Raw genomic sequence first — 281,793 nt, forward strand, 5'->3', positions numbered from 1 at the left:
GTGTCTCTTCACAGCAACAAAGACACCAGGTTTATATACAATTTTTTAAAAATGCATTCTGTGGGTTCGAGAGATGGCTTCAAAATTAAGAACACGGAAAGTTCTTGCAAGGACCTTTGTCTGGTCCCCGGCACGCCTCATGGATGATTCACAACTGCAACTCGAGCCCCAGGGGGAGAGGGTGCCTTTGACCTCCACGAACACCTTCACTTCTGTGCACAGACCCACCCATACACACAGCTAAAAAGAATAAAAATAATTCTTAAAAATATTTTCTGGAGGGGATGGAGAGACGGCTCAGTGGTCAAGAGCACTGGTTGTTCTTCCAGAGGAACTGAGTTCAATTCCCAGCAACCACATGGTTCACAACCATCTGTAATGAGATCCGATGCCCTCTTCTGGTGTGTCTGAGGACAGCTACAGTATACTCACATAAAAAATAAATTAAAAAGAAATAAAAAATAAATTAAAAAGAAAACTTAAAACAGTATTTTCTAGATGTAACTGCCTTGATACTTTGGTTTGAAAGCATTTTTCCAAGTGTATATCTTGTTATTTTGGGAGGTTTTGGTTGTGGCTATTTTTTTTTTTATTACAGATTTCTTGGGGCTGGAGAGATGGCTCAGAGGTTGAGTACTGACTGCTCTTCCAGAGGATCCAGGTTCAAATCCCAAAGCCCGAAGTCCCAAATCCCAAAGTTCAATTCTCAGCATCCCCCTGGCAGCTCACAACCACTCCTAGGGGACCTGATGCCCTCTTCTGGTCTCTTTGGGCACTGCATACACATGGTGCAGACAAACATGCAAGCAAACGGTCTGTAACACTAAGATCTGACAACCTCACACATACATACATGAAGGCAAAACACCGATGCCATACAATAAAAAATACGTTAATCAAAAAAGGTTATTTATCGTTATCGTGTGTGTGTATGTGTGTGTGTGGTTGTGTGTGTGTGTGGTTGTGTGTGTGTGTGGTTGTGTGTGTGTGGTTGTGTGTGTGTGGTTGTGTGTGTGTATGTGTGTGTGTGGTTGTGTGTGTGTGTGTCTGTGTATGTGTGTGTGTGTGGTTGTGTGTGTGGTTGTGTGTGTGTGTGTGTGTGTGGTGTTAGAGGCAGCTGTGGGATCTGGGAGTAGAACCCAGGTCTTCTGCAATAGTGGCGACTGCTCTGTAACTTCTGAGTCATCTCTTCAGCACTGTTTGTTTTTAAGACAAGTTCTCACTATGTAGCTCGGGTTGGATTCAAACTCGCCTTAGCCTATTTGAATGCTGTGATTATAGGCGTGTACCACCATGCCCAGTTCTGTTTCAAATTAACTCTTAATTATTTATTTAATCTTATTTTGGCTGACCTTAAACTCAATATGTAGCCTCAGTTGGCTTCAAAATCATGATTATACTACTCACAACTTTTATTTTTAGAACCAGCTTTCCTCCTCTCTCTCTCTCTCTCTCTCTCTCTGTAGTCCTGGGGATTGGACCTGGTGAATTGTCCTTACCAGGCAACCAATCTGTAGCTAAGCAACATAGATTTTCACTGACTTGTAACATAATATTTCTGTGGGCATGGAACATTCTACATCTTGTTTTCTTTCTTTCTTTCTTTCTTTCTTTCTTTTTTTTAGATTTTATATATACATATATATGTATATATATACACACATATATATGTATGTATATATGTGTGTATATGTATGTGTATATATATATACACACTGTCACTGTCCTCAGACACACCAGAAGAGGGCATCAGATCTCATTAAAGATGGCTGTGAGCCACCATGTGGTTGCTGGGATTTGAACTCAGTTCCTCTGGAAGAGCAGTCAGTGCTCTTAACCACTGAGCCATCTCTCTAGCTCCCTATGTCTTGTTTTCATCCTTTTAAGGTTATTGAGACACATTTTATCTTGGGCATGTATTTTTCTTATGGGACAACCCCCGATATATTTGACAATGACAAACAGTCCAGAGTTGCTAGGTGATGATACATTCTCGTCGGTTAGGTCAAAATGGTTGAACAGCTGAAGTGAGGATGCATCATGGCTGGTAGAGAGCTTTTGACTAGACTGCACAAAGCCTCAGGTTCAATTCCCAGCACTACAAAATCTAGGTGTGGTGGCTCAGGCCTGTTACCACAGTATCAGGGGGTGGAGGCAGTAGGATCAGAACCTCAAGGCTGTCCTTGACTACACAGCGAGTTTGAGGCTATCTTGGGCTGTGTGACCAATATGCATCTGGACCATAAAAAGGCATTTGAGAGGTATCCAAATAGCAATTGTAATTGTTGAACTGAATGGTTTCTAGGCACACTCACAACTTTATTTTTCTCTATTTGATTTGGGGGCTTTTTATGGGTGCGTTAAAATGTATTTGTTTATCTTCCTGATTTTGTCCTCAAGGGATATTTGAGAAAGCTGGTGACATTTTTGGTTGTGGCAGCAGTCACAGTAAACCATTAAGGAATATTATACCCCATGACGCAACGTCTTGCTCCTGTGTGTACACGAAAATTATGAACTGACAACGTGGCAATGTTAGATTTACTTCCAAAATCGACTTTTCTTTATCTCACATAAGCAGACAGAATTTTTAGCAATAATTATAAGCCCTGTGCTTAAACCACATGCCGTACTCCATAAAGTGTAGCTCTCTGTCTTTCATATGTGAGGATGTTAATAAAGCTGTTCACAGCCGTTGCAAGCCAAGCAAACAGGCAAACAAGCAATTGAACGGACAAAAAGGAATCTCCTATTTTAAGCTAATTGCCGTGTACACACCACTAACTCCAGCACTCCCTGGCAGAAGCGGGGCTGTCAGGCATAGGCTACTTCCAGGGCTACATATATAGTGTCTATGAGACCCATAGCGAGACCCTATTTCGAAAAGTACATCAGAACAAAAGTTCTCTTTAAAAAGATCAATATCTACTTTATCTTCGTTTATGGGTATGCAGGTACTTGCCCGAGCAGGTACATGGGGGCAAGAAGAGGCTCTCTGATATCATAGGGCTGGGGTAAGTGGTTAGGAGCGGCCATGCGGTTGCTAGAAACGATTGCAGGTCCTGCACGAGCTGAGCCATCTTTCCAGCCTGTTTATTTGTTTCTAGATCTTTTTAAAAAATAGAAAAGAATCTTTATTTATCACATAGCAACTATACCCAGTATGTTTTGTCCAGACATTGAATTTTTTTTTTTAAGATTTATTATGTACAGTGTTCTGCCTGCATATATGCCTGCACGCCAGAAGAGGGTGTCAGACCTTACAGATGGTTGCGAGCCACCATGTCATTGCTGGGAATTGAACTCAAGACTTCTGGAAGAGCAGTCAGTGCTCTCGACCTTTGAGCTATCTCTCTAGCTCCCAGAATATTCTCTCTCTCTCTCTCTCTCTCTCTCTCTCTCTCTCTCTCTCTCTCTGTTTCTTTCTTTTTAAGGAAGGAAAAGTTTATTTTGGTTCACAGTTTGAGGGCACAGTTAGTTATGGCAGGCAGTTGTGGTGAGTGGGGCTGGTCCACACAGGAGTGTGAAGCAGCTGCTCACATTGTGTCCTTGGGAAGCAGGGACTGAAGGGTTTACTGAAATTGCTGTGTTTTTTATGTGTGAGTGCATGTGAATGTCTGCGTGTGGTGTGTGTATGTTTGAATGTGTGTGTCTGTGTATGTGAGTGCCTGTGTGTGTGGTGTGTGTATGAAATTGCTGTGTTTTTTATGTGTGAGTGCATGTGAATGTGTGTGGTGTGTGTTTGTTTGAATGCCTGTGTGTGTAGTATATGGGAGTGTGTGTGAATGTCTGTGTTTGAGTGTGGGAATGTCTGCGTTTGTGTGGTGTGTGGTGTGGTGTGTGTGTGGTGCATATGTGTGTGAGTTTATGAGTGTGTATGTGTGTTGTGTGTGTGCATGTGTGGTGTGTGTGTGCATGGTGTGGGTGTAGTGTATATGTGTGAATGTATGAGTGTGTATGTGTGTGTGCATGCTGTGTGTGTGGTATATATGTGTGTGAGTGTATGAGTGTGTATGTGTGTAAGGTGTGGGTGTGGTGCATATGTGTGTGAGTGTGTATGTGTGTGGTGTGTGTATGGTATGAGTATAATGTATATGAGTGTTTATGTGCGTGGTGTGTGTGGCATATATGTGTGTGAGTGTATGAGTGTGTATGTGTGTGTGTATGGTGTGGGTGTGGTGCATATGTGTGTGAATGTGTGAGTGTGTCGCTGGGGGTGGAACCCAGGCCTTGCTCACGTCAGGCACTGGTCTTCCATGGAACCTCACGCCCAGTGCTGCAGAATGTCTCTAGTGCTTTAGCCAAGTCTGCCATCACCGACTCCTCTTAGAGTCTTGTCTCTCAGCTTCCCTCCTTAGATGACGTCGCTGGGAGTGGGAGTCTGGGGCGGTGGGCAGATTCGCTTCCTTCTACAACTTTCAAGACATCACTCCATTGTTTTAATGGATTTTTCAGCTCCCTGAGTCCCTCGTGGCAAGTTGTCAGATGTCCCCCAAAGTCAATCGAGGAACACACCTGCTGTTTCCTAGTAACAAATTCCGAAACTACTGTTGGAATTAAAAGCATCTGTAGCTGAGTGGTGCAGGCCTTTAATTCCAGCACTCAGGAGGCAGAGGCAGGCAGATCTCCGTGAGTTCAAGTCCAGCTTGGTCTAGAGAGTGAGTTCCAGGACAGCCAGGGCTATACAGAGAAGCCCTGTTTTGAAAACAAACAAACAGAACCCCAAACAAATAAAAACAAGAAAAGCACATATAGTGTTTTTCTATAATTTTTTTTAATGGAGTTGCGCTCTGGCCAATCACCTTCTTTGATATAATCATTTTATATCACTTAATATATAATCCCATAATATCACTTTATGTCTGAGGTGTTGGTTATTGTTTTACATTTAGTGTGTAGGTGTGGGTGTGGGTGTTCGTTCATGGCCAGAGGATACTCTGAGAAGTTGGTCCTAGAAGTCAAACTCTGACACTTGGGTTTGGTGGCAAGTGCCCTTCCTAAGTGATCTAGCTGGCCCAGGTTCTTATTTTTGAGGCAACATATCAGAAGCACAGTCTACTGGGATCCATATGTAGCCGAGGCTGGCTTTGACCTTCTAGTCCTTCCGCCTTCCCTTCCCAAGTGTTGCCGTTTCAAGTGTGCACCACCAGACCAGATACCCTACTATTACTGCTTTCTGATTCTGGATTTCTCTCCACGCTTCAATAGAACTCAACCCAAGAGCCAGTTGGAGAGCCAGTTTTCTCTGGTTTCTTTCCTATGGCTCTTTTAGTATCAAGAGAACTTGACATTGGTTCAGGGGAAAAATAGGCTGGAGCCCCAGCTTCCCACGTCAGCAGCTGCGAGCTGTGAGCAAATTACTTTATCCTGAAGCCATCTGTAGGGCTGGAGAGATTGCTCAGTGGTTAGAGCACTGTCTGTTCTTCCAGAGGTCCTGAGTTCAATTCCCAGCAACTGCATGGTGGCTCACAACCATCTGTAATGAGATCTAGTGCCCCCTTCTGGCTGCAGGCGTACATGCAATATTTATACATTAAGAGAATCTTGAATAATAAAAAGAGGCCATCTATAAAATTTGATTAATATCTCTCAGAGTAGTTGGGCGAATTAAGTTAGATAGTTATAAAAAGGTTTTCTTTTCTTTTTCTTTCTTTTCTTTTCTTTTTTTTTTTTGAGAAGGGTTTCTCTGTAGTCCTGGACATCCTAGAATTCACTTTGTAGACCAGTTGGCCTCAAACTATATGAAAAGCTTTTAGTGTTGTATTTGGTCTATGATATCAAACACTGATATCATATACTATGTGTATGGTGTGATATACAGATAAATCTCTTAGCTTAGAGATGAGGAATTTGAAGCCTGGTACCTTATTCAACCTATTCACATTACATAACTGGAAATAGCAGAGCACTAAGGTTAAATCCAGCTTGGGTCCAGGGTCCATGTACTTGACTCCCACGCCCCCACCTCCCTCTCTAGTGAATGCTCACTCTTGGCATTTCTGATTCTTTTTGGATTAGATGGAACGAGATTTGGACTCTGGAAAATAAATGCCGTTGATCAGCCTGACTCTTAGGGGCAATGAGACAGTTAAAAGTGGAGCAGTGAAGGACTTTTCTTTCTTTCTTTATTTTTTTCTTTTCTTTTTTTAGGAGCTGGGGACCGAAGCCAGGGCCTTGGCGCTTGCTAGGCAAGCGCTCTACTACTGAGCTAAATCCCCAACCCCCTCTTTTTCCTTTTTTTTTTTAAAAAGATTTATTTATTTATTTTGTGCATATGAGTATATTGTAGCCATCTTCAGACACACCAGAAGAGGGCATCAGATCTCATTACAGATGGCTGTGGGTCACCATGTGGTTGCTGGGATTTGAACTCAGGTCCTCTGGAAGAGCAGTCAGTGCTCTTAACTGCTGAGCCATCTCTCCAAGCCCAGGACTTTTCAAATAGAAGAATATGCAAGTATAGGAGAGGGTAAGATTGCCATGTAGGCTTGAGCCCCCGTATGATATGATACTTTGAATGCTGAGTTAACAAATTGGGTCTGTGTCAACATAGGTAAAGTGACAGGCCACCAGGCAAATGGCATGGTCAGAATGACTCTTTTGGAATGCTTCAGTCATTTGAAGGGATGACTTAACTGAGAAGCAACTAGAACAAAAAGATAAAATGAAGTGTTCTAGTGTGAGCCCAGGGATGGCCCGATGAGCTAAGACAATGAGACCGCTAGACAAAAGCGCGAGTCCCAGATACAGTTGTTGGCAGGATGCAGTGGCCTACTAGAGAAAGGAGAAGTCACAAATGACTTCTCATGCTTGGTGATAGGGAGGGTAATGGATGGCGCTGTCGAGGAGGAATTTTGGCAAGGAGTTATGGTGAGGGTAAATGTAAGGATTCTGGTTTATATGGGCAACTGAGCGGTTTTGGGAGGAGTGAGCTGGGCCACCCGAGGGAGAGTCTGTGAGTTAGTCTCTGGGGAAGAAAGAGTGGAAGGGCTGAAAGAAGGAAGGGTAGAATTCTTAAACCAGAGCTGGAGTTATTTCTTTCTTTCTTTTTAAAAAGATTTACTTATTATCTATAACTACACTGTAGCTGTCTTCAGACACACCAGAAGAGGGCGTCAGATCCCATTACAGATGGTTGTGAGCCACCATGTGGTTGCTGGGATTTGAACTCAGGACCTCTGGAAGAGCAGTCAGTGCTCTTAACCACTGAGCCATCTCTCCAACCCTGGAGTTATCTCTTGAGCTACAAATGGTGTGAGGGATTGAGAAGGACCCCTCATAACTCCCCCTTCCCAGTCACTCTGTTCCCCCCCCCCCCATTCTCCACCAGCCTCTCTTATCTATCCTTTTCCTGAGCTTGAAGCTTGACTAGGAAGCAGCTGACCTTTACCAGGGCAAGCCAGGAGCAGATGGACTAGGAGACTAGGGGGGAGTCTGTCTGGACTGCCTATGGCTCTAGGAATTGGAGGGGCTCAATGATAGTTCACATAGAATCTGACGCTTGCTGGGAGAGGGACTTAGAGCAGGCTAGATTTAGTTAAGAAAATGAACATGACGTTTCTCACCCAGACAACCCATGTTTAGTTTCAAAGGTTGATTTATCGTCTGGACACAGTGGCACATGTCTTTAGGAGGAACACTTGGAGGCAGAGGCAGTTGGACCTCTGTGAGTACAAGGCCAGCTTGGTCTATGTAGGGAGCCCTTTAAAAACAAAGGTTGATTATGCATCTACTCCCCACTAGATCATACATTCCAAAACAAACAACAAACAAAGAACTCCACCATCTTAGTTACCAAGGCGAGCCCAAGGCCTAGCACTGGGCTTGGCTGACTCCCACTGCTGCGTTCCCTTTCTGTCGTTTTTGAGTCCGGGGACAGGTTCCATACGCTGTGTATTCATTTCCTCAACAAATATTTCCTGAGCACTTACCGTGTGTGAGGAACATGCTTATAAGTGCGAGGAACAGATCTGAGCAAGGTTTCCACTCTCATGGAGCTTATATCATAAGTGGTAGAGGTTAAAAAAAAAAAATTAGCAAGAGCATTCAGGCAGCTGGGCCTGCCGTGGGAGTGGTAGGACAAAACCACTCGGTAAGGAAACGCTTGCAGGGCTGGAGAGATGGCTCAGTGGTTAAGAGCACTGACTGGGGGTTGGGGATTTAGCTCAGTGGTAGAGCGCTTGCCTAGCAAGCGCAAGGCCCTGGGTTCAGTCCCCAGCTCCGAAAAAAAGAAAAAAAAAAAAAAAAAAAAAAAAGAGCACTGACTGTTCTCCCAGAGGTCCTGAGTTCAAATCCCAGCTACCACATGGTGGCTCACAACCATCTGTAATGGGATCTGATGCCCTCTTCAGGTGTGTCTGAAGACAGCTACCGTGTATTCACATACTGATTTATAGATAATAAATAAGTAAATAAATAAAAGGAAACACTTGCAGCATGACGTTGGGCTCTATAGCCGGGTAAGGCCATTAGAGATGAACAGGAGAGGTGGAAGGCTGAGAAGATGAAATGACAGTGGTCAAGCAAGCGTTTTACCACTGAGCTAAATCCCCAACCCCCAAATTTATTTTAAGTACAAGTGGGGAGCTATCTCTGGCGGGCATGTGGGAGATGTATTTTCTCTCTGAACAGCTCCTTTAGCTGTTATGGAAAAATGCAGTAGAGAGGGGACTGGAGAAATGGCCCAGTGGTTAAGAGAACTGACTGCTCTTCCAGAGGTCCTGAGTTCAACTCTCGGCAACCACATGGTGGCTCACAGCCATCTGTAATGAGATCTGATGCCCTCTTCTGGTGTCTGAAGACAGCTACAGTGTACTCACATACTGATTTAAAAAAAAAAACAAAACAAAACAGTGGGGGCCAGAAGAAGAGATAATTGGGATAGTATAGGTGGGAATTGGGAATTGGTGGATAGTATAGGTCTGGAATACTTGCCTAGCTTAGAACCCCAGCACCACAGTACATCCCAGAACTCAGGAGCTAGAGACAGGAGGATCAGAAGTTCAAGATTGGGTTTAGAAGGTGGCTTAGCAAGTAAAGGCATTTGTTGTCAAGTCTGACACCCTGAATTTGATCCCTAGGACCCACAAGGTAGAAGGGGAGAGTTGACCCCCATAGGGCATCCTTTGACGTCCAAGTGTGCTGCACACCCGATAAATAGTAAAAAAAAAAAAAAAAAAAAAAAAAAGTCCAAAGTCATCTTTAGTGAAAAAAGGAATTTCCACAGCAACCTAAGGCTACAAATGCTTCCTGAAACAAAACCAACCAAGCAGAAAAGAATCCAGAATCCTGTGGAGGAAGGAGAACCAACCATCCTCAGGAGATAGCACAGATTTTCAAAGCTAAACCCTGCACTATGCAAAGCAAACTGGTTTGGGAGCACAGCAATGGGGAGAGCCTTACATAGACATAGGGAGTAACAGATTTGGAGATGAAAATTTTGGCCACATAAAGTTTGAGATGCGGGGTTGGGGATTTAGCTCAGTGGTAGAGCGCTTGCCTAGCAAGCGCAAGGCCCTGGGTTCGGTCCCCAGCTCCGGAAAAAAGAAAAAGAAAAAGAAAAAAAAAAGTTGGAGATGCTCTCAAGTATCCCATGGACTTGAACTGTTGTTGTGCAAAGTCCAAGGGAGAGATTGGATTCAGATAGAAACGTAGAAGCCGGACGTGTATGGTATTCATGACAATGCCCAGGAAGACCATGTTAGCTGAGTAGAGAGAAGGGACCAAGATGGATACCCCAACCTTAGGATGTTAAGTAGAATTAGCTGCCCGAAGGATTAAAAAGGAATAGTTGGGCTGGACATGGCAGCTCATGCCTGAAATCCCAGGGCTTTAGAGGTTGGGGCAGGAGGATCCTGAGTTTGAGACCAGTTTGGGGTTCAGTATAGTGAGGAGACAGGCGCTGGTGAAGGCTGTAACAATGGCAAACAGGAAGATGGCAGGCAAGCAGAACGGAGAGGATGCCTCCTGGGTTACGTTTGGAAGGAGAACGAGCGATGGGAGATAAATGGGGTAGCTCTCCAGGCTTTGGAAGCCACTACACACAGGAAATCAAGGAACAGCAAGCATCAGGATGGCTGGGGCAGGTGTGTGTGTGTGTGTGTGTGTGTGTGTGTGTGTGTGTGTGTGTGACGGGACGTGGAGACATGGAGGGCAGAGCTAATCACCTGTGTCAGAGATGTTCCTCAGATGAGAACAGAAAAGCAACATGGAGTAACCCAGACTACCTGTAAGTGGGGACAAAGATAAGGCACCTCAAGTGTCCACAACTCCTGGGAGACCACGGAAGTGAGAACTCAGAGGCTGCTGTGGCAGCTGGGGGGTGGGGTGGGCTTGGGTTCTGCTACATATATTTTTTTTAATGGCAGAGATCTTGATTTTGCCTATAGGCTTGAGGGAAAGCGATAGTAAAAGGAGGTAGGGATGGGAACGTAGAGGAGAGGCGATTAATTAGTGATGGAGTAGGGTTTCCTTCTGAGGAGCTGGCCCGAGAATGACTCTTGTCAGATGGAAACACATACAACACTTAGCTGTGATTGGGAGGACGGAGACAGGTGGGCAGAGATAGGTAAGACTGACTGTGGGGTGGGGGTGGGGCTAGGCAGAGCTGGCTAGATGGCTCCTTCACCACTGTCTTCATTTTCTCAGGGTTGGGGGTGGTGGGAGAGGAATTCAGTCAGCTGCCGAGAGTGACTGGAGACGCAGTCGGAAGCATGTGGAAGACTCCAGAGTGCAAATTCAGATGAGCATCAATTTGTCCAATTCCCCCAGTGGCTTGGCTTGTTAGTTTTCTGGGCACAGGAGCAGAGAAGTAGGTAGATCAATCCAGAGTAGAAGTCAAGTGTGGATACGGCCTAGGACATGGGTATGGGCCCTTGAAGGGATGCAGTGACCAGCTAGCTGGCCATGGTTGCTGAAAGAGGCAGTGCATGGAACAGGCTTAGGAGCAAATTCAGGAGTCTCAGGCTCCACAGAGAGACAAGAGGCAAGGAGTATGGGTGTTAGAGGAGCCCCATTGGGATCGGAAAGAGGATCCAGTTCAGTTTCCCTGTCAGACTGGTGCCCGGGGCTAAGAAGTACTAGGTCTTAGGTCCTAGGTACTAAGCCTTAGGTGCAGGTAGTTGGAGCAGAGATGTGTTTCAAAGAGCGGAGATCAGTCGAGTGGTGGATAATTTTTTTTTCAGATCAGTTCTGAAATCACTGACAGAGGAGACAGGAGAAGAGGAAAAAGTCGAGAAGAGATCCAAGGCCTGGCTGAATTCAGTGGAGTGACTAAGGGCTGGTGGGGACAGAGAGAGGAGGGGAAGAAGATGGCTGGATAAAAAGGACTTTTTTTTTTCTTTTCTTTTTTAAAAACATAGCCAGGTGCCCTCTGAACCAATTGAATTGAACTAAGCTGAACCTAAGTGTTTGTGTTTGCTCCAGGAAAGGCCATGATCAACACCAGCTACTATTGTCTAGAAGAAGAGGAGGGTGAAGAGGAGGAAGATGGGGAACAGGAGGAAGAGGAGAGGTAGGGGAAGAGGAAGAAGAGGAGGAGGAGGGAGAGGAGGAGGAGGGACAGGAAGAGGAGGGGGAGGAGGAGGAAGAAGAGGAGGAGGAGTCCAAAAAATCCAGGCCAGCGGGACAGACATTGAAGTGGGCTGGGAAGGAGAGACCCAGAGGGCCAGCCGGGTGACGTTGGGCCCTGTGAGTTCCACTCAGCTTTCCTCCCCTGCCTCCACCGTGCCTCAGTCCTCCTCTTCCCTTCTGGGGCCACCAGTGACAGCTTTCTGCTCCAGGACAATGTTCTGACAGGAAAAAAAATCAGCCATGTCTCTTGGGCTGGCAGCATTCCCAGAGGAGCCAGTGCTGGGGCTTTGAGAAGGGAGCTGAAGGCAGCAGATTCTGGGCGCGCTCCTCTCCGGTGAGCAAGGGCTCATTAGCCAAAGCCATCATCTTCCCAGGTTCATTCTCAGACTCACTTAACAATAACCCAAACTGCCTCTCCACCCTCACGGCAGCGCAGGAGTGCAGGTTGCTTCCTGCCCAGGCAGAGCCCACCCTAACCTCAGTCTTTCTAGAATATAGGTGCCATGCACACAAGTCTTTTTCTTTTTCCTTTTTCCTTTCTGGCTTAAAAAAAAAAGATCCACCCCCTATTTATTTATTTACCTATTTATTGTGTGTGTGTGCGAATGTGTGTTTACTTGCTTGCTACAAGGCAGGCAGAGATCAGAGGGCAACTGGTAGAATTCAGTTCTCTCCTTCCTCTTTGTGGAGCCCCTGTGTGAGCCTCAGGGATCAGACTCAGGTCGTCATGGCCTGTGGAGCCATCTCATCTGCCCCCAAAACCTGCCCCACCCCTCGCCCATTTTTTTTTTTCTTTTTGTGATATGTAGTCCTGGAACTTGCTATATGGACTAGGCTAGCTTCAAACTCAGAGAGCTTCCTGCCTCTCTGCCTCTGAGTACTTGGATCTTGGATTAAAGGCATATGCCACCATACTGTCTTTTTTCTTTTTCTTTTGAGATGGAGTCTCCTTATGCACACCGGGGTAGCCTTGAACTCTCAGTAATCCTCCTGTCTCAGCCTCCCCAGTGCCAGAATTACAGACACCCACCATACCCAGATTTACACACTGATGCTTTTCTCTGTCTCTCTGCCCATGTCTGCCAGGCTAGTCCTGATGTAAATATTCAGGAGGCACCACCGTGCGCCACTTTCCTGTCCTCCTCCTTCTCTATGTGGTACTCAGTCTCCCTTACAGGTTCCCTCTCATTAACCTCATTTCTAAATGTTGAAAAGCCTGGATCGGCCCCTGCTCTCTACTTTCTCTGTATCCCTGGTCATCCCTTTTGTGGTTGGTCACAGACAGCCTTGTGGTTGTCAGACCTTCCAACCATGGCAAGTTCAGTCGCTGTGTCTCTCCGTTCCCAAGGGGCTCCAGTCTCCCACGTCCACTGCCTCTCTATCTGGATACCCCGAAGGCTCACTCCGCATGCTTAGCACTGAGGCGCTCTTCTGCCTCTCCCAGACCTGCTGTCCTCACAGCCCACCTCCGCCTCCATCAGTGGTAACTCCTCCTAGTGACTCAGGCCAAGAACCTTGAAGCTACCCCGACTCTTCTGCTCACAGCCCCTAATTATAGCCCATCAGTCAATCCTGTCATGTCTACATTCAAAAGATATCCGGGATCTGATCATTTCTTACTGCCTCCACCCCTAACACCTGAATCAAGCCATTCTTATATCATGTGCATTCTTTCTTTCTTTTTTTAAAAAATATTTTTAAATATTTTTAAAAATATTTTAAATATATTTATTTATTAGATATGAATACATTGTAGCTGTCTTTAGACATACTGAAAGAGGGCATCAGATCTCATTACAGATGGTTGTGAGCCACCAAGTGGTTGCTGGGATTTGAACTCAGGACCTCTGGAAGAGCAGTCAGTGCTCTTAACCATTGAGCCATCTCCCCAGCCCGCATTACTTCAATAGCCAATTCCAAACAGCAGCTAGAGTGAGTCCCCAAGAACAGCCAGGCCTAGACAGTGCATGCCTTTCCCCAGCACTCGGAAGCAGAGGCAGGTAGAGCTACACAGTGAGTTCTAGGACAGCCAGGGCTACACAGGAAATCCCTGTCTCAATAAACAAACAAACAAACAAACAAACAACAAAAACCCGTCATCGTGACTCAAGACTCTGATACCATTCCCACACTCCTTCCTTCCATTCTGTATAGAATCGAAGTGCAAAGTCACGGCCTCGTATGAGCAGGCCTTCCGGTGCCCCGCTATCCTCTCCCACCCTTCCCCTTGTTTACCTTCTGCCAGCCACACTGGCCTCTTCACTGTTCATCAAACATGGCTGGGATGCCCTCTACGCTTGCTGTTTCCTCTGCCTAGAGCCCGATTCCCCAGGGCTTTCTCACCTTCCTTTCTTAGTATGTCCTTTCTCGAGAACCCTGAATAAAACACAGACAGCAGACACAGCAGCAGCGGCTGCTCTCCTGCCATCTTTGTCCATAGGCCTATCGTCCTCTGAGACTACGTATTCACTGCATGTGAAGGTTTGAGAGCAGGAACATTTTGTTTTATTCCTAAGTCTCCTGATAGATAACAGTACCTGATCTGCAGAAGGACTTCCCTGAAATAAACCAGGTTGCAGGGAAACCTCAGAATCTATATCTTCTGGATGTGATACCAGAACAATACCAGAACATGTATATGTGTGCGCGCGCATGCACACACACACACACACACACACACACACACACACTTTTTTTTTTTTTTTTTGGTTCTTTTTTTCGGAGCTGGGGACCGAACCCAGGGCCTTGCGCTTCCTAGGTAAGCGCTCTACCACTGAGCTAAATCCCCAGCCCTCACACACATACACTTTTAAAAATACAAAAAGCTTTTTTCAAAAATAGATCACTATTTGTGTGCACAGACGTTCTTACATGAGTCCTGGGATTTGAACTTACATCCTCGTGATTGAGCAGCAAGCACTCTTAGGCCCTCAAGGAGGCACACTTTTATTTAAGCAGCTGGTCTGCCTAGGTCTCTGCGTATTTATGAAACTGCATCTCCGAGGCTGGCAGAAGTTTCCTTCCTCTCCCTGACTCTCCACTTCCTGTAAGACGGATCAGGCTACCTTGCGTGAGGGTAGTGTGACTGTTATAAACATTAACACAGCACTCGGTGAAAGCCTCTGAGGTGGCTGTTCTTTGTAGAGCTGGGTAATGCCATACGATCTTTCTGTGAGTGGGTGAGTCTGGTCATGTGTTTAGATGGTAGAGGTGCCAACTCTCACGGAACTGTCACAGCTCCAGGGTGCTTCCTCTGAGTTCTTCAGGGCCTTCCACAGGAACAACACAGGCCTTAGATGAGTTGATCACTCAGCCTCTTGAACAAAGTTTGTAGCTTTCTTGAAAGAGGACCATCCACAAGCCATGGGAAACATGTGCTTTCTCAGCACCTGTAAGAAATGGGTCATTTCATTCTTTGAACTTTGTATTGTCTGTGACCTTTTCAGTTGTTAGGGACAAAAGCTCAACTTGAACTGGCTGAAACCAGTAAGCATGGGGAATGAATGACAGCCATCTGGAGATTCCAGGGGTAGCGCCGTCTTCTGGTCAGCTGTGATCTGGGCAAGTGGGGGCCATGAAGACTAGGCTTTCTCCATCCCCAGCTCCACGTCTCTGGTGTTGGTTTACTTTCTAGCTGACTGCCCCTGATTGTCTCAGAAGCACCAATATGGCCTCTGCCTACTTCTTTATGAGGACTGTGGTATCCTTACATATAGAGTCTCGTTGCTGTGGCTGATTCAGAAATTCTTTTTTGACCTAGTATTTATGATGGAGAAAGGGAAGCAGATTGGCCTGGTCCCTGCACAACCCTTTCCTTCTGCAAGGAGCTGAGGTAGGTGGACAGACTGACCAGCACACAGGAATAAGCCTGACAGAAGGACAGGGGTCTAAAGGAGACTCACAGAGTTCTTAAGTGTGTGTGTGCCTGTGTGCACGTGTGCCTGCGTGTGCTTGTGTGTGCTCGAGTCTATGTGTGTGTGTTTGTGGTTGTATCAATGTGTGTCTATCACAGTCCCATGTGAAGGTCAGAGGACAACTTGTGGGAACTGGTCTTCTCCTTCTACCATGTCTTGGAGAATGAACTCAGGCCACCATGCTTAATGCAAGCGCCTTAACTGCTGAGCCTTGTTTTGTTTTGAGGCAAAGTCTCACTATGTTCCCCTGCCTGGCCTGAAACTTGCTATACTGATAGACCAGACTAGCCTCAAACTCAGAGATCAGTCAGTCTCTGCTTCTTTAATGCCATGCTTAAAGGCATGGACCACTGCTCCAAGCCAATTAATCATCATATCACCATCACCATCATCACCATCACCATCATCATCATCACCATCATCATCCCCCGCACCCCCTGACAGTTTCTCTGTTTAACAGTTGTTGATGTTCTGGAACTCATTCTGCAGACCAGACTGCCCTCAAACTCAGAGATCTGCCCGACTCTGCCTCTCAAGTGCTGGGACTAAAGGCCCTGTGCCACCACTGCCTAGCGTACTTTATACCTCTTATTTATTTTTATTTATTTATTTTATTTATATGAGTACACTGTCTCTGTCTTCATGCACACCAGAAGAGGGCATCAGATCCTATTACAGATGGTTGTGAGCCACCATGTGGTGGCTGGGAATTGAACTCAGGACCTCTGGAAGAGCAGTCAGTGCTCTTAACCACTCTCTAGCCCCCTTTATTACCTTTTAAAGAGATAAAATGTGCTGGGGAAACATACAGTTAAATTCCTGACTCCTTTGACAAAGCACATAAGGTTTTCTTCTTAACATATCAACCTTCCCTCCCTCTTCCCGGTAATTGTTGAACCAAGAGATGTTTTGGTTCCTCATATTTCAATATTTACCATAATTGATAAATAACTAGAAAGCAGGCTGGGGATGTGTCTCAGAGGTAGAACACTTACAGAATCACAATAGGACCTGGGTTCCATTCTGCCGCACTGCAAAAATAAATATTACTGACAACACACTACAGTTAGAAAAAGACTTTCAGATCAGAGTTTTCATTTCAGACAATTAAAAAAAAAAAAGAAAAAAAAATCAAAATATCAACCATTAGCTTTTTCTTATCTGACTTAGACTAACTTATCTAACCAAGCAAGACTCTATCTGGGAATGGGGAAATGGCTCAGCCGGTAAACACATTCCCTATGCAGTGCAAGGACCCGAGTCCAAATTCCTAGCACCCAAGTGTGTAGCCTGGTTCGGCTGGTGTACACCTGCCCTGCAGTGCTGGGATGGGAGGAGGTGGCTTTACTGGGGCTTTCTGGCCATCAGCCCAGCCCCCAGGTTTGATGAGAGAACCTGATCGGTGAAAGATCCTGTCCCAAGGGAGTAAGGCAGAAGTGATGACAGGGCAGGACACCTAAGTCCCAGTTCCCTTTGCCTCTGCACAGGATCACTGTGCTCTCTCTCTCTCTCTCTCTCTCTCTCTCTCTCTCTCTCTCTCTCACACACACACACACACACACACACACACACACACACACACACACACACACACCACACACCCTGAAGTGGAAGGGGCAACAGTCCTCTGAGGAGGCCAGCCCGAGACCGCTCTCCTCAGAGAAGACGCTGGAACTCTCCACGTGTTCCAAGTAGGTCTCATTTTGTCCCCATTTCCCTTTCCTCCCACCCGCAGCCCAGGCAGCCGCCCTTACTGGTTGCTCAGGTTGGACAGGGAGTGTGCTGGTTGCTGGTATTTTCCCTTAAAGCATCTTGGCAGCAATCCTGGCCGTTTAGATCTTAGGATATCACAGGCTGGGCAGGTGGCTGCCTTCTATCAACAGGATGAGTCTTACAGGTGTTTCACAAGGCCCCGGAAGAGGTCTGTTGCCAGACCCCCACCTTCCCCAATTCAGGGACTAAGGGACACTTACATTCTCTCTGTTTCTTCGATGTGGCCCAATTTGCCACCAAATATAGCTTTTCCTGCTAGAAATGTGTAGGATCTAAGGAGATAAAAGAGTTGGATATTGCTGGTTTCTGCTTCCTTATTCACCTGGAAAATGGACTCGCCGTAGGCCTGGCAGTTAGAGCCGGCCTGTGAGGTCTGGCAGAGTTCCTTTCCTCTGTTGGAGGCAGATGATGTAATGGAAAGAGCTCACTCAAGTCTGGGACACTAATGGGTGGGCCCTTCTTAGCCACCACCTTGGCAAGGGACCTTGACCAGCCCTTTCCTTCTTTGTGCCTCAGTTTCCTCAATTTAAGACAAGAGGATCGGCCCCAGAGGCATTTTCGAAGCCAGACATCTATCCGGCATTTCTGGGTTAGCGGCTCACCGACCCTAAGGGTCGTTGTCTGTTTTGTTTTCCAAAAAGATCGCCATCAGACGACCCTACTTCTGCGTATTGTTCTGTTTACTGTGGAAATCCCATTCAAAAGTACAGAAAGTACAGGATTATGATTGGAATTAAGACTCGTCCCAGCTAAGTGCTGTGTCTCGGAGTTAAGACCGGATAACCCCGCCCCTTTGAGCTGTCCACAGCCGGGTCAGGGAGACAGATGAGTAACTGGCCATTTCATTGCACCGTGATGAGTACTACTGTAACGTATTTATAAGGCACATGCAGAGGATGGCCGTATAAACCTGGGGTGGAGTCGTCTATGGCTTCTTGGAAGAAGTGTCACTGTAGATCAAGTCTCTCAGACCATGGTGCCGGTTCACCAGACACCTGCTACCTGTCATTCCACGCACCTCATCCCTTAAGTACAGACAATTCTTCCGGTGTCTAACTAGTTATCCCTTGGGTCTGGACGATGATTGGGACAGTGGCCGCTAAATTAGAGACCTTGAAGCAGGTCTTGAGTAGGTCGGAAGGCAGCATGGAATCTGGCTTTTACCCTGGAGGCAGAAGAACTATAGGTTCCCATAGCACTTTATTTTATATTTTCAGTGAGGAATGGTGAAACCTGTATCCAGTTCTCACATGCATACCCCTTTACTCTCGTTTGCTTTTCCTTCCCCCCTTTTTCTTTTTCCTTTCCTTTTTCTTTTCTGGTGCATGTTGGGAAGAATGAGTTGGAAGGCCCTGAAGGCAATTGGAGTCTGAGAAACCTCTGCAGTCCCGGAGGGCTTCTTGGAGAAGGTGCCAGGCAGGAAAAGGTGAGGACTAGCTGAACTAGTTAGATTGGCAACTTGGCTTGAAGGGCCTCCTAGATCCCGGGCTGTACTCGGCCGCGCCACCCTTCCCGCGTTCGACCTTTGTTCCTGCACTAACCTCCCACCAACCGAAGTGGTGTTATCACTTCCCCCTTTCTGCGCCGTGCGTGACTCGAGGCTCGCCCTCGGCGCCTGCTTCCCCGGCGGCGCGCGGCTGCGGGCGCATCCCGGGGCTGGGAAGTGTCCTCCGCGGCGCAGCCAGGCCCCGCCTCCAGGGCCCGCAGTTCAAGAGCAGGCTCGGAGCGACGAGCAGGGGCGCACCTCGGCGCAACCTGCCGGCTCCGGGGGAGCCTCTCCCCGCCGCGCCGGCTGGCGGGAGCGGACGGAGGCCGGCGCTGCCCGTTAGCAGCCGCGGCGGCAGGAGCCTCTTAATTACTCACCACGCTAATTGCCCGGCACTGAACTTCAGGAGCCGGTTCGAAGAGGAGCTCCGGGGCGCAGAGGGGGCGGGAGGTGTCTGGGACCGAACCCCGCCTGGGTTAAGTGCCCGCCCGTTCCCGGCTGGCGGCCAGCTCGCCTTCCGCGGGAGGCCGGAGTCAACGCCGCGGGAACCGGGAGGTGCGCCCGGACCACACCGGACCCCCTCCCCCATCGCCGCCTCTAGGAGGCGCAGAAAGTGGGGGCGCCAGCCTGGCGCGGGGGGCGGGCGCGGAGAGCTAGAGGGGCTGCGGGGACACCGAGATGGCCGATGAGATCGACTGGCTGGACCTGCCAGGCCGATGGACCTACGGAGTGGACCGCGGCGGGAGGATCTTCTTTATCAAGTATGTAGGGCTCTTTCTCGGCCCCCCCACCCACCCTGTTTCCACTTTTTCTTTAAAGTTGTCTGACTTGAAAGGTGACAGGGCTGGGGGTCAGGCTGGGGGTGGTGTTGGAGGGAGGGGGTGGCTGACTAATAAGTTTATCAAGATACCTGTTTGAATGTGACTCCCGCCTTTTCCTCAATGGGGCAAAGTCCAGGAAGGCTCACAGGCTTCCTTCCCTGAGCTGGAGAGGCAGGGCAGGCAAGGTGGCCTTGAGCCTCTTTCCTGACCACCGCACCCTGCAGCAAGGAGTACCTTCCAGCTCTTACATTAAACGAGGCCAGGCGACTTCTTTCCTCCAGACTTGGGCAAACTGACAGCGTATTGGGAGCCCCTGCCTCTCCCACCTGCTTACTGCGGACTCCTGCGGCTCCTCCCCCTGCCTGCTGCTTCCCCGGGTCTGTGGTCAGGAGGCAGAAGAAAGCCCTAGGCTTGAAGAATTCTTTAGGGGGAGGCTTTGCTGCTCTCAGTGATAAATTAGCACCATTCTATTAATTTCATAAACCAAATGGCTGTGGCATAATCTCATTATAGCAAAGTGGCCCTGTTTGGCCCCTCTTTTGGCCGGCTTCTCTGTCATCTTTTGCCAGGAAAGAAATCTCCCAATGATATAGCAAGTGTATATACCACAGCAGTTTGGACAGTTCCCACACTTGACAAGCTTCCTCTTCCTCAAGATAGCCACTCAGAAAACCTTAGAGCTGAAGAGAAGCTACAAGCCAACCCCCATGCTGTTTCCACGCTGGTCAGTCGTGGCTCCGAGTCAGCCTGAGTCTGAGCCCACTTTCTCTGTTGCAGGGGCTTGCCCCATCCATGGTCCTGGTTTGGGGTTTCTGTTCCCACACTTGTGTAGCACTTTCTGGTGTCATTACCACCACCATTTATGATAATTGATGCTGGATTATATTGTCATAGCGGAAACTTCACCAAAGTTCTTGGCCCGGGGTTAGGATCCTGAATACCAGAACTTCTCCATGGTTAAAATCAGAGTCCCTTCCCTCAGTAGCTTGAGCCTTCAAAACCTGTAAGAATCATCAAGGTTAAGTGTGGTTGAGTGCCCTGGGCTCCCAGCTACTTGGGAGGCTGAGGAAGGGGGAATCACTTGATCTGGGAGTCTCCCGAGAGCAAGCTGGATAACGTAGTGAGCCTCTACCTCAAAAATAAATAACAGAACTAAAAATAAGAAAACACTGAGGAGTTTACCTAAAAGACCTTCAATCCCAGCACTCTGGTGGCAGAGCCAGTTGGATCTTTGACTTCCAGGCCAGCCAAGGTTATATAGTGAGACTCTGTCAAAAGCAAAACAAAACAAAAGCAAACAAACAAACAAAAAATACTGGTCCACCACCCCATTCTTATTCTGAGCAGAGACAGCTCAGTGGTCTGAATTCCCAGGAGTTCCTGATGACTTTGACTTTGCTTCCCGATCTCTTCCTGTTCTTTCCTCTCACTCCACAGTCTAGACACACTGAGCACTCGCTCTATCCTGCAGCACAAAAATAAAACCGATAAGGTGGCAGGAGAAGGCACAGACAGCACAGTGTCTCCTGGGAGGCATTTACTTGTGTGATGCTGACTATGGGACCCAAGAGGAAACTTAAGATCTGGAAGGAGACTGGAGAGGCTGTCCAAAGGCCAAGTGCTGGACTGATGCTAAAGGGGAAGGGAAGAATGTAGCAGCCCTGAGCAGCCAGAGGCCTTGTAAGGAAGGCATGGTGGGCTTGAGGCAGAGGTACCTAGAACCCCCTTGGGTCACAGTGGAATGGAGGCTTTGGGGGTTGCAGAGAAAATAAGACAGGAAAGCCGGGCCGAGCAGCGTGAGGAAGGCCTGATGTGTCGTTAGATGAGGGGTGGGGACTCTATCCTACAAGAGACAGAAAGCCTTAGGAGGCTCGTTGTTCTAGGCTCTGCATCCAGGAGGATCCCTCTGGCAGCTGTGAGGGGTGGGCAGGGGTGGGGTGGGGGCTCCAGAAGAGAACACAGTTAGGAAGCTGCTGTGAAACCAAGAAGTCTGATACGACTGTGGTGACACTGGAGAGGAAAGGGTGGGAGAGCAGGGACTATCTCTAGGGAAAGGATTAGGTGTGTGGCCAAATGGAGGGAAGGGAAGAGGCACCTCACAACAGTATCCCGCTTGAGTTTGATGAAGATCAAGACTATTAGCCCGACTTGGGGGTGCAGGTAAGTTCAGAATGCTGAACTTGAGGTCCCCATGTGTCGTCTACAGGGTTGTATAGCTGGCTATACCATCTAGTATTTGAGTCAAGCCTGGGCAGAAGAGGGTCCTCTAGGAGTTGTCTGGCAGAGGTGGGACCTCCAAAAGTGTGAGCGAGAGGTCAGGCAGGTCACCGGGCAGCATCAGTATTTAAGGTGAGAGTAGAGAAAGACAGGCCAGGTTGGGAATGAGACCAAGGTGGTCAGAGGTGAGCAGCACCAGGACTGCAGAGGAAAGGAGACAGAGGAGCTTGAGAAGGAATTAGGAAGGGGTGGTCGGCAGTGGTCAGTACAGCAGAAGAGCCAAAGGTTAGGAAATGTCCTTAGTGTGTCCTTAGTGGAAAGTGGCTTCAGGAGGCTGGGAACAGAAAGCAGAATAATGGGGGATTGGTGAGCAGGAGACCAGGACACAGGGAAAGCAGGAGATTCAGGAAGGGGTGCTGGGTTGAGAAGGAGAGAGCGGATCGGAAGTTGGAGGTAGGTAGGTGGCCCTGAGAGGAAGACAGGGAATTGTACCCATAGGAGACCCAGACAGGAGTGCAGGGGAGGGGTCTGCATGCCACAGGGAGATGCTGGTCACGATTCAAGCGGGGGACCTCAGTAGAATGAGGGTCTATAAAAGACGGGAGACAGATGCGTAGACAGATACCCAAGCAGAGTGTTCACGTCAGAGGAGAGATGGCTGCCCCCTGTCCAATATAGTGACAAGGATGAAAGAACAGGCAAGGAGCTGAGGACGCTTGCCCACCCGAGGGTAGGGCAGATACGCAGGAAATCTGATGGTTTTGACTTCTTCGATGAAGGGCTCAAGAGAGTGCAGTGGAATGGGCAGGTAGGAGAGGCAGTCTGGGACTCAAGGCTGGTGGGAAGGTACTGGAACTATGGTCACCCACAGATAACCCTGACGAAGGAAATAGTTTTCCATGGAGACTGGACCTGAGTGACACCTGCTCTCCCAGGGCTAGCTTCTCCATGAGTGCTAAGGCCAGGCAACCCCCAGCCAGCTGCCTTGTTCTGGGCCTGGCTGACAAGGAGAGGTTGGTAAGGGGTAAGGAGAGGGGGTTGAAGCCTATGGTGGAAAGTCATCTTGTAATGGGGCTAAAAACACAGCATCCCGGTGAGGTGGAGATGAGAGGAACTGGGGGAGAGGAGGGAGGGTCAGGGTAGCACAGGAGGCTAAGGGACTGGCTGCCTCAAGCCTTTTGCTTTCCTAGTCTTCCATTCTGGCTTCTAGCCAGTAGCAAACAGGGACCCAAAGGCCCACTCTTAGAGCTCCCGGTGGCTCCAGGGTGCAGAGGTCATGGGAACTGTGGCTTTGTTTCTTCTCTGCTCGACAGAAGGGTGGGTCAGCTAGAAAGTCACTGTGTGTAGCAGGTGTCCAGCCTCAGGAAAATTAATAAAGTCCAAAGAAAAAGCAAAAGGACACATGCCCCCTCACTGCCCACAGAAGTACACAGCAGTTCTGTTTGTACTGGCCCACGCTGAGAACGACCTGTATGTCCATCCCATGGGCACACTGGCGAATCCTTCAGGTTGCCATTCGGGAAGGGCTATTCAGAAGTTACTAATACTGCAGAGTGGAAGAAGGAATAGAAGGGGGAAGGAAGTTAAGACAGAGGAGCCCAGCTTGTATGATTCCTTCTGTGTAAATGAGAAACTCGATAAGGCATGTGCAAAGCAGATGGGTGTGGCTGGGAAGGGGCAAGATAGGAAGAGCTAGGGGGGTAAACAGGGCTGGGAGGGTGGGAGACAGGAAGTACAAAGGGACACAATAAGCCAGGGGGGTTCAGCATCCTGATCTGGTGGCAGATTTCAAGGTGTTCTGCACGTATATCAGAGCATCGGGTAATACACATATGCGATTTCTTGTAAGTCTTGCTACAGTTAAAACCGAGCAGATTCTGTGGATCTTACACATGTCGCTTATTCCAGAGACAGAGTGGAGTCTCGTCTTGAGCCCCACCCTAGAGCTTGGGCCATCTGGAAGTGCCAGCTCCTAGCCCTGTCCATCCTGAAATGGCCAAGACTGGCAGGCAGCAGCTTCTTGTTGGGACACATCTGGAGGCGTTAGTGGGCCATGTGCATGCATATAGCATCTGTACGATAGATCTATCTGCAATCCTCCTCCTCCTCCTCTTCCTCTCCTCTCTCTCTCTCTCTCTCTCTCTCTCTCTCTCTCTCTCTCTCACACACACACACTCTCTCTCTGAGGTAGCATTTTAAAATGCTATGTAGCCCTGGCTGACCTGGAACTTAATATGTAGATCATGCTGGCCTCCAACTCACAGAGGCTGTCTGCCTCTGCCTCCCAAGTGCTGGGGTTAAAGGTGTGCACCCCCACCCCAGCTTTCTGTCAGATTCTTACACACAGGAATGTTGTGAATGAAAATGTATAGCACTGCAACCATGCAGCAATCACCTCTCAGGCACCTGGGGCCCTGCCCCTTCTTCCTGCCCCACAGTGGGCCAGGGCATTCCGTCCTCTGTGGTGGTTCTACATCAGCAGCCTAGGTTCTGTATTTCTGCTGCATCACAGCACACTCTCCGTGTGTGTCTGCTCTCCTGCCAGGCTAGTGTGTTCTTCGAGGCCAGGGATTAGATGGTGCTTACCTCTGACGCTTCAGAGTTGGCTTTGCACACAGGGCACAGCAAGGCGAGATGGGTGTGGCCATCTCAAGAGCTGAGGGCTCAGCTCCAGGAAGCTCTTTGGGAACCTGACCCATCTCAATTGGTTCTTCCACAGTGATGAGGAGAAGTCAACCAGCTGGCTGCACCCTGGTACAGGCTCACCCATCCAGAGTGGACACTCGGCTGGCCCAGGTAAGGAGTCACCTGCCCCTACCTTTGCAGTTGATGAGGAGCTCGAGGTGGTCATGGAAACCCTTGGCCCCAGACCTACTTTGACTTTCTTGCTACTAGTAGACTCAGTATCCTAGCCTCTGTACGGTTCCTGGGGGAATAGTGCAGAACACCTCTTAGAGATACACCTCTACCATCAGTATCAGGACCAGTCTGAGAGGGCAGATCAACCTGAAGATTGCCGCTACCCAGACGCCATTGGACTGGGCAGAACCCAACCCCTGTGCTGCATGCAAGGCTGGACCATTTCCCACCTGCGACGCTTAATACGGCTGCCCTAAGCCACGTGGGCTAGTGAGCAAGGGGAATGTGGCTAGTCCACGGTGGACTGGAAGTAATTTTAATCGATTTAGGCACAAACAGTCCTTGGTGGCTGGTGCAACTCCTTCAGCAGCAGAGGAAGAGGCCAAGGCTAACACTGGTTTCCTTCTTGCCCTCTTGGACCTCCCAGGCTAGTGGGGAAGGTGGGGTGTGTACAGGCCAACGGCATACAAGAAGCAGGCAGAGGAAGACGTGTTGGGTTTACAGGGGTAAAGAACCCTGGGAATCAGAAGGCCTGGAGTGCTGTATGGATAGAAGGCCTTCTTCTAGGACGGGAGGCCAGGAGGGAGAGGTTTGTGAGCAGCATTGAGGGATAGTCTCTGGCCCTTTGCAGCCTGTACGAGGCCAGACACCAGCCTTTGTCACTCACAGGACACAGCTAGCTCTGCCGGACTCTCTGGGTTAAGGGTTTCACTTGTCCAGCGTCTGCTTCCTTTAGATCTGGATAGGAATCATGGTGCAGAGCTGAAAAAGACTTCAGGGACCATGGACTTCAACTCTTGCATTTTAGAGGAGGAAAATGAAGCGCAGAGAGGAAAGTACTTGGCTCAAGGCCACCTGGCTAATAAGTAAAGCGGGGTCATGGCGAAACGCGCATTCAGAGGTGCAGAGACCTAGTTCCAACGGTGGCTTTCCTTGCCACCAGTGCAGTCTTGGGCAGGGGCTTGCTTCTTTTGGAACTTGGTTTCTGCATCTCTGTCCGTGGGAGAGGATTATGAACCTTACGAGGTGGTAGCAACCTCTGTACAATAAAGCTGGCACCACGAGAAGGATTGGTAGCTGCTATTGTCACACCTCCAACTCAAGTGAAATGAGACCCCAGCTGCCATGTTGCCATGTTTCCTCTGTTGGCCGATGTCCTGGTGCAGAGGCCTCAGCTGCTCCTGTCGAGAGCAGCATTGCCCTAGGTAGGATTTGGAAGGTTCTAAAGAGCCTGGGGAGGCAATTCTTTCCAGTTTTGGTTGCTGCTGACTGGTTGTCCAAGGCCGGGAAGGAGTTAAGATGCCCCCAAAGCTTGCTGGGAGGGCAGCTGCCTGAGTGGGCACTCCGCCTGGACAGGAACATAAGCGCTCTTGGTGTTGCCCAGGCAGAGAGGTCAGTGCAGAGGGAAGTTGCTAGAAAAGGCAGAGGACAGAAACCACACTGGCCTCTTTCCCAGCGCATCACAGTGGCAGGATTATTTATGATTCTGACCCAATGGGGATCCCTCTACTCGGGGAGGCTGCCAACCCACACCCTTCTGAATGGGAGCGCCCTCGTACAGGGACAGAGGGGAACAAGAAGCATTTATGGAGCCACACAGAGGAAAGAGTGTAGGCTCTGGAGGTGGCAGACCAACACTCACATCTCAGCCCAGACACTTCCTGTGTGACCTCAAGCAAGTTGACTAACCTGTCTGGGCCTCAGTTTCCCTTTCGGTCTGACACCCATTTCATATGGGACCTTAGATGGGACCGATAGAAGTGCCACTCCACTAAGGGACACTCCACCAAGTGGCAGCTGCTGAGATGATATTCCTTAGGTTAGGGTTAGGTTCTTGGGGATTAGGAGCTGATCTTGTTCTACTGAAACAGTGGCAACAATGGAGGAACAGGCTCTTCACAAATACACGCGGATAAAATTTGATGGCCAATAAAACTGGGCCAAACTCAGCCTCTGCTCTCTGCAGTGTGTAACCCAAAGCAGGTGGCAAGGTGACGACACACTCAGACTTACAGGGAGGTCTTGTCACCTCCCACCCAAGGCATGTGTTTTAACTGGCCAAAAGAGAAGCAAGAGAATCACTCCTCATTTTTTCAGCGTGTCAGCCAGGGGGCTTTTGCTGAACGATCACCAGCCCTGGTGGATGTAGGTTTCCCCAAAGTTCTCTCCCGAGGGCTGGGGAAAATCTCTGCTGGGAAAGTGGGACGTGGCTAGCGTGTTCATGGAGTGAGCAGGCACATACGCTGGCTAGTTTTACGTCAGTTTGACACAAGCTAGAGTCATCTGAGAGGAGGAAGCCTCACCTAAGAAAAATGTCTCCAGAAGACTGGGCTGAAGGCAAGCCTGTAGGCCATTTTCTTAATAAGTGATTGATGTCAGAGGGTCAGATGTGGGTGGTGTCATCCCAAGACCCTGTGGTCCAGGATACTATAAGAAAGCAGGCTGAGCAAGCCAGTAAACAGCACCCCTCCGTGGCCTCTGCATCAGCTCCTGCCTGCAGGTTCCCATACCGTTTGAGTTCCTGTCCTGACTTCCTTTGGTGATGAACAGTGGTTTGGAAGTGTAAGTTGAACAAATCCTTTCCTCCTTGAGTTGCTTTGGTCATGGGGCTACAGCGATCGTAACCCCGAGACAGCCGTCAAGTCAGGACTAACCAGGCTCTCTGGAATGGCAGTGCTGTGTCCGTAGTACCTCCAGACCAAGGTCAGTTTCTTCAGTGACTCAACCCTTGTCACGCTGAGATTCTGCCAGTGACCTCTTGGAGCTTCTCTGTGGTTACTTTTTATTCAAAGTTGCTATTGAAATTCGCAAGCCGGTCTCTTGTTTTCTGGGACCTGTTCCCTGGGTCCTCCGTGCTTTGTGGTAAAGCAGTAGTCTGGAGGTCCTAATACCCACCTGGGATTCAGAGACTTGTGTCCCAATTCAATATTGGGTACTAAGGACCTGTAAATCTTGGGTGAATCACTCGCTCTTGGCACCAGCCTTGACCTCTGTGATGAGGGGTTCAGAGGACCCTGAGGACCCATCTAGAATGAGCATCAGGGGTTCCCCGGTGTGTTTGCCTCTGCTGGTTCGGATGCTCAGAAGAGGTTTGTGGGGTAACTGAGGGAGGGCACAAGCAGTGATTCATTTCGTTGCCTTCGTCTCTCTTTATTTGATGAAGACTAGGGTGCTAGAAATAATGGGGGGAAAGGTGGAGTGACTGCTTGGACTGTGGCTTCCCCTGGAGTTCTCCTGCCAGACCCCAGGCTGCTGGGTAGAGGTATGACAAGAAATCTGCTTTCAGGATGCTTCAGCTTGTGATTTTGCTTCCCTGCAGGTTTGCCTAAGGGTTGGGAGATGGATTCTGCCCCGGAAGGAGCCGTATACTTCATCAAGTGAGTAGTTTCTTTTTAACCTCACCTTTGGCCTGGCTTTTGTCCCAGTCGCAGATGTGTCCTAGAGAGGGGAGGTGGTTAAAGGACCTGGCAAAGTGTAGCCACTGGGTCTGTGGATGGCCTAGAGGCACTGAGAAGCACCGGGTAGACAGAAGCATGTGTCTGTTGGCTTCAGGGTCACTAGGATGAGTCACTGAAAGGTGTCTGGGGTAGGGTCCATGGAGCCCTGGGCTGAGCTGAACCGGCAGAACCAACCCGCTCATGCCTGTAGGGGAGACTATCACTGAAGTACCAGGCAAGGGTTGAGAGGAAACAGACGGGTATTGAGATGTGAAGTGGGGTGTGGAATATTGGGGGACGGCTTCTTGGGAGCAAAGAGGTTGGCAGTGGCAAGGCCAGGCCCAGCTGCTCTCGTTCTTCTGGATGGGGGCCTCTGTGGTCCTTGGGATGTGGGGCGCCTTCTTTCTCTGAGTGGTTGGCAAGGTCATGAGCCGTGGTCTTAACTCTGGGGGCTGAGGTTATGCTTTGGGAAGCTTCATGGCTAGAAGCAGGCAGGCAGAAGATGTGACTCTTCCAGCTCTGGGGGCCCACGGCCGCATACTTGGGCTCATTTCCTTCTGCCGGAACTCAACGTCTTCCAGTCTGCCTCTCCGTCTCCCCGAAAGTTCAGCTCTAGCTTCCTGCCAGAAGTGGAACTCTGGGGGCTGGGGATTTAGCTCAGTGGCAGAGCGCTTACCTAGGAAGCGCAAGGCCCTGGGTTCGGTCCCCAGCTCCGAAAAAAAGAACCAAAAAAAAAAAAAAAAAAAAAAAAAAAAAAGAAGTGGAACTCTGTGCCCCAGCCTGTGAACTTCTTGCCCGAACCACCCCTATATTCCGCAGCCTCCAAAGAGTCCTGATGCCCACCACCCTGGTGCTGGGTACTGACTCTGCCAGAGATAGCCGCAGTTTCTAGAGAGGAAGGTGCCAGTCTTGTACTTTTTTGTTTGAAACCCTCATCCCTATCAGGGCCTTGCGGTGCTGGTCTGTAATCCTAGGCACTCTGGAGACAGGAAGCAGGATTCTAAAATAAAGGCCCACCCAGGCTACATAGTAAGTTCTAGGCCAGCCTAGGGAGACCTAAGTGAAAACAGACTGAAGATACAACTCAGTGGTAAGCACTTATTTAGCGTTTGTTTGTGAGGTTCAGTACTATAACAATAACAACGATGATAATACATTATAATAATTAAAAAGTGTCTCTAAGGACAAGTAGGTGTCACCTTTCTTTCTCAATCCTTGCATCAGAACCAGCCAGCTTGGTTATTAACCATAAACATCAGCTTGGTTATTAACCATAAATATATTATATATTATATTTATTTACTTCATGTGTATGGGTGTCTTGCTCGCATATATGTTTATGCAGCACGTATGTGCAGTGTCACCCGAGGCCACATCGTCCCAGGAGAGAATGAATCCCCCAGTCCTGGAGTTACAGGTGGTTGCAAGCCACCATGTGGGTGCTTGGAATCAAACCTGGGACCTGCTCCTAACTGCTAAGCCATCCTTCCTTCCACTCTCCCCACTCCCCTCTTCTTGAGACAGGATCTCATTCTTTAGCCCTGACTGGTCTGAAACTTGCTACTTAGACAAGACTACCTTGACCTCATAGAGTTTCCACCTGCCTCTGCCTTCCAAATACGGGGATTAAAAGCATGCCTGCCCCGCCTTGCCCGGCAGGGTCAGCCATATTTTTAAAGTTTAAAAAAAAAAAAAAAAACCAGGGCTGGGGATTTAGCTCAGTGGTTAGAGCGCTTACCTAGGGAGCGCTTACCTAGGAAGCGCAAGGCCCTGGGTTCGGTCCCCAGCTCCGAAAAAAAGAACCAAAAAAAAAAAAACCTTTTATTTTTGCACATGACCTATTTGGAAACCGCTCTGTTGTCACGTGGTTCCACAGCTGACTCTCTGCGAGGGCACGCCCAGCCCTTGCTTCACATAAACACTTGCCGGATTTCTCAGTCTTCTGAACATCATCTTGTTATTTTCTGGTAAACATTCAGCTGTTGAGTTTGTTTACTGAGCACTTTCTGTGTTGTTTTATCTCACCAGTCCGTTCACATTTACCACCCGGGGGCTGGAGAGGTGGCTTGGCAGTCAAGAGAACCTATGTTGCCTTCCCAGGGACACAACTAATTCCTAGCACCCACTGCAGATGGCTCACAACTGCCTGTAACTCCAGCTCTGCTCCCCCTCCCCCCACCGTGGGCACCTGCACTCACGTGCACACACCCACACACAGACACATAATTCAGAATAACAAAAAAAAAAAACAACCTAAAATCCTTAGATGGGGTGACACGCCCACCTCTGTGACCTTCTCTCCCACGACTGCCCAATGCTGGTGTTCACCTCTCTCTGCCTCTTCACCTCTGCCACCGCAGGGCGATAGCCTGCCCTGTCCCTGTGTCTGGAGAGCCTTCTCTTCCTCCTAGATCCAAGTCTCTGGCTTCTGCTCGTCAGTTGGTTCTTCTGTGGTACTAGGGCTAAGACCCGTCCATGGGGCACAGCACCGCCAAGCCCTGAGCCAGTGGGTTTACTTTTTGATAGTGTTCTATCGCCGGGTCATCTCTGAGAGCAGCTTCTGCTCATTTTGTTTTCCGTTATACTAGAATTGTCCCGATAGGAACCTGGTACTTACTGAAGTGGGTGGGTGGGTGGGGAAAATAGAATATATAAATGGGGACACAATTAATTACTGCTGCGGCTGCCAGTCTGTAACTTTCACCGGAGTCTCTTGATTCAATGTGTGCCTGCGTGGATTGTTTTCTCTGCATCCCTCTTAGGAGCCGAATACCAAAGCAGAGAGCCCCGCCCTCGATCCCTGCCCTCCCTGTGGGTCCTTTACTCCTCCTGTCTCATAGGCTGCCTGGCTCCCAGTATCCCGGGAGCCGCATTGGAGTTCATCCCTACCTAGACCTTTCTGGTGGTCTTCTCGCCCCCGGGTCAGAATGCCGCAAGGGTGGCCCCCTCCCCAGAATATGTCATTCATTGCTAAAACTAAAACCCTCCCACATTTTCATGTTTACAGGGTAAGGCCTGAGTTATTCTCCCCGGCATGTGCAGGTTTCCTGCCCAGACTCGGCTCAGTCTTTATCAGTCCTGCTGAGTCTGCAGTTCCAGTCTGCCCCTCACTCTCCTCCAGCCATACCAAGTCTCCGGGGCTCCCTCCTCATCCACTCCTTTCCACTTGAGGAAGCGCTGTGTGGGCTGCTCGCTCTACCCGTGGGAACCAGTCTTCACATTCCTGTTCAACTTCTCAAGTTGAACAGACTTCCAGCTGATGGGGGTTCGCTCTTCTAGGACCATCTCAGTACCATGGTCAAGGACCCCTCAAGGGGCAGGGGCAACCCAGGGATGTCCATGAAGTCTGGAGAGAGAGAGAGGGGGGGGGGAAGGGGGAGGGAGAGGGAGAATATTGTCTTACTGTGTATAATAATGAAAATACCCCACAGCTTGTGAAAGCAGGAGCCACTCTCAGAGCTCAGGACTTTACTCCATTACCTCATTTATTCATTTATTAATAATTAATATTAATTTATTAGTCCCTTGGTAAGTGAGGCTCCGTCAACTCTGTTTTAGCAAATAACAGGAAATGAGATATCTAGACACATACAGAAACCCAACCTGGGAGGCAGTTACTGTGAGTAACTGTGATTTCACTGCTGTGTTCTCACCAAGATAACTCAGCTGCACTCAGCTTCCTTAGTGTCCGGGGCTTCCTACCCCTCACCCAGTGAGCATGCCAACGAACGAACGAATCCGGAATGCCTTGTTTTCCGTGAGCAGTCCATTCTCACCGAGGCTTCTGACATTTGGTTGGGAGGTAAAGAGACTGTGATGGCCGCACACATGGATCCCATGAAGTGAATTTTTTTTTTTTTTTTAAAAATCAGATGTTCAGATAATTTGGGCTGATGTTTCTTCTAGCATGGGGAGCCACATTTCACATTCACTGGCCTAGGTATTTAACAACTACGATAACTATATCACATTAAGACCAACCCTAAATGGCATTAGAGGGTCAGGTCTCACGGGACCTGCTACTGATGTATTTATTGTTCCAGTGTGCTGAGGTTTTAAAAGTGTCTTTGCCAATTGTGGAGAGGATTAGAGAAGAGAAAAAGCAAATAGGGAGTGGTTGTAGCTCACTGTGGCCTGTGTGCACTTACTGCACTAGTCCATGGGAGGGCAGCAGAGCACACATGGTCTGCAGACCATGCCTTCAAAAGGATTTGGAGTGGTGACCCACTGTATCACTTGCCAGGAACTGGGAGCCATCTTGACCCTCCCTTACTGCAGTTCTGTCACTGTGAGTCTGGAGCCTTTCTGAGACTTATGAGCCAGCTATGTAAAAGCAATTCCTAGCCAATAAGTGATCTGGCCCTAGTCTTTTGCTTCCTGCACAGGCAGTCTGTTGTGGAACTGGTCCCTTCTGTCTTTAAGAGTGCCTCTCCCTGTAGAGTTGTCCAGGCAGGAGACATGGCAGAGAGGTGGACTACAGAGCCACACCCCGATAACACTTGCTGCTGCTCCTCCACCCAGGGACCACACCCAGCGCTGGCACTCCTTCCTGTTCTAGTCTGAACAGTTCCTGCAGGAAGGTGTCAAGTGGGCAGCTGGATACCTACTTGGACCTCTGGTGAATCCAGGAGCTACTCAGGCCATTCCAGGGGTTGCTGGAAGGCAGAGCTACGGAAAGGCAGGGCTCCGCCCACAGATGCTCAAGAGCTGGATGATGAGCCTCTGGTACTTTCCTAGAGGCTGTGTAGGTCACCAAGAGTCCAGACAGACAGACCCTTAACTTGTGGGTCACCTGAGAAGGTCCTCTAGGCCCTAAGGTGGAGCTGCCAAAACTGTTCTGCTGTCCTCTGGACAGGATAGAGGAGAGAAAACCACAGGACAGAAGTTCTGGTATAGGGGTCCTACCAGCTCTGTCTCGTGCAAGGCAAATGTTACTCCTCAGAAGGAAAGGCAAGGGGGATCTGCACTGCAGACAAACCTCGTCTATAGATGAGGAAAACTGAGGCTCAGCGGTCAAGTGCCCAGTTCAGAGGCGCTGTATTAGTCAGGGGTAGAGCTGAGTCTGGAACCCAAGTCTTTTGACAACTTCACTATCAGGCCCCTCCATGATTCCTAGGTAATGTGTTCTGGGTGAAGGAGCAGGGGCAAGGCCTCTAGGGGAAAGGTGGGCCCCAGGGGGCAGCTAATCCACCAGTTTAGTGACCACCAGGGCCAGTGGGGAGTGTAGAGTGGTGACCATCTTTGAAGGTGTGAGTGAGGGGGATGAGGTTGGACCTGGAATGGGAAGACAGGACCACAGAGGCGCTTTCTCTGGGGATCCTTGTTCCTCAGGCCTCCTCCTCAGCCTCTCTCAGAGCAGTTTGCTTCTCGGCTGGGCTAACAGAGGAAAAGATTTAGACTTGGCAGGGAATACTTGCTTTCTCAGCTCTGCCATCTCCATCCTGCCAGCCCCAGAAGCCCTCTTACAGCTCCCATTTTGCTCCCCAGCAGGAAGGCACTGTGCCCAGCCCAATCATCCCTTTGGCTTCTCATACCCCCTGGAGCCCCAGTATCCTCTGGAAGCAGCCACCCTTCTGGCTCAAGCTTCTGGGTGAGCCAGAGTCTTGTCTGGAGCGCTCACTCTCTGTCTGCCAAAGAGGAAACCCGCCCAGCAGGCCTGTCTGTTGGCTGCCCTCTCCACCTGCCTAAGGACTGTGTGGCATTTCAGTTGGGGTCTTCGTCCCCTTCCAGTCCTCTCTTGTATACTGGGATCTCTCTTAACCAACCGCACTTTGCTCCATCAACTTCTCAAGGCCAGAGACCCCCCCCAAGAGTCCCTCATTTCTGGCTGCCTAGATGCTGACTGGGCCCCACCTGTACCAGGCAACCTTGCCAAGTCCTGGAGAGCTGGGTAGGTGAACTGGGCCTGGCACTGGGCCCTTACTCACAACTTCCCTGCCCCTTTAGCTGAGAGGCTTTCCCAGAGAGTCATTGAGGACCAGCCTGGCAGCTCATCTTGCTGAGGGGAAGAGAGGGGAAACCCTCCCAAGGGAGCAGCTAAGCCACAATGTGCTCACCTGCCCTGAGCAGGCATGAGAAGGCTTGTCCCTTAGGTACCTCCTCAGGCTCTTGACTTTACTCTGTCAGGTCTCCCCCATATCTCCCCACTCCTAATCTATCTCTTCCTGGGTGCTGGGGGGTCGGGCGCTGTTCTTTTGTGCCTTCTAAAACAGATTCGTTTTTTAAAGAAAGTGCTCCAGGTGACAAAAAAATGATGCTCACTCAGGGATGCTCACACAGGATGCTCACCCAGGGATGCTCACACACCATGGTGAGACTCAGAGTGGGGACCGGTTGCTTTTCTGCTTTGCTCTTTTTTCTTTTGCCACAAGACCTCATGTAGCTCAAACTGGCCTCGAACTCATTGAGTAGTCATGAATAGCTTTAAACTTCTGATCTTCTTGTCTACACCATATTTTATGGGGTGCTTGTTTGCAAACCCCTAAGGCTTCATTTCCTGTGTCCTGGACAAGCACTCAACTGAGCCAACATCTTCTGCCTAGGATGCTTTTGTTTAAAAAAAAAAATCAAGACAGTTTATTTATAGATAACAATAGAATTATCAAGTGGGTGGGGCCTTGCAGGTATTCATCCATTCCTGCTTTTTGGAATGTTTCTATGTTCAGAAGTGGCCTCAATAGCATGGTCTCCAGCTCTGGGTCCAAGGTGTGGCAGAGACAAAACCCCTGGAAGTTAAAGGCAAATCCTTCCCACTCCTTTCAGATCCTGGCCATAAAACCAAGGTTCCATTCATCCACTGTCACCTAGTTTCCCAGAGAGATGTGAAAAGAAAGAAACTGAGGCACAGTGGAGGAGAGAGATGGGGAAAGCCCCTGACAATATTTGCAGCAGAAACAGGGCTATAACCTTATTGTTTAAAGTTCCCTGCTCCTGCCCATCAGTACTGAAGAGCACAGGTTCCGGGCTTGGCTAACACCCTCAGACTGGTCACTGGAGACCAGTCTGGGTTGAAGACTATGAGATCCTGTTTTGTTTTGTTTCTTGTTTGTTTGTTTTTGTTTTTGTTTTAAATGGATCCCAGATCTCCCAACGTTTTCCTTTAAATTCATTGTGTTGAGAGATATGGAAGTATTAGGATTCCAGCAAAGCCCTCCTGATACCCAGAAATGGTCTCTCTGTTTGGGGATAGTCACAGAGCTGAAAAGCCACCACTAGGCAGACTGGGTGTATGAGGTCCCACCATCCTGCCAAGCCCAGGGGCAAAAGCGTTCTGCAGTCTCCTGTGGTAAGCCTCTGGAAACGCGGCTAATCCATATGTAGGCCCAGATGCCCTCTGGGGGGCAGCCTTGTCCTGTCTGTGGGGCGGCTGGGGAGGCTGTGCCCACCAACCCCTTCTCTTCGGGGAGGGTTGCAAGGGTGGTTAGCAGCTTGTCACTGGTGTGGATGGAGTTAAACCTTTCAGGGGACTATTTACTCCTGATCCTAAGTGACAGCTTGGGGAGGGAGAGTCACGTGGTCTGAAATCCCCACGGGAGCCGATGGAGCATGCCCAGCTGCTTCTGCCTGGGAAAGGTGCTGGATCCTGCAGTAACCACAACAGCATCCTCTCCCCGGAGCCAGGGATCTGCCAGCGAGAAGATGACTGATTAGATCAGATTAGATCCAGAGCCGCGCTCTTCCGAAGGGGTCCCCAGGGGTGGGGGAGGAGGACCCCAGCTGGTGCGAGCTGGGGGAAGGGTGCCTCCGAAATCGCGCTTAGCGCTCTCAGCGCGGGATCACACCTCCAAGGCCCAGCCGGTGAGTCCGTTTAGGTGCACCAGACCTAAGAGGTGGGAGAAAGAAGGCTGGGCTGGGGCAGAGCTGGCAGCCGGTGTTGGCCGCAAAGGCCAGGGTTGTGTGCACTGCAGTGAACTGCCTTCTTCATCCTCAGCCTTGGCAGCCTTACTTAGGGATCATGGATGCTGAGAATGCTAATTATAGCCTTTCTGTGACCTCACCCCTCCAGAATCCCTAAGGAAGGGCCGGCACCACATGAATTGATTAGATTTGAATTGCGTCCCCGGGTGAAGGCAGCTTTGGGACTGCCAACCTCCAAGGTGCAGCCCCACCCTATCTTAATTTTGTAGGAAAGAGAGATGGAAGGGTTCAGGGGTCAGGTTCAGGTCGCTGGAGGCTCTCCTTCCTCAGTGGAAGGGATCAGAGGCTCTTGGTTTCTTAGGGGGTGTCTGCGGCTCAGTGGGTAGCTGCTAAAGGGCATGTGGACAGGGGCGGTGATGGAACATGCCGTGTTGGTGATGAAAAAGCAAATTGCTGCTGTTTAAAGCCCTAGGACTGGGCTATTGTGTGAGGAGTCTAGGGTTGAAGTGGCCAGAGAGATACGCAAGGGGGGAGGGCGGAGGAAGGTGAGGAAGGAGGGGGGGGGAGGGAAAGGCTGTTACTGGGAGATGCCCTTTTGGGACTGCAAACCAGTCTGGCTAGAGAGTAAGAGATGGGAGACCCTGAATGCAGAGAGAGGCGGGTTAGAGCGTGGTGGGAGGAGGGGAAGGGGCGGGAGAGAAAGAAGGACACGTCCCTAGTAAGTGTCCCAAGAGGTGTAGCCTTTAGGACTGGGCAGCTCATCTCAAGTCCCTCAAGACCTCTCGCTCTCCATCTGGCATCTCCAGTGGCGCACTCAGCCGCCAGGTCTCCAGCATGCGTGGGCGGAGCCCTAGCTGGCACGCCTCTGCCAGAGCCCCTGTCCAGATGGCTGCGGGGCACTGCAGGTGCTGGCCCGGTCCTCCCATCCCGAGCCTCTGAATCATGTGGAAGTGGGGAGGATTCTACGGGTGCAACTCTCCAGCGGCAGCACCCACCTCTGGGCAGCTGCGGTTTAGCCTGGGCAAAAGTCGAGCCCATTCTGCTTGAGGGATGCGCCCGTGTCACAGTGCCTTGGTCGGCGGCCTGGGGTGGGGGTGGGGGTGGGGGTGGAGCAGCAGTGCTTCCAGAACGGTGGCAAGAGCAGCTTGGGCACCTGCACAGTTGCCTGGCTTTCCTTGCAGAAAAGAGCGGGGTCTGTGTCTCCGCACAACCACTCGACGAGTGCTGGGCTGCAGATAATGAATTATTAAAAGCCTTTGGTTTCCCCATTGGTGGCGAGGTGATAAACGTGTTAGCGCTGTATGTAATTAATCCTGGTGGCGTGCTGCGCGGGCTAGAGACAAAGGGGCCGCCCTCCCCTCAGTTCGGCTGCTTTTTCTTTTTCACAGGGAGGCTATGGTGCAGGACACATTACATAGATAATTACATTTAGTGTGTCTGCCCGGATGATTGAGTTGGATTCTTCCTGCTCGGTACAAATGAAGTAATTACTGAGGAAATCTAGGAGCCAGGCGCCTGCCCTAGCTGAGCTGCCGTCGTAACCCCCTTAATCTAGGCCCAGTGGCGCGCAGGGATGGGCTCAGCTGAGGTGCTCTCAGTTCCTAGGACTGACCTGGACTGCACCCCAGACATGAGTGAGGTGTCACTGGGCAGGCTGTGGCTGACGCTCCTGTTTCCTCACTGCCTGCACAGCAGCCCATTTGATGGTCGCTGGACATTTACTTGGCCCCAGGGGCAGGGCAAGGCAGGAGGAAGGTGGCTGGACTAGAGAGAGTTTGGCTTGCTGGATGAGGCCCAAGCAGGAGGTTGACATAGCTGGCTGAGCCAGCATGAGCTTTTCTCATGAAATGCTCTCAGACCCAGACTTCCTTTGGGAGTAAGTGGGGAGTAGGGAACTTGTGCATATGCCCACCAGGATCTACCATGTCAGGTAGACTCTTGCAGTGTGCGAGCCCTGATGTGCTTCCTAAAGTCTTTCAGAACCTGTCTCTACCTGACTCTTTCTAGTCCCTCTGAGGCCTAGGACTGCCTTCCTCAGGGAAATCCTGCAGACCCAGACTCCTTACCTCATAACAGCTTCCTGCATGGCGGGAACATTCTCCTGTCTGATTCAGACCCTCGATTCCACCCTTTGGTTCTGGTGCTTTGAAGCGTCACAAAACGTGCTGGCTTCTCTTTTCACACGGGGATTAAAAAAAAAAAAAAAGAGTGTTGCCTTTGAAAATGCTGTTTATAGTCTGCATGTGGGTGCCCGGCATTTTACATAGCGGCTTTTGAACATTTTAGGCTGTCAGCTTTATTTTCCTTTTACATATAAACACACATGTGCGTTTTTGTTTATAGGGTCCTTCGCTGCTCCCCTGGCATTTAAGATGATTTTTTTCCCTCCTTAGGATAAACCTTAAGACACAGAATTTATACGATTGATGGCCTATACTTTAAAAGTTCTATTATGTATTAAAAGTTATTAAACATAGAAATATGAAGAGAGATTTAGTATCTTAATTCAAACATTTTGGCTGATGCATCTCTTTAGAATCCATTCCCAACATGTGAGTAGATTTGTTGTGCCAACGCACATACATACTGTAAATTTTTTTGTTTGTTTTTTTTGTTTTGAGACAGGGTCTCACCGTGTGGGTCTGGCTGGCCGGGAACTTGCTATATAGATCAGGCTGGCCTCAGACTCACAGAGACCCCTGCCTCCTAAGAAGGGATTCAGAGTATGTTCTAATATGCTTAAACCATTAATTTTTTTGAGCCAGTTGTATATTATTGTCATACAAGCATTTCTCATGTTCTTATTTTTATAATAGTTAAGTAGTTTCTTAATATTTTATTCCATGTTTGTTCTAATTTCTTACCTTTATGTTGAATGTCACTATTTCATTCTTTCTTTACCTTTTATTTAAAATAAGATACAACAAATATAAACTTAATCTAATCACTGCCCTTGTCAATGATGTTTTCCCCCATGGGTTACATTTCTAAAAGTAAATGCATATTTTAAAATATTTGGATAAAGTTTGCCAGAATCTACATTCAAAAGCGCTTATTTACATTCCTAGCAGTCTTGTGTAAGGATGCATTTTGTAGGGCTGAAGGGATGGCTCACTGGTTAAGAGCTTGCACTCTTCTTTCAGAGGACTGGAGTTTAGTTTCCAGCCCTGACTTCAGGTGTTCAAAGTCATCTGTGACTCCAGCTCCAGGAGGATCTGACATCTGTGGCCTCCAAATGCACCTGCTCTCTCACGTGCACATGCTCAGGACACCCCCCCCCATCCCCTGCACTCGCGCATGCACGCATGCACACAAGTTTATAAATTAATGAAAATAAATCTTTCTTAGAAAGAACACACTTGCAGGACAATGGGGATGGCTCACTTAGGAAAGTGTTTACTGTGTGGAGCAGGAGGACTCATCAGTGTGTCTGTAATCAGCACTGGAGAGACAAGAGGGTCCTTAGGGCTTGCTAGTCAGCAAGTCTAACCAAATCCTTGAGCTCCAGATGCAGTGAGAGACCCTGTCTCAAAAAATAAGGTGGAGAGCAATAGGGAAAGCCATCCAGCATTGACCTTTGACCTCCACACTCACGCATACACAAACATGAACGTACACACTCATAGGCGCACGCACACACCTATGCACACAATTTTACGGCATGACCACCTTTGAATAAATTATAACTTTTTTTGTAGCATTAATTTGTTTTTTTCCTTGTTTCAAGTCCTTTAAGAAGTAGCAAGAACTAATGTCTTGTTTGTGTTTCTTGTGCAACCGCTCAGAAGCCAGACAGGTGGGCTGTTGGGAATGCAGTTGGGAAAAGTTGGTTCTGAGGTGACCTGCTTATCTCTGTGGACCTGTGGCCATTGGACCTAATTTCATGGACTCAGGTGGTATGGAGACACCTATGTTGGTAGGATACAGGGTCATCATCCCAAGCTTTAGGGCTTTTCATTTGTGCATGAAAACTCTGCTCTTCAGGGAGCTGACGGAGAGTGCATGGTGAAGGTGAGGCCTCTTGTTACTGCTGAAGTCACTGTCTACCGAGCTTGACCACCATTACCTGAGAGGATCATGCACCTCTAAGTGCGAACCCCAACTTGCTTCTAATTAGTCAAATGCTAGCAATTACCTGGCTAAGTTCGACCCAGCTCTGGTATTGCAGTCATTTTCTTGATTTTGCCTGGGTCCTCATGAACATCAGGGGCTGTCTGGAGACTGCGGCCAGGCTGTCTGCCTCACCCAAACCTGCTGCCATTTTACGTCACTGCAGATATGAAAGGACAGTAGTGGGGACAAGACAGCTGTTTTGGTGGGTGATGGCTGCAGTGCTCAGAGACCTGCAAGGGAGTCAGAGAATCCAGATTCTTCTTCCAATCCCTCTGACAGTCTTCATCTCTGAGACTCTAGATTAGAGGGCCCTACGTTGCAAAAGTGTTTCTTTTTTCCTTCCCCAGGACAAGGTACCACAATATTAAAAAAAAAAAGAATTTCAAAGTCTTACAAGGGAGCAGGAGATGGGCAAACAACTGTTCTGGCTGAAACATATATCCTAGAGCAGCGGTTCTCAGCCTTCCTAATGCTGCGATCCTTTAATACAGTTTCTCATGTTGGGGTGACCCTTAACCATAAAATTATTTTTGTTGCTACCTCATAACTGTAATTTTGCCACTGTTACAAATCATAATATAAATATCTGTTTTCTAGTAGCCTTAAGCAACCCCTGAAAGGTTTATTTGACCCCAAAGGCATCACAACCCACACTTTGAGAACCGCTGTTCTAAAGCCCGGCCCAGAAAGAGACTCTCCTGTTAGGCGGTCCTCACAGGAAAAGATTTTTCCAAGTAGTTTGGGTCTCATTATTTTGGGAGGTTTCTTTAATTCTCTGGGTTTTAGAGTCTGGTGTGATGGTGCACACCTCTAATCCCAGCACTCAGGAGTTGAGGGAGGAGGATTTCAAGTTCTAGGTCAGCCCAAACTACATACCAAAACGCTATCTCCGAGAAACACAGAACAGGAAACACCTCTGGTTCTCTATGCTACCTCGAAAGAACACGAAAGACTTCATAGCTGTGAAGATGAAGCGCAGTATGAACGACTTATCTACCTCCGCATAGTCATTTAATGTTTAAAATGTCTTCTTATAGCCAAGCCAGGTACGGCAGGATGGGAGGGGGCGGAGTAAACCATCCAAGGGATTTCAGGATGCCAGTCCATACCTTAGCTTTGTGACCTTGAACAGCCCCTCGATTTCTCCAAGTTTTGCTGGCTCTACCTGCAAAGCGAGATGACGAACTCGCAGGCCTCTGTCTAGAAACTTTACCCAAGGCACCCAGAGCGTGACCATCATGGCAAGAACTAGAGAGTACATGTGGAGACACATACATTGCAAATAAACCGGCTTCTGCATTTGCTTGGAAGAGGGGACAGCCTGGGGGATCCTGAGTTAGGCTGAATGGCAGCCAGTGACTACTCAGTCTGAGAAACTTTCTCATGAGAGGTGACAATGGACGCTGAGAAAGGCCGTGGGTGGCTCGGCAAGGGAAGGGGTTTGCTCCTAAGCTTAAGAATCTCAGTTCCATACCTGAGAGTCACATGGTGGGAGAAAGAAAACTGACTCCTGCCTTCTAAGTTATACATGCACACTGTGACATGTGCACACTCCCCTACACACATGCATACACCACACACACACACACACACACACACACACACACACACACACACACACACACGAATACATGCACTCTCACAAATGTAACTTAAAAGGTTGGCTGGCATAGTGAGTGCCAGGCCAACCAGGACTAGAGATGAGATGACCCCCCCCAACCCCACCTTCACCCCCCAAATAAAAGTTTGGCTTGGCAGAATCAGGCTTGGTGACAGAACCAGGGAGGTTAGCATGTAGTTCATGCTCCTTACTGGAGGAGGCTGGTTCATGGGAAACAGAGGTCCCAGACAGCAGGAACTTAATTCCCTCAAGCATGTAGGCCTCTCAGCCTGGGCCAGTCCTGTTAGCAACATCCCAGCTGCTTGGTAGCCCGGTTGGTCCCCTGACCTTCCAATGCAAGGCAGCCTGGTGGCCATGCTGGGTTGCCATGGTAACTGGCAGCCTCCCAACTGAGTTGCCTGGGTAACCAGTTTGCTGGTATTTGGGGGAGGGGGTACTGAGTTAGGGGGAAAAAATCAACCTCAAAAGAGATGGAGAGGGATATAGGGTGGGACAAAGAGCAAGATGTGTGTGCCCCCAGCCCAGCCTTCTTTTTCCTTCAGGGGATTGGAAAATCCTGAGAGACGTTGTTTCTGCCCACATGTACGTTCCCACAATGTATGAATTTCCTGGCACAGACCATACAAAAGCAGGTCTCAGTCCTAGCTCTTCTCTCCCTTCATCTGCAAAACAGAGGGGCTGATGGGAGTCCCCATCATCCATCCATGGTGGGTCCCCTTTTCTTCAACCTTAATATTTTCTTCCTAGGCTGTCACCTGCTTTCCGGGTCTGAGCCTAGTTTGGTGGCAGGGCCTGGGATGGGGCTGGCACTTGGAGATGTGGCTTTTAACTCCTAAGGAGCTTAGCATCCCAATCTGCTGAGGGCAGAGAGCAAGTTTCACAGGTGAGAAGCCCTGCAAGGAAGTCTGAAAGGTGTCCCCTAACGGGGATGTTTCTGAGAAGCAGATATGATATTTATCCTGCTCCAGTAACAAGTACGCTACCTTCACTTACCACAGCTTCCTGCTCTATTCCAGGAAGGCTCCCCCCACCATTTTCTAAATATAGCCTTGACCCCTCGCTCGATTTCACACCCACTGATGAGTCACCACATGGAGTTTGAGAAACACTAAGAGACTGCAAGGAACCCCAGGCTTTCTCTTATGTTCTGTGCTGAATATTGCGGCTCTCATCTGTGAGGTTTGCCGAGGGCCAGCGGTCATTCTATCTGCCAGGGTCACAGAGGTGTGTCCCAGAGTCGGGACCTCAACAGGTGTATTGTTCAGGTACAGCCTGTTCTCTGTCTACTGTCTTTGCTAGGGTTTCATTGCTGTGAAGAAACACCATGATCACAACTCTCATAAAGGAAAACATTTCACTGGGGCTGGCTTACAGTCCAGAGGTTTAGTGCATTATCATCATGGCAGGAAGCATGGTGGCACGCAGGCAGACCTGGTGCTGAAGAAGGAACTGAGAGTTCTACATATGGATGGATCAGCAGGCAACAGGAAGAAAAAGTGACACTGGGCTTGGCTTGAACATTTGAAACCTCAAAGCGTACTCCCAGCGACACACTTCCGCCAACAAGGCCACACCTCCTAACAGTGCCACTCCCTATGAGCCTGCGGAGGCCATTTTCATTCAAACTACCACATGAACTGACTCTGTTGTCCTGGGCTAGTCTCTCTCTCTCTCTCTCTCTCTCTCTCTCTCTCTCTCTCTCTCTCTCTCTCTCTCTCTCCTTCTTTCTTTTTTCCTTTCTTTACCCCCCTCCCCTTCTTTTGAAATGGGATCTCACAGAGCAGCCCAGGCTGGCCTTGAACTCACAGATTGATTTGGTCTCTGCCTCTCAGGTGCTGGGTTTAAAGCCGTAAATCACCACACTCAGTGGTAGATGCAGAGAGAGGACCTGGAGCGTATGTACCCAGAACTGGGGTCCTTTTTGTCTGTTGTCTTGGGGTATGAAGGGGTGAGTTTAGGAGTGATGCAGAAAGAGGAAGCTAAAAAAAAGGGGGGCGGAGAGATGGCTCAGCAGTTAAGCACTGACTGCCCTTCCAGAGGTCCTGAGTTCAAATCCCAGCATCCACATGGTGGCTTACAAACATCTGTAATGGGATCTGATGCCCTCTTCTGGTGTGTCTGAAGGTAGCAGCAGTGAATTCACATGAAATAAATAAACCTTTAGAAAAAAAAAAAGGAAAAGAAAGAGGAAGCTGATCTGAAGGAATCTGGGTCTTGTGTGAGGGGAGTTAGTTGGGGAAGGTGAGTAGGAGGTCTAACCTTGTGCAGCGAAAACTGATTCAAACTCTTGCCTCACACAACCTCATCCAGGATGCCTTCTGCTTGCTAAGTTCACTTGAATGTAACAGAGGGCGGGCTCTCTGTTGAGTTTTTGAAGCCATGCCCATGGGTGTCCAGCTTTTGGGAGATGTTTCTGACCGGAAAGGCTTACACCAGTCCTCAGAGAAAACATCCTGTCACTTTCTATCTCTCTTGTACAGTGCCATGGTGGTGCTGACCAGCAAGAGCCTGAGGTATGTGGGATCCGCCACAGGCCAGCTTCTAGGGGAGATCTCAGAACCTGAAGGCTGAAGTTAGCAGGGGCTGGAGGAATGGGGCTCTGGAATACATAGGCAGAATGCTGGCCATGCTCACCTGGAGGATTTAGAAGCACATGGAGAAACACATACTGCTGGCCTGGCTTCCACTTGGAACTGTGAGCTTTGTGAACTCAGCCTGTTTCTCGGTCTCTATGACCAGCTTGTCCCCTAGGTGGGGGGTAGCACTCAATGAATGGGTGGAGCTATCCCTCCCTTTCCACAGGGACTTTGCCCTTTGTAAACAGAGAGGGCCAGGTGTTGGCAGCCCAGACATCTCCTTACTGTTTGTGTGTGTTCCCTTTATGGCTCTAACTGCTTGCCTAGTGGCCCGGATGAGGTTGGGTGGGGCAAGGGTATGGGTCAATGTAGGCTTCCTGTGAATGTGGTCAGTGTCCACAGATGACAGATTTGAACGGTGTGCTAGACTTTGTGTCACGAGGGTAGAATACTTGATGCACTTCAGGCAGGACTGGTAACAGGTGAGCCACCATGACAGGTCCCTTTTTTTCTACTCTTCTTTCCTACTCTTAATTCCATCCAGTCTGTGAGACGGGACCCCTTGCTTTCATATAGTTCTTTCCCTGTTCACTAATCCTTCCTTCCTTCTTGTCTGCCTCCCTTAAGAAAACAACAAGAGCAACAAAACAAACAAATGACTGGGCCTCACTATCCCCAACTGACCTAGAACCTCATACGTAGCTGAGAGTTGTCCTTGGATTTTTGTGACTCCTTCCTGGACTTCCGGAGTTTTGGAATTACTGATTTGCACCACCACACCTGATTTATGGTGCTGGGAACCGAACCCAGGGCTCTGTATATGTTAAGAGCTCTTTCTCTCTGCCAACTGAGTTACATCTCCAGCACCCTTGGTAAATCCTTTCTAGACACACCGTCACGGATATACCCAGAGGCGTGTTAATCTCATGGCTATTTCTCAAGCCAATCAAGCTAACAATCGAGATTAATTACCACAATGGCCGTCCTTCCAACTGTAAAAACCAGAACATCAGGGATGTCAAGATGAGCTTTCTGCCTCTCGATCCCCTTGCGACCCATCAGGTCTGTTACCTGGTGGGTGAGTGAGGCTGGACCACCGGATGGGATGGGTTTCCAGTAACAAGGCCTGGTAGTTACAGGACTGTGGCAGAGTGAGGAGAACTTGGCTCTTCACTACTTACTCACGTTCTGAAGCGGGCAAGCATCTTTCACATAGGCGTCCCTATATCTGCATCCCCACACTCTGCCACGTACTCAGCCAGTATACTGTGTTCTTAGCTTGCCCAGAGGAACTTTTCCTAAAACGATAGGCCACTCTACCAAGATCATATTGGGAGGTTCAAATTAGAATTTATGGATACTTTCAAGATTTCATTTTGGGTCTCCTTATTGCTCCTCTCTTAACCCAAGCTATAAGTTAGTGTGAGATACTGGTACCCCGACCAGTCATGGCTCAGCTGACCACCTCTTCCCTGTGCTCGGGCTGCATGCTGGAGGAGGCAGGTGGCAAATGCTCTATGTGAAGTTCGCATGTTCAATTCTCGTGGGCTGGCGGGTTCTCTCAACATAGTCTAGAGGACCTCAGATTGCACATGAAGGATGTTCTGAGGATGCTGGGGCAGGCTCTACAAGCAACACTGGGGCAGTGAGGGAATCAGATCCTAATACTATTCTTCTTCTTGGCTCCTTCCTGCTCATCTGTCCTCAGGGGAGCGGTGGCGAGGAATGGCAGATCCTTTAGTAGCTGTGATTTCTCTTTTCAGTAAGTCCTTAGAATCTTCACTGATACCCAGCCTAGTCAGTGGAGCAGTTAGCATGGCGAGCTTAACTCATTACTCATGTCCTGTTCCTTCCTGCGCTCCGTAGTTAGCCTGCAGGCCTGGTGAGATGAGTCAGTAACTGCCATCCCAGTCAGTAGCCTGCAATCGCTGCCATTCTCCCTGGGTACGTTTAGATAGAAGTGTGCATAGCACGTAGGAATGACCAATGCCTCTGGTCAACACTGACCCTTCAGAAAAAGGAGGGTTTCTTTGTAGTGGCTTCTACGGGCTGGAGACCAGCCCCCGGGAAGGGCAGGAGAGTGTTCAGTGGGAGGAGAGAGGGCAGGAGGAGTCATAGCTGCTCTGTTCTAGGTGCTGAGAGAGTCACTTCTCTATCGGCTCTCTGGAACCTGTGCTTGGGAGGATGAACTCAAGGCACTGTGTGCACGGATTCTGAGGGAACCAGGCAGGAGCCTTCAAGACCTGGCTGTTTTTTGAAGAAAGCAGCATAAAGAGAGAGAGACACTAAGACAGAAAACACGAGTGTCTCTAGGTAAGGTAGCTGTGAGGGGTTTTATCATTCCAACAAGAACCTCCTGAGATAGTGGTTAGGAGAATAAGTCACTTTCAAGAGCAGTCTTCCTTCAGGCTCAATTTACAGCATCCTGGGCAAATTATGTCTGGCCACTGGTGTCTCTTTCTTGCCATGGTACAGCTAACCAGCATCAACGGGCAAGTCTCCACTTGATACAGTTCGCTATAAGCCCTGCGCTTCAAGACTCGGGGTCTGTTTCTCCGGTCAGAAAGGTCAAAAGCAGAGTGGGATTTAATCTCAGCCCTGGATGTTGTCAGCCAACCTCTACTCGAGTCTCCCCTCAGGGCTCTGAGGAGCCGTTATGCCATGTTGGAGAGCTTCTGCTTGAGTCCTTCCAGGATGATGAATTTGACTTTTCTTTTGTTGAATTTCACACTTTGGTTCTGGTCCAGTATCCTAACTCCCCTGGGCTTCCTGTCTGTCATCGTTACAAGAGGCAGAAACAGTGTCCACAGAACTCAGGACGCAGTGGAAAAACTAATCTCTGGCATCCGCCTGCTTGGGCCTGCACCTGGCTCTGTATTTTCTAGCAGTGCTGGGTAGTTTTATGGCGGCGTAAGACAAACTAAGGTCATTTGGGAAGAAGGAACCTCAGTTGAGAAATGTTCCCACAATATTGGCTGTGGCTAAGCCTATAGTGAGTTTTTATAATTAGGGATTGATGGGGGAGGGCCCAGATCACCGTGGTTGGTGTCGTCCTTGGGCTGGTGGTCCTGGCTGCTATAAGAAAGCAGGCTGAGTGAGCCATGAGGAACAAGTCAGTAAGCAGCACCCCTCCACAGATGACGGACGGATCAATTTGTGCTTCCAGGCTCCTGCCTTGAGTTGCTGTCCTGACTTCCCTTTGATGCTAGACTGTGATGTGGAGGTGTGGAAAGCCTATTCACCCCAAATTTGCTTCTGGTTATAGTATTTATAATAATAGCAACCCTCACTAAGACACTAGCTGTGATCTTCCAATTCTCAACCTCTTTGCGCCTCAATTTACCCATCTGTAAAATGGTGATGGTAGAACCTACCTCTTTTGTTAAGTTAAATTCACTAATACCCATTAAAAAAGTTAGAACAGTACTTGGAAAATACGGGCAACTTAGCACATGGTATCTTTTAATCCTCCCTTGAAGTAAGCATTTGCAGCATTGAATACAGTGTTTCAAATATGCTCTGTCTCATGAGGCTCTGATATCCTCCAGCTTAACACTATATTTCTGCCACACCAGACTAGGTTTTCAGATCCCTAGTGTTGAAATTGAACTTGCATAACCCAGGTTATTTTTCCATGGAGAGCTGTTAGGCTTATGTCTCCCTTATCCTGCATAACAAATGTTCTGAATTAGAGGAAAGTTCGGTGTCAAGGAGAGCTCAAAGCACCCCTTTGTTTTGGTTCCGAATGCAGAAGAGTCCTCATTTGTACGGAGCCATCCTGATCTCTGCCATTTTGTTGGGGAAATCTGCTCCTTCCAGCTGTTCCCTCCTTTAGAGGGTTTCTTTCAACTCTGCTTTGCTCAGTGTATCTGCTTCTCCCCTGAGTGAAGCGTGTGCTGTTGGGACCTTCTTTACCTTTTGTTCACCCTTTTCAACTTTGAGGTTTCCAGGCTCCAGGGAAAAGGGGCGCAGGTGTTGCAAATATCTCCACTGTGCTCCCCACCTCAGACCTCTGTAGATCAGCAGCATCTAAATCGCCCTGGAGCTTGTCTGGAATGCAGGATCGCAGGCCTCACCTCAGCAAGACCCGAAGATGGTTCCTAAGATGTCCATCAAAATCTGAGAGGCATTGCGTTAGCCCACTAATTGTGTTAATTAGTCAACTTGTCATAGGAATCAGGGGGATGGGGTGGGAGGTGGGATGTGGTGGTAGGGTTATCCTAGCTTCTAAAGTCATTCTCTCTGTGTGTGTCTTTCTCTGTATCTCTGTCTTCTCTCTGGGTGGTGGGGACCGGGTATGGAGCCTAGGGGCAGGCAAATGCTCTTCTGCCTAGCGACATCCCGGATCCCTGCCCATCATCAGAGTTCTGCTGATCAGGTTCCTGAAGACAGACATCAAACTGTTCTCAAAAATATCTGGTCACAGATTCCCTATGTAGTTCTTGGCTATGAACACCTATAACCCTAGCGCTTGGGGGAATGGCAGGAGGATTGTGACAGTGAGCGCTATGCATAGGCAGAGTCTCGAGGAAGATGCTGGGTGTCTTGCTCCAATGCACGCTACCTCCTCCCTGTAGTTGTAGCTTCTCACTGATGGTGGCAGCTTCACGCCCACCCCACCCCACCCCATTCACCCCACCCCACTCCCAGCCTGCAGATGACTTTTTTTTTTCTTGGTTGCTGGAGATTTGAACGTAGGTCCTCAGGCTCATGTAGCGAGGACTTTTACCCACAAAACCATCTTCCCAGCCCCAAAGTGCGGTCAAGGGAGTCGTTCCCTTTCTTCTTGGAAGTACTGGGATTGGATCTAGGGGCTCACGCCTGCTGAGCAAGAACGTTTACTACTGCTCTGCAGTCCCGGCCAGAGCCTGTGAGCCGTTGCTGGCTCATCCTCCCCTGGACAAAACAATCGGCTTTGACTTCTCTGTCATGAATGTCTTCTCTGTGTTTCTGAGCTTGCCGCTTAAGAGAAACTAGTCACCATACAGTATAAGTTCTGCTGGTGGCCTTAAGCTGGCTCCCTTCCCTGCCCTTTGTCTCTCTTCAGAGGTGTTAGGTGGCTTCTCTGAGGCCTTCTCCTGCCTTGCTTCCCCTCCACAGCCTCCTATGGGTCAGGGGTTCTTCTCAGGACCCAGATATATGGAGTCACGGAGAACTGGGCTTTTTCTGGCTTGGAGTAGCTCATTTGAATCACCTTGTGCATCCTTTTAGATAGTACCCAAGATGCATCTTACCTTCTCCCATATCCACTTCCTCCTGCACTTGCTGCCGGGTCCCCAAGTGTCTCTGCAGTGGGCTTGTTAATTGGCGCTTCAGCTGCCTGATTGACTGTAATGGGGGTGAACATTTATTTACCCCAGCAGCCGCCTCTCAGACAGCTGTTAATTGCAGGCATGAGAGAGACAATAATTACAGGATAATGTGTGGCTTTTGTGTGAGTCCTTCTCCTTGCACGTGTCAGCAAACACTGGTGGGTTTGTTTTCTAACATTCGACACCCCTGCTGAGGAGATGCTGCAGCCCCTCCCCCACTGGCAGCCCTGTCATCCGGCAGCCCCTTCTTGCTTGCTCCCATCCTTTCCCTTCCCCCTGCCTCCTGCCTGGAACTCAATCAGTTCCTGGGTTAGAAAGTGTTCTCACCATGCACCTTTAATCCCAGCAATCGGGAGGCAGAGGCAGGTGGATCGCTGAGTTCAAGGCCAACAGCCAGGGTTACTCAAGGAAACCCTGCTTAAAAAAAAAAAAACAAAAAACAAAACAAAACAAACAAAAACAAACAGGGCTGGAGAGATGGCTCAGCAGTTAAGAGCACTGACTGCTCTTCCAGAGGACCTGAGTTCAAATCCCAGCAACCACATGGTGGCTCACAGCCATCTGTAATGGGATCTGATGCCCTCTTCTGGTGTGTCTAAAGACAACTACGGTGTACTTATATAAAATAAATAAATCTTAAAAAAAGAAAAAAAACCCCAACCAAACAATAAAAATCCAAAACGAAAGTGGGGGTGAGGGAGGGTTTTCAAATCTCCAGTAACTTTGTTTCTGCTGATTCCTATAATACAGGTATGAACCCATTTTTAGTGTTTGTATTGACTGATTCATTGATTTGACTGATCCATTGATTGAAGCGGAATGCCACTTGTGGCCAGCTGAACTCCTGGGCTCAAGACATCTTTCTGCGTCAGCCTCCTTCTTGGGTGCTGGTACTGAGGATGGTTCATGCTGGGCAAAGACTCTGTCACCAAGATACATCCTCTAAATTGGTACTTTTAAAAAAGTGGCAGTTAAACCGGGCATGATAGGATACGCCTTTAGTCCCAGCACTCTGGAGGCAGAGGCAGGTGGATCTCTGGGAGTTTGAGGCCAGCCTGGTCTACATAACTAGTTCCAGGACAGCCAGAGGGACCCTGTCTTAAAAATCTTATAAAACCAAAAGGGGGTGCGGTGGTCCTTATCAGCTTTGTCTGAAAGCACGGACATTGTCCCATGTTTCCTTCTGGCTCTCATTATTCTTTCTTCCCACACTTGTAGCTGCGATGAAGCTGTTGTTCTCAGGGGTCTCTTTTGTTTGATGGTTATTTTTATAAAAACACTCCCAGGCGTGACAGTAGTTTATTAGTTCGCCATCTCGAACACCCTTAAATAATTCTGCCTCATTATTGCTCAACCTTCACTTGCAACAAAGAATTTGGGTTGGGGTTGGCAGGATGGCTTATTGAGCACATGGAGAGACATGTTATTAGCAGGCACCGGGGAGGATAGGGCCCAGGCAGGGTTCTGGGTCATGTTTAATCTATGGCTGTAACGGTGCCTGCGGCAAAGCCTGACACACGAGTTTGATTCCTGGGACCTACATGGTGGAAGGAGAGAACCAGCTCCCACAGGTTGCCCTCTGACCTACACACACACACACACACACACACACACACACACACACACACACACACACTTAATGTTTTAAAAAACTGTTTTTCTTTGGGACAGGGTCTCACTGTGAAACCCTGGCTATCCTGGAACTCACTATGTAGACCAGGCTGACCTCGAACTCACAGAGATCCACCTGCCTCTGCCCCCCAAGTTCTTCATCCCCAGCTCAATGTTTTTACAAAGAAAAAAAAAAAAGAAGAAGAAGAACTTGGGTTCTTTCCAGTTTGTTTCTGTTATAAATAACTCTGTCCTAAGCAACGTTATACATACCAACTTTTAGCATTATCTCCCTGGGGGAAATTGTGTGGTAAGTCATATTGATCTGACAGCACAGCTGGAAGTGCTGAGGGGACTGTGGAGCTTGAGCTAGAGTCTCCTCCTCCTCCTCCTCCTCCTCCTCCTCCTCTTCCTCCTCTTCTTCTTCCTCCTCTTCCTCCTCCTTCTCCTCTTCCTCTTCCTCCTTCTCCTCCTCTTCTTCCTCCTCCTCTTCTTCTTCCTCCTCTTCCTCCTCCTTCTCCTCTTCCTCTTCCTCCTTCTCCTCCTCTTCTTCCTCCTCCTCTTCTTCCTCCTTCTCCTTCTCCTCCTCCTCTTCCTCCTTCTCCTCTTCCTCTTCCTCCTTCTCCTCTTCCTCTTCCTCCTCCTTCTTCTCTTCCTCCTCCTCCTCCTCTTCCTCTTCCTCCTCCTCCTCTTCTTCCTCTTTCTCCTCCTCCTCTTCCTCCTCCTCTTCCTCCTCCTCCTCTTCTTCCTCCTCCTCTTTCTCCTCCTCCTCTTCCTTCTCCTCTTTCTCCTCCTCCTCTTCCTTCTCCTCTTCCTCCTTCCTCCTCACTACAGAGTTTTTAAGGCCCTTCTCCCTGCTCCTAGCACACAGGAGCTTTTCCCTGTGGGACCCACCCATTTGCAGTAAGGACTTCGTTTCGATTAACTATTGCTACAAAGCAGATAACCCAAAATATGGTGGCTCACAACAATGACGCATTACTGCCTTTAGGTCAATGGGCCAGGTCTGTGGCTCTTGCTTGAGATTCCAAATGTCCTTGTTATCATCTGAAGATCCCTCTGGATACACAGACAGAGTGTCTTCCCATGCAACTAGCAGGGGATGCTAGCTGTCATCTAGGATCTGGGCCTGTCATCCTGGCTCCTTGAGAAAGAAGGCTAAGTCACATGATTCCGAGAGGCAGTATCTCATGGGAGCATTCTGGGCGGTAGTGCAGCTCAGTGGTAGAGCACTTGCCCAGCATATGAGGCCCTGGGTCCATCCCCAGCACTGTAAAATGTAAAATACACACGAACACACACACACACACACACACACACACACACACACACACACACACACACACACACCCTACACCACACCACCTCCCAAGACACCCAAGAGGAAACATCAAGGCCTGCTATGCCATTTTATCTCAGCCACACTGCATCCTGTCTCTTATATTCTCTCATACTGAACACCCGGATGCAGAAAACGAGACATGGACCCCACCTTGCAATGTGAGGAGCTCCAAAGGATTGCAGCCATCTTTGACTTGCAGACTGAGCCATGGCTGACTAGTAGCTTCTGAATTCTTCCTGAATCCACCTATGAGAGGCTCTACCCCTTCACTTCCTGTCTGCTTCTCTCACCCTGTCCTGCTGCAGGACAAGTCTTGCACAGAAGTCCTGAGAGTCACTTGGGCTCTCTGGACCCTTCCCTGGCTGCCACAGGAGCCAGGCTCTGTGCTGTGCCCCTCCTCACCATTTATGCTTTCTAGGTTCCAGGGCTGTGTCTCTGTTCACCTTGTCTCCCATAGCTCTTGCCACATGCTACCAGCATTCAGTTATTTCTGGGCTGGGCCTGCTAAGTTGTAAACTCCTAAAGTCAAGGACTCTGCTGTGTTCCTGTTCATCTTTATAACCCACCCTAAAGTCTGGTAAAGTGCCCTGTATATACACAAGGACTTCCATAAATTCCTTTTCCTTGCCCCCTTTGCAAATATTCGTCGTTCCACTGTGTGTTGAAAGAAGGAGCAGATTACCTTGGTGAGGAGCTGGGGTAGGAAGACAACAGACAAAGTGAACGCTTGCTATGCGCACTTACTAGTACTCGATGGGATCTTTATGGTATCATCCCACAATTTGGGACGTAAGCAGCGGGTAGTATCCATGTTATACAGGAGACGACACTGAGATGAGAGGAGTTGCCTCACCTGTGCAGGGGGCGTGGCGAGAAAGACATGAATTCAAAGCTAGGTGTCTGGGACCGTAGAGCACGCACTCTCTCCTGCACACACAGCCTTGTGGAACCTCGGGCTCCCCATCTGTAGATCACATGTTCCCTGTATGATAGGGTGGTTTAGCTGTGCATCTAGTCGGTGCTTCCTGCTTGCTGCCTACTCGCCATGACACCTTGCTCTTAAGCATCTGATGGCCTTCTGCACATCTGGCAGTCTCCATAACTGGTGACAAGGTTGGGGGACTTGTTCTCAGCATCCTTGGTATGAGTGTAGTTTATCAACCCATGATATGACTCCCATGGAGCCCAGGGGTGGGGCAGAGGGATCTGGTTCCTTGGGATTCCCCCAAAGACACCCGTGTCCCCTGTAACCACAGAACAGACAGACAACTCTCTGGTCCCCCAGCAGGGTCCCCTGGAGCAGCTGAGCTGGAGAATTCTACCGTCTCCCATTAACTGCTTGTGTTTATTCTTTTAAAATTAATTCCAGCAAGAGCTCATTAGTTCTCTTCCCTCTGCCTCATCTTTATGCATACCCACCCTGCCTCTCAGTTCTATTCCTGTCTTTCTGTCTCTTTCTGTGTGCTAAAGCACCAGGGACCCCATTCCAAGCCTTTGGGCCCTGTGAGGCCTCACTGGCTGAACCAGGATGCAGGCCCTCAAGGTGACAGCAGCTGCTGGAAGGTGTTTCCTTCATGAGGCCCGTGAGACATAAAATTTCTGTGTTTTGTTTCCTGGTGTCCTTCTGTCTTATTCCCTTGGCTCTGGCAAGACTATTCTCAAACAGGAGACACTGACCGGCTCAGGTGGCCAATGGTCTAGTCTGGGATTCCATTCCTTCCCAAGCTCAGTTCATTTCCGACTGTCCAGCCTAGCCATTGCTACATGGCAGTGCAAAGCCAGACGACCTTCAGACATTCCTCCTTTACAATGTGCATCCTCAGACCCAGCTCTCAATCACAAACACCCTGCTCTGCCCAGCAGGAGACTTGTCTCATGCAGTCACTTGCTTTTGTGATTCTGTTCTGAGTGTCTGGAGTTAGAAAATTCTTGTGTAAAAAGCATTTCTACACCCATGAGGATTGGCTTCCAAGCCCTCAGAGGCTGAGGTAGGTGGCCGAGGCAGCCCAGTGCAGTGTACTTGCAGAGCATCAGGTACCTGCAGGGGCTGTGACACCGGGGAGGGCGGGGCCTACGCAGGTGCTGGTCTTTTAAAGCCTTGATGTGGATAGGGGAATTCTGTCATGACAACACCCCATGAGCTGTTTCAAACACTCAGTAGGTGGGTCTGGCAATCCAAGGTTTAGAGTAGAGTGAGATAGTCTCTGAAGACAAGAGGATAAAACGGCATAAGATATTAGATGGGACATTGGGAATAGGGTCCCTTGGAAGGACTCTCTTGACAATGGAGAAGATCACAATGTGGAAGCTTTTCCAGTGGAGCGTCTGAGAGATGACTCCTGAAGGTGACCCAGCAGAACTGATACTGGCCAGGCCGAGCAGCGTCTGAAAAGAAGGCCCTGCCCCACCTACTATGCTCTCCTACCCTCAGTGCCTGGCTCCGCTCAGCTAGCTCTTTGGTCCCAGGCAGCTCAGACAGGAAAAGCAGAGGGATGGGTATTGTGTGCATGTTGTGTATGTGTGTGTGCCACAGGACATGTATGGAGGTCAGAGGACAACTTTTGGCAGTCTCTCCTTCCAATATGTGGTCTAGGGATTGCACTCTGACCATCCGGTTTGAGTAATAACACCCTTACCCGCTGACCTATCTCTTCAGCTCCTCTCTGTCTTTTTGTCCTGAAGCCATTTTATCTCTGCTGATCAAAACGTGTGCATCTGCCCAACTCTGCCAACCTTGGAGCCGAGGGCTTTGTGATGTTTTCCAGAATGTTCTTTTGCCTTTACCTAGCTGCTAAGGCAAAGAGCAGAGTAGGGTGAAATGCCCACCGTTCCTTAACAGTACTCTGAGAGATGGGATTCCCTGAGGACTCTACTGCTAAAAACAGCCACCTCCCATCATTCCTTCCAGAGGGGCTTCACATTAGCCTATGCCTGCTAAGGAAGGAGGGGGTGGCTTGACCAGAGCCCAGCTTGGGCCCTGTTCCTGCCTGCAGTGCTGGAGTGAGGTCAAGCTAACTCCTCCCATCCCCCTCCCCTAGCCCAGTGTCCACCCATCCTGCTTTCCTCCCTGGCTTCATCCCACAGACAGGAACAACTGAGTGGAAAAGTGCCTCTGAGCATTTCCTGTATTGCTGACCTACCAAGCCTATGGGAGGTGTGGCTGGAGAAAGCGGGGATATCCACCTGTCTCAGCTACTCACTGGAGGTGGTTCTGGTGATCTTGCTTGCTTAAAGTGGTTACTGTAACAATGTACTACGTCTGGCGCAGTTGCTGGAGGAGTGGAGTCAACTATTTTCATAACAAAGAAATAAGAGAACGAGGCGATGTAGGTGCTAATTAGCCTATTCCAAAATATCCCATTGTTCTCCAAAAGCATATCCAATTAGTATTTGTCAATTAAGAAAAAATAAAGACAGGTAAGATGGCTTAGTGGGTGAAGGCGCTCGCTGCTAAGCCCAGTGATGTGAGTTTGATCCCCAGGACCCATATGAGGGCGTTCTTTGATCTCTATATGTAAAATACTCTACAACCCAAAAATAAATCCAGAATAGCATGCCCAGAACCAGCCTCTGTGGTAATTTAGGAAGCACTGTTGGGTTTCACAGACTATTTGAAGAGTGTCTTGGAGAACCAGAGACCACCATTCATAGTATCAAGGTTTAATAATTTTTACTATTTTTGACCATGTTAGGGTTATGTGCGTGTGAGTACTGCTTCCCATGCAGTTCAGAAGAGGGGTCAGATCCCCTGGAGCTGGAGTTACCTGTGGTTGTGAGCTGCCTGGAATGAGTGTTGAGAACCAAGCTCTGGTCCTGTGGACGAGCAGGGAGCATTGTTAACCCCTGAGTCGTCTCTCTTGCCCAGACGCACAGTCAACTCAGGAAAACTTTTCTAGGCACCTGTCTGAAGTGTGAGTAGTCCATACTGCATGTCCTGCCCAGATACCGGCCATCTGTATCACAGACAGGTTCTAGAAGATTCTATTCCTTGCTACCATCAAACTTAAAAAAATTTCTCGTGGTCAAGACAAGGGCACAGCTGCCTTTCTGTAGAATTAACAACTTCAGAGGGACCTTACATTTTGTTGTTTCTTTTGAAACCTCGTCTTCTTATGAAGTACCCAAGGCTGGCCTGAAACTCAGACTATCTTGCTGGGATTACAGGTGTGCACCATCACTGGAGTAACCAGTGACCAGGAGCAAAATGGTGGGACAGTTGTTTATAAGGCAGTGTATTGCCAGTGAAACCCTGGTGGAGGCCCTTAAAGGTACTTAGTGTGGAAGTGGGTCATTACTTCTCTAGGCCTCAGAGGGAGCAATGGGAGGCAGGCCCAGGCTTCAGGATATGCCACAGCCATCCCTTCCAGGCTGAACCCTGGCTTCTGACTGGAACAGGAGAGATTTGACCGTCACCTGGCTTTGGCTCCCCCTTCAGGATGCATAACCAGATAATTCCCCATCTCTTTTGGATCCTACCCGTGTTTATATCAGCTGAGAAAAAAAGAAGATTCCAGAGCATCCCCCTTACACGAAGCTACAACGGAAAACAGTCAATGTGTCTAAAAAAGCTATGCAAATGTCCGGAGAATATTGTTGCTGTTGTTCTTTGAGCTTTGTATCCCAGGATGGTCTTGACATGTTGAGGAGGTGAGGGTGGCCTTGAATGACCTTCTGATCCTCTGCCTCCCAGGAGCTGAGACGAGGCATGAACTACATGCAGAGCTGAGGACTGAACCCAGGGTGTCAGGAATGCTAGGTCAGAGCTTGACCAACTGACCTACATCCCCAGAGATTATTCTTGATATGGCTGTCGTTCTACAGAAAGAAGCACCACAGAACCTGACTTAGAGCTCTAGTTCCATGGAGACAAAGAAGGGCTGTTGGAGTTTGGGCTGCCTGCTTCTCCGTGTTGCCTGGATGGGCAGATGAACGTTCTGTCAACTCTGAAACACAAATCCTAGGTCCAGGCTGTAAAAGTACAGAGATTTTCTACACCCTCCCTTGTACCAAAGAATGACACAGAGACCTATTATATTTATTAATAAGCTTCTAGCACTATAGCTAGGCACATGCTCATCTATTCTAACTATACTGCCTACTCTCCAGCCATGTACCCCGTTATCTGCTGTCTTAGAGTTTTACTGCTGTGAACAGAACCATGACCAAGGCAACTCTTATTAGGGCAACATTTAATTGGGGCTGGCTTACAGGTTCAGAGGTTCAGTCCATCATCATCAAGGCAGGAGCATGGCAGTGTCCAGGCAGGCATGGTGTGGGCAGGGTTGAGAGATCTACATCTTCATCTGAAGGCTGCTAGCGGAAGACTGACTTCCAGGCAGCTAGGCTGAGGATCTTAAAGCCCACACCCACAGTGACAAACCTACTCCAACAAGGCCACACCTCCAAATAGTGCCACTCCCTGGGCCAAGCATGTACAAATAGACATACCTGCCACCTTGGGCTCACCCTGGCTGCCCCTGCTCTATTTGTGTCCTCAGGGTGACTCTCTCATGCTGATCCTTTCTTCTCTCTGCTTTCCACCTGGGACCCCACCCTCATCGCTGGGATCGCTTTAACTCTCCTGCCCTGCAATAGGCTGATCAGCTCTTCATTAACCAATCAGGGGTGATGGAGAGCAATTTTTGCACAACACTGAGACAGGAGATGCTTCAATAACAACAACAACAACAACAACAACAACAACAACAACAACAACAACAACGACGCCAGTGTCCGACTGCAACCAGAACTCTGGGCACAGTAATCAGCATCTGAATACACAGCGCACAAAAACCATTCCCCAACACCAGTCCATCTCTCCCTATTCACCCCCGCCCCTCCACTGTTCAGATCCTTCCCCGTAGAGCTGGGGAATCTCTGGGCAGGGTCTTAGAGTGAGCTTAGAGCCTGGGTGCCCTCTGGCTTGGTCTGCACTTGTCTAATCCTTATTCAGTGGGGCACTGCCAAGCCTGACAGAAACCTGTGCCCTCCTCGCTGTGGGTCAGGGCCTCCCGTTTATGATAACGATACCCTGTGTTTATAGAGCGTCTTTGTTGTTGAGAAACACGGCAGTCTCTCCCTCTGCATGTTCCCATCCTTCTGAGGATGCAGACAAAAGGAAAGGGTCACAGTGACCTTGGGTTACTTTGAAGCATTCAGTGATTTCTCAGAGTTCGTACAGCCACAAAGTGACAGAGCCAGGATTTTCATTTCAGCATCCGGAGGGAAGCTGGAGTGAGTCGCAAGATCCCTTGGCTTGCTGGCACTTCCTCAGTGCCTAAGAGTTAGCTCTGCACCGGCTTGCCCTTGGCTTGGAGGGAGGTTGATTCACCGGGGACCTTGGCCCCGTGGTCCCTGAAGATCAGTGAGAGCGGGAGGTGGATGGAACCCAGAGGCAGTTCTGTGGTGGGGTCATCTCGTGACTGCCCAGCGTGGGCATGAATATGGAACAAGCCCCGTGGTTTGAATACTGTGGCCATGCGTCCCAAGAGGGCGGGCTCTGGGCCAGCTTCTTTGATTGGCTGTTGGGGGTCTGGGGTGGAGCATCTCCTGGCATTTTGCACCTTAGGAGCAGGTGGAGGAGGGCACTTGTGGCTCTCACAAGAGTGGCTTGCTCCGTGTGTGGGAAGCGGACTATTGGCAGCACGAGGTGGTTCTCACACACACTTCCTGGCTGGTAAGGGCTGGGAATACAGGTCTGGGGCTGTTGGGGACCAGGCAGGAGGCTGGCTGACCTGGCTAATGCCTGGGTTTACCTATTCCGGTGAATCCTCACTTAACCACCTCTCTTCCTACTGCTGACCCCCTCTTCCTTCCTCTCTCTCTGTTTTAGTCAATTATTTGCTTAACAAATTTGAACTCCAAAATGTGCCAAACAAGGCACACTTTCTCCTGATCCCTTCCTTCTGAGGACCCGGCTACCTCATGCTCTGCATGTGTTCCGATTTGTGACCCCTTCTCCCTGAGGCTCTAAGCTTCAGAACGCTCTCCCCTCCCTCCCTTCCCGATCCGTAGCTCCAGGAAGTGCTGGACAGGGAGCAGCCTTCAGCATGGAGGGGTGTTTGTTCAAGGTGGGGTTGGCCGTCTTGGCAGGGCAGGGATGGAATACAGGCTTGAGTTCTTGGTTCTTGTGTGGCCTTGTCTTTCCCAAACCTACCCTTCCTCCTGCACCCATGTCCCATCGCTGTCTCCTGAAGGGGCAGAGAGGCAGCGAGGTCTACCCAGCTGTTACAGTTGCTGCTCTGCTGAGAGCGCTCGCCTCAGTACCCAGGAGCAGAGAGAACTCCACCTGGGGCTGGTGATGCCCTCAGAGATGGCTGCTCCAGGGAAGGAAGGGCGGGACCTGCCTTCTGAAGATGATATGCCCAGGGGCTGCCACTTTCTCTTAGGCAGTGCTGGCAGGACCACTGTTGAAGGAGCAGTGGAGCTGTAGAGAATGAGGGTACAAGCTGTGGCACATGCCTTTTAATCCCAGCACTTGGGAGGCAGCAGCAGGCTGATCTCTGAGTTCGAGGTCAGCCGGGTCTACAAAGCAAATCCAGGACAGCCAGAGCTACACAGAGAGACTGCTGAGAGAGAGGGGTGGGGTGGGGGTGGGGGTGGCTGTGGGATATGGTGGCAGTAGTTTTGCCAGGAAGGGAATAGCATCCTGGTTTCTTGCCTCGTGTTTCTAGGAGTTAATTGCATCACGGCCACAAGCTCACAGTGATCTGATTTGTCCTTTATTTTACCTATTTGGCTTCCGAGATGTGTTCTCCAGTGGCCTAGGCTGGCCTGCAACTCTACGTAGCAAAGGATGATCTTGAACTCGTGATTTCTCCAACCTTTCCTTCTTACATGTTGGTATCACAGGCATGTACCACTGTGTCTCACCAGAAAGTCTCACTAAGGTGTCCAGACTGGTCTTGAAGTCACATTTTAAACAGAAAAGAAAAATGGCACTGCATTTTATTTATTCTTTGTGCGTGTGCTCCCGAGTGCACACAGGGCACACATGGATCAGGGGACAGTTGGTGGGAGTCAGCTCTCGCCTTCCACAGAGTGGATTGTGGATTCAGGGGTTACTGTAGATGCTGCTTTCACCGACTGAGTCATCTTGCCTCCCAACCCTTGGACTCTTTAGCCAGGAAGGCCATGGGTTTATTACCCTCCTGTCTCAGTCTCCTTTGTAACTGGGATTACAGGGGTCTGCCATTGGGTCTTGCATCTGATTTATATATTTAAATTAATTTATGTATTTAAATATTTAAAAATATTTTCCTTTTGATTTGACACCAAATAAGAGCCTGGTACTCATCAGTTTGGCTTGGCTGGACAGCCAATGAGTTTGAGGGATCTGCCTGTCTCTGACCCCACCCCTGACACCTGCCAGTGGCAGCCGGGACTCAAACTCAGGTCCTCAGGCTTGTCTGACAGGCCACTATTGACTGAGCCACCCACCTGCTGATTTATATTACATTTTTTTAATTAAAACTTTTAAGCACGTGTAAGAGCAGAGTGAACAATGCCATAACCCTCTTATGCCCAAGCATTTGAAGTAGCTAGCTCATGGTCGGTCTTGCTTTTACTATATTTCCAGTCTTTTCTATCCACTGATTATCTTGAAAAACCTAGACAACTGATTATTTCATCTCTAAAGAAAAGCATCAAAACACCATCACGCCTAAACAGAGCTAACTCTTACCAGTATTCGCCTTTCTCTGTCCGTCATATTTAAAATCATTTTCTTTTTGATTTGACTCCAAGTAAGGTCTGAGCATCACGATGGCTGTCACGGCTCTCGGGTGACTCCTATCTGTCCTGTCTTTTCTTTCTCTCTGTGATGTGTTGCTGAAATAACTAAGTTACCTTTGGCACAGTACTTTCCCTATCCTGGGTTTGGGGACCTAGTCCTCAGCTGTCTCTGTATTACCTGCAAAGGCAGCTTGATCAAGACCAAAGAGTCTTTTGGTCGCTTTACTTGGGTGGGGGGGAGGGGCAGGGCAAGACTCGGTCTTGTGTCCATGCCATCAGGACTCGCTGTGTCTGCTTGTCTGCTTGTCTGCTTGTTTCGGTGGGGTGTCAGAAACCTTGATGATCACTGCCTACACCCATTAATTCATTACAGACTAATTGCCCATTAATTATTCCCTTTAATTAGATGTTGCTTCTTTGATTTCACAGTAAGTGATCACTTGCTTTGGAAAGAGGCCTCTTCCTCCGGGAGATGTTGTAGAAGCTGAGACCAGAGGCTCATTCCCACCCATTCTGGCCTCTGTAGGTTGGGAAGATTGGAGGAAGGGGGACACAAGTGTTAGGTCTGAAGTCTAGACCCGGTCCTCTGCGTTGCTCTTCAGACAAATGTCAAGTTGTAGTACTGGTGGAGGAAGTCAAAGCCCAAGACATTCTAAACAACATTTCTAGTTAGTTCTGAAATACAATTCAGCTACATTTAATTAAATTAATGATTAGACACGAAGTTCCCCTTACTGTCCATATCCTGTCCCTAGAGATTTCTGCTACCTGTGACCTAATCTACAGTTAATAAAGGATGTGTGCATGCATGTGCACTCTCTCTCTCTCTCTCTCTCTTTCTCTCTCTCTCTCTCTCTCTCTCTCTCACACACACACACAGAGGGGGTGGGAGGGGGCTTACTTGGGTGTGGCATACTGTTTTACGACTTTCTAATTTTCTAATTACTTGGTCTTGGGGCCAAAAAAAAAAAAAAAGCTAAATTCTGCCTGCCTTAGTTATTATAATAATGTTATTATAAATATTTGAGATGAGGTCGCACTATGTACCCTGGCTGGCCTGACCCTCTCTATGTAGGAGAAGCTGGCCTTGAACTCACAGAGATCCACTTGTCTCTGCCTCCTGAGTACTGGAATTAAAGGTGCCCACCACCACACACTGTTATTTTATGACCACTAAATAAAGAACTCAGCAGGTGCAAGGGACGCCATAGTGCACCTATTTGTTCCTCATTGTTATGTAAATCTTCTCTTGGCAATTGGCACCTGAGAGGTTGACAGACAGCAGTTGGTTGTACGCTATGGAGACTAGAGTCTACCTTCTTTACTTTCTGTCCCTCACCAAGGAGGTCCATGCAGAACTCAGGAGCAATTTGTATTCTTTTCCTCCTGGCCATCGGAAAGTTAACGCCAATTTTTAGGACAATGGCATTGTGTCTAAAGAAGACAGGGTTCTTACTCTCTGTGTTATAGTGAGTGAAGGCTATGACTGTCCTGGGTCAGGATCTGGCTGCCCCGCAGCTGCCGTGTCCTTTTCTGAGGAATGGGATCAAACAGGGAAGGAGTGAGGAGGACCAGTGTTTAGCTTAGACCTGCTCCTGGTACATTTCCATCTTGGAGGCCTGGGCTGTCTCTTACCCTCGAGGAAGTCCCCTGAGGTTTGGGCTTGGAGAATGGGGTGGATGAGGCTCCTCCCCAGGAGAAATTGAGGTCCCCGAGGCCTGGCTCAGCTGTTCACCCATCTGCCTTTGCAGATCGAAGATGGAAATCTGTGGTAAGAAAATGAAACAACAAACTGCTGGGCAGAAAAGGAAGTCAATCAAGCAGAGGCTGTCAGTACCTCCTGGAGTTAAATGGGCCAAATGCTCCAGCCAGGAAAAGTATCAGAGCTCAAGGACTCTTATAACCAACCAGCAGCTCCTTCTCATTGGCTAACCCTGCGCCTTCTCACATGCTGGCCGCTGGAGGTACAAGGTGGGCCTCAGGAGGGAGACAGAGAAGCAGGGAGAAGGACAACACCAGGAGGGAAAGAGAGAACCCGGGCGGAAAAGAAGCCTAGATAATGAGGGAGCCCTGACGCTACTGTCTCTAGCAATCCGGGAGGGAGAGTATGTATTGTGAGCAAGTGCAACATTGTATTTCTCTCTCCCTGGGCTCCTGCCCAGAGCATCCTAGAGCTGCTTCTTCAGGGAGCCAGCCATGTGACTCACATATGTGAACAGAGAGCCCCGAACTTTCTATCCCAGGCCAGGGAGAAGCAACAAAGGAGCTGTTTTACCTCATCCTCCTGCTGCAGGCTGCTGTGCAGAGCTGGCTATCACCTGGAGGGTTCTCTGCCTGAGCACAGAGCTTCAGGGTGTGAGCCATGGGCAGGTCTTGACTCATCTGTACCCATAAGGGAAGAAGGGAGCTAAATGGCAGTAATGGGGGTAAGGAGGCTCAGTGAGGTCAGGCTGGACTTGTGCTCAGGTGCCAGTACCTAGCTCAGTCCAGGGAAAGCTCTCAAGGACTGTTAGGGAAGGCGTGAATGGACAGATGAAGAAGCTGGAAGGGGGGCCGGTCCTTAGGTATCTGGCAGCCAAGGCAGTTGGTTAGTAATGTGCTCTAAGCGTAAACTGAGGTTGACGCAGCGCAGCATGCTCTGTTGGGGCATTGCTGTTGCTTTTGGCTGTCCCTGTCGTCACGTCGTTCGGGTGTCCACTGGGTGATGTGGGAGGGATAGTGATGTGCAGAGGCAAAGGGGAGCTTTATTCTTTCAGACTTTTTAAGGCCACGTTCCTCCTGTCTGGCCCAAGAACAGGGTAAACCTGCTCTAGGGACAGGGGATCTGGGTGTCCACGAATGCCCTTTGGTTTTCACAGGCTCAAGGACACAGTTGGAGCTCAGTTCCTTTTCAGCTGGCAGGAGGAGGCATGGAACTGGAGCTGCAGAGAAAGTTGGCCACCGAGGGGCTGGACACAAGTGCTCAGCCTGCCTCAACAGCAATGCAGAGGAAAGTTAAGTGGACCCAAGCTGGGGGCAGCTCGGCTGCTTGTGCTGGACTCTGAGGGGCTGGACATGGTGAGGAGCTGTGCTTACTGTAGACAGAGGGTCTACATGCTCACAGTAGCCTGCATTTGACTTTGATAGCTTGGCGTGGCTGTTGCTACTTCTTCTTGTGGTTTTCTTCCAGTATTTGTTCTCTAAGATCCTTGAGGGACCACGTGGACATGTGGATGCCCAGTGGCCACCCAACACCCAGCTCAAACGCTATTGTAGCGTTTGCACAAACCACTCTAACAGTCGCCAAAAAGATCTTTCTAGAGCAGTGGTTCTCAACCTCCCTAAAGCTGCCACTCTCTAATACCTCATGTTGTGGTGACCCCCCGGCCTTAAAATTATTTTCATCGCTTCTTCATAACTGTAATTTTGTTATTGTAATATCATAATGTAAATATCTGATATGCAAGATACCTGATATGCCTCCTCCGTGAAATGGTCATTTGACCCCCCAAGTAGTCAACTATCTCGTCAGGTGGGGTTGTATGTGCCCTAGGACTCTCAGGACAGGCATTTGGACGCAAGGCCTCCCAACTCTGGGGACAGAGTTCTAGATTCGTCTGAGCAAGAAGAGCCCATGTGGTTTCCACTAGTTCTTTATCAAACAACCCAGAGACATTATCAAGTATGAGTCATTTAATGGGATAACCAAGTCATCCTGGTTTGTTCAGGACTTTCCTGATCAAAGTCCTGTGTGTCAGGAACTCCCCTTAATCCCAGGAAAATGGAGACAGTTAGTCACTGTCTAGAAATTGTCCTTCAGATAGCCCCTAGCCCAGTTTCCATTTCTGTTTTGCTCACTGAAGGAAAAAAATGTCTTTTTACCACGTATTTTCTGTCTCCCGTGAGCTGACCTCAGAGATCTGGACTCACCGATGGACAGGGATGTTACCTACCCATGATGCTCCACACAGGCCTTTCCTGTCTTCCAGGAGCTCTGTGACATCCACACAGCTGCATTCGACAGCATTCGGGTTAGCTGAGGCCTAGTGTGGAGCAGGCTCCTGCCTCTCTGTGGTGGAGCATGCCAGTCAAATCTATATCCGAGTTTCTTCTCTCCGCAATGATGCCAAGTGTCTTCTACTCATCTGATTTCCAGTCTCTTTTTCCCAACATGCTCCTAACTGTTGTCCAGGGGTCACTTTAAATCACCAGGCCCAGACTCCACTTCCCAGTTCAGCACCTTAGACATAAAGCCCTTGGCTTGGAGCTTTCTTTTTCTCCAGAGCGTTTTTTTTCCCCTTCATTCTTAGCTCTCTCAGAGATTCTTTTGTTGCTGTTGTTTTTATCAAGGGGATGGAACCTGGGGCCTTTTCCACTGAGCCATGATCCAGCCTATTTGGCTCTTTTTTCTGTCTGAGCAATGACTCAATTTTCTTGTCTTGGTGTCTGTTCCTTAGTACACTTGTGATTGGGGCCCAAGAGTGGCCAGAGCTCCAGTGTCCTGTTCTTTGGCCCTGCCCTTCCTCTCTTGTCCCATAAAGGGGTTATTCACGACGTAGCCTCCTTGACTTACCCTATTTATAAGTCTCCGTAGCGTGTCTTTGTCCCTAGCGACAAACACTAACCGGCCCTCCTTAATCCCATCTGCTGCTTCAACATGTGCAATCCTGAAAATAAAAAATACCCTTCCATCGATGCCCTCAGGTCCACAACCCTGAGTCTCTTAGGGCTGCTTGCCCATCACGAGAGTGAGAACTGGCCCACGAGGAACTGACCCTCAGGAAGCTCCGGCTTCTAGTGGTTGGCCTTGAAGGAGGCTCACAGTGTCTGAGGAAGTACGGCTGGGTTACACTGCAATATTAAGGTTAGGGTGGAGGATGAGGGCTCCCACAGAGCCTCGGGCTCAGGCCTCCTTTAGTTTTCAGTTACTACACTCGTGATCGGAACCCACGCATGTCTGGCCTGGCATTTCCTCACACTTGGCTGCTGGAGCCACAGCCCAGCTCCGAAGCCTCTCAGCCCGATCGCTGCCCACACCCTGCTCTGCCTGGAAGAAGGGCTTTAGCTTCGTTTCGTCTGTTTCCTCCCTCTACACAGAAGGCAGGTGGCCGCGTGGCGATCTTACTAGGCCACTGAGACAGAACTCGTTGCTTTTAGGATGACACCCCACACAAGCACGTATTCTGTTGCAGTTAGATAGCGTCTGTCTACCGTCTGCCGTTTGTCTGTCCACAAGTTCTCTCCATGTGTGACAAGCACACACCGCGCCTTTGTTCTGGGAATTCGGGGATGATTGTGGCAAAGGCTTTAGGCTCTTAACAATACCTGCTTTACCTTGACTTTCTCTCTGCCTCTGTTGATATCACAGAGGCAGTGGGGGAGAAGTGGGCCTCACTTGGTCCCATCCATCTCTCCAAAGCTCTCAGCTTCATGGTCTGGGCCACAGGAGATTGGCTGTGGACGTCATGTGGCCTGAGTTCTCTGTATGCCCAAACTGGCAAGCAGAAGGCACTTGGGCAGAGTCCTTCATCTTTCTGGGCCTTGGTGTTCCTGTCTTTCCAGTCCCCTAACATCTTCTGCCTGTCCTGTGTTGTAGGAGTGACTGCACCGTCAAAACGAGATGGGGATGCCAGTGTGCAAAAGCAGAAGTCTTTTGTAAATCGGGTGCTTGATGGAATAGAGAGGAGACAGTCCTTGGGAGAGTGCAGTCCAGGCACAGAGCTGAGCTTCTCCCTGGAAATGGTCTGAAGATCACTGCTTTGAGCGCAGGTCTCCCAAGGGACCAGTGTCTGGTGCCCAGCATTTGCACAGTAGACGGCTGGTACATGGCGTAGGCCTCTAGTTAATGTTTGTCAAATGGATGCATCACATGACAGCTCCAGACACGGTAAAGGCAGGAGGAGATTAAGTTCTGTGGAGACACAGACGGCAAGGTCAGGCTCGGACACAGACAATGAGGGAGGGCTTCCTGGAAGAGGTGGCTTAGATTTAGGGTGGGAAGAATAATGTATCCTTCAGGAGACACTACAGGATGGATGGGCACAGGCAAAATCCCAAGAATGGAGGATCTCTTCTGTGCACTGGGGCAGGAGCGGCCAAACGAAAGGGACGAAGGCATACGGATGAGATTTACATGGGCAGCAGCCACTTAGGTTCTGAGGGAGGAAAATACAGAAGAGCAGAGCAGCGGCCGCTACAGTGTGAGGAGTGTAGCTATGGCTGGTGGGGGGGTGATTTGGGGGAGCCCCTAAGGCACCATGGTATGCTTCTCCCACACTGATGGTTCTTAGCAGTGACCTTGGGGAAACCACCTGCCGAGTCCCCAGCCTGTGCCTCACACCAGTGGCACTGACCAATGGCACTGTGACCCTATGAAGGCTGGGGCAGCGGTCTGATGTGGAGTCCAGTGGCCTTTTTAGACAGGGTGGGAGCCTGGCCATGAGCAGGAAGCGGGAGAGAATTCCCAGAAGGTCACAAGGTCCTAGAGCCAGAGGTGAATAGATCCTCATTTTAAGCAGGAAGACTGGGTGCACGCAGGCAGTTGCAATTGAGGTATGCATCAGGAGGTTAACCAGATTAGGAACGGGTAACCAGACAGACCTGGGGTCCTATGTAAGCTCTGTTGTCTGCTGTGTGATTTCGAGCAACTTCCCTACCTTCTCTGATATCACTTTTTTTTAATCTATAAAGTCAAAGTAATAAGATTTTGCCAAAAATCTAACTAAAGCAATGAGGACGGTGCCCCTGTACACGTGGTAAGGAGCTGGGGTGGCTGGTGTTTTCAGCCTAGTCTCAATCTTTAGCTTTCTGCTAAAGTGGAGGGGCCTGGAGGCTCTGCAGGACAACTCCAGCTTCCCGAGTGACAGGTAGGGTTGCTCCGTCCACACTGTCCTCAGCACAAGGGGCACAGGCTCCAAACCTCCCTTATCCTCATGGTAAGGCACAAAACAGGAGCCTTTCAGATTTGAGAAATGGAAGATGTAGCTGGGGTTTTCTGATGTTTCCAGCCTAGCAGGGGAGATGGGCTCATAAACAAAAGATTAGGAAACCAGGAGACAAGGAGCCTTCTGCAGGAGACTCTGTGGCTGGGATGCGTGTGGAAGTGTGGGGAGGGTTCAGGCTGAAGGAAGTGGAATTCTGAGAGCTTTGACTGCCCCCACACCCACCCCTGTTCCACCCTCTACCCCAGAGGACAGGATTTCACCCTTTAAAGACTGTTAAGTAGGCCTAAGGCACAATCAGCTTGCTCCCTCTCTTCCGACTCCATTCTGTGGTGGCCAAGTGCAGTCAGTTGACGATCAGAGAGGCTGTGTAACCTGCCTGAGCACACAGAGGGTATTTGCTGTGGGGTCAGAGTGAGCGCCCTGATCGGATCTGTGGTGGCTGCTTTGTGGTGCTTCTCAGTCCCAAGCAGTCTGGTCTGCATCACTTACTCTCTGCTGTCCTTGTGGGACAGCCGTGACCTCTGGCTAGCCCCAGCCTGCCCTCTGGCCATCAAGGGCAGCTTTGTTCATTGAAAGAGTCAGTAGTGATGGAGTCTGGCTGTCCTCCCCCAGCTCTTTGGAACACAGAAGGAGTCACAAGATCCCTTGGAATAGGTTCCATCTCCTTCCCCAGGTGCTCGGTGCCTGGCACATGCCTGGCGTGGCTGAGGATTTGTTTTTCAAAAGACCAGGTAAGATGCAGAGGGCAGAGGCAGCGCTCTGAAGCTTTGGAAGATGCAGATAGGCCCCCTGCTCCTTCTCCATCCGTCCACACTGCCCATCCCAGGCCGCCCCTCGTGCCTTACAACAGTGGGCCTCGATGGTGTGTGTGGAGCAGGGAATCAGTTTGTACAGAGGGTCTGTGGGTGGGGGGGGGAGTGGGATTTCAGAAGGGGGTGGTGCAGAGGCTCACAGGGGTTTGGTGTCACGGCTGTCAGGAAGTCTTCCTGTCTCTTCACCGAAGAGGGAAGCCAGGCTACTAAGTAAGGATTTCTAGTTGCTTCTTGTAAAGGAGAGAGCAGCCTGAGTCTGCCAGGGTCTTTTCTACAGGATCCTCCTCTGGCCTGGGACCCCTCCACAGCCCAGCCAGTGCTTCCGATGGGTCGTGTGGTGGAGCAAGGCTCCTCACATGAGAAGCACCTCTAAAGTTCACCCTCACCTTGGGGGATAGGGGAGACTCTTGGGCCGCTCTTTGCCTGAATCATCCCATCACGAAAGCCCAGAGCAGCTGTTTCTGTGAGTTTGTTAGAGCAGCAGAGATCACATGCCACCCTCGTTACACCATCCGACCCACAGACACAGGCTGGGCCTGAGAAGCATAACCCCCGTGTGAGAGGCCCCAGTGGACTCTGCAGTCACATGCCAGACACCAGGACGGGGGAAACTGGGACGAGGGAAACTCAGCCAGCTGGAGGTACTTGGCAGGTTTGATAGAAGTGACATACAGACAGTTGCCATACGGGAGGACGAGAGCCACTCAGATTTCCTGAGCAAGAGTGACGGAAAAGTCAGAAGAGAAAGGAACCATCCTTTCATTCTCTGGTGTGAGGGGTAGGAAATTTGTAAGAGAACAGAACAGGGTCCCCCAGCCCCCACCACACACACACACACACACACACACACACACACACACACACACACACACACACTTATATCTCGCATTTGGTGACAATGAGAAACTCCCTTTGCTTGACTTCAGTTTCTCTATTTGTTAAGGAAAAAAGCATTTGAGGCCAGTCACTGAATAAGATGCAAACGATGGCCAGGCTTGCCCACAGAGCAGATGTTGGCCGCTGTCCTTTGGGAGGAGATGAACGAACGGTCCATAAAGTGAACAAGATGAGATGCCTGTTTCTCCTCCTGTTCCCAGCACTGCCCTCTGGTCCAGAGATGACCACCGCTGCTTCAGCTGTCTCTCTCCTCCTTCCACATCCCACCTAATACGCTGTTTGGTGTCCCCTGGGGCTGAACCTAGAGCATCGTGCTGGGCGGGACTTGGCATAGGTGGGGAGAATGTGAGGGGTGGGCTGAGAGAGCTGGGAGGTGGCTCAGGTGACCATTTACCAGGAGCCTCTCTTTGAGTGATGTTCACTCTGAGTAGCCCTGCAAGTCCTGGGCCTCATGGGCTGGCTGAGGGAGAAGTTGGCTGCCCCGATGTGTCTGGACTGGGGAGCAGATGAGCAGGAGCACAAGGACCCTGCCTCTTTAGTACTTACCCCTGACTGCGCTCGCTCCACTGCATTAACAGAGCCCTCTGTGGCCACGGCTGGGAACGGTGCACTATCTGTAGTGGTGGTGGAACCTTCTAGACACCCGAATCCCAGCAATTAGAACATCATATTGCTTGGTTTTAAGGTGAGACCACGCCTCTCACGGACAAAGGCAACCTCATCTTAGGTCCCGTTTTCTTTCTTCCCCAAGAGCAATTGGTAGCAAAGTAAAACAGGTGCAGCCCAGTGGTTGAAACCACATCCGAGAGGCTGAGTTCAAATCCTGGCCCTGCTGAGCAGTGACTTAACCTCTCTGTGCTTCGGTGTCATCACTTGTAAAACCAGGATAGGAGCTGTCTGTCGAGTGGATTAGATGAGTGGATTTGGAAAGCACTTAGCACTGTCCTCAGCCCTCTGTACATACTGCTTATCAGTCACCCCCGTCACTTGCTCTAAAGCCAGTGGGCAAGTCCCTGTGACAGCCTGAGGCTTGGAGATCTGACTCTCTATGTGGCATTAGTCTCTCACACGGTGGCTTTTTATTCTCTGTCCCCTTCATGAAGCAACACATTCCTGGTAAGCAGGGATGTGCAGGAATAACTGTGTCCTGAGCGGGGAAGTGTCAAAAGCCCCACACAGAGCTTGGTCAAGCCCGTTGCTCAAACACTCCATGGCTTATGTCATTAACCCCATGTGTGCTTAAGAAGTCACAGGTAGCACACCCTCTTAACTAAGCACAGGGCACACTCAGATTTTCTACCATTTCTTTCAATAAACTGAAAAAATAAGGGTCTGGAGAGACGACCCATCAGTTAAGAGCTCTGGCTGTTCTTCCAGAGGATCCATGTTTGAGTCCTAGCACTCATGAAGCATCTGTGACAAACATACGTGCAGGCAAAACACGCATACATACAAAATTAAAAAATGGCCAGGTATGGTGATGTATGCCTTTAATTCTGCACTTAGGAGGCAGAGGCAGAGGCAGAGAGAGAGGCGGAGAGAGGCAGAGGCAGAGGCAGAGGGAGGCAGAGAGAGGCAGAGGCAGAGAGAGAGGCGGAGAGAGGCAGAGGCAGAGAGAGGCAGAGGCAGAGGCAGAGGCAGAGGCAGAGGCAGAGGCAGAGGCAGAGAGGCAGAGGATGAATTTCTGTGAGTTAGAGGCCAGCCTGATCTACATAACAAACTCTAGGCCAGCCAGGGCTACTGGAGAAACCCTGTCTCAAAAACAAAACAGGAAACATGTGCCGATTGTTTATTTAGTGTCCTTTAGAAAAGCACGCTCTAAAGAGTTCTACGGGATGTTGTACAGGAGAGGGGGGTTAGGGAACCCCAAGGGCAGTGGCTTTAATGGACATCTAGCAGTGTTGGGCTGGACAGCTGCAGAGGTGCTCGGTGACCGTCAGATGGGAGGTGTCTGAAGAGCCCAGGCTCAGTTGGCAGGGGAGGTCCAGGTGTGTCAGCTGGGCCGGGCTTTCACTCCCAGATGGGCAATGTGTGCGTTCTCATAGGAGAGGCCTGGCTGTTGCTGGGTTCTGCCTTACTCTGTGCCCTGATGATAGCAGGTCACTGCTGGGAAGCTTCTAGAGCTACTCTGTGAACCCAGTGGTGTCTCCTGCTTGGCACCTCAGGGTCTGTGTTTAGATCATATTCTTGTTTTGAAACTAAAGAGAGCATTTAGGGAGAGAGGTGTAGAGATGTTTGTGGCTTCGGACAAGGCTGGAAAGAACCTTCCAGTCGGGTCTGTGGTTTGTGCTTTGGCCCTGTCAGCAGCCGGTCTAGCAGCCGGTCTCCATTCGTGATGGATGGGAGTGTTTAAGAGAGAGACGGGGTCACGGGGTCATGCTCTTCCTCTCTTGGGTCACCATTTGGCACCTCCGTTCTTTAGCCCCAGATCAATAGAGCAATTCCCACTCTGGGAGACAGCATGTGTGGCCTTCCCTCTGTCTCTCTGCTTTGTAGCGACAGTTCAGCCACGCTGACTTTTCCGGGGAGGAGTGTGTGTCTGTCTATTGTCTGGTGATGAAGGTTGAACCTAGTAACATGTTTGTATCGGGCAAGCATACTACCACTGAGCTGTGGCCCCAGACCTTGGTTTTCTGATACAAGGTCTTACTGTATAGCGCAGGCTAGCCTAGAACTCTCCGTCCTCCCACATCAGCCTCCACGTGCTGGGATCACAGGTGGGTTCCATCACACTTAGACGGGGAATGAGTTATGTTAGCAAGGTTGAGGTCTGTCTTAACTTCCCCAGGGTTCTGCGAATGGGTTTAAATCTTAGCCATCTACAAAAAGGGCAAAGCCGTGATTGGCAGGGTAGAGAAGATGGACAACCAAGGAGACAGTAGCTTTCCGGAAGATTCTTCCATTTTCCTGGAATGCATTCACTAAGTTGTCATCCCTGGAGTAGGGAGAGGGGCTCCGCCAGCTCTGGGTTTTGTAGAGATGTCCTGTGCTGACACTGGGGACTTGGTGAGCATCTCCTGTGTCCTTGTTTTAAGTGTCCCACAGCTCTCTCCCTAGTCCAGAGTGGTTTTCTTGTGGATTCAGGAATGCCCTGATATTCCCTTTTCACTCCGTGTCATGAAAGCCAGGGTCACCCAACCTGGGCCTCTTCCCATCATTCTCCTCTGTCCATGAGTTTAGAAGTTAGAAAAATATCTCAGAGTTCTAGCTGCCCCTGAAGGAGCAGATTCTTCCTGTGGGGAGGGAGGCAGCATAGGTCCATGGAAGCATGAGGCACTACCGCCGAGCAGAAGCCATTTTGTGTGCATTGCATACAGTGTGAGACACACAGAGGCTGCCCAGTTGCCCTCCCAGCACTCCTGTGTGCAGATAGAAGGTGGTTCTCACTGTAGAGATTTCCAGCAGAGGGCACAATGCTCGTGCCTGTCACCTCTGTCACCCTCTGTCACCTTCTACCCTGCAATGTTCTCCTGCCCCTTCACTGTCCCCACGATGTGCACCCAAGCACCTCGTGGCTCCACCCAGATTCTAGCTGTCACTACTGCCCCTGATAAAAGGATGCTTCCTTCATTTATTTTGTTTGTGTCCATGTCGCTGAGACTGCTTAGGACGCACCCATGGAATAAATGGCTGTGGTGTGGCCATTTCAGCGTGGTAGGGACTTCTGGGGTCTGAACAGCTGGAGAGAATCCCTGGAGGAAATAGCATTTGAGCTCAGCCAGAACCATTGTCCACTGACTTTTCCTAGGAGATTTCAAGCCCACTTATGTCTTGGATGGGGTCAGGGACTATTTTCTGGAGAAGTTTTTCTGGTTACCAGATAATCGATGTGGCTGGAATCTGCCACTTTAAAAGACGGCTTTCTCTAATGGCTGAGGGATGGGCCACCCAGTGGAAAAGGGATGGGAATCTTTGCAGGTGGTGGGATAGAAATACCAAGGCCCCCTGAGGAAACATGAAGATGCTGAGTTCCATTCAGCTGCTTAAAACATTCACACAGAGCATTTGGGAGAGGAGGGGAGAGCCGGGCGCGGTGACGCACACCCATTATCCATGCATCAGGTGGCAGACGGGAAAATATGGGTGGTGTACGCTTGGTATCCCAGCACCAGACGGATCAGGCTGGAGGATCGCTAACCCAAGACTGGCCTCACTGCCAGAGTGACACTGGTGGTGGCACATGTCTTTCACTGGAGAGGCAGAGGCAAGTGGATCTCTGTGAGTTTGAGGCCACCCTGGTCTACATAGTGAGTTCCAGGACATCCATGGATATATAGTGAGATCCTGTCTCAAAAAGCAAAGAAATAAAAATAAAAACTAAGCAGTCAAGCAAATAAGCAAATGGTAAATGGGGACCAAGGTGGCCTGAGACTTCAAACGGAGTTTTGTGTTGGCCTGGCAGGCAAGGAGAAAGGGGAAATGTTTGAGATTTTCCGAACCAGACAGTAACATGTGAAAATAGGTGTTAACTCTTACCCTCCTTCTTGGAGGAAGTTTCTTTACTTGTAAATCTTAATGGCAGGGTAATAAACTCTCTCCTAGGATCCATTTCAAACCCTTCGTGGTATCAGCCCATGGCCGGTTAAATCCAGCTTCTGCAGTTGGATGTGGCTGGACAGGGCCCAGTGATCAGAAACAGAAGTTGCCCTCTCCTTTCTTCAGGAAAGGCAGAGTGTGTGTCAGAGTTCTGAGGTGAGCTGGCAAGGCTTGAGAGTGCACGAGGGCACTGAGGGTGTGGGCTGGGGTGGCTGGAGCCCCGAAGACTTAGATTTGTCCCTGAAGCAAGGCTTGTCCCTTGTTCCCAGTTGTGGCCTAGGTATTGTCCCTTTGGGACCCCCACCCCAACCCTAGGTATCAATTCAGGCTTCACTGTAAGACAGGGCACAGGTGGGTAAAAGCCTCTGCACGAGGAGATAAGGCACAAGGAAGAAGATGGATGTGCCCCAGGAACAGCACAGGACATGAGGCTAAGGGTTTGGAGAAGTCTCGCTCTGTGCTTGGGATGTGTGTTGCTACAGGACAGTGGCAGGTGTCTGTTCCTCACAGTTGACTGGCTTAGGCTGGGGGAGTGGTGACTTGGTAAAGCCAGTCTAGTCTTTCTGATGTGCCCCTGGGTTTTGCTCACAGACTATTTCCTTCCCTTCCCTTCCCTTCCCTTCCCTTCCCTTCCCTTCCCTTCCCTTCCCTTCCCTTCCCTTCCCTTCCTCTTTCTTTCTTTCTTTCTTTCTTTCTTTCTTTCTTTCTTTCTTCCTTCCTTCCTTCCTTCCTTCCTTCCTTCCTTCCTTTCTTTCTTCCTTTCTTTCTATTTTATTTTATGAGTATACCGAGGCTCTCCTCAGACACACCAGAAGAGTGCATCCGATCTCATTACAGATGGTTGTGAGCCACTATGTAGATGCTGGGATTTGAACTCAGGACCTCTGGCAGAGCAGTCAGTGCTCTTAACCCCTGAGCCATCTCTCCAATCCTCCCTTCCTTATTTCATGGACAAGTGTTGGATAGGATTTGGGAGAACTCAGACTAAAAGAAGAAAACTTCTCCTCACAGGACCCTTCCCTTCCTCCCAGGCTCCCAGAGCAAATGGGACGTTCCATTTAAAAGGTGAAATAGGACAAGCTGAGCCAGGTGCTCTCCCAAGACGGGTTGGTAAGAAGGGCCATTTCATCCTGGTCTTGAGCACACCCACGCATCCTCACCTTAACTGCCAGAGTGGCCAGACAGGGCTCTGGGGGCAGGTAGAGAGGTCAGGCAAGGAAGCAGCCTTTCAGAAGGCTATTCCTCTAGACCCCTTCACTTGTCCACCCAGTAGGGTTGCCAGACCCACATTTCTAGGAGCCTGATTAATACTGTGAGCTGCAGAAATTGCACCCTGTGGGAGTGTGAAGTCTGTAGGAGGGCAGCTCAGGACACTTCTCTGCAGTCAGGCAAACAACAGGGACCTTTCCAGGAAGCTAGGGGAGAGAGAGCTGTCTGTGAGAGGCTCCTGGGTGGCTGTTGGCAGGCAGCTTGAACCGGTTTTGCATTTGCTGTTGATTGCTTAATTAGACACCCATGCGGCTCTCCCTGCTAATGACCACAGCTCCCAGAAACTATCCACAGACAAAGTGTGCGTAGTACATGGTGTTCTCTAGGGCAGCCACCCGAGAGCGAGTGTCGCACAGGCAGAGCACTGGTAATTCCTCTGGTCCTCTTGTTAATGAAGGATAAGAGGAAGAAGCAGGAGGCTTAGGACTTTCTCTGTCTCCGGTAGTCTTCTGTGTGTGCACACCAAACCCCAGGCTAAGATCTCCCCTCCTGGGAAACCAGCAGGGCATCCCAGTGTCCACAAAGTCCCTGAGCCAAGTGCTGGAAAGTGCTGGGTCTGACAAACAGTGGTGCACCATGGTGGGTGCAGCCAATGTCTCCCCGCACTGGTGAGACAGCATGGAGAGAGAGCTCGTGGGAACTCTAGCCACACCCCATCTCTGGGGACTTAGAGCACCAGTTGCCTAGACAGTCAGGAGCACCCAGGAGTTGAAGCTGGATTTGGAAGTGAATTAAGGGTTCTGCTTGTAAATGTTTCTGAGCTTCCAAGAGGGCACACACGCTACAGGACACACGATGGTGATTTGCTGGTTTGGGGCCGCCTGCACTTCAGTTTGCCTTTCTTCTGTGTCTATTCTAAGAGCTCTTCAGTGCATTTGCCTAGGAATAGGACCGCTGGGACTCTGGACAGAAGACCCCCCAACCCTGCTCCCTGTCCTCCCGGCTGAGCCGGCCAAATGTTTGTTCAAGAGCTAGACTGTGCAGAGAACTTGGCAGACCCCAGGGAAATGTTGCATTTGTGTTGCTCAGGCAGTGGGCAGCCTCAGTGCTGCAGCCTGCTGTGAGCCCTGCGTACAGGCTCCTACACAGGCTGAGGGCAGGCGACAGGCCACGCTCTTCCTCCTCCTCTGGTGGCTGAGAGGCGAGCCTTTTGGGTCTGGATGGTTTTTGGCCTGTTTTTCCCCAAGCCAGGAAAAAATGGATACCTCCAGAGGGTAGAACCTGCCAAGGCCTGCGTGCTGTTCCTCTCTTCCCTGCTCGTGAGCTCTGTCTTGGGCTTGGGAGGAGGCTTGCTGAAAGGGAGTGGAGGGAGGGAGACAGAGGAAACAAGTAATTCCGCTAACAGTAGTCTGACTGCTTTCATGTTGGGGAGCAGGAAAAGGACTAATAGTCAGTTTTATTCAATTAAATGTGTGTGTGTGTGTGTGTGTGTGTGTGTGTGTGTGTGTGTGTGTGTTGAGTGCATTTGTGCAGGTGTGTATGCAGGTGTGCTCACTTGTGTGAGTGCATGGAGGGTAGAGGTCATCGTCGTGTGTATTCTTATCTTTATTATTATTATTATTATTATTATTATTATTATTATTATTAATTGAGACAGTTTTTTTTAATGAACTTGGGACTTGCCATCTGGGCTACGCTGACTGACCAGCAAATCCCTGGAAGCTACCAGTTCCTACCATGCCAGCACTGGGGTTACAGTTTCCTGCACCAGTGCCCAGTTTTTTATGTGGGTGTCGAGGATCTGAACTCAGATCCCTTTGCTTGTGTAGCAAGCCCTTGGCCTGAGCTATTTCCCCAACCCCTTGACAAACATTTAAACATTTTTTTTGTATTTTTTTTTTTGGTTCTTTTTTTTCGGAACTTGGGACCGAACCCAGGGCCTTGCGCTTCCTAGGCAAGCGCTCTACCACTGAGCTAAATCCCCAACCCATTTATTTGTATTTTTTTAAATGTAGTGTGTGTGCATGTGCGTGTGCGTGTGCGTGTGCACATGCCCACCCGTGTGTTTTTGTGTGTACACATGCCACCTAACATATGTAGAGAATAACTTCGAGGAGCCAGTTCTTTCCTGCCGCCATGGGATCCGGGGATAGACCTCAGCTCACCGGGCTTGGCTGCAAAGGCCTATCTTTATCAAGCCACCTCCATGGTCTTCAATAAACACTTTTGTGCAAAGGTGTTTCCAGTTCCCAAGACCCAGTGATTCTGTCTTTAAAAATCCTTTGAACATTTTAGAAAGAATACTTGAAAACTCATTAAATTTGGCAATTTTCGTTAAGCCCTCGGTTCCATATTCAAGAAACCTTACTGTTTAGGTCCAGAACTAGAAGTGATGTGTAGAAGCAGAAAAAGCTTTGTGGCCGCACTCTGTAGTAACGGGCTGTGCTGTATCCTGAAGCTGTGAGCCTGGGGCAGGTGGAACTGTCTTCCCTCTGCTTTTCCTGCCTTGTGATTCTGGGGTCACTCAAATTCCCCCACGTCCAGAGAGTGGGGGTTCTCACTTGTACAGCACCAGAGAATGGAATTCCAGGAGGAGGTTTCCCCTGGCTTCCTTGTCTAGAGCACAGCCTTGTGTTTGTTGGTCCAGTTTCCACTCTGACACCCCTTTTCTCAACTTTGACTTCTTTCTTCCCAATTAATTGATTTTATTTTATTTTTTTGTGAGGAACTTTCCCAAGGCGTTGACTTTTGTGTGGTCCTGTCTGGCCATGTATCTTAGAACCACTTTTTCTCCTACGTGGATATTTTTATATTTTCATTATTTGTTTAGTGTGTGTGTGTGTGTGTGTGTGTGTGTGTGTGTGTGTGTTTGTGTGTGTGTGTGTGTGTGTGCGCGTGTGCGCGTGCGCCTGCACATGCCTTGTGGTGCACATGTGGGAGTCAGGGGATAACTTTCTCCAGCCATTTCAGGATTCCAGCTTATACAGAAGACCAGTTGAAACACCTAGCCTCATGGGACTGAGCAAATACTAGGTTCTTGGACTTCACAGCTGACCATTGTTGGGTTAGTTGGACTGTAGACTAAGTCATCCAGTAATTTCCCTTGATACACGGAGACATTCCACAAGCTCTGTGACTCTAGAGAACCCTGACTAATACAGGCTCCCTATCTGACCAGGCAGTCCACCTTAACAGGTGAGTCCAGGCCAATGAGAAACCCTGACTCAAAAGAATAAAATCCTACCCAGGCTGTATGGGGGTGACGGGATGACTGGGATGACTGCTGGGCTGAGGTGTAAGTGGCGCTGAGAGTGCAGGCCCAGTGGGTCTTGCACTTGACTACCATAGGGGTGAGAGGCTAGGCTGAGCTTCAGCTGTGAGTCCATCTGACTACAAGACAATGGTATGGAAGGAAGGGAGAAAACAGGGATCCCACTAACGATTGCTTCTAACGTGTTGGCTCTAGTGCTCAGGTGGCTCAGGGAAGTATTTCATGGTGCACGCTCTTAATCCTAGCCCTTGGGAGGCAGAGGTAGGTAGATCTTCGCATTCCTACGGTGCAAATGTAGGATCCCAGAGGGAGACCAGCTTGGTCTACATATCAAGTTCTATATAGACTTTGTACACACACACGCACACACACGCGTGCACACACACACACACACACACACACACACACACCCACACACAGGAGAGAGGGGGGAGGGAGGGAGGGAGAGAGAGATTATTCCATAAAAGTCTCCCTCCTGCTTACCTCAGATCTACCCCAGTCCCCCTCTTAGGAGCGGTCTCCACTACCTGTGTATACTGTGCTCTTCCTAAGATACCTAAGCTACACTAAGCTGAGGGATAGGTCTGCTAAGTGTGATTCTGAGCCAAACGCAGCCTACTATCTAATTTCGTGTGCTCTGCAAGGTAACAATGGTATTTATATTTTAAATACCTGGAAAAACACCAAAGTCAGAATATCATTTTTGTCAGCAGCTCTCTGGGTGCTGGGTACTGAACTCTGGTCCTCTACAAGAGCAGCCAGTGCTCTTAACCACTGAGCCATGCTCATCTCCAGCCCTTGAACACGATTTTGTACATATAAGAACTATATGAAATTCAAATCTTAGTGAGCACAAGGAGAGTTTTGTGGACACGCCCATGCCGGCCCACTTCTGTCCATCTGAGTGCTCTCCTACCCTGGGAGAGCTGATTTGGTGCAATGGAGACTCTGTGTCCTGGAGCTATACATCCACACCTTAACCTAACGTTTGGTGACTTCAGGCAACTTCAGGTTCTAGGCAAGTACAACCACATTGGTACTCACAATCCATTTGTAACCCAATAATGGGGATGAAGCTCAGTGGTAGGGCATTTGTTTAGAATGGAGAAGTTCCTGGAATCTCCAGTCACTCCCCACACTGTTTCAATTCAAATAGTAGAATACTAAATTGATTTCGCCTTCCGCTCACCATCTCTTGGAGATCATGCCACATCAACCTGATGATATCGTCAGAGGTGGGGCGAAGCTTCATTTGACTTTTAGAAGTGCTGAGTTTAAGGTGAAGCCTGGTTACCCTCCTGGGAATGCTCAATAGGAAGTTGGACTCCTGGAGACTCCCTCAAGCTTGGAGCCTGAAGATGGAGATATGAGAGACAGCTGCAGGGAGACCGGCAACCCGAGTCTGTCACCTTGGCCTGCAGATCAAAGATTTCCCCCAGCAGAAGGGAAGCATTGCATTGTGCCGACTGTGCCAGGGACACCCCAGAGGTCACCAGGCCGGCTGTCAGAAAGTAGACAGAGAAACACGAAACCAACCCCCGAGGGAGCAGCAAATAGTAAGGCACTTGACCATCTCTCCTGAGTCAGAAGAAAACCAATAAAGCCGTGTGTGGCGTTGTGATGGGGAGGGACAGTGGGTATCTGCGGAGTGTCTGATGTACTCTTTGTGCCTGGAACACCTCCTCTCATGGAACTGGTACCCTGAGGTAGTATCATTAACGTCGTTTTATAGATGGACATTCAGATTCAGAGGTGAAAAGATCATCCCCCAAAGTCGGGGAGTAAAGCATCAGGATTTAAAGCTCCCTCTTTGCATTCTGCCAGCCAAGGATGCCAAGTCAGGCTGGCAGGCCCTCTTGGCTTTGCCAGGCCATCTCATTTCCGGCTTCTACATTTGTCACCACGACTGCTACAGCTTTTTGCCGTTCTCACATGCTCTGTGCAAACGTAAGGGAAGGGGGTGGCCCTGTGATGGTGCAGTGCAGAACCATGGGAAAGGAGAGGACCAAAAGGTGCATTTAAAAAACTCCTGTCTGTGGGGTTGGGGATTTAGCTCAGTGGTAGGGCGCTTGCCTAGCAAGCGCAAGGCCCTGGGTTCGGTCCCCAGCTCCGAAAAAAAGAAAAGAAAAGAAAAAACAAACAAACAAAAAAAACCTCCTGTCTGTCAGACCCACATCTATAACCAGAACGATAAAAGAACATTCTTTCTTGATCCAAAAAAACAAAAAACAAAAAACAAAAAACAAAAAACAACAACAACAACAAAAAAAAAAACCCCAAAACCCTGAAAATCTTTGCTCCTAAGCTGGGAGCTCGGCCAGCACTGTTTTGGCTGTAACCACTTTGGTACCTGGAGCTGCTGGGGGGACTGGGGTTGAAAGAGTGGTAGACAGCTCCTGGCAGGACTCTCTGTGTACTTGCTCAGTTCAGGAGCGACTGCAGCTAGGGGGCTGTCTGCTACCAGGGAGCAAGCCAGAGGCACCGGAAGGCAAGGCGGGCGGGCGGGCGGGCGGCAGGCTGCAGGCTGAGGAGCGGGGCTGTGCTTGGTTATGTAGGGACCCGGCCAACCCGAGGCTTCATCTTCCATCACTTTCTCAGAGCCCTTCGCCTGGGTTTTCAGCCAGTGTCTCTTCGGTTAGCACCGGAGCAAAGGGAGAGAGAGAGAGAGGGCGCGAGTCTCACGTGAAGACCGGGGAGAGTCTTCAACCCCGGCCTCCTTCTCTTTCTCATGGGAGCTGGAGCGGAGGCAGCTGTCACAGCTGCCACCACGGGCACCTTTCTCCCACCACGGGCACCTTTCTCGGAACAGGATTATTGCTTCTCTCCTTCCCAGTCAGCGAGTGTTCTGCGTCTCTGGGCACGAAAGGTAAAATTAGGGATCGTGGAGGTCTCTTAGCTAGGAAGGACGGGGGCTACTCAGACCTTTCAGGGAACACCAGAGAGGACTGTGTCACAGTAAAGGGGTACCCCTTCATAGCAAGGGTGCAAGTCTCCTTAACCCCCTCTCCCTGCTTCTCTCCTAACAAATATGACCCTAGATCCCTCATCCTTGGGGCCTCCCATGGAGATCTCTCATGTCTGGAATGAAATATGAATATCTATGTAACTTGGAGTAAGGGATCCCAGAGGGGCCTTACAGAGTGGGCCTGTACTGGGGTGTCCAGCGAACTCATGTCTCTGGGAGAGCTTTGGTGTGGCAGGCACTTGGCTCTCCCCTGCCCCTGCCCCCCAGTCTGGTGTAGCTAACTAGCCAGTGGCTTCTGGCTCGATCTCCCTGTACAGTTACTTTGAACCAGCAGGAAGAGTCAGAGCTGTGAGAGACAAATGCCAGGAGCACTTTCTTCCCAATGCAGGGCAGGAGGGAGGCCAATGCCTTAGGTGGGTGGGGCTGGCACTATGCCTGGATACAGATATTTGGACGGGAAAGTGATTAGTGGCCGAGGGCGAGGCTGGCTGAATGCTGTTCTGGGTTTGCGTGTTATCTAGCTGCAAGAGGCAGAACTCAACAAACTACCTAATAGAGGCTGATGGGCAGGCGGCTTTGATTTGCTGCCAGGGCCCATTTGAACAGCAACTGGCCTTGTGGGCAGCGCATGCTGTGAGGCAGGATTTAGCAGGGATCTGGCTGGGAGGGTGGGTGGGCCAGGATGAATGGGGTTCAGCAGGAACGTGGAAGTGGGTTTTGAAAAGTAGATTTGGGGGGTGCTGAGATATGTATTAGAAGAACTAGAGACAGCCGTGGAATGGTTGGAAATGGATAGCAGAGGGTGCTGGGGAACCCCAAACTCTGATGATCTAAAGTCGCAACCACCCAGGAGTTCTCTGCTCCCTGTGGAGATGTAATCTGGAGTGGAAAACCAGGGTTGCCGGCTGCCTTTGAGGAAATCGGTGTGACAGGGAGTGTGAATCTGGCAAAAACATTTTGGACACAGGAACCCAGTGCCATTAAACCGGGGTCGGGATAGCATGGGCAGACAAACTGCTCCTCACTACAGTGTAATTAGCACTTTGTATGGTGTGGCTATTTTTCAAATTATGGGACTTTAAAGAAAATACTTCTCACTTATGTCATCAGCTTCTTCTAAATAGAATTTCCAGTGTGGACTGCTTGGTAGAAGCCTCTGCGTAGGGTTCCAGCCCACAGGCAGCAGTGACAATCATTGGTTGTACCAGTAATCCAGCTCAGACCCACAGCAACATGTGTGCACTCTGCTGTCCTAGCCAGTGTGGACATCAGCAACATGTGTGCACCCTGCTGTCCTAGCCAGTGTGGACATCAGCAACATGTGTGCAGCCTGCTGTCCTAGCCAGTGTAGACATCAGCAACATGTGTGCACTCGCTGCTGTCCTAGCCAGTGTGGGACATGCATTCTCAGTCCTCCCTCTTTTGGCACTGCATCAGGTACAGGATGGGGTAAAGGAAGAAGGGAGCCACCTCTGGCCCTGGATAGGACTCCCTGTAATAAGGCAGTGCAGTGCAGATGAGGAAGAAGCTAAAAGACGCTGCTCTCTGTAAGTCGGTGGGAAGAAGCAATAAACTCACGATCCAGTTTCTAATCGTTATGCTGGTCCTGGTGCATGTCCCTCTGGTCACTCAGCCCTCGGCTCCATTCTGTATGTGCCCCCCTCTGCTTGTTCACTCCAACCCCACCCCTCAGCCAAGTGGAGAAGCCCTATTCTGTGTCCTCCACCTGTGTCTTGCTGATGGGATGCTCACTGCCACACCCACAGCCTACTGTATATCTCAGGTATTATTTATCACTTCGGCCACATTGTCTTTCTGTCTTCAACTTGTACAGTAAAGAGGTCAATAAAATGAGGGTCTCATAGAAGCGTGGAGATCCAGGGTGGAGAAGGAGTCTCGGTGAACATTAATTCATAAAATAACCAAACTGTTTCTGGTACTCTGTAGTTGGCATGGTATCTTCCCAGAGTCCAAGCTAGCATGCTTGTGGTTTCCACCCCCACCCATTGCCAGCACCAAGGGAGGTCAAAATTTCTAAAATTTGGGATCTTTTCCTTAACTTTCAGACTCAAGCTAGAAACAGACATAGAGAGGTCGGCTGTTCTTTGAGCCCCAAGTTTTCAAGTTTTGATCTGTGACAGATAAAATGAATTGAGAAAAATAAAGAGAATGTATTTCTCTTCTTCTTCTTCTTCTTCTTCTTCTTCTTCTTCTTCTTCTTCTTCTTCTTCTTCTTCTTCTTCTTCCTCCTCCCCCTCCTCCTCCTCCTCCTCTTCCTCCTCCTCCCCCTCCTCCTCCTCCCCCTCCTCCTCCCCCTCCTCCTCCTCCTCCTCCTCTTCAAGTCAATGTGTATGAAGGACTTCTCTTGCAATACAAGACATGTTAAAACATTCTGAGGTTACAGCTTTCTGTCTTTTCATGGGTGGATGGTGAGAAGAGACAGTAGTTGGGCTTTACGATTTCCTTATTTGGCAAAAAACAAAAAGTTGGCAACCTTACATTGGTTCCTCAGATTTCAATATTTGAAGTTTTACTGGCCCATGAAATCCAAAGATTTTGCCTCCAGGATTTTCTCTAAGCAGTCCCTCTGCTGAGGCCTCCTCTGTCAGGCAGGCTCAGATTCTGACCCCATTCCAGTCCCCTTTCCCGATGAGCTCAAACTGAGTTGTGGCTTCCTTGTTCCCAAGATGAAGGAGGTTTCCTCTCCAAAATAAGGCCACTAGCCAGGGGTCAGCAATTACTTCCTCTTCCATGTCCTGAATGACACCAATGGAGGCTTTTCTTTCCAAGCTGCTGGCTGGGGCTTGCAGTTCCTATCCACAGTCATCTTTTAGAAGTGATGACATCATCTGTCCTTGGAAACCACAGAGGGGATTTGTGGATTATATTTTGAGAGCAGTACAAGGTCTGTTTTGCACTTGGGGGTCTTGGTACCTAGTGTCAGTCATTCAGAAACATCTCTTTATGTGGTCAGAGAGAGGACATTTACAATGCTGGGAGGCTCAGCTTTTCTAGAGCTCCCAACTATAGGCCGTAACTCTTCCAAATTGGAGGCTCCCAGAGGCATTAGAACATCAGAATCATTCCCCTTCTGAGGACTTAGACCTGAGATTCCGACAGATGTGTCAGATTCCCCATGCAGATCCACAGTTAGCAGAACCTCAGGCTTGTGGTTTCTCTGAACATGTGTGTGGACTTGTAGGTGCAGAAGCGTTGGGGAGAGATTAAGTTGGAACCACCCTGGAAATTGAGCCGGGTTCTCTTTTTTTGAGGTGCATTCTTTGGCCCTTTTTTAGAAGCACAAGATCAGGCTCTTCTAGTTCAAGAAAATTCTAAATTAGGAAAGTTGTTACGTTGAGGGAATACGTGGTGGATTGTAAGCTCTCCTTGGGCATGGAGAAGTGTGGTGAGCTTGTCTGAGGTTGCAAAGGGCTCTGGTCCCGGAGGCCAAGCCCGGGTGCCAGGTCCATGCTCTGCAAGGTTTCTGGAATGGTAAAGGCTGAACCTGGAGCTTCTGACAGATCCTGTGGGCTGTTTGGACTCGCTGGAGTCAGGGGAAGCACAGAAAATGAAAAGCAATCCAGGAACTGAACATCAAAGATCTCAGCCATTTGAGAGTACAAAGTAGAATGGACCCGTCTCATGGTTCACTGGAGTTTGGGGAAGGCCAGTGACAGGCGACAGATACTTTTCTTAAGTCATCTCTGGTCACTTCTACTGGCGGCTTTCCTCAAAAAGTCTCTGATACGAGCTGGGTGTGGTGGTACCCGCCTTTCATCGCAGCACTTGGAAGATGGGGAGGTGGGGCTCTGTGAGTTGGACACCATCCTGTTCCACACAGTGAGTTTCAACCCAGTCGGAGATAGTGAGACCCTGACTCCAAACAGGAAACTAAATGAAACAACACAAAACAGAAATCCCCTATTGCTAAGGGTTCCCAGCTCCTCGCTGGAGTTGAGCCCGGGGCCTTGCTCCTGCACCACCATGGCGATCCACTCCAAGATCTTTAAAAAAGAAGTTTGTGTGTGTGTGTGTGTGTGTGTGTGTGTGTGTGAGAGAGAGAGAGAGAGAGAGAGAGAGAGAGAGAGAGAGAGAGTGCTTCTACATATGGGTGTGTGTACAGGAGTCCTAGTGCATCCAGGGTCCTGAGGGCATTACAGGTAGTTATGAGCTATATGACGTGGGTGCTGAGAGCTCATTTCTGGTTTCTAACAAGAGCAGTACGTGCTCTTAACCATCGAGCCACCTCTCCAGCACCCCCCCCGCAAGATCTGTTTTTATTTTGAGATAGGGTTTTACGATGCTACTCAGACAGACCTTGAACTCGATATGTTCAAGAGAGGCCTTGAACTTGTGATCCTCTTGCCTTCCTTCCATAATGGCTAGGGTTATGGGCATTCAGCACCAAGCTTGGCTGATAAAATTTCCTCCTGGCTTTGACTAGGTCTAGAATACAGAGTCAGAGAGTCCAGCCAAATTCTTGGAGATAAGAATTTCCTGAAAGATATTGGAGCCGGGAGGGCAGATATGTGAGCCGTGCAGTGTGGCATGCCTTCTTTGGGATGCAAAGGTCAAGAAGGGCCTGCCTTCACTTTTCAAGCTTTGCCATGGGACCTAAGGCCCCAGCCTCTAACCATGCATGACAGCATGGCTTAGCCACAATACGGTGCACTGTTAACCACACACAGTAGTTCTTCATGTGTAGACAGTGGATCCTACCCAGGAACTTCAGGGAGACCTCACTGTTCTGCCAGACGGAGCTTATGCTACCAGAGTTAGAAATCCGGCCAACGGTTGATGGCTATTGGGAGGGTGACTTGAGGTAGCAGGTGGCTTGAGGTAACAGCATGGAGCTATGTGTTGGGCAGATCCAGGAAGCCCATTGGGATGACCAGGTCTCTAAGAAAGTTGATCATAGACTTCTCATCAGCAAGTCCCTAAAATGAGTGATTAGAGCCAAGGGACTTGAAGAGAGGAATTGCTCAACATGACTTGCTTGTTGACTAGAGCTGGCTTCCCATATTAAAATCTCCTGGGGCCATGAGATGGCATCAGGAGAAACGTGCCAAACCTGTTCCACTGGATGGTGGTGTGTTTGCTCCCCCTATCCCCCGCCCCCCTTCACCTTCGGAACACCCCATCTTCAGCACCTCCTAATGCTCAGAATCCTTTCCTCCCATTGGTCCAAGTTCCCACAAGCTCAGATCCCCCTTCTTTCAGTGTTTGCCGTATTTGGGCCATTCATTCCCCCCGGGGATGTCCATAGGGCACAAATGGTGCAGATAACGCCTCGAGAAGGTGGAGAAAGCGCTGGATACCCATGAGGTGGGGAGCTGGGAGGCATGTTTGGAATCTTCAGGCATGTCTATACCTGAGGCTCAACCAAATAACAGCACCGCATCACCTCTGCCAGATCCACTCAGGGTAGGCAAGCAGCAGGCTTTCGGAAAGGGCTGGGCTTCGCCTTTTCCCCCCAACCTCATGCCAACTTGAATTCCAGAGAGGCAGCTGCAGATCCCAGGAACGCGGAGCCCCTCTCAGGTTGGTGACAAGGTAGATGGCTGTCAGCATCTTTAGCTTAAATAACTCTGACGATTGCCCTGAAACCTCTGTCCTGGCAGAGAGGACTAGAGAAGGGGTTTATATAAATAGCTTCCCACTCCTTTGCCAGGGAGGCCCTAAGGATTTTAGGGTGATAGGCACAGTGCATACACTATACTACGTACAAACCCAGCAGAGTCTGGAGTAGTTTCTCAGCCATTTTGTTTGTTTGTTGCTTGTTTGAGCCCTGGCTGTCCCGTAACTCACTCCGTAGACCAGGTTAGCCTTGAACTCAGAGATCTGCCCCCTTTTTCTTCCCTAGTGCTGTGATTAAGGCATGTGACAATGCCTGTTTTCCACAGTCATTTTAATGTGTCTGTGGCGAGAATGATTCTAAGAGTCGCAGAAGTGGAATAGAGGCTGTAAGGGGACTCAGGCAAGGTCAAGTCATGTTTTGTTACCAGATAGGTTCTAGTCTGGTTGTTGGTTACTGCCCAGATCAGGGGAAAGCCTGGTCTGGGGTGTTCTCGGATTTTGGAATGCTTTGAAGTCACTGTGACCGGGTAGTGTCTTATGTAATCTTCTAGGTCAGAACTAATCTTCCCATTTCACAGACAAGGAAGCTAGGGCTCAGAAGGACTTAGGACTCGGCATAGGTTTGTTGGTAAGCACCTGAGCTGTGATTCCAGTCCAGGTCCATTTGTCATGGAGCCGGGATTTTTCCACTGCGGCCTGAGTCTTACCTCTCTGCGTATGAGTGAGGGAGAGATGGGAGCATCCTTGGCTTGGAATTTCTCCCCACTGGGAAGGTGCTTTCTGATACGCATCACTTGTCAGCTTGTATATTGACTTCTGCGATCCCAGTAGGCGAAAAGCTCAGCCGTGAAGCTAAAGTTGAGCTCAGTTTGTGGCTCATGAGGAGAATCCAGCTGGCTTTGTGGGGGCCGTGAGAGCCAGGAACAAGTGCGATCATGTGTAGTGAGAGAAGAGCCATCCGCAGTAGAAATGGTTCTGCGCAGAACTACTAGGATAGTAGACTACTGGAGGAGTCTTGCATGGTGTTGGGCCATCCGTAGAGGAGTTTGCGAGCATTGCTACTCCCAGATAAACACAAGAAGGGATGTGCAGCTCGAAGCAGGGGAAATTCAATTAGAGGGTCTCACTGGTCTTCATTAGCAATGTGAAAAAAAAAAGGAGCCAAAGGAAGTGCTAATTCAATCTGGTGATGACACAGCCTGCTTTTAACTCTTCATTGGAAAGATGGACATTGCTCTGTTGTTTGGACGATGGTGTGGGGGCATGGGAGATGCCATGGGCTCACCTACCTTCTCAGTGCTTTCGGATGGCCACTCCTATCTCGAGATGGCAAGAATTGAACTCTGAATATCCAGGTCCCTCTGCTCATGGTATTTCTCTGTGCAAAAGAGCCTGCTGTCAGTGAACTTTAAGCAGTATAAGGCCCAGACGATCTGGAGAAGGTATGGCCTGAGCTGTCTGTGTTCCTCACTGGGAAGCTATTCAGTGAGAATGGTGGTTAGTTGGTTGCTCCAGGAATAAGAAATAACTGCTCCAGCCAATTGCAGAATGGAAAGTGGGGGTAAGGATCTTCATAGAGGGACTGTTGGATCATGGAGCTGGTAGCAGAAAGGTAGACATTCTTAAAGACTAGATGGGCAGATAGGACCCTGTGGTCTGGAAGAATCATGAGACTCTAAGACAGCAGAGGACCCAGGGTGCTAGGCTTGTCCTCTCTTCAATGATGCTGTCCTCCGGCTCTGTATCTCAAAGTTTGTCCTCTTACTGTCAATCGGTTAAGAGTCCTTTCAGTATCAGCACCTGTCACTTTGCTTAGGACTTCAGTCCACCGTCAGGGCCATATCCATTTATCCTTTTGCTGGCTCTCTCTTGAGCATCTCGATGCTTTTCCGTGCTTTAGAGTCAGCCTCCCTGTTTTCTGTGCCCACTACCATCTTTGCTCTCCCCTCTTCCTTCTCAGCTAGTTCTACTCTGCCCTCGGGTCAGCCTTGTATGCAGAGTCTAGGGGAGGTGCTGGATACTTCCCACTCTGTACCCCTGTGCTAGCCTTGACTTCCGGACCCAAGTTAGTGAAGCTACTCAAACAGCTTAGGTCTTGAAGGTTTAATTGTAGAGGCTTAGAGTGTTTCTCAGATCTCTCTGTCAGAGAACTGATTGGACCCTAGGAACAAACTAGAAACAAGAGGCCAACTGCCTTGGAGCTAGCTGTCGCTGCTCACTCCTGTCCCTCAGTGGGGGAAGTAAGAACGTTAGTTAGCCTTGTGGGCAGCCCACAGTGGAAGAAAGTGGGCGAGTGTTCCTCTTGTAGACGTGCTATCTGCTCAATCACTTGGAAGTGGAGTGGTGTCATTCTTCTCTCAACTGTAGTCTTCACTCCCAGGAAGGAACTTGGGCCAGGTGAGATCAAGGGCCTACCCTGTGTCCCCAGCATGGTGGTGCCAGGTTTCAGGAGCATGCCTATTACCGTGGCAACTGTGGATGCTGTGATGGTCAATTTCTTCAAGGTGACTTGGGCTCTACTCCAACAGGGATTTGGCTTGGAGAGCTTTCGTGTTCCTAAGCAATCTTGCACGAGTATTCAAGTTTACATACCTGTACATGATGCATTCAAATCATACTGCCTTTGTCCCTTCTCTTTTCCCTTTCTCAGTCTTGATTATCTCCTTTCTCTTCACTACTAGCCCCCTTCTACGTTTGTGTGTGTGAGAGTAGGTACTTTACCACTGGCCAGATACTGAAGAAAATGTTCTCCCTCTGCCATCAATATTAACTATATGTAAATTCCACAACAGGGTGTTGACAGTCTTATGCAGGTAACGGCAACTGCTGGTCAAGAGTGTATTAGGCACTGTCCTGCTCAGAAGTCAGGATTTCCCACGGCTCCCCACCCCCACCCCTTCCTCCAGCTCTCACACACTTTCTGCCCTTTCTTCTGTGATAGCCTGTGATAGTTGTAACATGTCTCGTTACAGCTGGGCATTCAGTAGCCATTATTCTCAGTCCTTTGACTGAGTCTCTGCAAAAAGAAGTTTCTCTGATCCAAGATGGCAGTTTGTTTTGCCGCTCCTCCTGCCTGACCACAAGGCCCAGTAGGCTGGGGACTGAAGCCTGGCAGTGTGACTGAAGGAGGCCAAGTGTGGCTGTGCCCTGTGCCTGGAAAGGACCCAGAACCAGGCTTTGAAGGCTGTTCTCTTCCTCTGCCCATTGGTAAAACTGTATCCTTTGAGTGTAGGCCAGATCGAGGTGCTCTATCATACACCAGGGGATGAGCATCTCAAAGCCTCGTAGTTGGGAAGCTCAACACTTGCTAACTTCCATCTTTTGCAGTATAACAGAATCCTCCCACGGTGCCTCTCTCCTCGAAGCCTGAGGAGGACAGAGTCATCCTGTTTGGCTTAAGTTAGAATCCATCTAGGCAGTGACTATGGAATTATTTCTTTATGTGACCATGAGGATTTAGGCCTGGGAATTCACAACCACGTCTGACTGCCTGTAGCCCTCCATCTGAAGACACAGCAGAGAAGACAAGGGACCTTTATTTGACTGCACCAGGAGCGGCAGAGAACACGGGGCTAGGTCCCTCTTTCCCTGCTACAGATGTCATAAAACCACAGCCAACTGTGGACCATAACGGTGTAGAGGTTCAGGCAAGTCAAGAGAGGACTATGAAGTGGAGGAGGCCATCAGAAGGTCCCAAGCCAAGACACTACCTTTTCTCTCTTCACTGTACTCATAGGCCTTGGGACGCTGATGGGCCAAACCTGCAAAGAATCACACAGAGACACTTTGATCTCCGACAATACTCAAATCGCAGTGAGCCACGGAGAGATGCTGAATCTTTGTTTCTTTGTTTCGGGTGGGCCTAGACCTTGGGAACCTAAGAATGGTAGTGATCATCTTCAGCATGACTGGGGTTGTTGAAAGCATGGGTGAACCCTATTACCTTGATTACCTTTATACTGTAGGAAAAAATGGAGGCAGGAGAGGGATAAACTTGTTCTTAGCTCCACCACTGGGCATCTGGTTCCCAACATCCCTCTTGCTCACACTGACGAGGGGGGAGAGTTTTTCCTCTCTCAGCTGGTGGAGGGAAAAGCTCTGCTCTAGTGAGCCCTCCCCAGTCAGATCTCTGAGCTTAGCCAGAACGGGAGTTTGTGGTGGAAAGAAGGAAACCGAAGGGGATTGGTCTTTGTTCTGAGAGTTTTGGGTGTGTTGGGGCAGGGTGGGCGGACACACAGCATACAATTTATATTTAGACAAGCCACGCTTTTCCAGAGGGATGTGATTGCTTACGCGTCACATGGTGCATCCCAGACAAGTGTGATAACTGCAGGAGATTTAGGGGACAGCCTATTCAACGAGGTCTGTGGTGAACAGTCTTCATCTCTACCCTGTCTCTGAATTCTTTTACTTTCTCTTTTGGCTGGGAGGGAGGAATCTAAAGGTTTCTCTGTGGGTGGCAATAGCCTTGTGCTTAGCCACCCCACTGTCCTGGGGTAACACTGGAGAAGCTTCCAGGGTCAGGGTACAGAGCTTCCTTTGCCCATTGCTCCTCTTCCAGGTCCTGAGCCCCTCTCCTCGGTTCATTGGTTCACTGTGTGTGTAGACTGAGCAGGCAGGAGGAGGCAGGCCCGCTAGGATCTGTGTCGTAAGAGCTGTTGTAGGAGGATGCTGCAGTGAGATACTCTTCACTCTCATCTTGCCTGACTTTTCTGGAACCAGTAAGTGTGTATGTGAGTGAGCATGCCGGTGTGCGTGCAGACCAGGGGACGGTCTGGAGGGGCCCGAGAGCTGCGCTGTTCAAAACGGAACATATCTGCAGCCAGCCAGAGAGGAGGTCAAACTCTGGGCGCAGGGCTGGAATGTAAGGGGCCAGGCAGTGGGTGGGCTGAGGTTTCACCCTTCCTGGAAGCTTAGAAGGCTGTGCGGTGCCCTTTGGGGAAGGTGGGGCTGCTCAAAGCGAGTGTGCAAATTGCTGATGGATGCCCAGCAGATGGACCATGGAGAAAGGAACCTGCAAAACCCAAACTCTGGGCTGAGAAACACACGCACGTGAGTGTACGTCAGTGGTCAGACAACACCAGGAGACTGGCTAGAGCGTAGCATGGAGCCCTCAGCCCCAAAGCCTCATCTGATGTATCAGTCTGTATTTGTAGTCTCCCAGATCCTTTGAGCTTTGGGTCGCATGAAACCCGATCTGCTCCTGCAGCCAACGTGTCTGGAAACACACAACACACGTGTCCGTCCCCTTCCCTCCTTGCCCTCCCACACGCCTCGGCTCACCCAGGAGCAGCTGGAGCTCATCAGCATCTTCACATGTGCATTCGTGTGGTTTGGGGCTTCTTGAGTGGCTGTTTATGGCTACAGAATTGCCTGTTCCGGCTCTGTCACAGAAGGACCATCTGGCCTAAATCGACTGCTTCCTGACCTTTATCCACCCTGCCCTTGGTCTGCCCTTTTTCCACCCTGAAGATGCTCTCTGGCTCTCCATGTATTATTTCCTTTCCTCCTCTTTCTGTGCGTTCTCCCCAACTGCACCTGCATCTCTAAGATGGGGAGGGGGAAAAAGATGGGGAGGGGGCTCCAGATGAGAAGTTAGCTTTCATAGATGATTGCCAGAAGCACTTAACAGTGGTCTCCTCTGTCCTCTCATTCACTCTAAGGGTGATGGCATTCCTTTTCTCATGCCCACCCTACTGTTGCATCAGAAGCACTGGATTGTGGAACTTTGTAGTCAACTCTCTCTGCCCAGGGATTCTGTTGCTAGGGTTGACCTGCTTTTCAAATCCCAAGTAAGCTAGGACACACAGGAAGTGCCCACCTCCAAGTACACAGGCTGCTAGGGACAGGCATCTCACCCGAGACATTCTGACAGGGTTTACCCTGGCTGCTAGGACAAGAAGACCTGGCTTTGGTGATTCTTTGGTCTGAAGTGGGGGGTCTCTGGGTACTCTTCCTCCCTTCTTCTTCCCTCCCTTTCTTTCTTGAGACAGGGTCTTACCAGTTGGTCGGGAACTTTCCATGTAGTCCAGGTAGGCCTTGAAGACATGGCAATCTTCCTACTGAATGGTAGGATTGCAGTCATGTATCCTCTCTGTGTGTTGTTCTCTTGATGGATGGATGGATGGATGGATGGATGGATGATGGATGGATGGATGGATGGATGGATGGCTTCTTTTGAACAAATCTCCCCCGCCCTCTCTGTTTGTGTGTGTGTGTGTCTCTGTGTGTGAGTGTGTATGTGTCTATGTGTGTGTCTGTGTGTGTGTGTCTGTGTGTGTGTCTGTGTGTGTGTGTCTGTGTGTGTGTGTCTGTGTGTGTGTGTCTGTGTGTGTGTGTCTGTGTGTGTGTGTCTGTGTGTGTGAGTGTGTATGTGTCTGTGTGTGTGAGTGTGTGTGTGTCTGTGTGTGTGAGTGTGTGTGTCTGTGTGTGTGAGTGTGTGTGTCTGTGTGTGTGAGTGTGTGTGTGTCTGTGTGTGTGTGTGTGTGTGTGTGTGTGTGTGTGTGTGTGTTTGTTTGGTTTTTTGGAGATATGATCTCACTAGGTCGTCTTGGTTAGGTTGGCCTAGGACTCAAAGAGAGCAACCTATCTGTGTGTCCCTCCGTGCTGATATTAAAGACATGGGCCACCATGCCCGCCTTTGGACCCATTCTTAAGTGTCCATCTTTCTGTGACAAAGTGCTGAACCAAGAGCTTTTGTAGTGAGACCTGGCCTTCATCTCTGAGGGATGAACAGTGAAGGAGTCAAGGTAGAGGCAGGCAGACGCTAACAGTCATTGGCAGCCACCGACTGCTGCCGTTTATTAAGTGCTGGCCATCGTCTTCCCTACTTCATTGGCATCATCTCATCTAATCCTGTAGCAAACCCACGAGTAAAATCCTGGCGTTATTTCCTTTGTACAGCCGAGGGAAAGAAGACGGAGAGAGGTACGGTCACTCACCCAAAATTCTGTAGGCAGTAACTGGAGGAGCTAGGGTCAGGAGTGGGGCCTGATCCAGGGCCCTCAACCTCAAGACTAATGCAAATTCAACGCAGGGCAAACAAACGGAAGAGTTAGCTTGTAGATGGGGCGTACAGAGGGAATTTCATGCTGCATAACTGACACCATCCTGGGCCTGCTCCAGCTCTCTCGCTTCCTGAGCAGAGCAGAGGCAGATCTCCTGACCTTGCTCCTGGGTGGGGAGCAGCCCAGAGGTGCCTTGATTTCCTTTTCTTCTGTGCTAACTGTCAGGGTTTCCTGGGGGAAAGGAGAAAGGCTCGGGGGTTCCGGGTTAATTCTTCTTGCTGGAAGCAAATGTCCACACAATTCTTTGTCCTGTTACTCTTTCTTCCTGTTGCCTCTACAGTGTGGGCTGGAGAGGGAGGAGGGTTTGGCTAATACAGTTGTCAGACAGCTGTGACTCCCTTAAAAAAAAAAAAACTTTAAAAAACAAGGATGTTTTCTTGCATAACCACAGACCAATTAGCAAACACTGGAAACGCGACATTGCTACAATTCTATTATCTGATATACAGTCCAAATTTCACTTTACACTTAACCTAAGAACATCATTCAAAGCTATTCCAGGATCACCACCCCCACTCTTATCTGGCTTGAGCCTTTCTCGGTTGCTCATACCCTGTCTTTGCTGAGTCTTTCTGGTCTTTTCCAGTCGCCACCTCCTGCTCTTCCACCTCAGCCCTGGCCGGGTTGCCAAGGATAGGCATCTTGAAGCCTCTTTCTCAGGCATAAAATTTAAATGTGGGTGGGGTTGAGGCGCACCAAGAAATTCACCAAACAGGATGAATAATTTTTTTTTAGCTTGAAAAGATTTATTTACTTATGCATGTGAATGTCTTGCTAGCATACAGGTCTATGCACCACGCACGAGCCAGGTGCCCATGAAAGTCAGAAGAGGGTGGCAGATCTCCTGGAACTGGAGTTTCCAATGTGAGCCATCCACTGTGTGAGCCCTAGAAATTGAACCCATGTCCTCTGTAGTATCAACAAGTGCTCTAAGCCACTGAGCCATCTCTCTGGTCCCAAAATGGGTGTTTTAGTACAACGTTGAAAAAAAAAATCGTGAAAAACCTTTGCCATTTTAAATCAGAGCAGTACCTCTCCAGGCCACACTGGAGCCCAAGGCCGAGGGAAAATGCCCTAAACACATAACTGCCTCGCCATGACACATAGGCGTTCCTGTGCCTTTTTAATTATATTGCCACGGTAGTGATGGTGGGGTCCACTTGCTTGCCTCCCAAGGACCTGGGATCTGTCAGCCATGAGGCAAAACAACCTCTCTAGATTTGTCCCAGGGTGGTATAAATCTTGGTTGAGATTAGGGTACCCCTTAAACTTTGTACCCCTGTGCTCTGCAGGAGCGGTTTCTCCCCCTCCCAGGCATCCCATCCTCAGAACAAGGGAGAGAAAGGTAGGGCTCCTAGCCAGAGGCCCTGGCCAGAACAGAGGGAGGGTGTGGATGGAGAGCGGGGAGAGGAAGGGTACAGAGGCCTTTGGCTGGGAGCCTCTGGTCTAACAGCTTCCAGACTCACGAACAGCTTCCACACCCACTAGACTTCCGGCTAGGGAGTGGTGTTTGGTTGGCCTTTCCCCCTCTTCACATCAAGTGTGTGATCTAATTAGATCCCTGGCTCCCTGAGCCCTCCCCATCCTGATATCACGGCTCCCTTTAGTTGATTCTGCTCCCACCCTGCTAGGCCCTTTGCTCTTCGTAGCCAGCCACTTTTAGAGCTCATGGGGGGTGTTGTCCACACCGGGGACTGAGTGAGCACAAGATGTGGGTCTGCATCCCCCAGGTCTCTGAGAGCCAAGCCAGGTTAGAGGGACACAGCCTTGCTGAACTAGGAGGAAGACTGCAGTTGAAAAGACCCCAAGGTAGGTTGACTCATCCAAGACCTTGTCAGAGCTGTGTAGTCACGTGTGCTCCTTTGTTTATTATGGTTGTGCGTACGTAGGATGTGGAGTGCAGATGCCTGTGTGCTGTAGGTGGTGTGTGGAGGCCAGAGGACAGCTTTATGGAGTCGGTGCCCACTTCTACCTGTCCCTGGGTCCCAGAGATTGAACTAAGGTTGTCAAGCTTGCCCAGCAAGTGCCTTTACCCACGGAGCCATCGCACTGGCCCCTTGCTTCTGTGCTTCCTTGAGTTGGAAATCCCTTCCTGCCAGCCTCATGGGCCATAAAAGAATCAAATGAAGTAGTAGTGGGTGTTTGCTGAATCGTAAGGTTGTGTTTGACATAATACAACCTTCTGTCATAAACAAGTGATCCTTTGTTTGTGTACACACATTTGGGCCTGCCTGAATTACTTACTGCAGAGCCATGAGGAAAACACTGGCTGGTCAGGACCCCTGGCCATCCCTGCTGCTCTGTGTTGCTTCCATTGGAGGGAAGAGGACTCTAGGAGAGAAAGGCTGGCTTCTGCCCAGTCTCATTCCGTCTCTGAGCTCCATCCACACCTAAAACATAAGGCGTGCGTGCATCAGGAGGAAGAAAGTTTGCCTAAAGCCTTTTCAAGTGAAGGCTTTTCTTTTTTATACTTTTACTCAACTATAGTGGACATAAAAAAATGGCACATAGGTTTAGAGGCTAACGCAATATCTGCTGTGAGACATTCTGCCTTTTTAAATTTTGGGGATAAGATTTTACTATGTAGCCCAGGCTGGCTCCAAATCTGTAGTCTTCTTACCATAATTAAGATAATGAAGAACAGGGTAAGATACCTCAGTGCAAGGTCTTAGGCTCAGTCTCTAGTTCAGCCAGAGAGAGAGAGAGAGAAAAAGAGTGAGAGAGAGAGAGAGAGAGAGAGAGAGAGAGAGAGAGAGAGAGAGAGAGAGGTTTCCATCACTCCCCCCAAAATGCTTCCTGTCTCTTTTTTAATCCCTGTTCCACCCTGTCCTCAGGCTACTCTGGTCTACTTTCTGCCACTGTAGATTAGCTTGCAATTTTTAAAGCATTTTATAATAGAGCCTTACAGTGTGTACTCTCTTTTGGAAAGGTCTGGGCTCTTTCACTCAGCGTAATTGTTTTGAGACCCATCTATTTCCTTTCGTTGCCTACATTAGTAATTTATTCTCTTGCCGAGTGCCACCCTGTCCTGTGGCTTCGTGCTGTGTTCACAGGTTTGTGATAGTTGTTTTCAGCTTGGAGCTATCGGGTAAAGGTTCTGTGAGCATTGCTGTATATGTCTTTATGTAGACACAGGCTAATTCCTCTTCATAAATATGTAGGAGTGGGATGGATGGGCTCTAGGGCGACTGCATCTAATTTCTCAGGAAACAGCCTGCTGCCCCCTCCCTGAGAGATGCACCATTCCTCTCTGTTCCAGAGCCTCTACCTGCTGGACCACTGGCCATTGGTCAGTCTTTCAGTTTTAGTTGTTCTAAAACTACCGGCACTCCCACACATTGGATGTACACACGGCGTCTCATGATCGATACGATGTGCACTTCCCGTGTCTCCCTTGGTGGTGCTTACTGTCTCCATATAAGTTGTGTGCCCTTTATGTGTTCTTGTGGAAGTCTCATGTCAGTTCTATAGGTGGGATTCTCTTTAATGGCATTTCATTTCTGGAACAATGTCTTTTTAAGAACGACATCTTTTATTTGGTATTTATTTTATTGAGTTCTTCGACAACCCCAAAGTCTCTGAGATTTTTCTCTCATTTTTTTCTCTAGAAATGTACTTTTAGCTCTTGTTCTTGGGACTATGATCTATTTAATTGGTTGAGTTTATGGTAGTAGGACTTGTTTTTTCGTAAGATTTATTTTGTGTGTGTGTGTATGTGTGTGCATACGTGCACATGCATGCACACATGTACATGCATGCATGTGTGTTCCTAATACTCTTGGAGGTCAGAAGAGGGCATCGGATCCCAGGGAACTAGAGTTACAGATAGTTGGGAGTAACCATATGGATGCTGGGAATCGAACCCTGGTCCTCTGCAAGAGCAGCCAGTGTCCTTAACATCTGAGGCATCTTTCCAGTTTCCTGAGTGTTTTTCCCCTCTCTCTGGTTGGTTGGTTGGTTGGCATGTGGATCTACTATTGGTCCAGTGCCATGTATTGAAATCATCTTTATGTCTTGCTCAAAACAAATTTATCATAAATGGATTTATTTATTTATAGGGATAAGGACAGGAGTTTGAGGAAAGAGAGGAAGAATCTGCCTATCTGGTGGCAGCTCCCCTCCCCTCCAGGTCCTCCTTTCCCTTTGGACCAAGCCCTACAGAAGGCTCCTTCCTTTCTCTTTCCCCATCAACAATGGCTGGAAGCTGGCTAGCCCCAGCAAGAAAGAGGACCAGTCAGTCTCTGTCTCTAAGTGACTCCACCCTTTCTTGATCCATCTTGCAGCTCCCATCTTCCCTCCCCCCTTTTCTTCTGTGGTAGGACTTGAACTCAGGCCCTCTCTCACGCTAGGCTGGTGCTCTACCATGGAGATATATTCTCAGCCCCACCACTTCCTTCTCCATCTGCTTTCACCCTTCCTTAGACCTGCTATGTAGCCAAAGATGATTCTGAACTTCACTCTTCCTGAGCTTCTGCTCTTCCCGCCTCTCCTTCCCTCACCCGGGATAGACTTTCACCACTTAGTACTGGGGACCAAACCCAGAGCCGGTGTAGGAGGAGCTGCCAACCGAGGTGCACGTGGAGCCTCAGGTTTTGTTTTTATGATACATAGTTTCATTTGGCTCAGGCAGCCCCAAACCCATGATCTCTCCACCTTTGTCTCCTGAGTGCTAGGAGCCATTCTTCTTAAGAGTTTTCTGATTAGAATGCTCTAAAGTCCTTTGAATTTCCATGTCAATTTTAGATTTTTATCTTGTCTCAGTTTTTATTAAAAGAACTTACTGGGTTTTGTTGCATCAATAGAAAATACTGGGGGGAGTAGATAGATGTCTTAATAATATTGTCCTCTGACCCAAGAAAACAATTTCTCCTTCTTTATCTAATTCCTCTCGGTAGTGACTTATGCTTTTCAGCACGTAGATTTCGCATCTCTTGTCAAGCTTAGCCTCGAGCATTTAGTATCTTCCCACTATTATAAATGGTGTTTTTACTGCTTGTTGTTAGTATGGGGAAATACAACTAACATTATACCCCAAACATCTCCCTACCCCTTTCACTTCAGTTCAACCTAAGGGGCTGGGTGTCTGCCTGATACTATGAGCTTCTAAACCGTCCTCTGAAAGCCCCAACATCTTGCTCCGTTGAAATCTTTTCAGGAGTAGCCTAGAGGCAGCTGTGAAGGTAAGGTGAGGAGGAGGAAGGGGGTCGCAGTACATTCAAACCCCGCATAAAACACCCAGAGAGATATGAATGGAGCCCCTTTAAGAAACCAGGGCAAGCTAGGCTCCAGGCGACTGGGGAGGCATTACTAAAGATAAGATAAGGACCCCTGGCTGTTGTGAATGAGGGTCCTGAGCCGCAGTGGCTGGCTTACTGATAGGCAAACAGGAACCAAGGTGATAAGGAAAATTGCCAGTTACTAAACCTGGCTGGCTGAGGCGCAGAGCTCGTCATGCCTCTGGGGCTGTCAAGAAGCTGGGTGCCAGCTATGTGTGTGCAGCAGAAGGTGCTTGCATCCTACCCTTCTATGATAGTCCAGTCAAGCTCACACCAGCAGCAGCAGCAGCAACCACAAACCTCAGGTAGGCTTCACGTGAGGGAGGCACCGTGCTCCCTAGGCAGTAACGGCACATGCCCGTTGCGTTTCTTGCGCTCTTGTGGGATGCTCTGACTTTGCCTCGGCCTCAAGGTGGAGTTAGAGACTACCTGATTTCTCCCCCTCAATCTAGGAAAATGTTGGCAAGGGACTCTCTCACCAGCCGAGCTGAGAGCAGCAAGCAGGGAACTGCTTGTTCATTTGTGCGTTTCTGCATAGATTTGCATGTGCCCTACACAGAGACACTGTTTCTGCTGGATTTAGAGTTTTCTTAAGTCAGTCTCCTATTTTTAAAGAGAGAAAGTGGGATTCTCGTTTCTTCCCAAGCCTGCCTACCTGTCACCTGCGGGTTGTTCCAAAGATGCGCCAGTGATTTCTAGAACTTTAGAATGTAAAGAATACATGCTTTGCACATAAAGAATACTGTGCTCGCACAGTTCTTTACCTGTTGGTGTTTCCCCTTCTTAGTCTTCCCAAAGCCCCCTCTCTTTCCTGAGTAGAGCAGAGGAGTAGGGGGAGGAGGAGGAGAAGAAGGAAAAGAAGAACCGTTTAACTCAGCAGCAAGTGTTCAGTTGCTTAGGAAGCCTCCAGGATTCTGTCCTTGGAGCACCTAGAGGCATCCCCAGGGCCTAGATGGCCTTCTCTCTGCTTCTGTCCCAGGGCCATGAATGCCATGACTACTTTTGTCTGCATACTCTCCTCCAGGAATAAATAAAAACTATCATCCCTCCCCCCGTATCCTGGCTTCTCTATTGGCCTGCCTGGCAAATATTTCATAATGTGGGCTCATCCAATTGGGCACCATGCCAGAGTTAAGCGCCTCAGGTTGTAGGCGTGTTCCAATTAGGTGAGGAGACCTGGGTGGGACTCCCGGCCCTTGCTCTCCTCCTCAAGGGAGGCAGCAGCATTATGAAGGTAGATGGCAGCCAGCTAAGAGTTGCCACTCGCTCAGGGCTTGGCAAAGGGGACAGGACGGTCCAGCAGCTGGATAGTGGCAGCCCAGCCCTGAAGGGGTTAAGACCAGTCAGCATGTGCGGCTGTTAATGATTGCTGTCCACAGGGACCTGCTGGGTATTAAATGGAAACCTTTCCCTACCCCTGAGTGTGAAAGGGGTTAGAGGCAGCCAGACTAGGGATCGCACAGAGCTGGTGAGTAAAGTGCCTGTTGGTTGGGTATATGTTTGTCTCTGTGGTTCTGGAGCTGGTGAGGAAACGCTAGCTGTGTGTGCTCAATCAGCTAGAGGGGGCTTCTGTCACACCACAAACGATTTTCAGCTGGGCCAGGCTCTAGACTCACCCCCTTTTGTGAGAAGGGACTCTTCAGAATGGGCGACCCTCACAGTCTGAGATGCAGCTGCTTAGAGCCTGCCCTGCGGAAGAGACAATGGTTTCTCGAAACCACCCTGTGTACAAAGGCCAGAGGCTCGCTCTTCCCTCTCTGAGCCATTGTCTCCAGAGAAGGGCCAGGATCTCTGAGCAAAGGAGGCTCACAGGGACACAGCGGTGGGAGATGGGGACAGTATGCTTGTAAAAGGTACACAGTGGGTAAGCTGTGGAGAGGAGCAGGTGGACACACTGAAGGCAGAATTGGGGATGAGCTGGTCACTCATTAAAAGGCTAAGTTGTCATTTGGGAGTAAAACTGAAATCTAAAAAAAAAAAAAAAAAAACCAAAAAACCAAAAAACCCCAAATCTTTTGCTTTTAGGTTTGTGGTCCCTTCCCTGTAACTTCCTCCTGGAAGTGTGTCCCCTCACCTTAGGTAGTGCTAGTGCTTCTTGACACCTTCTGGTAACATGACCAAGAGTATGGACAGAAGTTCTTGGCTTTGTAAGAGGCAATGGGTGCAGTGTCTGCAGAGGTGTGTTTGTGTGTGAGAGTGCGTCTGTGTGTGCATGAGTGTGTGTGTGTATCTATGTGTGTGAGTGTGTGTGTGAGAGTGTATTTGTATGTGTGTGTATGTGAGCTGTGTCTGTGAGTGTGTGTGAGTGTGTGTGAGTGTATTTGTATGTGTGTGTATGTGAGCTGTGTGTGTGTGTGTGAGTGTGTGTGTGTGAGTGTATGTGTGTGTCTCATATGCTTATATGAATTTTAAAAAAGGAATTGTCATCAAAGAAGAAATGTTGACACACACCCCTCCCCCCTTGGCTAAAAGCTCTTTTGTTCCTCCTACCCCCATCTCTCTTGGGAGGAAGATGATTGGATGACATAATGTCTATGGTGGCCCCACCTGCATGGTGACTGTCTCTGGATCAGGGCACTTGCCATGCTGGTCTTCAAGGCAGATTTGAGAGACAGGGTAAACTCAACCTTAGTGGCTTTGCCACAATGCTTCCTTCTGGTGGGGTTTCCAGGAGGCAAACAGAAACCAGGACAATAAGAGGGAGGTGCTGCCCACTAAGCCCAGGAGGCCAGGAGCAGAAGGAGCCAAGTTTCTGGGCAGTTGAGGCCAAGAAAGAGGGGGAAGTAGAATGTAGGAGAGGAATGGACAGACTGGCCCTGTGTGCCTCGTATTCAGATTGTCAGCCACAAATGCAATCGGACAGCTTTATCTAACACTCTCCGGGGAATTGCAGAGGAACTGCTCTACCCAGTGGGGTGGATGTCACCGGTGGGTTTGCCACACATGCTCAGAAGGACCTCTCGCTTGGTTTCTGTGCTTGCTGTGAGCTAGAGCCCTGTGTTTTTGTTTTGCACTGGGCCTCTCAGCGGAACAGCCTTGCTCCAACAGGTAGGTGTGGGCAGGCTCCTCTGTAACTCGGGTGTCACTGACCGAAGCTAACATTGTCTTGCTTGGGAAGCACTGGGAAGTGGCCTGGGCACTAGGACTGGGAGCCCTTTCCTTTCTCTGAGACCATTTCCCTCCCATCTAGTGTTTATCCCTGGCACCTGCTCCTTGGCTATTTTCATAGATTGAGGTTGCATCACTGATGACTCGCTCTCTAGGGCCCCAGGTCTGCATGGGGGAGGGGCAGGGGTGGGGAAGCTCAGGGGAGGAAGGAAGAAAGGAAGGAAGGAAGGAAGGAAGGAAGGAAGGAAGGAAGGAAGAAAGGATCCTAAGACTGCCTATCTGGTGGCAGCTCCTCTCTCTCTCTCTCTCTCTCTCTCTCTCTCTCTCTCTCTCTCTCTCTCTCCAGGTCCTCCTTTCCCTTTGGACCAAAGCCCTACTGGAGGCTCCTTCCTTTCTCTTTCCCCATCAACACTGGCTGGAGACTGGCTGGTCCCAGCAGGAAAAAGGGCCAGTCAGTCTCTGTCTCTGGGTGACTCCGTCCTTTCTTGATCCATCTTGCATCTTTTCTAAGTATGTTCCTCTGGCCCTATGCCAAAAAAAAAAAAAAAAAAAAAAAAGGCTCTTGGTAGTGATAATTCCAGACTGTGGAGTCTTAATGCATTGATTTAAGAGCCTCTGGATCATTAAAACTTACTGTAAATGGATTTTCCTTTTTTCAAAACAGGGTCTCACTATGTGGCCCTAGCTGGCCTGAAACTCATTATGCAGACCAGGCTGGCCTTGAACTCACAGAGAAGCTCTTGCCCCTCCACTGCCCAGATTAAAGCTCTGCCACCTTTGATTGGATTTTGGAATGTGTCAACCTTTTTAAAGACAAGATTTCTGTTCCAGGCTAGCCATGAGCTCTTGGTCATTGTGCCCTCATCTCTCATGTACTGGGATTATAGCATGTGTGGACCACTATGTCCAGTCTTGATTTTTAATGTTTACCTCTCTGTTGTAGATGGCGGGCAAATTTTCCATTCTTGTTTGTCTAGTTTGGGACTGTAACAGGCCTTGTATTTCCGAGGATACGAGCATTTAGCCATTGCTGGAAGGGTAAAGTGGTTTGGAGTTGTCCCATATAATCCAAAATTGTCAACTGCTGGGAGGAGCAGATTAGCACTGTCTATGAAAAATGATGTTCTACCATGATGAGATGGTCTGTGTGTCCCGTCTAGTATGTCAGCCTCCATGGTTACTAAGCCTGAGTGCAGTGTGGCTAATCTGAGGCACTGAAATTTTAATGCTTTTAAAACTTAATAATAAAAATGTGAGTCTGACTAGTGACCACCACACTAGATGATACAGACGTGGGGTGCTGTAGTGACCATCAGACTGGATGGTACAGATGTGAAGTGTTGTAGTGACCATCAGACTGGATGGTACAGATGTGGGGTGCTGTAGTGACCATCAGACTGGATGGTACAGATGTGGGGTGCTATAGTGACCATCAGACTGGATGGTACAGATGTGGGGTGCTATAGTGACCATCAGACTGGATGGTACAGATGTGGAGTGCTGTAGTGACCATCAGACTGGTGGTACAGATGTGGGGTGCTGAGTGACCATCAGATTGGATGGTATAGATGTGGAGTGTTGTAGTGACCATCAGACTGGATGGTACTGATGTTGGGTGCTATAGTGACCATCAGACTGGATGGTACACATGTGGTGTGCTGTAGTGACCATCAGACTAGATGGTACAGATGTGGGGTGCTGAGTGACCATCAGACTGGAGGGTACAGATGTGGAGTGTTGTAGTGACCATCAGACTGGATGGTACAGATGTGGAGTGCTGTAGTGATCATCAGACTGGTGGTACAGATGTGGGGTGCTGAGTGACCATCAGATTGGATGGTATAGATGTGGAGTGTTGTAGTGACCATCAGACTGGATGGTACAGATGTTGGGTGCTATAGTGACCATCAGACTGGATGGTACACATGTGGTGTGCTGTAGTGACCATCAGACTAGATGGTACAGATGTGGGGTGCTGAGTGACCATCAGACTGGAGGGTACAGATGTGGAGTGCTGTAGTGACCATCAGACTGGAGGACACAGATGTGGGGTGCTGTCTTATTAATGATTGTCACACCAGCCACTAACCGAGCAGCTGTTATGCGTAAGTTCTCTCCAAAGTGCTTTATAATTTTCTTTTATTTTTTTAAGACAGGATTTCTCTGTGTATAGCCATGGCTATCTTGGCACTCCCTCTTTAGACCAGGCTAGCCTTGAACTCACAGAGATCCCCCTGCCTCTGCCTCCTAAGTGCTGGAATTAAAGGTGTGCACCACCACTTCCTAGCTCTGCATGATTTTATTTAATACCCCCCACCCCCAGCAGCCCGGATCTTGCTCTGTGTAACAGAATGAAAAACTGAAACCCAGAGACACAAACTGAGTTAGTCAGAGGCTCCTGACTGAGATCAATGGTTCCACCCTTTTCCTGAAGGAGAATCTGCACAAGGTGCTGAGACAGCTTCCTCTATAAGCTCTCCAAGACCTTTCCAGATCTCGGACCACAAGGGTGCTCTTAAAGTGACGTTCAGCACACAGGGCCTCCTGGACCTGGACAGGCATTCTGGATGGGTCCAGGCTTGATTCTCGTTTCAGCTCTTATTGGAGCCTCCACACATCAGTAAGACAGAGAGACAGCTCTACCCTTGGCAAGCTCCCAAGAGGCATAAGAAGTTCCAAACCCCTCTCTCCTTGCAGTCAGAACTTCCCACCACCCATCTCTATGCCACCTTGCCTTGTCTCTCTCAGTCTGACTGAAGCCCCCCAGGGAAGTCTCAGAGACTAGGCTTCTTGGCCAGTGAGGCACAACGTTAGCTTTGCCTTCATTTCTGCCTTGGCATCTGATCCTCATGTGTCACCAGGTAGGAGCACCAACCCCCATGCCCAATCCCCCATCCAGCAGCTGTCTAGGCTCCTGCCTGCCAGCTCCAGGAGATTTATGTCTGTGTAATCTTTCCTAGACGAAGTCTGACCAGTCAGAGCTGCCAGTGGAAGGCGGTCCCTGTCCCACCTCTCCACCAAACACTCCTTCAGTCCTGTGTAGGAGATGAGGATCTAGCACAGCTCTAAAGATTTGGGCTGCGGGCAGTTAGGAGGTGACTGTTCTAACTTACCCTGCATCCAGGCACTCATCACCCCACTGGGAACCCCCACCCCATATCCTGCACTCTCTCCAGACCTCCAGCCGGCAGATGTTAACAATGAAAGGGTTTGTAGCTGCTGTGTTCTTGGAGTCTTGTGAAACCAGAGTCTTCCGCTCAACTATGAGGCTGGGGAATGGGGGGTGCAGAGAGACTGACAGGAGGGCCCAGGGAAGCTCAAGGAGACTGCTGCTTTGCCTGTCACTGTGGCCAGGATAAACCTTGTCCTCTTGACCCCTCTCTAGGCCTTACCTACCTCAGTCCAAGGTAAGGATAAGATAGCAAGGAACTTTATATTCCTCATTCTGCACCCCATTCGTAGCAGTAGGGCCTATTTTTCCTGCTGTCTGGTCTGGTAGGAAGGAAGGCATCACTAAGTACTGTTGTTTTCTTGTAAAAATGAGGAGACAGGCATCGAACAGCTTGACAGCCTCAAGCTGCTGGGTGGGGAACAAGAAGGCATGGGATGCTTCTGAGGATGTGGAAGCAGGGTTGTCAGACTGGCTGGTTACTGTCCAAACACTCACTATAAAAGTCCGTCCCATGGGGCAAGGAGGGTGGGGCTGCTGGCTGATCCCAGTGGGGCGCCAGGACCAGATCTGCTGAGTTAGGAATGATGCTTTGGCTGACCTTCAGGAGAGCTGGAAGCAGAAGCTTGCCGCTGCCCTCAGCCTCCGAAGGGCAGGAGTTTGGGATCCAACGCCGGCCGGCCGAGCTGAGGGAAGAAGCCTAATTAAGTATTGCTCTGTCCTGCCACCCCTGTGGATCCTGCTGACTGTTGGGAGGAGGCACTCTGGAGGCCAAGGGAAAGAAAGAATGGGGAGACAGAAAGAGAGGGAAGGGTTGGGAAGAAGCTGCAGGTAGGTTGGGAACTGGACCTGCCCTCTCCTGCCATTTTCTGGCTTGGCTCTTCAGGAAGGCAGGGGAGGGAAAGTGGGGTCTTGGGGTTGCAGGTAGCTCTCTTTCCCTCCTCATTTTCCCTCCTTATCTCAACAAGAACAACAACATAGCATGGGGACAGCGAATGGGCCTAGGCTGGGTTAAGGGGACATGCCCTATTTTGTACATAGTGACTCCAGAGTCTCAAGACTGACAGCAGTTCTCACCAATTTGACAGGTTATTGATATCAAGACAGACACCAATTTGACAGGTTATTGATAGCAAGACAGACAGACAGAGCCTCCACCCCTAGGATAGTGCACAGTCATTTATTAGCCTGGTGCTCAGGCAGGGCCTGTGGCCAGGTTTAACCTCCCAGCTCTGTTATGGAGAGGTAGCCAGGCCTCAGGCACTGGCCAGAGAGGCTAACTTAACCCCAGAGAGGCCTAGCAAACAGCTTCTCACCTGCTACCAGGAAGGAGCTACACAGATCATCTACCCAGACTTCCGCCGTCTTCCAGCAGACAGCTAGAACCCCATAGAGTAAAATAAATAATTTACAGAGAAGATAATTTGAAGTGTATAGGGTAGGAGAGTTGCAGGTTTGCCTGTAGAATTTCTTCCGCCCTAACTGAAGACTGTTCTGTCTTGTGCCCTGGCCTGTCCCCTCTCCTATGGTAGGAATAAGCTGACCATGCCATACAGCAGGAGGACAGCCGCATGGGCCAGGAGGGAGCACACCTAGGGCCCTGACTTGTGCTTACCCCATGTGTATCTCCCTGGTAATTGAGACAACTCCCCTTTCTGAGGTAGGGGTTGAGCTCTCTGAATTTCTCTGCCATCTCCTCCCTATTCTGACCGCCGCAGCTGGGGAAGGCGCCACCGACCGCCACTCAGGTTGGAGTGGAGCTCTAAGACAAGGCAAAAATGGACAGGCAGGGCTATCTGGGTCCTGTTCCCTGGACTCTCGGCCCAGGGTTCTAGCATGTTACGCTGTTCCAAACTTGGTTGGGGAGGCATACTATTTAACCGTACTGGAAATAACGGCAGCACCGAAAGCAGGGATGGAGCAACGGCAGAGAAGAAAGGACACGCACGTACAAGCCACTGAGAGACTGATGGACACGGTTCCCAGCACCCGGAGCCATTACTGTACTTTGCATATGGAGAGGGGAGAGCCGGTGATGTAGAAAGGGGAGGGAGGACCTTTCTACCTGAAGCCCCGGAGGTGCTGCCCTTATTCCTCCCTCCGATTTCTTCTCCATGCAGCAGCTGTAGGTAGAGCAGGGGCTGCTGTGGAGAGGGGTTGGCTAGGAAAGTGTTTTCTCCCAGAACAGCCAGGGAGCTTCAGGGATCCAGCAGTCTGGAGAGCTGGAAATGTAAACTGAGCTGGTTTTTAATTGGGACAGAATGCCGGGGCAGATAAGGCTCTTTGACAATGATGATGAGACCCAGACAGGGAAACAAGGCAAGAGCCAAGCTTCCCTCCTTAGCCGCAGACTCCTCCCTGCCATTAGACCCTGCTGGAATTTGCTGGCTTGGAAAAAGAAGGGATTGGGAGGGCTGGTCCCCTGCCCCATCTCCACTCCTCTTGAGACCTAGCCACCTATATCCTGCAGAACTGGTGATAGGCATTCCAAGCTTGGGGCAACATAGCCAAAGCTGACTCTGTCAGCCAATTCTCAGGGTCTATGGAGACAAAGCTTCTTGGTACAACGGGGTGGAAGGGGTGGAGTGTATTCTTCAGGTTTTCAAAGTTTATCACAGCGGGAGCTCTTGACACTATCCTGGGGAGGAGTGTGCATGCAGCGTGCGTGCGTGCGTGCTCATGCACATGCTTGTGTCCATGCTTGTGTCCATGCATGTTTGCACAGGGCAATGAAGATGTAGGTTTTAACTGTGTGGTCCTAGGTGCACACCACACAGGAGCTGCGGCTATCTTTTTTTCTTTTTTTCGGAGCTGGGGGCCCGAACCCAGGGCCTTGCGCTTGCTAGGCAAGCACTCTACCACTGAGCTAAATCCCCAACCCCAACCACAGAAACGCCCTAACAAGGTGGAGGGAAGGGTTGAGTCTTGGCACTTGGTGTGGCTGCCCCAGCCCTTCCTCATCCCTCCTCCTCTTGATTCCTGTGTCCTCATCTGTCTTTGGCTTCCTTGCTCCTGTACCCAGCGAGTTTCTTGATCATTTTCAAGGATGGCCACTGTGTGTTGTGCATGAAGTATTTCACACTGAAGGTTTGCAGGGATTCATTGATCGAATTAGAAAAGAGGCCTTGTCCACACGTGAGCAAACCAAGGGCCAAATAGGTGAGGCCATACTGCAGACTCCGTGTGTGCTACCTGGAAGACCGACCTGCCCAGTTCCCTTTCTGCTGGCACTCCCAGTGAGCTACTGAGAAGTGACCACCTCCCGGGAAACTGAAAATCAAGGTTGTTCTTTCTTCTGCTGCCAAATCTTTACTTCCTGATTTTTGCACTCTTTGGGGAGTGGAATTTGAAAGGTCCAGTTGGGTCTGTCCTTAGCCATCTGCCTTGAGAAGGGGAAGCTTTTTTTTGACATCTCTAAGGCTAGTAAAGAGGGAGAAGAAAATGGTTTCCTTTAAAAAATATTCCATACCTGGTAAATTTTCCCTGCTATCTAACTTAAGATAAAGACCTGTCATTCTGCGCAGGGGACTGGCGAGGAACACCAGGCAGGTCTTCTGTGCTCTGGCTTAACCCTGAGGACTTGGGGGCTCTTTTTGCCTAGGAGTCTGTGCTCCCCATCCCCACCCCCTTGTGCTGTCTTCGAATAGCACCTGAGAAGTAATTTAACTTGAGCAAAGGCTGTGGGAGGCCCCTGAGCTCAGCTTGAAGACAAGGGGGGATATTTTTGCCTTCTAGAGGAAGAAAACTCGTGTTCCCAATGCACCCCACCCCTCCCCCTCCTGCTCATAGGAGCTTAATTTTCTTCTCCTCCTAATGAAGATGGATGAAAGCCAAGCTGTATATTCAGGGGGAGCCAGTCAGGGAAGCTGAGTGAGGGGGTGAAGGGACAGAAACAGAGCTTCCCTCCTGGAGAGGAAGTAATTAATTGTGAGAGCTAAGGTAGGGAAGCCCTTGATAATGGAATATCAGCCTCCAAATGCAGGTGGCTAAAAATGACACCAGAGCATTGGGGAGTCTCTTTTTATCAGTTCGTTTGTACATTCAACAAAAACTTTATCGAGTACCTATGATAGGCAGACAGGGAACTCAAGAAGGCGCCTGGAAAGGTTCTGGCTCAAGGAACTGGAGACAGGTTCAAACCCAAATCTAAGGCTTCCTGCCACCAAGATAAATCATTTACCAAAGTCCCACTGAATGGCTGAATACATTGACCTTTTGGATTAAGGATTAGCTGTTTAAATATCAACAGCTGTGACCCCAGTTACACCTGGCCAGCTTGGCTCCTCAGGGGTTAAATAATAATGCTGTCTGTTTGTTTTTCTGTTTACTGTTCCCATTGTTCCTCTGACCTCAGTCCAAACAATTAGATCAGTCCCGCCCTCTGGAGCGGCTACCGTGATATCACAGAGTTGCCATAACAACAGACTATGAGGTCAACATTATGCCCGGGTGCTGCAAAACGAAGCACCTTGGTTAGCAAGGAACCTGTCTCTGAAGAGAAGCCTGTAGAAAGCCGAGGAGCTGAAACTTTGCATCACAGCATCTTGGCTGTTTAAGATGACATTGAGCCTGGGTCCTCCTCTGCTGGGATCCTTTACAAACCTCCAAAGCACGTACGAGCATTGGTAAGAGCTTGTGGGGAGGCAGGGGGATAAAAAGGTGACCTTCAAAAGGCCTTGCAAGAATCCTAAAGCACGGAGGACAGAGAGGAAGAGATTTGACTAGCCTTGACCTATGGAAAATTCGGGGAGGTTAACATCCATGCAAATCTCCTAGCAGCCGAGCAGATCTGACAGTTAGCAGCTGGAATTTATCATCTTGCATCTGGGAAGATTTGCAACGATTGATATACAATGACCAACCTCCCCCCCGCCCCACACACACACACGCCTGCCCCAGTCCCTGCCCTTTTCCTCACCAGCCTTGGGAGGAAGGTTTTCTTCCACTGAGGAAAGAAGCTGATCTATGCCAGCAGCTGGGACTCCACTAACAGCCTGCCCATCCACTTGGTCTGTGTGTGTCCAGCTCCTTACCGGCTGGACCAGCACGTCCAGAGGGCCAGCGAGCCACGCTGCTGGAGAGGCCAGCGGGCCAGGCCGCTTGCAGAGCCGCTCCGTGTATTACGCTCCTGTCTGTCTAGATGTGAGCTGGGCAGGCCGAGAGAAGAGAACGGAGACTTCTTCGGTTCTCTTCAGCTTCACGGCAACAGTAACAGCCAATGAACCTGGAGCTTCCTTTAACCCTCAGAAGGGCTTGGAAGGTCTCTGACAAGCAAGCAGGTTTGCAGCCCCAGAGCCTGTATCTGGGCTGGAAGCTGGAGAGGCTGGAGCACCTTCTCTCTGCAGGTCGGGCTGGCATGAGTCTCCGTGCAGATGGGAATGCAGCCCGCGCTCCTCCGCCCGCCCAGCTGCTCAGTGTCCTCAGCTCAGTGAGGTCGGACTACCTGGAAGCTATACACCTGCTCCATGCACGCCTCTCTCCATTCCTGCAGTTCCCTCTTGTGAACCTGAACTGGGAGGAGGCCCTCTCTTCATTTATTCTGCCTCCAGACCTCTAACTATAGCATCACAGGCGAATGCTAGGAAGTTAAAGCCACAGGCCCCCTAGGGCACCTGGGCTACCCCTCCCATTGCCCAGAGAGAACCCTGCCCCTGTTCTCCAGTGCTAGAGCCAGGAAGAAAGGGCAACCCATGGAGTCTGCCCCAGCTCGCCCTGCGTCTCTGCCACAGCATTGAGAACTGGATCCAAGGACTTACTTCTCAGAGGGATGTTAGCAGCAGGGTGGCTGGTGGCTCCTTGGAGGCTGCCGAACTGGGGACTGAGCTTCCAAAGAGGATGTTGAAGTTTCGGGCTGATCGACGGGTCAGGTAGGGATTTCCTCTGTGGACCCGGAGCCTCGTGAAATGGCAGCAAGCCGAGTTGGTCGCTCATCCTGTTTGAATTTGGGGCTTGGTGGCGGTAAGGGGGTCTGCTGGAGATAACCAGGACCCAGAAGGAGAGTACTTAGGTCAGTGGCTACTGCATTGCAGTGCCTGTGGAGGGGAGGTTATTTTGAAATTGGTAGCAGTGGGTGGAAGAGTGCATTGTTTGTAGGGTTGCTGGGTAGAAGGCTTAGGCCAGGGAGAGGTGTGCCATACCCTGGAAAACTGAGCTAAGCAACAGCAGACTGCCCCCTCTTCTCTCTCTCTCTCTCTCTCTCTCTCTCTCTCTCTCTCTCTCTCTCTGTGTGTGTGTGTGTGTGTGTGTGTGTGTGTGTGTGTGTGTGTGTGTGTGTCTGAATAACTGCCTGCAGGGTGCTCCTGGAAACACTGAATAAAAGGTGCCCGGAGGGCTTGGGCGGGTAGGAAGGAGGTAGACATTCTACACATTGGACAAAACAGGGACTTGGGCATTGCAAGGATGTTCATTGTTTCTGATTGCTACCCTCAGTCCTGTAGGGAGCCAGAGCCAGAGAGATGAGGGTAATGGAGGTGCTCTTCCCTGTAGAGATCCCCTGTGGTCAAATTGAGGAACCATCCTTATAAGATTCAGGTAGGAGGAATGACTATAGTTTCAGAACTAGAGGGGTAGATGACCGGGGTACTGAGTCTAAACCCAGGTCTGATGGATGCCGGTCAGGTTTTAGGTCGAGCTCAAGTTATAGACTCCAGGTTTCCAAAGAGACCGAAGCGATTGCCTGCTGTACCTCTTTCTCCTGCAAATCTGCGGTTCTGATCTGAGCAGCAATGGCCGGGCACAGGAATAAAAACCACCCTTTGATATTATCTTTAGCTCCAGCTGGAGTGTGTCCTGGAGTACTGGGGGAGTGTGGAAGAGACCAAGCAAAACACGCTTGGCTCAGGCTCTGGCTGGGTAGAGGACGGCTGAGCAGAAGGCCAGCTCTTTGCCACGGGTGTTCTTAAGCCTCTGTTTTAGCAGCCTCTGTCCCCATGCTTGCTCTTTTGGTCATCTGGAACCTGTGGTGGGCTCTCCAGGTATATCTGAAGAGGTATCTTGCAGGAGAGCCTATTAACTAATCTAGCCCCCGTGGGCTAGACACTACCACGTTCTCACCACCCAGGAGCAGGCTTGACATCCTGTCAGCCAGTGGTCCTTTCTCCCGATGCTCCCATCTGCCTCAATCCCAGCCCCTGGGACTTGTTCTCCCCAGCTTCCTGGCAGGCTTTCTGCATAACTCCCAGCCCCACTCTTAGCCATAGCCATAACCTTAATTAGATCCAACCGTTAGGCCAGAACTGACCTTTGATGCTTGGCAGATCCTGAGGGCTCTACAATATCCAGTAGCCTCTTAACGGGAGACCATGGTCTTTGAGTGGGGCTGCGTCCCAGCTTCCAGCTCAATCTTGGAGTTTCTGAGTTTCCTGATGGAGCAAGGAGAGGAGTCCAAGGTCACAAGAGAGTTTTTCCAGCAAATTATGAGCAAGCATTTTCTGTGTGGCAAGCGCTGTCCCCGAGAGAGACGCCGCTGCATGAAATCTCAACTGTGTCAAACTCAGGGCTGGAAAGCCCCTTGTCACCCTCCCTCCCATCCCCAAGGTGGCCACTGGATGCATTGAGGAAAGCTTGCTGACAGCCTGGGATCTCTAGCAGGTGGTTAAAACCACCAGAGCCAGCAGAGGTGGTTAGGTTTCCTCCTCTATTGAACCCCGCCCACCTGCATCCTCCAGTACTCTAGCCCAGGCATTCCCCTCGCCCTCATGACCCTGCTGGGGAAACAGAGCCACAGCTCCTTCTATGGCCTGCCCACCTTTGGCTTGTGACTCTGCCCTCAACAACTGATGGCAGCTCTCTCCCCACTCTTCTCCTCCACAGCCACAATGAAAGACGCAACACGTTTCGACACCCAGTGACTGGCCAGATCCCAGAGGAGAACAAAAAGTTTGACTTGAAAACGTAAGTTCCCCGCTGCTTGCTTTCTGTCCTTTGTCACTTCCGTCCATCCGTCCGTCCTCTGTTACTGTGTGTAGGTAGGACAGGGGAGGTCCTCACCACCTCTGACCACATCTCGTGACTCCTCACCATGGTTCTCAAGTTCTGGCAGGGAACAGGTTGGAAGAGCCCCTGGGAGCCCCTGGAGGTAGCACAGGGGAATCTGATAGAATCCAGAGATCTAAAGCTCCTGCTACACTATGAATCCTGCCTGACTGATGGGGGAGGGTAGTTCATAGACCACTGACCCATCGTGCCTTGATCAATGATTTTTTTCACCCTCCGGGATCAAATATATGCCATTGAACCTTTAAAATAGAAGGCTGAAGGCCTGCTGGTTCATACCTGTAGTCCCAGGTTTTGGGAGCCTGAGGCTAGAGGATCTTGATTTCTAGGCCAGCCTGTGTCAAAATAAGGTACAGAGTTAACAGGCAATCTATCATCTTAGAGTCTAGGATTTTAAACATACATGAACAGAAGAAACCTACACGGGGAGGCACAGCCTATGACCCCAGAATTTGGTAAGCAGAGGCAGGAGAACCAAGAGTTCAAGATCATCCTCAGACACATGGTGAGTCTGAAGCCAGTCTGAGCTGTGTGAGACTCCCCTGTCTTAAACAAACAAGAAAAGCAAATACGCCAGAGCCATAAATAAACGGAGATGAAGAGGATATACCCTGGGGAGAAGCAAAGGAGACCCTGAGATGACTTCCACACAGCACCAAGACTTGGGGTTTTGTGCTGCTGCTGGAGCAGTGCTGACAGGGCGGGGCAGGGATGGCGCTTTGGTCGCTGGCTCTGATGATTTCCCTTCTTCTGTTGACTCGAATTCAGATCGGCCTTGGACATGTCCAACAAAACAGGTGGGAAACGTTCTGCTACCATCAACAGCGACATAGCCAACCACAGCATGGTGTCTGAGGTCCCTCCAGAGCGACCCAACATCCGGGTAAGTCAAGCTGTACCCCGCCCCCCCCTCTGCAAACTGTCAGGCAGGAAATGCTTCCAGTTAAGAGAACGTCAGGATCCTCAGGAAAACCCTTGCTTGCCTAGCACATCCATAAACTCCAGTGGGCAGGCAAGGCGGGACAGGAACCCAGGGCAGAGTGAAGGGAAGAAGCTCAGACAAGTACCTTATAGAACAGGAGGCTCCACGTGGGGTTCTTGCCTTCCTGGTCTTTGAAACGGAATAACACTTTGTGGGAGGGGTTTTCCAGTAGTGTAGGGTGTCAAGCAGCATCCTGACAGCTGCCCTATAGATGCCAATGGTCCTCACCAAAAATGCCTGCGGATATTGTCAGTGTCCTCTGGGGACAGAATCTCCCATTCTCCTAAGGACCATGGTCCTAAGGGCACCGCAAGAGATACCCCCCATGAATGATGAGTTGATGGGGGTGGGGTCGGCATGGGAGGAGGAGGAAAGGGGATCTCGGAAGACAAAGTCATGGGAGAGAAGGGAGCAGAATGTGTCCTTTGGGCTTAGTAACTTAGAGACTTTGAGAAGCAGTTTGAGATGATTGGTGAGCACAGAAAATTGAGAGGGGATAGGAGAGGAGATGTGGAAAGAGCAAACAGGGGAACGGCTAAGTGAGCAGCTGCAGACCACCATGTGTGCATGCAGGGGAGCACTCTCCAAGAGCCAAGCGTGTGTTTCGTGTGTGTACGAGCAAGGGTGCATTGAAAACACAATTGTGCACACTGCAGAATCTGAGAAACATGTTACTTATGTAAAACAGACAAAGAGGAAGAGCAGGTGTGCGTATTTATAGACCTATCTGCAGCAGGAGTGTAGCCATGGACAGGACACCCGATTTTGGGTCACTGGCTGCCCTTAGGGAAGAGAAAGGTAACGAGGCTGAGCTTCAAAGGGAGGCTTAGCTCTACTGCCTTTTCTTATTAGGGGGGAAAAAAAACAACAGAACGCGATGGTTGTCGCAATATTCTCTGCTTTTCTGAAACACTTGAAATGGTTCGGAAAGTGTTTCTAATCTTTGTGTGTGAGGAAGTTGTGTACAGTTGTACATGCAACAGTGGGAGGATGCTGTGTCTGTGGACCCTAGAGATGCCTCTCTCTCTCTCTCTCTCTCTCTCTCTCTCTCTCTCTCTCTCTCTCTCTCTCTCTCTCAATATATATATGTTGTTTTTGAGACAGGGTTTCTCTGTGTAGCCCTGGCTCTCCTGGAACTCACTTTGTAGACAAGGCTGACCTTGACCTCATATGGATCTCTGCCTCCTGAGTGCTGAGACCTAAAGGCCTGTGCCACCACGCTCAGCTCAAACCTTGTTTTTAAAGATAGAGTGAGTCTCTCACTGAAGCTGGAATTCACTGAAGACCCAAGGACCTTCCTGTCCCTTCCTCTCTAATGCTGAGATCACAGGCTCACCTTACAGCACCTACCTTTATAAAAAAAATACTTAATTTTTTAAATTATATGTTTATGTCTGTGTGAGTATACATATACACACATGCGTGTGTGTATGTGTGATTGATTGATTGATTGATTGATTGTGTATTATGACAAAACCAAAAGAAGAGCCTCAGGAAGGATGCTAGTTAGTATTGCCCATTGTTTAAGATTGGCCAGAACCTGAAAATAGCCCCAATTAAATCAATGACATTGTAAGAGCCATTCCAGAAAGGGTGTGTGTGTGTGTGTGTGTGTGTGTGTGTGTGTGTGTGTGTGTGTGTACAGGCTGTCTCTCTCTCTCTCTCTTTTTAAAGATTTATTCATTTATTATATATAAGTACACTGTAGCTGTCTTCAGACATACCAGAAGAGGGCTTTGGATCCCATTACAGATGGTTGTGAGCCACCATGTGGTTGCTGGGAATTGAACTCAGGACCTCTGGAAGAGCAGTCGGTGCTCTTAACTGCTGAGCCATCTCTCCAGCCCATGCATGCTGTCTCTTAGCTATCTTTTCATTGCCATAATAATACCTGACAGAAATAATGTAATGATGATGTACTTGGCTCACAGTTTGAGAGGGTCTCAGTCATCATGCTGGCTGAAAAGCAGACTGAGTGACAGGATACATGGCAGAAACTGCTCACATTATGCAGTCCAAGAAGCAGAGAGAGGGGCGGGTCTGAGACCAGGTGTATCCTTCAAAGCCCACTCTCTGCAGGTAACCTACTCCCACCAGCTAGACCCCACCTCTTCAGGGTTCCACAGCCTTCCATAAGACTGGAAACTCCACCAACTGAGGACCAAGTGTTCAAGATATAGATGCCTTTAGGGGATATTTCACATTCAAACTGTAACAGGGAGGTTTTGGAATCTAGGGAGGAAAAGGGATGAGGCTCTTCCCAGTAGCTTAACCCAGAAGAGAAAGAGGGACTTATAATAATAGATAGGGAATGAAAACTTGAAGCTTAAGGTGTATGAGCAATTGAGAGAGATGCTTTCAGATGGAGAGCTCTGGCTGAGAAGCAGCTAGAAGAAGAGATCTTGAAGGTAGGTGTGTGTCTGTGTGTGTGTGTGTGTGTGTGTGTGTGTGTGTTTGTGTGTGTGCGCGCACACATGTGCGCACGTGCATTCATGTGTATCTGTAAGTTCGAGGCTAGCCTTTTCTTTCTTCCTCCCTTTCTTTCTTTCTTTTTTGTTTTTTAGTATAGAATAGAGTTTATTCAGGGTGGCAGTGGGGGGGGTTTTGATAGGGTAGTAGAGACAGAGAAAGGCAGAGAGAGTAGAGTAGAGGCAGGCCATGAGCAGGAAGAGAGAGAGGGGGGAGGGGAATAGGGAGAGAGGGGGGCAGGGGTGAGAGGCCAGAGCAAGAACAAGAAGGCCAGAGCAAGCGAGGCCAGCCATTTCTACAAAGAGAGTTCCAGGACAGCCAGGGATACACAGAGAAACCCTGTCTCAAACAAACAAACAAACAAACAAACAAACAAAGGATCCTCAAGAGTGGTTAGAATTGGGTTGGGGATTTCGCTCAGTGGTAGAGCGCTTGCCTAGGAAGCACAAGGCCCTGGGTTCGGTCCCCAGGTTAGAATTCAGTGGCAATCGCGTGTCTTTATGGTAAGGAGGGAGCTGACACTCAAGTTCTTCGACTAAACAAAACAACAATAAACAACCCACAGCAGTCTGCTTTGTGAGCAGTAACGGGAAGGGTTAGGCTGAGCAGTCTGTAGAGTGCTCAGGGAAGGCAGATTGTCACTGCCAGACACAGGAGGAGCAACATGTCCATGTGGTGGTGAAAAGCCAGAGGACACTGTCCACCCTCCGAGCTCTGTGGGCTCGCTCTCTGGTGTGACAGAGGAACAGGACGCAGAGCGGATGATACAGGGAAGTACCAGAAGCCTATGCAAGAGGTGGCAGTGAGGAGAGCCGGGGACTGCCAAACCCAATGGCCTGAGTTTGGTTCCCAGAACCCACATGGTGGAAGAAGGGAAGCACTAAGGACTGCATTCTCTAGCTTCCACACCCTCACCCTGGCATGCATGCCCCACCCCCAAAGTAAATAAATGTGAAAAAGACACCAGAAGAGTAAACTGAGAAATCTTTGATTTCCTCCCAAAAGAAGAGAAAAGAAAAAGAAACTACACAACAGCTAGTACGTTGAGACTCATGTTTGAGATCAGAGGATCCAAAGAATATAAATGGCCACGCCTTTGAGTTAGCAGGGAATCAAAGCTTCCTAGCCAGGGCTCCAGAGACCCGCTAGAGATATTTGTCCATTAGCGAGGACAGCTGTCTTGTTGACAGAGCTGTAAGGAGAGGCGCAGAGTTTGGCTAACTGCTGTCTTTGGCTCCCCAGGCGACTCGAACTTCCCGAAAAGCCATCGCCTTTGGTAAACGCGCACATTCCATGAAGCGGAACCCCAATGCACCTGTCACCAAGGCGGGCTGGCTCTTCAAGCAGGTAAGGCCACCCGGCCTTGTTGCCTACGATAACCACCGCTTTCTTCATGGCACTGCGAGTCTGGACCCACAGTAGCCCATGCACTCCTGGGTGTGTTTCCCTGTTGTCTCTGAATGTCTCCCAGTTGTATCAAGGCTCCTGAGAGACTGAAAAACCTTCCCAGACTGTGCTGCTCAGGGAGCAGAGGCAAGACACATCTCTGAGTTTGAGGCCAGCCTGGTCTACAGAGTTAGGACAGCCAGAGCTACACAGAGAGAGCTCTCACACTATCTGGAGAAAAGAAAAGGAAAAGAAAGAAGAAAAATAAAATCCTTCCCAAAGTTAATTAGTGTCAGATTCGGGGCTCCAAGATGAGGTGACTGATGGGTAGCAACAATGACTGTGAAATACGCCACAGCACTAATCCCATCGGAGCAATACAGGGCACATTCTCTGCGCATCTCCTTGCTGGGTCGGGGTGGGGTGGCTCCAGTCCTGGGGGGAAGGGGGATCTACCAACCTTTCTCCTCTGCCCTTCTTCTCACTCACTCTGGGGACCTTCCCTTCCCCGGGGGACACCCAGGACGGCAAAACGACAGAGCTGGAACGTCACAGGCAACAATCTAATGTCACTTCCCAGCATCTGAGGTCTCAGGGGAGTTGGCCGTCACGTGCTAGTGGTGGCGCTGCAGCCAGAGCCAGGATGCCCTTGTAACTAGCGCAGAGCTCTCCGACTGCGGCCGCCTCCCCTCCCACACAACCCCCCCCCCATGACTTTCCCATCTGTCTGTCTGTGTGTCCTGCAGGCCAGCTCCGGGGTGAAGCAGTGGAATAAGCGTTGGTTTGTCCTGGTGGACCGCTGCCTCTTCTACTACAAAGGTGAGCTTGTCCCGGCGCTGCCAGGGTAGGGGAAGCCGGGGTCTCTTCTGTCTCATCCTGTCTTGCTGTCCGTCGTGTTCTGCTCTGGAAGGTGCTTGACTGGTGGGTCCCTCTAGGCAGGTTCCTAGAGGTAGGAGGCTGTAGCCCCGGTGGTCAGCCCGGTCCCAGGTGCATTCAGTTCCTAGCAACCAATACTTATCCTGGAGGTGTTAGTTCTGAGTTTCAACTGATGATACAGCAGGCGAACAGGGAAGACCCTGGATGGTGAGATTCCTGGGTGAGGGGAAAAGGAGGAGGAAGAAGAGGAGTCACTAGTTACTGCTCGTAAGTCACCTAATAGAGGCCCGTGTTGATGTCCCTCCTGGCCCAGCAGACTAGGCAAACTGCTCCAGAACATAAGAACGTTTATACCATTTTTGTGTACTGTGAAGTCCGCAGCACCAAAAGCTGGGTAAACAAATAGCCCTGGCCTCTACCCTCTAGAAGTTATTCTCAAGTATACACAGCAACATGTGCCGACGGGAGCACAGAGGACCCAAGCAGGGCTAAGGGCAGTAATGGTGACGTCAGATCAGGCTGCTGCAATGGGAGGGGGTGGAGCACAGGTGATGTCTGAGTAAGAGAGCCTGTGTGCCTCGCTTATCCTCAGTGAGGAGGAGCTGGTTTCCCCCAGCCTCCTGGGAGCCATGTGGTGAATCATTAACCCTGATGAGCAGAAGTTGCGCTGCCACTGGCTGTCCAGCTTGCCCTTCTCTCTCCTGGAGCTGCTTGCTCTTCCTGAGTTGTTAGCTGAGCAGAGGCTATGAAGACAGGGACAGGGACAGCGGAAATGGCCAGAACTAAGGAATAAAAAAAATTTCCTAGACATGGACAGGACTCAGGGAGGAGTCAGAATCCCTGAAGAGAAGGGTGGGGCATACCAAAAGGTGGTCATGAGTGGCAGAGGGATGGTCTCCAGATACCCATAGTAATCGTTTTATTGTGGCTGGGTAATTGATAAAGAAGAGAGGTTCATTTTGGCCTTTGGGTCTGGAGGCGAGAGGTTTCAGATCTTGGCACCAGCATGTGCTTAGATGGGGGGCCTCTGTGCTGCTTTGGCACTTGCTGGAAAGTGGGAGGACAAGAGGGAGCCCGTGGCAAAACAGAACGGCCTCACTTTGCAGCGCTCTGCTCTGGGGGAGGAGCCCACTCTCAGATGGGCATGTCAACCGGGCACGTCTTTAATCCCAGTACTTGGAAAGCAGAGACAGGAGGATCTCTGTGAGTTAAGGCAAGCCTGGTGCCTGGGACAGTTGGGGATACATAGTGAGACCCGCCCCCCCCCGGCACATAACTAAACAAAAAATATAGGCATACCTTCCCCTTACCGATCTCAGCACTATCATGTGGGAATCACTCTCAACGGGAGTGAGGGCTGGGACCAACTGGCCATATCAAACCGTACCGCTTTCTGATTACTGATCCATACCCAGCCATCTGGATGTCCACTTCCGTTTTCCTGGAGACAGTCCTGGGGTTCGGAGTTCAATGCTAAGATTCTTTTCTCTGGTATACCCATTTCTTATGGCCCAAAGCACTGGGCAGAGAAGCCAAAAAAGCAGTCCTAAGTCTTATGAGTGTGACTTGAGCGGATGCCAAGGAGACTATAACCTACCTTGATTTCTTCTGTACGGATGACACTGGGATGGTTTTCAGGGGCTACTGCCTAGGAAACAAGCAGAAACACTGGGAAGATAGCAAGGGCTCACAGATGTCCCATAACTGTCTCAAAAAATATCCCCACCCTTTCTGGTCCCCTGTCGACAGCTGGGACCCTGGCTGGGAAAGATTTCAGGACCCGAGATGAATCACGCAGTAACCTGATCTGGAGATGTGCAGCTACACTCTTGCAGCACCATGCTTTCCTGTGGACATTGGGTGGCCTCAATGGCATCCATAGCAGGAAAGGGCCTAGCAGGCCAATGGGGCCTAGCAGGACCTTAGAGTTACCCCCAAGTTAGGTACAGTGGATCACAGCTGCAAAGCCATCACCGGGGATTCCAAGGCAGGGGAGACATTAGCACAAGGCTGGCCTGGGCAACATGGTAACTTCAGGCCATACAGGAACAAAAACTCCCAAAGCATTACCCAAAGAAGCCACTGCCGCCTCTCTGTGTGTTGCTGTTGAGATTTCCCTGCTTATCCACATAGGTAGACAGGATATGGGTAAAGGAAGCTGGCTTGGAGTTAGGCTTCCTGCATTTTAAGACTGACTCCACTTTTTATGGCTAAGGAACCTGGACCTGTCACTTAACCTGTCAGTTGACAAGAGGGGAATGGGAGAGGCTCTTCACGGGGCTTTTACGAGTGCTGGGTCTCGTAAGGCATTGAATGGGTCTTCCACGAAGTGAACAATTTGTCTGAAGAGCCAGAGAGGCCGCGGAATCTTTCGTTGATATTTATCGTAGTACGGTCGAAGAGCTCCTTGCCCTAAGTTCTGCATCAGGACCACCCTCTCGCATGCACGGGCACGGGCACGCATGCATGGGTGCGCATGTGTGTGTGAGAGCACACACCGCATGTACACGTGCATGCACACACTTTTGCACCCCTGTTTTGCCGGCAGATGAGAAGCAGGAGAGCGTCCTGGGCAGCATCCCCCTGTTGAGCTTCCGGGTGGCAGCCGTGCAGCCCTCAGACAACATCAGCCGCAAGCACACGTTTAAGGTTAGCTGGGCTTCCTCTTCCAGGCGGGAACAGGGAAGGCATCTGCTCTGCTAGAACTCGGGGCTGGAGCGGAATAAAGTACATGGCCCTTAGGACACCCCTGTGTGGTGGCCCAGAAGGTAGTGACCCTTAGACTCATCAGAGAGGCAAAGTGAGGCCGTGCTGGGGCTCCTCCTTCTTCTCTTGGTGGCCCGGTGGGTGTATGACACAGGTGGGCCAATAGAGCCGTGTCTCTGTGGTGCCACAATTTCACCAGGGAAGAAAATTGTGAGCCTTTTGGACGGTTTGCCCAGCAGCCTGCCCCTCTTCAGAGCTGAGCTGTGGTGGGTGGAGTTCTGAGGTCTTTCTGAATAGGTTTCCTGTTTGTTTTGAGCGCAAGGGATATGGAGGTACCCTCCCTCCAGTCCAACTAATTCAATTTTTAATCTCGACAATTTTACAAGTTGTATTTTGTTTTAACCTTGAGTTATGAACCTTATGGAGATAGTATTACCCCCAAGTCCTGTGGAGTTGGGGATGGAACCCAGGACCTTGTGGATGCCGGGCAAGTATCCTGCCCAGAGATGCACCCCTGGCCACGCAGACTACAGTTCGAGAGAACATGTGCGCAGGAAAATGGGACTCTCCTCCTGTTCAGTGTCACTCCCTCAGAACCCCTGGGGGACCTACTCAGCAAAGCTGTGCCTGCAGCTGGCTTCTCCTAGGCCAGTGTTTTTCCACATTTAAAAATTCATGACCCATTTTAAAAAAACTATAAAAAAATCCCATGCCCTTTGTGTTTCGTGGTGCACAGTACCCCAGGCTCTTTTTCAAAGTATGAAATAATAATATCGGTTCTGCATGCCTTAGAATAAAGCTCCCCCGCCCCCCGGTGAGAATTGTTATCCAAAACCCTGAAAACGTGACAACGCTCGCATTAAAAAGAACAGAAACTACAGGTCACGTCAAGTTGGTGCCTGAGCTTCCGAGGCTCTTTCTGCCCTTCGGATTCTGGTGGGAGAGGTGGGCACCACACTCAGGGCCTGCCAGGGGAAGAGGAGGGGACATATTTGGGTCCTAATTAGTTTCCATCCTCTCAGGGTGTGAATAGAAGGAACAAGGAATAAAACCCTGACTGGGGGAGCTGGGTTCTAGCTTGGAAAAGAGGAGCAGGCTGTTTAACCAACAGCCCCGCTACACAGACACATTCACACCCACACACCATCCACAGCCTGTCTCGCCCTTCCTACCAGACCTGTCAGGGCCACACTCTCCAAACTGGAGCTGTGCCAGCTGCAGGCATCAGATAAATGCCCTAGAGGGACTGACACACACCCTGCTCCGGAGCCTAGCGAGATCACTCCTGTGCCTACCTGACCCGCACACCCTCCTCTTCACCCCAAATTGTGCACTGCCTCTTTAAGGCCCCCACGTGATAGCTACGCTCAGTGGCCTACAAAGGGTTCTGACTGGGGCTATTCAGTGTCTCATCCCCAGGGAAGGGAGGGGAGCCGAGACAGACAGACATCGGGCTTGTCCTGTTGTGGCCACCGAGCACAAGTCTTGGATGGCGAATAATGAGGAGCGGGGAACTGTCCCTGCCTGACCACGGCTGAATGCCTTAGCTTCTTCTGTCCGCACTCTCAAGTCTCCAGCTCCTTTCTTATTAGAAGCTGGTGCCCCTCCCTGAACTCCATCAATAGCCCTGTCTTTTCCCAGGCCCTCTGCCTTCTCCTGTCACAAGCATTTGGTCCTGGGGCTGTTTGCTCCTTGTTCCTTGTGGCACGTTTTGTCCCCAGTGTGACTAAGCCCTAGTGTAATGTCTATCTTCCTTGTCACTGCGCCCCTCCACCCCCACAAGCAAGCCGGGTACCCAGGTTACTCACGGAATGCTCATGCAATGAACAGATCCATTTGCTGATTCCTGCCTGCCCCACCACACATCACCAGCCTTGTCTCCGTCTCCCATGACACCGTACTAACCCCGTGTTCTTGTCCCAGAGGGCTTTCCTGGGCCCTGGGCACTGCTCTTCAGTCTCAAGTCCCAGCAGCCTCCATGCCCTCTTTTCAGCTCCCTTACTGTCCATCACAGCTCTCCTCAGCAGCTCGGCCTCCTGCTGGGCCCTCTGCTGAAGGGCAGTGTCCAGCCCAAGGGAGGAAGCCTGGGGTCCAGCCCCCCAAACTCCACACTGGGGAAGGGTGAAGGTGGAAATGAAAGAGGGACACAGTGAAGGGAGGCTCCTGAAGGTTGGTCCAGGAAACGCTGGAAGGGTGATGACATGATGTTCAGGAGAGCCCTGAGTTTAGCCAGAGGGGTCTGTCCTTGTCCGTTTTCCTTCAACTCCCATCAGCCTATGGGTTAGCACCCAGGGTGCCAGGGTTGGAGTGAGACTCCTAATCACATCTGGAGCCCCCTGTTAGGCGATGTAAATTTTAATTACCTGTTTGTTTTGGGGATTTTTTGTTTTTGTTTTTGTTTTTTGGGGGGTTTCTTGGAATTGAGGGTGTCAACAGAAGAGTATGCTGAGGTCCCAGAAGGAATCTGGCTAGTCCTGTGCCCCACCCCCCACCCCAAGGTGTTTCGCTTTGTTTTGTTTTGACCAGGCAGATCCCCTCCCCTATCACCCTTCAGTGGATGTATCATTTAAGCTGGAGCAAACTAGCAACTTGTTTGCTAGGGGGAGAGCTGGAAATAACGCTGGGGCTCCCTGACTCACTGCCCACCACAGCCCAGATTTTCCCATAGCTGGTGCCCTCCGAGCGCCATCCCTTGTCAGGCTGAGCTGGGCGCCACTGAGTGCTGTCCTTCTGGGTGGTGACACGGACTAGAAAGGAACTACCCATACTACCCGTCTTGTGCTCCTCACTGTCTGGTCTGTCTCTTCCTCTGGTGTCGGTTGGCTTGTCTCTGCCTCTCCTTCTGGCCGCATGAGGACCCCCTCCTCTGGACAGGAGCTCTCTTCTGGGTTCCAGCCCGCTGTGCCTGCTCACAGCCGTCAACTAGGTAGTGTTCCGACTGTTCGCTAGTGTGTGCCCTGCATGCTGTGGATAGGGCCTTGGTGTTTCCCCTGAGGAAGGGAGAGGGCCAGCTGCTCAGTAGTGAAGCTGGGTTTGAATGCTTCTGTTTAGGGCACCAACTCCTCCAGCCCTGTGATAATTTTCTTATCACAAAGGTGGAATCAAAGGGGAGAGGGGGTGTGTGGTAATTGCCCATCCTGCTTACAGCCTCTTCAGGTGGGGGAGCTTGCTGGGCTTCTAGGTAGTATTCAGAGACCTCTCATGCCAGTACGTGGGAGGCAGCTGCAATCCTCCCTCCGTCCTAGCTCCTTAGCTCCTCTGGGGAGAAGCTGGGTGCTGAGAGCAGCTTGACTGACTGCCCCTCCTGTGGGGGTGTTGGTGTCCTTTCCCTGCAGGTGACTGTTTACTGGGTAGATGAGGCTGGAGCCAGTTCCACGCACTGCCTCTCCCCACAGGCAGAGCACGCTGGAGTCCGCACCTACTTCTTCAGTGCTGAGAGCTCGGAGGAGCAGGAGGCCTGGATCCAGGCCATGGGCGAGGCTGCTCGAGTACAGATCCCTCCAGCCCAGAAGTCAGTGCCTCAGCCTGTGCGGCACGGGTGAGTCCTTGGTGTGGAAGTGAGGGAAGGAGAGAGAGAGAGAGAGAGAGAGAGAGAGAGAGAGAGAGAGAGAGAGAGAGAGATGTTCAAACATGTTCAACTTTATGTGTCGCTGGGCCCATCTTTAAAACTTCGCTGGGCCCATTCTGTGGATTTACTCTGGAGGGAGTGAGGACCATATCCCTCATCTAAGTGGGAGGTCCGGCCGGCAGGCTGCAGAGCCTGAAACTCACGTCCCCTGACCTGTTCCTCCTCCTCTTTGTGAGCTGGAGGAGCCAGCAGAGAGTTCCTGAAGCTCGGCTAGGAGCAGAAGGTGAGGGTCATGTACTAGCTGTCCCAGGCTGTTTGCGTTAAGAACTTTGGAGGGAAAAGGAATGAGGTTTGAATCACAGGTTAGTCACTTGGCCTTAGTGTGACCTCGGGCTGAGTGACTTAACCTTTCAGAACCTGATTTTTCACTTCTCAAATCTAGCAGTTGGATTCGTCCTGGGTGGGGACTGCAGATTGTGTGTAAAGAAAATACACACTGCCCACGGTCCCCATCACCCGCCGGCTCAGTGCCCACCTCTCCTTCCCCGTGTGCAGCCCTGAGTTAAGCAAATGGGGATCCAGAAGAAGGGGCCTCAGGTCTGGCCTGAGTGTGGTCTCTCTGTGTAGGCTTCAGGTCTGGCTGCGTTTAACTCTCCGCGTGTCATCCAGGAAGCCTGACAGGAAGCTCCGGAGAGAAGTCTCAAGGGCCCATCTCTGTGCATTGCTAGAACATTATTCACCCATTTCCCAGATTTGCTAGGAAGAAAACAGCGCTGGTCTGCATTTCTACTGCTATGGTAAAATGCTGACCAAAAGCAACTCCAGGGAAGTCAGGGCAGGAAACTCAAGACAGAAACCTGGAGGCAGGAACTGAAGCAGAGGCCATGGAGTAGTCTGCTTACTGGCTTGCTCCCCGTGACTTGTTCAGCCTGCTTTCTTATACCATCCAGGACCACCAGTCCAGGAGTGACACTGCCCACAACGGGCTGGTCCTTCCCATATCATCAACCAGGAAAATGCTGAGCAAACATTCCTACACACCAGTGTTATGGAGGAATCTTTTTAGTCTAGATTCCCTCTTCTCAAATATCTCTAGCTTGCGTCAGGTTGACAAACAGTAGACAAACAAAAATAACCAGGACATAGATCCTACACCAGGCCTGGGAGCACATGGGAAGAAACCTGGCATGTTCCGGCCCTGTGGAGCCCACATTCTAACAGTTACCCCCAGACGGACTGTGCTTTGGAGCCAGGAACTTCGTGTTTACCTACTTAGAGTCAGCAACTTGCCCTCTTGCTGCCAACCACGGCGTATCTCATAGCAACCCTCATCCGCCCCCTCTGGGGTAATCTGTCCATTCTGCCAATGAAGAATCCCCAAGATGTGGGTTGGACCTGTAGCCAGTTGCTGTGGCTAAGTACAGTTACCATTGTGAACCTGGTGTACATGCCAGCCTAGTCTGGAGGACTGGTTTGGAGACAGATACCAGAGGAGACCAAAATAAGGAGAGGTTGGCTGCAGCCACAGCCAAGGGCTGGGCTCCGTATCATGGCGGAAGGGAGAGTGATTTGGGCGACAGGCCTGGGAGAGCAGAGGAAGTAGTGTCTCCCAGACGCTTGAGTCTATCTGAGCGTTGCCCAGAAATAAAGTAAGCCTGGGGTTTAGGAAGCAGAATCAGGTCACCCTGCCCTAGTGACCTCACAAGCTCTGCCTCCTCTTCACTCACCCCTGCGCTCACCACTGCCCTACCCCACACTGCTGGGCCAGTACCACTGACAGCCTCTGCCTCGGTCTCCTGCAGCCTCGAGAAGCCAGACTCAGAGAACATCCCACCCAGCAAACACCACCAGCAGTCGCCTCACAACAATCTCACCAAGCCAGAGCCCAAGACTCGAGGGGAGGGGGACGGCAGAGGCTGTGAGAAGGTGGAGCAAAGGCCCGAGAGGCCTGAAGTCAAGAAAGAGCCTCTGGTAAAAGCCAATGGCCTCCCGTCTGGACCTGAGACAGCCTCAGAGCCTGGCAGCCCTTACCCTGATGGCCCGAGAGTCCTAGGAGGTGGGGAGCAGCCTGCTCAGCCCAATGGCTGGCAGTATAGCTCCCCAAGCAGACCAGGGAGCACGGCTTTCCCACCTCATGACGGGGACACTGGGGGACACCGGCGGAGCTTTCCACCACGTACTGACCCTGACAAAATTGCCCAGAGAAAAAGCTCCATGAACCAGCTTCAGCAGTGGGTGAACCTGCGTCGAGGGGTTCCCCCACCCGAAGACCTTCGGAGGTGAGGTGGCCTGGGGGCGGTATGTTACAGCTAGGGCATGGGACTTAGGACACATGGCTTTATTGGGAACCTTCAGGAAGCTCCCTGTGTAGGAAAACTGATTCTCAGCTTGTCCAAATCCTTGCCTCTGACTGTCTGCCGCCTTCAAAAGAAAGGACAGATGTGGGCATGGTGGTACACTGTAGTACCCTCAGCACTTGGGAGGCAGAGGTGGGAAGATGCGGAGTTCTGAGGTCATCCTCTGCTGCAAAGTATCAGAGTTGGAGGATAGCCTGTGCTATATGAGACTTACCTGTCTCAGACCAAGAGAGACAGAGACAGAGACAAGAGAGGAGAGGCAGTGTGTGTACCCGGATGTCCAGTAGGCAGGAGTCGGGCAGCCCTAAAGCTGTTCTGGATAGACCCCCAACCCATGCTGCAGGTCCTGTGACATCTGAACCCAGTGTTTCTACTCACTGGGAGCCAAACGGCTCACACCGTTTTAAGGAGGCATGGCACCTTACGCTTCCTGTAGTTGTTCCTTCATGACCAGTTTGCCACACAGATAAATAATACGGATTTATCTGTCCACTGGCTTGATAGTGTTTGTCAGGGCAAATGAGCTCGGGTTGTAGGGACCCCTGGAGATTGTGGGTGCCACCTCAGGAGGGAGCTTGGAGCCTGGAGCCTGGAGCAGCCTACCTTTCTAGACAGTTAATGCTTCATTTTTGAGGATGAGGTCCTTGGGCATTTATAAGTCCCAGGGGCCTCCTGGCTCTGTAGCATACCACCAGAAAGCCACTTTCAGCCTTGAGGGGCATGATACACTTGGGTACTTTTCTTCTACCTCCTGTTTCGGAAAGGACCCAGTAAATGCCTTCACACTAAGATGTAGATGGGGGAAAGGCCTAGAGCTGTCTTCTGGGATGTTTCATTTTTTTTTTTTTTAAGATTTATTTATTTATTTTGTGTATGTGGGTACATTGTCGCTATCTTCAGACACCAGAAGAGGGCATCGGATCCCATGACAGACGGTTGTGAGCCACCATGTGGTTGCTGGGAATTGAACTCAGGACCTCTGGAAGAGCAGTCAGTGCTCTTAACCACTGAGCCATCTCTCCAGCCCAGATGTTTCATTTTAAAGAGACACAGGTTGAACTCTGAATGGTTCAGTCTTCAAGGATGGGACTTGTTCTCACCTCTAGGATAAGCCTAGATCCTGCCTGGGCTGTAGCTTCTTGTGCATGCTTACTGGATGCCCTGGGGCTCCAGTCACCTTTTCAAGCACGTACTATGAGCTGGAGGACTGTGGGCAGGGGTGACTGGAGTGCCCAGGTGGGTAGAGATATGTCCCTGTTGTCTACTTTCCTTATAATGGCCTCTCTCTCTCAGTCCTTCAAGGTTCTACCCTATGCCCCGCCGGGTCCCTGAGTATTACAGCCCCTACTCCTCCCAGTACCCTGACGATTACCAGTACTACCCACCAGGGGTACGGCCAGACAGTATCTGCTCCATGCCAGCCTACGATAGGATTAGTCCGCCCTGGGCCCTAGAGGATAAACGGCACTCCTTCCGAAATGGAGGTGGACCCACTTACCAGCTTCATGAGTGGAAGGAGTCTACCAGCTACGGACGGCAGGATGGCACCGTTTGGATCCCCAGCCCCTCCCGACAGCCGGTCTACTATGATGAGCTGGATGCTGCCTCTGGATCCCTGCGCCGCCTGTCCCTGCAGCCCCGTTCCCACTCTGTGCCCCGCTCACCCAGCCAGGGCTCCTATAGTCGTGCCCGCATCTACTCCCCCGTGCGCTCACCCAGTGCCCGTTTCGATCGGCTGCCACCCCGCAGTGAGGACATCTATGCAGATCCTGCAGCCTATGTGATGAGGAGATCCATCAGCTCCCCTAAGGTGAGCCACCATTCTACCCCTCCCCACCTGAGGCCTTGAGGCCATCTGCTGAGAAGACCTGGAGATGCCAGGTTATCTGGGATATGGCCTGCCAGGCCGGGAATCTGCTTAGGGGAGCCTGGCCTATGGTACCATCCCTAAGAGGTTGCCTTGGGGGTTGTTCTGAGCTCTAAGCAGGAATCATGTTCTTTGTGCCCGTTCCCAGGTTGTTCTGAAAATTGTGCTGTGTCTAAGAGGACAGAGAAGGCTGGTCTTCCAAGCTTGAGGACTCAGATTGTTGTGAATGGGCTTGCTATGCATTTCAGTTTGAACTCTGCTCTGGGACAGAATACAGACACCCTTAACCTTGAACTTTATAGTTGGTGGGAAGTCCACATCCCAGCCATATTCTCTCACCTCTGCAATCCCCTTTCTCTTCCAGTATGATTACCTGGGAGACAGGCGGCCAGTCCCTGCAGGACTGTTCCCCTACAACTACCCACCATCCCCCACGGTCCACGATAAGATGGTACGTCCTCTCCTCCCTTCCACTCCACCTCAGGACCCAGTCTCCTGCATCCACCCAAGGTGGAGCTGAGCTGGAGCGGGTGCCAGGGATGCTCTGGGCCCAGTGCCTGGCCCACGTATTTTTAGAAGTCTCTGGTTATGTCCTCCTTTCCCACAAGGCCTCAAGGGCCCCAGGACAGGGTTTGGGGCCACTTGCCCCTTCTCTGTGGCACAGAGCAGTGTGTGCTCTCCTGCCCCTCAGTCCCTCAGGCCCTCAGAGCAGCACTTCTCACCAGCACACAAGAGGAGGGGCCAGGGCTACTAGGAGCATGAGCTGGATGCAGTCAGCCCAGGACTCCCAGGCTACAGCACGAGGACTTTCCCCCTTGGGGGTACCTCAGGCTGGCCTTTGTTAGGATTCCACCCGTGGGGAAAGAGACAGGGTTCTGGTTGAGGAAGACAGGGTGTACCACACTGTGCCTCTCCCCTTTCTGCTGTTGCTACATACTTCTGGAATGTGTTCCTCTGAGAAGTGGGTTGGGGACTAAAGAACCTCTGTCCCATACCCGGCAAGGGAGGCCAGGGTGGAGGAGCTGGGTGGATATGAGGGTAGCCACTCTCCATACCGATTCTCACTGTACTGTTCAGACGCCAAGGCCTTGATCCACGGCAGATGTGCCTTTCCAGAAATAGCCCATTTTCCTAGAATAATTGGAAACACTTCTCATCAGATTCGAGGGGTGGGGCAGAGGTAACAGAGCCGGGAGAGAATGTCCCTCCTCCTCTCTCCACCCGCCTGAGGTCTTGTCCCCTTCTACCTAAGAACCACTTAGAGGACATGACAGAGATTTTTTTGTCCATGCCTAGCTAACTCTTAACTACTCTGCTTCTTCTTTTTATCATTTTCTTTTGTGTGTTCCTGTTTGTTGTGTTGCTGGTTGGCCCTTTGGCCTCGGGCTCCGGGTAGGATGAACTTTTAGATCTTCAGTTGCAAAGAAACCTAGAGTATTTGGACCAGCAGGTACGCAGAGCTGGTGCCCCTCGCCATCCATACCCCTGTCCTGTCTCCTCCTCCTCCTCCTCCTCTTCCTCCTCCTCTTCCTCCTCCTCCTCCTCTTCCTCCTCCTCCTCCTCCTCCTCCTCTTCTTCCTCCTCCTCCTCTTCCTCCTCCTCCTCCTCTTCTTCCTCCTCCTCCTCTTCCTCCTCCTCCTCCTCTTCCTCCTCCTCTTCTTCCCCCTCCTCCTCCTCCTCTTCCTCCTCCTCCTCCTCTTCTTCCTCCTCTTCCTCCTCCTCCTCCTCTTCTTCCTCATCCTCCTCTTCCTCCTCCTCCTCCTCTTCCTCCTCCTCTTCCTCCTCCTCCTCCTCCTCCCCCTCCTCCTCCCCCTCCTCCTCCTCCTCCCTGTCCCTAACATCCTCCAGCCATTTGGCAACCTTTGTTGATGTCACCAGGAACCAACAAAGTGGCTCGCCTTTTTGTTTGCTCCCTCATCTCCTTTCCCTCCGAATCCCTCTTGGGCAGCCGGGGTTGTCCTCCGGAAAGCAGTGTGTAGATGGGGATGTGATTAATTAACCACTGTCTACATTCTTCAGCATTCAGCCCACGCAGAGCGGCCCTCAGAGGCAGGTGGGAAGAGAGTAGAGACAAGAGTCGGGCCTGAGATGTCAGGGGTTTGGTTAAGCCTACATCTGGGAACTCTTATCCTGTTCTACTGGTCATCGATAAGCTCTCTAGTTATAAACAGGTTTGTCCTAGAAAATGGTTTGGAAAATGTTATCAATTCCACAAACTTGTCAGCTCCTCGACAAAGCTCCTCTGCGTACACAGCTCAAGGTCCTGAGAGTTCAGTTTGGTTGTCGGAGGCACAGGAATGGCAACTCCGTTTGGCTGACAAGCAAACTGGCCAGGCAATAAATACCCCCGCGAGGCACACGTTGCTGGCTGCCTGGTGCCTACCCCGGGCTTTTTCCCTTTGCTCCTTTGCCTTTTAACTCCAAAGAGGGCCATCTAGAAACACTTGGTGTAGACAGGTTGCCAGGGAGCCCATACACTAGTAGTAGATCCGTGCTACAAACCACAGGGAAGCTAGAAGTCCACATCGTTGTCCTGGGAAGGCAGCCCGCAGCGGTAGAGATGATCACAGTGATTAAGAATAACTAAGGTGGTCACGCATGCTTTTAATCTCAAACTCAGAAGGCAGAGGCAGCTGGATCTCTGTACGTTCAAAGCCAGCCTGACACACATAATGAGTTTCAGGCCAAGGAAAGTTATTTGGTGAAATGTCCCGTCTCAACAATAGTAGTAGTAGTAGTAATAACAATAATAATGACAATTATAACAGCAGCCACCATAATTGGTGTTTCCTCCATGACTGAGACTGAATAGAGTAGATCACAGGTTTTTTTTTTTTTTAGTTTTTGTAATAATTCTACAAGATGGGAACTACGATGATTCTATTTTATAGACAGGGAAATGGATCACAGAGAGATTTTAAAAACACGCTACAGACACAGTCGGTGAGTAGCAGAGCTTTGGTTTTAACCCAGCTTGTAGCTGGGAGTCTGAGAGGAGACAAGGCCAGGATCAGATCCCGTCAGGACAAGTTCATACTCGTAAATCTCCAGGCACAAGCGTCACCTTGAAATGACTATATTCACTGCCATGACTCTGTTCTTCCAGTAGCAGTCATGTGACCTGGGCCTCCTATGGCCTCCCTGTTATGGTGAGATCATCTTTGTAAAAGGCCTTGGGCGCAGTGGGAAGCACCACCGATTGTCAGAGTTTAGTCAGCAGGGCCAGCTCCCGGGCCCTCAAGGACCTTGCATTCTTGTTCCAAAAGTAGTGTATTTATTATATTCATGCCATAAGCATTCTGGGCCATGTGGGGGTGAGTCCCAGGATGCCCTCGCCCAAGCGTGGCTGGAAGAGCTGCATCCTCCCAGAGAGAAGCAAGACCTACATTGCCTTGAAGTGGGGGAGAACTCAGAGTGCCACCACCGGTCTCCCAAGCAGACTCTCCTCCCTGCAGCTCTGTCCTGGCTTTGCCCTGCCCACAATGGCTGACTATGCAATCATTTAACACAGAGTGGCTTTTGCCCTTCCAGAGGGGATGGACTGCAAGAGTCTTCAGAACTCATCTCTGGATTACCTTCCTGCCTATAGGGTATATAGGCAATCCTGTATAGGGTAATAGTCTTATAGGCAATCCTGGATGATGAGGGGCCCGACACACCCGGGTGGAGCCATGCTCCCCTGGCTCTCTGTTTTCAGACATAGCAGAGTAGTGAGAGAATCAGATTGGAAAGCAAGCGGGAACTCTCTGTGGGGCACTGTTACAGCAAACCTCTTAGGGGAAAGAAACGAGGTCAGTGGGCACCCAGAAGAGCCTGGTCTCCTTTGTCCACGATGTGCTCACAAGCATGTGCACCCAGACATGCGCACACACAGCCTCTTTGAATAGATGGGGACTGGATTGACTTCAGATCTTTAGACTAAATAAGGAGGCTGGCCTGTTGGTATTGTAACTCTTACACTCACCCTCGCACTGTAAGAACTCTTGAAGCCTTGACAACCAAGGAAGAACCCTAACTGGGCTTACAGGAGTAGAGAAATCGGGTATTGGAAGGCCTTTGAAAACTCTATATATCTGGGGCTGGAAAGATGAGCATTGGGTGCTCTTCCAGAGGACCCAGATCTGGTTACCAGCACCCATGTGTCAGCTCACGAACCACCTAGAACTGCAGTTCCAGGGGATCCAATGCCCTCTCCTGCCCTCTGTGGGCGCACAGTACACAGACACGCATGCAGGCAAAATGCACATACAAAGTTAAAAAAAATAAAGTTTTTAAAACTAGAATACTGTAGATTGCGAACGGGGCCACAGGTTGCCTTGCTCTGGGCACAACGTGGCAGAAATGAGGCTTTCTGAGGTGTTGCCTCAGAAGGGCAAGAGGAAGAAAAGGCTAGGGTGACTGTGGATGAAATCCTGACCCCCAGATGATCATCCCTAATGCGGCTCTACCGTTTGCTCAGTTACTTTCTGTCCCCAAGGCTTCCCCTGTACACATCCCTTCTGTCTTCTCCCACCATCTGCTGTGGACCACACAGTTAAAGGGACACAGCCAAGGACACTCCCTGATAGTTTCATTTTCTATTCTCTCCCAATGGAACCCGTGGACGAGTGAAGGCATATCTGATTGGTTTGGATGGCCTTCCCTCCCTCCCTTCCTCTCCCCCCCTGCTTCCCTGCCTAACTCTTTCAGTATATCCCCTTCCACATTCCCAGTGATCCTTGAAATTAAAAGATGACGTGGCGAGAGAGCAGTGTCCCGACACCTGGTGTCCCTTTAACATGGCTCGCTTGTCTTGGCCTCCCTGTTTGCTTCCCAGTGCCATCCTTGATCCTCATGGATGTTGCCAGCCCAGCTCTGGAGGATGTTTAGTAGTCTTTCAGGAGGCTCGGGGGTGGGGGAGGGTGCCACGCAGAGTAGGTCCCAGGTTTGTCTTTTTTTTTTTTTTTTTTTTTTTTTTTTAGCTCAGTTTAGTGTCAGTTTGAGGAGACTGGTTTTCCCACCGTGTGGTCTTCATCCAAAGAAGCGTGAGAAACTGAAAGGGGGTGGGGGAGACGGCTTGGTCCAGTGTGGCTGGGCACCTGGGACAGAGTCCCTGGGCCTTGCAAGGTCACTTCCATGCTATCAGTGAGGGCCCAGTGGCCCCCCGGGTGACACTGCCGTGACATTTGCATGAGGGCGTCAGTACTGGTCCAGAAACAGTTCACAGGGTGAAAAGTGTGGAGGCTGAGGACAGGACGCCGGAGGCCCCCAAAGCAGCTGCCCCTCCCCTGTTTCCTGCAGAGAACCACAGGGGGGTGTGGGGAGACAGCCATAGCCAGGGCTGAGTGAATCGTCCATTCCTTCCTCCGCTGCAGATGAGCGAGAGCGAGACTCTCATCAGCATGGTGAACCGAATGGTGGAGAACTCCTCCCCCAGGGCCCACCTCTTCATGCAAGTAAGGCCTCTGCCTGCCAGCATGGTCCCTGTCAGTGCCATCTCAGTTGCTTGTGCATGGTCGGGCCACCCCATGTGGGATGAGGCCCGCTTCACCCAGTCCATTCACCTGCCAGGCCTCATCTCCCCTGAAACAGATTCTCCCCAGCTCCACCATGCCGCCTCCATTCTTCATGTTCGTAGACAAACCCAAGGTGCATTTCCCGAGCCATCAAACATCGGACAGTGACATCTCATGCATGTTGAGGATTACAAACCTGCTTGTGAATGCCCAGGACACCCAGTTTCCCATGTTCTCCACAGATATCACTGGGGGCTGGGGCATGAGGGGAGGATGTCAAGGGTTCAAACACGTTGCAGGGACGGCTGCACTGTCAAGGCAAGGCGGCACTAACTGTCCCCACCCCTGCCCCACCATGTCTTTGGAACCTTGCCAGTCCTGGCTTAGTGTGGGTGCAGCGATTGGTGTGTTCAGTGTACGGGGACAGCGGTTCTCCAGGTTTCTGATGCTCTTTCCGGCCAAGTTGTCATGTCCTGTCTCTACAAACTGCCTGGGGATCACTGGCATTCTCAAGATTGTTACCATTGAGAGGGCTCTGCCTTCCAGCAGGCCTCTATCAGGGGACAGGGGACATGTGGTCAACCTCTCCTGAATCAGCCACGGACGATCAGAATGAAATCTAGACTGCCGCCATCACAGCCTTCCCCCCTGCCAGAGGACTTAGAATTATCTTGAGTCCCTGGTACAGAAGCGTCAGGCGTAACTGGGCAGCGGTCTCTGGCAGAAAGGAAGCAGGATTGTGACACCGGCTCTGCCACTCGCCCAGCCTGCCCCTACTGCAGTAACCGACCTCGTGTTCCTGCAGGTCCCTGCGTACCCAGAGGTGTTCCGGGATGGCCTCCACACCTTCAAGCTAAATGAGCAAGACACGGATGTAAGGGCAGCTCTCCCTGCTCCCTCTGACTCGACGTGCTCCTCACGTTGTCTTCCTCATCCTTGCTTTCCCCTGTGGGGCTTTTCCTCCATCCCCCTCCATCTCCCGGTGGCGTTTCATCCATTTGACTCACATCCTCTCATCAGGACCACAAACACAGTGTTCCACCTGCTTCCTCCTCCACCTGCCTCCTCCTCTTCCTCCTCCTCCTCCTCCTCCTTCTCCTCCTCCTCCTCCTCCTCCGGCTTCTCCTTTTGGACTTGGCCCTACCTCGCCCTCCCTTCTCACTCCACCTCATGCTTCTATACTGAGCTGTGGGCCCCTAACTGTGGCAGTGGGATTGGCTTTGGGCAAAGACTTAGGCTCTGTTAGATGCTAAATCAGTCAGTCAGTTCTGTGCCCAGCCTGCGACAGACAATGCAAACTGCTAGAGAGAATATGGTCTGTGTCTGCCGACAGGAGCACCAAACAGTGGGATACTCCAGGTGGCATCTGATGGTCATATCAGATTCATTCACGGAATAGGACCAATGAGTGGGTCAAGGACAAAATACGTAGCCAAAGAGAAAGGCCTTGAACTGAGAAGCCTCAAAGGGCAAGATTCGGCCCAGGAGAAAGAATACGGAGGAGGAGACACGAGTTAGAGATGAGGATGTGGAAAACTCTCCAGAAGAGAGCAGGCTCCGCCTGGGGCCTCCTCATCACCACTGATCCTGCTTCGACAGTGGATCCATGCCTGAAAGGCCTGGGAGGGGGGTCTCTCCAGGCAGGGACCAAAGCTAAGAGGGCTCACATCAGCCATCCTGAGACCTTAGAGAGGACCTCCTAATGCTGCATCCCTTTAATACAGCTCCTCATATTATGGCGACCCCTGACCATAAAGTTATTTCATGGGTACTTCATAACTACAGTTTTGCCTGTGATGAATTGTAATGTAAATATCCGATATATAGGGTATCTGATATGTGACCCCTGTGTGGGTCTCTACCCACAGGTTGAGAACTGTTGCCTTAGAAAAAGGGAACTCGGAGTCTCAGGATAAGAGAGATTGGGGTGCCCTGTGGGGCTGAGGGGGGGTAGTTCACATTACATTGCTTATTTTAAGACTGCTTGTTCCTAAACCATGCCTGCCCCCAACCCCAGCTGAGGAGGTGAGGCCACACTGTCTTCTCCGTCCTCTGGGCACTGTACCCCCACAGTAGGATAGGAATGCGCTTGACTTCCCCACCCCTGCTCACATCTCATTTCCTAAGATGAGAGACCCACCATGCTCTTTCCCAGAGCCTCCAAGGTGACGGTGAAGGCCCAGGTTCCTTGGCTGGGGAAAGTGGCGGTATCCAGAGGCCAGGCCCTGCCAACCCAATTCCCGTTAAACCACATCCTTCATCTTCTTCTCTCTCCCCTCTGGGCCCCCAGAAGCTGCTGGGTAAGCTGTGCGAGCAGAACAAGGTAGTGAGGGAGCAGGAGCGGCTGGTGCAGCAGCTACGGGCGGAGAAGGTGAGCATCTGGGGTATTTATGGGTGGGACTGGTGTGGACGTGGTGTGCAACCCTGTCCCTGTCCTTACAAAGCTGGTGCATCTTTGTCTTCCTCAGACTTCTTGTCTCTAGGGAAAGTAGCCAGTATGGGGATAACCTCTGCTAAGTTGTCTGATTGAACTGCCAGGGACTCGGGCATCTGCTGTTAAAGACCCTAGAGACGGTCACCAGGGAAGCTCACAGCCTCTCCCATCTTTTTTTAGGAGAGCCTAGAAAGTGCCTTGATGGGAACCCACCAGGAGCTGGAGATGTTCGGAAGCCAGCCCGCCTACCCAGAGAAGCTGCTGCACAAAAAGGAGTCTCTTCAGAACCAGCTCATCAACATCCGGGTGGAGCTGTCGCAGGCGACCACGGTAATCGGGGAGCAGGGGCTGTGGCTGTTGACCTCCCCTTCATACTGCTCTGACCTGGATATCTCCCAAGACAGCAGAGGCAGAGTTCTGCAAGGGCGCTCCTACTGCAGAAGGCATGCGCGGATGGCTAGTTTACCCACCTGTTCATTCTACGGGGCCTCCAGTCAGAGAGCGAGGAGGTCATCACCCACAGGCTGCATCTGATTCCTTTGGGGCAGTGGGTAGCAGAGGGTTACTGAATTCTTTGGCTGGTCTAACCCATCTGTTGCCCACTTTGCCCTCTGCCTTGTAGAAGTAGGCTCTGGCTGGCTAGCTGATGCCAGCAGGGGAACTAAGGCAGATGCTCCATTCAACACAGCTTGTTTTGAGTAACAGTAGCTCAGGAAAGCACAGCCCGGAAGAGAAGGATGATCTCTACAGGAAGGGAAGAAGCACTGTCTCCTGGGCTCTATCCCTTTATTCCCTGACCTGTGTGGACCAGGAGGGTACTATGGAGAACCTTTGGCCTCAACGGACTCAGCTTTTCCTTCATTGTGCCATGGGACGTGCCCTGGCCCTTTTAGGAAGGAGGGTTGTTGGTAGCCTCCCCAGAATACTTCAGCCTTCTTGCCAGACTTCGGACCCCAGGGATCCCCAGACCCCTTTGCAGCGGTAGAAGCGAGAACTTGATGAAGGGTCTTCCTCTGTATATTAGTTCTCACCACACTGCTTTGACAGAATGCTAGACAAATGAAACACCAAGGAGGAAGGGTTTGCTTGACTCACAGTTTAAAGGAATACAGCCCATCACTGTAGGGAAGGTGTGATGGGCAGGAGTGCCCGGCACCTGGTCACCGGCATCTACATTCAGGAAGCGGGGACTGTGGTACTCACCTCACCAGGCCCTTTCTATTCAGTCCTGCACCCAAGCCTGTGTGATGGTGCCACCACACCTTCCCTCCTCAGTTTGCCCTTCTCAGGAGCACCTTCATAGACACACCCAGAGGTCACGTGACTGGATGAACCCTCACCTCTAACCCTTTCCCCTGCAGGCACTGACCAACAGTACAGTGGTGTATGAGAACCTCGAGTCCGAGGTCTCTGCCCTACATGACGACCTCTGGGAACAGCTCAATTTGGATATCCAGGTGAAAGGGGGCCCCAAACGGGTGTGTGGGGAGGGGGCAAGATAGGCTCTGTATCTTCTCTAGCCTATGTGGCAAAAGAGAACAAAGCCAGCTGCCTTTCTTGATATAGCCATTTCAATATAAGATAAGGATCTGGTCTTGAGACAGACAGACAGACACACACACACAGAGACAGAGACAGAGGCAGACAGGCAGACAGAGATAGACAGAAAGACAGACAGAGACACAGAGAAGGACAGAGAAAGAGAAGAGAGAGAAGAGACAAAGATAGTCAGAGACACGGAGAGGTGAAGCGAGGGGAGAGAAGAAAATTGAAAACACCGTAAGAATGTTCTTCTCAGCTCACAGGGCATGGAGCTAATGAGGCAGGAGACCTAGGTCAGAAGCAGGATATTCTATTGCTGAAAGGATTTAAAAACAGATACATGGATATAAATACCTCTCCAGTCACTGGAGAAGCTGGCAGGACAGGGGCCATCCATGCAGTTTTAGAAGCAGCAAGGCTTCCTTTCTGGGCATAGCTACCAAGCAGGAGGTTTGAAGGAGGATGGATATTGGAGACTTCTATTCCATTTTATTTTTCCCTTTTCTTTTCTCTGACTGAGCCCTGCCTCTTCTCCAGCTGGTTTTGCAAACTTGTTCCTCAGATGTGGTTAGCACCCTGATAACAAAATTCACCTCCCCTGCCTCAGGCTGGGAAAGGTGGTGAGGACCGAGATACTAGTACATGCCGTGGGCCAGCTGTACATTGAATGTGCACATTGTAGGAGGGATGACGGCCATGGGCAAGCGCACCAGCTTCTGAGTCAAAAAGACCCATCCTTAGATGCTGGCTGTGCAGCTCAGTGGGTAGCCTGGGAACAGTCTCTTCTCTCAGAGGCAGGAACCACTGCCTCTCATAGCTTGGTGAGGAGTCCTGTAGCCGAGATGGCCTTAGTACACACAGAGGATTCTGGGTGACACCTGGCACTAAGACACACAGAATAAGTGGTTGCTGTTAAATTTCAGAATGTGAGTGAGCTGTAATAGAGTGTAGCTCATGTCTAGGCTGATGGAATGTGAAAATTTAAAAAAAAAAAAGGCACTGGAAATCTTGCCCCAAGAAGAACAGAACAGAACATATCTTCTGATGCCCCAGGAGGGCTCAGTAGGGGCTCCCCCTTCTTGTTTCTGGAGCCTTTATTTTTCTGTGGACATATTTTATATTAAAGAGACTTCCCATAAGAAAGGTATCTACCCTGGGGGCATATGTGCAGGAGGGAGCGTGGGGTTCCAAAGCCTCCTGAGCAGGAGGACCAGGCTTAGGGCAGGGCTGGCCCATCCTTGATCCACTCTGCGGCTGTTTCAGAATGAGGTGCTCAGTCGTCAAATCCAGAAGGAGATCTGGAGGATCCAGGACGTGATGGAAGGGCTGAGGAAGAATAACCCCTCTCGGGGCACCGACACAGCCAAGCACAGAGGTAGGCCCTCCAGCAACCCAGCCAATTCACACTAAAGGAGCCACGGGTGACCTTGAGCCCAGGTCTTCAGGCTGGCTCTCTTTGACACAACAGAGGCTGGAGTATCAACTCTGCCTTCTTCACGGCCTAGGGCCCCTCTTAGCAGCCAGCTTATGACCCTAATCCATGGAGGGGCCCCCTCTCCTTCCTCCACCCCTCGCATCTGTGTGTATGCCAAGCCGTTCCTTCCTCGACTCTCTACCCCTCTCTTCTGTTTCCCCAGGAGGACTTGGACCCTCAGCCACCTACAGCTCCAACAGCCCAGCCAGCCCTCTCAGCTCTGCCAGCCTTACCAGTCCCCTGAGCCCCTTTTCAATGGTGTCTGGCTCTCAGGGCTCTCCCACTAAGCCAGGGTCCAGTGAGGTAAGCTGGGGCAACAGTACGAGAAAGATGGGGGACGAGAGGGCCAGGTCTTGTTCACCCGAAAGGACACGCAGTCTGCTAGCTCTCCCCGCAGCGGCCCCACCCTAGCGTTTGGCTCACGGTATCTACACACCATTCTCACACTGGTTTTCCCTCGGGGCTTCCCCTGCACCCACCCCATCTCCGCCTGTCCTCTTTAGCTGCCCCACAAGGAAGTCTTCCTGAACCCCAACACGGTTAGCAAAGATCCCCTGTACTTAACAGGAATTTAAACCAGGGTGTCCCAAGGTGAGGGGGTTGAAGTTCATTGTGGGGAGCTGTTTGCTAGTCAGTCAGTGAGCGCTCACAGGATGGAATGAAGCTCTTAAAAGGGTGCGCAGGGCCCTTTGTTCAGAGAGGCAGCATCTAACAAGGACCAATGAGTCACATGGTTCAGACTCTGGCACTCCAAAGGAAGACAGGGCAGAACTTAATGGGGCCATAGTGCATCTGGATAGTGCGAGGCCAAATAGAGCGCAGGCAAGAGAGACGGAAGCAAAGACACACTAGGGGAGTCCTAACCTGCTGGGGACACATGAGGGAGCTTTGGAATACTGGGGAGCGGCATGGAAGGGTGGGCAGGAGGGACTCCATGAGGAGGGCCTACAGGCCAGGCAGACTACTACCAGTGGGTGTGAGATCTGTCAGGCCAGGGTTAGGGTGCAGTGTCCAATCCTGGGGCACATTTCACTGGATAAGACTATCTGGCTCCTGCTAACTCTCTCTTCTGCTCTCACAGTGGCTGCTCTTCCTCCTAATGCTCTGGCTTCTCTCTGCCTCAGGAACCTGGCCCACCTCGGCCACCCCTCCCCAAAGCCTACGTCCCCCTGGACTCTCCTCCCACCGTCCCTCCACTCCCTAATGAGAGCCGCTTCTGGCCGTACCCCAACTCCCCTTCCTGGCATCGCAGTGGCGAGGCAGCCAAGGGTCAGGTACCCAGCATCCTTGGGTTTTGGAGGGTGGGAAGGTGCAGTATAGGACAAAGACCCAAGCAAGGGATAGGGTAGAGCAGTGGGGTTGTTTTCCCAGGCATTTCCACAGACTTCTATTCCTTCTCGGCCCTGGGAGAGCAGTCTCACCGACAGCTGCTCTTTTGTTTTCTGGGGACAGTGGGAAAGTGAATTACGAGCCCATCCAACCCTGGCTCATGAGCATCAGACGGCTGTGGGTTCAGACCCCCTAGTAACATGATTAAACCAAAAGAGATGGATGACACCCTCCCCAGTCCCTGCCGCCCCTTGTCCACCTCAGACTCCAGTTCTCTCCTGTTCTTGTTCTGCCTCTGGCTTGACCTCACTGGGTCTCCTGGGCCTTAGTACAAGGCCTGTGTCTGTCTGGCTTCTCACCTGGGTCCTTAGTCAGGACAGAGTGTATAATTAGACTTATACTTGGTTGTTTACTATTGAGAGACCCGTTAGCCAGGCTCAGCTTGTGGTTTGTGTAGCTAAGACCTTGCCGGTGAGAGAGGCAGAACAGTCGGCATTGCCTGTAGCTGTCCCACCATGGAGTGGACAAGACTTACCGGTTACCCCGGCTTCTGGCTAAATGATCGCTGAGGTTCCAAGCTCTAGTTTTACTCTTATTTTCTGAATTTTCTATGAGACTTAGAATCTCTGACTATATAATAGGAAGAGCTTGCTCACAGCGTGTCTGAGGCCTCCTGCCTCCATAAACCCACAGACAAGCACCCTTTTCACTTCCTCAGAATCCTGGAATCAAGGACAACCTGATTCTTTTTTGACTAGTCTGTGTGGATCCCGGCAGGATTCTCAGAGACCTTAGAACTTGTAGCCCACTCTGGTGACTCCTCCTGTGAACTAAAGCCCGCAGACAATCTGCCTCTTCAGAACCAAGTTCCCTGGGTTGGGCAGAGATCTCTCTGATCATTCTTACGAGCTAGCACCTGCACAGTTTCCCTACTCTCTCTATCTTAAAGGATTTGAAGGAAGGCATTAAGAAAGCCAGATCTCTAGCATTCACCCTAACCACCAGCCATCCTCTCACCCCTTCTTCCCAGCCCAAAACAGACTATGAGCCAAGCAAGAAAGACCCTGGCCAGACATCACCCCTGGATACCCACAGAGACATCAGCCTGGTGCCCACCAGACAAGAGGTAGAGGCAGAGAAGCAGGCAGCTCTCAACAAAGGTATGCGGCAACCCGTGATTGCCTAAGGAAGGCTAATGCGCCTTCTCATGCTGGTGTGCTCACCTAGGCCTCAGAGGGGAGAGCAACCAGGCCTCCCTCCTCAAGAAGCTTTGGCCCCGCCTCCCACAAGGTTTCCCACCGGCTGTTCTGTCTCCCTGTAGTTGGCATTGTGCCCCCTCGGACGAAATCTCCCGCTGAAGAGGAGATAACCCCATCAGCGGTGGTGAGGAGGACCACGGATGGTCTCACCAATGGCTTTTCCTCAAGGGTAAGTGCCCACTGTAGGCCCTGAGGGTTTGTGCCCAAAGGTTATGACCCGGAACTAGGGAGGAAGGTAGAGCACGTGGGAGGGAGAACGGTCCTTCGTGGACATGCCAAGGGTCAAGGAAGATGAGCATTGTAAATACATGAGAGTGTTTACCATTGTCATAGCATGCTGTTGGCCGGATGGAGCTGAGTGAACAGAGGTCAGAGTGAAGTACACAGTGTTAGTTCCCTAGAGCTCTGGGGAATTAACACATTGCCACACATATTAGTGGCTTAAAACAACAGAACTTTATACTCCCCCAGCCAGAAGTCCAAAGTCAAGGTGTCACTCATGTTGGCTCCTTTGAGAGTCTGAGAGATTCTTTCCCACAACTGTCCTGTGAGCAGTGGTTCCCGGCACACCTTAGTACCCATCGGGCCACATCACCTTTTCTGTATATGTCCCCTCCTTTTCTTGTACTGACACCCCTCTTTGGATTTTGGATCCTTAAACTCATGATGACCTTAATAACAACTGTAGAAACCTTTTTCCAAAAAGGGGGCAGAGTATTAGGCAGGGGAGCTATGGTTTAGACATACCTTTTGGGGTATTCAACAGATTCATGCCATTCTACCTAAAAAGTTCTCATTCTATTCCAAGATCCCAAAATCTCAACTCATGACATAATTAACCTTAATTCTAAAATCTCATCTAACTTTTATTAGCTCAGACTTTCTCTCAAGTCCCACATCTCCAGCCAGATCTGGTAGCTCATGCCTAGAACCCTAGGACTGGGGAGGCTGAGGCGACACAGTGAGTTCAAGTCCAGCCTCGATTACAGGATGAGATCCTGCTTTAAGAAACAAAGACATACAGGATCAGGGAGACGGCTCAGCAGGTAAAGCTCTCGCTGCAGAAGCCTGAGGACCTGAGTTCAGATCCCCCAGTAAAGGCCATGCATGAAGGCATTTTCTTGGAACCCCACCATTGAGCGTGTGAAGACAAACAGATCTAAGAGATTCACTGCCAGCCAGTCTAGCGAAACAGTGAGCGGCAGGTTCAGTGAGAGAGTGTCTCAAGAAGTAAGTAGGAGCTGCAGAGGAAGGCACTTGGAGTCAATCTCTAGCCTCCACTTAGGCATGCCCAAGTGAGTGTGTCCTCACACAAATGTGTGCGTGGCATGCCTTGACCCCCACACAAAGAATGTAAGTGGAGAGACCCATCATCTCTTGAATCATCTCTTGCATGGTCTGCAGGGACTCTAGGTAGTGTTCATGATGGGGCATTATTGCTCTTGACACGTGGAACCTGAAAACGAGTTAATCTGCTTCTAGAATTACAATGACGTGAGATAATCTTTCTTTTTTAAAAGTTACTTATTTGTTCATAACACATGTGTGGATGCCAGTATACATGTGTGGATGCCAGTATACATGTGTGGAGGGATCAGTTCTTCCCTTCCTTGTTAGACAGGGTCTCTCTTGTTTCCGTTGCTGTACTGTACACTCCAGGCTAACTGAACTCCCAGGTGCTCGCTCTGTCTCTGCCTCCCGACTCAGGGTAGCAGTGCTGGGATTACAGGTTGGTGTCCCTGCATCCAGCTCTTTATGTGGGTTCTGGGAATCGAACTTGGGTCGTTGGTCTTGCACAGCAAGCTCTTTCACCCACTAACCTATCTCCCTGGCTCCAAGATAGCCCTTCTTGTCCCCAAAGGAGAAATTAGAAGGAATAAAGGGATCTCCAGTCTCAAGCAAGTTTTCCCCTCAATGCTGCAAATCAAACTCAGAGCCTTGTGCACACTGGCCAAGTGCTATACATCTAAGCTACAGTCCCAGGCTCTATGGCCGTTTGGGGCTCACTGTCCTGTCTATAGGTGGGTGAAGGCTCCACCAGCCATTGCTGCCAGACCTGTCTCTCTAGCCTCGAGGTCTGTAGCTAAGGCTTCCTCCCTGGGTCAGCCTGCCTTTTTCTTGAAGGGGTAGCAGCTGACATTTGTAGCTAGGAAGCTCTATTAGCCATTTTTTGCCTATATCAACCCCCGCCCCCCAGAAATCTGATAGCTTTTTCTCCCCCCACATCTTCATTTTATCTGTAAAATGGCAGAGCTTGTTCTGACAGCATTCTCCCAAGCGCATGTGACTGCTTAAGGGGACCCGTGCCATGCGTTATGGGTATCTGTGGAGCCTGCTTGGGTGGCCCATCTCCATTTCTGGCTCCTGAAATGCTTGATTGGTCTTTTCAGCAAGATGTCCCTGGTCCTCTTAAAGGGCGTTCTCCTCCAACAGTGGGTTGCCGATTTCTTTTTGGTCACGTTTTTCAACATTCTTCTTGGAAAATTTTTCCAGCTAAATATCCAGGCTGACTACTTACCGCCCCCACAACCAAGCACGTTTAGCCAAGTTGATGCCATTTGATGGAAAAGAGTCTGTTATCAAATAACATGCCCCTTGTTTCCTTCTGTAACTTTGCTGAAGTGCTCTTAACATCCATTTTTCTGCCAGGCTAGCTAGACAGACAGACAGACAGACAGACAGACAGACAGACAGACAGAGATAGGTGTGTGTGAGAGAGAGAAACAGAGAATATATGTGTGTGATGTGTGTATGTATGTGAGGTCTGTGTGTGTTGGGGATATGTGATGTGGGGGGCTGTGTGTGTGTGTGTGTGTGTGTGTGTGTGTGTGTGTGTGTGTGTAAGTACAAACACACAACACACATACTATATAGTACACATGTAGAAGTCAGAGGATTCAGGTATTGGCCCTTGCCTTCCATTTTGTTTGAGACAGAATTTCTTGTTTGGTGTTGAGTAGCCCAGGCTAGCCAGTCTCCAAGCTCCAGATTCTCCTGTCTGCCTTCCGTCTCACTGGGATTGTATGTAAGTCCGGAGGCTCAAACTGAAGCCTTCATGCAGCTTGCTTTCCCCTGAGCCATCTTTCTAGCAGCTCTGCCAGCATTGTGCTGCTGATATGTTTGCTCTGAGATAACAGAAACCTTCTCTTCTGCTGTTTATTTATTTATTTTAATGGTTTTGACAGGGACTCACGATCTCGCCCTTGCTTGCCTGAATTTGCTGTGCATACCATGGTAGGCTAGAACTCACCGAGATCCTCCCGTCTCTGGGTGCCGGGTGCGGGATTAAAGGCCTGGCCACTGCTCCTGGCTCCTCTTTACCTCCTCTGTCACCAAGTCATTTCTGAAGTTCCCATTTCTACCAGTGAAATCTAAGATTTTTTCCACCATTTTGCAACTCGAAATTCTCCCAGCCTCTACCCACTTCTTGATTCCAAAGTCTCTTCCACTATGTATTTCTTTTTTTTTTTTTATTCTTCTTTTCAGAGCTGGGGACCGAATCCAGGGCCTTGTGCTTGCTAGGCAAGTGCTCTACCACTGAGCTAAATCCCCAACCCCTCCACTATGTATTTCTTAACACAACATTTCCTAGTATCCCGGTCTTTACAGGCTTCCCAAGGCTCCTGAAGCAAATTATCATGTGCTATGCAGCTTAGAACAACAGAAATCTGTTCTTCATGTATATGGAGTCCCAAAGGAAAGTGCCGGCAGGGTTGGTCCCCGCTGACGGTGCTGAGGAAGGCTCTGCCCCAGCCTCCCTCCTATGTGTGGATCCAGCTAACCACACTTGGCGCTTGCTTGCATGTAGATGAATCGTTCCAGTCCCAGCCCCCACTGTCACATGACCCCCTTTCTGTGCTATGTTGTCATCTTCTGCCTTTTACGAGGACCGCTGCTACTGGTTCTAAGTCAGCCCTGACCTGATTCGGGATGATGTCATGCTTCCAAATAAAATCATATTTTCAGGCCCTGGGGGTCAGAATAAATTCGACATATCTTTCTGGAACTATTGTTCAGCCCTCTAGGGGCAGGCTACCCACAGAAGGCATATTTCAAGCACATGGAGAGATGGGAAATCTGATGGGCTGGGGAGCATCCGGCAGAACCTTGTTTCTCCACTACAGCAAGAGCGCCCCAAGAGCGCCGTGTTCTCCGGAGAGGGCAAGGTGAAGATGAGTGTCGAGGAGCAGATGGACCGGATGAGACGGCACCAGAGTGGCTCCATGAAGGAAAAGCGGAGGAGCCTACAGCTGCCAGCCAGCCCAGCCCCTGAGCCCAGCACCCGGCCTACCTACAAAGTGGTAATGTCTTCCCAGCTGCCCAGAGGCCTGGGTCCTGCGCTCTGTCCACACAGCTGCCCTCAGCCCATGGCCAGCCTGGGTCAGGGAGCTTGAAGAGAGAGCAGATAGAGGGTGACCTAGCAGGGCTCCTGGGGTACCCCACCTCTAGGCGTGCTTCAGCCTATGCGCCCTCTTTATGCTCGAGGACGGTAATTCCAAATGCATGATGGATCTGTTGGCTGAAATGAAGTATTCAAAAAGCCATTTGGTAGTAAGAGCACTTGATGGTTCAGGACTGCCTGTAATTCTAGCTGCAGGAGAGCCAGCACCCTCTTCTGGCCTCAGCAGGCACCTGCATACAGATACTACACACACACACACACACACACACACACACACACACACACACTATTAAAAGCAAAAAAATTGACTAGGTAGAGAATAGCGCAAAACCCACCATGTGGAAAGAGTCCTCACTTTCATGTGATTCTGAGTGCCTTCTGTATGTTGGGCATTGGCCTGGGTACCCTGAAGACAGCCGTGGTAGCTCCCCGAGCAGTGCCCTTCACAGAATCATCCATACCCCTTCATTTAACCCCATCAGTGATAGTGATGATTTGAAATGTACCACCATTTTATAGCTAGGGAAACAGAGTCAAAAGGAGCCAGGAGCTTTCTGGGCCACCCCACTGGAACAACAGAGGTGGGTGGGGCCAAGGTACCTGTTTAACTTTTATTTACAGCAGGTTTCAGAAATAGAGAAGAAACATGATGCAAATCCTACCTTCATATGGTTTTGCTCAAGTCGATAGGTCAGATCTTCCATAGCAGGGAACTATCAGAAACCAATATGGGACCCATGGCTTCCACTGCCCACGTGTGCAGTGCAGGCTGTGAGCACTGACAGGAGATTGATGAGATCCTGCCTCTGGGCCTTGCTGTAGGCAGGAGTCGGGAAGCAGAAGGAAAAGAGGGTGGCTCTGCAGTGTGGGCCCGTGGGAGCCTGATCAAGGATGCTGGTCAGGGGCAAGGATACAGGAATAGTAAGGACTGCCCGGTGGGAGACATGGGTAGAAGTGATTTGGTCATAATGGTGCTGTCCCCCAGGTGCGCCGCCACCGCAGCATTCACGAGGTGGACATCTCCAACCTGGAGGCAGCCCTGAGGGCCGAGGAGCCTGGTGGTCAGGCATATGAGACTCCTCGGGAGGAGATCGCAAGGCTTCGCAAAATGGAGCTGGAGCCGCAGCACTACGATGTGGACATCAATAAGGAGGTGAGAGGGTCTGGGATGGGCCGAGGGGGGATGATGGACCTGGGGGGATGTGGTGGGGAGGACATGGGGGGGATGTGGTGGGGAGGACATGGGATGTGGTGGGGAGGACATGGGGGGGATGTGGTGGGGAGGACATGGGGGGATGTGGTGGGGAGGACATGGGGGGATGTGGTGGGGAGGACATGGGGGGATGTGGTGGGGAGGATATGGGGGGATGTGGTGGGGAGGACATGGGGGGGATGTGGTGGGGAGGACATGGGGGGATGTGGTGGGGAGGACATGGGGGATGTGGGGGGCAGGGGTGTGGAGTGGGAGATGTGGTTGGTGACTTTATGTTCTCCACAGCTATCCACTCCAGACAAAGTCCTCATCCCTGAACGGTACATTGACCTGGAACCGGTCGCTCCCTTGAGCCCGGAGGAATTGAAGGAGAAGCAGAAGAAGGTGGAGAGAATCAAGACGCTCATTGCTAAGTCCAGGTGATAGGCCTAGGAGAGCCAGCCGCTCCACTGCCCTCCCTGTACCCAGGTTCCTTGGGCACTAGATGTCTTGGAGGCACCTTGCCTCCCCAGAGTAGAGAAAATGGAGGCAGAGGCCAGAGGCAGCAGACTTGTACCCAGACATCTGACAGAAATGAGGATGCTGCTCTGGGCCCTAGAAAGACCTGCTGGGCTTGTGCACAAACCAGAGGGTGCCTCTGTTCACCCTCCTCCCCTTCAAGGCTGCCCCACATATTCACTTGAACCGTTGACAATTCATTTGAGAACATTGAGGGTAGGGGTCCCAACAGTCTTGCCAGGGTCTCCCTCACTCGTAGGGACAGCCTTGCTGGGCACCAGAGGCTGCACACGCAAAGGTCCCTGGCCCTCCCCACCAACCTCAGCGCAGGCCACCCCAAGTCAACTGGACCATGCTGTCCCTCCCTCCATGTCTGTGTGTCTGTGCCTCTTCAGTATGCAGAACGTGGTGCCCATCGGCGAGGGGGACTCTGTGGACGTGCCCCAGGACTCAGAGAGCCAGCTGCAGGAGCAGGAGAAGCGGATTGAAATCTCCTGTGCCCTGGCGACCGAGGCCTCCCGCAGGGGCCGCATGCTGTCTGGTGAGAGGGGCTGGGCCTCGCTCCGCCAGGGACACCAGCTGACCAGGGGAGGAATTGCAGGCCTGCCAGGGGGGCAGGCTCCGGAGAGATGCCAGGCCAAGGAGACTGTTCTCAGGGTCAGGAGCATTCACTAAGCACTGGGTTTGTACTAGGTTCAGTATGAAGGGGCCAGAGCGGCCAGCTTCCTCATGATGCTCACAGCCATTTTATAGAGGCCTGGTCAGAGGCTACTGGGGATGCAAGGCCATCTGCCCCTGGAAAGTGACAGGGAAGAGAGGGCAAGGGTGCTTCCTTTGGAAACATAGCACGCTTACCACGGGGGAGAGGGCTAGGTGTTTAGGCTTCCTTCTGCTTTTCTTCCTTGCTACATTGCAAACAGAAGAACGGAAAGATGATTAAAAAAAAAAAAAAAAAAGACAAGGCAGGCAAGGACTTGAGAGCCATTCCATCTCCATTGTGGCTGCCGATCCAACTTAACTTTCCTAAGAAGAAACCTGCTAGGAAGAGGAAGTGACTTCACACTGACACAAAAGTCCCAATTAGATAAGTGGTGAAGTCGCTGGATTGCCTGCCACAGGCTAGGGTAGCATCCTGGAGGAGGGGAATGTGACTGGGCTTTCAATGAAGGGGAGTCCAGATGAATGGGAGGGGAAGGGAAGGCCGTGGTGAGCTCACCCACACATAGTAGGACCATTTTATTTTGTTTCGTTTTTGAGACAGGGTCTGGCTACGTAACCCAGCCTGGCCCGGAACCCTAGATCTTCCTCGTTAGGCTTCTGAGGGCTAAGATTATCGGTGCACACCACCATGCCCGCAGAGTGTGAACTTTGGTGGTCACAGTTAGGAGGAATGATGGGGAGTCGGCCGAGGCTTGAAGTAGAAGTGAGAGAGACAAGGTTACAGGCCACAGTTACGGTAGTCGTGACGAGGCAGGAGCAAAGCAGATAAAGGATGGGATTAAGATGGCGCTCAAACTTCCATTTCCGCACGGGTAAAATTCAGAGCACCTACCATCAGTAGGGTTGGGAAGCAGCAGACTGCAGCCCCTCACAAGTGCCCAGTGTTTAGCGCTGGAACAATGGCGGTGCTGCTGTGCTGGGCGCTTGAACCGGTAAGAGCGGAAGTGGAAAGGAGATCCCCTCGGTACTGTTTCTAACTTGATATATGTACGTTACAACCCGAGGGCTGTCCGTCACGACAAAGAAGATATCAGTTGGCCCTCGAGGGAGAACCTGCTGTCGGTTAGGGAATAATGAGCTTGAGGATGGAGGGCCGGGGAGGCGCTGGAGGGTGCAGGTGCTTGGTGCCAGGCTCTACACAGATGGGTGCTGAGAGCTGTGAGGGACCATCTATCTCCTTTCCTGTAGCTGAGGCAGCAGAACCAGTTTAGCTGCAGACAGGGATGTGCCCGTGACCTCTCCCTGCTTCAATTGCAAAAGGAACTTGAACCTAAATAGAACCTGAGTCAAATTTCACATGCTTTGGGCAAAAGGTACTTCCTGTTTCAAGAGGGTAGCACATACTGTGCTTAAAAACTAACCCCTGCCCTGTCCTGCCGTGAATCTGCTGTCTGCATTGTTACCCAGCATTCCAGGTTTCATGGAAACAACCCTCTGGGGCCTTGCAGATTTCCCCTGACAACGCTGTGGGCTTCCATTTCAGGGTCTGTGTGCCGAAAGCCAACGGTCATTGTGCTTTTGCCAAAACCTCCAACAATTCAAAAAATGGCTACGGGAGGGCCAGACCTCAGACCTAGCCCACTGTCCCGCTATCCTTGGCCCATAGCCCGGAGGCCCTAGAGCAAGCGCTAGTCCCGGGCACATGGGCGTGGACTAGCAGTGTGAGTGTAGGTTCAGACCTAGGACACTGGGAGGGAGAGCGGCTGGGCATAGGTCCCAAGAGCAGCAGGCTTGGCATGGGTGTGTGTGTCATAGACAACCTAATCAGTGAGGAGTGCTCTGTCTGTAAGTCTAGCAAGCTGCAATGTGCCGATTCCGTCCGTACCGTATGAGACGATGCGGCGTTTCTGAGTCTGTGTACCTGGCACAGATGTGATGGATCTGGTAATGTCTGCAGATGTGTATCTGTGTGTATTTGGATGATCTGCATGTGGGTGAAAGGAATGTTTGAGGGCAAATGTAAGGGTGTGTGTGTGTGTGTGTGTGTGCAGTATGTGGGTGAAGGTAACATCTGTGAATATGCATATTTATGTGTGACTGGCTTTTCGTGTGTCAGGAATGCTGAGTTCTATCCCGAAAGCTGTGCACAGTGTGTACTCTGTAGAACTTTTAAACATGTCTGTGCACAAGGCGGGAGGTGGATGCACTCATAAATGTGTGTGGCTACTCACGTGCTCAGATGTGCACGCTTTATAGTGACATGGACTTGCTGCACGCCTGAACCCAACACACTTTAGTGCGTACAGTCAACACATTTTTCACATGTTTGTTTCCTTAAAGAGATGATAGTCACATAACTATCTTTTCCTTCCTCCGTTAATACTGTCAACATCTCTGTGCTCCCGGCTTGTGTTGAAGGCTTGAGACCAGGAGCTGCAGTCCCTCTGTGTGACTCTCTCTGGATCCAAGTGTGGTCCCTTCCCTGCTCACATGTCACCTTTGGTTTTCATAAAGGGGCTCTCTTCATTTGTGTCTTCTTAGAGCTATGTGGGGCCTTTCAGTGCTCCCTTCTCTCCTTTCTCTAGCCCTGGCTTTCTATTTCCAATCTGGGGCTCACAACACCAACAGGTCAACACCTATGAGAACCGTGAATAACAGGTGACCAGATCGCAGAACTCTGTCATTCCTAGGTAGACGTTAGAACATTTTGGCTTCCCAGGGAGCCTCTTTTCTTTCTCGTACGGGGTTTTGACTAGTTCAGAATCTGAACATGACCTGTGAGTAACACCCCTTCAGCAGTGTGCACATGAATGTGTTGGGAAGCTTTTGTGAGTGTTTTTGCCTATGAGGTGACAGATATGTTGGATCACATCGAAGCGTTGAGGCTTGAAAGCATATTTGAGTTGTGTCAGATGAGTGCAACCATGTGCTGCTGTCAGATCCCGGGCACAAGGGGTATTGTGTGAAGGAGACAGACCTGGGGCTCACGACCACTGGAGCAACCCAGGCTATGCACACACTGGGGATATGCCCGTAGCAACAGCAGGAGCTACACAGGCCCTGTGTTGCACAGAGCTCAGAGAGGGTGATGACCCCCATGACAGGGTAGGAAGCAAGGAGTTGGAAGTTTAAGGCCTCATCTTGGAAGTGCGGTGTGACTCCCAGCCGAGGTCTGGTTCTTCTCCTAGCCCGAGTGAGGACGCTCTCTCTGCCATCCTTCTGCCTTGGCTATACTTAGGATGTGCAAGAGTCTGGTGTCCTCCTAGAAGACTCTCCTGTTACTGTCTTTCCCCTTCGCTGTTCTTCACATGAAATAATGATGATAAATAAAATCATATCAGTCCAAAGGTCACCGCTCTGAAGTTCAAAATGACTTTCCAGGAGTGGCCTACAGGTCCTCTGCCGGATCAGTCAGAACAGGGTCTCACGTGATCATGGCGGGGCGTGGGAGGGGCCCTTCTGAGCCCATGGTCACCAGGACAGAGCTGACTTTATGCTAGTCGGGAAACTGTTCTCTGAAAAGGATTATCCTGGTGGCTGTCCTACCTCTGTTAAGTGGCGGCCTGACGCTGAGGACTGGTGTGATTTCATTGGCCTATTGATCATTATCATGGGCGAAGCTGCCATAGACGGTGTGGAGTGACTGGACCCCCTTCATTCTGCCTGCACAGAGTAGACTGTGAATCTCCCAGTGCAGATGAGGAGGGAGTCTTTATCCCAGAATGGGGTTCAGCCTCGAGCACCATCACCCCGCTTCTTAGCGGAGCCTGGGTGTGGCCGGGTCTCCTCGGGGACCTCTCTATCTTCCGCTGCACCCTGGGCATTAAGGACAGCTTTGCCTCTGCTTGAACAAGCTCCCCAGCCCACCTCTTCACTCTCTCTGCTTGCCTCCCTGCCTTGCTCCCCGCCCGGGGAGCTGACTCGCTTGCTTTTGGGCGCCCAGTCTCCTCCCCTAGCACCCCTTTGTCTCCTATTCACTCCCCTGTTCATTTCTGTTTCCAGTGCAATGTGCCACCCCAAGCCCTCCCACCTCCCCTGCTTCCCCGACTCCACCAGTCAACCCCCTATCGTCTGACCGCCCACGGGGCGCCGACAGCAGCCATACCATGCGGGTCTGAGCTCTGACGTAAGCACTTTTCTACTGTATTTCATGCACCCCAGGGAGGGGGCCCCTTCCCTCAGCCCATTGAGTCATGACGCCCCTCTCATCGCTTCTCCCCGTCCTGGTGCCCTGTGCTCAGTGTCCCCCTTCCATTTGTCCGCTTGAGCCAGCAATGTCTCCGAGCAGTTACCGGCTGCAGGTGACTGTTGACGCTGCTTCTTAGACATGGCGAAGCCAATGGCTCTGCTTCTTTGCAAGCAGAAGAGAATGGTGCTAATCCCACACCCGTCTGTTGCTCGGGAAGGTAGTTCCCTGGCCACCTACCTCTGTACCTGTCACCCTGTACTCCCAGTCTGCTAATGAGCTTCATTCTCCTGAGATCCGCAGCAGTCCTGCCACAGAACCCTAAGAAGGCCCCGCTTCCAGACGTTCACGTAACCGAGAGCAGCACTAAAGTGCCATAGCCTCGCTCTTCCCTCCCACAGCAGCACAGAGCCTTGTGTCTGGAATGGGGAGGGTGGGGACACCCTGATTCTTCCCCTCCTTTCTGCTCTTTCCAGGTTAGGGAAGGGATGGCCCCCCCAGCTCTTTGTAACAAAGTGCCTTATTCGCTAGAGAAGCTGGCTGGAGCTTGCCACCCTTGGGTCCTCTTCTCACCAGCTTTTCTTTTTTCTAGTGCAAGCCCTGGCTGAGGCCAATGCTGTGAAGCTACACAGAGCCACCTTCTGATAGCATCCACTGCACACCTAGGGCTCTGGCTTCTCATCCTGGCCTCCCGCCCTCGCACCCACCATGGGAATGCCTCAGAGAGCCAGGCTGGGGACCGGGGGCTGCCTCATAAAGGAACATGGATGCCTTCAAGTTCACATCTGCTGCTCTTGCCCTGAAGCCTGCACTATCTCGGCATGGTTCTAAGGCAAGACCTGGGATGGCAAGGCCAGGATGGCGTCCTCTCTGAGGCTCCAGTCGCAGGGAGCTCAAGTGCAGTTCTGGATGGCATTGTGTGGCCCTCCTGCACCATCCCCCGATGGACTCTGTGTGCTGATGGGGAGCATGTGCTCAGCTATGGGTGGGGTCTAGAAGTGAAGACAAGACAGACTCTCCATCCATCCCTTGGAACCCATACAACACAGCGAGAGGCCAGCTCTTGCCATCACCCCACTCCCGTTCAGTCCCAGCTGCCTCAGCGATGCCCGAGGCTTTGGCACGGCTCTGCTGGTGGGTTTCCCAGAGTTCACTGGAGGCTGGCCACCCTGCTTGAGCCAAAGAAGATGATGAGTTATAAGGAGAGGCTCCTGGGCTCCCGGAGGGGTCAGGTGTGTTACAGCGAGACGACAGCAGGTCTGCACGGTGTCTGAGGGCAAGTTGGAAACAGGAGCAAGATGGAAAGAGGGAAGAGGCTTAGAGAGCGAAGGGAGAGAAGGCCAGATGCTTTTCACAAGCAACAGGAATGTAAAGAAGGAGGGAAAAGGGAAAGGAGAATAGGAATGGCTTCCATAGTGTAGAGCCTTTGGTTAGTGCCAAGCAGAGGGCCTGTCACCTCTGTACCTTCACGTCTTCCTCAGGTACAGGAGGCCCCAGGGGGACTCGTGCCAGGCACACGTCAGCCCCAGCTGAGGTGCTTGGTATGAGGTAAGGGAGTGCTAGCGTGAGGTAGCCTGTGAGGTGGTCCTATCTGTGTCAAGGCTTGCCGTCTCTCTCTGAGGCTCGTGGGCAGAGAGGAGACTGTCTTATATAAAGTCTTGTCAACCTTGGGGCCTTACCTAGCCAGTTTAAACCTGGAAAGTACTGTGGGGCTGACTGAGAATTGCTCTAGGAGGAGGGAATGAGGATTTTACTGTGAGGCCAAGTTCTAGGTCTTTCCTTCTCATCTCAGGCATCTAGAGCAGAGGCTTTCTTACACCCACCTACCCAGGGAGGACAGGACAGGGAGAGACCGTAACAGAGCACAGTCTTCCTCTAGCCCACCTACCGTACGTGAATGCAGCCAGAGAGCAGCAAAGGAAGGCTAGCTTCAGGCACCAAGCCCCCAGGCCTGCTCTGCCAGATTCGCTGCCCAGAGACTTCAGCCTGAACATCGGTGGCCCCAGGGAAAAAAACTGTGTCATCTCCCATCTGTTCATCGTCACTCCGTCATGGTCTGGCAGTTACTGGTTCATATGCAAGTAAAGATGACCATTCACTCAACAAATGCTAGTCAAGCACTTTTTGTGGATCAGGTACTGTTCTAGGTGCTTAGGATATTGTCTTGCTTCCGGGGGACTCTGGAACAGGAGGATTCCACCTGTCTTCAGCTCTGTCAGGCCTCTGGGAAGTGCTCCTTTATGACTTCCTATATCTGCATAATTCACAAACCCCAAATCTACCCTTTCTTCCTTAAAGGCTGGTAGGGGATCAGCTCCCAAGTTACCTTCTCTCCCCATCCCCTCTTCCAAAAGAAACCAGATTTTTAGGGCTTTCCCTGCCTTTGTCTCTCCTTTTTAAAAAAAATAATGGTATTTTTAGAAATACACGTGAAATACCAAGAAATGTCTTTGCCTCTCCTACCGCTCTCCCCCGCATTTCATAAAGCTGGTTCTTTATGTTGCTTTACATGCCTTAATATATGTTTTATGGAAGTGATCATGTCATAGATACCCATGTAATATATATTTGTCTGGATGTCAACCCTTTCCTCAGCTCCCGCCCCGACCAGTTTCTGTCCACGTCATTCTTAGCATGTTGAAGCCACAATCCTTGCCTTTTTGATCCAAAGAAGGGGAGAGGAAAGATTTATTTTAAGGCAGACCTTATTCTATGCTTTTGTTTAAAAAGCAGATCTATTTTCAAAATGTGCAATGTCTGAAAGGGACTGATGATATGCGAGGGGACTCGGGTGGCTATCCCCGGTCCCAGAGTCTATGCCCTTCCCTCCCCCAGTGGCTTCCTTCCCATTACCCAGTCATTGGAAAGGGCTGGTCCCCAGGTTCGCCTGGATGGTGTTCTGCAGGAGAAAAACATTTCCCTCGAAAGTCCTGGTCTAAGAATTTGACTTCACTGTCAACTTTAGAAAGCAGCCCAAGGGATGTCAAGCATTGAGGGCAGCATGTCAAGCATCTAAAGGAAATGTTTACAACTGCAGATGTACAGTCCTCACACGGGCCCCTGGACCACCTCCCATCATCCCTCTGTGAGAAAAGGCCAACAGGTTGCTGGCAGCCATCTTGAATGGTGTCAGTCTGCTCCCTGACAGACCCAAGACACAAGGCGAAACCCAGAGAGAGAGGCTCGGGACCCCCTGTGTTCTTTGGTGAATACTGTGAGCTTCCCAGGCCTCTCACACTTTCTCCTGAGCCCACTCTATGTCACACCTATTTCCCTCTAAGACTTATTTTCTAGGAGTTATGGCACATCGGTCTGGCATCCAGACGTGAAGCCTGGTTCCTGGCGGGGGAGGGCCCCCGCAGTCGAAGTTTAAGTCTTTCCCAAGTAGAAGCCCTCAGTGCTCTGACAGGCTGTGGGCTGGAGTTCTGCCTGTGCCAGCTTAGATTGCCAAACATGCTTTCTGACAGGTGATGTGAACAAGGAGGTTGGGAAGGATAGAGAGACCTCTCCCCAGGTCTGAAACAATGTGTTTGGGAATTTTACATCACTTCTGGCCAGCTTTTGAAGCCTGACCTCCAACTCTGGCATTTGTTGGCCCTCTTCCCAGACTGGAGCCTCTTGCTGTGAATGAACAGGACCCCAGACATAGGCCTAGGGTTAAGCACCCCTTCAGGGGAAAGTTCTGGCTACCCACACAGGGCCTTCCCAATGAACGCATTACCTCCTCCCACCGAAAGCCAAAAGGCTGCGATCAGATACTGTTACCGTCACTTTAAAGATTTTTCTGAGGAAGCAAGCTTGCAAGCCGCAAGCGTGCTCTCCTGCTTTTGTGAAAGGCATGTTCTTGGGGCAAGGCTACTACTGCAAGATGGAACCCCTTCCTTCCCCCTCAGGCACCCTCCTCCTGGCAGCTCTTTAAGGAAAAATACTATATATAAATATATATAAATATATACATATCTATTTATGCACATATTTGGGGCCAATTTGGTTTGCTAGTGTTAGACAATAAACCATACAAGGAAATCTATGATCTCAGTGTCTTTATTTAGTATGGAAGTGACCTTAGACAAAGAGTTAAGGTTAGATGAACAGCCTCTCTGTTGGGATCACACCGAGGTAGCATCCCCTGAGCATCTGTCTAGCCGACCACCCTTCCCTGGAGAGGGAGCGCCTGGCTGAAGCAGGTGAGAACTTGCTCCCACCCTTCAGCCGCAATCTTACTAGATTAGGTACTGAAGAGCCCCACTGAGCTCTGCGTTTGTACCTTGCAAGTTTGTATAAACCAATGCTGGAAATAAAATGAGTGGTTTGTATCTGTGGTGTGTATGTGTCCCTCTCTGCATCCGTGTCAGCCTTTCCTTGCCCTGTCCTCAGGTTCCACAGGCTACAGACAAGAAAGAGGGACTAGGCACAATACCTGTGACAGCTCTTCTCTGTCACCACCTCAACTGTGCCTCTCAACTTCTGTCCAAAACAAGTATTCAGAGCTTGAAGTAGAGAGGGCATCTTCAGCCTGGAGCCAGGGGTGGTTGTCACAAATTAAGGTTGCATAATGGCAATGTCAGATGGTGCCTTTCTTGATTTGTCTCTGACATCGATGGTAGGAACATAAAAGAAAAAAAATATCCTAAGTTTTTTTTTAAAGATTTATTAACTTATATGAGTACACTGTCACTGTCTTCAGCCACACCTGAAGAGAGCATCAGATCCCATTACAGATGGTTGTGAGCCACCATGTGGTTGCTGGGAATTGAACTCAGGGTCTCTGGAAGAGCAGTCAGTGCTCTTAACCTCTGAGCCATCTCTCCAGCTCTCCTGTTTTATCAATTATTACTGAGTGCTCTGTGGCTGATTTAGGGTGCGAACGCGTGTGGGTGGTTGGTGGGGGACCAGAAAGACCACCTCAGTGGTCTTTACCCTTTGACTTCTTAGCAGAGATTTGCTGAGTGTGAAGGACTCTGAGACCTTCTCTGTCTGAAATTTTACTGTGAGGGTTGGGCTCAAGAAGCCAAATGAAGGGGCTGGAGAGATGGCTCAGTGGTTAAGAGCACTGACTGCTCTTCCAGAGGTCCTGAGTTCAAATCCCAGCAACCACATGGTGGCTCACAACCATCTGTAATGGGATCTGATTCCCTCTCCCAGTGTGTCTGAGGAGAGTGACAGGGTACTCACTTATATAAAATAAATAAAATCTTTAAAAAAAAAAAAAAGAAGCCAAATGAAGTTGGTCAGGGCACACGCCTGTGATCCTAACACATGGGACAGAGGCAAGAGGATTGAAAGTCCCAGGCCAACCTGGGCTAGAGAGACCCTGTCTGGAAAACAAATGGGCTGGAGAGATGGCTCCGCGGCTAAGAGTGTGGACTGTTCTTCCAGAGGTCCTGAGTTCAACCATCTGTAATGGGATCCAATGCCCTCTTCTGGTGTGTCTGAAGACAGCTAACAGTGTGCTTATATAAGTAAAATAAATCTTTTTTAAAAAGCAAACAAACCATTACCTCTAATGCTATCACACCCTGTCACATCCCTACAGCCAGAGAAGGGATGTTCTTTTTCACTTATATATATATATATATATATATATATATATATATATATATATATAAATATATATATATAAATATATATAAATATATATAAATATATATAAATATATATATATGGGTGACCTCCCAGGAGAGCTGTGAACCAAAGGCTTACGGCAGGTAGCACACACCTATCATAACAGCACTTGGAAAGCTGAGGCAGAAGGATCGTGAGTTGGAAGTCATGAGACTGGTATTTTAATTTGGTTTTTATTGCTGTGAAGAGACACCATGACACGGCAGCTCTTAGAAAGGAAAACACTTTGTTTAGTGCTGGCTCACAGCCTCAGAGGTTCAGTCCTTATCTTCATGGCAGAAAGCACGGTGGCATGCAGGCAGACATGGTGTTAGAGAGGTAGCTAGGAGTTCTACATCTTGGTCTGAAAGGCAGCAGAGGGAGACTGTGTGCCACACACCTGTGATCCCGGCACAGAAGTCAGGTCACAGCTTGATGAGACGTCATCAAGGTTATATGAGACCCCAAAGCCCGCCTCCACAGTGACAAACTTCCTCCGACAAGGCCGCACCCACACTAACAAGGCCACACCTCCTAATAGCGCCACTCCCTGTGGGTCTTTCCTACTCAAACCTGCACAACGGCTGAGATGACTCAGCAGTTAGGAGCACCTGCTGTCCTTACAGAGGACCCAGGCTCAGCTTCCAGAACCCACGAGGCAGCTCACAACTATCTCTAACTCTAGCTCAAGAAAATCCGACGTCCTCTCCTAACTTCAGAGGGCACCAGGCGAGCCCGCAGTGTTCCCACATACTCAAAATCCTCACACACTGAGATAAAAATAAAGCTTAAACAATAAAACAACCAGGAGCTCTGCTCTTCCTCAGGGCCTGAGTCAGGTTCCCAGCACCGCTGACTCCTCAAACAAGAGCCCAGAATGTTCCAGGGGCAGCTCCACTCTCCCCCGCTCAGATCACCCAAGCCAGGCTGGGTGATTAACCGGCACAGTTCTGAAATGGCCTCTGCGGTAGGCCCTTGCAGAGAGCTGCTCTGGAACTGTATATACGATTGCTTATTTCTTACACATGGTAGGTCAGGCAGGCTCCAGACCCTGCTGGCCTGGGTCCCAAACCCTGGTCCTTCTAGACTCTGGAGCATCGATTCTCAACCTGTGAGTCAATGACCTTTCACGGAAGTCACCTAAAACCTTAGGGAGACACAGATATTTACGTTATGATTCATAACAGTAGCAAAAGTACAGTTGTGAAGTAACAATGAAAATTTAATTTTATGGTTGGGGGTCACCCGCACATGAAGACCTGTCTAAGGGCACAGCACTAGGAACGTTGAAAACCACTGTCTAGAGGACCCAAGTCTCCAAGTGCAGAGTCTAGACCAGCAATTTTGCTGCTGTTATGAATCTTAATGTAAATATCTGATATGTGGGTGGACCCTGCGAAAGGCTCATCACACACACACACACACACACACACACACACACACACACACACACACACCATTGCAAGGGCTCACAACCCTCAGGTTGAGAACCACTGCCCTAGAGTGTCCGTCCAGTTGTGGGGCAGTACTGAGAAATCTGGGCAGGTGACTGGGTTCTGCAGCCCTGAATTCTTCATCTGGTGAGAGTGTGTCTATTCCTGAGAAGTTCTTGAGAAAAGAAAAAAAATGGATGGAAAAGCACTTTTGAAAAGTTGAATTCATTTATAGTCAAGGCGGAGTGTAGCGGTGTCATTGAAGGTCCTGAGCTGCCCGCAGGGCGTGATGGCTGGAACGGTGAATGTTTAATTAGCGCCTTCCTTCACCAGCCTCTGGCTTTTGCTGCAAGACTCGATGGTCAACCAGGCAGCCACTAGGGCGCCCCCTCCTGCTCACATACACGCCCCACTCTTTCTCATGGTGGCCAGTTGAGAAGGCAGTCAGAGGCTGAGGATCCGTCTGGCTGTTCTAAGGCCAGACTCCTTCCTCAGGGTGGCCTTGTGGAGGTCCCTCCCTCAGAGAGTGGACTGTGGACGCACAGCTCCAGTGTCTAGGAAATCACACCAGGAAAGTCCCTTTCAGAGGTCTCTTGTCCCTGGTCCCGGGTGGGCTACGTTGTGAGTAATGGGAGAGAGTTTTCCTAGCTGGTGTTTGATATCTTTTGGGAGCAGTTTAAAAGCATAATTTTTAGATATAACAGCCTATTAATGGAAGACTAATAATAACGATAGTAATTAATATAACCATACCAGAATGCTAATAGCAATAACTAACCCATTAAGTGCTTATGCTGATTAATCAAGGTACCCAGATCAATGCATTGGTATATGGTTCCTCGTTATACCCCCCACCCAAAGTGGAGTACTATTCTTAGCCAAGAAACTGAGGCACAGAATTTTTAAATAGAAACCCTAAGGTGTCATGCATGCTATGAGAGCTTTCTGGCTTTAATGGCTGTTATACTGCTCTCTAGTGGGTGTTTAGGAGATTTTTCAAGAGACCCTTAGGTTATCTCGAGGATAGGCGGCGGCGACACTCTGGCTTGTTTTAGTTGAGGGTAGGCGGCGACACTCTGGCTTACACTCTGGCTTGCTTTTAGTTGTTGCACAAACATCCAAAACAAGACTTGCGCCAGTGCTCGGCAAACCTCTTCAGAGTGTTAACGCCCGGACCAGAAAGCGCTTCTCATATAAGTCTATCCAAGGCCAATTCATCGTACTACTAAAAAGTTTGTGTGGGGGTTTTAAGCACTTTAGAATAAGCTTCTTCACATGCGGCTCTGGGAGGTTATCGTGAAGAAACTTAAGTGGCCTATGACATAGTCTCAAAATTACCAAATAACACTTCTCGTGTATTGGTGGCACATATTATAACAGTTCGTGCAACTGAGAGGTTCTTCCAGCGTTGCCAGGCTGTGTGCGTTGCTAAAGAACAAAGGAAGTGGTCTCAAAGTATCTGAGGTGAGCAGAGCACCCCAGGATCGTTGAACAGAGCCCTCAAACCAGTGGTTCTCAACCTGTGGGTCATGACCCTGTTGGGGGGGGCCATATATCAGATATCCTGAATGTCAGATATTTACGTTGCAATTCATTTTTTTAAAAGATTTATTTATTATATATGAGTAGCTGTCTTCAGACACACCAGAAGAGGGCATCAGATCTCATTATAGATGGTTGTGAGCCACCATGGGGTTGCTGGGATTTGAACTCAGGACCTCTGGAAGAGCAGACAGTGCTCTTAACCACTGAGCCATCTCTCCAGCCCTTAAAAAGATTTCTTAAAAAAATTATTTTATGTGAATGTTTGCCTGAATATATGTGTTTGTACCACATGCATGCCTGCTACCTATTAAGGTCAGAACAGAGAATTGGCTCCCCTGGGGCAGGGTTACAGATGGTTGTGAGCTGTCACGGAGGTGCTGGGAACCAAACTTTGGTTTCCCTGCAGGAGCAGCAAATGCTCTTAACCACTGAGCTAGCCCTCTAGGCCTCTATTTGCCTCTTTGTCAGGATTACAGAACAGGGAAGGATGTACCCATGTCTATCTAGCTACTGAGTGGATCGACACAGCTTCCCTCTCTGTCCTGTCCTCCCCTGAGACCTCTCCATCTGTTCAACCTCACCCCACCTCCCCATTAGAGCACTGCAGGGGAAAGGAACTTGCAGCCTTTGCTGCCTAACTCCCTGTGACACCCACACCCTTGGTTTATATCAATCTGACTCCCCTTAGGTCTGAGACAGGTTTTACTCATGAGTCTGGTTCCCTAGAATCCCTTATGTGTGCTAGCACAAAGAAAACAAATGACCAGCACGTTTTTAAGTTAGGTGTGGTGACACACAGGACTTGAATCTCAGCACTGGGGAGGCAGAGGCAAGCGAATCTCTTGTGAATTCAAGGCCAGCCTGATCTACATAGTGAGTTCCACTCTAGCCAGGAGAGATCTTCAAAAAACAAACAAACAAACCCTACAGGGCGGGGCACCATTCCACCCCTTCCCATACTCTCTACCAAACAGGTGAGAAAATCAGGGGTGCCCAGAGCTGTGCCTCTCTTTCTATTACCAAGCTGTTCAGAGGAGATGGGTCAGGAAGGGCCCCTTGAATGTTAGTTTCAGAACAGGTCTGTATCTTTAAGTAGCCATCTGTGTGGTGAATGTGGGAGGGTGAGAGTTAATGATTTACCCGAGGCTCTTTCACTGTTGCCAAGGGTCAGCTTCCTGGGAACATGCCCAGGATCCTCTGGGCTCTCTTCTAGACAGCTGACCAGGAAGGCCCCCCAGTGGACTGAAGCATGATCTCCATCACAGAGTGGCAGAGTGAGTGGAATGAATGGCCGGTGGTGGGAGCCTCTGGGGTTAAGGAGGGGGGGGTCCCTAGGAGGGCGAGTGAACATGTGCTCTTCCCAACCTGGTTCTTCTGCCTACAAATGTGACCTCTGGAGCCAGCAGTTGGAAGCTGCTATGTTGGCATCCTCGGAGGAGCAGGGTCAGGGCGAGTGTGACCTCTGCCTTGTAGAGAGGGTGGGGCCAGCCCACACACTTAGGCCACCAGAGGTAAATTCACAAGGCAAGTTGAGCCCATCTGGCCTGTAGTTCTGAGAACTAGGATGCCTCTGCCCATTCAGACATCTCTGTGGCTCTGGGTCTGTATCCTCACCCCAAACATCCCTTCTTTTTCTTTAGGGGACGAGATAGGTGGCAGCCAGGGGAGAGTAGGTTGTCCACAGGGAAGGAAGGGCTGAAGGCTTCGCTGGGTGATTTGCTTAGCCTCTGGATCTACTTTCTCCTCAGCGAACCTATGGTAAGGTTTGCTTTTTGCCAAGCACTGTGCCAACACAGAAGGGACTACCAAGAGGAAGGCAGGCGTGCCTTCTAGCAAGGGAAGGCAGGCCATTAACTCGTGTAGAAGTGACTGTGTAGCAGGTCAGATAGTAAGAAGACACCCCCTCCTCCCAAACGAAAGCAAGACAGAGTAAAGGGACTGTGGAGTTTGAAGTATGTGCATGTGTGTGTGGGCGCTCAAATCCAGAGGACTACAGGAAGTGAGAAGGTAGGCTGTGCAGCTGTCTGCAGAGAGAATGTTCCAGGAAGAGGGAGCGGACAGCACAAAGGTCCTGAGACATTGCATCCGTGGTGTGGTGTGTGAGGTCCAACGAAGAGGCTGATGTGGCTGAAACATTATAGACAGAAAGGAGAGCTTGGGTGAGGAAAGTTCCAGCAAGGGAGCCCATGCTGGACCACTGTAGTAGCCCGTGCTGGACCACTGTGTAGGTGGCAAAGTTTGGAGCATGCTGTGAGGGGTATATTGCAGTTGAAAATCTCATCCTGGCTGCTGGAGGGAAAATAGACTGTAGAGGGTGGAGCAGCAATGGAGAGACCCTGTCAAGGTGAGAGAAGGTGGGGGCAGGGCAGGATATGAGCCATCCAGACACAGGAAGTGGTCCTGTGGGCCTGTTTGGAGGAATTTTCTGGAAGACAGAGTGTGAGATATGAAAGGATAAAAGTCAGGAATACCTCCCTGGTGCCTGTGAAGTGTCCTGGAAGGCACAGGGAAGTGGGAAAAAAGGAGCCAGGTCTGACTAGGCCAGGCGTGCTTGTCTCAGACATCCAGGATAGACTTCAGGCAAGGAGTAAAGGGTAAGGGTCTGAACTCCAAGGGACTTATCTATAAAAAGAAATGTGGGAGTCAGTAACATGTAGATAACTTGTGCTTAAAACCACGAGAGTCCCTAGATCCCAGGGCACGGCCTCTCAGCCTCCCCAACTCCCTGAGCCCCTGGGTGCAGATGTTACTGTTAGGGAAGCTGTCCTGGACACTGACATTTCAGCAGTACCTCTCGCCACCCAGCAGGTGACAGCAGTCAACCCTCCGATACCCTGTGACAATCTAAATATCTCCATAATACCTCACCGAAACTGCTCCCCTGCATCCCCACCTTGCCATTGAGGGGTAAAAAGAAAGGACAGCAGAACCTGAGGCAGGGGCATGCTGACCGTGCTACTAAGCTCATTAGCCTTCAAGTGTGATATTAGCTCTTAGAGGCTGCGGCAAGTCCTGTGATGCTTGGTCCTGTGAGAGGGAGAAGGGATAGGCTTCCCCGAAGAGCTGGCATCTAAAGCATGAGTACAGTGTTCCACACAGGAAACCTCATATCCAAAGGTCCTGGGGCAAGAAAGCATTAAGAGTCAGTGACAGTGGTGGGATGGAGGACGGGGGGTTCAAGAGAAAGTTTGATAGCTGCCCCCCACCCCATATACAGGATCTGTAAGGCATGTATAGAAAAAGGTCCCTGCTTCATTCTAAGCAGGTGGGGTGAGCAGGATGCCAGCTGGTCACTTTCAGTCCTTGAGCTCTATGTAGAGGACTGGGGATAGGAGTGGTGGGTGACAAGCAGGAAACAAGAGGCTAACAGAGACTGTGTCGGGGAGGGGACCCAGGAGTGATGTGGCGAGAAGGAAGAAGCATGGCAGCTTTGGATGCTTCTGGAAGCAGTCGCCTGATACCAGATTAGACAGGGTGGGCGGCAGGCGCCTCAAGGGACTTGGCAGCCAGTGGCGGTGGAGATGCTGTAGGCTCAGGATAAAGAGAGAAAGGCTGATCACAGCTTGGGACCGGTGGTGTGCAGAGTGCCAGAGAGAAAGCCACGCTGGCTGAGCAAGCAGTGGGGTCTCAAGGCATCCTGGGCGCGAGAAACAAATGCCGACATTGTCAGCACACGGGCAAGCATTTAAAAACACAGGAAGGTGTGGGAAAACAGAGTGCGGGAGATACGGGAGCTGGGCCCAAACCCTGAGTGAGCCAAATTGCAGGAGAAAGAAAGTAGGAGCTGGTAAAGGGGATGGGGGTGGGGAGCTACAGCTAGAAAATCAGAAAGTATTCTGGGAGCCAAGAGAAGACATCCCCGACCAGGCAGGGGCCTGCTGCCCGCTGACTAACACCCACTTGGAGATTCCGGTTATTAATGACCAAAACAGGGACGCTTTCTGCAGAAGCAGAACTGACTGGGTTGATGAAGGTGACATTTCAGGGTCTCAACTGTATTTAAGACCCCGGCAGGGATCATATCCGATCAGGGTCCAGTTTTGTTTGTGAAGTGGAGCTAACCACAGCCCCTTAGCAGGGGGCTATGTCAGGTTAAGGTGTGAACTGGGAGGGCTGCTGCATGGCTAATAATTGTACGTCACTGCTGTCGCCTCCCTTCTGTCTGGAACAATTCTGTCCGAACATCATTTGACGGAACACAGAGGGGTACTCAGAGGGGTGTCAGAGCCCCAGCCTGTGGGCAGTGTTCCATGGGTAGCCAAGATGGGGTGTGAAGGACATTCCTATGGGGTAGAGAAAGGACCCTTGTGATGGACATTCTTGGAGTGACCACAATCCAAAATGGAGGGCACACACCTGTGATCCAGATCTTGAGGCTGGGAGGCTCAAGTCTTTAATCCAGATCTTGAGGCACACCTTTAATCTGGGCCATACCTTCTGCTGAAGGTCTATATAAGGACAAGGGAAGAAGGAAGGACTCGTTCACCCTCTGCTTGCACTTGCTTGCCAGCACATCTGTTGGAACCTCCTTCTTCAGGATCCCAGCTTATACAGGAGACCAGCCAAAACACCCAACCTTGTGGGACAGAGCAAACAGTAGACTCTTGGACTTCCCATTCACACCTGACCATTGCTGGGTTAGTCAGACCACAGCCTGCAAGCCACTCCGATAAATTGCCTCTATAGATCTAGATTCACTGCATAAGTTCTGTGGCTCCAGAGAATCCTGGCTTTTACAGCCCTCATACAGAAGGGCCCAGTATGTCACCTAAAGAGTAAAGATAGCTCATTGGTGGGAGTCAGGCTAGAAGCAAGCACAGGAGGTGCACACGGTAATATCTGTCAGAGAGCTCTGCCTGTGAATTCTGACATGGGAAAGTCTTAGACAAAGCAAAAGAAGTGACCTGAATCTTCAGAAGATCAAGGTCATGTCCAGTTCCGGTTGTGGGAAGTATTCCAGTCAGGCACACTAAAGATAGCCTATGATGATGATGAACTGTGTTCTTTTCCTATAAATGATATTACTAGCACTCATGGGTAAAGTTTGAATGGGGTATTGGCCAGACAATAGGAATGTACCAATGTTCATTTTCTGTTTTGACATCTGTATCTTGCCTATCTCAAGGGTAAGGGAAGGGCAGTCTGAAAAGTTTAGGGATGACACCCACTCTCAAGTAGATGAAGACAAAGATTCTTTTCTTTTTTTTCTTTTTTTCGGAGCTGGGGACCGAACCCAGGGCCTTGCACTTGCTAGTCAAGCGCTCTACCACTGAGCTAAGTCCCCAACCCCGAAGACAAAGATTCTTAATAGAGTACTTCTAACTTTTGATACATTTGTAATTGTATAAAGAAAAAAAAGGCCATAGGCCATCTCACACCCGTGCCCCAGATACTTAGAAGGCTGAGGCAGGAGGATCACATGAACTCATGAATTGGAGAAGAGGCACGAGGTACTTGAGAAAGAATTAACATATTACTCCTTACGTAGGGTGGGCCAAAGAGACCCATCACATGCTACAGGTGACAGTGCCCTGCAGCAAAGAAGACAATGGAGCTGGATCCTCCTCAAGCATTCTGAAAAGCTCTGCACTGGTCACCTGGCTTTGGCCTCTCCCCAACCGCTGCAGGCTGAGGGCTACTTCTGGCAATAGTTTGGGAACTGCAGAACCTAGGGATAGTGGCTGGAGAGTCAGGACTCAGATGACACGCAGCATGGGGAAACCCAAAACTGGGCGTCTGAAGCCAGAGGAGGTCTCTACCCTTGCTAGGCAGGGCCCTCCCTGGAGCTAGGCCATTCTGAAGCATTTACCTTTCATGCCTTGCTTTCTGCTTTGCAACTTGTGCAGCAGGGGGCGCTGTGACCCCTGTCTGGATCATGAGACCATTACCTACAAGCACATCGTTCCTGTGTCTCGGTATGACATACCCCCACCCCAAACCTTACAGCCTTCTCTGCCCTGGCTGCTGTCCTGAAAGGAACTTCGGGTGCAGCCCCCCTCTTCCTGAATTTGACTGAGTCACGGAACTACAGTAGAAGCAACAGGAGGGGCTCGTTCCGAAGCCGTGTGAGAGAAACCCACTTCCTAATACCTGTCTACGAGCTTTTGTGTGAAACTGAATGCTGGAAGCGACTTTTTAATGTGATCTCTAAAAAGGCCGATCCTAACAGAGGAAAGTGCTGGGATTGCACCAACCTGTGGAGAAGACTACAAAACAAACTGGAAAGTGGTCGTTTAGCAAACCACTGTTAGAGAAGACGTGGGGGTGGGGGCACACACCTGTAATCCTAGGACTGAGGATGCTGAGGCAGGGGGACTCTCCTGAGCTACATAATAACATTAAGTCTCAAAACGCTAAAATAATTATATGTGTGTATGTGTATGTGTATGTATGTATGTATATATATGTATATATACATATATATATATATATATATATATATATATATATATATATATATATATATATGGACACACAGTGATTGATTCATTGGTTTGTTGGTTGTTGGCTTAGGATTTTTTTTTTTTTTTTTTTTTTTGAGCTGGGGACCGAACCCAGGGCCTTGCGCTTGCTAGGCAAGCGCTCTACCACTGAGCTAAATCCCTAACCCCGGTTTAGGATTTTTGAGACGGAATCTTACTCCATAGCTCAGGCTGGCCCCAGATCTACCATAACTTGCCACCTTTGCCCCCTGAGGCTGGGATCGCAGCAGGTACCACCTGGTGTTTTGTTTTGTTTTGTTTTGTTTTGTTTTGTTTTGTATTTTTTTGTTTTGAGTCAGGGTTTCACTCTGGTCTTGAACTCACAATCCTTCTGCCTCAGACTTCCGAGTTCTGGCCTGCAGACACAAACCACCGAGCAGGGCATGGATTCTTGTCTAGCTGTGAGTTGGAATCTTCCATGTCTCAGGACCCTCTCCACAAGGAGTTTCCTCACAGTGGTTCTCAGAATCTTGATAGAGAACCAAAGTGGTCCTGGGTGCTTCTGATAACACCAGCGCGCATCTTCTGGCATGCGCAGGGGGCAGTGGGGCCACCGCTGTAGCCACTCCTGGACTCTGCTTTCATGGGGACAGCTCACTGTGTCTAAACGCCTCCATGGCCTCCTGACTCAAGTTCCTGTTTCTCTGTGAAAGCGAGCCACAGTGAATCATGGCCTGAGTGGGCGAACTGGAGAATCTCAGCTCTGCTGCCCTCCTCAGAGTGATGTGCAAGAGAATCAGAGAATCTTTGGTTCTTTGCAAAACAAACAAGCAAGCAAGTGAGCAAACAAACAAAACCAAGTCTGTTCAGGACAGGCATACAGACAAATAACAAAACGAAACAAATAGCAAAACCAAGAAAAATGTTCGCACTGTGGCCCCACATTTAGGGAAGGGTATGTTATGAGATTGGAGTTGTGGTGTATGTTTCCAGGCAAGTGTAAGGAGGTAACAGACTTTTGCTGTTTTGTTGTTATTTTCAGATAGAGTCTCACTATGTAGCCTTGGCTGGCTGGAACTCACTATGTAGACCAGGCTAGCCTGTAACTCACAGAGATCTATCTGCCTCTGCCTCTGCCTCCCGAGTGTTGGAATTAAAGGCATGTGCTAGCTGATGACATATGTTGAAAACATTATATACATTGTTTCATAATAATTACTTAAAACAGGACTGGAACAGCAATGAGCATCCACAGTCCCAGCCATGCAGAAGGCTGAAGAGAGAACATTGCAAGTTCAAGGCCAGCCTAGGCTAGAGACCCCGACCTGTCTTAGTAGTGGGAGATTGGCTGTAGTACTAGCATAGAACGCTTGCCTAGCTCATGGAGTAAGGTCCTCAGTTCAACTCCCACTACTGCAATAAAGCCCAAACATCTTTAACCATTCGAGTTAACTAATGTGGTATACAGTCCTCCACAGCGCCACCTGCAGGATTCCAGGGGACAGACACCTTGTCTCCAAGGGTAGAAACACCCCCCAAAGAGCAAAGCCATTCTAAAGTCCCATGGTGCTGTATTCCGCCCAGCTGTCTTGGATGCTGAGAGGTTTGCTCCAGGCCAGCACCTTTGGGAATGGAAGGAGGAAATAAGCCATGAAGACTTGTCAGAAACCTGAGATTCCACCCCCCAAAACCAAAGCGATAACTCACAGTGTGATACTACCCCATCTGCTAGCGTGGCTGTTACCAAAAACATTAAAAGGGAGACTCGCGAGATGGTTCAACAGTTGAGAGTGCTCACTGCTCTTCCAGAGGACCCATGTCCCAGCCCTTATGCCAAGAGGCTCATAGCTGCCCGCAGCTCCAGCTCCAGGGTATCTAACTGCCTCTTCTGGCCTCTGCAGGTGTCCACACACATGGCACACCAATGAAAACACACATACATACATACATACATACATACATACATACATACATACATACATATAAGTAAAATGAAAATAAATCATTTTTTAAAAAAAGATTTATTATTTTTATGTATATCAAGTGTTCTACCTGCATGTATACCTGTGTCCCAGAAGAGGGCATCAGATCCCACTATGGATGGTTGTGAGCCACCATGTGGCTGCTGGGGCTTGAATTCATGACCTCTGAAAGAGCAGCCCTCTTAACCGCTAAGCCATCTCTCCAGCCTCCTTTTCTTTTTAATTGGAAATCAAGTGTTGGCAAGAATGTGGGAGCCTTGTGCCCTGGGGACGGGAGAGTGAAGAAAAGGAGCCAATCTGGAAAACAATACCAAGGCTTCTCAGATATCAGAGAGATCATTCTGCCGTCCAGCAAAACCCCACTTCTGGATGTAAACTGAAAGACCTGAAAGCAGGATCCATTTGTTGGTTTGTTGCGATGGGTGCTCTGTAGCCTACAGTAGTACAAAACAGCCAAAGATGACACAAACTCATGACTTTCCCACCTCCAGTCCCCAAGTTCCAGGATTACAGAACATGTGATGCTCAACTTTGAGAGCAAGATCTCAAAGGTTATAACTTCAAACAGAAGTAACCTTTTAGATTTTATTATGTGCATTGGCATTTTTGCCTGCATGTATGTCTGTGTGAGGGTACCAAGTTCCCTGGAACTGGGGTCATAGACAGTTGTGAGGTGCCATGTGGATGCTGGGAATTCAACCCAGGTCTTCTGGAAGAGCGACCAGTGCTCTTGACCACTGAGCCTTCTCTTTAACCCCAGAAGAATCTTTAGAATATTGCGATAGGTGGAGCAAGACAGTCACAAAGGGCAGATGTTATGTGACTCCATTACTATGAGGTTCCTAGAGTTGGCAAATTCAAATGAAGGGGAAGTGTAGGATGATGTCATACAGGTGAAGGCAGGTACAAGATAGAATGAGGCCTGTCATTGGACGAGAAGGAAGGATGGGCGGGAGAAAAGTTTGAGGGAAGAGGAGGAGACTGGAGTGGAAGGAGACTGGGAGAAGAGGCTGCCGAGAGCACTTGGAGGCGGATGTTAAGATTCCACTCTGTACCTTTACAGGTTGTTATGAATGTGCTTAAGGGATGTGTACAGGACTTTGTGTGTCTAGGTGGGCCATTATATCTTATCAGTTGGATCAGAGGTTGTGTGTTGTGTGTTCTTTCTTGTGGCGAATTAAGTTTAAGAGAATATGTGGTGGCTGGGTGGGTGGTAAGCACCCATGGAATTGAGATGTATGTTTCTGGGAACTGGATGGGTAGAGAGATTGTTGCCAGGCTCAGAGAGAAACCATCAGCAGTGTGATATGGGATGGAGCAAAGTGGGTGAGAGGCTTTGCTGACTGAGATGAAGATATCTACCAGATATCTTGGGGCACTGTGGTGCCGGACCTAGTGTGGGTTAAAGGCACCTCTTTTTTTTTTTTTTAATGATTTTACAGCAACAGGGAAGTCTATAGATTGGTAGGTAAAATCTCAGTTTCGTAAGATGAGTCGTCCTGGATGGAGAGGATGGGAGCCCAGTAGCACCAGCACCACACAGTTCCAGAGGAATGAGCATTAAAAGGTGCTTAGTTTCTCCTCAGGAGACAAAGCAGGAAGATTATGAATTCAGGTCAGCCTGAGTTACATGGGAGACCCTGTCTCAAAAACACAAACCAAGAAAAGAAGTTAAGATGGTAAGGTGCACATTATATTTCCAAAATTTAGAATGCAAAGTTTTTAGTGTATGTGTGTGTGTGTGTGTGTGTGCGCGCGCGTGCGCTCGCACGTTCGCACGTGTGTGCACGCACTCGTGCATCTGAGTGTACGTATGGGTATCTCGTGCATGCAGTACTTGTGGAAACCAGAAGAGGGCACAAGATTTCCCCCAGAACTGGAGTTAGAGGTGGATCTCACCATGGGTGTGGTTGAGAATTAACCCTAGGTCCTCTGTAAGAGCAGCCAATGCTCTTAATCTCTGAGCCAACTTTCCAGCCTGGTTTTTAATATTGCTTAAAGAGTGGTCATCTGTTGCCTATCACAGTGGCATAGTCTGATTCACACTTCCAGATGGGATGAGAAGGACTTCAGACCAGAGAACCCACATGTCCTGTGTGTGTGTGTGTGTGTTTTTTTCTGGAGGGAATGATCAGAAATGCTCATCAGATGCCCAAAGTATAACCCTTGACCAAGCAAGGTGCCCTGACTGCCCCACGCTGCTGCCTGGTGATCACTGGCTTTGCTAACTCTGGTGGTCTGGATGCCTGTGGGACATTGCTGGTGGATAGTGGCAGCCCACCCTGTGAGTGAATGACTCTTCTGAGCTGAAGTTCAAAGACACTAGGAAGGTGCCTAGGTCTCTGTTGCAGGATGGGTGAGTATGCTCCTAACGATAGCCTCCATTTTCCCAGTCACTTATGGCAGGTCAACACTGAGAGCTGAGGAGAGAGAAGAGGGCCGGGAGCCTGTGTGCTAGGTGTGGCCCCGAAGAGCTCAGCTGTAGGAACAGAATAGGCAGGATACCGTGTTCAGCAGAGACCTGACCCTGAAAACAAGGTCCTGCAGGCAGAAGCAGAAGTTTCACTGACAGGATTTGAGGACACAGTATCATGAAGGCTTCCCAGGAGCTCAACAGCTCCTGCCCGTCTTCCGTCCCCTGGGCAGCCGTCCCATGGGAGCCCACGCAGGACGCCTGACCTGTGTGGTAGGAAAGTTCAGGCTCTCCTTACCTTTGGCAGAAATTGGCGTGGGCATCACCGGCTTCGGCGTCTTCTTCATCCTCTTTGGGATACTCTTGTACTTCGATTCCGTGCTCTTGGCTTTTGGAAACGTGAGTCCCCCGACACTAGGTACCTCTCCTGGACAGCCAGGAGGGTCATCCCCAAGTTCATTAGATAGCCGCCATTCAGGGTTAGATGAGGACTTCCGGGGCGGGGGAGGTGGTGTTGGACCAAAGAGCCTGTAAGCATTGAGAGCCCGAGAGTATTATACCAAGCTTTGGGTGAGGTCCTGTGGTTCCCGTGATGAAGTAGGCCCTGTCCCCACCATTGGCTCCCAGCATGTAGAGACACGGACGGATGTGATGGGTACCTACATGGCAACAGGGGCTGTGGAAAGCACGTCCTCATGACACAGGGGCTGAGAGGAAGGAGTGGATAGAAGACAGTTGGGAAGGGAATGGAGGGTAAAGCGCTCACAAATAGTTGTGGAGGTGTGGGTGGGGCATGGAACATACTAGAAGAAAGCTGGAGAGTTCACTTCTACGGAAGCCTGGGTGCCCGTAAAGGGACCACCAATAGGAACCATGCAGAACCACAAAGTGAGGGCTTTTGGGGAATTTTGGGTACAACTTCCTGTCTGTAAAGCAGGGGATTCCACCCTGCAGTGACCTCCCTATAACAAAAAGCTTGGAGCTGAGGAACTGGGTGGGAAACTAAAGGTCTTCAAGTCCATGTCTCTGCCTCAGGGCATTTCTGTTGCATGCTAGCTAGAGTCATCCCCAGCTCTGGGATTCAGCCCCACTGCCGGGGCACCCCTGCCCCCAGCCCGGGGGATGGGGTGTAACTTGTACACTCATCCTCATTTCCCTGGGCCTGCAGCTGCTGTTCCTGACTGGCCTCTCCCTCATCATCGGCCTGAGGAGAACGTTTTCCTTCTTCTTCCAACGGCACAAGCTCAAGGGAACAAGCTTCTTCCTGGGCGGTGTCGCCATTGTGCTGCTGCGCTGGCCCCTGCTAGGCATGCTCTTGGAGGCCTATGGGTTCGTTAGCCTCTTCAAGTGAGTACCATTTTCCTCAGTCTCAGTGCACCACAGTTTAGGGAGAAGTAGCTCAGCGGAGATTCAAATCTCTCCTCTCCTCACTCACCCAAGACACTGGGATTTCGCTTCCCAGTCTGGCTTCCTCCAAGCCCTGTGAAGAATCAGGTATTCATCTCCTGTCTGGCCTAGCCATTTTGAAAGGCAGAGGTAGCCTTGACATGGGGATGCTGAGGCACAAGGTCACGCCCACATGAACACAACCTCTAGCCACTAAGCGTGCCAGGAGCTCAGCCGTTTGAAGACATTCCCCATCCTACCTAGTAAAGAGAAGGCATCGGGCTAGGGTGATGATGATGATGATGATGATGATGATGATGATGATGATGATGATGATGATGATGATGATGATGATGGCGACGACGACGATGATGATAACAGTAAGTTACAAAATGTGCATCCTTCAAGCTTGGCTTCCTGTGAGGTCCTGTGACATAGGCACAAACACTGCTAGGCAAATTGAAAACTGGCCATGAGTTCTGAGAAGTGAGGGGTGTGTCTAGTGTGTACAGTGTCAGTAAGAGACGGTAAGATACCTGGGCTCTGGCCGTGGTTCTCATTCACTTTACTCTGCTGCCCCTTTCCACAGTGCCCAGGGCCCAGTGGCTGCTTTCAGAGGAGACCAAGTCTGAGCCTTTGGGTAGGAGTTACCGTACCACTCCCCTCCTAGGCCACCACTGACCCCTGTCCTCTCTTCTATTCCTAGGGGGTTTTTCCCTGTAGTCTTTGGCTTCCTGGGCAATGCATTTAACATCCCCTTCCTGAGCGCAGTAAGTAGGTGGGGCTTGTGCTTAGCAGTGCTATCTGGGGTGGGGGAGCACATGGAGCTGACTAAAGTGCTACTCTAGATGCAGTAGACCCCTCCCCTATATTCTCTGAGGCACACCCACCCCAGAGTCAATCCTCCTCTCCCTCCTCCTTCTCCATTTGATAAGATCAAAAGTCAGGGCTCCGTAGGCTGGAGTGACTAAGGCATGGGCGGAGAGGAGACAGCCATTAACAACTCCCCAACCAAAGAAATGAAAGGTGACCCGGCCAGTATGTTCCTGAGATTTCTGGCATACCTGGTTAAGTCTGGGCTACAGGCATATATGGCAGCCATTGACATCGAGAAAAGCAGGGAGCAGAGCCTGCTCTGAGCCCCACACCCATCTCTGAAGTACCTCACATGGGCACACTGAGACACCCAGGAAGGGACCAGGGCATACAGCTCAGAGCGCTTGCCAGCTGGTCACACGCCACCGCCGTTCTCCACGGGTAGCGTAGCATAGGCCCAGGTCTCAAGGCCAACTGGGTAATAGCCTGGATATTGAGTCTGCTTCCCACTCTTTGTCTGGAATAATGACTCTTGTTTCTCACAGCTGTTCCAGAGGCTTCAAGGCTCCTCCAGCTCAATGGTCTGAACTGCCCACCCCGGTGAGCTCCTTGAATTCGGATTGTTGGCGAGGGGGCTGGAAGGGGAACATGGGCTATCTTCACGAGACCCCTCCCCAGCATTGACTTCCTTCCCATCCGTCACACACGGCTGTCTCCAAGTCCAGAAGAAAGATGGAGCTGAGGGATGGATCTTAAACCCCCAAGTCACCTCAAGAGGCTGTCAGGAGCAGAGATCCCAGTCAATATACCCAGCTAGGGCTGGACGCAACATCCCCACCCTGACTTTATGCAGGAGAGTGAAGATTAAATCCCCAAGCTGTGAATGTAGCTGAGATTTGGAGTTGATGTCTGAGGCCCAGGGTATCCAGGGCAGGCTGCAACACCACCCTCAACCCCGATCCTACAAGATGTTACCAGAAGCTCTAAGCCAGATATAAGAAGACATATGTCCTTGGTATATTGTTCATGCTGGCATTGAACCCTAAAGTGTTTGTTGTGACTCTAAGCATTAGTGAACATTAGGCAACTATGAGAACTGGCCCCACATAGCATCAGGAGGAGTAGCCCAAACATGAGGTGGCCACTTCCCCACAGGACACAGCAGACAGAGCTGGTACAGAAACAGTCTTCTGCATGAGGGTGGGGGTAGGGGTGGGTGCAACTCAAAGAACCCAGCCTCACAGGAGCTGGTCTTCATTCTGGGGGAAGTCCCTCATCTCATGGTAAAACTTTTTTTTTTTGCTTTGTTTTTTTCTGAAGCAAGGTCTTGGGTTGGCCTGGAACTCATGGCCACCCTGCCTCGTGTCCTGGATGGTAGGATTATATGTACTATGTAATATGCTGGCTTAAAAGGAGTTTGTGGAGACCAAAGAAAGAACGTAGGCCAGGCTTTGGTGGCACACACTTTTAATCTCAACACTTAGGAAGCAGAATCTTCCTCTGAGTTCAAAGCCAGTCATCGAGCCCCTGTCTCAAATCAAATCTAATCTAATCGAATCGAATCGAATCAAATCGAATATGAACAAACAACGACAGCAGCAACCTTGAGGGAAGAAAGGAGGGAGGGAAGGAAAGAGCAGAGTCACTGTGAGCATCCACGGAACCCCTTCTTTTTATGCCTAGCAGTGGGGTAGCTGCAGTGTCTCTATCTATACATGATGGGGAGGCCTGCCCCCGCCCTTAAGGCACTGAGAGCTGCCCCATCTCCACATCTGCTTTCTTTTCAAAGCCAGCTCAGTAATAGCAAATGCAAAATAGAAAATAGCCATGCCCTCTCTCCACCTTCCTTCTGTATAATTATAATAATACTTTATTTTTGAGAGAGGATCTCACTATGTAGAACAGCCTGTCCGTAGATCAGAGCTCTGCCTGCCTATACCTCCCAAGGGCTGCGGTTGAAGGAATGCACCGCCATGCCTGCCACTTCTTGATTTGTGGAGACAAGATCTCACTCTGTTACCCATGCTGGTCTGGAACTCTCTGGGTAACCCAGGCTGGCCTAAAGTTACCATCCTTCTGTCTCAGCCAGCCAGGAGGTAGAACTTCATGTGTGGGCTGCTGTGACCAGCTTTGCCCCCTTCCTAACAACTGCTTATATAACTGTCCAGCACATCTGGCCATGTCACATATCACATGCTTGTCAACCTCTGTGCCATGCAGGTGCTCAGTAATTAGTGGGAAAGGGAGGGGAGGGGAGGAGAACCCTGGGTTCCACCCCCCCCCCGTCTTAGTTCACAGTCAAGGAGTCAATTCTGGTGGAGGCCAATCTGACCTGGCTTCTTTCTCTCAGAGAGGGCAGCATGTGGGCCTCAAGGATCCTCTAGGTCAGACTGTGCCTCGCTCCTCCTCCTCCAGCCTGTGTCGTCATCAAATTCACTTCAGAGTGTAAGTGTTTGTGTGAGAAAGAGTGTGTGTGCGTGAGTGTTTGTGTGAGAAAGAGTGTGTGTGTGTGTGTGTGTGTGTGTGTGTGTGTGTGTTGGCAGAGAAAGGCAAGTCATTTCACATATACACAATATACACACTCCTCAGATACTTTCTCTGCATTGTTTGGGGTACAATGAGTCTCCAGCTGCGAGGGAGGGGTGTCAAGAGGCTAGAGATGATGGGAGAGCCAGTGAGCTTATGAGAACAGCCTTGGATGGTTTCTGGGGGCGAGCAAGTCGCTGGCTCCAGACTTGAGAGCCAGGAGGCGGGGGCCAGAGGGAGGGAGTGGAGCCCTGAGGAGGGTCCGGGAGGGCAGAGGTGGGATTATGCTGGGATACGTCACCCATCCAGACTTCATAAAAGGGGCTGTGATCGGGCAGCCAGATAGAGGAAGCCCAGGAGCCAGAGGCTCCCCTCAGTGTGCTCCAACTACCCAAGTGGCTCTTCTCCCTCCGGCCCTCAAGCCAGGACCCAGCCAAGGTAGGCACACTGCCCACAGGATTTGGGACTGCCCTGACCCAGGGAGGATCTAGAGGAGCAGGCCTCTAACCCAAGGCCAGTTGAAGCATCAAGGGAGAAGGAGGCAAGGAAAGCAGGGATCCAGGAATGCAGTGATGAAGACGTTGTCTTGTGTCTTGTGTGTCGCTGGGTGTTCTCAGAGCCCACTTCTGCCGCGTAAGGAGTGGATGTTGTAAAGAGACTCTTTGTGGGAACTACCTGAAGGGAGCTTGGCAAGCCCTTTGGGTTCATGGGCTCACCACGGCTTGTCTGAGCCTTTCCCCCCAATATAAAACTAACTATATACATATATATGCTTTGAGCAACTTGCTAAGAACTGGGGGGGGGGGGGATACCGCTGGAAGGAGCCATCTTATGTCAAAAACCTTCTGATCACGCCTAGAATTTCTGTTGTTTACTAGATCTAAAAGCCCCTAGAGTGAAAGGAACCACCATGATTGTTCATGGCAGACCAGATAAACCTCTTCCGGTTTCTTACATACTGAAAGGGGGAGAGGGGGCGGGCATGTTCCTTTTTGTTTTCTAACATTTCAGTTCTCATGCACTGAGCGCTCTCTAGAATAGGCAACTGAGAGTTATTGGGGTCTGGGGTACATGTGGCATGTGTGTTACTTGTGGGATGTGTGTGGTATGTATGTGAGGTGTTTGTGCTTCGTATGTTATGACATTTGTTTATCATTTATTTTTTTCTGCGCATGTGTGTAAGCGCAGAGCACCCAGGGGAGTCAGAGGACAACTTTCTGGAGGTGGTTTTCTCCCTCCGCCATGTGGGTCCAAGGGGTTAAACTGAGATCGTCAAGCGCGGTAGCTAGCAAGCACATTTATCTGCTGAGCCATCATCTCACCATGTCGGGTCATTGTATGTAGTGTGTTCATATGTGGTACGTGTGTATACGTGGGGTAAGGGTGTGTCGTGAGCAGGCACAGTTCTCCCTTGGTACACTTGAAAAATGCTGTCCATGATAGTGCAGAGTACTAGAGGGATGAGAGGCAGAAGTCTGGATCACCAACCTCCCCACCTCCCCTCCCTCTCCTCCCCTCCCCTTCCTCCCTCTCCACCTCCCCTCCCCTTCCTCCCTCTCCACCTCCCCTCCCCTACCTCCCTCACCACCTTCTCTGTTTAGAGAAAACACGAGGTACCACTTACGGAGCACGCTGACACATTCCTGCCCTCCTCAGGCCCCGTTGGGGTATAACCTGGCATGGCTTCCTCTCCCTATAAAGCGCTAACTTTGTATCCAGCACCTCTATACCCAGCCCTGCCTGCCATCCTGGACCCCCTGGCGTCATCGGTCCTGCAGATCCCCTGAGGTGGCTTCTGAGAGCCCTCTTCATCTGGTGCATGCTGGGGTGCCAGCACCAGCCCGGACCCTCCCGTCAGACTCCCCAGCTGCCATCAGCTGTTAGCATGTGTCTGGTGTCATTTTGGAATGATCTATTTATACAAGCTGCCTGTGAGTCAACTAGACATGAGATCAGAGGGTCCCTGCACCCTCAGCACCTTGAGATCAGGGGGTCCCTGCACCCTCAGCACCCCAGCACCTACACAGTACTACTTGTATTGTCAGTACTTTCAGCAGTGACTTCCTAACCCTGGTCCTTGTGATCCAGACCGTCTACTGATTTTGGTTTCCACTGTATTTCTATTCAAGCCTCAGGGCATCTACAGAAAGTGCCTGGCTTTTGGAATGTCACAGAGTCATAGTCTGCTAGTCTTGGCAGCCATCTCATTGAGCAGCTGGGGGCCAGGCTAACCAATGGTGCCTGGAGATGGGTGTGGTCCGCTTATGTCTCGTGGGATGAGGCCAGAGCTGGAGCACTGAAACTCAGGATTCATGTGTGAGTCTGGAGTCAGGTGGCAGGGGTAGGACTGGGGACAAAGTGGCAAGATGCACGGTGCCGAGAGATCACGCCATCATGGCTCACAAGGATATCTGTCCTCACTCCTGTCCTTGAACAGAAGCCCTGGGTTCCGCCTGTTGTGCCTCCAGCCTCCCAGGGCACTTAATGCCATTTGTTGGACAGTTTCAAAGTGCTTGGTGACATTTTCAAAGGGAAATTGGACTTGGGAGCTGGAGACGTGGGGTGGAGTGGGGAGCAGGAGAGGAGAAAGGTGGAGTGGCCAGATGAGGGTCAGGCCACACAGCTCCTACCTCAGCAGTCAAACTGATGAGGCCAATTTAGTTCACAACCTCCCAGAGCCCACGAGAACAGAAGTGACTGACGGGCCAGAGGAGAGAAAGGCTTTCCCTGCCCTGAATTATAGGCAATAAGACAGTTTGATGATGGTCTCCCAGGCTGCGGAGGGCTTTGAGAATGTGCAAGATGATTGCCTCTTTCTTCCTTTTTCCCTGGAAGAGAGAAGAAACTGGGTTTCTATTATATCATGGGGACAGAGCTAGATTGAGGAAGATTGGGTGCTGCGTAGGAGAGCAGAGCACAGGACCCAGCACGGGGCTTGGTTCCAGGCTCCCAAGAGAATAGTTGAACCTCAGAGCACACTCCTGCCTGACCTTACCAACCTCCCCCTCCCTGACTACTCCTGTGCATGACATTTATTCTTCTTCAGCATCCCTGCCCTGCAAACCTTCCACCCAGAGCCCTACCACGGTCCAACCAAGGCTTCTCAGCCCTTCCCACCAAATCAGACCCTTCCCATTTTCCCTGCCTTCTTCCGTCCCTCAGTCCTGTTTCCGGTGGCCTTGTTTGGGGCTTATCCTTCTGATCATCTCTGGTCACCGGGCTTTCTCCTCTCCCCCAGGCGCTCTCTTTGACCTAGGTAGGCTCTGGTGAATACTAACTCTGGCCTGGTCTTCATTGCCTCTCTTCGTCTCAGCCTCTGGACACCCTGTGGATCTGCCTCTTCCAGAATGATCTCGCTGGCTTCTTGGCAGCTGCTGCTTCTCCTCTGTGTGGCCTCTTTTGGGGAGCCACTGGCAAAAATGGCACCTGTGGTGAACCCTGAACCCACAGGTACACACCATCCCGGAAAAGGGGGCAAGAGAGTCAGTGCACGTGAGACTCGCTTTATTTGGGCTGGAGAGATGGCTCAGTGGTTAAGAGCACTGGCTGCTCTTCCAGAGGTCCTGAGTTCAATTCCCAGCAACCACATGGTGGCTCACAACCACCTGTAATGAGATTCAATGCCCTTTTCTGGTGTGTCTGAAGACAGAGACTCGCTGTATTTTTCAGACTGTAGCCAAGGTACCGACACGAGTTCAGTTTCTGCACTTGAGAAATACTCAGGGCTGGCCCAGGCCCTTCTGCTGTGAGCACCGGGAGGCTCAGTTAGAGTCAGGGGCCTGTCAACCCTAACTCCTTTGTGATTTTTTTCTCCTGCCGTGCTCTGCTCTACCCCAAGCACTTGTCTTTATGGATGCTGGAAAGGAGCTTCATGTGTAAGTTACTTTTATCTGTGACCTCAGATCCCGAAAGGGGACTTGAAAACAAAACTCAAAAAATGTCAACACAGCCGGGCATGGTGGCACAGGCCTTTAACTCCAGCACTCAGAAGGTAGAAGCAGGTAGATCTCTTGAGTTCGACGTCAGTCTAGTCCAGGACATCCAGGGCTCCGTTACACAGAGAAATTGTCTCAAACAAACAAACAAACAAACAAACAAACCCAATACAGCAACAACCTCATCATCCACACAGACCTTAATGCCCGTCAAGCTACCTCACGGATTCACTGGGGGCTTTGATGAACTGGAGAAACTAAAGCCCAAAGAGGCAAAGTGCTCCCCAGAGGTGCTCAGTACTGACAAATCCCAACAGGTGCCAGGGTACTTCCAAGAGCATCGTGGCTTCTAAGTCAGGGTGTGGGTTTGAACTTTCCTTAGCTGTTCTGTTTCTGTACATATTAGAGCTTGCTTTAGCCTTTCTGCACCTCAGAACTTAGGCATAGAATGCAGGATACATCCTGCAAATTTGACACCATCATACATAAGCAAAGCAACGGGAACAGGGGCCCAAACACTCTCCAATAGGGTCACCATCCCCAGATAAGAATAACCCCATCACTGTGCAGAAACACTGGCTACTGGCCCTTTCCGGCTGCACAGGTTATCCTGATCTGAGGTTCGTGTGTAGAACTAAGATCTTTTCTCCCACACCAGCTATCCAGAGAAGGTAGGAGGGGCCTCCCAGACTATTATTATTAATCTTGGACCACAGCCACACTCATCTCCAGAGTGTGCCAGGGTATGGAGGAGCCAACACCCACTCACACCACCGTTCCTTTTTACTAATCTCTGTCCATAATTGACTAGACGCATTGTGTACTCAGAGCTACTTGCCCTGTTTTACTGGAAAAAGAGAAAGAGAGAGAGAGACAGAATTTAATGAGCCTTGTCTATGAAGTGTTTTCAGAGTGAGCCTTCTTAGCCTCCAACAAGAAGGGAAGGCCTTGCACCTCGCCTGGGAGAGCTGTACCTGCTAAGGCAATCTAGATAGTGTCTGGCGTCACATTGCGTCTTGATACTGTGTATTAGGGATTGCAGTTGTCCTCAGAGACCAGAGTCAGGTCACAGGTGCATGGGGGCACAACAGCCTTGGCTCCACTTTTTTTTTATTTCTGTTACTCCAAGTTTTTCATTAGCTATTGCTTAATGAGCACGTATTGAGGCCATACTATGTGCAGGGGTACTGTTTCAAGCATTCTTAGAGATGGAGAAATGAATCCCCTCCGTCCCCCCCTCCCCCGGAGGCTGCTGGACCGTTCCAACTCCCAACACAGACACTCAACTGAAGGATCAGGCAGAGAGCCCAGAAGAGGGCTAGAGCGAGTTCCCCCTCTATACCCTCCTTTTTTTCTCTTGCATGTTGTTTGCGTCTCAGAGGAGGTAGTTTTATAAACGTATTTAGTAGAATTCTGGCGAGCACTTGAAAGTAAAGCTATGGAAGGAGGGAGGAGCAAACAGCCAAGCCACCCGGACTAAGCAGGATCCTGGCTCCACACAGAGGTCAGAGCAGTATTTCTGAGGTTGAGGACCCAGGGCCAGCATCGGAAGGGGAGGGAAGTCTGAGCTGGTGTCCAAAGCAAGCCTTGCTGTCCCAGCCTCACTCCTCTGTACTCTGTCCTAGGCCAACAGTCCGGACCCCAGGAACTCGTTAATGCCTGGCAAAAGGGCCCGCGGTATGCAGAGAGCAAGCCTGGGGCTGCAGGACTGCGCGCTCGCCGAACATCGCCATGCCCGCCGGTGGAGAACCCCACGGGGCACCAGCGGCCCCCGTGTGCCACCCGCAGTCGCCTGATCCCTGCGCCCCGCGGATCGGTGCTGGTGCAGCGCGAGAAGGACATGTCAGCCTACAACTGGAACTCCTTTGGCCTGCGCTACGGCAGGAGGCAGGTGGCGCGGGCGGCACGGGGCTGAGTGCAGGGTTGCAGGTGGATTGCAGCCCACCCCATGGCAGAGGCCAAGGCAGGGAGCTTCTAGACTTGTGCAATAAAAGCAATGCTGTCGCCTTACCGTGTGTGATTTTTCCCCGGAATCTGCGGGCAGTGCAGAGAGGGCAGATCCTCTTCTCCCTTAGTTGCCTCTTCTCTGATTTCAAGATGTCTCTGGTGCCAAAATCGGTACTTTTTAAATTACTAGTTAAGGAAGGACCCGGCTGTTGCCCCGGCTATTGCAGCTCAATGTTTTAAAATGCAAAATAAAAAATTAAGGGGCTGGAGAAATGACTCGGCCATTAAGGGTACTCGCAGCTCTTCTAAAGTAAGAACTGTCCCCAACACCCAGGGGTACACAGCCAGCTGTAACTCCAGCTCCAGGGGATCCGAAGCCCTCTTCTGGATCCTTGGGCGCCTACACTCATATGCACACACCCTCAGACAGACAGATGCACATACACTGATTAAAAATAAAATCTTTACATTGATTTTAAAAAATGAATTGCTGAAAACTTTAGAGCCTAAAGAGGTGCCCAAACTGGATGCCACTTGAACACCTCAGCAAGACTGTCATTTTTTTTAAATACATATTTAATAGAATGGTAGGGGTGGGTTTTTTGTTTGTTTGTTTTGAGACAGGGTTTCACTGTGTAACTCTGGCTGGCCTTGTACTAGACCAGGCTGGCCTAGACCAGGCTGGCTTTGAACTCACAGAGATCTGCCTGCCCCTGCTCCTCAAGTTCTGGGATGAAGGTCGTGTCCCACCATTCCCAACTCCAAAATCAAGTTCTGAAGTGGGCCTCCTACTTCAGAGACTTCCCTCCTTTCCTGGTGGAAGTTTTACTGCACCCTTTGAATGGTAGTGGGGTAGGACACAGACTCACTAAGATCCTTCCCTTCAATCCCCACACATCAGTCAGTGGGGACAGAATGGTCTGAAAGATGCTGCCAGTTGCTGCCCTGTTCACAGAGAATTAACCTGAGTCCTCCTTCCGGAGGGCTGCCTGGCTCCTGGGCAGGGAGGTGCAGGGAACATCTACATATCCAGGGAAGATGGTTACTGCTTTTTGCTTGGAATCATCCCATACCATGTCTTCTTTCCAGCCAAGGACATGAAAGATAAATGACTCAAGGGGTTCAAGCCAATGACTGGGCTTAATGGTTCTTCACCCCCAGTCACAGCTGTGCCTTCAAGCCTCTTTAAAGATGACAGGCTTCCAGTCTGAGTCAACCCTGGGGGGCTGATAACTGTGGAGGGGGAATCTGGTAGAGGAAAAAAAAAAAAAGGAAAGCTTGTCATTGGGTAACCCTAGGACATCTACCCTCCTGCTCACGAGATGCCTCAGCCTAAGCTGAGGCCTTAGAGTCCCCTAGTTCACCTCCCCAGGGATGACAAGGTCTCCTCGTCCCTGTGTCATGAATAATCACAGTGTTCTGCCCATCCCGGAAAACGGAGCTACCACGGGATGGAGGCAGAGCTATGTTGCTATGGCAACACAATCAGCTGTCATGGGAATGAGACAACCTGCCTCCATCTTCATCTCTATCCTTGAAGCTGCCCTCCAGGACCTGCCACGAGCTGGTGTTATAGCACGTTGGGGCAGCAGCGTGACGCTCTTGATATCAGAAAGGTCACCCCAATAGCATGCGTGCATTGCGGTACCCCCTGGAAAGGAATAGACACAACACCTCCTCCCACGAGTGTCTTCTTCTCACAGACCCCAGAGCCAGTCCTTTCTCTGGTGAAGCCTGTAGGTGAGGAGAGACTATGGGTCTCTGAACGTCTGCCCTCAGCCATAATTTTACGATGCTCCCATGGCTGTTGAGGCAGAGAGGAGGATTTGCCACTTTAGGGGACGGACGCTGGGATGTGTTCTTGGCTACGAGAAGCAGCCCTTCTCTCTGTGTGAAACTGGAGTAAGTGAGAGAAACTGTAGGCAGGCACATGTGCACACACCGGTGTGACCTCGGGTGTGGGGACCACATGTGAGGCCTCACCGGTTCTCGTCAGGCCTAAGATAGCACATTTCATCCTCACAATGGCATGCATATGAGATGGGGCAGCACTGCATAGAGTAGGAGACAGACTCAAAGAAGTAGGTGGATTGTGCCCACGAGCTGTTCCTGGAGAGGCGAAGAGGCAAGAGGAAGACAGTCCCACATGCCCACTTTCTACCGGTAGACAAGGTCATCTTCCTGCAGTCCCTCCTCCTCCAGCCCCCAGCCTTTGAAGCAGCATCCCCAGGCCCCACTCCACTCCTCCACCTAAGGATTTGTCTTAGGATGCAGATCCAGGAGCCGGTGACAACACAGACCTGCCTTTGCCCTGTCTGCCTCTCTCCTACAGCAGCTTGCCTGGGCCCAGCTGTGGTCCCAAGAAGGTTGAGGACATCAAGTCCAAAGAGCCATCGTACTCTTCCCTGCTGCTTCTGTTCTGTCAGATGCCTACGGTGAGGCTGGCTTCTCTTGTGGGAGGGGAGCCGGTCATGGCTAGCAGTCACACAGTCATCTTCTCAGGTTGTGCTTGCTTACGGTTTCTGTGATACGAGTCCAGTGCAGTCTGCAACTGTCCCCTTAACAAGTCACCTCACGAGAGAGGCGAAAAGCAAGATCTTGGAGCCACTCTGCCTGCTGGCTACTTCGTCCTCACAAAAGTCAGCAAAGGAGGAAGCACGGGCCACGTTGCTTGTGCGGTGTTAACAGGTGACAGGGCACACCTGAAGCAACAAGGGTGTATTTGGCTCATGGTTTGAGATGAGACAGTCCTCAAAGGCTAGGAAGGCACGGTGGCAAGGACATACAGCAGCTGGCCCTGGGCAGCTCACTTCTGTCTTTCAGTCTGGGACCCATGTCACTCACATTCAAAATAAGCCTTAGCTTCTCAGTTAAGACTCTCTGGAAAAGTCCTCATAGACACACAGAATTGTGTTTCCATGGTGATTCAAAATCTGGTCAAGTTGACAATAAAGATTAGTCACCATGGCTCCCAAGGACGGAGAGAAGGTTCAAGAAGAGAAACAAATAATGTGGCTGAATAAACAGAGTCAGTTCAATGGCTCAGTGGGCAAAGGCACTCACTGCCAAGACTAATAACCCGAGTTTGATCCCTGAGACCTACCCACATGGTAGGAAAGAGAGAATCGACTCCCACGTGCTGACCGCTGACCTCCACAGGCAAGCCACATCATGCTCACACCCAACCACCACCTCCCGTGACAGCAAATCTGAAAAAGAATAGACATGATGCCAAGATGCTGAGGATGGCACTGTGTGGGGCAGGGCAGGGAATGGCAGCACAAAGGAAGCTGCAACCTCAAAACCAACTTGAGCTCCTGACTCACCCTCAGAAGGGAAATGCTGGTCTGGATGAAACTTGGTGCCCAAACAGGAAGACTGACTGAAAACTCCATATTTAGCTGTTAAGCTTCCTGAGTGTAGTACTCTGCCTGCTTACCTCAGCCAACACACCCAGACTGTCCTGCTAGCTAGGTATCCTTCCTGGAAAAGGTGAAGCTTCCTCTCCTGAGGACTGTATGGGAGAGGGAGAAGGAAGAGGGCCTGTCTACACAGAGATGAGGGACTGTGGAGAAGGACTGTGATGAGTCTTAGGGTGAGGTCTTTTCTTTCTCTGCTCCAGGATATGCCAAGCAGGTAGCAAGGTTTCCTTCTGGGACAGGAGATGACAAGACCCGGAGAAAAGATCCTCCAATATTGGAGAGTGCTCCATGGAAGGCTTCACAGAGCCTACAATGGACACACCCACCTGTGAGTTTTGCTGGTGCAGTTTCCAGGCCCCTCTACCTGACTAGAGCAGTAAGGGAGCACGGGAAACCCAAGAAAGACCAAGACGACCAAAGCAGAGAAAATAAATGTTGCAGAAAGCGTAAAGTATAAAGGATTGTGTGTGTGTGTGTGTGTGTGTGTGTGTGTGTGTGTGTGTGTGTGTGTGTCTGCATAGCCCTGGCTTTCCTGGAACTGACTTTGTAGACCAGGTTGGCCTGGACTTGGAGATCTGCCTGCCTCTGCCTCTTGAGTACCCTGGACATTCTTAATGTTCAGCTAAAACATGAAATTTACCACGATAACTGTTGGTGAGTGGGAAGCTCAGTAGTATTAAAAATATTTTCATTTCTGTGCAATGAACGTTAACATCTCGAAATAGTATTTAAAATCATTCTATAATTAATATCTTACTGGGAGGAGATAAGAGGAAAATTTGCATCTACAAAAATATAGAAGATGTGCTAAAATAGAAAGAGGCAGATCAAAAACTTGGGAAGTTAAACACATGATAGCAAAACTAAAAAAAAATAATAAGTTCAAACATACAGTAAAGGAATACTAGACAGATGAACAAAAAGAAACCAGGAGATAAAATATAAAAATCTTAGAAAAGCAGAAGTTGCCAAATCCTTAGTTCTGGGAAGAGAAAGGACAAAGGAAAGACACAACTGACACCAGGAAGACTTCCAGAAGAGACACTTGTAGATCATCCAGGTCAAGGGTCAGTGTGCTGTTCCAGATCTATTCCCCCTCCCTCGAGGGCATGATCCCTCAGGATCAGACCAGTGGAAGTGAGGCAGGACCTGCTGGGGTGATGGAGTCCTCAGGCAATAAATAGGTGAGTGGGAGGCAGGTTTCATGGAGCTGGAGGAAAACAAAGGCTATTTAAAACTTTGGGGAGTGGGTATAGAATGAGAGTACATCATTGGTCCAGGCCAACATGCTGGGGATACCTCATTTGCATAAGGAGGAATTCCAGGTGCTGCTGGACACTGCCTTATAAGGAGAGAGAAAGTTTAACTTGTCTACCGGGCTGCAAAAGTGGGGGCACAGGTCTATGTGTGACAAGCAGGCCCAGAGCAGGGAGGGCTGGTGGTGATCCTACCCCTGCCGATCTCAGGAAGAGATTTCCAGGGTTTGGACATGCCTTGACCCCACTCTTGTTTCAAGCCTGCTCTCCACCCCTAGTCCCACAGGCAGGGGATAGCCTTGACCAGGTGTAAGGAAGGGCAAAGAGAGTCACCAGGGATGAAAACTGGATCATAAGAGAACTAGGAGTCAGACTTTGCTATCAAAACAGACTAGAACATCTTCCGCTTCCAGAAAACAGGCTCCAACCTAGAATTCAGTTTGCGAACAAACTGCTTAGAGGGAGGGCAGTGTGGACATGCTTGAACCAGGCACTCACGCATGCTCACAAGGGTTTGTCTCCTCAAAACCGGAGGTTGGAATGTGAAAGAAAACCTCTTCTACTGTGAGAGGTCAATTAAAAATCATGAAAACTGACATTGAGAAGGGGCAGGATGCATATAATAAAGTTCAGGAGTACAGATGCTCCGTGATCAACTGGAGCAGAATAGCCAAGGAGGAGCCTGTCTTGGGGCAGCAGTGGTCCTTGGGGAGCAGGGCTGGGAATATGGACAGGACTGGGAAATGCTGGTTTTCATCATAAATGCTTTTTTGTTTAAAAAAAACTTTTTATTGATTCTTTGTGAGTTTCACACCATGCACCCCAGTCCCGCTCATCTCCCTGTTCCCTCGTATCCACCCTTCACCGTTACAACTTCATCCCCCAAATAAAGAACACACAAACCAAAAAAAAAAAAAAAAAAAGCAAAACAAAGCATAGAAAATATCTCACTGTGGAAGCTGTGGTGTGTCCCAGTGTGTCTCACAGCGTATCTCTCCATCCACACATCTTTACTTGCAAATGTTTTGCTAATGGGTCACTGATCTGGTTTGAAGTCTCTGGCTTCTGGGACACTATCAATATTGGATCCTCATCGGAACTCCTCCCAGTTATCCTGTTGCTGCCCTGTGTCATGGAGATCCCGCAGCTTTGAATTAGCAGGACCAACCCTTTCATGCATCCCAACTGTTCACAGATGATACAATTTTGGGATGTACCAGTTCAGAGCCCTGGATCTGGGCCTGGGTGGTAGCTGAGCCCGTCAGCATGAGGACTTTCTCTCATCTGCACCACCAGGGGGAGCTCTCCAACACTGCGCCAGTTAGGCCACCCAATGCCGCCAGCAGCAGGAAGCGGGATCGGCTCTTCTGCTCTCAGGGATCCTCAGACCAGCTCACTCGAACCCACACCTCCAAAGACAGCTCCTCTGTGCGGCCCAGCAAAAGTGTGGGGGGCCCACTCTTCCAAACGCTGGATAGCTTGCAAGGGGCGGGGCCAGCTCTATATCTCGCACAGCCTCGGGGCTGGCTCACCCATACCTTCGCCATCAGTGCCAGCTCCACTGTGTCGCCCAAGTGAGGGGCAGGGCCTGCTCTGTGAAACGCTACAACCAGTGCCGGGGCAGGGCTAGCCTCTGTCTCATGTCCTTGGGACCAGCTCTCCCGACTACCTTTCTTGTTTATTCGCTTGTTTATTTTTAATTAGAGCAGTCTCTTCTTTACCTAGCCGTGCTCCTGCTTGGTTAAGCTCAGCTCACATCCATCCTGCATCACCCATGGCCTCTCGATAGACATTTAGGACTTTCTGTCACATCCTCCTCTGTAAACTGGTCTCCCTAGCTTCTTCAATACCAAACATCCCCAGTGGAGGTTGGGAAGGGTCTATGTTTCTGGTCTCTCAGGTATCGGAGGCAGTGTTGGGCTCCATTACACTGAATGACGCACTTTGTTTCCCCCCCAACCCCTATATCTCATGAGGCCTTGCGAGACTTACCTTCAGTTTCTGCTGGTCATTACTTCAAGGTCCCAGTGATCCTTGCACTCCAAGGTCCCCACTGTGAATAGACTGGTTCTCTCTAGCCCACCTCCATCCCAGCCCCAAGGTTCTGTCCCAATCACAACACCTTGCCTGGGGCTCTGAGTAATCGATCCTTATATCCACCCACACAAGGCAAAGCCCCGGTAGCTATTCAACTCCATTCTGAGCTTTTCTCTCTCAAGGCCTTCACTCATCTCAGCTGAGTTCAGCATCCCTATATGATTAAAAAATTTCTGAAGAGCCAGCTGGGTCCTCAAAAGGATGGGCGATAGAGCAGGTGGTTGGAGGAGGGGCACAGGGAGAGGGCACAGGGAGGAAGCCGTGTACATTTTCCATGTTTCTTCTGTGTATCCATCTGCTGTTTGTGAACAGAAAGAGGGCTAGCCCAGAGACATTTGACTCCCAAGGCTTACACTGGATGAGTCCCCTCTCCACTACTAACTTCCCTGCCTGGGCGGGTGTCATATTACATGCTGACAGTCCGAAGTGAATCTGTGTCCCTTCGAAAACCACAAAGCAGACTTTCGATACCACTTGTCTTTCCCTCCCTCCATTCCAGTGTCTCCAGGCCACCACAGCCCCCATCCAAACAGCAGTCTTATTACCACAGAGGTGGATGGGATTAGAACCAGATTAAGAGTCTTGCACTGTCTCTGGAGAGATTCCCTGGCTGTCTAAGCCCCACCCCCAGTCCTGGTACTGACCCAGGCCTCCAGACACAGAGGGGAAGGCAGGGCTCAGCTAGATTTATGCTTCTCCTGCATGGTTCTCACATCCAGTCTGCCCCATGGGCAGGGAGCGGGTCAAGAAAATCCTCTCCTCTGCCCCTGATCTGCGAAACTTCCTTGGCCTTGACCTTGAGGTGACGTGATTCAGCTTGGGCCTAGAAATGGCATCACGGGGAGTTTCTATGAGAAGAATTAGACCCCTGTACTAAAGGCCTGGGAGATGACCTGATTGGAGTCTTGAACACTCTCTGTCCCATGACCCAGGATACCAGAAGGTCCAAGGCAAAGAGGGCCTGACTGAACTATCCCCTCCCCAACACTGGAAATGGCATAGGTCAAGACAGACAGAATCAACTGGATCCATTGAAGGCCCTGTGTCAGCTCACTCTCTCTCACCTGGGAAGCCTCCTGGGCTCTGTGCACCAGCCTCAGTCTGACCAGCGAGGGTCCCAGGGTACTCACATGGCTCCAGGCATCCATGTTCCTTCACACAGAACCAAGGTCAGGTGCCTCTCCACCATTCTTGCCAGGCCTCTACTCTGCCCTACTGGGCTGCACAAGACCACCTGGCCCGGCTTTCCTTGTCCAAGTCCTACAAGGACTTCAGGTCCCCCTGGAGCTTCTCCCTTGCAGCTTCTCAGGAGGTTTTGACGGTCATCTAGACTTGGTCTCAGGATCGTGTCTCATGTCACTTCCAGATCCTCAACAGTCTGCTTACGGGTACTCCCCAGTATCCAATCCAGACAGCACTCGTGTCCAGCACTCCACTATCAGCTGCTGTGTCAAGGTGGAGACAGAAGGAGCAAAAAAAGACATTGTCTAGCTGGAAAGATGGCTCAGCGCTTAAGAGCAATTCCCGCTCTTGCAGAAGACCTGGGTTCAGTTCCCAGCACCCTCACGGTGGTTCACCGTGCCTTCAGTTCCTGGAGATGGGGCCTCTGGCACTGCGTGCGTGTGGCATACATAGTCACATGCAGGCAAAACACACATACACATAAAATCACCTTTTTTTTCATTTAAAAAATAAAAGACTGGGGGTTGGGGATTTAGCTCAGTGGTAGAGCGCTTGCCTAGGAAGCGCAAGGCCCTGGGTTCGGTCCCCAGCTCCGAAAAAAAAAGAACCAAAAAATAAAATAAAATAAAAGACTGGCATTGCTGGGCCACTTGCCCATTTGGCAGCTGATCTTGCTCCACGGTTCTCTCTCTCTCTTCCACAGCTGGGGGTGAGCACATGTCACCTGGCGCCTCTCTCCTGGAGAAACGACTCACACTTTCCATCCACACTCGCAGATGCTGCTGGTCCAAGGGCCAAACGGTGGAGGTGTGCCGCACACACCGGCCAGAGGCAAGGCTGAGTTCCAGGAATGGGGCTGTGGTGGTGAGAGAGGTCTGTCGCCTTCAGTGGACCCCTGGTCCTGCCTTTACTTTAGAAGAGCCCATGTCTCACCCTAGCATAGGTATGACTATTCTCTGACCAGGCTGAACCTGCTGGGACAACCTTCACCACACATATTGTATGCTTGCCCCTGTGTTTCCTATTGTTAATTGCTGTGCGGGCAGCACCAAGTGCTGGCAGGATATTTGGTATGGTCATTCCTATGGCCCATCACCTGCTTTCTATATGTAAGTGCATACACTGTACGGATGCCTCTGCATCTTTATTATTAAACCAAAAGCTGGGTCCCTGGAAATCCCCACAGTAGAAGCCCAGCATCCATCTCTTTTTGACTCTGTTGGCTTGCCCACACATCCTAACACCCACAACCACAGGGGACGTTACAAGGTAGAACCTTCAGCTTGCCCTCCCCACCCCCCTCTCATGCCCTTCTCCCCTTACCCCTGCTCCTGGCCCTCTCTGCAGTCTCAGCATCCTCATCTGAACAGGGATGGGCTGAGCCTGCTTCGTGAGGCTGCTAAGGGGTCAAAGCCTGCTATAGCCCAATCAAGGTGCCTGGTGGGGTCTGTGCCCTGCCAATCTCCAGTGTGCCCCACCACGGTCCCTTCCCATTTGTTCTCTCCTCCTCGTGCTTGCTTCCTCTCCTCTAGGGCTTGGGAAGAGCAGAGGGAGAACAAAGGCAGGTGAGCCAACCGCAGCTAACATCCGTAATGGAAAAAGACAGCGTCAGTTTTGAGTCACTGCCCTACATCAGCTATGGAGAGCGAGGTTCGGGGGCAGAGCCCCACTACCTGGGTGACTGCACCCACTGTCTGTGAGTCCGCACGCTGCTTGTCCTTCTGGGTCTTGGCTTCCTCTCATGTCCCTGGGCCACAGGTTCATTTGCCTTCCATGCTGACATAGCAGACACCAGGAGATGACCTTGGCCTCTAGTCCTGTTTCTCTTCTTGGACCCTCTCCACTCGCTCACGGTGTTGTTCCTGAACTCGCAAGTCTTGCCTGTCATTTATCACTGACTTTGGCTCCCGACTTGCAGACTTCCCCGACCCTGTTCCTTCTGCAGTCCTCCCCAGTGACATCACTAACCACGCAGACGGTGACCTGGCTGTACCCTGGCCTCCTAAGTCTCTGAGTGGCTGATTGTGATGGCTGCAAGCCAGCAGGAAATGCTGAAGCGGCAGAGGCAAGAGAGTCCACAGGTTCTAGGCTTAAACTACACCTTTAAATGAGCGTGGATCATTCAGTGTAGAATTCTCTGCCTCCTTGGGCGTCCTGTACCCAACAGCCTCACCTCTGTTCCTCTCAGCCGTCACCCACAACCAAGTCCATATTTATTAGCACCTGACACCACTCCACCTTCAGTCTAGCCAGGCCCCCTACCTCATCCCCTATTCTCTGATGACATAGCTGTTCCCTGCCCGCCCTCTTCATCAGCCACACCCTCACTGTGCTTAGTTTACTTATCCTGTCCTGTCTCCACTTCCCTCCGTAGGCCCATAGCTCTCTTGTCAACATTATTTTGTGTTGAGTGCGGTGACCCTAGCATCGAGACGCTAAGGCAGAAGGTTCATGACTTTGAGGCCAGACTGTGCTATATACTGTGATTCAGTCTCAAACCTCTCCTTTTTAATTTCGCTAAGACCCAACATCCCTTCGTTGCTTATCACCTGGTAGAGCCAGCCACGTGTTTGCCCTGCATCTTTGTCTAAGCATCTGGTAACCGTTAAATGATCTTTTTCCTGGGGAGGCATGAACAGACATCTGTACACCCCATGAGATGGCTTGTGTATGCTTGGTCTTGGGAGTGGCACTATTTAGAGGTTGTGGCCTTGTTGGAGTAGGTGTGTCACTGTGGGCGTGGGCTTTAAGACCCTTGTTCTAACTGCCTGGAAGTGAGTATTCTGCTAGCAGCCTTCAGGTGAAGATATAGGACTCTTAGCTACTCCTACATCATGCCTGCCTGGATGCTGCCATGCTCTCCCGCCTGGATGATAATGGACTGAACCTCTGAACCTGTAAGCCGGCCCCAGTTAAATGTTGATCTTATAAGGGTTGCCTTGGTTGTGGTGTCTGTTCACAGCAGTAAAACACCCCGGTTAAGCCGCCAACAAGCCAAAGTATGATTCTGTTAAAGCACAGTCTGGTGAACGGATGAATTTAGTAGGCTTACTTACAAAGTGTGACGATGCCATCAAAAGGTCTCATCACAGTACAGATGATGACTTCCCCAGAGCTGCAAGGGCAAGCATCCCCTTCAGTTAGCCTTCAATGGTCTGTACCTAGCACCTCCAGAGACCTCATAACCACGTGTGGCTTGGGCAGAGTCACCCTACATCTGGGAGGGGGGTGAGAGAAGGAGCAGCTGGGATCTCAGGTGAGGGTGATCCCAGGCCCCCCTTGTATGAAGGATTGGGAATAGGCCCAATCTTGAGGGTTCTTACAAATAGCCACAGCTGCTCTGATAAGATTCTAACAGCAACTGGGGTCACAGGACAGCGTTAGACATTAGGCACTAGGGGAGTAGGAACAAGGCAGGCTGGTGAAGAAGGCCTGGGCTCCAGCCACTAAATATCTTCAGCCTCCATAATCCTCTGATTTCCAAGGTCAGCTTCTCCCCTCCTCATAATCAAAGCCTTTGATGTTTTCCTTGGGCCTCTAGTCTTGGCACAATGCCCAGTACATGGAAAAGTTTTTGTCTTCTGTCTGGAGAGCATAACGGCCTCTAGAGCAAGGATGTTCACCTGCTCCCAATACCAAGCAAACCAACTTCTCCCACCCAGCCTTCCTCCTGCTTCTGAGGAGGGTCACTCATTCCCAGGGTCACTCATTCCTGTGCAAAGTAATTAGCCTTGCCTCTTCCTTTCCTCAGGAGAGCAAGCAGGGGTCAGGGTTAGGATAGCTGTAACTGTTACTCCCTCTCCTTCTCATCTTGGTCGTTCGAGTTACTGTTTGAAGTCACCTTAGGGCACGGTGGCGCACACCTTTGATCCCAGCACTTGAGAGGTCTCAGAGGCAGGTGGGTCTCTGTGAGTTCAAGGCCAACTTTGTCTACCTATGGAGGTTCAGGACAGACAGGGCTACATAGGGAGACCGGGTCTCAAAAAAACCAAAACTACAAAGAAAACACATGTATAGATTTAACAGAATCATATAAGTTATTTTTATCAGTCTGAACGCTGAAGTAGGCGGGGCATTTTCACACCATAGCACCTCTCGTTTCAGCCCATCTCAGTCTGGACTAATACTGCTCTGAATCACGAGAAGCCTCCACCCGAGGCTTAGAAGGGAGCTCAGTAAAACGCTTCACTGCTATTCAGGTGCTAGGAGACGAGTTTGGTCTCCAAAACCCACATTAAAAAGCAAAGCAAACCAAACCAAACCAGGCATTGTTGCACAGATCTGGAATTCCAGCACCAAGGAGGCAGAGACAAGCACAGATCTCGAGTCTTGTTGGCCAGTCAGCCTAAATCATAAGCTTCAGGCCAATGAAAGACTCTAAAAGTGAGGGGCACAGTGCCTTAAAGCACAACTCCTGGGCTAGAGAGATGTCTCAGCAGTTAAGAGCACTGGCTGCTCTTCTGGATGTCCTGGGTTCAATTCCTAGTACCCCCCATGGCAGTTCACAAGATCTGGCCTCCTCTCACAGACATGTATACAGAAAAAAAACACACCAATGCATATATAATAAAAATAAACAAATCTTTAAGAAAAATAAGCGCCAGGCGGTGGTGGTGCCTGAATCCCAGCATTCAGGAGGTAGAAGTAGGCAGATTTCTGTGAGATTTCAAGGGCAACTTGCTGAGTTCCAGGACAGCCAGGACTACACAATGAAACCCTGTCTTGACAAACCAAAGACTGGGTACCTATCCTGTCACTCCTGTGGCCTCCGCTGCACATTGCTCCTCTGGTCTATTGGAGCTGGTATCCTGGTCTTGCTTTCTCCCGGACTCATTTCATCCACGTCCACGGCAAACGGCGCGTGAACGTTTGCCCAGTCATTTGCCATGACCTGTGGGACTTCTCAAATTAAACCCACGCCCAAGATGCTCTCAACCCATGGCCTCCCCCAACTTCCTTCCCTGCCTCCTGTACAATCACCCTGATCCCAACACTCACTCCCCCATTCTCCACGCCCATGTACTACTGGGCCTTGCAGATTTTACCGCCAAAATTCCCTTCAAATCCTCTAACTTCCAAGCATACCCACAGACAAGCCCCAGAGCTGTGGTCTTCTTAGTGGCAAGGGCCATGTTACCCTAGGATCCATCCCACGTCCTTGCTAATCCACAAAGCCAGGATATCTTTGTAAAATGTGTAGATTACAGTGTTCTCTTCCCAAATGTCAGCGGCTCCTCGCTGCTCTCTAGGTAAACCTACAACTGCTTGACATGGGTTTGGTGAACCCGGATTGTTTGACCCTCTACTCAGCCTGGTAATAGGCTTTGGGTTTCTGCTTTATCTATAGTTTGACTCTGACACATACCACCACTATGACTTTAGGCAAGTTACCTGAACCTGTCACTATCTAATAATGGAACTATCCAAGACCCGAGGCACTGCAGCACTTATAGTAGTGCCTACTATACGTAAGCATTCCAGAAGAGGGCACCTCTCCTCTCTCTCTCTCCCCCCCTCCCCAGTCCCCTTCCCACTCCCCCCCCCCTCTCTCCACTCTCTTCTGGGCCTTGTCACCATGTCCTCTTCCCTCAGGCTCTTTGCATGTGTTTTCATAGAGCCTTATTTTCTTTCCCTCTTTGGCTATTCCTTGTGTGTGCAGCTGTCAGGCCACAGCTCGTGGCATTTCCTTGGGGGGGAGCCCTCTGGAGGTCCCTGACACATACGAGTCATAGGCACAGCTGCATGTGTATTTTCCTGTTTTCATTCCCTTATTATTTTGGTCCTGGGGTTTGGCTATGGTATACATGGGTGTCACAACAGTCCTTCTTTGGGGCTCCCCGATCTGCAAGCACACATTATTTTTTTTTAAAGATTTATTTATCTATTTTATGTATATGAGTACACAGTAGCTGTCTTCAGACACACCAGAAGAGGGCATCAGATAGAGATGGTTGTGAGCCACCATGGGGTTGCTGGGAATTGAACTCAGGGCCTCTGAAAGGGCGGTCAGTGCACTTAACCACTGAGCAATCTCCCCAGCCCTTATTTTATTTTATTTTATTGTATCAACTTCATAACTCTAGCATCTAAGCCATGCATGGTAGTGCTTGCCTTTGATCCCTGGACTTGGGAGGCTGAGGCAGGTGGATCTCTGAGAGTTTGAGGTCAGCCTGGTCTATAGCGTGAGTTCAAGGATAGTCAGGGTTACATAGTGAGACCTTGTGTAAATAAGCAAGCAAACCAGAATGAAACTCCAGCTGCTGGCCAAGGACCTGATGTATAACAAATGCTAAGTGAATTCTGGAGAGAGAGGGAAGGGGGTGGGGGATCCTCTGGAGGTCTAGAGACACGCATAATCAGTGCTTGTTATTCAAAGCATCATCTCCTCTGGGCATTCTCAAATGTCCTTTCCTGTCTTTAGATATCTGAGAATTCTCAGGGGCCTCACATCCAGGAGGGTGTTGTCTCTGAGGTAAAAACACATTTCTTAACGCACAGCTAGAGACCAAGGCCTGTTTCTCTCACTGTCATTGCTGCCCAGAGATGGTGGAAAAGCAGTCAGGACACACACTTAGAATACCGGTGCCTCTGGGTCAGGACTGCCCTTGGGGTCCACTCAGCTGTTTCACAGGGGCCGAGAGAAGGGAAGAGAGGGGTCCAGCCTCGATGTCACACATCGGTAGCACCTAGGGCTCTCCCGTTCTGGCATTTGATAAACAGCACACTCCACTGTGGCCAAGAGGCTCAGGCACAAACATTACTTGGCTGCAAAGGGATGAAGACACACCCTGGAGGTCACACCTCTCACAGGGTGAGAGGCCACAGTAGAAGATCGTCCATGGCCCTTAGGGTCTGCCTTGTGGCATTGGTGGCCCATTTGAAGTGATCCCGGGGGAACAAACAGGGAGAGGAGCAGAGTGGGCACCTTAGGGAGAGTAAGTAGTGCTCTGGGACCTAGGGTTAAGTGCATTTAGGTAGTTCTGTCAGGCTTCTGAGAGGTACAGGGAGGAAGGAATGGGGCAGAGAAATAGGTCTAGGGAGTGAAGGGCCAATAGGGGGATTGATGAACTGGAAACCAGTTATCCTGGAGACCCGGGGTTCTTTGAGAGCTACCCTTCTGTCCACCATCACTAACCCCAGGAAGGGACAGCCCACCCCACTCCCTGATGCCAGAGGTTAGATAGGATCTTACTTTTTCCACTAGGCAGCAGCCAAAAGGAGTCACCCATGATCAGGATGGAAGACTGGGGCCTCGGAGGAGCCAGTCAGGGGTAATACAAAGGTTAATATAGACGATGCAGGCTCAAGGACATAGATGGTGGGGCCTGAGTTGGAAGTGCAAAGCCAGGGTCTATGCTGTCTGTACCCTGACCTTATGCTTGAACCCCACAGTTCCTCATCAGCCTCCGTCGAAGCTAAAGGTTGCAGGGCCAGGCCAAACAGGGACTCCAGCGTCACTGGGTTCAGCCATGTTTCCCACACTCGATTCCTGCCACTCTGCTTCGCTTCCGGCTCCTGCTTATCCCTCACCCACCTAGCTTGGCCTCACGGGCTAGGATTTATGAGGGCTGCCCTGCCATGGACCCTGGGGTAATAAATCAGAGCAGGGCCTGTGGGTGTGTATAAAAGAAGGCTCAGGGTCTGGGCTACACGGCTCTCAGAAAGCCTTGGCTGGACCAGATGGGCGGGAGGAGGATGCCTCTCTGGGCACTCTTGTTGCTCTGGACCTCTTGTAGCTTCAGTCTCCCGACAGACACAGCCAGCTTTGGACGGTAACTTGGGCAGAGAAGGGGCGGGAGGGTGCGGGAACTGGCCTCTTACTAACGCTCTCAGCTTTTGATATGTGGGGTCATCCAGTCCTTATGTCCAGTCAGCCATGGATGTATCCTCCCGCTCTGACAGTCTGAGCAACTAGCCCAAGGGTACACGGCCATAATTAATTAGGTCCGGGAGGGTTCTCTTTGGAGTCACATCCAGAGGATGGGGAACTCAGACGGTTAGAGCATCCCTGGTCCTTAAGCTCACAACGCAGTGACTGAAGGGGGCACGTGCTTGCTAACACTCCTGGGTAAGTTAGTCGCGGCCCCTCTAGAGTTTTGCAGGTTAAATTCTGCTTCACTGGCAGCGGATGAAGCAAAGCAGCAAGCAGGTCTCACCAATCCTCAGCGTGCCATCTTGAAACAGGATGATAACAGAGCCTGCGTCACGGGCTGCTTGGAAGATCTGATGAAATGGTGCACACATCACTGTGGATGCTGTGCCAGGAATGGTGTAAGACACCATGGCCCCAGCGTGGATTGTCACGGAGTGTAGTAAAGGAAAGGCTCCCGGCAGCCCCACGCGGGGAGGATGACACATTCGCTTAGTGCAGTTCCAGGGCCATGGCAGCAAGGTTTCTTGAGACAGGAGTAGGGAAGAGGCGAGACTAGGAGAAGGCTCACCCGGAAGCCGGGGTCTGGGGACTGAGGTGAGGCGGTCCTGAGAGATCTGTGGCAGTGAGCGTTGTGACTCTGCTGGGGCCTAGCACTTGGTGGGTTGCTTTCGTCCTAAACCGAGTCTCCAGGCCTCAGCACCTATTCTGCAGATGATGGTACCAGGGGGCGTCCTCAAGGAAGGTCCGAGGGCCCCCTGGTCTTTGTTTCCCAAGCCCTGCCCCCTTGCTCCCAGGTTTGCAGGGAGCAACTGCTGCAATGCGAGAAGAGGGCTGTACTTCCTTGCACCCCCCCCCCCAGGATGAAGGCAGAAGGAAGTAAATGCGTGTGGCAGGGAGCATGGGATCAGCTAGAGCGCAGTGGGCCTCTGTGCTACCTGCTCCGTGTAAAGTATTGTGCAGGCCACTTGAGGGGCTTTCTTCTCAGGGTCATTGCCTTCCATACACACGATGTCCAGCCTCCGATCTGAAGGCTGAGCTGTGACTGCCGGAGGATGGAGAGGTCAGAGAGTGCTCAGCCCCACACAGCATCCTCAGCACCGGGCGGGCGGCCCATTCCACTGCTACCCCCATGGGCTAGGCTGTGGGAGCACTAGAGGAACCCATGGGCTGGCTGTGGGAGCACTCAGGGGAACCCATGGGCTGGCTGTGGGAGCACTCAGGGGAACCCATGGGTTGGCTGTGGGAGCACTCAGGGGAACCCATGGGCTGGCTGTGGGAGCACTCAGGGGAACCCATGGGCTGGCTGTGGGAGCACTAGGGGAAATGGACCCATGGACTGGCTGTGGGAGCACTCAGGGGAACCCATGGGCTGGCTGTGGGAGCACTAGGGGAAATGGACCCATGGACTGACTGTGGGAGCACTCAGGGGAAATGGACCCGTGGACTGACTGTGGGAGCACTAGGGGAAATGGACCCATGGGCTGGCTGTGGGAGCACTAGGGAAAATGGACCCATGGGCTGGCTGTGGGAGCACTCAGGGGAAATGGACCCATGGGCTGGCTGTGGGAGCACTCAGGGGAAATGGACCCATGGACTGACTGTGGGAGCACTAGGGGAAATGGACCCATGGGTTGGCTGTGGGAGCACTCAGGGGAACCCATGGGCTGGCTGTGGGAGCACTAGGGGAAATGGACCCATGGACTGACTGTGGGAGCACTAGGGGAAATGGACCCATGGGCTAGCTGTGGGAGCACTAGGGAAAATGGACCCATGGGCTGGCTGTGGGAGCACTCAGGGGAAATGGACCCATGGGTTGGCTGTGGGAGCACTCAGGGGAACCCATGGGCTGGCTGTGGGAGCACTAGGGGAAATGGACCCATGGACTGACTGTGGGAGCACTAGGGGAAATGGACCCATGGGCTAGCTGTGGGAGCACTAGGGAAAATGGACCCATGGGCTGGCTGTGGGAGCACTCAGGGAAAATGGACCCATGGGCTGGCTGTGGGAGCACTCAGGGGAAATGGACCCATGGGCTAGCTGTGGGAGCACTAGGGAAAATGGACCCATGGGCTGGCTGTGGGAGCACTCAGGGGAAATGGACCCATGGGCTGGCTGTGGGAGCACTCAGGGGAAATGGACCCATGGGCTGGCTGTGGGAGCACTGGGGGAAATGGACCCATGGGCTGGCTGTGGGAGCACTCAGGGGAAATGGACCCATGGGCTAGCTGTGGGAGCACTAGGGAAAATGGACCCATGGGCTGGCTGTGGGAGCACTCAGGGGAAATGGACCCATGGGCTGGCTGTGGGAGCACTCAGGGGAAATGGACCCATGGGCTGGCTGTGGGAGCACTGGGGGAAATGGACCCATGGGCTGGCTGTGGGAGCACTCAGGGAAAATGGACCCATGGGCTGGCTGTGGGAGCACTCAGGGGAAATGGACCCATGGGCTAGCTGTGGGAGCACTAGGGAAAATGGACCCATGGGCTGGCTGTGGGAGCACTCAGGGGAAATGGACCCATGGGCTGGCTGTGGGAGCACTCAGGGGAAATGGACCCATGGGCTGGCTGTGGGAGCACTGGGGGAAATGGACCCATGGGCTGGCTGTGGGAGCACTCAGGGGAAATGGACCCATGGGCTAGCTGTGGGAGCACTAGGGAAAATGGACCCATGGGCTGGCTGTGGGAGCACTCAGGGGAAATGGACCCATGGGCTGGCTGTGGGAGCACTCAGGGGAAATGGACCCATGGGCTGGCTGTGGGAGCACTCAGGGGAAATGGACCCATGGGCTGGCTGTGGGAGCACTCAGGGGAAATGGACCCATGGGCTGGCTGTGGGAGCACTGGGGGAAATGGACCCATGGGCTGGCTGTGGGAGCACTCAGGGGAAATGGACCCATGGGCTAGCTGTGGGAGCACTAGGGAAAATGGACCCATGGGCTGGCTGTGGGAGCACTCAGGGGAAATGGACCCATGGGCTGGCTGTGGGAGCACTCAGGGGAAATGGACCCATGGGCTGGCTGTGGGAGCACTGGGGGAAATGGACCCATGGACTGGCGCCCTTGCTGAGAGCATCTAGGACTAAAGATCTAGGAGAGGAACAGAAGCAGGTTTTATGTTTATCTTCTTTTGGGACAGAGCCTCCCAACGGAGCCCGGAACTCACTCTATAGACCTGGCTGTCCTCAAACTCGCAAAATCAGCCTTCCTTTGCCTCCTGAAGGCTGAAGTTAAAGGCATGTGCCACCACACCACAGAGGGGTTTTCTAAAAGAGGAAGGGTCCGTAAAGTACAGAAAAGCATGGGTCTTTTCAGGAGATGGTGGGAAATAGACCTTTTTGGATATATATTCCCTTCTCCTCCTTTGTAAAGTGGGGAAATAAAAAACACCCATCTGATGGAATGGCTGGGGTCAAATAAAACAGGAGTGAAAACACTCGTAAGCTGTGATGGGACTGTTTCTGCTAGAGATTGCACAGAGAGGTGTGAAATATAAGTAAAGCAGGGAGGTGAGGGCGTGGAGTGCCAGGAGGAAGGTTAGGGCTCACGTTGGAGAACAAAGAAGGCTCTCTGGGTGTCTGGGAAAGCCCTGACCCAGGGCTGGCGGCATCTTCCTCCAGACAAAAAACAGTCTCCATGCCTCTCTGTGCCTGGCAGCCCTGGTAGGAAAGACAGACAGACAGACAGAGCATGGACTGTCTCTGCTTGGCATTTCTGAGTCATCTTCAGTCCTATGAAGCTGCAATGTCTTGGCTGGAAAACAGGGAGCTAGCTGTCATGTGGTTTGTATGAGGGCGCGTGCCAGGCAGCTGGTCTGCAGCCAGTAGCAGCTCAGCGGGCCGCTGTTCAAAATTAAATCTCTTGAATTTCCCCAGTCAGTGATGATTGGAGGACAACTGATTTGAGGTGAGGAGTCTGGGGGTTCAGGCCCAAGACACATCAATCCCCAGGTGAGGCACACAGGCAATCTACAGACACTGGTCTACCCGAGGCAGACTGGGTGCAGTGGGTACATACCACCTGGCTCTGTGACACCCTAGGGGGTACCAAGTCCTTGCAGCCTGCTGTGGGCATCTTCTGCCACCTACAGGCCACCCCTGGTACTGCCTCCCCTGTCAATCAGAGGCGATAGCAAGAGGCAGTATAGACCTTTATGTTCCTATCCAGAACAGTGAGGCACAGAGTAGGTGTTTCAACACATGATGATAATGATGGATGGGTGGGTGGGTGGGTGGGTAGGTGGGTGGGTGGGTGGGTGGATGTATGGATGAATGGACGGATGGACAGACGGACAGACAGACGGATGGACAAACTGCCTTATTTAACTAAAATACGATCTGGGAATTATTTAGTACCAGAATAAGTGACTCCAAGAAGCTCGTACCTTCTCCTGCAGAAACCCCAGGGCACAAAAAGTGATTCGTAATTGCATGGGAGAGGGTTAGTGATAGATGTAGCAAAAAAAAAAAAAAAAAAAAAAAAAAAAAAAAAAAAAAGGCAGCCTCTGGTTTCTGCTGACATTGGAGTACTACAGGACTCTTCTGTTTTTCTTCCTCTATCCTGGAGCAGAATCTTGCTCAAGAAAATGCCCTCGGTCCGGGAAATCCTGGAGGAGCGGGGAGTAGACATGACCAGGATCAGTGCTGAATGGGGTGAATTCATCAAGAAGTCTTCCTTTACCAATGTTACCTCCCCCGTGGTCCTCACCAACTACTTGGATGTGAGTGCTGGTTCATCTGCTATTTCCTTCTCTCTGGGCCGAGCAGTCCCCACTCCTTCCACACCATGTCTGACTGAGGCAGAGAGCACCAGAGCGCTCTGTAGAACTCCTACGTGCAGCCGAGGAGTCTGGTGGGGAGGGGCTGTCGTGATTGTTATGCTGTTTGTTTTGTTTTGTTTTGTTCTTGAGACAGGGTCTCCCTGGGTAGCCCTGGCAAGCCTAGAACTCACTGTACAGACTAGGCTGACCTCGAACTCACAGACTTCTACCCACCTCTTCCTCCCAGGTGCTGGGCTTAAAGGCATGTGACATCATGCCCAAGTATTTTAGCTGCTTTTAGTAGGTTATCATGCCCCAGTGAGCCTCCTGTACCCCAGGACAGCAGAGGACAGTGCAGAGTCCTCAGCTCACCAAAAAGAAAGCCAACAGCCAAGAAGGGAACCGGGCAAGGCCCCCCAACCCCGAGTCCCCTGAGCTCCATGTCCCTACTTTTCTCTGCCCACCCCCCGCAGACCCAGTACTATGGTGAGATCGGCATTGGTACCCCATCCCAGACCTTCAAAGTCATCTTTGACACGGGTTCAGCCAACCTCTGGGTGCCCTCCACCAAGTGTGGTCCCCTCTACACTGCCTGTGGTAAGAATCAAGCCTCGTGCCTCTCCCCTGCTCTGCCTGCTGCTCCTATGAACTGCTTTCCCTCAGCTCCACGCCACTGATCCAAGAGAGAGGACGTTTCTCTCATCTTCCTGAATTGGCAACCAAGGTGAATAAGCCAGCCTTGGGAAGTGCCTGGGCACCTGGAAGGCCATTTGCCAGTGTCCCAAGGATTCAGACAGGAACAAATTTGTAAAGCCATTCCAAGTCTTGAAGCTTTTCCAATGATAGCCGTAGTCAATGCCCTTGTGCTGAGGACTTACTCTGTGCCCAGAATCTTCTTTGGCAGTGTATCGGTGTTATCAATGGTTCTAGAATTCTTTGAAACAAATGTCTCAGAAGAATAAGCACTTAAGGCAAAACCAAGAAACACTGTCCTCCACTGGTATACATTTTTTCCAAGCTAAAAAAATACACACAAACTCTCTCTCTCTCTCTCTCTCTCTCTCTCTCTCTCTCTCTCTCTCTCTCTCTCTCTCTCTTTCACACACACACACACACACACACACACACACACATCTAAGTCTTCTAATCATACTACCCATAGCCATCCCTTGTCCTACCTCTGAGCCTTTTACTTAGATCAAAAACTCACGTGCTGATTGGAGCCTGTGTTCCTCTGCTAGAGATTCACAACCTCTATGACTCCTCGGAATCCTCTAGCTACATGGAGAATGGGACTGAATTCACCATCCACTATGGATCAGGGAAGGTCAAAGGTTTCCTCAGCCAAGATGTGGTAACTGTAAGTAGGACCACCCCTATTTACGCCCATGGGACCCATGCGGTGTGGAATAGATGTGCTCCAGCGCCCCCTGGAGCCTGGGAGGTTGAAGTGCAACCTCTTTGGCAGCTTCCAGTAGAGCAAACTGGCTGACACTGATGGACATGGACAAGGCTTTACGTTAACGTACATGTGGGTGTACCTAAAGCCCAGTTTCCTTCCTAGTAACCTGTCAGACTTTGCTAGTTGAGAGCAGGCTTGGAGCATTGAAATTAGGAACCAGGGTTTTGTGGCAGGGCGATTTTGCTTTCTTTCAGTCAGTGCCTAAGCCTTCGCTGCTCTGGCGTCTCTCAGCCCTGCTGTGCCAGAGGTAGGAAGAGACACATATAGGAGCCCAGAGGAAATCAGTGCAAGCCCTTCCCTCTCCCCATGCCTGTGGAATCTGGGGGAGGGGCAGAAAGGGAAGCCCTGGTTATAGTGAGGAAATCCTCAGCCTTGGCTGGTAGGGCTAGCATGAAAGTAGGCCTCGGGGAAGGTGCAGATCACCTGTCTGGCAGGACCTCTTTCTCAGCCCTTATAGCACTAGTCACCCCCCTCTTTCTGGCCCCCAAGCATAGAGGTGTTGAGACAGTGTGTGCACATTTGGCGAGATAGTCTCACCTTCACGGCTGTACAGAACCTGTATCCCTGGGGCCCCTGGTGTGAAAGCCAGAGCAGATCCCAGCCAAGGTTGGGCAGTAACCTCTGTCCCTTATGTTTCTTCTCTCACAGGTGGGTGGAATCATTGTGACACAGACCTTTGGAGAGGTCACCGAGCTGCCCCTGATACCCTTCATGCTGGCCAAGTTTGACGGGGTTCTGGGCATGGGCTTCCCTGCTCAGGCTGTTGATGGAGTCATCCCTGTCTTCGACCACATTCTCTCCCAGAGGGTGCTAAAGGAGGAAGTGTTTTCTGTCTACTACAGCAGGTGGGCCTTTGACTTCAAGGTCAGGGCAGGGAGGGGAGGACAGCTGGGAGGACGGCAAAAGTCCAGTCCAGGATTTACATGCTCCTGATTAGGTGGTCCTCAATCCATATCTAGAACCACACTAGCCAATTAAAATGAATGCAAGTCAAACATTCGGTCCTGAGGGACTGGCCACACAGACACGGCTGGCTTCATGTCTTTGCTGGCACCTTTATCTGTCCTCTCATTGATCCGCTCTGTGCTCTGTTTCCATGCTCTGTGGTGGGCTCCAGGGGTGCACAGTCCACAAGACAATCCCTACCCTCCATCCTCATAGATCTTACTGCCCAGCAGGGGAGACGAGAAATACAGTACAGTGAGTGTCATTCTGAAGCTGCAGATGGTTTTTCAATTCTAGGCCAGGATTCTGGGCAGTTCAGCCAGCTTTGGAGAAGCTGTGGTCAGTGCCCCAGCGGGGCTGGGATCTGCTGCCACAGGCCGGGTTTAGAAAGATGGTCTGAGCTGGAGGTAAAATCATTACTGGTAAGAATAGAGGCCAGGGGTGGCGAGACTGGAAGGGAGGAGTAGACTAGAACAATCTCAGAGGAAGCAGGAATTTCTGGATCATGGCTCCGGCAGATTTCTGTGCAAAGAGAGGCATTGAGCAAATGACACCTCCCGGAGTCTCCTGCGGTCAGTGGTCTTGGGGTTGTGCTTCAAAGAGACCAGAAAAACAAAGTGGCTAAGAGTGAAAGTAGATGTCAGAAAGAGGTGTCGGGGGGTGGGGGAGCAAGTCCACAAAATGTGGACTGCTCTGGAAAATTCAACAAAGAAGGAGATGTGGGGCAGGGTGTGCGGTGAGATCCAGAGAGAAGAAGGAGGGTGTTCTAAACGCTAGAGGATGCTTGAGTAATGCTGTGGGTAGAAAAGCCATGGGAAGACTAAAATGTGGGGAGCACATGCATGGGGCTCTGGAACAGGACCACAGAAGGAATGAGGCTCCAGCACAGGTAGCAAGCAGGCCTGGTAAGCAGGGGCCCTCTTCCCTTCCCTTGGGCTGAGAAGCAGGAAGACCTAGATAAGTCACTGACTCTTGCACAGAACATGCACAACCTACCACATGTACACATGTGCACATACATGCGTGTATGTTGTGCACATACGTGTGTGTGTGTGTGTGTGTGTGTGTGTGTTTCGAATTCTAAGAAACTCCTTCATATATACACGAGTACCTTAAAAACCAGTCCGAGGCAGGCCTGGGCTGAAGTAGCATGATGCATGTGGAGAGGAAAGTGAGGGCAGTCAGCTTTGACTGAGAATGAGAGTGTGGCCCCAGCCATCGTGTGTCCACCAGGGTCTCACCATCTGGTGACTCAATTGCCTGGAGGGCAAAAATTAGCCTCTACTTCTAAACAACAGGGTTGCTGAATCTTGCCTAAGAAGAAGGTCTCCCTTCTGTGTCCCTCTTTGCCTCAGCAGAAATCTTAAGGAGAGAGGAGCCCCAATGGGGCCCCAAGCTCCACTATTTCCCAGACCCTTATCCCAGAATCATACCCACCCTCCCACACATCCACTCATCAGACCCAGCTCCACTAAAGATCTGCCTTCTTCCCTCTACACACTCTAGTCATGTCTGCCTTCTCCCCAGAGTCTGCCCCACACACCCGAGAAAGGCACAATTTACCGCCATTTGCATCTACCCAGTGTCCTTGAACTAGATGGTTTTCTGGGGGGCAGTCGGACAGTCCTAGAAATACTTCGGTTACATTAAGGGAGGGGCCAGCATGGGGAGAAGCAACAGGGTCTATGTGTCTCCTGATGACAGCTTACGACCTTGCCATCTACCCACAGAACCCTTCCTCTGCCCCAAAACCCGCCTGCACCAGACTGGACTTTCCCTCATCCCCTAGTCTCCAGTGTGTCTCTAAGCTTCGCCGCTCTTTCCTTTAGGGAGTCCCACCTGCTGGGGGGCGAAGTGGTGCTGGGAGGCAGTGACCCTCAACATTACCAGGGCAACTTTCACTACGTGAGCATCAGCAAGGCCGGCTCCTGGCAGATCACCATGAAGGGGTCAGCAGTTGTAACCCTTCCAACCATCCAAATGCATGTCACCATGTGATCGGGGCAGGATGGGGATGGGACAGGGGGGCCACCCCTTAAGGCACAGCCACCATCTGCTTTCTGTGTGCTCTGTCCAGGATCGGGGCATGAAGATTTGAGGGTGGGACTGGGATGGAAGGGACTCAGGGAAAGGAGGTGGAGTCTGGAGGCTACCGTGTTGATGGCAAGGAACAGTCAGTACCTTTCTTTAGTGCCTCAGCCCTCCTCCAGGTCACCACCAGAACACTTATATGGCCTCCCATCACTCCCTAAATTGGGAAAGGCATGCAGCCGGGGGTGAGGATGGAGGTGGGGTCTGTTGCCTGTCTAACTGTAGCCTCCACAGGGTCTCTGTGGGGCCTGCCACCTTGTTGTGTGAGGAGGGCTGTATGGCAGTGGTGGACACTGGCACATCCTATATCTCGGGCCCTACCAGCTCCCTGCAGTTGATCATGCAAGCCCTGGGAGTCAAAGAGAAGAGAGCAAATAATGTAAGAGAGCTGGGTGGCGTCAAAGGGCGGGCGGCGGTGGTGAGGGGTGGTGGCAACAGCACCATCTGGCTCCAGCCTGCAAACTGTCCAGACCACACTGGGTCCGAAACAAAGCCTTCCCCTCCTCACCTCTCCCACTCCCTGAATGTACGGTATGTCTCCCATAGAAGGTGACCAGGGACTGTGTCCAGGACTCTCAGTTACAGGGCTCTCTAGTCTGCCTAGAGCCTTCCACATTGACAACACCTCTCTTTACTCCCCCAGTACGTTGTGAACTGTAGCCAGGTACCCACCCTCCCCGACATCTCCTTCTACCTGGGAGGCAGGACCTACACTCTCAGCAACATGGACTATGTGCAAAAGGTGAGGCTGTGAGAGGGGTGGACAGGGGCCACTGAAGGTGGGACAACGTGTAATGTGCAAGTCTCCTAGTACACTCGGGGCTGACGAACGCAGCTCCTGTCATCAGGAGAGTTTGTAGCAATCCCAGTCAGTACCCAGTCCGCATCCCTCGCGCAGCAGATCAGAACTTCTGCAACAGGCACCTAGGTATCGGAGTTTTGTTTCTAAACTTTTTTTTTTCCGGAGCTGGGAACCGAACCCAGGGCCTTGCACTTCCTAGGCAAGCGCTCTACCACTGAGCTAAATCCCCAACCCAGTATTGGAGTTTTAAAAACTCCCCAGCAGATTCATTATGAAGCTATGCTGTGACTCGGTGATGGTCCTCTCTCTCCATTCGTGAGCGGCCCTCTTTCTGGCCCTCTGTTCTTTTCATGCTCCCGGGCTTAGAGAAGTTCAGTGACTTGTTTTGGGTCAAGCTAAGTGAGCCTGTGAACAAGGAGTAGACACACCTTTCGCCTGATGTGTACCGCATTGCCTGCCTGCCCCAGGAAGGCTGAGATTTAAGAAAATGGCTCTGGGAGCACATAGGCGAGAGGAGCCATACACTGAATATAGGTGCTTCACTCCGGTGGTGGGAAGGGGTCGTGTGGCAGGCAATAGAGCAAACTTCCTGCTTCTTGCCAGAATCCCTTCAGGAACGATGACCTGTGCATACTGGCTCTCCAAGGCCTGGACATCCCACCACCCACTGGGCCTGTCTGGGTCCTGGGTGCCACCTTCATCCGCAAGTTCTATACAGAGTTCGACCGGCATAACAATCGCATCGGGTTCGCCTTGGCCCGCTAAGCTCCTCTGTCACCCAGTGACCCTAGTTTTAGGCCAAGCCAAAGCTGGCGTTCCTGGGGGCCATTCTGTCTGGCTCTGCCCCCAACATAGGGACACTGGACACAGAGCCCTTGATGAGTGCTTGTCCCTTCGCCTGCCTGCACTCACCCTTCCCTGCTTTGAGGAAAAACAGAATAAAGACTGCATGTTTACAACCTGTTTCCAATGGATTCTTTTGAGTTTGGAGAAGGAGGGACAGCTGCATGGTCACGCATGGGGAAGACTATGACAGATGAAGCCTGAGATGTAGTTTTGTTAGTAAAATGCTTGCTTTTCAGGTGTGAGGACCTGAATTTGATCCCCAGAACCCACAATTTAAAAAAAAAAAGAGTCGGCATGATGGCCGATGTTTTAATCCTGGCAACCAGGGTGACAGAGACAGGTAGGTACAGACAAAAACAAATCCCTGGAGTTTGATACAATTAAGGTTGTCCTTTGGTTAACACACACGCGCGCGCGCACACACACACACACTCACTCAGAGACAGAGAGACAGAGAGAGAGACAGAGAGAGAGGGAGGGGCTATACACACATACACAGAGAGAGACAGAGAGAGAGAGAGAGACAGAGAGACAGAGAGAGACAGAGACAGAGAGAGGGAGGAGGCTATACACACACAGACACAGAGAGAGAGAGAGACAGAGACAGAGAGAGACAGAGACAGAGACAGAGACAGAGGGAGGGGGCTATACACACACATACACACACAGAGAGAGAAAGAGAGAGACAGAGACAGAGAGAGACAGAGACAGAGAGAGGGAGGGGGCTATACACACATACAGAGAGAGAGAGAGAGAGAGAGGGAGGGAGACAGAGAGACAGAAAGACAGAGAGACAGAGAGACAGACAGAGAGAGACAGAGAGACAGAGACAGAGAGAGAGGGAGGGGGCTATATATACACACACACACACGGGGGGCTACACACACACAGAGACAGAGACAGAGAAAGACAGAAACAGAGAAACAAAGACAGAGGCACGGAAAAACACACAGGCAGAGACATAGAGACATAAAGAGAAAGAGACAGAAAGATGGACAGAGGGAGAATGTGACAAAGTAGATTCCCACACACACACACATACACTGATGTTTTTGTGTGTAAGGTTGATGGCTTCTGTCTACTGTCCACCAGATTCACATAGAAATTTTTCATACAATTTTGGCTGGAAAGTTTACTAAGAGATAGGCCCCGTGTCCCTCTAGGCCTTAGGGCTATGGCAGTAGAGTGTTAACGAGTAGTTTAATGTCAATTTGACACAAGCTAAAGTCATCTGAGAGGAAGGCACCTCAATTAAGAAGGGTGCTCCTCTGCACTCTCTGTGTGCCCCATGCCTCCAGAAGATGGGCTGTAGAATTAGTGAATCATGGGTAAGGGTCCAGCCCATTGTGGGCCAAAAAGAGCAAGCCAGGAGGCAACACTCCTCCATGGTCTCTACAGTTCCTGCCTCCAGGTTCCTGCCCTGCTGTTGAGTTCCTGTCTTGACTTCCTTTGCTGATGACCTGTGATGTGGAAGTGTAGGCCAAACAGACCCTTTCCTCGCCAAGTGGGTCATGGTGTTTCATCCCCCAGGCTCCGTGTTGCTGAACAATCCAACCCTATGTAGAATTCCCTGGAAAACTTCTGTCGGCACGCTCCTCTGCACTCTCTATGTGCCCCTGCCCCATGTGACCATTTACAGAGGCAATCTAAGTCGTCACTGTGCAAGAACACGGAATGTCAGACATCCAATGCTCCTACGTCACACGTGAAAAACACATAGAGATAGAAAGGCTAATTTGCCCAAGATAACTGGGTGAAGAATCGAGCAGGGAAGAATCCTGAAAAGCTATCCTAGAATCCAGCCCAGATGACTCAGCTCCTGGGTGGGGTTGGGGGTGGGGGTGGGAAGGAGGGCGAGCTCTCACCTCAATCCCATGTGAGTGGTGCTGGCACAGGGACAGAGCTCCAAACACCTTGCTTGGGGTCAGGTGCACACACGGGCAGTCTTCCACCTCCAGGAATGAGCTCCACAGGCTTTGTTCAGCCTGCTTTCTTATCGAACCCAGGACTACCAGCCCAGGGACGGCACAACCCACAATGGGCTGGTGGAGCTTAAGTGGAGGGCTCTTTTCCCACTCACCCTTCAGGCTGCCCATGAAAAGTGTGTAACTTAGGGGATGAGAAAGCAGCATCTACATGTGGGTCCTCATCCCTCTTTTGACCAAAAAATAAAATAAAATGATAAAATAAAAAAATAAAGGTACTGAGTGTCCCAACCAAGCCCTGAAGGATTTCGCTCTCCCGAGGTTAAGGACCCAGGGCTTCTCTGAGGTGATATTTGTATAGCAGGAGCTGCTTGCAGGGTGCTGGCATATAGTGGAGACTCTCATGGATTATGTTCCCTTGTGCCGCAAGGTTTGCTTTGCCTATTGCAAAAGGAAGAGCTAGAGGCAATGTTCTTTCCAGTTCTGGCATCCTGGGACTTCATGACCTTAAGTAGGTGTTCCCTACCTGATCATCTGCTACAATGTCCAATACTGTGGCTGCATACGGTTGCTTGTGTGCTTACTAAGATTAAAGTTACACAAAATGTCACACTGACGACATTTCAAGGGCTGAGTAGCCACTCGGGGCTAGTGGCCCCCCATAAGAGGCACCAGCATAGACCTGTGTGCTGAGAAGCAAGAACCAAAAGGCCTTGTGGTGGAGAGGTTCCTGAATAGGTCAGAAGGACAACTTGGGGACACGGAAACACGTCCGTTTTGTAGGCATTTTTCAAGTGGGGCAGTGTGAGGTGGTGAGAAATGACGTCCCTGAGGCAAGCCTAAGTTTCTCTCTCTATGCTAGAGGGCTGGCAGCTAACTGGTTTTGCTCTGGAGGTGACCAGGGGGACATATGGCTAAGGGAGGGGCTTTCCAAAACTGGCAGGGCTTCTTTTCCACCGGTCTTCTCTGCGCTGTAAGTCTGCTAGGGCACTTATCCCTTTCCCTAGGATCTGTGTCACTCTACATGCACTTAGGTCCCTAGGTTGTACCACGGCCTTTGATCATCTCTTTGCTCAACAAAGCGCTGGGTTCCAGGCACCTGTGTGATTGACTCTCAGTGCCCAGTCAGCCTCACAGGACAGGGAGGAAGACTTAAGGATTATTTAGTGAGCCAAACTCACTCTTGCTCAAAGTCCTGGCTTACGATGAGCTCGTGTGCTCATAAAGTACCTGGGAATGTTCAATCAGCGTCCAATTTGCCTATGGGACACCACCACCATGTGTGTGTGGTGCTGAATGATGCCTGGAAGACCTTAGAAATGCAGTCCAACCTTTCCCAAGAGTCCAGAAATTTAATGGCAAGCCAAAGCTCACACCATAAGAGCATCCGATCTCCACATTCCAGGATGAGGTTGGGACAAAGACAAGCTCTTCCCGCCTTAGACTCAACCCCTTAGCGTAGACTACGGGGAAGAGCAGGCAAAGGGCCGTGGGCTCCAATGGGAAACTGGTTGACCAGCACTAGGATGCCGGAGCAGGAATCTGGGGCGGGGCCCGAGAGGCTCCGCCCTTTGCGTCATTAAGGCGGGGCATCACCCCCACCCAGAGCTCCAGGTAGCCTTGGACCCAGCCGCCCGAGATGGCGGGCTGCACTCGCCCGGAGGCGGGGGCGGGGCGGGCAAGGGGCGTTACTGCGGCCCATGATGTCACTGTCGCGGCGGACCTTGGCGATCCCGGGCCAGCTGTGCTGCCCGGCTGCGCGCCGGAGATCGGAACAGGCAGCTCGCTCATGAGTCATGGACTTCCCCTGGCCCCTCCTCGACCACTCCCACTCCCTCTCAGGGCCCCCCCGTAGGGGCTAACGCGGGCGCGGCGGCTCCGAGGGGGTGGGGCTGCTGGGGATGGCTGTGCCCCCTTCAGCTCCAGTGCCGTGCTCGCCCTTTTACCTGCGGAGGCAGGAGGCTTGCCCGCAGTGCTCATGGAGCATGGAGGAGAAGGCGGTGGCCAGCGCCAGTTGCTGGGAGCCTCCAGGCCCCCCGAGGGCCGCCGTCCCGTGCTTCGCCATCGCAGTGGACCAGGACGACATCCTCCCCGGTGCTCTGCGCCTTATCCGGGAGCTGCGGCCGCACTGGAAGCCCGAACAAGTTCGGACCAAGGTAGCCGAGAGGGCGCGAGGCCGGGGATGGGGCGCTGCCTGGGCTGCAGAGGGGCTGCGTGGACGCCCGACAGTGCATCCTTCCAAGTGCGGGTTCCAGGATTGTGCGTCTGTTGCGCAGGAGAGATTTTGGACAGTGGTTTGTCTCTGTGTTAGCTCTCCATTTCTCTTTGATCCCTATGTAAAGCTGGGCTCACGCTTTCCTGGACCCTCCCCATTCGTCTGCTCCTGAGGTTCCCAAGCACGCCACCGGAGGTCCACCTGCCCACTGTCAGTTTGCTGAGCGTGCAGCCCCACCCCCTGTCGCTGCGTGCTTGTCCCCTAGTTGCTCAGAAGTGCTGCCCAGCCACTCTGAAACCGGAGGAGGCACGAACTTTTAAGGAAACCTCCCCCTACACTCGTGCTGTTCCTTCACCCTAACGTGAAGATCCAAGTCTCAGGGGTCTGAGCACTCATTCCCTGTGGCTCCAGGAGTCAGCCCTGTGAAATTTGGAATTCCAGATAAGCACTGAGACCTTCACATAGCCACGGCTGGCTCTGAGCAACGCCCCTTTCGCTCCCACCCCATTTTCTTTCCTCCTCAGCTGGATATTTTCTCCCACACACATCTGTGGACAGAGACGCCCACCGTGGCCCCTAGCTCACTCCCTGGCTGTCCTAATTCCCTTAAAAACCTACCAAGCCCTACACCCTGGGCAGCCTACAAAGGGGTTGAGCTCCATGTCACAGGCCTTCTGGGTAGGGAAGGGGCAGCTTTGAGGATGGTGTAGCATTTTCAGAAGACCTGGTCAGGAGCAAGGCAGTGAAGGAGCCAACATGAGATTAAATCCAGCGCTAGTGTAATATATGCTAATCCGGGCCTGTTTTCTCACCCAGAATGGGTTCAGGTGGCCTCTGAAGTCCCATCCAGCTTTGCCCCATGGTGCCTGTAAAACTTTAGTTTATGGTTACTCCCTCCTTATCAGAGTCTGTGTTTCCACTCCTGCTGTCTCCTGTTTCTCCTGGTGTGGAATTCAGAGATTCAAGGATCTCTGGCCACCAAAGCCCTGGGACGATTGCCAACTTCAGTACCCTCCTTGTCTCTCTGCCACTGGATAGAGCAGGAGATACAGCTCTGAGAGCCCTTACTGTCTTGGTGAGAGGCAACTAGCTGGTCAGGGCGTCTGTCTGGGCAACTTCCAGCTCTCCTTGGCTACATTCTTTCCTGCAGTGGGTTCTTTCAGGGCCAGGATGGAGAAAGGAGGGAGGGCCTTTACCCACTGCCTAGCGTGAACGTGGACACGTCCACTCTGCCGAATACCATGCCTTGGAGGCACACGTAGGCTGAGTGAGTGTGCCTGGGCTCAATGTGGCTGCTCCCCGCCACCCGCCACCTTGAGTTTTCCTTTACTCTAAGGCACAGTGTAGTTCTGGTCAGCGTGGGGTTGTGTTCAGCATTCAAATGAACACATTCTGCTTTTGACTGAAGCCCTGGGAAGAGAGCGGAGGATCATACCACACCCTCCCACCCATGTCTGCCCTCTCCCCATGCTAGCGTTTCAAAGATGGCATCACCAACAAGCTATTGGCCTGCTATGTGGAGGAAGACATGCGGGACTGCGTGCTGGTCCGGGTGTACGGGGAGTGGACAGAGTTGCTGGTGGACCGGGAGAATGAGATCAGAAACTTCCAACTGCTGCGAGCGCACGGCTGCGCCCCCAAACTCTACTGTACCTTTCAGAACGGGCTATGCTACGAGTACATGCAGGGTGTGGCCCTGGGACCAGAGCATATCCGAGAGCCCCAGCTCTTCAGGTGAGGAGGGCACAGGGCATTATACATCATTTTCTCTGAGGCTGTGGTTTTGATGCTCTTGGCTGGCTTTTTCAGTGAATGAATGAGGAGTCCTAGGGCCTGCTATTGCATGGAAATGTTTGTTACTATGCTCCACTCAGAGGCTACCATTCCCAACCCATCCCCCATTTCTCAAACCTCTGTCCATTCCATGTCTGACGTGGAAACGTTCAGAAGCCCTGGGAATGAGATCTGAGCCAAATTCTGAAAGCGCACAGGGTTTCTACCCCCGCCTGTCTTTTCTATTCATTTTATTTTTATTGGAGCCAGAGTCATCCAATGTAGCAATAACTGTCCTGGAATTCGATGTGTAGACCAGGCTAGCTCCCATCTTTAAGAGACCCACCTGCCTCTGTCTCCCAAATGCTGGGATTAAAGTTGTGCGCCACCTTGACCAGCTTCCCTCCCATCTTCTGCAAGCACAGACAAGTATGCAGACAAACGAGCCTACGCAGGATGAACTAAGTCAACTTTAGCAGGAATAGCCTCTCCTCCCTATAGCTCAGGGCCCTATTGGGCCCTTGACAATAAGACCCAGGTTTGGCAGTGTACTGTGAAGGTCTCCATGAAGAAGGCCCACAAGGACTAGGTCCTAGTCCCAGGAAAGCTCAGGATGTGTAGGACCTAGGGACTGCATTTAACCTTCAAGCCCTGTGGCTACTATTCTAGAGCAGAGAGTATACCACACTCTCTGCTCTGACTGAAGTAGGGCAAGGGTCAAGCAGTATCTTCCTCTTCCTCCCAGACTCATGTGGGTAAAGGCCACAAGATCATCATAGTGAGGCCTGAGGTTTATTCCTGATGCTGGGGACAGCAGTGCAGGCTCTGCCTAGGGGCTTTGCTTGACATATGCTGTGTCCAACCCAAGAGGCAGGAGACTTTTTCTTCCATACTGAGGGCAGTATTGCCCATCTAAGGGTAAGTCTGGCCTCTTCTGTGCTCCTTACATGACCACCAGTAAACCCAAGTTAAGTCCATTTGACTCTCTTTGCATACGTGGCTGGCCCTCCAGCCTTCAGTGCTGCCTTGAAGACTGCTGGGACCTCAGAGCAATGTATTTGAGTTCTGTGTTACAACTGTGTGTTGGGTAGAGGGGGTGAAGGGTGTGCCCACCTATGCAGGGGTCATTGGAGTTCAATCTGAGCGCACCCAACCTGGAGAAGTAAGGTCAAAGCAGAGTCCAGGGGACCCTGCCCTGCTTCCCCGCCCCTCCAACCCCCACTGCTCCTCCCTTAGTCTTGTGTAAATAAGCTCAAATATTGGCAGGTCCCCACCACTCCTAGTCTCTCTCAGCCTCTCTGAAGCCCATGCCCTCGCTCACCCCCTTTCTGGAAACAATTACCACTGTCAAGAAACTTGAAGGGGGATTTAGGTGTCATAAGAAGTTGGTGTCTGAGGGAGAGCCAGAAATTGGGGTGAGTGTGGGAGGTAGGCCTTTCCTTGGTGACTTTCCCAGGATGGAGCTGTTCCCATCCTGTCATGGTGACAGGGGAATTTGCAGGAACCCTTGAGCCCATCCCAGCCGGGTCTGCTGAAGCTCTGCAGCTTGAAAGTGCTGAGTACTGAAGTTACTTCTGTTGCAATTCACACCACAGCTCTATTGACATTCAAGAAGCAGCTCAGTTCAGAACCTTCCCAGGGAAGGAAGACTAGGGCGGCGCCTCAGGTCTGTGTCTGCTTTTCCCCAGACCTTTAGTGGGCTCTCACCTCCCCCAAGACCTCTGACCTCCATGGACCTACTCAGCCTCGGACCGCCCTCCACCCTCGAGCAAGCGGGAGGCTTGGGGGAGGAGCCTGAGCTTGCTGCTATCCTGATAGTGTCTAGTGTCGGCTGGTCCCTTCCCAGGCCTGGCAAGGGGAGGAGTGTGCTCAGGACAGCTCTGTAACAAGGTTTCAAACAAGCAGCGTCTTTGTTGTCCTTCCCGGGGTTATTATTCCAGCAACAGGCAGAGGCAGGGAAAGCTCAGAAACTTGAATGTTGGAGGTTTGGCAGGCAGAAGGGAGGGCCGGCAGAGCCCAGCTGGAACCCCACCCTCCGCGCTGACCTCGGCACTGGCCTTGGCGCTAGGTTCTTATCAAGGTCCTTCCCCCCTCAGTAGCCAGCCCTCTACTCATTCTGCTTACTCCCTGCAGACCTCCCTGCTACCCACTCCTCCTCCAGGACAACCACTCATTCTCCTCCAGGAACTTGGATAATGTCTGTGGGAGAACTGGAAAATAGAAGGCTGATTTGTTTTGTGTCCTTGGTGTCCGCCCACCAGCATCAACTCCCAGTGGTGTCAGCAGGGGCTGCCCCTGGGCCAGCCTCCTCACCTTGGCCAGACTGATAAGAGGCTTTTCCTCTTTCCCTAGCATCAACACCCACTGAACTCTTCATGGAAAGGGACCTAGGAGGAGGGGGTGAAGTCCAGGGGTTGGGGAGGAAGGCTCCTGCCTTTATGCCTGGCTCAGTCCATATGCTGTGTTCTCAGGGGCTGCTACGGGAAGGCTGAGAAGAGCCACACCACTGGCCTGAGGCAAATGGTGCTCTGTTTTTCTCTGGCCCAGCTCTGGGACTAGAAAAGCAGCAATGGCTATCAGTCTTACTGCATTTCCCGCCTTCTGCGGAAACCGTCTTTGGGAGACCAAAGGCTCGTGGAACCTGTAATGACCCCACATGTGGCCTTCTGGCTAGTATCTAGAAGAACCTTCCAGATCTTTTCTGGTCATGGGGGAGCTGAGCAGGAGGAGAAGCCCAGTGCTGACACTCTGTTCCTCTCATTTCTGTTGTAGGTTAATCGCCCTAGAAATGGCAAAGATTCACACCATCCACGCCAATGGCAGTCTGCCTAAGCCCACTCTCTGGCATAAGATGCACCGCTATTTCACGCTGGTCAAGGATGAGATCAGTCCCAGGTACAGAGATCTGAGAGGCTGCCAGTGTCTCTGCCCCGCCCTCTACTCTTGGCCCCGCCTCTACTCTTGGCCCCGCCCACTCTTAGAAGAAGTTCAGGGTTGCAGTTGCCAGGGAGGGGGAGTTTCTCCTGAGCACCTTGAATCCTTGAGTCACAGTGCCAGCAGAGGGAGGCCATTGACTGCATTTCGGCCACAGGGACCAGCAGTTTTGCATACTAGCACCTATTTCTCTTTGAGTTTTCTGACTGTCAGGCAGTAGGATTAGAACAACTCCCCCTTTCTTCCTTAGAAGACACTAGTGTTGCTACAGAAAGCTCTGCTGTCACTGTGAGGCCTTAGGCTTCCGTGTCAGGACTTAGCTCTTCGGAAGAAGGCTTCTGTCTTTGGAACCATGGGCCGGTGGAGCCTCTGGGAACCTGAGGTCCTGAGTTCAGTGGGGTCCTAAGAGAAAACAGCAAGCCTTTGGGATGCCAAGGTCTCCTGATTGCCTGTTCTCCTCTTGTGCCTGTGTAGCTTTGGGAATCATGCTCCCTAGTGTGTCCTTAATCACACCCACTGCTTCTTGAAGTACCCTTTCCAGGGACAGGAGTTTCCCAAACCTCCCAACCCCCCCTCCCCGGCTTTTCAAATTAGTGTAGCCCCCTCTGGCCTGGAACTCACTATGTAGACCAAGCTGGCATTGAACTCACAGAGATCTGCCTGCCTCTGTCTCCCAAGAGCTGGGATTAAAGATGTGTGTTATCATACCCAGCAAACATCGCCTTTTAAAATGTATTTGGATGTCCTTGGTTGACAGATAATTGTACAGCATGCAGTGATAATATCAGGGTGTCACGTGTCTTCACTTCAGATTGTTGCCACTTATCTGTGCTGGACACTCAAAGTCCTCTCCTAGCAGTTTTTGAAATACACAATTAATTCGAACGCCACTTCTACTGAAGTGTCACAGTAGTGGGATGGTAAGAGGGAGGTCTGAGAAGAAGCACTCTCACTCCCTCCTCTGAGACAGCCATCATTAACTCTGACCCCATTTTGTGTCTCTTACACACACCCATGACTTTATACACCCAAGGATTGTTCTGTGGGTGCCCAGGATGGCACTAGCCTGCCCTCACATCTTGGGACAAGGACTTCCATGGGTCCTTCCATGGGACCGGAGTGTAGTATGTCCCTCCAGCCAGCACCGTTATCTGACAGATGGAGATGGGACTTGCTGGTCACTAGGTGTGGGCCTGGTACTCACACATGCTTCGTCCCTGTAGCTTCCCTTCACTGCTGTCCCTGTGAGGCTTTGGTGACTAACCTTGTCAGGAAGTTCGAGGTCCTTCATGAAGAGCTGGCCAACACCTTTTGTTCTTGCTCTGCCTTTGGCTTCTGGGAAATGGAGATTTAACCTCTTCAAGCCTGTCTAAGGGATTATCCCCTGGTCTTTAGTAGTGCTCTGCCTGTCCCCCGCAGGTCAGTGCCCAACAGCTATGAAACCTAGATGAGTCATCTTGGGCTCCAGGCATTACCTATTCATTTAGTCATCAGGCCCCAACTTACTCGGTCCTTCATTTCACAAACATTGATTGACTGGGATTAAAATGCTAGAAAATTGAAGGTGATTGTGACACAGGCCCTGCCCATGAGGAGTTTAGAAGCCGGCTGTGTAAACAGAACATGCCTGTACTCGGCACAAAAGAAGGCAGGGTGGGTAAGGCATAAGCAGCAGCAAAAGTCATCGTGGCAGAGTTGGCAGGGCAAGATGAGAGGGGCTGAGGTCTCCCCAAGGCTGCCGAGTAGGTGAATGTGGCTAGAACTGGTGTTCAGGAGGCTGTTCAAGTAGGGAATAGGAACTCAAGGGAAGGGGGCTTGGGTACCAGGCTAAGGAGCCAGGACAGAAGGGAACAAGTGTCAGGAAACAGGAATGTGTGTTTGGTTTTTGTTTGTTTGAGACAGAGTCTCAGGATGTAGCCCACACTGGCCTCAAATTCACGTAGCCCAGGCTAACCTGTCTTGATCCTACTGTCCCGGTCTCCCAAATGCTAGGATTACATAGGGTGCCCCATGCTATTACTACTATTAGGAAGGTATGGGACCTAGAACTATGGTTTAGGAAAGGACCTTCTGGGCATAAGGACACTTCTGGTGAAGGGGCTGGTTGTGTAATTGAGCTCGGGAGATAAGCTGGAGGCAGGTTCTAGGATCATGAGAGCCAAGCTAGGAGAACCAGATCCTTCATATAGGGCTTGCTGAATGCACTTTGCCAGTCCAGGTTGGGGAGGGCTCTTATTGGACCCAGGACAGCATTTGAGCGGTCCCCTCGAAGTATGTAACACATATGGATAACACTGTTTGGGATAGCTTGACAGGTGGGTGCGAATGGAGGATAGACTATGTCAGAGAGTGCAGAAAATGACTTGGTGGCAGTAGTGGCTGTTTGGCTCTAGGGACACAATGTGGGGGTGGGGGGGCTACTGATCAATGGGCCCATTAGAGGTCGAAGGCAGAAAGCCAGGAGACTGAAGCAGTAGAGAATTGGTCTCTGAGGGGAGAGCAAACTTTTGTTCCTCCACTGGGAACTGGTTGGAAGTGGCCAAGCAAGCAGCAGTCTCTCCCCAGGCAGGAGTCCCAGGCCTTTCAGAGATCCCAGCCCCTCATCCCTTCTGCTGTTTCTGGATGGCAGAGATGGCCACCACGCTGCCATCAGAGGTGGAGGAGTCTGGTGATGCTTAGGCAGCAAAACTGGCAGAGGGCCACATGTTCAGGGAGGGACACTGCGGTCAAAGGGGCCCCTGGAGATAGGCCTGGATTGTTCTCATAGGAAATGTCACAGTGGCCTTGGTGTGGCAAAGCTAGGGTCAGACTGAGGCCAGAGACTGGGAGCAGGCATCCGGATGTCGCAGCATGATTTTCAGACTGAGACCTGGGCAAGCCAAAGGAAGTCTCCTCAGCCCTTATCTTGAGATAGCCCCAGAGTACGAAGTGAGTCTTAGAGTAGCTGTTCAGGGAGGCTACTGAGGATGGAGGCCTTCCCCTCTGTCTTTGGCTGTGTTCTCAGACACAGAGGGAACAGATCAGAGTACACAGCCCTGGGCGGCGGGTGGAAACCCAGATGAGCGAGGTGTTGGGTCTGGGTGTGCCCAAGCTGTGTGGCATCTGGGACGATGCCTCTTTTCTCTCTGGAGCCTTTGTTTCCCAGCGGTGCCTCTGGCTTTGGCTGCCCTTTTCTACGGGGGACAAAGGGACATCTTAGTCTGTCTGGTGGGGAGATGAATCAGGGCCCATCTTATTCTCTTCCCCTGCTACCTCAGGCAGAGAAACAGGAGTGGAGAGCAGGCCAGCACCCCTCTCCCATGGATAGTTTTGACTTTGGAAAGACTACGCTGTTTGGCTTTTTCAGTGTACACAGAGCTGTGTGTCCAGAAGGCCGAAGTCCAGAGCCTCTGAGTACAGTGTGTCCTCACCGAACACCCGCATTGATTGACCTAGCATGTCATTCCCCAGCATGCTAGGCAGACAGGGCTACTTCGGTGTGACGTGGGGGTGGGTAGATGTAGCCTCATGCATTTTTGCTCAGCTTTTAAGCTGGTCTAGCGGGAGCCAGGGACACAAGGTGGCAAGAATTAGTTACTGGGAGTGGCAAGACAGGTCTGTCCTACTAGGTGTGTTGGGGGTGCTGTTGCTTCTCTGACAGTGTAGATGACTGATTAGACCACAGTCTATGACACTGTCACATGTTAGGGTGTGAGGGGTCACACCAGGGTACCTTCTGCCATTTCTCCAGCCCATCCTGGGGTTCTGTTATTGAGGAATCTCATCTCGCAGGAGCACAACCTCTCTTAGGGAGTTTCCAGCACCCCGGGGCACTTCTGTTCCCCTTCTCACCATTGATCCTCTTGGAGCCCCCGTGGCCTCTTGATATTTGCTGTCGCCTCTCCTACCTTCTCCTGGGTCCCCCTTCCTCACCCTGCCCGTTTCACAACATAGCAGTGATGCCATTTAGTTGGTGACTTTCATCCTCTGCCAGCCACTTTATGACCAGGTTTTAATCTGCTCCTCAGTGTAACCATGGGAACCAGAAGGACAGGACACACTTATGTGTGACAAAAGCAGGGACTTTGCTGGGCTGGCCTTTTTGTCTGAGGTCTCTATCGCAAAGGAATGATTTGGCCAGACTTTGAGGCCTTCCCTTTTGAGCCAGCCCTCTCCAACATGCAGCCTTTCCCCCACCCCACTGTCCAGCCTTTCTGCAGATGTCCCCAAGGTAGAGGTGTTGGAACAGGAGCTGGCCTGGCTGAAGGAACACCTGTCCCAGTTGGATTCCCCCGTGGTGTTCTGTCACAATGACCTGCTCTGCAAGAATATCATCTATGACAGTGACAAAGGTACGGCCCCTCACGCCCCTCACATGCAGAGGGCACGAGCAGTTGGTTGGTCTGCTGACCTCCAGGAGACATGGATTTTGGCTTTCGTTTTTCATGGAGGGCACAGGTATGCCTCGTGTCGATCTTAAGTTTGTGAGAAAGAAGAGGAAAAGCACAGGAAAGTCCCACTTAGAAAAACACATCGAACACAGAATCTTAGGCGGGAAGCTATTTAACATCAGGAGGCCTGAGCAATGCGTCCTGGTCTTTTTAAGGCCTTCTGAGGACATCATGTCTTCTCCAAGCCTTGAGCAGTCACGGGGAATGGGAAAGAGAAGAGAAAGGGGAGACTGCCTGCCTTTCACTGTTGCCAAGAATGCAGCCCCCACCCCAGAAGTAAAGGTGCCCCTCATTATATGAGACAGATGGGTTGGGGGACACCTGAGTGTGCCAACATGCATGTGTGCCCAAGTCTCCTATATAATAGCAGAGTGGAGTTTGGCAGGGAGAGTCTTTGACTACCGTGTGTGAGACCTGGAACCCTGCCCCTCAAGCCCCCAAGAGCAAATGAAGATAAACACGTAGTATAATATTTGCATGCGACCTCCATAGAGCTCCCCTGGTACCTTCTGGCTACCTACCGTACCCAGTACAGCAGGAAATGAGGTAAACAGGTGTTAACACATGTTGTCTTAGGGATGACAAAGGGCAAAAGTCTATACATGTTTAGTACATATGAAATTTTTAAAGATGTATTTATTATATATAAGTACACTGTAGCTGTCTTCAGACACACCAGAAGAGGGCATCGGATCCCATTACAGATGGTTGTGAGCCACCATGCAGTTGCTGGGATTTGAACTCAGGACCTCTGAAAGAGAAGAGAGCCATCTCTCCTGCCCACATATGAGTTTTAAAATTACTATTTTATGTGTATGATTATTTTGCCTGCATGTAAGCACATTGATGCAGTGCCTGACAGAAGAGGATGCTGGGTCCCATGGACCCGTAGTCATGGTTGGTTGTGAGCCACCGTGTCAGTGCTGGGGATTAAACTTCAGATCCTCTGCTAGAGTAGCTCACAGAGCTGTGTCTCAGTCCCTCAGATCAAATTCTGAAGGTTTCCAGTCTACAGTTGGTTGAGTCCATGGACGTGGGACCCTCAGACATGGTGGGCGAGGATACTTGCTTTGCCTGTGATTCTTAGCTATGCTGTGGCCAGGTGCCTTTAGATGGGGAACCTGAGGACCCAGCTGAGCTGGAGGGGGCTGGAGCTATGGGGAGGGCAGGTGGGCCGATGGGAGGGGTCTGACAGGTTGTCCCAGATATCCAGGAAAGTCAGAGGGTGCGCTGTGGAGGTCTGGGAGACGCAGTTCTCATTGTTTCTTCTTCTCTCCCTCACAGGCCACGTGCGCTTCATCGACTATGAATACGCAGGGTACAACTACCAGGCTTTCGACATTGGCAACCATTTCAATGAGTTTGCAGGTAGGGAGGTGTGTGGCTCTGACCTCAGTGCCCTCCTTACGATGGGCTGCCAGCCCTGTGGGGAGGACCACACTCGGTTCTAGACTTGATGAGAGGTGGGCACAGCCTGCTTTAGAAGAGGAAAGGACCTCACAGAAAGGAACTCCCTGCCAAGAGCTGACCTCTGCCAGCCTGTGGGGGCAATTTTGTACAAACGAGGGACATGCACTCACTGTGGGCTTTCTAAGGGCTACTCAGCCAAATGTGTCAGTTAGGAAAAGACCCCCTTCCAAACCGGGCTCAGGAGCACCGTCCTGTACTCTCAGTTATTTGGGAGGCTTGAGGCAGGAGGACCCCAGTTTAAGGCCTTTCTGGGCTACAGTGTGTGTTCAAGGCCAACCTGGGCAACTTAGTGAGACCCCCATCTTTTTTTTTTAAAAGAGATTTATTTTATATATGTGACTACACTGTCGCTGTCTTCAGACACACCAGAAGAGGGCATCAGATCCCACTACAGATGGTTGTGAGCCACCACGTGGTTGCTGGGAATTGAACTCAGGACCTCTGGAAGAGCAGTCAGTGCTCTTAACCGCTGAGCCATCTCTCCAGCCCGAGACCCCCATCTTAAAATTAAAGATAGTTACGGATATATCTCCGAGGTAGAACACTTGCCTGCCATTTACAGGGCTCTGAATTCAATGTCCAGCACCGGAAAGAAAGAAAGCAAGGGAGAGGGTGTGGGGGGGAGGAAGGGAGAAATGAAGAAAATACCCCTTCCTCAGGCTAAGCACAGCCCCCCACCAACTTGGCTAACATTCTCACGTGCCATGTACACCTTGTACAACTGTCCATGAAGGCCCTGGATGTGGATGTGTGACCAAATAACCCGTACAGAGCTGTTTTCATGGTGTCCTAGAGCGAATGATCTAGGTGGATCATTAGAAGTGTTTCTGCAACTCGATCTCCCAAGTTTCAGTCCTGGTTTTGTTACTAGTGGTGGATCAAGGCCACAGCCTCTGTGGCTGTAAAATGGCGATGGTGTCATACCTATGTCACACCGTTGTGCTAACACACACTCAAAGCTGGGTGTGTGGCAATGTATGCCTTCAATCCAAGCACTCAGGAGGCAGAGAGAGGCGGGCTGATCTGAATAGTAAGTTCCAGAACAGCCAGGACTATAGAGAGAGAGACCTTATCTCAGAGAGAAAGAAAAAAAGTCTCTCCCCTGTTCCCCCAGACTTGATAACCATACCATAAATACATGGCAGTCTGGATCCATCCATGGAGGGTAACAGGACAAACTTTTCCAGCTTGAGGGCTTGTTAAAAACAGTTGATAGGACCATAGCCAATGCCTCAATGGCCTTGGACACAGTGGGAGGGCCATCTGCAGGCTGGCACGTGGGCTTGTCAGGGTGATGTGGCTGGCCTCTAGGGCTTAAAGTTGAGGTGCCTTGCCCAATATGAAGCCATCCTTTGGCTGCTCCCACCCCAACCCACCCCGGGTTGATCGATCGCATCTTTTAGAACCTTAGGGAAACAGGCATTTGCCCAGCTTTCTGGGGCAATCAGAGGGAGGAGGATGGGCCTCAGCTGAGCTGTGATGAGCTGAGGGGGAGGACTGCCCTGACGGGCATATGCCTGGCAGTGCTCAGCCGCCGAGAGGCTGCTGCAGAGGCATGAGTCCTTAGCCAGTGCACGGGGCAAAGTTCAGCTGGAGCTTCTCCAAAATGGATAGACTGTACCCCTTAGGAGCTAGTAAGCAGACTCCGGGCAATGGGAAGATACAGGTCCAGCCCAGCCCCACCTCCAGCTGGCTGTGCGCACTGGGCCTTCTCATCTGCATGGGGATGTACTACCCACAGGCTTGGGACTCGGGAACTCTGTGTGTCTAGGTTGTGTAAGGAGCAAGTGGGGAAGGGGTATAGAAGGAAACCGAGAGACCCTGGAGACTGTGGCCCAGCTCTGCTCCCACCCTAAACTATTTCTTTCTTGTTCTTGGCCTTCCCTGTGCAGAGCACATGCCTGGGAAGCAGCTTGAAGACACATAGGACAGGGATGGGTGCAAACAGGGCTGTCAGTCATGGGGATCAATGATGGGGGAGGGGGTGAGGGGGGATACTTCCCTGGGAAATGCCAGTGCAAGCAGTGGCATTTGACACTGGTAGCTAAGTTCAACTCCTTGTCTGGAAAGTGACGACAGAATTAGGCCCCTGAGATGAAAGGCCGGCTGAGGTCAAGTGGTGCTAAGCCTGAGACTTCCTGCGAAGCATCACTTTATAGAAGGGCAGGCATATGGCGGCACTGCCTTGGGTTTCCCACCACATGCAGGGCAGTACCTGGCCCTTGACCCCCTCAGCCAGACTCCTTCCTCAGCCCTAGGCAAATGGTGCCCAGCTGGGAAGAGGAAACCCCTCCACCAGCTAGGTTATCCTCACACCGTGCCTCTCCAGGCCAGCCCACAGCTCAGCAGAAGAGACTCCTGGTGTCAAGCGTGAGAGGAGCTTTTCTACCAACTTCTGTCTCACCTGCTCCCTAGGTGTGAATGAGGTTGATTACTGCAGGTATCCAGCTCGGGAGATCCAGCTACAGTGGCTACGCTATTATCTGGAGGCACAGAAGGGGACAGCTGCGTCCCCCAGGGAGGTGGAGCGGCTTTACGCACAAGTCAACAAATTTGCTCTGGTGAGTGCTGGGACCACCACAGCCTCCCACCCACAGCCTAGAGTTATTTGTTCTTAGAGCACCTGTTGCTTTGATGATACACATGACCAAAAGCAACTTGGGTGGGAAAAGGGTTTATTTTGCCATACAGCTTGAAGTCCATTATCTAGAGAAGTCAAGGTAGGAACCTGGCAGCAAGAACTGATGTAGAAGCTAGAAGGAGCGCTGCTTACTGGCTTGCTCCCCAACGGCTTGTTCAGCCTGCTCTCATACCAGCCAGGACCACTAGCCTAGGGAGTAGCACTGCCCACAGTGGACTGGGTCCTCCCAAATCAGTCTTGAAAATGCCTTACAGACCAGCCTACAGGCCAATCGTATTTTCTCAATTTAGATCCCCTCTTCTAAAATGACTCTAGCTTGTTTAAGTTGGCATAAAACTAGCCACCCTAATTGGGGATTTTACTCTACCTAGAAAAGGTCAGAAAACAGCCATTAAAGGTATCCCCTTAATGTTCCTGCTGCCCTTGCCAGCCAGCCTGGACACACACCTCTCTAGAGTAATTCCAAGAAAGACCTCAGTTCCCCCCCGCTCAGCAAATCTGTTTGGATGGACAGTTCTCTCTGCTAGCTAACCTTAGCATTTCATGCATGCTTCTTGTAACCATTACCTAGCTCATAACTCACCAGCCTTGCCTCCAGACAAGTGTCCACCAGTGTGTGCCTAGGGGACTGCCAACACACAGGGAGACAAAGCCAGTCGCTCCAGTTTCCACAGTTCATCAGAGCTTAAAAATCCCTGGTTCACACCAGCCCAAATCCAGCCCTCCCCGTCCCTTGTTACACCGTAAGAACACTTCAACTTTTAAGCAAAAATAACCCCATTCCAGCCGGCTCACCTATGCCTCACCCCTTCTAAGCCATGGGAAGTAGAGAGAACCCTTTGTAGCAACTGTGTGACCAGTTGGTGTGTGACCAGGGTGGGAGAAGCCCTGAGGGTACACCCCAATGCCTGGGATGCCTGGGAGGGGGTTAGTGTTGTAACTTCCAGACGCAACTGGGAATCATAGTTTTCTGGCTCTTTGAGCCTGGGGTGGAGGGAGGCAGGCTGGGGACCCCACCTTCTGCTGACCTGGGTGCTAGGATCTGGATAGAACTGGCTCTGCTCGCCTTTTACTAGGAGGTAAATGCCCAAATGCCGTCCAGTGGCCCAGCCTCCACTTCTCCCCACACCCGCCAGTGTTTAGCTCTGCAAGACCCCCACAGTGGTTGTCTCTCTTGCTGAGGGTTGTGACAAGTATGGCTGACCCTCTCTGGCCTGTCTGCAGGCATCCCATTTCTTCTGGGCACTCTGGGCACTCATACAGAACCAGTATTCCACCATCAACTTTGACTTCCTCAGGTGCGTATGGGGAGTTGTGGGACGATGGGTGTGGGCAGTGAGAAGGGAGAGCCTTGATCGCCGCGTGACCAAAGCCAGTCAAAACGAAATGTCAGAGTCCCTCCAGTGTGCAGCAGAGGCTGCCTGGGGAGTCCCACCAAACCTAGTGAAGGCACCCCCATCCTCCACTAAACCTCTACCCGCCGTTCTCAATCTGTGGGTTGTGACCCACTTGGCAAACCTGTCTCCAAAAATACATTACAACTGGTGACAGTAGCAAAATTACAGTCAGTTATGAAGTAGCAATGAAAATAGCTTTATGGTTGGGGGGGGGGTCACCACAGCCTGAGAAACTGTGTTCAAAGGTTGCAGCCTTGGGAAGGTTAGAACCACTGCTCTGAACTGTCCTCCCCAGCATCTGGGCCCACACCTCACTGGTGCCATCCTAGCCAGAGCCTGAGAACCAGTGTGAAGAGGAAAGGCTGCCCAGCCTGTGTGTGGCATTTGTTGCCCAGTCTGGTGACCTGAGTTTGATCCCCAGACCCCATTTAAAAGTGGGAGGAGGGAACTGAATCCCTAAAGTTGTCCTCTGACCTTTACACTGTGGTATACGCACCCCTGCACTCTTTAAAAGTTAAAGAGGAGCTGCAGTGTGCAAGGGTCTTGCACAGAGATCTGACCCTACTGGAAACCACTGGCATCTACCTCTTCAGAGGCTTAGGGACCGTATCTAAACTCCTACACGGCAGCTGGGGAGCCCATTAAATGAGGCCCCTTAATTCTTCTAGGTGGGGAATCAGTTCCTCCCTTCTGTCCCCATCTACCCTCAGCTAATGGGAATCACCCTGTGCTGGCTCTTGAGAGTCTAGGGCACACATGGGGATATGTTATAGAACCAGCGAAGGCAGAAAATCAAGAGCATTTGCAAGGATGTGGGGATACTGGAACCCTTGCATTCTGCTGATAATGCAAACTGGCCCCCACTCTGGAGAAAAAAGTTCCTTCAAACACTGAAAACTGGAACTCGGGCTTGGCGGTAGTAGTAGCATATTCTTTTAATCTCAGCGCACAGGAGGCAGAGGCAGAGGAATGTCTGTTCACTAGAGGCCAGCCTAGTCTACAGCCTGGTCTTCAGGCCAGCTAGAACAGCTATGTAGAAAAAATGAAGAGTGGGGAGAGGAGGAGAACAAGAAGAGGAGAACAAAAGGGGGAGGAGAACTGAAGTGGTGGTACCATGCTTAAGTTAGAAAACAGAGGCAGGGGGATCTCTGACGAATTTGAGGCCAGCCTGGTCTACAGAATGGGTTTCAGGACAGCCAGGGTTATGTAGAGAGATCCTGTCTCAAGAAGGTGTGTGGGGGCAGAACAGAACGCCTGTGTGATCCAGCAATCTTCCTGCTCCGGCTGGGTCTATGTCCTGAGGAACAGAAGAAGAGCAGGCTTACACCCATGTTTACAGCACTGGCCGTGGCAGAAGCCAGGTGTTGTCACCTGGTGAATGAATGTCACAGGACATTATCTTATCTTTGACAAGAAGGGGATCTAGTCACGTGCTATGCAGATGACCCCTGAGGACATAAATCAACCACAAAGACACATAGATGTCTTATGTTTGTGACAGAGTCATGCACAGGGACAGAACAGAGCACTCACTAGGCTGGAGACCAGAAGGTGGCGAGAAGTAAGTTTTAGCTTTGAAAAGTTCAGGAGGCCCACTGCAAAACAGGGGCCATAACAACACCACAAAATAATAAAACCAAAAACAGTAAGCACCTTGTTTACTGTAGCCCAGACTGGAGGGTTGCTCCACTCTGAAGAATCAATAGATTTGGCTGGCTCTGAGTTCGAGCCAGCCTGGTCTACACAGTGAGTTCAAAGACCATGAGTGAGGACTCTACAGACAGATCCTGTCTGCAAACAAACAACGGTTGACTTGCCCAGACCTGGATGAGTCTAAGCTTGGAGGTAGTCCCCAGTAGGCTGTCAGTCTCCCCGCTCACCCACTTCCTTGCCTGTCCTCCGCAGGTATGCAGTGATCCGATTCAACCAGTACTTTAAGGTGAAGCCTCAGGTGTCAGCCTTGGAGATGCCAAAGTGACCAGCCTCCTGTTTCTCCATGCCCTCTTGCTGCCAGAATTGCTCCCCGGGGTACCCTTCTGCCTTGGAGTTGGCACACTGGGACAAGGTGAGCATCTTTGGAGAAGGCCCCCCCACAGTGGATGCCAACAAAGACCTCACTTTCCTGTTTGGAGGGGCTGCCGAGCCCCAGCGTTGCGGGGGGATCCTCTTCACCCTGCCAGGCTTGGAGAGGAAGTGCCTGCAGATGGCTGGGGCCTGCACTGCCACCCTGTCGTGAGAGCACAGTGTAGCCAGCCCAGGCTTGCTAGAGCTTGGGCTGCCTCAGTCCGTCCTTGACCCTTCCTGGCAGGGGAGGGGAAGGGCTTGTTTCTACCTCTGGTGCCAGCCTCCAGCTGAGCCATGTATGCCCCAGTGAGAGGTGCTGAGCTCCAAGCCAGCAGGAAGCCAATTCAGCTGTCATCTTGGGGGGAGAGGTCCCAGCTGCACCTGACAGTTCCTCCAGCAGCTGCCTTATCTGAGGCTGCCAACTTCTCCAAGCCAGATGCCATCCAGCCACCCCTTCCCTAGGTCCCCTCCTCGTGTTCCTGCTAGGTCCCTGCAGAGGAGAGGGACAGAGACCTGGGAGTAGGCCTGGCCTTGAGTCATGGGGCAGGTACCAGAGCCAGCAGCATCCTCCACCTCTCCCCCTTCTATTCTGAACTTAACTTCTGGTCTTCCCATTGGGGAATGAATGGTGGAAGGCAAGGGGGCAAGGCCTAGGTGCCGTGAGGCCAGCACAGCTGCCTGGGCATGTCCAGATGCTGACGGTGTTGTCAGTTCAGTGTCCACGTCCCAGTCCTTACAGTTCCTGAGGGGGTCCGGTATAGGCCTCCACTGTGATTCATTTGTAGATTATCATGGTTTTCTGCATTAAAATGTTTGTTTCTTGGATGTGGTCTTGGATGCAGTGGCTTGGAGTGCCACTTGGCTTGTTGTATGCACGTGGAGAACCTGGGCCAGACTCAGCCTCCCTTCTGCTATGCCATTGGCGTTCCCTCCTGCTTGAGTTAAGGCACAGCCTGTACACCTCTATGCCATAGAGGAGGAGTTGGGGGAAAAGATATGCCCAGGCATACAAATGGTGCCAGAGTGGGAAGGAGGGGTCCGCACGGTCGGTCACCTGTTGACTCAGATGGTCGTGGACGAATTATGTAGCCACGCCCACCCTACTCTCTTCAGCCACCCTGGAACCAGGGTGGAGCGAGCTCCTGCGAGGGTGGACATGTGTAGTTTGTGTCACCCCCTTGAAGACAAGTGCTACAATGAATGGGGAGTGGCAGGGATAGCAGAGGACTCTGTGCTCCTTCACCATCAAGCTTGAGTCCCACCTCCCTCTTGTCTCCCTAGGCAAGTGCTCCAGGCCAAGGCCATCTTCCTGGGACTGACCCTGGGCCTGTGCGGAGGTGGGCAGGGGCTAGGTGAGCCTGTGGCTAGCTGCCCAGAACACTGTCCCTGCTTCTGCCCATCTGCCCTGCCCTGCTTCTCACGGGAAGGGATGAGGTTCCAGTTGGCCAGAGGGCTTGGGGTGGCGACAGCACAGCAGCTAGGTGAGACCTGTGGACAAAGGTACCCGGAATGCCTTTGGTGGTGAGGGCCCAGACCCTTCAGGACCAACTGTAGGTTATGGGATCTAATTGTCTGAGTTGAGAGTTTGGAGTGAAGTTAGGGGTTTTGAGTCAAGCAGCTCCCCCTAGTGGCCACTTAACAGGGCCAGGCAGAGGCCAAAGACGTTTTCAGAAGCCAGGGCAGGTCTCTTTGTTGTTGGCCCCTGCGTCAGGGCCGGACAGGGCACCAAGGAGTGTGAGGACAGCAAGAAACAGCAGCCAGAGCTCTGAAGGACAGAGCCAGGAGTCAGGACAGTCCCTCATTGACTGGCCCCAGTTCTTGGCAGTGTGTGGTCTAAATCCCGCTTTATCCACTGTCTCACCAGCATGTAAAATTAAGAAACTCCCTTTGGTGGCAAGTGTGCACCATTAGTTCTTAAGTTCCCTATACTTCCCCACATCTTTGCTGAAGGGTAAGGGTGAGAGAGAGAGAGAGAGAGAGAGAGAGAGAGAGAGAGAGAGAGGGAGAGAGACTGTCTGTCCGTCTTGTCTGTCTGTCTGTAGCCAAAATAGTGAACATTGAGACTATCAGCGCTCAGGCTCAATCCCACAACACACAGCATCCACCTTTGCCAGTCTTTTTCCTCCGGCCCCATTTGGTGGACTGGATGACCCTGGCTCCTTTTGGCCATTCCTCTAAGGGATCCTCCATCAGGAGCCCTCATTCTCAAAGGCTGACTCCGGCCCCCTCCAGATGATGCAGCAGCCTTTCCTAAAGAAGGGGTTTGGACTGGACCGGCACACCTCGGACTGTGCCTGTGAGGAACATATACCGCCCCATCGCCCCCCTCCTCAGGGACACATGCCACCTTTGTTAATCTGCCCCATTTCTTTCACAAGCTCAGTTTGTTTTCTCCCACACCATGCTGATGGTATGAATTTAACCAAGACCTGTCTTAGAGAACCCTATTAATTTTGAGGAATTCTGTCCTTTCCTCCAGCCCTGTCTCCAGCGACGATCCTTTCACAACTATGCCTTTGAAATCCCCATTCCAGTGTAAGGTCATGGAGTCCTGAAAGGCAGGGAGCCCACGAGAGTTCCTGGGTGTTTGTGTGAGAACCCTCTTGCCGGATGAGCCCACAACTCTCACTGGATTCAAGTGGCTTCCTCTCCCAAAGGGGGAGAGCTGAGCCCATTCCTCCAGGCTGCTACAGTGCCTCCCTCAGCAATGTGGCCTTCACAAGCCCTATGTTCTCCCCGCTTGTCAGAGCCATTTCTTTTAGACACTTTGCCTGACACTCCCACATGCTACCACCAGGGGGCAGCAGCGACCGGCTGGTGCCAGCCTTGGGAATGTGGTCAGGCCAGCCTCCCAGCAGAGCAAGGGCACGTTCTGAAATGGTCGGTCTTTATTACACCATCAGAAAACAAATATGCTGGTTAAGTTATTCATCATTATCTTCTTAGTAACAAAATAAAGCACTATCTATGTTTACAGTCATAAAAAGAAACAGTCTGGAGAGAAATGGGGTCAACAGAGGTGGGGAGGGAGGCGCCCGGCCATGTGGGGTTTGGGATCATTTCCCTGACCCAGGGCAGCTCCAGATCTTTGAAGCTGGGTGCTGATGGTCTTTGATTTTCTTGGTACACAACCAGAAAGCTTATTTATAACGAGTGGAGCCCATTCCCCAGGACGAGGTGGGGGAGGGAAGAACCCACCCTAAGCTCATGAAGAAGGGATGGAGACCAGCTGCCATGGAGTCCCCTCTGCAGGGCTGTCACTGACAAAAGACCCCCATGCCTGGGGACACAGGTTGGGAATTGGGGCAGAGCCCCTTGGAGGCCTAGGCACGCTCTCACGGTCCCAGGAGCTAAAAATGGCTCCATGGGAACTGACTGGCAAAGTCAGAAGGGAGGAAAGGGGTCATGGGGTCAGGAAACTGCCAGTCCCAGGGGCAGGCTGGGCCCTACAAACACCCAGAAGATACAGCAGGTGTGGTGGGAGGGAGCAGGGACAGACAGAGGAAGAGAGAAAATGCACATGGAAAGAAAATACACAGAACCTGAGACACCAGACTGACAAAGAGGTAGCATTTTGGGGACAAAGGAACACAGAAGAAGCCCCCAGAGAAGCATTAAGACACACATCACGGATCTCACCAGCACGCCTGGCTCACAGTGACCACCCAGCAAATACCTTCCGCCAAGAGTGGAGGGATGACAACGTGAGCTGCGCACAGACACACAGCAGCCAGAGGCACGTGGACTTGGAAGACAAAGACGGGACAGCCAGACTGCACAGAGTACAGAGTAACCCAGGTGACACAGGGGTGACCTGGGAGCTTCTAGGGCAGACATATTGTCCCACCATGGCTGGTTTGGGCCGAGACAAAATGGAAACAAAGCATGTGACCTTAAGGGGACAGGTATATCCCTGCCATCCCCTCGAGTGGGTGGACATACAGGAGGGTATACACCCAGTGGTCCCAGGCCATTCGCCCCAAGGGCTAAAACCCTCAGCCAGCTTGGTTCACCACAGCCACGTGAATCCCACCCAGCCAGGCCGTTGGCTCCTCAGATGTGCCTGGAGGTGTGATGAAGAGGAGGAGCCCCGCCTGGGGAATGTATCTACAAACGCGGTTTCACCCATTACCTGGGCACGCCCAAAGTCCAAGTACCAACATAGTTCAGGAAGGCTGGCTGTGCCTGTCGGGTTGGGAACAAGTTCTCTTCCCCCAGCGGTGACGGGCCAGGCCCAGCTAGCTGAGGATCAGTCTGTGAGTACCACCAGCTCCTCCTCACTCTTCTCGTCACCCTCTGAGTCCTCATCCTCGCTGTACCGGTACATCTCTCCATCGGCCACCGAGTGCCTGTCATCTGTGCCCTCCCCTTCCTCCCGGAGACTGCAGGTATTGATGATGACAGGCATGTTGGGGTCCAGGCCCTGGGGGTCATAGTGCTCCACCAGTGGACGTGCCAAGGGCATGCCTGCTGCCCGAGGGAACAGGATATCTGAGCTCACCTGTGCCTGGCCAGCCTGCGGGCTGAGAGGCAGAGAAAAGTCGAGATTACAGATGTACCCACGAGCCCTCCCGGCCCTCCCCACTAGCTGTTCTCCAGGCCTCACAGGTACACGGTTCAACCATAGTCCCGACTGGGTAACCGGCCTACGCTGGTCCCTGTGTGTGCTTCCTGATGGCCAAACTCGCTGTCAGCTATAGCCGGAAGACTCAGGGCCAAGGGTATGTTGGACGGTGGCACGGGAATATTATCTCATTTTGGTGTCATTGTCTATATCTACAGAACTCCACTCTAGTGCCTGCCGTAGTCAAATAAGGGACCTTCTTACGGGATGACTATCTGTGGTCTGAATCTGCTCTGCCTATGTCAGGCAGCAGGTACCCCACAGTCTAGGTCTCACACCCAACCCCCAGTCACCACAGTCTCACAGACAGTCATTATCCACCAGGGATCACACACATGACACACGGGACACACAAATCGGCACCCATATCCTTGCTGGCAGCCATACACCAAGACCAGTCACACACATGAGCCCAGTCTCTCACAGCAGCCACAAAGCTGCCTCTGGCCACCAGGGAGGGCCTGCTCACGGGATGGCGTAGCTTTGGCGAGCACCCTGGCGCCGTGTCCTCATCAGGGCTTTGTACTCGCCCACTCGCAGCCGCCGGCCCTCCACGACACAGGTGCGTTTAGGCCTTGGCTTGTACTTGTAGTCGGGATATTTCTCCAGGTGCTGTCGGCTCAGACGGGCCTGCTCCTCGTAGTACGGCTGCTTCTCCTGGTTGGTCATGGACTTCCAGCGAGAACCTGATCCAGTACCAGGCAAGAACGAAGGGTTAGACTCTCAAGGGTCCCCCTAGGTCCCAGGTCTTGGCTAGGAGCCCTGATTGGACCCTGGTCCTCAATTAGGATCAAAGGGGATACAGACAGAAGCACTCATCAAGACGCTTCGCTCCCTGGATGCTGGGCCAGGGAATGGATGGGGCTGGCAATGGCAGGTAGTCTGTACCACCCTCATGTCAAACAGCTCAGCACCCCTGAGAGCTCTCTGTCCCAAGGGCATTCATGAAAGAGCAGCCGCTCCAGGCCACCAAGTGTCCCGTGTCAATGTGAGGTGCAGTTGAGTGGCAGAGCATCATCTGCCTAGCACGTGCCAGGCCCTAGGCTGCACTGCCGACATGGCAAAGCCGAAACAGAACCTCAGTGCTCCAGACAAGAAACCCCCATGGTTCCTGGAGGGGACTCAGCCACTAAAAACACCACCCTTACTCAGTCTTGTTGGCCCTGCCCCCTCCTCAGTCTCAGACAAAAAGTCTTTGTACTGATGGTCCAAAATGCCAGTCTCCCATTTACTGACACAGCACAGGTAAGAGGCAGTGGGTGTTCGGGGCTTATAAGGGACACACAAACTCCTTACAAAGGAAGGACAACTGGAAGAGCCCTGCTCTGGTACAAGGTCCTAGGATCCAGATGCCCAGAACATCTCAACTGCTACACCCTGTAAGACTCTTCCAGAGTTCAATAAGGCATGCAAGCCCCAAATAGACCCAGCCGGCTCCTGAGACCCAGTCCTACTGTCCCCAGAACTCTGTCCCCTGGACTCAAGCCCCTGAGCTGCAGACCACCCCCTTACCAAGGATCTTGCTGATGCTGGAGTTATGCATATCTGGGAAGGCTTGAAGAATTTTCCTCCGCTCATCCTTGGCCCACACCATGAAGGCATTCATGGGTCTCTTGATGTGGCTGCTGTTCCGAGACTCGGAGAAATGGCGAGAGCCTGGAGGACGGGAGGTAGAGTCAGGCAGGCAGAGTCAGGCAGGCAATAGCCCTGGGGCTGGCAGAGATATCCCTGGCATGGCCATCAGGAGGCACTGATGAGGCTCATACAGAAGTCAGGTCAGGACTAGCAAGGCAGGAGGAAGATGAGGAGGAAGGCAAAAGCCGCCAGTAAGCAGAGGACCGACACAGCCAGGGAGCAGGCACAGAAGCGATCCAGAATTGCAGGGCTCTACAGAGTCGTTACAAGACACCACACCAGGGGAATGGAGACACATGCTAGGAAGGACCTGAGAAAGGAGGGAGGGAGGGAAGGGATCAGAGGCGGATGCAGTGTTAAGTGGTACCCGCCCCTCGACAGAGCCCTCACCATCCACGTCACAGCCCAGCATGGCTTCCTCCAGGGGATGCACACAGTTCTCCTCCAGCCGCTCCTTGGCTGGGGAGGAGTCCAGGCTGATGAGGTCCTGCGGGGGACAGAGACAATGTGGTGATGATCAGTGCTTCCTGTGTCTTCCTCTTCCACCACCTGCCCCTGTCCTCTGGGAAGAGTAGCCCATACCTTTCGGAATGGGGCACTGGGGGAGTTTTCCAAGGCCCCACTGTGGCTGTGTAGCAGTTGCCGAGCATCCTGGATGGCTTTGGTGACAGCGTCCCCTTCCCCAAGGAAGCCTGAGGGAACAAAGTAAAGTGCGGGGCACCTGAGGGTTTTGTCCCAGGAGCAGTCCACACATTCATGCTTCCTGCCACATCGCACCTAGGGGCTCCTTGTGGTGGTGCAGTCCCTGCCCATCTCCACTGCTCCTCCCCTCCTCCCCTTCCTCCCCCTCCTCCTCTTCATCCTCCGAGCAGGACTGACTGCTGCAGCTTGCCCAAGGGGCTGGGGATGAAGCAACACTCCCAGATGTGCAGCTCAGTGGCCTGACCCTGTGCTGTCTACTCTGATCCTGGAGAAAGAATGGTCAGGGGAAGGAGGCCTCCTCTGAGCAAGCCTCATCCCTGGCTTTCAGAAATGCTTTCTTAGAGCAGAGGCTGGGGTGGAGCTTTGTGATGGGGTACCTTAGAAATGTTTAAAACCCCAAACTGGAACTGAGAAAGGGAGGGGCCGCGCCCACGGTGGCATCTAACTCAACCACGGTCCTTGTCTTAGTTGAGGACGGATGGGAAGGCTCACCCAGAGGCAGGTTCGGGGGGCTGGACTGCAGATCCCTTGTGGGAGCCCCATGGCTGGAGGGGCGAGGCCCACAACTGTTCATCTTCAGGCTGGGAGAGCTGGAGGTGTTGGGTAGCTCAGAGACCTTGGGCTTGGCTGTGAGGTTCAGTGGTTGTGGGGGCTCCTGCGGACCCAGAAAGACGGGGAATGAGAAACAGACAAGGAAGACCACGCCTATAGCGGGACAGACAGGACTTGAGGAGAGTGAGCCAAGAGGGGCAGTGGCTCCGCAAGGGAGGGGGTCCCGGGCAACAGTGGGCAGGGGAGTACCTGCAGGGGGTGGTGGGTGGCCACCCCAGGCCTCTTCACCACGGGGGCAGGCGGGCTGTGCAGCAGCTGCAGTGGGTACTCCACTGTGGAAAGGAAATCGGCAAAGGGCGAAGTCCCGGGTGAGCCCAGAATATCAGGGTCCTGAGTGACAGGTCCTGGTACCACAAGCAGGTGGGCAGGGGTGGCCCAAGCTGCCCTGTTCTCATCAGGCTAAGGCAGCCTGGGATCATCTATCTATCCCCTCTTCCCTATGTCCTCTGCAGGCTGATGGCCATGCCTGCCCTTCCAACCCACTCTATAGAGCTTCCTGTACAAGGAACGGCACCCTCGGATCTTGTACCCACTGTGTGCAGGGGTAAAGCTACTGTGTTGGGAGGAGTGCCTCCTGTGCTTTCCTTCTATGATAAAGCGCATGGTATGTAAGGGGTATTCAAGGCGACTCGTTTTACAGGTGTATTAGTTGGGGTTCTCTACACATCCTAATGGGTAAGGCAAACAGACCTTGTAAACTCAGCGGGCTGCCCACAAACCCATCAAATGGCAGCACCAGTATTTGAACCCAGGTCTAGACTCCATGACCTATCCTTTGGCCTATACAGTTCTCTCTCCCCCTCTACTTTCTCAGTAGGCTTAGAATCAGGGGGCGGGGTGCAGCAGAGATAAACAGTGTGTAAACCACCAGCTGCACGGCAGGAGTCAGTAAGGGCTCCGAGGGGGTGTCTCAGGGCACTTTGTCCCAGCCAGGGTGGAGACGGGATAGCAAGATGGAGAATACTGTGCTGATGATGAACCCAGGCTGGCAAGCCATGTTGGCTCTATGGCTGAGAGCCCGTTCTCCATGTCTCGGGCTTGTGGGACAGGGGGTTGGCTAGAGTAGTCTTCACTGTTACCTATCCCGTTGTGGTGTCAGCATGTCCGCCCTGTCCCAACTCTGTTTGAGGGCACTGTCACCAGAACTCACTGGGATCATCCCATGAGTCACCTTCATTCCCATCCCGCACAGCCAGAGAGAACACACTCCCTGCCCAAGTGTTCCAGCGCACCCACTTCCCAGACCCCATGCTCCAATCCTCCACAGACCCCAAGATCCCTGTCCTTTCCCCTGAGCCTCACGCCCCAGTTCCAGCTTCTCCCTCCCGATCCTACCCCCCTTCTCCAGGAACCAACTGTCAAGCGCCACCCCATCAGGGAGCCTCCCCAATTTCCCTCTCTCCTCAGTCTCTGCTTTGTGGTGCACTCTTCCTTTTCCAGTCTCCCGCCTGAGTTCAGAAAGGACTTACTCTTCCACGGGACAGACCTTGAACCGTGACCCGGAAAGGCCACAGTGTAAACTAACGTGTGAAGAGTGGCTCTGGGCTCCGTCTCTCATCTCAAGAAAGCTGCCTCTGTGGTGGCCCTTCCCTGTCCCACTCACCTGGCTTGCAGGGAATGGGCTGAATGGGCAAAGCCAGCTGGGAGTCAGGAGTGACAGGCAAAGGCTGGTGACTTGAGGGAAAGGCCGGGATCATGACATAAGGCATGTTAACCTGCTGAAGGCAAAGAGACCCCCCGTGAGTCCACGGACCGGACACCAGAAAAGCTGTCCAGCTGGGTCAGCCCAGGGCTCGGGTGGGGTGGGTACAAAGAGGGCACAGAGTAGGGACAATTTTCCAAAGGCTCTGTCTACCATATCTGTGGTACCCATCTCCTTGTCCTTAAGTCTCAACGGGGACCAGGGGGAGACATCCTGGGTCACCCTCTAAGAACAGGACAATAGAATCGGAGGGACTTAGAGCAAAAGTATCTTCATCAAGCCCAGGGGGTTGAGGAGGGACATCAACATCCCCAGACAAGTGCCATCCTCGGCCTGTGGCCCTGCCATCATCACCTGGATCTGCTGCTGGAGGAGGTTGATCTTGTGCTGCTGCTGAATCAGCTGCTGCTGTTGCTTGGCGATCTGGTGAGGCATGGAGTTGACAGGGGAATCAGGGACGACGGCCCTGGCCCTCCTCGGGTGCCTGTCCCAGCTTACCCCTGACTTCCTCAGGAAGCCAGTAGAGAGCAAGGGGACAGAGCAGAGTGCCAGGGGACAGAGCAGAGTGCCAGGGGACAGAGCAGAGCACCAGGGGGACACAGCCAAGTGCCAGGGGACAGAATAGAGCACCAGGGGACAGAGCAGAGCACCAGGGGACAGAGCAGAGCACCAGGGGACAGAGTAGAGCACCAGGGGACAGAGCCTGGTGTCAGGGGACAGAGCAGAGGACAAGAGGACAGAGTAGAGCACCAGGGGACAGAGCCTGGTGTCAGGGGACAGAGCCTGGTGTCAGAGGACAGAGTAGAGCACCAGGGGACAGAGCCTGGTGTCAGGGGACAGAGCCAAGTCCCAGTTCTCAGAACCTGGTCTTTTCTTGTCGGCAGCCACCCTCCCTCACGGAGGACTCTGCAGCCCCCACCCAGGCTCACCTGCTCCTGCTGCTGCCTGGCCAGTTCCATCTGCTGCTGCTGTTTCTCAAACAGCATGGCAGCCATGTTCTTCTGCTCAGAGTGGGCCGTAAGGAGCTGGTCCCGAAGGGCGGAGAGCTGATGGATCATGACCAGAAGCTGGAGCTCCTTCTCAGCCAGGCTCTCTTGGGTCCCTGCTCCACAGAGATATGCCGCCATTGGGAGTCCTTGTTAGTTCAACTGCTCTATCCCAGGATCCTGCTAGCCTCTCTGTACTTCAGGGGGTTTTTTGTTTTTGTTTTTAAATTTATTGATTGCCACAATGACAGTCACGTCATGGGGCTAGTTTGAGGCTGAACGTGCTAATGTGTGGAAATTTGTTTGGCTAGTATCCGGCAATGTCTGCTCATGTCCCTCCCTTCCCTCTCGACCTGGCTGTCTGATGTGGCAGTTTAGTCCCAACAGCTGAACTTGGGACCGTTTATACTCAGGATGTCTCTGGAAAACACTGAGGAAAGCAGCAGCTGGCAGTAGGTCCTGGAAGCCTCCACTCCCGACAGTGAGTACAAACTGTCAGCTCACAAGGCAGATGAAGAGCTGAAAGGCTGGATGAGGAACCTCTAGTCCCTGAATGAGAGCCTAGATCCATCCCAGGGATCCGCTTCCAGTGAGGCCTCCCCAACCTGGGGATGGTCCAAACTACTGCTTAGAGACTACAAGGGGAGGCATGGTGATGACCCTCAGAACCAGGTGGGAGCGAAGATGGGGGGCATGAGGTGCTGCCCTAGCGTCTCAGAATGCACGACGAGACCAGAAGGGGAAGGCCCTGAGATGTTCTCCCTGCCCTCTGTACGCAGGCCTGTACGCACCTTTGACATCCTTAGCTTCCACAGAGCTTCTTCCCAGAAACCTCTCCTTCCAGTCACTGGACAGCAGCTTCTCAATGGCTGGAACAACTGGAAGAATGGCAGGAAAGAGCAGGGTGAGGGCCCAGCAGAGACCAGCCTAGACCTCACCCCTGACCGGACGGGTATCCTACCTTCCTGTAAGTTGCGGTTGAAGTCCAGCCGCTCCTGGCTTCCCGAAGCAGCCTCGGAAGCTGCTGGTCTCTTGGGGTCTGGGGACCCACTGCTCTGTGGTGAGGCACAGTCCTGTAAGATACACTGAATTATCACTGCCGCTCCCAAGAAAGGGGAGCACACAGTACGAGGGCTGATCACCACAAAGATGTCCTTTCCGAGGGACCCTGAGGCACTCCGGTCCCTGCTCATAGTACCTGATAAATGACACAGTGACATGAACAGGGGCTTGGGGACAACAAGAGACCTGCGTTTCGCTCCAGGCTGGGTGGCTCACAGGGGGTTGGATCTCACACAAGCCCCTGACAACTCTGAAAGTCAGGGCTGCCTCTGGGATCCATGTACTAAAGTTATCTGAAAGAGGCCGATACGTTGGGAGTGACCAATGATGGGTCTGGAATCACCATGGAAACACACCGATAGGATTTTCTATGAGGGTGGTTTAACTGACAAGGGGACCTTGTGGCACTGGACACTCAACTCTGAATGTAGGACCCTGAACTGTTTTACCTGCCCCCTTTCAGACTACAAACACACCGTGGCCAGTTGCCTCAAGCTCCTGGCCATTATATATATGTATCTTCCCCACAATGTATAGCCTCGAACCGTGACCAATAAATCCTTCTTTGAGCTCTTCAGACATCTGTCCCAGCACTAGAAAAGGAGCTAATACAGAGCTCACCCTCAGCTGGGTGTTATTACAAACCCACGTGCTTCTCCAGCAGGCTACCTGCTTATAGGCACCCACTGTGCCTTCCCTAAGTGATCCCCGGAGCCTGAGCAATGCCTTAGCAGTTCTTGCAGAGGACCTGAGTTCCTAGCACCCACAGCCGGCTCTGGAAGATCCAACACCCTCTTCTGGTCTCTGAGGGCAACTCCACTCAACGTGCACAAACCCCTACACAGATACCAAAAGAACAAACCAAACCAAAAAATATTCGGGGCCGAAGAGGTAGCTCAGCGATTAAGAGTATTTGTTGCTCTTGCAGAGAACCCAGCTTCAGTTCCCTGTGCCCACACGGCGGCTCACAACCACTCCATTCCAGGGGATCTGACTCTTTCTGACCTCTGTGGCCCCAGACACGCACGTGGCACACTTAAACACATACAGGCAAAAAAACGTATACGTATCAAATAATTAAGCCTGGAAAGTATAAATACAGTAAGTAAATAAAGACAAATCTAAAAGAGAAGCATTCAACCAGACATGCTCAAAGGGCAGAGGCAGGTGAATCTCTGAGAGTTCCTAGCCAGCCTGGTCATAAGAGAGACCCTGTCTCAACAACAACAACAGCAACAACAACAACAACAACAACAACACCAAACCAAAAACAGGAGGAGGAGGAGGAGGAGGAGGAGGAGGAGGAGGCCGGCACAGCAGTGGCACCACGGCCACAGCCACCGCAGAAGCAACAGCAAATTCCCACATCTCATCTAACTAGGACCTCAAGCCTCCTGATGCTCAAGGCCCTGAGTCCTCTAGGACGCGTTCCCTGACCGTCCCCACTCTTCCAAATTGAGTTCCTCTTTATCGTTATCAAGTTAAATTTTCTGTATGGCAGAAGACCTGCAGAATCCCTACCATCCATTTCAGTTCCCTTTCCTGTGTGTGTTCCCATGAGCCCATGAGTGTGGGCACATGTGTGTGCAGGTAGGTGCAGCTCTCTCTCTCGCTCTCTCTCTCTCTCTGTGTGTGTGTGTGTGTGTGTGTAGGCCCACATTTGACAAGCACCTGTCATTTATTTACTGAGGCAGCTGGTGTGTGTGTGTGTGTGTGTGTGTGTGTGTGTGTGTGTGTGTGTAGGCCCACATTTGACAAGCACCTGTCATTTATTTACTGAGGCAGCTGGTGTGTGTGTGTGTGTGTGTGTGTGTGTGTGTGTGTGTGTGTGTGTGTGTGTAGGCCCACATTTGACAAGCACCTGTCATTTATTTACTGAGGCAGGTCTTTCACTGTTCCCGGTCTCTTGTTCCAGGGACTCCCAATCTCCGCCTCCAGGTAGCTGCCACACTTTCCTGGCTTTCACAAGGGTTCTGGGAATCCAAAGGTCCATGCTCATGTTTGTGCAGCAAGCACTTTACCCACTGAATCATCTCTCCAACTCTAGCTCCCTCATCTTAAGGAAATCTCCATCTGAGAGCAGTAATTTTTCTCCAACTTAATGAGACTATCCTTCCCAGGTCCTGTGTATCTTATCTTATCCCCAGCTGGTCACCAGGTATATGGACTGTGGCCTCTGAGAACACACAAAGTAGGCAAGAGCACGCAGGCCTGTTGGAAAGGGTGGGTTGGCCTCGGTAGTGAAGCCACAAAGGTAGAGTGGGGACGATGACCCCTGGGGTCCCTAGAAAGTGCTAGGCACCTGAGCAGGGGCTTTGGAGTTGGTGGCATCCTGAGAGGCCAGGGCTGGGTCTCCAGGCTGGGGCTCCACTGCAGTGGCTGTGCCTTGGGGAGCTTCGTGGCAAGGCTCCTTCTTCTCCTCAGACTTGACGGTGCAGTTCACCATGGTGCTAGCGCTGTCTGGGGCCAGCTGCACAGAGACGGGGCTCTGCACGGACATCCTGAGAAAGGAGGGACAGAAGACACTGAGTGAATGAGGTCTATGGCCCAGTTATGAACCCACCCTGCCCACCACCCTGTTTCCCCAACCCAAGCACCTCCTGGCACCGCTCAAAGATGCGTACGCCTACACAAGCCTACTTTAAAACCTGCTTTCTCCTTTTTCTTTTGCAGTGCCAGGGCCTCGCACATGGCAAAGTGAACCCAGCTGAGCTGCACCTTCAGTTCACCGTTTCTTGCAATGTTCTGTCTACTGAGCTCACGGGCTCATCAGAGGAAGTCAGAGTGGGCTAACTGGCTGCTTCCAAACCCAAGAGAACTGAGCACTTTATGTGTGTCAACATATGTACTGGATCTAGCTACCACAGGATAAGACCGAGAGTCAGCATTGTAAGAGTCTGAATTTGAAGGCTAGGTGTGGCCCACAGTTGGGTCCCAGCAGTTGGGAAGCAGAGGCAGGCAGATGTGTGTGAGTTGGAGGCCAGCCTGGTCTCCAGGGTGAGTTCCAGGATAGCCAGAGCTACACAGTGAGACCCTATCCCAAATAAGGAGTTTGAACTTCCAGTCCAATGACCAACGTGGCTAGAATCGGCAGGAGCCCTTATACACATGGCACAGCTCACCTTACTTAGTTCCCAACTTGACCGAAAGAAAGCCAAGAACTATCTCCCCAATAACAAGACAGTTATTTTTTTTTAAATAGACTTGAGGATCAAACCTAGGACCCCATGCCAGCTAAGCATACACTCGATGACAAACCTACAGCCAGCTGCTGCTGCTGCTTCTCATTGCAGGGACAAGTCATAGCGAAATATTTCTTATGTTTACCCATATCTGTACATCACATGCCTAATCGTAAAATTACAGACCAATGGCACCCTGTTCTGCTCTCTAGGAGTCTGCCCTGCGGGTACTGACACTCGTAATGCCAGGCTTGGGAATTTGGTGAGGAGTTTTCTTCTTCGTGTTTAAAGATTTATTCTTTTTTTTTTTTTTTTAATTATGTGTTTTGTGCCTGGATATGTGCTGGTGGATGCCAAGAGAGGCTACAGGAAGGCATCAGCTCTCCTAAAGATGGAGGAGTTAAGGTGGCAATGAGCCACCATCAGCATGTAAGACCCCAAGGGACCCTGCCCCCGCCCCCCAGTTGGTTTTGACTGGTAAAGAAAGTTGCCAATGGTTGGGCAGGAAGACAGAGGTAGGACTTCAGGATTCCAGGGCGTGGAACTAAGGAAGGAGCAGGGAGATAGCTGCCATGCCAGGGAAGGAGTAGAAGCCATGCTTGAGGTGTGCTGGACAGAGAGCATAGATGTCATTTGGGTGCTGGGGAACTCAGCCCAAGATGGCTGCAGGTCTGGGTCGGGGGCAGCCAAGATGAATACAGGTTTTAAGTAAATAATAACTCTGGAATGCCGGAGGGAGTGTGTTAGCCATGTGGAGGTTGGAAGTGGCCCAACCATTGAGCTGTTTAAGGCATTAGAACATAAGGCTCTGTGTGTGTGTGTGTGTGTGTGTCTGTCTGTCTGCCTGCCTGCCTGCCTGCCTGCCTGTCTTTTATTCGAGAACTCAAGAACACTGGGGCGGGTAGGTGAGGAGCCACCGCCAGCACAATTTGAGTAGAGTTAATTGGGAACTGCTACACCAACGGATGTGGGTGCTGGGAACCGACCTCTGGTCCCCGTAGAGCAGCAAGCACTCTAAGCCATCTCTGCAGTTCCTTAGCTGTATTTTTCCTCCAGAAATATTATTTTTTAAATATTTATTTTATATGTATGAGCACTTTGCCTATATGTAAATATGTGTACCACATTTATACCTGGTAACCTCAGAGCCCAGAGCAGGACATTGGACCCCCTAGAACATGAGTTTACGATGGTTGTGAGCCACCTATGGGTGCTGGGAACTTAATCTAGGCCCTCTGAAAGGGCAGCTAGTGCTCCTAACCACCAGGCCATCTTACCAGTCCCTACCCCTTGGGTTTTTACAATTGTCTGCTTTCTAAGACAGGGTCTCAGAGAGCCAGGTTAGTATGTACCTGAGGATGGCCTTGAACTCAAGTGCTGGGATCACAGGCCTGTGCCATACTATGCCCAACTTGCAATGCTCTTAGTAGACTCTCCTGCAAAGTTGCCTCCTCTCCTATCACATGACTGCTTAACATCACCAGAGGACGAGCATCAGCCGAACTTTGCAGACTAGTTTCCTTGACGGTGTCGAGCGAAAGGCCAGGGCAGTAGCTGCCCATCCTCTCCAGTCCCCGGGCAAACACTCAGAGGTGTGCTCTGGGCTCCAGTGACACACAAGGACTTGGCCTCTTGCAAAAATGTTGGGAGGTGAGGCATCATTGGAAGTGATTGGTTCAGAAACCCTCTGCCTTCACAAATGGATTAATGTCATCACTGGGAGAGGGGTGTGTGTGTGTGTGTGTGTGTGTGTGTGTGTGTGTGTGTGTGTGTGGTTATTGGAAGATTGAGTTGATTAGCTTATTAGCTGACTGGTGTTCTTGTGGCCTCCTGCTGTGGGGTGACACAGCTAGAAGGCAATTGTTTTCCCAGTCTCTGCAATGGTAGAAAATAAATGGACTTAGATGCATAGGAATTCAGTCTCAGGGCAGGCATAGGGCAACCATCAGATGCAGTAGGAGACCCTTAAACAGGAGAGGCTGTGTGACACACTGATACCACAGCCTATGGGTACATCCCCTACCCCCACCTCGGCAGATTCCTATAGCCATGTTACTCCCAGCTTAACAAGTCATTGTCATACCAACGCTGTTCACTTGCAATGAGTTGCAGCAAAAATGACAAAATCACGGATGGGCTGGAGAGATGGCTCAGCGGTTTAGAGCACTGACTGCTCTTCCAGAGGTCCTGAGTTCAAATCCCAGTACAACATGGTGGCTCACAACCATCTGTAATGAGATCTGATGCCTCTTCTGCTGTGTTTGAAGAGAGAGATGGTGCACTCACACATATTAAATAAATAAATATAATTTTTTTTTTGCAAAAACGACAAAATCCTTTTTCTTTTTCACGATCCCACAGTCAATGTCTTCTCATTGGGTTTTATCAACTTTAGCAAACAATTCTTCCCTGTGTTGAGAACTCTCACTTCTTATGTGTATGTATGTATGCCCGAGTGAATTGTCTGTGCACATGCATGTGCCCGTGTAAGCCAGAGAAGGCATCAGATACTCTTTCTTTTTTTCTTTTTTCTTTTTTCTTTTTTTCGGAGCTGGGGACTGAACCCAGGGCCTTAAAGCGCTCTAAAATCCCCGGGGTTGGGGAGCTAAATCCCCAACCCCGGCATCAGATACCCTTAAGTGGAGCTACAGGAGGTATGAGCCACCATGTAGGTGCTGAGAACTAAACCCAGATCCTCTGCAAGACAAGTGTTTTTAATTCATGAGCCATCGCTCTAGCCTCACCTTTCACCTGTCCAGTCAGGTGCTGGGATGCTAGCATTCCTGAGACTGCAGGCTGGGGCCACTGTTGAGTGAGCCAGGAGTAGACTGAATACAGAGGCTACACTAGCACCACCAACTACAACAGCTGATCAAGGGGATGCGGCTAGGACAGTGTGGATACACTGGAGCAAGGATGACCCACAGCCCAGAAGGTTCCAGACTTCATAATGCTACTGAGAAGAGTATGCTGTTTAAAATTCTACATCGATGGAGTGTAATTTGGGGGTAGAGTGTTTGCCTAGCACATACAAAGTTATAGACTCCATCCCCAGCACCATACCACACTGGGTGTGCCAAAACCAAATATGAGCCGGATGATGGCACATGGCTTTAATCCCAGCACTTCTGAGGCAGGTTTCTGAGTTCAAGGCAAGCCTGGTCTACAGAGTGAGTTCCAGGAGAGCCAGGGCTACACAGAGACACTGTATCTCAATAAACAACCACAAAAACTGGATATGGTGGTACACACCTGTCGTCCTCTGGAGGTCGAGAGGCAGGAGGGTCACAAGTTTGAGGCCATCCTTCTTGGCTACAGAACAAGTTAAGGGACAGCCTGGGCCTAGAGAGACTGTTTTAAAAACTCCAAAACTAGGCCAACGAGAAGACTCAGAGTTCATTCCCTGGAACCTACAAAACTGTAGCCTGTAAGAACCACTCCAGAACTGTCAATCTGACTGCCATACACACCACACACAAATACCTCCTCCCTCTCACACGCACAATAAACACATTTAAAGAGAGACGACGGCAACGACCAAAAAACCCGTTATGAATTATTTACGTCTAAAATTTCCCATTTATACTTTCAGATCGCAGCGGATTGAAAATAAAGGGACTACCGCATTTGTATATCGCATCAATCCCGTACAGGGTATACTGCAGTCTATAGATTACACCAACCACACTGGCACTGTGTACTGAATCATACAATGTTACAGCTTTGTATACGACAGAACACATACGGCGTTTTAAGAATAGTTACAGGAATATTATAATTGGCGCCTGTGTATTTAATTTGATTGTATCCCACAGACTGGACCTCAGCAGACTCCCCCCACCCACTTTCTGAGAGCGAGGTGCCAGGAGAGACTGCAGGCTAGTGGGTCCTCATTGGTCCCCGTCTCACCTGGAGAGAAAAAGAGACCCCAGTCCAGCTTGGCCCAGGGGTCCTGGGGGTGCCAGAAGAACCTGCAGAAAGCAGGCAGCAAAGCCCATCCGGCTGGGGAGGGGCTGGGAGCCAGGCCCCGCAGGGGGCAGGAGTGGGGGCGGGGTATTATCCTGGAGCTGAGGGCAGCAATTACATAACAAACAAACCCGGGCTCAAGCTGTGAATTAATCAAACCACTGAAAATAAAACCTTCCTCTCAGGAACTTCAGACAAAAGAAATGAAAACAACCAGGCTGGCTGGAAAATAAAAGGCAGCGGTGCTGAAAGCTGGGACAAAAGGAAACCAGACAATAGGGTGTTGGACAAAAGCAATAAAGCCAGAGGAAGTGTGACAGGCGCACAATGAAGGCCTGTGGGCTTCTGATCCCTCGGCTCTCAGCCACCTCTGTCCCACACCCACTGGCTGCCACCAGGTCGCCTCCTCTGGCCAGCCTTGGGTCCCAAGGGTTTTTCTTCTTCATTAGGCCCAGCCTCTGGGCTTCCAACTCCTACCTCAGCCCAAGCAATCACAGCCACGGCTGCCAGACAGCACGCTCAGATGAACGCCCGAGGCCAAATGCTGTCCCACTGGATGTGCTGCCCATCCATCCACCCCACTGAGGGGGAGGCAGAAGAGTCCACTGCCTGTCCTGACTGCCCAGAACCAGCCCCACTGGGGCTACATTTGGCTACTGAGCCCTGGCAATGCAGCCAGTGTGGGTAGTAGGAATGTGCCATGTCGAACACACCAAGGGTCCCAAAATTTGGCTCGCAGGTGCACTATTCTGTTCATAATCGGTTGTGGGTCCAAACCGATGGGTTAGGTTAGATAAGACGTTCTCTCTTCTTGTTCCTCTTTTACATCTTTTTTTTGTTTTTTTGTTTTTAAGATTTATTCATTTATTATATATGAGTACACTGTAGCTGTCTTCAGACTCACCAGAAGAGGGCATCAGGTCCCATTACAGATGGTTGTGAGCCACCATGTGGTTGCTGGGAATTGAACTCAGGACCTCTGGGAGAGCAGTCGGGTGCTCTTCACCGCTGAGCCATCTCTCCAGCCCTCTTTTACATCTTTTAAAGGTCTATTTTATTTTTAATTACATATGCCCCGTATGTGTGTGTGCACTCATAAACGAAGGTAGAGGCGTCGGACTCCCCTGGAGCTGGAATTCTGAGTGGTTGTAAGCCACCTGCTTGCTTGTCCTCTGCAAGAGCAGTAACCACGCTTAATCTCTGAGCCATTTTCCTACCACTAGACAAGACATTCACTTCACCTCTTTTCTTTTTTAAATCTTTCCCTGAGACAGGGCCTAACTGTGTAGGCCAGGCTGAACTCAAGATCCACCTGCCTCAGCACCCAAGAGTCTATCTGATTGCTTTTATCATTTTGTTTGTTTGGGGTTTCCATGGAGGGTGTACCCAGGACCTCACCAGGCTAGTGCGTACTCTACCACGGAGCAGCACAGCCGATCTTTATCTGTCTGTCCGTCCACCATTCATCCATCCATCTATCTACTAAGAGACAGCACCATGTACATGGGTCCCGGCATGCCCCTCAGGCCTTCTCCTACCATTAAAGCCCTTTTCCAGTTCTCCCATGCCCACCCAGTACCTTCAGCCCATCCTCGGGGTTATCTGATGTGAGGAAGTGGCATCTTGGGACTCCCAGCGAGGCACTGGTAAACTAAGGGAATGTCTCCTAGTGACATCAGGCAGGTTTGGTTGGAGTTGTGAGCCCCGCCACCTCAACCTGGTGCCCTCAGGTAAACCTACCAGATGCTCTTGCCCACATCAGGGCACATCCATGCTCAGAGGCACCTGACTCACCGCAGGTAGGGGCAGGGCTCAGGGTCTGCTCTGAGCTTGCTTAAGAGGAATAACCAGGGCCTAGGAGCCAGACAGACCATGGGTGCACCTCTCCGGGCTGTACCTCTGGGAAACAGAGTCCTGGACCACCTACCTACCTTACAGTCTACCCATCACTGCCTTGCCTTGAAAGAAGCAAGGTTCCCTACCTGCCCTGGTGAAAAGGGAGGTGTCCCATGCACGGCATCGGGGCTAGCCTTTAGAGTCTGTCATTTTTGTCTGATCTCGGCTGACCTGTGTGAACGTGACCTCTTTGCCTGTCTCCTCTCCTGCAGACGGGACAGTTACCCACACCTCACAGAGTCTATGTGGGTGAAATAACACAGGGCTAGCATCCTGTACCTGTACGTAAACAGCTCCATGTGCTGAGTCAGGCGGATGACAGAAATGTCTCTGAGTCACACAGACCTGGTGTATCTATGCTCGAATTCTGGATAGCAACTGCTGTGCCATCGTCTTGGGCAAATAACTTCCTCAAGCCTGCTTCCCCTTCAGCACAACGGGAGTAAGAGAACCCAGGATGAAGCGGTAACCTTTCGAATGTGCCCATTTTACACTCTCAGGGCACCTTGAATGTGGTCTTCAAAGGACTAATCACAGCTGGCGGCGATGGCTTGGAGTGCCTGATGTTTCTGACTTCCACCACAGCCTGGGAACCCAACCAAGACTGGGTAGAAATGCACCTGTTGCACTTATCCTTGTAGCCTCAGGTCCTACCACAGCGCCTGGAGCCCAAGAGACTGATGCTGGGCCCCGTCCTTCCCCTGCTTGAGGAACACCCACCAGCAGCAGAGCAAGCTCTCTCCCTCCTTTTGCTTTCTCCCCTGAGGCAATAAATGCTTTCTTAAAGACCTGGTAGGTAAGAGCCTCCTTTAAGCCCCTTCTTTTCCAGGGGCTAAAGACCCCATCGGCTTTCTTAACTCCCTCCTTGCAAAGTGCAAGGCACACTTTCTCTGGGGGATTTTCCTCTTTCCATCTGCCCCAAAGCCCAAAGTGCACCAGAGACAACTATGGGTTTGGACCTCCAGTTCTACCCTAACCCCAAGTCCTAGTCAGGACCCACCAACCAGAGGCAGCTCATCAAGAAGTTCTCCTGTGTTATCTGTGGCCTTCCCTCTTGTCCAGCATACTTCTTCTTCTTCTTCTTCTTTTTTTTTTTTAAATAAGTGGAGATACCGAGGCCTAGAGATGTTAAGTTTCTGTGCTTGTTGGGATCGCCCTACTTCAGAACTACAGTCAGATCTTCCACTAACAAGAAGTTAAAACGTATGCCTCCTCTACACCCCCTTCTCTCTTAGGGAGCCCACCTCATAGGTCTTCCACACTCCTTCTCTTTAACTTTATTTCACTCAGCATCCTTAAAGGGTGCCATCCCCGAAGAGAAGGGGGCTTCAGCTACCTTCTCCCCTTGAGTTTCTGAACTGGTGCCTGGGACTTTGAATCCAGTGTCTGGATAAAGGGGTGGAGAAGCCCCTCCAAGATGACAAAGGGCAGAGCACCACCTGTATGCCCCCATGCTCTCCTCAAGCACCACCTGTATGCCCCCATGCTCCCCTCAAGCACCACCTGTATGCCCCCATGCTCCCCTCAAGCAGGTTTCCCCACCCCTACTCCCACCCTCTGCCAACTTCTTTCTACCCCAAACCGACCATCAGCTACTTCCTTCCCTAATCGCTCGGCAACAGATCCAGCTAAATGGAATCAAAGAAGAGTCTTCACTCTCAGCCCTTCCTCCTTCCAGAACCATAGTCCCCATCCCCTCCACACATCTAGATGCAGAGAGAGAGAGAGAGATTCAAGTTATCATCGCATGACTGTGACTCAGACGCAGGGCACAGGAAGACAGATGCCAACAGCAGGGCAGACCCTCCGAGGAGGGCCGCTGGGCATAGCAAACTTCCGTGGCTGCCCTTCCCCCCAACTTGTCAAGAGTGACTGGTGCCAAGGGCATCGCCAGGGAAAGAGGCCCCTGTAATACGGGTGGGGCAGGCCCTGGTCCCAAAGGGAATGTCACTTCCTCCGAAACCCCAGAGAGTTGAGAGCCTCAGGCTGCCCTGAACAATAGTCCCAAGGCGTGGGTGCCCAGAATGGTGCCCCGTGCCACATCCTGCCATTCTTCCCACAGGCCGCACCCTGCCACCCTTCCTGGCTCCACCCGATCCTATCTCTGTGTTTACTCAGGGCTGGGAGCTGGGCTGGCTGCAGGCTGAGGGCAACCCTTTCCTGATGGTCCCCTTGCTTCTTGTAGCAGACCTGTGGTGGCTGGGATCCAGCTGTGGCTGCTTTAAGCCTTTCAGCTGGCTAAGAACAGCCAATACTCCAGCCTCAGGACTGACAGATCCCACTGGCTGGCCAAGTGCTATCTATCCACATCGGCAGATGGAGGCTCAGTGGAAATGCTAGGTGCCCTGAGTCTGGGAAAGGTGGTGGCCACCCAGTGAGTGCCTCTGGCTCGGAACCCAACTCTGCTCTGGGCTTTCTTCCCTGGTACTCAGCAGCACAAGCCCTCCACGGCGGAGAGCAGTGTCAGAACCTGAGACGGCCACATGGTCTTCCAGCCTCGGAGGCACCAGAGCATTTGTCAATACAGAGGAAGACTCGAGAGAGAGAGAGAGGGGACATCTCTGAGGTGCTGCTGGGGTTGACACTGTGATTGTCCCCAGGAGATCTTGTCTGGAGAGTGGATGGCATCTCCAGGAACGCTTCATTCCAACGGAACCAAGAATATGACTGGGCCATCCTTGTCTCCCAGGAAGGGAAGAATTCTAGACCTTTCCAGCAGGGACTCGTCAAACTTATCAAAAGCTCACTAGGAACAGGTCTGGGCATTAGCCAAAGGAAGGAGAAACAAAATCCAAGCAGTTACAGTACGACTTAGCCACTGGCACTACAGGATGCTGCAGTCTCTTTCTCCAAAGAACACTACAGAAGCCGGGGGCTGGGACATCCTACCTGGCAGAGGTGGTCTGAAGTCACTCATTAACACCAAGCCTACATCTTGCATCCTCTGGTTAGTGCCCAGTCATTCTCCCACTACCCCGATGTTTTAGCCCAATTAAGACAAACTGACCACTATGTTCAAGGTTCACAAGGTCAGTTCTTGACTGAGTTTTGGATGAGGAAAAAGTATTCAAAAGAAACTGGGTTCAGAAGACCTGGGTTCAATTCCCAGCACCCATGTGGCAGTTTACAACTATCTGTACCTCCAGTTCCAGGGGATCTGACACCCTAACACCAATGCACATAAAATAAAATTAAATCACGAAACAAACAAACCAAGACATTGGGGGAGGGGGGGAATTGGTGACACACAAAGCAGAGGCAGGTGGATGTCCATGAGTTCAAAGATAATCTGATCTACAGAGCAAGTTCCTGGACAGCCAGGACTGCATAAACTCTCTTTGAGGAGGAAGCGGGGAGGGGAGACTGTTTCAACAGAACATTTTGGAGGTGAAGCTGAAGGATTGGAAGTACCAGGGTACCCTGGGCTACATGAAATCGCCTTTTAAAACAACAAAAACCCCCTCCGCTTCTTCCTGTATACAAAGTATCGAATACCTCCTTTGTGGTTACAACCGTGATACACACTTCAAGAATCTAGCCACATACATGGTTGGGGACGGGGCAGTAAGAGAAGCAAGAAGGGCTCCCTAGACCTTTCCTGAAATAGTGAGGCGAATAATTGGCCCTTTCAGACTCCAGGCACATGACTCCTAAGACCCCTGCACTCTCCCAAGTGATGCGCTAGGGTGCTAGCTCTCGGGCACACTCTCTCTCACTGGTAGAGCACTGGCCCTGCAGGTGTGAGGTTCCAGTCCCGATATTGCAGGAAAATGAAAAGATAAAAGAGAACAAATACAGCCACGCAGCCACCGTAGAGCACTCCAGGCTGACTGGGATGGGCTTTCCAAACACAATGACTCTGCTCCCTGAACCTGCATCGCCATCCTTAGACGGTCAGACAAGCAAAGATACAAGTCTGCCTCCACCGAGAAGATTTCCATCCTTTGGTTCTCTCTCACACCCTTACTCAAGATAACTTCCGTTGGTGTGTCCATCCCCCCATCCCCCCACACACACACACCCAGCCGAGGATGGAACCCAGGGTTTAATGCATGCTTGTCAAGAGCTCTGTTAGTCAGCTACAGCACATCAGCCTCTAACTGTTTTGAGTTTAGGTTTGCATTATTTTTGTAATTTTTCCTTTTTTTTTAAACTGAAAAAAAAAAACTGTTTCATACAACTTATTCTAATCGATTTGCCCTTCTCCTAGATCTTCCCCTGCCTTCCCACCCACCCAAACCCACTCCTCTCTTTCTCATTAGAAGACAGGCATCTAGGGGTTGGGGATTTAGCTCAGTGGTAGAGCGCTTGCCTAGGAAGCGCAAGGCCCTGGGTTCGGTCCCCAGCTCCGAAAAAAAGAAAAAAAGAACCAAAAAAAAAAAAAAAAAAAAAAGACATCTAAAATAAATAATAAAATTAAAAAAAAAACTATAATAGGACAAAACTTGTTTAGCAGAAAACAAGGAGCCAAAAAATAAAAAAACACTCCAAAAAAATTACCAGTAAGCTCATTTCGTGTGGGCCATCTACTACTGGACATGAGGCCTACCCTTAGGGGTACTTTGTACACTCAGTAGGACTAATTTGAAGAGGACTAATTTTTCCTTCACCAGCAGTTTTATCACCTAGAGACAGCTTCTGGCTTAGGGATGGGGTCTTGTGTCTACTTCCCTCTCAGCACTGGGCCCCCATCTGGCACGGACCTGTGCAGAGCCCTGCATGCGCCAGGCTCTGAGTTCATAGGTGCATCAGTCCTGCTGCGTCTAGAAGGCGTTGCTTCCTTGGGGGTCGGTCTTCCCTTCCCACTGGGTCTTTCGCTCTATGCCTCCTCGTCTGCAGACTTCGCTGAACCCCGAGGGGAGGGAATCTGATGGAGACATCCCATTTAGGACTGAGTGTTCCGAGGGCTCTCACTCTTTGCACACTGGGCAGTTGTGGGTCTCTGTATTTTGCGTCTACTGCAGGAAGAAGCTTCCCGGATGTCAGCCAAAGCGCTGACTGGCGAGTGTAGCGGTGTCCTTACGAATCTTTTCTTGCTGTGTTCCTTTAGCAGACTAGCAGTGCTTGACTCCCCGTGGCCTAAGCCTCAGGTACTGTGCTACCCAAGCAGCGTGGAGCATGGATTCTAATCAGATAGTTGGTTACTCCCACACACTTGTGTGTCTACGGCAGCAGTGTATCTTGTGGGCAGGTCACCATTGTCGATTAAGGGTTTGTCCCTGCACGGGTGTTTACCTTTCTCCTCTGATAGTGTGCAGAGTACCGTTCAGTTCTGTGAACATGAGTCAGTAGGGTGATGGCTCTAGGCAGGCGCCAGCCCTGCTTCCCTGTGGCCAGTGGGTTGTGTAGGGGTTGTCTTCAGAGACTGTGCTTCACCTCTGTGGGCAACAGCCAGCGGCCTGGGCAGTAGTCTGGGTTGTCTGGGTGCTTCCATGGTGCCTCTTGGCCAGCAACTCAACTAGATATAACCCATTGCTGACCCTGGAGGTTTCATTTGGTGGCAAGAGATTTCTAGTTGGGGCTTTGTCTCTCCATTACTTGGTGATTCCACTTAGATGTGTGTGTGTGCGTGTGCGTGTGCGTGTGCGTGTGTGTGTGTGTGTGTGTGTGTGTGTGTATGATTTATTTTATGTATATGCATACACCATAGCTGTCTTCAGACACATAGAGGGCATCAGATCCCATTACAGGTGACTGCAGAAATTGAACTCAGGACCTCTAGAAGAGCAGCCAGTGTGTGTGTTTTGTGTGTGTGTGTGTGTGTATACGTGTGTATGATTTACTAATTTTATATATATGCATACACCATAGCTGTCTTCAGACACACCAGAAGAGGGCATCAGATCCCATTACAGATGGTTATAAACTACCATGTGATTGCAGGAATTGAACTCAGGACCTCTGGAAGAGCAGCCAGTGTGTGTGTGTGTATTAAGACACTTCTACTGTAGTGTCTTCCAAACTACTCCTCAAATGTCCCTTAATTTTAGCTTTTCCTTCCTATACTCCCTCTCTCTGTTTACTCTTCCTGTTCTGGTCAGAGCCCTTGATATTTCTGAGATAGGATCTCAGACTGGCCTTGATCCTCCTGCCTCCGTGGCAGCTGTTACAGGTGTGCCCACAGAACTGGTGCCCTACATGTCCTTTTGGTATCCCCAACAACCTGACGTCTCTCTGACAAGTACTCCGAGCCATCTGATAGATACCCACGGTGGGGACAGGCAGGATACAGATTCGTGAAGGAAGCCCACGTGAACAGAAGGCCCTGCTTATCTGAACCAACCACCACACCCACCACACCGGACATGAACTACTGCATCTTCTCTGTCTGGGGTGACGAAACTTGTCAGAACTCACCAGCTCCTCAGAAAACATCGCTTGCCTCTGGTGCTCACCAGTGTGAAACGCCATTCCATTAACCCAGGCAGTGACATGCCAAGCCCAAGAACAAAGGGAACACGGAGACAAAAGGATGGCCACAGAGGGGAATGATCGAGACGATCCCCAATGAGCTGTGTTTACCCATCATGCAAGAGGAATTCCATCTTTGCTACACAGACCTTCTATCATGTCGGGGCTGGGCAGCACGTGGCTTCGTCTTAGTGACACTTGTCAAGAGTGGCCGGCGCCAAGGGCGCCGCCTGGGAAAGAGATCCCTGTAACCCAGATCAGACTCTGCAGACTGAGCTCTAGGTCTTCTTTCAAACTACCAGGTGGTGTCAGGTGAAACAGTGAGCTTGCAGTCGTGCAAAGTGGGCTGAAACCCCAGGGTCCTCCCCTTTAACTTTTGCCTGTATGTCTGTCTGTGTGTGCCTGACACTCAAAGAGGCCAGAAGAGGGTGCCTAGTCCCCTGAGACTAGAGTTACAGCAGAGCACAGTAAAAAGCTGGGAATCGCATCAGGGTCCTCTGAAAAAGCAACAGACGCTCTTACGCCCTGGGCCTTCCCTTCTCTTCTCTCCTCCATTTTTTTCCTATTCTGTTTAATGTGTTCTTTTAGCTTTATCTTATCTATTACTAATAGGATGGGCGCCGTGGAGAAAATACAAATGTGGTAGAAAGTCCTCCTGGACACTGTGGCGACAGCTCTTACTTTAAACGGCCCCTCCCCTTGTCAACAGGGCCTCCCTAGCAGTCTGGAACTCACTATATAGACCAGGCTGGCCTCAAAAATCACAGAAATCTGCCTGCTTCTCCACTCCAGCCCACCCCATTTTCAAACGCATTCTAAATAATCACACCCTGGTCAGTCTGTATGATGTCACCTGCACGTGTGCTCGTCCTGAGGAAGGTGATTTCTCCTGCTCTCAGCATTCTTTGGTTGCCTGTAGTCCTTTGAGTGGGGCTGAGGCCTCGAGAGCTTTTGCCCTTCCACATTAGCACGTCTACCTGTTTGTCATCCCTATTCAGCTTGCATGAGGCAGCCGTGTTGGTGAGAGACTTCGTGGGTGTGGTTTCTGACATCTCCAGGAGACACAGCCTTACAGTACATTTCCTATTCTTCCAGCTCTTCCAATCTTCCCAGCCCCTCTTCTGCAATGACCCCCGAACCCTAGGTTCAGGAGCTGTAAATGTATCATCTATCCACTGGGTCTGGGCTTCACAAGTCTGCATTCTGAGCAGCTGTAGTTTTCTTTAACGCTCTCCATCTGTTGCAGAGAGAAGTTTCCTTGATAAGGAAACTCCCTTGTCTGGGAGTGTGAGATCAATATTTAGAACGGGGGGGGGGGGGTTAGGGATTATGCTGGTGTAGTTGTGGTTGGAAGTCTTCCTTTCAAAATCCATGACTTCACTAGCCCCCAGTAGTCATCTAGATTTCTAGTACAGTCATGATTTCTCTCTTATTGAGCCATCTTTAATCTCAGTAAAGAGCCGTTGGTTACCACCAAGGGATGTGTGCCACTACTGCACCTTAAGTTATGCTGGGGTGCGCCGGCAGCATAGCTGGATAGGACTGTTTCAAAGCTTGCACGGTGCCCTCCTACTACCATGAAGTCTCCAGGAAGGAAGCTTTCCGGTTACATCCAGCTCCTATCCTCTGGGTCTTGTATCCAAAGCCAAGCCCTCTTCTTCTTCTTCTTCTTCTTTTTTAAAAGATTTATTATATAAGCACACTATAGCTGTCTTCAGACACACCAGAAAAGGGCATCGGACTTCATTACAGATGGTTGTAAGCCACCATGTGGTTGCTGGGATTTGAACTCAGGACCTCTGGAAGAACAGTCAGTGCTCTTAACCACTGAGCCATCTCTCCAGCCCTGTTTGTTTTCAAAGGCTCGGGGAAGCAAGGAGGAGGCAGCCATCTTATCACCGAGGTTCCATCTAAAAGCATTCAACAAGCAGCCCCAAAGTGGCCAGCATTCCCTGCCGTCTGCCCTGCCCCAGGTGAGGCTTCAACCACCGACACTCTGTGAAAACTGAGGCCAAGGGGTAAGATGACTGGTGAGCAAGGGAGGGATCTTGAGGCAGCACCAAGAAGACACTTGCAGTGCTGACATCCAAAACATTTTTTTTAAACCATGAGTATTAGGCAATCAGGCAAGTTTGCAGACGGCAGCTACAGAGAGAGGTTGAGTCACCCTGGTGTGTGGCTGAGGACCTCCAACGACAGCTAACTTTTCTTGAGTGTTTACTTCATACCCAGCATTATTCAAATGGTTTTTACTCCTGTTAACTTCCTTATTCTTCAGAGGAATTGTTGGAGGTGGGCACCAGTGGTTAAGGAGAAACGGGCACTGGGGAGATCTAAGCCCAGGCAGCCTGTCAACCAGGAAACAGGAACTGACTAACAATGTGGAGTGTCAGCTTCAGCTCTGTCGTGTCATTCATCACCCCTGTGAAACAGTTCCTATCAATCACCTCTCCTACCGATGAGGACACAAGATAGGAGGAGGAGGCAAAAGTCACAGCCAACGGCAACTAAGAGGCTGAACCCAGACACTGGCGGACGAAACCCTTCTCTAAAGCTCACTGCGGCCAAGGAGAGCTATCACGTGGAGCTCCAAACAGCCCCACTCCTGTGTCCCCGGCTTAGGGCGGCTCACAGCAAGCCTGGCAGGCAGGGTCCCCAGGCCATGGAGCCCAGCTGAGAACAGGTGAGGAGTTCTGTGACCTGCTGACAGCTCCTGCAGGATCGAGAGACAAACCCCAACTCTATCTACACTTATCTTCCTGTCAAATGAGGGGCACAGGACTGCTCTGGCCCCCATCTTGAAATAGGCTGGTAGCCAAGCAAGCACCAGGAACGGTGTCTCTACACTGTCCACCCCCACAGACCTGGGGTTACAGACACGTGCAACAACCCAGGGCATGTTTTAAAGGGCACGGGAACTTGAAATCAAGTCCTCACGCTAGCGCAGCAAGCACCTTTACCCAGTGAGGCATCTCCTCAGTCCCCAAAGGACGCTTTTTGTTTCGTTTTGTTTTCAAGATGGAAATGAGTATCAGCTAGGACGGGGAAGATAAAGTGAGGTTGGTTTGGAAACTAGCATGACAACAGAAAGACAACACAGAATCCCCACACGATCCGGCAACCCCTTCCAGGTATATACAGCCCCAAGAAATGAAAGCAAGCTCTTCCTCTAGAGCAAAACAGACAACCAAAAGGCGGAAGCAAACCAACAATACGTCGCTTACAGATACAGCGGATTCCTGGCCTTAAGAAGGAAGGAAGGAAATGACGCACGGCAGCCTGAATGAACCATGAAACACGCTAAGTGAGAAGAGCCACACACGTAAAGGACCGTCGCTGTGTGCTGTCACCTGTGAGGGACTCAGAATGCAGGGGCCACAGGGACAGGGAGGAGCGTGATGGAGAATTCCACGATTGGCTAGTTTCGGGGTAACATGACTGGCCAGTTTCAGGGTAAATAACCTGTGCAGGGGAGGGATGGCGGGCTGGGTGGCTGTCGTATGACAATGTGAAGGCAGAAAACACCCTTGAACTACAATGGTGGACTCTGACGCATGTATATTTTAGCATACTTTTTATGCTTTGTAGAGACGAGGCCTTAATCTATAGTCCAGACTGGCGCCATGTTAATGTTAATCCTCCTACCTGAGCTTCTCGAGTGCTGGGTGGGATTGCTCCCCCCCCCTTTTCATAGCGTGTGTCAAGGGGTTCCATGCCTAGTACCCCCCATATACACACACGTGTGGTCGCACACAACAATCAGTAAGAAACTGTTAAACAAACTGCACTCCACACCCCTTTAATCCACATATAGGCTTAGACAAGAGCTCCCAGCTCCGCTGACTGGTGACTAGCCTCTGAGACCGAGTCCGAGGGCAGCAGGCTGCTCAGAAGGCCATAATTAAAGTCACTAACTGAAGAGTCTAGAAATGGCCAGAGCCAGACAATGTGTGCCCAGCTCTGCCAGTCTCTCCCTGCTGTCTCTACCTGTATCGTAGACACGACACGGGTGAGCTTAGCTTCTCTAGCTGGGGAGCAGGAGGCTGCCTTTCCTGGAAACCCCTTCTTCACCGGTCCCTCTAGGGCGACCTTTTGGAAGCCAGACCCCTAATTTCCAGAACAGCTCCGTTGTGGGTTCGCTGCACACGCTGGGCTATGAAATAAGGTCACCTCTGCATGCCCCGCTGTCTTCGGAGGACACAGGACGGTGAAGTGACACCGAAGCTGCCTTGTGCAGAGGAGTCACTGGGGACCAGACGGCCACTGTCCCAATTTTCAGGGGATAATCCACTTGAGGTCAACAACACCAGCTTCCTTCAGCCACCTTTTCCTCCTCAAGAAATCGCAAGCTGGCTCCGAAGTCCCGCCAGACCTAAGGGACATCTGAAGCTTCATTTTCTGATTTTTTTTTCTTTAATCTAGTATTTTACAGGCAAAACCAACGCTCATTCCCTCCTGGCTGAGAACATATCTAAGGGCTTGCTGTATCCACAGAGCAGCCTGTACTCTGTAGCTTGATTAAAGCGTGCGGGCCCTTCCGATGGCAGCCTACCCCAACGACCCTAGGGACTTTCTATGCTGACTGGAAAGCCACCAGCATCTTCATCCACCCCTGTTTGATGAAAGAGAGAGAAGGCAACCCTGGGGCATTTCTTATCCATCAGAGCGGCTGAAGTTCCTTCTGTGGCTTCCCTCCCCCAACAATCTGCAGACCTGACCCAGGGGAGGGCAGGGGGTCAGTGATGGGGTCACCGGAAAAGCCAGGCTCTGCACTCAGGAAGAATTTAACCCTCTTCCTCCCGGCTCAGGACTATCCACCCTAAGAGCCCTGACTACACGGAACTGCAGGAGTGCGAGAAGAGTAGAGTGAGCGTTCTGAGTGTTTAGAGAGGGCCTGCCCAGAGGTGACCCCCTCCGGATGCAATTCTGGCCTTACCTCTTAAAGTCCTCAAGCCTCCACTTTCCCCTCCGTACAAAAGTAGTCAAAAGACCCTTCCCTGCTTGAGACAGGGTGGGGGAGGGGCTCAGCACGCTCATTTTCCGTCCAAGTACTTGATTTACACAGCCCTGTGCACTCCCAGTCATCTGAACACCTTCAGTTCACAGAAGGGTCTGGCCCCACATCACCCAGACATTTGCACAAAGAGTCAGTTATTACTTCTCCCAATGATTAACTTACAGGTGAGGGGCTCCTGCCTTTGATGAAAGGCGGGGAAGGGGTGGGTGAAGACGTATGCTAATGCTAAGGCCCCAACTTCCAGCAGGAGCAGGCCACATGGGAAAGGACTCAGCACTGAACAGGCACAGTCATCTACTGGGTGATCGCAAAGGGCTCTCGATCACCATCTTAGCGCTGTGCTGTCATCTACAGAACCACACAAGCAATTCACAAAAACATGGCAACAACATCCATGTCGTTTTTCAGTAAGTTTACGATTTTGTGTCTGTTCCCATTCACAGCCATCCTCAGTGGTATGCATCCCTTTACTTGGACATCCCTGGAATCTTTAACAGGGCTGACTTTCGAGCCAGACACACTTCGCACACAAGGGAATGGAGACTAAGAGGTGGGGGATCAGGATGCAATCCCCACGCCAGCTTGACTCCAAATCCCAAACCACAGACCAGGACCTCTTCAAAGAGGCCACGTCTCATGGACTCTCCAAGCCCCGGTGAATGCTTGCCATGTGTGGAACCCGCATGTAGCTGGGACAGTGACCCGGCAAGACTTCTCCCTGCCACCACAACCTGAGTCTCTTGCAGTGTCCAGCACCAGGGTTCAAAGGTTAGCTACAGGCTGTTGAGCATTAAAAATGATTAAAACACACAGCCCAGCTTCCAGCATTGTGTATGAGCCTCCACTGCCTTCTACCTGGGGAGAAATAAAGGAGACTGGATGTCAGGCAATGTCTTGAGTCCAGCTGTTATTTTTTTTTATTTTTGTCACACCTACCGTGTGAGTTTATTCTTTCAGGGTCCTCACCCCAGCCTGTCTAGAAATGCCTAGAACAGCAGGTCTCATTGGTTGCTTTGGGTGAAATGGTCATTGATAACACTGTGGGCACAGCAGCCAGCCTGGATGAGATCCCTCCAGACCAGGCTCACGGTGGGCACTTATCACATACAACTGTTGATGAACAGGGTGGCTGGCACTTGAAAGAGAACATGGCCGGGGTGTACAGTGTATCTGCTTCCTGCATCCAAAGGAAGAAGGCTGCGGGAAGCTGAAGAAGGCACTGTGGATGCAACGTCTGTGCCCACCATCTCTGGAGAGGTACTCCTCTCTCACTAGATCTTCCAGACAGCATGACCTGGGTACCGGGCGGCATCCTGTCAGGGTCCAGGATAGTTCTATCTCTGCCCAGGACAAGTCTCAGTGGCTGGCCCGCTCCGTCATCGCCACAGAAGAAGAGCAAGTACACAGGTATCCCTTCTCTGAATCCTTTTATCTTTTGTTACTCCTTTTTCCACTGTGAGAAAACTCTGCTCTAAGGAAAACAGCCTCCAAGCCTCGTTAAGTCTGCCTGCTTCTCTGAATCACTCACAAAAGTGTTAGCAATCTCCTTTTCTTCCGTCTCTGTTGTAAGCAAGATTTCTCTGGTTCTTTGGGGGTCTTTATTTTTTTCCTCTAAAGCTGCCCTCCCTGCCGTGTGTTTGCTTGGCCGACATGTGGCTAGCTGACCTCCATGATGGCTCAACTCAAGTCCCAAGGCATTTCCCCTTCTCTCCTCCATTCTCCTCTTCTGAGCGGCTGCTGAGAGTCACAGCTTACCTGCCAAGGCGTTTTCCCTTTAAAATCTAATAAATGTATCCTGAGAGACAGAGACAGAGACAGAGAGAGATTTGAAATTATAGTTCAGGCATCTCACTCTGTCTCACCGTCCAGCGACAGAGGGATGGGGAATAGGCCTGCCTGTTGTTGCTCTCCCCAACCCCCCAACTTCGTTAGGTCCCACAGAAGTCTCCAGAGAGAGCCTGGCTGCCTCATTTCCCACCACACTCAATCATGTTCATACAATGAGGTCAAAATATACATCCAACCGGCAGGACATGGTAGCACACACCTGTTATGCACGCACTGGAGAGGTGGAGGCAAGAGGGTCAGCAGTTCGTGGTCATCCTCAACCACACAGCTCAAAAGCCATCTGGGTTACCAGAGACCATGCCTCAAAAAACGCTGACCACCAAATCATTGCCTTCTAAAACGGACACGTGGGGGTTGGGGATTTAGCTCAGTGGTAGAGCGCTTGCCTAGGAAGTGCAAGGCCCTGGGTTCGGTCCCCAGCTCCGAAAAAAAAAAGAACCAAAAAAAAAAAAAAAAAAAAAAGACTAAAACGGACACGTAGAGATTGGCCTGAAATATCACCTGCCCATTTGTCAGAAAGCCTGCACATGCGGGAGTCTTAGACTTAGGTGGTGACACCCAAAAGCCTTGGGCACCATAGGTTGGGTAGAGCAACGTGGCCCCACAGCTGCTAGCCTGAGCCCACACCCTTGAGCCTTGGCAAGTAAAGGCAAGGTCCTCAGTCACCAGTCATTCAGCACAATGGGACGGCAGCAACAATGGCTTCAAATGGGAAGGAAAAGAACAGAGACTGCTGGGAATTTTCCTAGGACAATAAGAGACACTTCAGCCTGAATGGACCAGCCACCCATTCTCAAAGTTCTCTGAAACACCCTCTGTTTCCCCATTGTTAACAAAGTCCCGGCATTGTGGCCTGGGCCAACGTTTGAGCCGGGTGGGCTCTGTCTAACGTCTACTGTTCTGCCTGGTTTCTGCCTGCTCCTCCTTCTCACCCATCAAGCCTCCCTCCTGAGTCTCTGGGGAGGTCCTCATTTTAACTGGCAGAACAGTATCCCACATCACGCTGACATGAATGAAGGACACCGGGAATGCTATGTGGAACCTGGGCACTGTGAGCTGAGTCTGTCTTTTTGTGAGCCCCTGGCAGGATCCTTGAGCTCTGAGAAAGATGATTCTCAGTCCAGAGAAGACAGGGCAAGCAACTGGCCTCAGAGGCCACCAGCTGTCCCTAGGAACAACAACGGGCCAAGCCTCACAGGTAGAAAGCATGGCCAGGCTCCTGCTGCCTATCTGTGTTTACCAAAAAGCGAACCTGACTTTGAACAACCATCGAGCGGGACCGTGCATGGGGTACAGCTGACACGCAAGCGGTCAACACTCTCCCAAACCAAAGCGGTAAGCGGCCCTTGGGATCAGGGTCCACCTTTCTTTCCTGAGCTGAGTTTGGCTTCCAGGAGTGAGCTTGAATAAAATGAGGGGATTGCCTGTAGTCAGTGACAAACATTTGGGAGAACAACAGGGAAATGTGGGGGAAAGTTTGCTTACCTGAGAGAGAAGTGGGGGACTTGCCTCCAGGAGTAGAGGTCAGTTATGCGTCCTGGGAACCATGGAGAGCAGCTGGGAAGGAGGGGTACCCTGGATGCCAGCCCTGCTTGCTCCATCCTGGACCCCAACATGACAGTCGGCACACACACAGCCCAGGAGCCCACAGACCATTATCTGCAGCCCGATCTTGCAGCCACTGAGTGAAATTCCACCAGCTCAGCACATTGCAAAAAGGGGGTGTTTTGCTCGTGCACCATTCTTTCCACGGGGGCGGCCATCTTGCCTGCTCCCCCTCTTCTTTTGTTCTCTTACATGATCGCCCTCCTTTTCCTTATAGGGGGTCTTTCCAGAGTGCTCAAGAAACACTTCAGGTCTGGTCAACATCACTGCCCAAACTCCATTTGACAAACAGAAAGCTAGACGTCCAAGGCCCCTCAGGCATGGTGCAGGGCAGGAGCTGCCCACCCTGCTTCCCAGCCTCGTGTGCATCTATCTCCCGACACGGGCCAGGCTCGAGCTAGCCTGTGGTGAAACTGGCGCCTCCTTCGTAGCCCAAGACACCATCGTCAATCACAACTGTTGATATCCCTTCCTCCTTCCTGTCTAGCCCTGCCATGGCCAAGTGTCTTCCCCCAACACTGGGAACAGAATGTGCTTGGCTGGAGACCCGGATGCAATAAATTGCTATTAACAGACTCGGTCTGAAAAACAAAACCGTAGGCCTCTTCCTTTCTGCTCCTCTCAAGCTCAACACTAGTCCCTGTGAGGCCAGGGAGAGAAAGGCTCCCTTAGGCCAGTCACTTCCAGAGAAACCGGTTCCTGCTGGCTCTCCTCTGCCTCTGGCTCTCCCTTCTAGTAGCTACCCCTCACCATGAAGCCTTCGGGAACACAGGACCCTTGAACATTTTCTCCTTATTCTGCTTTATGTCCCATGTATCGAGTAACTGTTGAGTAGTCTGAAGGTGCCCTGACCCCAGCACAGAGGTGGCTGTTTGCAGGGTGAGAGGCTGGGCACCTGCCCTCTGTAATGGGGACGGAGTGGAGAGCAAGAGTGAAAGACACAGGCATGACCAAAAACCAGAAGCACCCACCTTGGGGAAAACAGTGAGAGATACAACCCAAGTGATTGGACACAGGCTGTAAACTTGAGTTCTGTGTACTGTCTGGACTCAGATTACATTAAATGTGGACACGGTTCTGTGGAAAGACCAGGGGTCTGCTGCTCCTTCCTTTCTCTTGCCTGCCTGTGCAGAGTTCCTACAAAGCCATCTTCACCACCTGGCTGTGTGAACCCAGAGCAGTATCCCAGCCCTATTTCCCAGCATTCCCCCTGTTCACCTTGGGGACATCTAAGAAACATGACTCAGGGGAAGAAGAGAAAGGGGCCATATATTCACACTGGACACAGCCATGGTGACAAGTGACAAAGGCATGGAAAGGAGCAGTGGCCTGTGCTGAGCACATGTCCTTCCAGATGTCTGGGAAGAGCATGGTCTGTGGCTGTTAGGACACAGCCATGACCCAAAGGGCCTGTTACCCAGACAGAATGGATGATGGATGGCCTGCCCCAGTGGATGGGCAACTTTAAGGTCTCAGGCCCTGCCTAGGTCTGTTGCGGGGCCTGCTATGGATCTTTCCCACTGGGGTGGAGCCCGTGGAGCCCAGAAGGTTCTAAATACTCCCAGGCCTTCCAAAGTCAACCTCTAAGAGACCAAGTGACAGGCCTAAGACACACATGCCCACAAACACCGGGGTGTCCACAGTCCCATACCCCAGCCCCAATACATACAACTATCAGGAGATGCCAGAGGGCTCCTCCCTACTAAGAAAGGCACAGGAGCAGCTCTAGGCAGCCCCAAGCAGAGCCGGATGCCTGGTGATGCCCACTCATGAGTGTGGGCCTTCCTGTTCAGTCCTGCATAGTGGCAGAGTCCTCAACAAAGCCAGGGGTCCTGGACCTCCCAGCCTCACCCATGTACGAAGGCCATGGACAGACTGACCATCAGCTCTATAGAGTCAAAGAAGAGGTTTGTGCTGCAAGCATATCTTAGGGAGCACCCTCACCCATTGGGCACTTTATACCAGTCCATGTTCCCTCCCGGTCCTCACACGAATCCTGTGTGGGAGATGCCACCACCACCCCGTGTTGTAGACAAGGAAGACAACTAAGAAAGACAAACAAAACAACAACGAACTGGGTAAACAGCCCATAAACAACTCTCAAAACCTAGGGGTCTAAAATGTCCTGACTCCCACACCAGGCTGTCCCGCTTCTCTGTAAACTCCACACCAGGCTACCCTGCCTCTCTGTAAAATGAACACTGACTCAGAGAGAGCAATGGAGCTACCACGGCGGAGCTGGAGGACAAAGGATGCTGAGAGGGCAGAAACTGGTACCTGACCTGGAGGAGCTGAGCCTAGGGTGGGCCCTGACCACTCACATGCCTTTAGGAGGGCCCGAGCCACCCTTTGGACTCTCAATGCTGCACTGCAAGTACATCATGAACTCACACCTCTGCGCTCACCTACAGTCCTGAGCAGCGAATGTCCACACTTGAATGTCCACTCAAAACCCCTTCTAAGTGCCCCCACCCCCATCGATTTACAAGCCCTTCCCAGCATTCCTAGAGGCACAAACATCCACAAGAGGCATCCTATAGGCAGACCTTGGCATTCCCGCTCTCTAGGACTTACCCGGGTTATGATTACCTTTTCCCTGACTCATTCTCAGACTCCTGCAGAAACTCTCCCAAGTACAGAGACAGCAGTAGGTCTCTCCTACCATATGCCAGCCCGTGTCAGGCCTCTGCACAGGTGAGCCGACAGAGCACGAGACAGGCAGTACAGTACTGTTATCACCCCATTTTACAGATTAGGAAATAAGACTTAGTCTGGCTGCAGAGGCTTCCTGACTGCTGGCACTGTCCCCAGCCCCTACAACAGAGCCAGATGTAAAGGTCTCTCATGGAGGATTATGAAGGTGGGTTTTTTGCTACTCAAGTCCTAAGCCCCCTCCCGGAACCCCATGGATTCCTTGGAATCCCCCACTCCTGCACTCACTATACCAAGCTCTCTTCTCTTTCCCCTATTCCTCTTGGGCTCACTGCCCCAACTGGGCAAACTCAGAACCATAGAGACTATGGGCTATGGGCTTATGCCTTCCTCCTGGGATGTACCTGCAAGATCTGTTCAATGCAAGCATAAACACAGGCCGAGAGACAGCACCTTAGTTGACCTGGTCATTGGACTCTGGGCAGGCGAGGGAGGGAGGGGGCGGGGTGCCCCCCTGAAATGGGAAGATGGAACAAGAGGCCCTTTGTGTAGGCAGCTCCTGAGACACCTGTTCTCCTCTCCTGCCTTCAGTGGCCTCCCTCCCCCAGCCTCTGAGCAGCCTTGTTTATCCTGCTGGCACTGGTGGCTTGACTCCTGCATGGGGCTCCACAGCCCCTGCCAGCACCTGCCTGGTCCTGGCAGCCCAGAGGCTCCAGTCAAACACGGATTACCTGCGTTGACACTGTCGTCGGGTTTGGGGAGGGCAGCAAAGGGTGGGCAAGCAGCACAAGCGTTTCACGGAGGCTTGGTAAGCAATGCTGTCTGTCCCTGTGCTGCCTGGGAGAGTGGACTAGGCTGGTGCCCAACCTCTGCTAGAAAGGAAGGAGGCTCCTCCAGCCCCTATGCAGAGCACACAGTAAGAGGCAGCCCCAGCCCAGTCTTAGTCCCCTTTAACATCATTCTTTGGATTAGCGAAGCCCCAGATGGCTTCCAGCTTAAGGCCTTAGGTGTAACCTTTAAAGCTACCACCACCCTATGTGCCTGGACTGGTTCTATCTGACCAGACAGCCACCTCCAGAGCCATAGCACAGTGGCTCTGCCCCCAGGAATGGGTGAAGACAGGAGGGCTCTGGTGCCAAGAGCCTGTGTGCAGAGACCAGGCAGGCAAGCAAGTCCCCATTCTCCTTCCAGTGGGTCTGGCCACCCTTCCAAACACTCCAAGCCAATCAAGCCTTGACTCGGCCACCAGGACTCTACTCCTGCGACGACGGCGACCACTCAGCCAGAACTCTACAGCCCCTCTCTAAACTGCCCAGGATATACCACACTTGAACACAAGTCCTCCCCTCCCGTCAACTCTGCTCTCCCACAATTTCACACCAGTGCCAGGGAAAGAGGAATACAGACAGCTACAATCAGGCTGTGCATGGTGGTGCAGTCTTTAATCCCAGCACTCAGGAGGCAGAGGCAGGTGCATCTGTGAGTTCGAGGCCAGCCTGGTCCACATACAGGGTGAGTTCCAGGGCAGGCAGGACTACACAGAGAAACCCTGTCTCAACAAAGCAAAACAAACAAAAAGCCAAATAGCCAAAATCGCTCTGAAGAACACTGATCCAAAACTAGATAAACCTAAGGCCAAGCAGAGGCTCAGCAGGAAAGGAGGCTTCCTAGCAAGCCTGATAACCAATCCCTGGATCCATCATGGTGGACGGATCATGGCGGAAAGAACTGACTCCTGAAAGCTGTTCTCAAACACGGACGTGTGCACACAAGAAAAGGGAAGGTACGATATGAAAGCCACGGTGCTGGAGAGAGATGGCTCAGCGGTTAAGAGCACTGACTGCTCTTCCCAGAGGTCCTGAGTTCAATTCCCAGCAACCACAAGGTGGCTCACAACCATCTGTAATGGATTCCGATGCTCTCTTCTGGTGTGTCTGAAAATGGTGACAGTGTACTCACATATATAAAATATATATTTAGTAAAAAAGAAAGCCATTTGGAAACTGCTGTGTGCGACATATCCAGACTCAGCCTCAACTGATTGAGCCAGTCCATCAGCGGGGGGCTGCTGGTGGAAGACAAAAGCCTACAAGGTCTTTGTTTCAAGCTGTCAGGCTTTCGGTGAAGAAGCTGGCCATACCGAAGTTCACTATCTTTACCATCTAGCCACCGCCCCTCTTCTCATCTGCCTGCCAGGGAGTCTAACGCCTCACCTAGATAGGGCCCGGAGGCAGCCAGTTGCAACATGGTCAAGTGTACAGTAGGGCAGGCTGGACCCTGCAAAACCCCAAGCACCAAGCACGGCTCACCTTGAGTTAGACACTCATTTCAACAATCCTGGCAATCCACGTCTTGTCTCGAGAAAGCACTTCTGCTATTTCCTACTGCAAACCAAGATCTGACACAGAGCCCTTCCCTCTGTTCTGTCTCCTGCGCCCCACAGAGGTGAGCGGTAGGCACAGGCCCTATGAATATATATAAAACTCCCTACTCTACACCACTCCACTCGGGGGGGGGGCACCCCCTGATGCTTTCAAGGCACCTAGTCCTGTCCCACCCAACACCTCGAATGCTCCCAGAGCCCCACTGTACCTGCACACAGGCTTCCTGCCAGCCTTTTATCCTTCCTTCCCCACCCCACCCCTCAAGACAAAGACTGAGAACCCAAGCCTCCCTGGGTTGGTAGAAGACTTCAAACTCCTTCAGTAGAGCTCGGAGGTGGAAGGGGTGATTTGGCCCACAAAAAACTTTCGGGGAGGGCCAGATCCCTCTGGTCCGGCCAAACTGCACCCCAGCCAAAGCTATGGGGCTGGCAAATTCTTAACTACACCTCAGTCGGTGCTGTTGAGTGTTTCAAGAGCCCCTGGGCTGTTACAAAATAGTCTGGCCCAGCCTCACAGATTCCTTGTTCTGTGATGGTCACCTGCCTGGCAGGAAGCCCCTTTCGGCACCCAGCTCCTCGGGGTCTCCTGTGGAATCATCGTCCATTCCTTTCTCTGTCTCACAGGCAAATCAAGATGTAACTTAAATCCTTTTATTCTGATAAAAAAAAAAAAAACTACACTTTTTTGTTGTTGTTGTTGTTGTTGTTGTTGTTGTTGTTGTTCTTTTTTTCGGAGCTGGGGACCGAACCCAGGGCCTTGTGCTTCCTAGGCAAGCGCTCTACCACTGAGCTAAATCCCCAACCCCAAAACTACACTTCTAATACTACTTTTAGACACTAGAAATGACAGGGTATGTAGCTCAGTGCTATGTCTGGCATGGTCAAGCAAGGCACTGGGGTCCTTCCCCAGCACAGAAAAAAATTAAAAATGAACCACAACTTAAAAAAAAAAAAGTCAGCAATGGCCGCTGGCCTCTGAAGGGCCACCGGGATATTGGGGCTGCCTGCTCTCCCTGCGGTGTCCCGGGCCTATGGGGCAAAGGGAGCCCCCATGTCAGCTGTTCCTTCCATTTGTCACACCTGGACTCCAAGGCACCTGCCTCGACCCAACCCCGCGCAGGCGCCGACCCCTCGTCCTTTCGAGGGGCGGGGCGGCCCACAGGAACCGGTTCTCCGCCCGGCCGGTTCCGCAGGCAGGAGGCGGGGTGCTAGGAGGACAGGCCGGCCGCCTTGGGGCGGGTCCCCAGGGAGCCAGGCCTGGCGGGGACTCCAGACCCAAACACCAGGGGCCGGGCGCCAGCGGAGCGCCCTGGACTGCCCCTTCCTTTCTTCTTTCAGGCCAGAACACTGAAACCTTACCTAGGACCTGTCCCCACAAAGCGTGGGGGAGGAGCAACGTAGAGGGAGAAACTAATGCTCCTCCCCATCCCCACGGACAGTTTACCGGGCTTGCTGCTAAGGCCAGTAGGAGTGGGATGTGGGTTTCTATCTGTGGAACCGAATTCCAGGTTTGCAGCTTCCCGAGGACCGGAAGGGCCTAGCTAGATAATGTTACTTAGGAAAAAGGCAGCCTCTGGAGATACTGTCCCCACTTCTTCCTAGTCTTGTAACCCATAATAAGACCCTTCCGTATCTGGAGCTCCTCTTCTAGTTGGTCTGGTCCCAGGTGTACCGGTGGGTGCCAGGCCACACACTACACTGCTTGAGCTGTGGCTAGCTCTTGGATGGAAGCAGGGAAACCAGCCACTTCTACCCTCGCAGCCTATAGGTCTGATCACCATCTAGTAACTTCTCAGCCTGCCAGTCCTAGAGGCCCCCAAACCAACCCCAAGCCATAGAAGCAGTGAAGTCTTAAAGCTGGGAAAGCCTCCTACCAAGCTTGGGTCATGAGGCCCAGAATTCTGGAGGAGCAGGGTCTCATTGGCACAAAACAGGACCTTGTAGGATACATCAGCGCTTTAAGGAAGCATGATGGTACACTTCCCCTTCAGGGACAGTGACAGAGAGGGTGGTGGAGGTAGCCCTGCCCAAATGGCAAAGTCTCTAAGGTAGGTCTTCGGAAGCACAGAGAAGGACCAGTATTCGGACCGTGACTGCTGTCTTTGCATCAGGGAGACCTTAGGTTCTAGTTCTTGATCTGGTGACAGAAATTCTGACAGCAACCCCACTGCCGGCATTTTCCTGTTTCAGGAAGGGGACTAGCAAGGGTAGGAATGGCAGCAAGTTCAGGCAGAAGCAGGCTCTCCTAAGCAAACAGGAAAATAACTACCATTCAAGGGGGCAGCCCTCCCTGCACAGAGGCCTTTGCAAACACTGAGCTTCACCCATCAGTGTACTGAGCGGAGGGATGCAGGACGGGAGTGTGGAATCCTTACCATGTCTTGAGCTTCCCGACAGCATACCTATGGTAGCCCAAGAAAGGCCACCCCAAACCTCCAGAGAAAACTTAGCTTGTGAGCCAGCATCAGCCCTCGAGGGCAAGAACCACAGGTCTCTAAGAGGGTCAGGTGCAGCTTACCAACACCAACCTAGCAGCCTCACAGCCCTGGGGCCTCAGCAGCTGTAAGAGACAGGTCTTCTCTGGGCCATTGTTTCACCTCATGGACCAGAAACGGGCATCCGCTCTACCTTTAAGTCCTTCTCCTGCAACACTGAGTTTCCAAAATCTGTTAAGTTTTTTTAAGCAAAAGACCATGGTGTGCTACTTCCCATCTGGAAGGAAGGCTGCAAGGTGGACCTGAGGTTAGAAAAGTCTCTTCATGATTCCTGGGCCTGGCACTTCTGGATTTCTCTCTCTCTCTCTCTCTCTCTCTCTCTCTCTCTCTCTCTCTCTCTCTCTCTCTCTCACACACACACACACACACACACCTACCTCCCCTCTGGTTTCTCCTGAACCCCACCTGTTCCAAGCTTCCCTTACTATAAGTAAGTCTCCACATGGACATACAGACTTTTTTAAAAGTGGGGGCCATCTCTTTCTTTTACCTCCACACAAATGCAGTGGCCCACAGGTTCCTACCACCAACACACAAACACCAAATAAATAAGCGTAATTAAATTAAAATAAAACCCTACATGCATACATCTAGTTATCTCCACCAAGTTATATCATACATGTATCAGTGTGTGTGCATAGATCAACTTTATTCCTACTTTCTCTGGGCTCTAAGATGTTCTGTTAAAAGTATTGGGGGGGGGGTAGTTGATTATGTATGCATGTGTACTAAATTTACAAAGGACGAAGTAAACTACCACAAAAAAAACAAAAAAAAAAAAAAAAAAAAAAAACAAGCTTTCCTCCCTCGGCCATCACTTCCTGCCCTGGGGCAATCAGGATCAGTTTCTCCAGTATCAAATCATCTTTAAAAATCATAAACCACTCTACTATTCCAATGGCTTCCTGTGGAGCTGACAGTAAAATGCAGCCAACCCCACCTCCACCCCTCCCCCAGCCCGTCTACCAGGTGCCACAAGCCAGGCTCTGACCCTCCTGATCCTGCAGGCTCCCTTTTCCAACCACAAAGCTGCATACCTGCTTCTGACCTGGGAGTAGGAGAGCATTTGCTGGTGCCTCAGCCTGGAATGTTCCCCTTCCCAGCTGTGTGCAGCTGGATCCTTCTGTCTTCAGGCCTGAGTTCTTCCCAGGGCAGTCTTCACTGCCTCCCAACATCCCCACTGCCCTATGCTCTATCTCCCCACAAGGGGTATTTCTTCTCATGATCTGGTACTGTCTTTCCCGGACCCCCATTAGGCAGGCAACCTACCTGTCCACCTACTACCACACTGCCTAGCATAGGCCTCTCAGGTAATCGGCAGATCCCTTCCACGAGCTTCCATTAAGGAATGAAGCACATGTTTTCTGTGCTGGTTTTCGTCTGCAAACTGCCTACTTGCAGGACCTTCCCAACACCAAGTTTTTCCTCACTGGTCACCCTCCCCCGCATGCCTGGTCAGGGTCAGGAAGTCAGGGAAGGAGGAAAAGGGGAGCCTCTGGATCTCCCCTCCCTGAGTTATGCAGCAATAAAGACAAGAACTTGTGTCTACTCTAAATTTCCAGAAGCCACTCCAACTGCCACTGTGGAGTTGAACTTGACGGCTCTGTCTCTCATTTATCTCAGCCTCAGATGCGGCTCTCAAGTGAGCCCCAGCACAGGAAACAGATACTACCTGGGGAACAGAAGCCTCTAGGGCAGGCAGTCTGCCCGTCCCACCTGACTTCCCCTGAGCCCCAGACACCTGGGATCCTCTTAGTGGGAATCCATCCAGCCCCAGAGACACAAATGCACATCCAATCCTGAGTCTGCAGCACGGACCAGGTGCCTAGGGGATACCCTTTTCAAGACATTTCCTTTCTGGGGCTGTTTCCAGGGAGAATGCTACATGTTGTGAAGATTAATTTTTAAGAGGAAAGGAGGGGGCCTTGCACAAATAGTGTGGGGGAAGGGAAAGGGAAGAAGGAAATAAGAAATACTCCTCAAGAAGGTCGAAGCAGATGAGTAGCAAGAAGGTAAGTTTGGTCAGGATCGAAATACAGAAGAGGTAGGAAAGAGAGTGAGGTCACTTCCTCCCATAAGTGATAATTACTAGAACTGATCAAATGGATACAATCCCAAGGAGTTCTTCTGGGCTCTGTGCGAGATCATTTAAACTATAATGGCCTAGGTTGGAGATGCAGCTCAGCGGTAGTCACTTCTCCAGCATGAGCTAGGCCCTGGGCTGATAATATGTTATTACAATAATGACAACAGTTAGCTGGGCAGGTCGTGCATGCCTTTAATCCCAGCACTCAGGAGACAGAGGCAGAAGAATCTGAGTTCAAGGCCATCCTGATCTACAGAACAAATACCAGAGCAGCCAGAGAAAAACAAACTAATAATGACAATAAATGCAAATATAGTTACTAATAATAAACAGCTAACTTCCCAAATGCACATACTGAATATATAATACGTAGGATTTCCTGCACGTTGAGCTAGTGCTCTTCCACTAAGTTACATTCCAATTCCAACCGCTAACAGTTGCCGAGCATTTACTGTGTGCAGTACAGCGTTGAGATTGCATTCGGTCTTTTCATCCTTAAAACCACCCCCACGAGGTGGATACTGTCAGAATTTAACCTCATTTTACAGATAAGTAACCTGAGCAAGAGAGTTGGGTTCAACTGCCCATGGAGGCACCATCAGTGGCTGCACTGGTACAACTCCAGCTTCCTGGTTCTAACTACAAGGCTACCAAGCGTTCTGTGGTACAGGCCTTCCAAACCAACCAGTATCCTTCAAATCATCAACATACGCCAGTTTCAAAGATAGATGCACAAATCCGCCTTTTCTTTAATCGGAGAAAGTATGGACGATGTTTGGACACTGCCAAGACCAAGCGGCCAGGAACAAGACCCAAGTGTGCTGAATCTAACACCCAGAGAAGGACTTCCAACCCCACCAAGAGGTTGGAGACGATCTCTGGGAACCTTGCACCGAGTGGAAGCATCTCGGACTGCCTTAGGTCAGACCCCTTCGCCAGCGCCAGCGCGGAGGCGCCGGGCCCGGAAATTCCCACAGAGCTAAAGCAAACTTCCCAGGAAAACTCCTCGGTTTCCTCTAAGCCCTTGTCACAGAGATGCTGCCAAGAGCGCCAGCTGCTGGGGACCCTCCCAGGCGGGAGCCGACGCTCGAGCGCCCGGGGTCCTCCCGGAAAGATCCAGGGCTGAAGTTCAAAATTCACGCCCAACCCAGGCCGGACCCCCCCCCCCGGCTTTGCCAAGGACTCTGGGGCAGCTCCCACTCTCCGGTCCCTTTCCACCCCACCCCCAAGCTTCAAGTAATGGGGCACCTCCTGCCAGGATATGTAGGTTGGCTGCGGGAAGATCCCGCGGGCGACCCTAGAGCTCCTGGGGAATCTGAGCAGCCGCAGCCGGCGCGTGCACACACACGCACGCACACACAAACACACTCGCGTGAGTGTGTGTTTACGTACCGAACGTGGGGTGGGAAAACAATGGCGAACCGCTGGGACTACGCGACCACCCCCCCCCATCCCATCAGCCCTGTGCTCAATTTATTTCTACCGTGAAAAGGAGGGTTGAAAGGCGCTCCTCCGACACTCCACCGTGGGACGTAGAGGTGGCAAAGGGCAGGCTGGAGTAGAGAAGAGACAAGAGCAGCAACGGCTGAAAAACGGGAGGCGTCTCCCGGCTGGTCCGCGGGGAATGAACCGGAGCCGTGGGAAGGGCGCGCGCTGGACCCCAGCGGCCCATGGCCGGAGCTCCGCGTTGCGGGTACCCGAGCCCCACGTGGGGCTCGCACGCGGATACCTAAGCTGGGGCTGGGAGTACTTAAACTGGGCGCGATGGTCGGGCTGGGGAGAAAGACCTAGGGCCGGCGGGTCGCAAAGGGCCGGCGGGTAGAAGACCCCCGAAGCCCGGCTCGCGTGGCGCGCGCACGCCACCCCCAACGGCCTGCGGCCACTGCCCTCCAAAGGGACGCGAGATCAGCGCGGCGCCACCGGCAGGCGTTGTGAGGGGTCCGGTAGGATCGGCGCCGCCTGGCAAAACTTTGCCCAAGATGGAAAGTCGCGCGGAACAGAGCCAGCGTGTCCCTTGGAACGCGGGGGCGCGCGTGTCAAACTTCGCGAGGTTGGGGTGATGGGCGCGCGGCGCGGAGGGGCGCACTTACTAATCGGTCGGGCGCTGGCCCGGGGTCGCAACTCCGTGCTCCGGCTCCTGTTCAGTGCGTCCCGGCGGCCAGCAGCCTGGCCTTCCCGCTCACATGCCCAGGCAACGCGGCGGGCAGCGGGCCGGGGCGGCGCGGCCGGGCGGAGGCACGCCCCCCACCGTGGGCTGGAAGCGCTCAGGATCCGCGGCCCGCCAGGCTCCGCTGGCCACCGTCGCGGGCGCCGAGCTGAGGACGGGTCGGGCGGCGCCCTCCGCCGAGCCAGGCCGCTCGGCACTCTGCCCTCTGCCCTCGGCTGGCCGCAGCCGTGCTCCCTTCCGCAGTCCGGCTCCCGGACTCCCGGCCGCTGCGCCGGCCAGGCCGGCGGGCAGTGCGCTCTGTCCCTCCGCGCAGTTCCGAGCCCGCTCGGTCAAAAGCCAGGGCCTCCGAAGCTGAGCGCGCCGCCCCGGCCTTCGACCTCCGCCGGCCGCTCAGGAGCTCGGCTTCCAGGAGCCGCGCTCGTACACTTCAGTTCCCAGGCGGGACTGGAGCAGGGCGCTCGCCGCTCGCTTCTGCGAAAGCCACTCAGCCTCCGAGGAGAAAGAGGGAGGGAGGGCGCGAACGGGCGGGGGAGGAGGGAGGGTGTGGAGATGGAGGAGGGAGGGACAGAGCTTCCTCCTCCTCCTCCCAGCAGCTGGTCCAGCCAGGCCTCAACAGCTGGAGACCTGTGCTGGGAAGCGGACAGCAGAGGTTCTCCAACTGGGTAAAGAAAATAGGAGGAAAAAGATGAATTCTGCCCACTCCCTCGATATAGGTTTGAGAGTTGCTACAGAGAATCTTAATTTCTTTTAACAAGCCCTAAGAAGGTGTTTGTCCAGTTCACAGCCTCCTCCAAACAGAGACCCTGGATTGAACTTTATTTTTCTCACTGGTAAATCAGGTTGGCCTCGAACTCACAGAAACCTGTTTGGCTCTCCCTCCAGGATGCTAGGATTAAAGGCATGCTCCACCTGGGTCAGTGTTGGACTGAGTTTTTAAAAAATTGTACTTGAGGGGTTGGGGATTTAGCTCAGTGGTAGAGCGCTTGCCTAGGAAGCGCAAGGCCCTGGGTTCGTTCCCCAGCTCCGGAAAAAAAAAAAAAAAAAAGAACAAAAAAAAAATTGTACTTGAGAGCTACACTTGGGACTGGGAGTGTCTCGTGCCTGTAATACCAATACCAGGAAAGCTGAGGCAGGAGAATCTCAATTTGAAATCAGCCTGAGGGGGTTGGAAAGACCTGCTTTAACCTGTTCTAATCTCTGACAGCTTCGTAAAGTCTCCAACCACTCCCTAGCCCTATCCTTTTCAGAATCTCCAATAAGTCCTTCATTTCCTCCTGCCCCGTTTAGGAGGAAGGCATGTTTGAAGAACGGACTCGCCTTAATCAGCCCATCTATTGAATGTCTACACCAGACCTGACCCAAGCAGATGCCAGGGATCACCAAGATGACACAGCGGCAGCCATGGATTCCCGTGTGAAGGAATGGGTCAACTCCAGTTCTAGAAAGTGTTAGAGCCATAAGGTTTACCAAGGATGCTAAAGGACTGGTGTCTGAGTCTCCTTTAGAGAGGCCACAGTTTGAATTGGGTCTTAGGGACCTGTGGGAACAGGGCTGGTTGAAGGAATGCCAATTGTCTGGAGAGGTGGCCAGCCGGGAAGATTCCACAGGATGGGAACATTTCATCAGTCCCTGCTTCCCTGCTTGGATGACAACTCCTTTTTTATAGTCTTCTATCTTTTGGGTCTCAGTCTGATATCAACTTCTCAGGAAATCTTTCCTGAGTTTCAAATCATGGCCAGGAGCTCCATCCATGGGCTCTGAGAACCCACAGGTCATTTGCCTGTCTACAACATGAAATGCTAAACTCTTGGGGCTGGGGATTTAGCTCAGTGGTAGAGCGCTTACCTAGGAAGCGCAAGGCCCTGGGTTCGGTCCCCAGCTCCGGGGAAAAAAAGAACCAAAAAAAAAAAAAAAAAGAAAAAGAAAAGAAATGCTAAACTCTTCGGGACAGGAAGGATACACCTCTTGTTCACGGTTAGATCCCTTGTGTCTAGATGGGTCTTGGCAAAGAGCAGGCCCTTAATACATTCCTGTTTATCAGTTGGCTGACTAAAGAGAAAGTGATTCTAAGCAGGGCTCTGATGAAATCAGTCTAGCCGAGGTATGGAGGTAGGCCAGTGAGGAACTTCAGAAGGATAAAGGCCTGAGCTAAGATGGGACTAGGGGGGTGGGAAAAGTCAACATTAACTATTAAGGATATGGTTTTAGGTGACTGGGTGGGATCATTTCAGAAGCCAGTAAAAATTCATCTAAGTTCTACTACCCTCTTTCCCTCCTCCCAGACAACATGTCTGTGCATCCATACCTTGTGGCTTCCCTCTGGCCTCTGGTCAGCTTCTTTATGGGCCCCTCCCTGTCCCTGCCATTAGCTACAGCAGATAGAGACAGGCAAAAATGGAGTTTGAACTGGGTGTGGAGTTACT

At 51.0% G+C, this 281,793-nt stretch overlaps 6 protein-coding genes and 1 long non-coding RNA gene across 50 annotated transcripts; 5 read left to right on the forward strand and 2 right to left on the reverse strand.

Annotated features, from left to right (window-relative positions):
* Positions 1–18,962: 18,962 nt before the first annotated feature.
* On the forward strand, positions 18,963–159,067 carry Plekha6 (pleckstrin homology domain containing A6). Of its 36 annotated transcripts, none has more exons than XM_039091292.2 (27): positions 18,963–19,505; positions 24,502–24,578; positions 27,961–28,018; positions 113,866–113,946; positions 114,817–114,931; positions 118,742–118,846; positions 119,632–119,704; positions 122,310–122,410; positions 125,803–126,005; positions 127,838–128,314; positions 129,686–130,202; positions 130,624–130,710; positions 131,656–131,709; positions 135,614–135,694; positions 136,560–136,628; positions 138,045–138,125; positions 138,369–138,518; positions 139,550–139,645; positions 140,994–141,105; positions 141,368–141,507; positions 142,329–142,478; positions 143,564–143,693; positions 143,855–143,961; positions 147,917–148,093; positions 149,180–149,347; positions 149,693–149,826; positions 150,301–154,548. In XM_039091292.2, exons 1-27 carry the CDS (start codon positions 19,423–19,425, stop codon positions 150,578–150,580), a joined length of 3,906 nt encoding a protein of 1,301 aa, XP_038947220.2. In that variant the 5' UTR covers positions 18,963–19,422; the 3' UTR covers positions 150,581–154,548. The 36 variants fall into 36 exon arrangements, with proteins under 36 accessions (XP_038947220.2, XP_038947224.2, NP_001414768.1 ...); XM_039091296.2 differs by having other exon boundaries at positions 125,863–126,005; NM_001427839.1 differs by lacking the exons at positions 18,963–19,505; positions 24,502–24,578; positions 27,961–28,018 and adding exons at positions 35,473–35,875; positions 154,568–154,691; positions 155,344–159,067 and having other exon boundaries at positions 125,863–126,005; positions 150,301–150,446.
* Positions 159,068–164,475: 5,408 nt separating this feature from the next.
* On the forward strand, positions 164,476–177,240 carry Golt1a (golgi transport 1A). Of its 2 annotated transcripts, XM_017598877.2 has the most exons (6): positions 164,476–164,607; positions 174,458–174,549; positions 175,319–175,497; positions 176,243–176,306; positions 176,898–176,952; positions 177,078–177,240. In XM_017598877.2, the coding sequence occupies exons 1-5, from the start codon at positions 164,583–164,585 to the stop codon at positions 176,937–176,939; spliced, it is 402 nt and encodes a 133-aa protein (XP_017454366.1). In that variant the 5' UTR covers positions 164,476–164,582; the 3' UTR covers positions 176,940–176,952; positions 177,078–177,240. The 2 variants fall into 2 exon arrangements, with proteins under 2 accessions (XP_017454366.1, NP_001102540.1); NM_001109070.1 differs by having other exon boundaries at positions 164,500–164,607; positions 176,898–177,239.
* Positions 177,241–179,222: 1,982 nt separating this feature from the next.
* Positions 179,223–184,823, forward strand: Kiss1 (KiSS-1 metastasis-suppressor). Of its 2 annotated transcripts, none has more exons than NM_181692.2 (3): positions 179,223–179,316; positions 182,117–182,328; positions 184,439–184,823. In NM_181692.2, the coding sequence occupies exons 2-3, from the start codon at positions 182,226–182,228 to the stop codon at positions 184,726–184,728; spliced, it is 393 nt and encodes a 130-aa protein (NP_859043.1). In that variant the 5' UTR covers positions 179,223–179,316; positions 182,117–182,225; the 3' UTR covers positions 184,729–184,823. The 2 variants fall into 2 exon arrangements, with proteins under 2 accessions (NP_859043.1, NP_001399554.1); NM_001412625.1 differs by having other exon boundaries at positions 182,192–182,328.
* Positions 184,824–200,375: 15,552 nt separating this feature from the next.
* On the forward strand, positions 200,376–211,603 carry Ren (renin). Its single transcript, NM_012642.4, has 9 exons — positions 200,376–200,489; positions 205,155–205,305; positions 205,818–205,941; positions 206,586–206,704; positions 207,455–207,651; positions 209,581–209,700; positions 210,077–210,221; positions 210,486–210,584; positions 211,248–211,603. The coding sequence occupies exons 1-9, from the start codon at positions 200,398–200,400 to the stop codon at positions 211,407–211,409; spliced, it is 1,209 nt and encodes a 402-aa protein (NP_036774.4). The 5' UTR covers positions 200,376–200,397; the 3' UTR covers positions 211,410–211,603.
* LOC102550525 (uncharacterized) lies at positions 203,679–206,690 on the reverse strand. Its single transcript, XR_358904.5, has 3 exons — positions 206,555–206,690; positions 205,293–205,433; positions 203,679–205,191 (listed from the first exon to the last, which is right to left on the reverse strand). It is a non-coding gene; the product is annotated as an uncharacterized LOC102550525 (long non-coding RNA).
* A 3,424-nt stretch (positions 211,604–215,027) lies between the features above and the next one.
* On the forward strand, positions 215,028–233,164 carry Etnk2 (ethanolamine kinase 2). 2 transcript variants are annotated; one of them, NM_001419594.1, is made up of 8 exons: positions 215,124–215,571; positions 217,105–217,364; positions 220,176–220,298; positions 224,526–224,668; positions 226,052–226,135; positions 228,653–228,798; positions 230,103–230,176; positions 232,181–233,164. In NM_001419594.1, exons 1-8 carry the CDS (start codon positions 215,317–215,319, stop codon positions 232,251–232,253), a joined length of 1,158 nt encoding a protein of 385 aa, NP_001406523.1. In that variant the 5' UTR covers positions 215,124–215,316; the 3' UTR covers positions 232,254–233,164. The 2 variants fall into 2 exon arrangements, with proteins under 2 accessions (XP_063128534.1, NP_001406523.1); XM_063272464.1 differs by having other exon boundaries at positions 215,028–215,571; positions 230,103–233,164.
* A 2,044-nt stretch (positions 233,165–235,208) lies between these two features.
* On the reverse strand, positions 235,209–279,636 carry Sox13 (SRY-box transcription factor 13). Of its 6 annotated transcripts, none has more exons than NM_001105952.1 (14): positions 279,294–279,636; positions 245,965–246,163; positions 243,562–243,673; positions 243,392–243,478; positions 242,544–242,716; positions 241,969–242,037; positions 241,516–241,627; positions 240,102–240,184; positions 239,793–239,955; positions 239,181–239,290; positions 238,989–239,085; positions 238,476–238,619; positions 237,433–237,649; positions 235,209–236,862 (listed from the first exon to the last, which is right to left on the reverse strand). In NM_001105952.1, exons 2-14 carry the CDS (start codon positions 246,160–246,162, stop codon positions 236,589–236,591), a joined length of 1,839 nt encoding a protein of 612 aa, NP_001099422.1. In that variant the 5' UTR covers position 246,163; positions 279,294–279,636; the 3' UTR covers positions 235,209–236,588. The 6 variants fall into 6 exon arrangements, with proteins under 6 accessions (NP_001099422.1, XP_006249824.1, XP_038946362.1 ...); XM_006249762.5 differs by having other exon boundaries at positions 235,210–236,862; positions 241,516–241,630; positions 279,294–279,434; XM_039090434.2 differs by lacking the exon at positions 279,294–279,636 and adding an exon at positions 278,687–279,060 and having other exon boundaries at positions 235,210–236,862; positions 241,516–241,630.
* Between the last annotated feature and the right edge of the window lie 2,157 nt (positions 279,637–281,793).

Source organism: Rattus norvegicus, chromosome 13 (genome assembly GCF_036323735.1).
Source record: "Rattus norvegicus strain BN/NHsdMcwi chromosome 13, GRCr8, whole genome shotgun sequence".
In the NCBI taxonomy this organism is placed as follows: Eukaryota; Metazoa; Chordata; class Mammalia; order Rodentia; family Muridae; genus Rattus; species Rattus norvegicus.

What these genes read in the sequence shown, in the direction of transcription:
- Plekha6 (XM_063272439.1), top strand. Translation starts at nt 58,948, where the DNA reads ATGAATATGGAACAAGCCCCGTGGTTTGAATACTGTGGCCATGCGTCC. An exon ending in CCACGGTCCACGATAAGATG is followed by an intron (nt 130,711 to 131,655) that starts GTACGTCCTCTC and finishes GGCTCCGGGTAG; the next exon opens with GATGAACTTTTAGATCTTCA. An exon ending in CTAAGCCAGGGTCCAGTGAG is followed by an intron (nt 141,508 to 142,328) that starts GTAAGCTGGGGC and finishes TCTCTGCCTCAG; the next exon opens with GAACCTGGCCCACCTCGGCC.
- Golt1a (XM_017598877.2), top strand. Translation starts at nt 164,583, where the DNA reads ATGATCTCCATCACAGAGTGGCAGA. An exon ending in CTCCATCACAGAGTGGCAGA is followed by an intron (nt 164,608 to 174,457) that starts GTGAGTGGAATG and finishes TACCTTTGGCAG; the next exon opens with AAATTGGCGTGGGCATCACC. An exon ending in TGCTCTTGGCTTTTGGAAAC is followed by an intron (nt 174,550 to 175,318) that starts GTGAGTCCCCCG and finishes CTGGGCCTGCAG; the next exon opens with CTGCTGTTCCTGACTGGCCT.
- Kiss1 (NM_181692.2), top strand. Translation starts at nt 182,226, where the DNA reads ATGATCTCGCTGGCTTCTTGGCAGCTGCTGCTTCTCCTCTGTGTGGCC. An exon ending in GGTGAACCCTGAACCCACAG is followed by an intron (nt 182,329 to 184,438) that starts GTACACACCATC and finishes ACTCTGTCCTAG; the next exon opens with GCCAACAGTCCGGACCCCAG.
- Ren (NM_012642.4), top strand. Translation starts at nt 200,398, where the DNA reads ATGGGCGGGAGGAGGATGCCTCTCTGGGCACTCTTGTTGCTCTGGACC. An exon ending in GACACAGCCAGCTTTGGACG is followed by an intron (nt 200,490 to 205,154) that starts GTAACTTGGGCA and finishes ATCCTGGAGCAG; the next exon opens with AATCTTGCTCAAGAAAATGC. An exon ending in TTTTCTGTCTACTACAGCAG is followed by an intron (nt 207,652 to 209,580) that starts GTGGGCCTTTGA and finishes TCTTTCCTTTAG; the next exon opens with GGAGTCCCACCTGCTGGGGG.
- Etnk2 (XM_063272464.1), top strand. Translation starts at nt 215,317, where the DNA reads ATGGCTGTGCCCCCTTCAGCTCCAGTGCCGTGCTCGCCCTTTTACCTG. An exon ending in CGAGAGCCCCAGCTCTTCAG is followed by an intron (nt 217,365 to 220,175) that starts GTGAGGAGGGCA and finishes TTTCTGTTGTAG; the next exon opens with GTTAATCGCCCTAGAAATGG. An exon ending in AAGGATGAGATCAGTCCCAG is followed by an intron (nt 220,299 to 224,525) that starts GTACAGAGATCT and finishes CCCACTGTCCAG; the next exon opens with CCTTTCTGCAGATGTCCCCA.
- Sox13 (XM_063272077.1), bottom strand. Translation starts at nt 267,598, where the DNA reads ATGTTGGGGTCCAGGATGGAGCAAGCAGGGCTGGCATCCAGGGTACCC. An exon ending in TCCTCCAGCAGCAGATCCAG is followed by an intron (nt 241,631 to 241,968) that starts GTGATGATGGCA and finishes CTTTGCCTTCAG; the next exon opens with CAGGTTAACATGCCTTATGT. An exon ending in CCACCCACCACCCCCTGCAG is followed by an intron (nt 239,956 to 240,101) that starts GTACTCCCCTGC and finishes CTGGGTCCGCAG; the next exon opens with GAGCCCCCACAACCACTGAA.